Source organism: Patiria miniata, unplaced genomic scaffold, assembly GCF_015706575.1.
Source record: "Patiria miniata isolate m_02_andy unplaced genomic scaffold, ASM1570657v1 HiC_scaffold_7, whole genome shotgun sequence".
Lineage (NCBI taxonomy): Eukaryota > Metazoa > Echinodermata > Asteroidea > Valvatida > Asterinidae > Patiria > Patiria miniata.
Genome location: NW_024037074.1, coordinates 17,377,522 through 17,663,145, shown reverse-complemented (window position 1 = coordinate 17,663,145; position 285,624 = coordinate 17,377,522). Strand labels below are relative to the sequence as shown.

The 285,624-nt window shown below is 40.5% G+C and overlaps 20 protein-coding genes across 27 annotated transcripts; 5 read left to right on the top strand and 15 right to left on the bottom strand.

The window, feature by feature from the left end:
* Positions 1–7,971: 7,971 nt before the first annotated feature.
* On the bottom strand, positions 7,972–13,461 carry LOC119745598 (homeobox protein Dlx4a-like). The gene is made up of 3 exons (XM_038222076.1): positions 12,119–13,461; positions 11,352–11,569; positions 7,972–9,630 (listed from the first exon to the last, which is right to left on the bottom strand). The coding sequence occupies exons 1-3, from the start codon at positions 12,492–12,494 to the stop codon at positions 9,178–9,180; spliced, it is 1,047 nt and encodes a 348-aa protein (XP_038078004.1). The 5' UTR covers positions 12,495–13,461; the 3' UTR covers positions 7,972–9,177.
* Positions 13,462–15,499: 2,038 nt separating this feature from the next.
* LOC119745855 (uncharacterized protein C17orf98-like) lies at positions 15,500–20,320 on the bottom strand. The gene is made up of 4 exons (XM_038222489.1): positions 19,716–20,320; positions 18,838–18,946; positions 17,306–17,567; positions 15,500–17,019 (listed from the first exon to the last, which is right to left on the bottom strand). The coding sequence occupies exons 1-3, from the start codon at positions 20,097–20,099 to the stop codon at positions 17,407–17,409; spliced, it is 654 nt and encodes a 217-aa protein (XP_038078417.1). The 5' UTR covers positions 20,100–20,320; the 3' UTR covers positions 15,500–17,019; positions 17,306–17,406.
* A 426-nt stretch (positions 20,321–20,746) lies between these two features.
* On the bottom strand, positions 20,747–23,869 carry LOC119745004. The gene is made up of 3 exons (XM_038221229.1): positions 23,680–23,869; positions 22,490–22,791; positions 20,747–21,190 (listed from the first exon to the last, which is right to left on the bottom strand). Exons 2-3 carry the CDS (start codon positions 22,760–22,762, stop codon positions 20,747–20,749), a joined length of 717 nt encoding a protein of 238 aa, XP_038077157.1. The 5' UTR covers positions 22,763–22,791; positions 23,680–23,869.
* A 1,287-nt stretch (positions 23,870–25,156) lies between these two features.
* Positions 25,157–54,230, bottom strand: LOC119744847 (gamma-aminobutyric acid type B receptor subunit 2-like). The gene is made up of 17 exons (XM_038221020.1): positions 54,052–54,230; positions 52,262–52,399; positions 49,340–49,501; positions 46,413–46,520; positions 44,923–44,988; positions 42,551–42,748; positions 41,624–41,878; positions 41,226–41,295; positions 40,898–40,984; positions 36,587–36,737; positions 35,356–35,488; positions 34,484–34,597; positions 34,022–34,144; positions 30,016–30,193; positions 27,601–27,764; positions 26,793–26,933; positions 25,157–25,500 (listed from the first exon to the last, which is right to left on the bottom strand). The coding sequence occupies exons 1-17, from the start codon at positions 54,103–54,105 to the stop codon at positions 25,342–25,344; spliced, it is 2,301 nt and encodes a 766-aa protein (XP_038076948.1). The 5' UTR covers positions 54,106–54,230; the 3' UTR covers positions 25,157–25,341.
* A 2,470-nt stretch (positions 54,231–56,700) lies between these two features.
* LOC119745003 lies at positions 56,701–70,736 on the bottom strand. Its single transcript, XM_038221228.1, has 10 exons — positions 70,400–70,736; positions 68,347–68,469; positions 67,988–68,126; positions 67,490–67,582; positions 65,729–65,919; positions 60,305–60,493; positions 60,053–60,175; positions 59,286–59,424; positions 58,278–58,370; positions 56,701–57,630 (listed from the first exon to the last, which is right to left on the bottom strand). Exons 1-10 carry the CDS (start codon positions 70,532–70,534, stop codon positions 57,440–57,442), a joined length of 1,416 nt encoding a protein of 471 aa, XP_038077156.1. The 5' UTR covers positions 70,535–70,736; the 3' UTR covers positions 56,701–57,439.
* A 2,835-nt stretch (positions 70,737–73,571) lies between these two features.
* On the top strand, positions 73,572–84,065 carry LOC119746208 (methionyl-tRNA formyltransferase, mitochondrial-like). 2 transcript variants are annotated; one of them, XM_038223016.1, is made up of 11 exons: positions 73,572–73,721; positions 75,551–75,888; positions 76,866–76,917; positions 77,423–77,598; positions 78,255–78,377; positions 78,869–78,971; positions 79,500–79,575; positions 81,373–81,461; positions 81,641–81,713; positions 82,412–82,494; positions 83,328–84,065. In XM_038223016.1, exons 1-11 carry the CDS (start codon positions 73,707–73,709, stop codon positions 83,436–83,438), a joined length of 1,239 nt encoding a protein of 412 aa, XP_038078944.1. In that variant the 5' UTR covers positions 73,572–73,706; the 3' UTR covers positions 83,439–84,065. The 2 variants fall into 2 exon arrangements, with proteins under 2 accessions (XP_038078944.1, XP_038078945.1); XM_038223017.1 differs by having other exon boundaries at positions 73,574–73,860; positions 83,328–84,064.
* A 3,608-nt stretch (positions 84,066–87,673) lies between these two features.
* On the top strand, positions 87,674–106,891 carry LOC119744440 (atrial natriuretic peptide receptor 1-like). Its single transcript, XM_038220368.1, has 21 exons — positions 87,674–87,813; positions 88,813–88,968; positions 92,101–92,236; positions 93,610–93,698; positions 95,909–96,047; positions 96,417–96,495; positions 98,003–98,114; positions 98,647–98,709; positions 99,391–99,468; positions 99,612–99,716; positions 100,366–100,437; positions 100,750–100,912; positions 101,265–101,414; positions 101,935–102,115; positions 102,413–102,565; positions 103,162–103,285; positions 103,603–103,671; positions 103,804–103,978; positions 104,426–104,524; positions 105,800–105,891; positions 106,472–106,891. The coding sequence occupies exons 1-21, from the start codon at positions 87,709–87,711 to the stop codon at positions 106,553–106,555; spliced, it is 2,424 nt and encodes an 807-aa protein (XP_038076296.1). The 5' UTR covers positions 87,674–87,708; the 3' UTR covers positions 106,556–106,891.
* Positions 106,892–108,249: 1,358 nt separating this feature from the next.
* Positions 108,250–120,917, bottom strand: LOC119745871 (atrial natriuretic peptide receptor 1-like). The gene is made up of 20 exons (XM_038222521.1): positions 120,768–120,917; positions 120,358–120,493; positions 120,000–120,094; positions 118,073–118,211; positions 117,746–117,824; positions 116,741–116,852; positions 116,109–116,171; positions 115,469–115,546; positions 114,965–115,069; positions 114,709–114,780; positions 113,943–114,105; positions 113,489–113,638; positions 112,871–113,045; positions 112,415–112,567; positions 111,822–111,949; positions 111,360–111,427; positions 110,165–110,339; positions 109,584–109,682; positions 108,847–108,938; positions 108,250–108,577 (listed from the first exon to the last, which is right to left on the bottom strand). Exons 1-20 carry the CDS (start codon positions 120,876–120,878, stop codon positions 108,395–108,397), a joined length of 2,376 nt encoding a protein of 791 aa, XP_038078449.1. The 5' UTR covers positions 120,879–120,917; the 3' UTR covers positions 108,250–108,394.
* A 550-nt stretch (positions 120,918–121,467) lies between these two features.
* Positions 121,468–124,773, bottom strand: LOC119745002 (atrial natriuretic peptide receptor 3-like). Its single transcript, XM_038221227.1, has 2 exons — positions 124,077–124,773; positions 121,468–121,619 (listed from the first exon to the last, which is right to left on the bottom strand). The coding sequence occupies exons 1-2, from the start codon at positions 124,771–124,773 to the stop codon at positions 121,468–121,470; spliced, it is 849 nt and encodes a 282-aa protein (XP_038077155.1).
* Positions 124,774–127,309: 2,536 nt separating this feature from the next.
* Positions 127,310–141,127, bottom strand: LOC119745645 (Ig-like V-type domain-containing protein FAM187A). Of its 2 annotated transcripts, XM_038222153.1 has the most exons (15): positions 140,878–141,127; positions 140,410–140,466; positions 139,392–139,505; positions 137,904–137,990; positions 135,801–135,990; positions 135,393–135,619; positions 134,618–134,644; positions 133,652–133,693; positions 133,096–133,182; positions 132,443–132,589; positions 131,896–131,985; positions 131,141–131,198; positions 130,333–130,520; positions 128,889–128,915; positions 127,310–128,431 (listed from the first exon to the last, which is right to left on the bottom strand). In XM_038222153.1, exons 1-15 carry the CDS (start codon positions 140,936–140,938, stop codon positions 128,322–128,324), a joined length of 1,512 nt encoding a protein of 503 aa, XP_038078081.1. In that variant the 5' UTR covers positions 140,939–141,127; the 3' UTR covers positions 127,310–128,321. The 2 variants fall into 2 exon arrangements, with proteins under 2 accessions (XP_038078081.1, XP_038078082.1); XM_038222154.1 differs by lacking the exon at positions 140,410–140,466 and having other exon boundaries at positions 140,878–141,126.
* Positions 141,128–141,370: 243 nt separating this feature from the next.
* On the bottom strand, positions 141,371–152,136 carry LOC119745644 (organic cation transporter protein-like). 4 transcript variants are annotated; one of them, XM_038222151.1, is made up of 12 exons: positions 152,053–152,136; positions 151,877–151,903; positions 149,950–150,418; positions 147,871–147,974; positions 147,179–147,333; positions 146,046–146,214; positions 144,710–144,851; positions 144,039–144,130; positions 143,532–143,740; positions 143,150–143,258; positions 142,472–142,681; positions 141,371–142,020 (listed from the first exon to the last, which is right to left on the bottom strand). In XM_038222151.1, the coding sequence occupies exons 3-12, from the start codon at positions 150,364–150,366 to the stop codon at positions 141,876–141,878; spliced, it is 1,752 nt and encodes a 583-aa protein (XP_038078079.1). In that variant the 5' UTR covers positions 150,367–150,418; positions 151,877–151,903; positions 152,053–152,136; the 3' UTR covers positions 141,371–141,875. The 4 variants fall into 4 exon arrangements, with proteins under 4 accessions (XP_038078079.1, XP_038078076.1, XP_038078077.1 ...); XM_038222148.1 differs by having other exon boundaries at positions 151,877–152,110; XM_038222149.1 differs by having other exon boundaries at positions 151,881–152,110.
* A 1,698-nt stretch (positions 152,137–153,834) lies between these two features.
* Positions 153,835–160,370, bottom strand: LOC119745642 (organic cation transporter protein-like). Its single transcript, XM_038222147.1, has 10 exons — positions 159,718–160,370; positions 159,005–159,108; positions 158,647–158,801; positions 157,983–158,151; positions 157,200–157,341; positions 156,735–156,826; positions 156,032–156,240; positions 155,463–155,571; positions 154,845–155,054; positions 153,835–154,442 (listed from the first exon to the last, which is right to left on the bottom strand). The coding sequence occupies exons 1-10, from the start codon at positions 160,132–160,134 to the stop codon at positions 154,280–154,282; spliced, it is 1,770 nt and encodes a 589-aa protein (XP_038078075.1). The 5' UTR covers positions 160,135–160,370; the 3' UTR covers positions 153,835–154,279.
* An 82-nt stretch (positions 160,371–160,452) lies between these two features.
* LOC119745641 (solute carrier family 22 member 13-like) lies at positions 160,453–168,418 on the bottom strand. Its single transcript, XM_038222146.1, has 10 exons — positions 167,873–168,418; positions 166,811–166,914; positions 166,231–166,385; positions 165,726–165,894; positions 165,010–165,151; positions 164,283–164,374; positions 163,481–163,689; positions 162,667–162,775; positions 161,928–162,137; positions 160,453–161,557 (listed from the first exon to the last, which is right to left on the bottom strand). Exons 1-10 carry the CDS (start codon positions 168,284–168,286, stop codon positions 161,410–161,412), a joined length of 1,752 nt encoding a protein of 583 aa, XP_038078074.1. The 5' UTR covers positions 168,287–168,418; the 3' UTR covers positions 160,453–161,409.
* Positions 168,419–169,478: 1,060 nt separating this feature from the next.
* LOC119746536 (synaptic vesicle glycoprotein 2A-like) lies at positions 169,479–179,117 on the top strand. The gene is made up of 11 exons (XM_038223518.1): positions 169,479–170,053; positions 170,489–170,672; positions 171,674–171,834; positions 172,198–172,334; positions 172,703–172,792; positions 173,053–173,148; positions 173,561–173,637; positions 175,067–175,569; positions 176,163–176,322; positions 177,224–177,354; positions 178,022–179,117. Exons 1-11 carry the CDS (start codon positions 169,546–169,548, stop codon positions 178,069–178,071), a joined length of 2,097 nt encoding a protein of 698 aa, XP_038079446.1. The 5' UTR covers positions 169,479–169,545; the 3' UTR covers positions 178,072–179,117.
* Positions 179,118–179,206: 89 nt separating this feature from the next.
* LOC119746321 lies at positions 179,207–202,611 on the top strand. 2 transcript variants are annotated; one of them, XM_038223202.1, is made up of 16 exons: positions 179,208–180,858; positions 190,350–190,499; positions 191,757–192,295; positions 192,623–192,697; positions 192,824–193,709; positions 194,806–194,967; positions 196,531–196,692; positions 196,992–197,087; positions 197,640–197,732; positions 198,104–198,199; positions 198,751–198,846; positions 199,163–199,258; positions 199,898–199,993; positions 200,509–200,596; positions 200,809–200,934; positions 201,309–202,611. In XM_038223202.1, exons 1-16 carry the CDS (start codon positions 180,318–180,320, stop codon positions 201,382–201,384), a joined length of 3,378 nt encoding a protein of 1,125 aa, XP_038079130.1. In that variant the 5' UTR covers positions 179,208–180,317; the 3' UTR covers positions 201,385–202,611. The 2 variants fall into 2 exon arrangements, with proteins under 2 accessions (XP_038079131.1, XP_038079130.1); XM_038223203.1 differs by lacking the exon at positions 199,898–199,993 and having other exon boundaries at positions 179,207–180,858.
* Positions 202,612–202,846: 235 nt separating this feature from the next.
* On the bottom strand, positions 202,847–205,683 carry LOC119744329 (procathepsin L-like). Its single transcript, XM_038220201.1, has 6 exons — positions 205,450–205,683; positions 204,868–205,014; positions 204,456–204,686; positions 203,708–203,873; positions 203,356–203,461; positions 202,847–202,946 (listed from the first exon to the last, which is right to left on the bottom strand). The coding sequence occupies exons 1-6, from the start codon at positions 205,681–205,683 to the stop codon at positions 202,847–202,849; spliced, it is 984 nt and encodes a 327-aa protein (XP_038076129.1).
* Positions 205,684–207,059: 1,376 nt separating this feature from the next.
* On the bottom strand, positions 207,060–211,625 carry LOC119744328 (procathepsin L-like). Its single transcript, XM_038220200.1, has 7 exons — positions 211,533–211,625; positions 210,947–211,200; positions 210,551–210,697; positions 209,663–209,893; positions 209,170–209,335; positions 208,313–208,418; positions 207,060–207,918 (listed from the first exon to the last, which is right to left on the bottom strand). Exons 2-7 carry the CDS (start codon positions 211,178–211,180, stop codon positions 207,819–207,821), a joined length of 984 nt encoding a protein of 327 aa, XP_038076128.1. The 5' UTR covers positions 211,181–211,200; positions 211,533–211,625; the 3' UTR covers positions 207,060–207,818.
* Positions 211,626–214,061: 2,436 nt separating this feature from the next.
* On the top strand, positions 214,062–218,403 carry LOC119744323 (procathepsin L-like). Of its 2 annotated transcripts, none has more exons than XM_038220194.1 (7): positions 214,062–214,110; positions 214,708–214,978; positions 215,402–215,548; positions 215,957–216,187; positions 216,451–216,616; positions 217,070–217,175; positions 217,680–218,403. In XM_038220194.1, the coding sequence occupies exons 2-7, from the start codon at positions 214,745–214,747 to the stop codon at positions 217,777–217,779; spliced, it is 984 nt and encodes a 327-aa protein (XP_038076122.1). In that variant the 5' UTR covers positions 214,062–214,110; positions 214,708–214,744; the 3' UTR covers positions 217,780–218,403. The 2 variants fall into 2 exon arrangements, with proteins under 2 accessions (XP_038076122.1, XP_038076121.1); XM_038220193.1 differs by having other exon boundaries at positions 214,062–214,114.
* An 889-nt stretch (positions 218,404–219,292) lies between these two features.
* On the bottom strand, positions 219,293–229,798 carry LOC119718804 (mitochondrial sodium/calcium exchanger protein-like). Its single transcript, XM_038188224.1, has 14 exons — positions 229,367–229,798; positions 227,314–227,466; positions 226,865–226,917; positions 226,351–226,408; positions 225,635–225,746; positions 224,995–225,162; positions 223,777–224,480; positions 223,207–223,333; positions 222,450–222,571; positions 221,907–221,984; positions 221,631–221,706; positions 221,184–221,264; positions 220,643–220,707; positions 219,293–220,234 (listed from the first exon to the last, which is right to left on the bottom strand). Exons 1-14 carry the CDS (start codon positions 229,520–229,522, stop codon positions 220,049–220,051), a joined length of 2,139 nt encoding a protein of 712 aa, XP_038044152.1. The 5' UTR covers positions 229,523–229,798; the 3' UTR covers positions 219,293–220,048.
* A 3,528-nt stretch (positions 229,799–233,326) lies between these two features.
* Positions 233,327–239,648, bottom strand: LOC119746265. Its single transcript, XM_038223102.1, has 2 exons — positions 239,383–239,648; positions 233,327–234,670 (listed from the first exon to the last, which is right to left on the bottom strand). The coding sequence occupies exon 2, from the start codon at positions 234,659–234,661 to the stop codon at positions 234,281–234,283; it is 381 nt and encodes a 126-aa protein (XP_038079030.1). The 5' UTR covers positions 234,662–234,670; positions 239,383–239,648; the 3' UTR covers positions 233,327–234,280.
* Positions 239,649–285,624: the final 45,976 nt, after the last annotated feature.

The window sequence follows — 285,624 nt, the reverse complement described above, 5'->3', positions numbered from 1 at the left end:
TTCTGCATGGTTTAGAGAAAAGTCAATTTTTGGCCGATTGTGACTAAAAATGTAAGGCTAACCCCTTGCATTTTTTCCGATTTGGGCCAAAAAATGAAATTTCTTGGAAGTTGCTAAAAAGAGGCCTCAAGGGCCCTAGAACGCATTCCAAATCGATTGCTGGACAGATGTATTATTAAAGGGTAATTCCGCCGGAAAATTAAGGTAAAATCGTTTAAAAATTTCCTTATTTTCTCGCCCAAAATGATGATTTTTGCCCAAATCTTCAAAGTTATGCGTGTTGGAGTATCCATTGATGTTCCTCTTGCATCCAGATGAATTTCTGCATGGTTTTGAGAAAAGTCAATTTTGGGCCGATTTTGACTTAAAATGTAAGGCTAACCCCTTGCATTTTTTTCCGATTTTGGCCAAAAAATGAAATTTCTTGGAAGTTGCTAGAAAGAGGCTTCAAGGGCCCTAGAACGCATTCCAAATCGATTGCTGGACAGATGTATTATTAAAGGGTAATTCCGTCGAAAAATTAAGGTAAAATCGCTCAAAAATTAACTTTTTTTTCTCCAAAAATTGATGAGTTTCGCCCAAATCTTCAAAATTACGCGTGTTAGAGTATTGATTGATGTTCCTCTTGCTTCCAGAAGAATTTCTGCATGGTTTTGAGAAAAGTCCATTTTTGGCCGATTTTGAGTAAAAATGTAAGGCTAACCCCTTGCATTTTTTACGATTTTGGCCAAAAAATGAAATTTCTTGAAAGTTGCAAGAAAGAGGCCTCAAAGGCCCTAGAACGCATTCCAAATCGATTGCTGGACAGATGTTCTATGAAAAGGGTAATTCCATCGAAAAATTAAGGTAAAATCGTTCAAAAATTTCCTTATTTTCTCCCCCAAAATGATGATTTTTGCCCAAATCTTCAAAGTTATGCGTGTTGGAGTATCCATTGATGTTCCTCTTGCATCCAGATGAATTTCTGCATGGTTTAGAGAAAATCAATTTTTGGCCGATTTTGACTAAAAATGTAAGGCTAACCCCTTGCATTTCTTCTGATTTTAGCCAAAAAAATGAAATTTCTTCGAAGTTGCTAGAAAGATACCTGAAGGGCCATAGAACGCATTCCAAATCGATTGCTGGACAGATGTTCTATGAAAAGGGTAGTTCCGTCGAAAAATTAAGGTAAAATCGCTCAAAAATTAACTATTTTTTCTCCAAAAATTTATGAGTTTTGCCCAAATCTTCAAAATTATGCGTGTTAGAGTATTGATTGATGTTCCTCTTGTTTCCAGAAGAATTTCTGCATGGTTTTGAGAAAAGTCAATTTTTGGCCGATTTTGACTAAAAATGTAAGGCTAACCCCTTGCATTTTTTCCGATTTTGGCCAAAAAATGAAATTTCTTGGAAGTTGCTAGAAAGAGGCCTCAAGGGCCCTAGAACGCATTCCAAATCGATTGCTGGACAGATGTATTATTAAAGGGTAATTCCGTCGGAAAATTAAGGTAAAATCGTTTAAAAATTTCCTGATTTTCTCGCCCAAAATGATGATTTTGGCCCAAATCTTCAAAGTTATGCGTGTTGGAGTATCTATTGATGTTCCTCTTGCATCCAGATGAATTTCTGCATGGTTTAGAGAAAAGTCAATTTTTGGCCGATTTTGACTAAAAATGTAAGGCTAACCCCTTGCATTTTTTCCGATTTTGGCCAAAAAATGAAATTTCTTCGAAGTTGCTAGAAAGATACCTGAAGGGCCATAGAACGCATTCCAAATCGATTGCTGGACAGATGTTCTATGAAAAGGGTAATTCCGTCGAAAAATTAAGGTAAAATCGCTCAAAAATTTCCTTTTTTTTCTCCCCCAAAATGATGATTTTTGCCCAAATCTTCAAAGTTATGCGTGTTGGAGTATCCATTGATGTTCCTCTTGCATCCAGATGAATTTCTGCATGGTTTTGAGAAAAGTCAATTTTTGGCCGATTTTGACTTAAAATGTAAGGCTAACCCCTTGCATTTTTTTCCGTTTTTGGCAAAAAAATGAAATTTCTTGGAAGTTGCTAGAAAGATACCTGAAGGGCCATAGAACGCATTCCAAATCGATTGCTGGACAGATGTTCTATGAAAAGGGTAATTCCGTCGAAAAATTAAGGTAAAATCGCTCAAAAATTTCCTTTTTTTTTCTCCCCCAAAATGATGATTTTTGCCCAAATCTTCAAAGTTATGCGTGTTGGAGTATCTATTGATGTTCCTCTTGCATCCAGATGAATTTCTGCATGGTTCAGAGAAAAGTCAATTTTTGGCCGATTTTGACTCAAAATGTAAGGCTAACCCCTTGCATTTTTTCCGATTTTGGCCAAAAAATGAAATTTCTTCGAAGTTGCTAGAAAGATACCTGAAGGGGCCATAGAACGCATTCCAAATCGATTGCTGGACAGATGTTCTATGAAAAGGGTAATTCCGTCGAAAAATTAAGGTAAAATCGCTCAAAAATTAACTTTTTTTTCTCCAAAAATTGATGAGTTTCGCCCAAATCTTCAAAATTACGCGTGTTAGAGTATCGATTGATGTTTCTCTTGCTTCCAGAAGAATTTCTGCATGGTTTTGAGAAAAGTCAATTTTTGGCCGATTTTGACTAAAAATGTAAGGCTAACCCCTTGCATTTTTTCCGATTTTGGCCAAAAAATGAAATTTCTTGAAAGTTGCCAGAAAGAGGCCTCAAAGGCCCTAGAACGCATTCCAAATCGATTGCTGGACAGATGTTCTATGAAACGGGTAATTCCGTCGAAAAATTAAGGTAAAATCGTTCAAAAAATTCCTGATTTTCTCCCCCAAAATGATGATTTTTGCCCAAATCTTCAAAGTTATGCGTGTTGGAGTATCCATTGATGTTCCTCTTGCATCCAGATGAATTTCTGCATGGTTTAGAGAAAAGTCAATTTTTGGCCTATTTTGACTCAAAATGTAAGGCTAACCCCTTGCATTTTTTCTGATTTTAGCCAAAAAATGAAATTTCTTCGAAGTTGCTAGAAAGATACCTGAAGGGCCTTAGAACGCATTCCAAATCGATTGCTGGACAGATTTTCTATGAAACGGGTAATTCCGTCGTAAAATTAAGGTAAAATCGTTCAAAAATTAACTTTTTTTTCTCCAAAAATTGATGAGTTTTGCCCAAATCTTCAAAATTATGCGTGTTAGAGTATTGATTGATGTTCCTCTTGCTTCCAGAAGAATTTCTGCATGGTTTTGAGAAAAGTCAATTTTTGGCCGATTTTGACTAAAAATGTAAGGCTAACCCCTTGCATTTTTCCCGATTTTGGCCAAAAAATGAAATTTCTTGAAAGTTGCTAGAAAGAGGCCTCAAGGGCCCTAGAACGCATTCCAAATCGATTGCTGGACAGATGTTCTATGAAAAGGGTAATTCCGTCGAAAAATTAAGGTAAAATCGTTCAAAAATGTCCTTATTTTCTCGCCCAAAATGATGATTTTTGCCCAAATCTTCAAAGTTATGCGTGTTGGAGTATCCATTGATGTTCCTCTTGCATCCAGATGAATTTCTGCGTGGTTTTGAGAAAAGTCAATTTTTGGCCGATTTTGACTAAAAATGTAAGGCTAACCCCTTGCATTTTTTCCGATATTGGCCAAAAAATGAAATTTCTTGGAAGTTGCTAGAAAGAGGCCTCAAGGGCCCTACAACGCATTCCGAATCGATTGCTGGACAGATGTTCTATGAAAAGGGTAACTCCGTCGAAAAATTAAGGTAAAATCTCTCAAAAATTTACTGTTTTTCTCCCAAAAAATGATGATTTTTTTCCCAAATCTTCAAAGTTATGCGTGTTGGAGTATCCATTGATGTTCCTATTGCATCCGGATGAATTTCTGCATGGTTTTGAGAAAAGTCAATTTTTGGCCGATTTTGAGTAAAAATGTAAGGCTAACCCCTTGCATATTTTCCGATTTTGGCAAAAAAAAGAAATTTCTTAGAAGTTGCTAGAAAGATGCCTGAAGGGCCCTAGAACGCATTCCAAATCGATTGCTGGACAGATTTTCTATGAAAAGGGTAGTTCCGTCAAAAATTGAGGTAAAATCGCTCAAAAATTAACTTTTTTCTCCAAAAATTGATGAGTTTTGCCCAAATCTTCGAAATTATGCGTGTTAGAGTATTGATTGATGTTCCTCTTGCTTCAAGAAGAATTCCTGCATGGTTTTGAGAAAAGGTAATTTTTTGGCCAATTTTGACTAAAAATGTAAGGCTAACCCCTTGCATTTTTTCCGATTTTGGCCAAAAAATGAAATTTCTTGAAAGTTGCTAGAAAGAGGCTTCAAGGGCCCTAGAACGCATTCCAAATCGATTGCTGGACAGATGTGTTATTAAAGGGTAATTCCGTCGAAAAATTAAGGTAAAATCGTTCAAAATGTTTCTTATTATCTCCCCCAAAATGATGATTTTTTCCCAAATCTTCAAAGTTATGCGTGTTAGAGTATCCATTGATGTTCCCCTTGCATCCAGATGAATTTCTGCATGATTTTGAGAAAAGTCAATTTTTGGCCGATTTTGACTAAAAATGTAAGGCTAACCCCTTGCATTTTTTCCGATTTTGGCCAAAAATTGAAATTTCTTGGAAGTTGCTAGAAAGAGGCCATAAGGGCCCTAGAACGCATTCCAAATGGATTGCTGGACAGATATTCTATGAAAAGGGTAATTCCGTCGAAAAATTGAGGTAAAATCGCTCAAAAATTAATTTTTTTCTCCCCCAAAATGATGAGTGTTGCCCAAATCTTCAAAGTTATGCGTGTTGGAGTATCCATTGATGTTCCTCTTGCATCCAGATGAATTTCTGCATGGTTTTGAGAAAAGTCAATTTTTGGCCGATTTTGACTAAAAATGTAAGGCTTACCCCTTGCATTTTTTCCGATTTTGGCCAAAAAATGAAATTTCTTGAAGGTTGTTTAGAAAGATGCCTGAAGGGCCCTAGAACGCATTCCAAATTGATTGCTGGACAGATGTTCTATGAAAAGGGTAATTCCGTCGAAAAATTGAGGTAAAATCGCTCAAAAATTAACTTTTTTCTCCAAAAATGGATGAGTTTTGCCCAAATCTTGAAAATTATGCGTGTTAGAGTATTGATTTGATGTTCCTTTTGCTTCCAGATGAATTTCTGCCTTGTTTTTGAGAAAAGTCAATATTTGGCCGATTTTGACTAAAAATGTAAGGCTAACCCCTTGCATTTTTTCCAATTTCCAAAAATGGATGATCAGTGGTTCAAAGTATAAGCCTTTTTAAACTCACGAATAAGACGCTCATCACATTTCACTTCCACTTTGCTAAATCTCCCTGGATGGTTTGATGGAGCCTTTGTCGACCCAAAACATTAAGGTCGGTGTCTTGTTTCGCTAAAAACATCTGCTTTGCTCAATGACAAGCTAGCGGCAGCTGGAGACAAGAAGATGAAACACGGGTTTTGTTATTTTTGGTGATCCTTTCAAGACATCACTTTGGATTAAATCATAGATTTCTTCTTTTTTTGGTGTACACATTGCCCAGTTGTTATATCCCTCGGTGAATACTGAAGGATATGCCCGCTTCTTTTAATAAAAAAAAATAGAAAGAAAAAAAAGGTTCGCAGCACCCAGACGCCGTTTCCACCTCCTTAAAGATTGTTAAAAGACCTGCAGATAATGGGCAGCCGTTTTCTCACGGCGTGTGTCTTGGAAAGCGCTCGCGTCGACAACCACAAAGGCCTGGAGACGCGAGTCAGAAACCATCCTTTTGTCCGAGGTAAAATTCTTTATCCTTTCTTGAGTTAAAAAAAAAAACCTGTGGAGTCAGTCCCACGGTGCGTGAAGCGGGCGGCGTCTAGTGTGTTCACGGGTGGGCTACCGGCAATTCTTCGGTGTGTAAACCCGTCGACGATATCTGATTCCCACAAAGGAGTGAGAAGATTGATGTTTTCTGAGAGGCATCGGGGGATCTTGGCTTGTGAGAAAACATCCACTTGAGATGTCGAGTCAGGGTCGAGAGGAGATGATAGGGTCTCAGATGCACAAAGTGGGTAAACCTGAGAGTGTTTAGGATCTCAGGAAAACCAAACACAGCCAAACTACTAGATACATGTATATATAAAAAGAGACTTACCAAATATTAGGTATAAGAAGCTATTTGTTTTTACCTTCAAAAGGGTCTTCAATCACGAATCAAAATTTGTAGAAAAAGAAAACTTGGTAGATTACAACCTCCTTACACTATATATGTAGTGATTTTTTTCGGAATATCGTTGTTTGAATTACATCACAAATCTGATAATGCTTAATTCCACCATATTGGTTTATTTTATAGTGAGAGAAAATAGGCCTTCATTAATAATTCGTTAAAACTAAAATAAACAAAAAAATCAGTAAATTATATCCTCATAAAACTTTATGCCTTCTTAAAATTGAAATATGAGTAAGTTCCGTTATCAGTTCAATGTTTTCTCATGCAGTGAAAGAAAGAGAAAGCCTAAATTGTCATAAGTAAAATTAAGGATTTCGAAAAGTCAGGATGTTATCGTTGGATTCTTCAGGAGTAGTTTACGTCAGATTGGAAGGATATCATTTGTAAATGTTATTATGATACAAATCAATGAGAATAGGTATACAGGGCGAGTCGTTGTTAACTAACTTAACAAAGCGTCACTTTAGTACCACTTGACGAATTACTAGAAATAAAATGGTTCCCCTTATAATTGTCGTGTGCTGAAGGGACATGACATTGAAGGCCAATGCTGAAGTGCTGACAAAACAAAGCAAAAGACAGAAAGTAATTTGCAATAACCAAAAATATCAATATATCCGGAAACTATTTAAGAGAAACACACAAAGAAAGAAAAAGAATCTTTACTGTTTTTTCACTTCTCCCCTGTAATGGCAAAATCCACTTGTTCCACGGGCGAAGCACTCCAAACGCGATCAACGGGGGAAGTGATTTTCAGCGGGCTTTTGTGACAGCGCGCCGCCGGCGACCTTGCCGATATACCGAGCGCTAGCGACGGAGGCCGCCCTTCAATGGAGCTAATTGCCCGTGCCTTAATGATGTCTTCTCCGCTGGGCTACACGAACTACGAAGCGCGCCGCTGAAACCACTTCAGTTCTAGAAAACATAAATTGACATATCTCAAGCCTTTTATATTCTACAGCATGATGCCAGTTGAGACACATACTTTTCTCCGGGAAGAAAGAAGCCAGTTCGTGGACTGTTTTTCATTAAGACTTTTGCTCATCACGCTTAGTTTGATACATTGAATCAGATACTTTACATTTCATACAAGACAACTAATTGCACTTAAAGTACAGCAACTGATCAAGTGCACAGCTACCTGTAATCCCTTAATTTCTTGGGTTTCCTTTTGCTAATCTAATCGTCAGTGATTTACCACGGGACCAGTGATCTTTTTGACGGCTTCTGTCATGAAGTATTCAACAATCACCCTCCCCCACCCCACACACATACACAAGAGTAACTCATCGAACTAGATTTTCTCGAACAGACAAATTAAATACAGGTAACTGATATCATTGTTGCTCTGATTTGGGATTATCACACCGTACTGAGGATAATTGCAAAATTGCTCCAACTTAATTGCATCAGTTCTCAAGTGGTCGGTCAAAGGTAATTAGGTTGATGGTACATTATAGTTAATCTCTCCTAGACCATCCCTTTCCCTCATCCAGTAATACTGCACAATATTTCAGTCATTACTTATCGTCTGCACTTGCAGCCAGATAGTTTGTTCACTTGCTTTTATCGTGGTAATCAAATGGGAAACAGTTTGAGAGCGAGCAGGAAATTCGATGCAAGCGAAGGTTGAACCTCCGACCTCTGGCACTTTGCACCGGTGCTCTACCGACTGAGCTACCTCATCCGACAATGGAGGACTTCAGGTTTACCAACAAATACCTTTGGTAGCTATAGTCTGCTACCAGCATTAAATTAATTAGGTTTGATTTTGTAGCCCCTTTTACTAATGAAAATGCTTATTTTATTTGTGTATAAATCCAGACATGATAAGTATGGTCATAATCATGAACATGACATAATTTTTAACACGAACAGGATCCTTGGAACAAATCTTTAGCAAATTACAAGAGCAACTGTCAAAAAAGTCGTTCCCTTAACAATAATTTTTTTTTAAAACCGTTCTTCTATAGCGCATATCACTTCAACAGCCATACTCAAATTTAAAGCTGTGAAGGATTTATTTGATGCAGTTTACTCACTGCTAACGAATTACGAAAGACAATTTAACAAAAAATGGGGCAAAAGGAGGATTTAATCTGCATTGCGTTAGGTCTTTAAAAAAAAGGTGGTATCCACCATGCACACTAAACGCGCGAAGAATGATCGATATTTATACTGGAAATGGGATATTTATACTAATTCAAAGTTTTTTAACTCAAATTCTTTAATTGATCACCACAATCGTGTGCCGATTTGTTTTCATGCGACTTCTCTATGAACACCAAAACCTAGGCCATGCTAGAAAGTTAGAAATTTAGTTTTTAAACTTTATTTTTCAGATGCCGTACTCATTAAAAAGGCAAACGTCGTGGGAGTAATACTCTATCAAAAACTACGAACATAATCCACCAAAATAAACGTCCGCCATAAATAATCTTAAAAAAAAATCGTTGTAACTATCAGTATTTACTTGGTTACTGAAAGAAAGAGGTATATCATAGATACAGAAAATAGGAAACATGGTTTGCGTAGCAAATAATTTAGGTATTACATTGTACATGGACTCCTCTACACTTTTTTTTTGGAATGATCTATACGAATTACATCATATCGTTTACTTTAAATGTTTGTTTTTGTTTTACAAAATGAAGGTATTTGGTTTCTCTGCAATTTCGATAATCCCGCGATAATCGAGTTACGTAATCTGACCAATAAATGCGCAAACCTATAAACTCCTCAAACTTATGAATGGTTACACTTTGCCGTGTAATCGCAGAGTGGCTTCGTTTGGAATGTTTCAAGTAATCTGTCCTGAAGAAAACCCATGCTTTTTCGGTATAATGTTCAAGGAGCAGAAATCAACAGTTCAATTTACGTTCATCTAAACCTTCAAGCGAAGCGCAAGTCTCAGCTCACAAGAGTCTGAAGTTTTAGTCGTTTCCGTTGCTGGTTTGTTTTTGTTTGTTTGTTTGTCTTCGTCTTCATTGAGGCACCGGTGTCATGAGATGTTGTGGAGGCATTCCAGCATTCACATCCTGACCAAACCACGAGTAAGGGTGATGGTGCGAGTAATGCTGCTGCTGCTGTTGATACGGGTAGCTCTCGGCGTGGCCCTGCCGAAGCGCCTGATGGCTGAGGCTTTCCCCGCTGTAATCCCAGGAAGGCACCGGGCTGGAGTGCGCAGAGTCTCCCTCACTGACAGTCTGCGATGGGTTGTAGCAAGACGATACCCCGGTTGGCTGATGGGCGGGCATAACTGACGAGCCGAGAGGGTGCGGTCCTGTAGGCGGGGGACTCAACGCATCGGGAAGGGTCGGGGTATGGGATGGATCTTGCTCGGAATCCAGACTACCCGTGCTGCTCGTTGGCGTGGAACCGTGCTGCTTAAGAATCTTTTTGTACTTGGAACGTCGGTTCTGGAACCAGATCTTCACCTAAATAGAATAGAAATTCAAATAACTGGTCATTAAAAATCTGATTCTGCATTATTTTTCTTAACTATCTTTGCCATATAACAGCCACCTCCTGTAATTCTTTAAATTCATATTCCAATGACGCCATTCGACAAAAATTAATGCCAGGCAATTATGAATGCCTGTCAAGTATGTTTAGGCCTTCTCAGAGGTTCTGTATCATGTCTACCAATTTGTTCATCAAAGATGTATTAATGATCTCGTCTTTGTGAATTCAAAATTGAATCATATGAAAAACAAAATGTGACGAATTAAAAGCAAAATGAGGAATGAACCACACTTGTGAAGATGGATGATTATGAGTACACGTACATGTACATGTACCAGCCTATCCCGTTCTCTGTTTGCAAAGCGTGCTGGTCATGGGTAAACCATAACGCGTGCCATGTTGGCTAATTAGTGAACCATATTAGCCTGGTGTCCCCTAATTAGCGTGGTTTGGAAAGTGATCCCTTGTGGTGCTTGAACATCCAAGCACAAACCCTGCCAAGTAGGGATCCCATAGACCGATAGTATCTCATGCCAAGCGTCGCAGGTTGTTTGTCGCAGTAATTGTTCACCCACGGGCTGGGTTGGTGGGGTGTTTTCGCTCATCCTAAGAGCCCCTTTGTCCCCCTCCTCTCAGACTGAAGGGGGTTTTTGGTGGTTTTTGTCCAAGTTGTGGTCAACCAGTCTGTGTGTTATTTGTGTGTTTGTTTTCTTCCGTATTTACGAGTGGTTAATGGGACCCACGTCAAAGCACAGTGGATCGGGGGTAAACTGGGCTTGAACAGAGCCACAGCGTTAAGCAAAGATGTGCTGGAATAATGTTTTTGCAGTTTAAAACCAACAACAGCTATCCAAAATTCAAACTCAAGTGACTCTCAAGTACCTACAATTCAAATAAGTTGTATCGAGTAACTTGCATTCAGTTATAGGGAGGAAGTGACCCAGGGAGATGCATTCAACCGTGGAGCTATTAAATAGCTCCATGATTCAACCATTCATTCCTCGTATTAAAGCTATCGATTTTTGCAAGTGTTTGGACCTGCATTCGTCATCCGATCTTCCTTTTGCTGAGCTGTGTGGTCAGAGAACTCCTTGTCACCGAGTCAAGTGACTCACAACTTAATTCATGGAAGTAGGATTTGAGTCATAATTCGAGTCAGTTTCCTGTCTTTCAGACACAATTATTAATATCTAATTCACTCAGCTTTAAGATCGATTAGAAAGTGGATAATCATCAAACAAGCTGCTTCACTGTAGTAAAACTTTTGGGTAAAACAGTTGGGCAATATTATGTACCGGTACCCAACCCTGGTATAAATTTACCTGATGGTTAGTTAATCTGGGTAAAAATTTACCGACTGTTGGGAACAATTTGCCCAAGAGTGTCGGCAGTTGGTATGATGACCAACATTTGTCTAACCCATTTGCCCACCCTTTTTGATATACGATTTGAAGGTTTGCATGGTGAGGATAGCTAGCAATAGCACATAGATTTAGCACCATATAACAAACCTCTTTTGTGAGTTTTGTGAGTTTTTTTACGCCCTGAACCTCCCAAAATAGGAACCTCACACAGCTATAGTTAACATTGTGTGTTTCCAAATTTCCTAAGCTATACAACTTTAAAGAGAAGAGGATTTAAAAACCAACATATGAATTTTATACGATTATGAGACAGCATTTTCCACACCAACCTGAGTTTGGGTGAGACCAAGCGAAGCAGCCAGATCAGCTCTCTCGGGTAACGCCAGATACTGAGTCTTAGTGAATCTCTGGTTCAGCTTCTGTAGTTGCAGGCTGGAGTAGATGGTCCTGGGTTTCCTCAGCTTCTTGCCCTTGCTGTTGACTTTGGTCAGGGCTTGGTCATCCTCCTCCATGTCCAGAATGCTTTGCTTTGACTGAAGGGGATAATCTGGGGGAAGAAATCATAAACACATCAGTGTCGTGGTTGAGGTATACTTTAGCTGAAGCACAAGTCATCACAAGTCCATCACAAGTCATCACAAGTCATCACAAGTCAATCGCAGTCATCCAGTCGCAAGTCTACACTCACAAGCTATTTAAAGGTGACTTATGCAGTCTTTTGATATTGGTCATCCCATGGCAAAACTTTGTGAACAATGGCAACTCCAATGATATTTATTAGTTTTGCCATTTTTTTAATGGTTATTCTGTATCTCATTTTCCCTGGGGATTTTAGTTCATTAAATGTTAATATCAGAGTGTTGATGATCAAAGTGGTAACAAGGTTTTTACTATAAAAAAAATGCCAACTATTTCACCTACAATTTGCCGTAATAATAATATTACATTTGGACGAAATTGTTCCAAAAGTCTCATTTAAATAAATATTTTTTTTAGGACAGTGGATTGGCAATTTGTTTTTACCAAACGAACCTATGACTATGTTCCTCCCCTGAATAAAAACAAGTTGAAAGTTTTAAGGAAATTATGACGATACCTTCTCTTGTTGGCGGCGTTGGATAGTGATGATTGTAGGCCGGATGGTGACCGTGATTTCCCATCGGACTCAAGGGAAAGGAATAGCCTAGATGTCTGACGGAGTGTTGCATGGACGGCGCGGTGTTATAGACCGTCTCTGGAGCGCCAGTCCCCGGCGGACATAACGACCTGGCGGGCGTCGGGGTGTACTGCATACCGGGATGCGGCGGCACGGGGTACGGGGACGGTGGTACCGCGGTTGAGACCCCAGTCATCGGGGCAGTAGGTGCCGGTGGTCCCCCCGTGAAATGATGGTGGAACTGGTGGAACTGTTGGAACTCGGTGAACGCCGACTTGGAGCCCGGTGGGTCGAAACACTCGAACATTGAATTCATGATGAAACTGTCTTAAATTGGACGCTCGTTGTACTTTTGTCGCCACAGATTAAAAATGGATTTGATTGAAAAAAAGTAGCATCCAGTTGTAGAAATTGAAGGACTTCTTTCGCCAAAATAGAACGCAGCAAGTGTCAGGGTGGTAACGATTAATCTTATGGGAAAAGAGGAGGTGATTAAAACATTAAATTACTAATTATCTTCAATCAAAGATCGTTATCTAATTATTGGTCACTTGATCCAAGATGAAGTATTCGTTCATCGCACAACTGTCGACTGCATGAAAATTGATCACTTCACTGACATTTATAAAACGATGAATGTTTGATGAAGCCTGGTCGAGATAACGGTCCACATTTCATGAAATCAGCCAGGCATTGGAGAAATTTCTGCAGACGAAATCCATCAACTTTGTAGAGCCAGAGCAGGAGAAGTGTATTATGGACAAGGTTGCCAGAGTTAATCTGCCAAATGTTTCGTAAACACGTTGCTTTATGACAGTAAACAATAACAAATCAAACAGTGGTTCGGAGCTGCGATTGAGATCACCGTGGCGCTGGTCCTGTCTCCGGCCGTGCTTAGAGCCGACCGTTGATTGGCCTGTGCCTTGTACGCCGCGAAGATCCACCAGCACTAATTACCTCTCGATTAATATTTCATTGTATCGGTGTGTAAGCCCCGGGGGTTCTAGGAGGAGCGTCTTGGATGCAAATCCAGGCCGTCTACTTCGTCGGGTCCTCCTGGTCTATTACTCCTCTCAGCTGGGTACCTGCGGACCATATCCCAATACAACTCGGGCCTACAGCTAGCCGGCATCTACTGTCCCAGGCAATAAAAACACAGACAAAACACAGACAAAACACACCAAGTACAATGGTATCAGTAAACGAATCTGACTTCTTCTATACAAATTGATTAGCCGTATAAAAGCCCACCCCCTCGCCGCAACTCTGTTGGGAATTGGCAACTCGTCCCACCACAAGCAGGTATTCTTCGTACCCCTTTGACCACTCAGGGGCACGGCCTTCCCCCACTTCCCCAACCGCAACCGGTTCTTAATAGACTCTCAACCCGGACAAAAGCGGGGAATGCTAGGACGCAAAGAAAGGGAGGTGAGTTTGGTCTTCGGGAGAAAGTGGGCGGCACGGTGGCGCCTACTCTGAAAAAAAAACCGCATTTACGCAATGTTCTTTTCTACTGCACTTTCATTCCATTCTGGTGTGTCCTCAGTTGTGTGTTTTTTCATCGGTCCTGTTTTCTCACCAGGAAGACATTGAAGACGCGATTGTCTCGGTGGCTGGTGATGCATTGAGCCGAAACATACCTTCTAAGAAAGCTTGGTTTTGTTCGGTGCCGTAAAAGTCTCCCTAGCCTCCCGACTTGCTGGTGGTCACCTGTGATGGTGCGTGTTGTCATTCTGTTGCGGCATTAACTGACGAGTTTAATTACCTGTGTAGGTAAAGCACACCCGTTGGCTACCGAGCTTTGAGAAACTACCAATGAGATGTCAGATCGGGATGACAAAAATGAGTGATTGATGAGTTGGAGACCTCGACACATCTGAGGTGGTATATGAGCTCAAAATGTGTGTGATGGACGATGATTTGAGTAAGACATAGCGACCTGATCTATACACACAAAAAACCTGAAAAACGGTACGCGATAGAAGTAAATGAAGAGGGAAAAGGAATTATTTTATATTTTTACTTCCTATAACAGAAAGTGATATTTTTGGGGAATGTCAAAGAAATACAAAATTTACAAAGCATAATACTTTCGATGACTTAAAATATCACGAAGAGAGAATTGAAAACTGAGGTCTGTTATGTTACACAAACTTCAACTAAACATTATTCAGTAAAATCCGTCTATATCCCGTTTCTTTACTCCTTTTTCCCCGATTGGCGAGTTCGAAAGATAAGTATTTGAAGTTTAGAAGCGTGTACTGCGTCTATGTGAGTGTTTGCTGCCATGGATTTTGAAGAAGTAAACTATGTGAGAATAGACTATATTTTCTCGATCTGTTATCCTAATTATGCTCGCTCAAGCTTGTAAACAACATAGGAGCACTTTACATGTACACACACACTGACAAGCAAACTCGGTTCAACAAAGTCGACAAATGGCCTATATTGTAGTATACTTCCCTTAGGCTTTGACAGCAACAATGTGACCGATAAATAGCCCGTCTTACAGTTCTAAATATCCACAACATTATTACGAAGACATACCGTGCATGGCCGTTGTAAAGGGCCGTCACTCAACGGCCCAACATATTGTAAAATTTGCGTTTTGGTGCAAGAACGTCTAGATTTTTATTATATTATTTTCTTTTTTATTCTCGTGTATACTTTTAGGATTTCTGACTGTGCCCTTCAAAAAGTGACGCATATCAAACTGGGATTTCAATCCGATTTCAAACCGGCTCACTCCCTTTGTTGACCTGAATTCACACAGGAAGTGACTACATGTAGTGACTTCATGTACTGAACTTCAATCAAATCTGACATTTGCCTTACACAAATGGCCCTTTGACTACATCATACCATTGACTTACTTAAGTACGGGTGGTGCCTTTTGAAGACACAGGGCCTAGACTCATTTTAACTCGATACCTGTGCCCACCATTCTCAATCTACCCCCCAAAAATGACAGTATGCCTTAGAACAAGGACATTTATTGTGGAAATAGTTATCCACCCCCCTGGATCACCCAAATTAACCTAAAGGTGTAGTGATATACATCGGCGTCGCGGGGGGGGGGGGGGCGCTTGCCCCTGGAAAAGCATACAAAACAGAGGTGTGAAGTCATATTTGCTATAAATTTAATACACATTTAACAAAAATGGGCGCCTGCAGGGGCGTCAATGTGGGTAGGGTGGGCCTATTATGTTCCCTTGAAAACATGATAAATTGAGGACTGGCCTAGAAAAAGAACAAGGATTTTTGGGGGAAATGTGCTTATATATATGTAATCTTAAGTACAGAATGATACCTTAGAAGATGTTTTTTTTCTTTTATAATCCTTCAAGGAGGGTTTAATGTCAAAAAGGCACAATTATTTTTAACATGCTTCACTATTCATAACATTGCATATCACTTAATAATTACATAATTCAATCAAATGAAATGTACAGGAATGGATTTAATATTTACACTACAGACAGTGAACAAATTTCAAAAAAATTAGGAATCTTTATTTACCACTCGTAAGTCCGTGCTCCGTAAAAAAATATTGAAGAATGTTTGAGGTGACATCTTTTTCAGAGCTACACATGTAGTTAAAAAAAATTGTTCAAATAAACATAGGGGTTGTGTACTCGATCATAGAATAGAAAATGGAAAAACACTCCAATTATGACAATGATCTTAAAATATATAAAGTGTGTTTCATTTGCAACAACATATTTGATAATTAATTGATGTACATTTTTTTAAAACTAGTTGAGGAGTCTTCACTCACTCAAATATGTTTATCTATTATTTCATATTTTTATACATAAAAATATGACCATGCAATTAATTTCTTTCTTTTTTTATTCCCCACGATTGGTCAGCGGCTATCGGTCAGGCTGTCTCAGTGTAAGGACTGTTCAATGAAAAAAGACCTTTTTTACAGAACGCCCTCTTTGAGAACAAGTCTCATGTATCTCTTTGATGCATCAGTAGACACAAAATACTTTCATTGTCACCGGAGAATTCCAAAAGTTGCCATCGGCCGCGGTAAGGGACATTGTGGGGGGTTTATTCAAAATAAAGTAGGCTGCTTTGTTCACGCCTGGGAACATTACATATATCACAACTATGATTTGCATTATACTTTCACTACAAAGCAATTCGGTCACGTTATCAATTCTATCACGAAGGCCCCCATCAATGGCACAAGCACCGTGATAGCTATTGTTCGGAATATCTATCACGAGCAGTTGCTTTGTGCAATAGCGTGCGTAATGGTTTCTCCATTGAATGGGGGCAGGTACTGGCGTAAAATGATCACACGCCCGGATGTTTCTTTGCCATTGCATGACGCCTGAGGGCGCTGTTGTTATTATACAACCACACAGTGATTTCTCAACAAATAATGCATCAGCAGAACCTTAGTTCATGTCAGCTGTTTTACACGATTCTTGCTCATTTACTGGGTGTCATGCACAGAGTTATAAAAAAGTAAACATTTAAAATCAACCTTAGCCAAAAACACAATCTGGCAATGTTTTTATTAAAACGGCTACAAAAAAGTGAATCTATCTGCAGACTGCATGCATTCACACATTCCCATACCGACTCTACAAAAATACTAAAAACCTATAATTATAGGAAATATGGTAGAAATGGACGTCGAAGCATATAATGGTGTTCAAATATCTCTTCTGAAAAGAACTGTGGAAGCCTTGGCTATTTTCAGAACCTCTGCTCTTTTCAGAACCATATGTGTCTTTACAGAAGAGAAGGTGGAAAAACAAACCTATCATTTATTGTACACAGGTGTTCATCAAAACTTGCATGAATCTTTCACTGAAATTCATGTGTATTGCCATGGGCGTCGCCAGGATTTTTTCTAGAGGGGGGCAAAACATTTTTTTGCCAAAAAATGCTTGTATTTCTCAACACATTCTCAATTTATCAGTTTTAGAGGGGGGCAGGGACATTTGCCCCCCCCCCCCAACTCATTAAATTTACACCACTTTGTCTTCGCGCCTCTTTTTCTTTTCTTTTCTTTTTTTATCTTCCTTTTCTTTTTTTTTTTTGCTTTTCAAAGGGGGGGGGGGGGCAAGTGCCCCCCCTTGCCCCCCCCCCCCTCGCGACGCCCATGTGTATTGCTAACTGTCGGTAAGGCTTTTGTTTTAAAACTCACAAGAAATTAACATCCCCCCATCATGTGAAAGTCTTTCACATCTTCACAAACCATAACCTCAATGTGTGGGAGATCTGGGGTCGACACCGAATGGCGAAGGCATCTTCCGTAACCAGGGGGTGTTGCGTCGGTACCCATACTGCCCGTTGAATCCAAAATTAGGCTTAGCCTCTGACATGAACTGGCCGTGCCCGTTGATTTGATCCGTGGAGTGACCAGCTAAAAACAGGGGGGGAAAAAGAAAAAAAAATTCAGGATGGTGTTGATTTCAGTGGCTTTTTTGTGCAACGTCAACCAAGAAAATTGTCTTGTCATGTTTGCCACCGTGTAGATGTTCCCCTGATGTTTCCATACAAGGAGATGGAAACCATAATTTGACATTCCTTAAAATTCTGTTTTAGATATCAGTATGACTTGGTTGCTTAAAGGGAATGTACAACATTTGCTTTTGCTGCAATTTTCAGAAATAAAATGATTTGGAGGATTAGTATGTTATGTAACATATTGTTAAACTGACTTGTTTCACGTTTTGGGCTTGTAGATGCTGGAAAAACCAAGAAAACCTATCATGTTCTGGTTCCCTGACCCCACTTAAGATGAAACGAAGCAATTAATACACTTTAGGGAATTGTAAGGTCAGAGAATCAGTCTAGCAGGCTTGTACCTCTTCACATGTGTGTGATCAATTGCAAAGAAAAGTCAGAATAACTAAATATGAAAAATTATGAACAGTTTTTGAAAAAAGCCAGTTTTCTCCAACGCTGGTTGGCTGACCAGCATTGGAAAAATACAGTTTTTTTTGAAAATGTCAGCCCACCAGGAGCCACGATTTTAAAGGATGCTTTAGACTGTCAGTCCCTAACAATTCAGTAAGGTATTTCGTGATAATTTGATCATTTCATTTTTTGATGTTTGCAAATGTTGTATTTTCCCTTTAAGGGAGTTGCAAACATGCTCATCATGTCAACAATGTGAGGTTGAACTAAACCGTTCACGCACAGTGCACATAGGTCTAAGACTTGCAACTCTCCTCATTTAAGGTCTGTCACAGTCAACACTAAAATTGTAAGAAAACATTCAAAACGTGAACCTTCTCCTAAACCTATAAGTATTATATCAATGTCTTCCTTGAAACTGTTGAGGAATAGCGGTGTAGCCAGGTTCCCACCGTAGGGGTTGGGAGGGGAGGGGGTGAATGTTACAATATTGGGATGCCCAATTTCTGTTAACCCCGTTAACCATGGTCACTTAAAGGACTACATGTACCTAACTAAATTTTGGATGGGGGGAGGGGGGCAGGGGTGGGGGCGTGGGGGTTGTTGGGGAGGGCAAGTTGCCACCCTTGCCCCATCCCCACCCCCGCTGGATATGCTACTGCACAGCATCTGAGCTTAGCCCCTGCCCCCCCCCCCAATCATGCCCCCCGACCTGTATTATGCCACGCCCCTACTCTAGGTCATATTCAAGTACATCTGCCACTCATTGATACCTTTCGCTGAGCCCGGTGCTGCATTCCGCGCATGTAGATATCTGTAGCCAGACCCGGACTCAATAAATCTGTCAATCACAGGCCCATCGATAGAACAGCCACCTTTGTCCTGTGAAAGATAAAGAAACAAAATCATGATAGTGTCGCTTGTGAATAAAACAGCATGTACTTTGGTACACTTCAGAAATTGATACAGATCTTATCTGTCTGTAGGTGCATTGTTAATGCCTGCATCACTCATACCATGAAAGCATTAATTGTGTTGCTGTCAGTGTTATGACAGACTCAGTCAACTGATCCTATTGAGTTGCAAACTAGATGTGTACAAATGATGCATGCATTTATGTAAAGCGTCATGATCAAATGAACTTTACTTGGCATAACCAGGTGATTGGGGGTAACATGTTATTGAGAAAGGCAGTGTTTCTCAAGCACACTGTACGTGCATTTTTACAGGTGTAGCTGATGGCGATCATGACCTCAGAAGTTCAAATTTTAAAAATGTCCAAAACAGCACATGCTCTCTGCAGTGGAACAATACATACACACATGTACATTGAACATTGTAAATGAAAATACATGTACAATTACATGTACATGTAAAGAACAGTTTCTAAAAATTATTGGGAAAGTATTTACAATAGTTGTATTTCCTGTGCATCTTTAACATTTCAGGGTATTGTAAACGGCTAGATTTGGACAAATTACTGCGGAACTGATTGAACATTTCTCACCCTGTAACAGTTTAAAACATGTGGCAGATAAATCAGGTGACATGATAATTGATATGCATTTGTATCAACCGAAAACAGCAGAACAAATCAAAGAATGAAATTGTGGGGCTATTTTTTTCTCATTACTCAGAATTCTGCAATTACCTGCTGTGTTTTCCGTAGTGTTTCATCTACCTGCTCCCGAGTAAAATACAGTTTAACATGCTTGTCTTTTTGCGAATTATAAGCCGGAATGGCCGGACCGAGTTTGGGCTGGCAGTGTGAATAGTCCTTGGCAATCGAGTCCACGGCAATGCAATCCAGCAGGAAACTCTTCTCCTTCTCGGCCAGTTGTTCCGGGGTTGGCTCCGGGGGACCGCGGGGGGATTTGGCCGGTTTACCCCGCGGTGACTTCTTGGCACTGCCTGGCTTGCTGCCTGTTGTTTGGTCGGGCTTCTCCTCGGCCGGTTTGTCCGTAGCCGGTGGCGGTGGGCTACTGGGTGGCGGTGTGCTGTTGGTGTTTTGCTCTTCACCGGCACCGTCAGACATTTTCAGTTAGTTTGGTTTAAATTTCAGGGCTTATTTGTAAATATTTGAAGGATTATATGATGGTGTCAGAGTCTTCGTTTCGTAACACTCTTGGCTAGTAGTAGGGAAGGTTTTAAACCACCCAAATTCACGGTAAAACACACTCACACTTGTTGCACATAAATACACCTGTTGCGCTGTTCACTTCCGTACACGCAGAGCAGCAATCAATCAGTTGCTAGGAGACGATTGGGCGTTAGCAGAAACTGGACAATTGAGGGCGCTATAACAACTTGTTGCTTTGGTTTTTCGTCATCGCAAGCGATTTTTGGTAGATTTTGCATGTAGGCCACATCCCATCTGATCAAGGTTTTACTGGGGAATTATTCGTGTGTTATGTGCTCAATTTTGTGTTTGTGTATTTTATGATCATGCCTTGTGGACTGTTGCGGTAGTCGAGTCAATTAAGTCCATATCAGTAGTTTTGTGATGAGTAAAATTCATAAGCTAGTCCGTCGCGTTACAGTTACGGCGGTTGATTAACAATAACACAGCTCTTTTTAATGAATAACTTGTGACTTTATTTGGAACTGGATAAAGTTAGAATTGACTTCTGATTGACACGTGTGGACTATTATGTAATGAGCCTGGACTTGTGATTGACTCGACTACACAACACACTCATAATAAATAACTACCTTGCAAGAATGAATCTTTTCCGATGATCTCTTGTCGGCACCCAGTGTCATTGCCAATACCCTCTTCACTCCTGGCTTCTGGAAGTAGCCCCTGGCATGAGCGTCCTCAACGGCGTCATAGGGCCGTATCAGCGGCTTGTATCTAGTGACCTGGTTGGTGGCTAGCACGCTATCAATGCAGTACCTCTCTCGTTTATCTGCCAGGGTCTCGTCCGTCGGAGTGGCTGGGGCTCGGTGCCTACCCGAGAGTGTGTTCAGACTGAGCCTTGAAGGCTGCGAGCTGTGTTGGGGCTGGGGCTGAGGCTTACTCGGTGACTGCCGAGTGGGCGGATTCAGGGAGAATGCGGGCTTGATGTTGGCGTGCTTGATGGATGCGCGGGATCTCGGGTTGACGGGGGAAGGCCTACCGCCATCCTGTTGAGATTAGAAAAAGAATCGATAAAAATTGACCATAGTTTCACCATTTGGGAGTTACAAACAGTAGAATATCTCACTGATTGAAGATATGTAACAGCTTTTTTTTTCAATCTAAACATGACAATTAGGCCTAAGATGGTACAATTATAGCAGGCCTACACTTTGTTTTTCCGACGAACGAGTGCCTTTCGTGTCCAGTATTTACAACTTTGTGTAGATTGATGTCTCGCGGACGTTTTGTACCGATGTCATATCGGAAAGCATTCGCGAATAAAATGTCAAATTGTCGACGCGAGATACAAAAACAAAGTTTCATCTTATTAACGCACCCAAAACAGCGTAATAGAACATCTTATTTTCAATCAATTATCAAATTTTAAATCCCACAATAAAATTGAACACTAAATTTAAAAGAAATCGTATTTCCCCCTGGTACATGTACACACCAAAAGCGCTGCAATAGGTCATTATTTTCCATCCCCAAATTATGCTGCCTTCACTGACGAAAGGCAAAATCCCAGTTACCAACTCAAATCATCTCATATTTTGACTGGCCTCTCACTCAAGACTGGCCTCTCACTCAAGAAGTGTTTAATCTTCAAGAGTTACAACTCTCTGTTTGTCAAACCCTTTGTGTCACTAATGCATCCGCAAACACTTTAGTGAAATGCCATTGTACCCCGTAATCCCTAAACATACTACTCAGTGACAAATACAGGAGTAGAAGTCAATCAAAAACACCTTGGTGTGATGATGTTAAAGTCAGTCAAACACTTTTGGCAAAAGCAGTTGGTGTTTTTTTGAGAAAAAAAATTGTGTTTGAGAAATAAATTGTTCAAAACATACATCGTATGGATATTTGATACGTCTGTATAAAAAGAATCATTTTAGCGCGGTAACGTGCACACAATTTGGGGGCTTGAAATCTACATTTTACCGTGCGTGTTTATAGGTTCTTAACTAGAAGAAAGGTTTTTAATCAGTTGTGCCACTTCTACGCTTGTATATTCATTTGAGAAAACAAGGACTAAACTCGGCTTCAATTATTACTGACAATTTTCATCAATCAATGATTACTTTTCACTTTAGTCTGAACAAGCGGGGAGTGATATTGATATGATAACCGGGAATATAAATACTGTTGTGCTTTTTTATTTTTGCCAGCTTTAATGGCCTTAAAATAATATAATTGTTGTTTTTTATTCTAATTTATTTGCCACGGAGAGGAACTAAATATTTTCGATATTTTAAAAAAAAAAGTGAGATTAATCTTAAGTCCGCGTGGACTTGTCTTACCGCACCGTCCAGCGTCCGTCGTAAGAGGGACTGCACCACCGGCGACTTGAAGTAATGACGTGCGTACGGGTCCCGCATCGCATCATACTTGGGGATGATGTCCGGTGACCATTTGTAGCGCAGTTTCTCCACCAGGATGCAGTCCAGTTTAAAGTTCTGCTCCTGCTCGGCGAGATGTTGGGCCGACGGTGGAGGAGGCAACTCGGTAGGGACCGTCTCAGGACGCCAGAGTGGGCTGCTTAGGATCAGGTGTGCGTGGAGAGGTTGGGCCATCTTTTTAGCTCCCGGTAAATCCCGTTAATCTGTGAAACAGTTGGAACAAAACTTGATGTTGCAATTACAACCCTGAATACAGCATAAGAAGGTTGTGAGAGAGAATATTCACTCGTTTCTTTATGACAGTCTAGACCGAGACCTTTCGAGACCTCTGTCATTGTTTATCAATCATTTCAATTTTCATTGACAAAATAATGATATTCAATTTTTTCATTGTTTGATACAAAAATACGGATATGTGCTTCAACATTTTTTTAATCGGGGAAAAAAATGAGTTTTTCAAAGACAAATTTCATCGAACCTTCTCTAGACCTTTTAGGCCTAGATAATTTGCCCCGATGAACTGATAATCCCACAGTTACATTTAAAAATACCCAACTGGTTTGTTTTTCATGTTGAAAACGAAGTTGGACTTCAATGAAGTCAATCTAGTGTTTCATTGAATAAGCATTTGTATTAGGCCAAGTCTAGGAAAAGGTCGACTACAGCACTGATCCTAACTTAATTGTCTGAAGTACGAACAACCATTTGTAACATGAAAACATCGGCTACTTTTGGGATCAGTTTGTTTTACTCTTCGTTTTGGACGGCCAAAAATAACGAAAAATAAACTGCAAAGGCTGGAATATCAATAAGTAATTGTTTTCACAAAAATGTTGGATTTTTCTGGGGGGTGGGTTATCAGAGAAGAAGCTAAACAAAAGAAAAACAGATTTTAACCTAACAATCGTCTTGGAAAGTTATCGCAATTATGCTACTATTTTGAAAATCGCACTGACAACGAAGCATCACGCTTATTAATCCACTGCCTATATCAAGACAAATTTCACTCCGAGTATTTTAATGATTAAATAAAATATATACAAGTTTTGATTCCAAGACAAGTAAAACAAGGCATCTGACAAACTACATACCTTTTTGAAAAGTCGTTTCTGTTTCTTTTCCACTACAGAAGAAAATGGCTTGCACCTCATGAACGAAGCGACAAGTGACGATTTTCTCGTCGGTCTTCGATGTTGATTCTTTAACAACCACTCGATAACTGTTACAGCACTGTTTTCACCTTGTTATTTTGACTGATAGCCGGCCAGTATTTGTGGGGTCAACACAAGGCGGACACCAACCCGGTCGCAAAGGGGAGAAGCCGACGCGTCGCCACGCAACCCAGACATGCTCGGCTCTCCGCTTACCCACACCCGATCCCTCACCCATTCAGCCTGCCTTTTCTTTGGAGAGTAAACTTGCACCCACTTTGGCGAATCGAGAATATCAAACAGAGTGGTTGGGGTAAACATCGAATTGTTGTCTTTCAAAATACAGGACTATTTTTTTCCTAGAGAGGTTTTCTGGAATTAGCGCAATGGAGATCATTTAACGCAACACAGGTTAATTGAAAGGGCCATGAAATGATTTTTTTTTTCTTAGGAAAAGTTTTTGTGCAACTTTTCTACTCCTCTTAAATGTATGAAAACTATTTAACATCTCTTTTTTTGGTTAAGTTTTTTTGAAAAGTGCACTGTATTCCTTAAACATTTAAAATTTGCCATATGCATGCTTCTCAGGACAACTGAGGCGCGGTTGGTGTGATGTCATTTCAGCAAGACACTGTTCAGTTTTAGGGGTTTTCTGTTCAAATGTGAACCCAAAAATGTACTCACTAAAAACAATTGTGAGAAAAGTTTGCTCATTGGCCTTCGGCAATGTACTGACTCACAACGAATCACCAAAGAAAAGAAAATTCTTGACAGCAGAATATCCCCTTTGTTAAGAGGAAAATGACAGAAGAACAAGAAACAGACATTTAGGGGACACACAAGCAAATAGTAGTGCAAATAGTTTTTATTAATCGTCACATAACATGTAGGAATACTGTGCACCAAACGTGTGTAGCTACACTGGGTGCGTGTATGATAGTGTGATCTGGTACACGGTACCCTGTGGAGACATGTGCACAATATATTGAACAAACGATTGTGTACGTCTCCAAAGAGCAATTTCTTTAGGTGAATACGTCTCCACAAGGTTATCACGAAATAGATATATGGATTTTACTAACAAACTAGGAATTTCCAAGGTGTGTTGATCCGTCGCAAATTGAAGTATTTTATGTAAGGGATATCAAGCCCGAATTTCAGCCCAGGAAATTAATTCTGGTTAAAATAGGAGCATTTTGAAAGTACACTTTCAAATTCGAAAACTTTAGTACACGAGAACAAAGAAATGACGCCACAAGGATACAAATTCCAGAATGTGTGCGTGTGAGTTTGTTTCTGCATTCAATATAGGGGACGTTGAACAATAGAGGACATTAGGTCCCCAATTTGGATTCGTGTACAAAATATATGGGAGGTCTTCCAGAAAAAGGTAGTAGTACAAACAAAAGATGGACAATAGGGGGTCCCCGATTGCAGGCAAATACACACTTGTGTGTGTGTGATCATCAATGATATCGCTAGTGCAATGTGCAAAAGTATGGTTTGTAAAACAATCAGTGCCATACGCTTCAGTAACCTTTACAATAAAGACGAGATAACGCAGCATGTATGGAACAATGGATCTGAAATCCATTCATAGCTCTAAATTCTTGAATGTTCCGTAGTTTCATTCGGAGATGGCAGACGTAACCTTCCTCTCGTGCGGCCACCCTGCTGGTTCTTGTCTTTGCTCGATGGGATATTTTTATTCGCTAAGAGCAGGGTGAGTTGAGCGTTGAGTTCAGATAACTCTCTGTGTTTCTGTGGAGTACGAGACACAAACACGACCAATCAGTCAATTGGCAGGTATATACCTCCTTTTGGGGGGAAAAAAATTAAAGCATGACAGTCCAGCGACACAGAACTTCTAGTGAAGCCACTCCGTGTACGGTGGCCTAGTGAAGCTAATTGGTCATAATGTTTTAGCAAAAAGAGCGCTGTGACGAGCAACGACACCATTAGCCCATTTGAGAAATGGCGGAAAAAATAGGAGGGCGCTATTTGGCTTGGGTATAGACTTTACCCACGTGATAGTGTCTGCCACACCTCAAATAGGTTAATTATCTGGGTACAGACAGTAGCAATGTCACTTTTATTGATGCAATGATGTAACACGTTTACTTCAGTTTAAAAAGCGAAAGATGTATTTTTAGTATAAAAATATGTAAGCTTACGTAAATAAACTTAGATACACGTCTTTACCCTCTCCACAACCCGACGTCGTCACAGCTAAAACAATGTGGCCAATTAAAGGTAGAGTCCATCATTTGTAATTTGTGCATTTTGTTCGTTTGAAGCAACAAAAAAGTTCAAAATCTAATGAAGGATACTGAGCAACTAACCTGATGAAGTTTCAGCTAAGCTTCAGCTGTACATTCCGAGAAAAACAGCATTCTAAGACCTCAATTTCAAATCAAAAGTTGCTGAATCATGTTTTTGAATTGTTTTGAATTGCAACTATACGCGACGTCGCGCACTGATCCGACGAATTATAACAACCGCGCGCGCGTGTGCGTCGTTCGAATACTTGTGCGCGCTGCGCTGAATAACAAAACGAACTACTAATTTAAATTTTCCTACGGTGCTTCTTAAGAATCACCGTTGGAAATGCCTTCTTTCGTTGATTACTTCAAAATGACAGCTTCCCAGAAAGAATAATTTCACAGGGAGTTTAGTCTCCTTACTATCTTTCAACCAAGTTAGTTTTTCAACAATAATTACGCCAGTTACTTTTCAGATGGCTGCAAATGATGGACTCTACCTTTAAGCCAACATTACTCGACTCTACGGAAGAAGCTTGGGCTGGCGTAGCGTATAGATGGATACAAATATTGTTGTTTTAAAGGAAAGGTATACCTATCCCCCAAGCCTAGTCAAGACTGCATTATTTCCAATTACCTATTATTCTTGTTGATACAATATATTTTTACATCGTTTTCCCCTTTCCATGTTAACACAACACACAACAGAGCTATATATCTAAAGTTAAGAAGGATGATTCACGAACAATGTTTGCAAAGTAAAGCGATTGTCACTGAATCAGAGCGGCGTACCTGGACTAATTTATCCATGAGTCCCGACGTTTGACCCGGCCCCATGTTGAGGGTAGATCCGGGTGACTTCGAGCCGCTCATCTGGTCTCGACCAAAGTGTAACTTTAATTCGCCATCTTTTGTCTTCAAAAATAATGCAACCTTTGAAATAATAAGGGACGAAATTGACCAGTTAGTGGACACAGCTTACGCGCGATGACAAGTGAACAGTACTCATAGACCGCGCGTGTGCGTTGCAGGTATAAGATGTATTTTAATTTAGTTACAATGCGCGCACAAAATGTTTGCTCGTGTCTATCACTGCGATACAAAGAACCACTACCCTCTGACTGCCTCGTCATAAAGTTGTCTGCTGTGTTTAGCAGATACCGCACGCACAAGCTATCATTCAAAACTGTATAATACAGGATGAGTAAAAAAAGAAAAGAAATGGCGCCCCCTATTTTGTAAAAAAGTTCTGCATGTAGCGCTTTCCACATCTAGGATGTGAAAACCCACTTAATAAGCTTTCTTTTATAAGAATCATTCAAATCACTCATGTACATTTTGGTTTATGGAATTTTGAACACAAACACAGTTTTATAATGTCGTTAACATGTGCATATACGGGAGAGTAGTCGGGTACCGTGCGTTATTGCGTACGTTTTGACGACACGACGATCGTAGAATTTGCAAACATATTTGCGATAATATTTGCGACATCGCAAATATTATCGCACACATTTGCAAATATATTTTGGTCATTCTTTTGCATAGAATGCGTACCCGTTGCTATCTCTGTGAATTGAGTGTCTTATTCCCTCTTTACCTTAGGAACAAAGACCAGACACAAGACCGCGGTGTTGGCGACTATGATCGCCAGGGACCTCACGGTGAAATACAAGCCTCGATTCTCGGCTAAGACGGTCAGTGTCGGCACGGTGATGGCCAAGGTCAGTACGACAACGTAGATGGACATGATGATGAAACGACCTGTGAAAAAAGAAAGGAATGTTATTTAAATTTCAAAAGAACAAAGGGTAATGTTGGTATGATATAACTGAGAAGTGCCTTGTAAAACAACACTAGAGGGCGAGTCAAAAGTGACCCGTATTAATGATTTTTTTCTTAAAGAGAAATCAAATTTGATACACCAATGAAATATGTCTTAAAAGAGTATATTTTTCCAGCTTATCTGTAAAAAAACAAGTACTGAAATTGATTCATGCTATCAGAACAGGGGCGTAGCAAGGTCATTTTTATTGGGGGGATAAAAATTTCTTGAAAAGGGCACTTGCACGGATGTGCTGAAATGTAGACACGGTTTTTTTTCTCCGGACACTTGACCTACTTAAAATCAAATAGTGGTGGGGGGGGGGCTGGTTACGCTGGTACCATCTGTCGATGGAGTCTATCAAGTACATTTTAAAGAGTCTTTCAGTATTTTCTTTGAAGTTTGAATATGAAAACTGCAAAAGGGATTCGTGTTCATGATTTGGATCATGCGTTTTTATCATTTAAAAAAAAAAATGAAGTTGCTTGATGGCGGTACACACTTTGATCCACTCTTAATAACCGTTTGTTTCGTTGCTCGAACTTGCTGTTGCTTTGAAACGTTTAAATCATATCAGCTGCCCTAAACTAATACATCAGCCACTGTATAGTCTCGTGTCTGCAAGGACAAAAGGACTCTGCTCCGAGTTCAAATCCATGGAAAAAAAAGTCCAGGGCGAAATTGCTTGTGTAAAAACGAAAAGCCGTACGTTGTATTCGAATGTCTGGCGGACTGCGTCATTCAATTACCCTGAGAGCATGCAATAAGAAAAAGATTTCCTGAGGATTTTCTCTTCACGTCAACAACTTTTTCCTTTTTTTTGTTCTTTAAAAGCAATATTAATTTTTACTGCACTGATGGTTAAACATCGCAGTACATCCTTGAAAAACGTACGCTCTAATGAACATCAGCTTCTACAGAACAGGTGCTCGTAACGTGAAGTTGTCAACTGTTCCGTCATCTTTCAATTACAATTCGAAATCCTTTAAAAGCATCCGTTCTTAGGATAATCCCACATAAATCCCGAAAAGCAAAATTGATTTTTATTTTGGAAAGCCAATATGTTGGATTTCTCATAAATAAATTCCGGCCCGAGTACTGCTTTTGTTTTATATAAAGATAAGCTTCAATGGGATGACCTCATGAAGTTTAATTTAATATAACCCAGTTCTAAAGCTTTGCGAAAAAAACAATAAAAATCCCACTTTGAAATCAATCGCTCGATTCAAGAGATTGCTGCAGATGATGCAGCGTTGGTCATCAAAGGAAAACCCTCATTTTATTAAACCAAAACAACCTGGTCAAACGCTTTTTCTGATTTGGAATTTAATTGACCCTCGAATTTAAAATGACGTTTTCATAATTTTCCTGACGTGATTAGTGTACTCGTCATTTTGATGAAAACAAAAAAGGGATAATACCAGCCACCGCTCTTCAAAAATTCACTTAATAATCATATATTTTTTCCCCTCTACTTCCCACATTCTATTCATATATTTTATTTGTTGCTTTTTAATGACAGTTGGTGCCCTATAGGTCATGCGTTCTATGTTCTGAGCAGTTTTCTATTGTAAATTTTCATGTATTTGGGGTATTTTTTGTCAGTTTTTCTGGTACTTCTTAATATTTTAATGCCAATAATGTTATTAATGGGATTACTATGTGGTACATCTTAATATTTTAATATTGATAATATTTTTTTAATGGAATTACTTTTTTCCAAATATTATAAATCATGTTCAATGCAACCCTTAGCTGCGAGTCATGATTGATTCAATAAACCATTTAATGAGTAAATAAAAATATAATTGAGCTATAGATCTAAAAGAATATTGAAATCGTTTAATGTTGATGAACTAAACGGAGCCGTTTAGCTCCAAATTCAAGGGAAAAATACAAATTAACGTCATTAATACTGCCTCTAAAGAAGAACTTGTTAAATTCGCAACGCATTAATTTTCCTATTTGTATATTTCAGGTCGATCCAGTTGGTCTGCAGTTTGCAGCAGTCCTAGTCATTTTGATGAGGCCATAATTATGTTATAAATATATATTTATATTAAAGGCCAAGTATAGGAGAAACAAGCATTTCGTTTTGATAGTGAAGGACTTTATAACTAGTATGGTCTACAATTTTGAAATTAACTCTCGAATGAAATACTGAACAATCTTAATGGAGAAGGAACCCACTGTCGTTCAGCTCTGCTATGGTGATCCGTCTCATTTCCCACGCTAGAAAGCTGCCTCCCAACATGAGCAGGCCCTTGATGGCATAGATGATGGCGATGAAGACAATCTGATTGTCCGAGGTACACTCCCGGTACATGGGCACTTTATACACCTCCGGAATTGGATTTGACTCATCTAGCTGTGGATGGAGAAGTGAACAAATTTCTTGTATAATGCAAAACATCAAAAACAGGCCCACTGCCTACCTACTCGTTGTACTGAGTAGGTTTATACAGTGGTGCATCCCGCTCTAAGCATCTGCCCCAGCCCCTGGTGCCCCCCCCCCCGGCCGCTGAGAATGAAGGTAAAGGCAAAATTAACTTTAAAGGAAAGGAAAGAGGGTGCCACTTCAGAAAATGAGATCCCAATTTACGACACTGACAGACGTCAAAAACACCATTCGTCACAAAGTATTACGAAACGGATTTTTGCGTAACTCATTTGAAAGAAAAGGAACCTTCCAACAAAAACCTAGTGACAGATTCACCATTAATCACCGTCATGGCATAATGCCTTGAAACATATTTGTTTTCTGTGGATAATTTGCCCGATGAATAGCCTGGCATGGCACGACCCATATAGCAAAATTGATAAGACTGATAAGCGCTCAAGATATTCTATTCGGCTATCATAATGTCCGTTTAGTTCAAAACAAAACCTCACAGCTGTACGCGTAAACATAGGGATTAAATGGGTGCACAGATACGTCAACATGTTTTTGCTTTCGGGGTACGAAGAAACAAGACAAGGCTATAGTAAAGCTACCCCCAGAGCGAACCAAATTTTATTCCGTTGATTTAGAATGGCTATACACTAGGGAAGTCTTTTCATACATGTGAAAGTCAGTCAGTGTGACAGTCAGTCAGTCAGGTGCAAATAAGTCAATAGGTTGACCTCTCTGGGTCCAGCAACACAAAAACACAAACAAAAATAAACAAACAAATCTGACCCAACCCAACAAAATGAGTCCGAAGTCGTCAGAGCTGTTTTTGGATTAAACCGCCCTGAAATAGATTTTTTTTTTTTTTTTTATTATTATTATTGATTTAATCTCTGGTAATGAAACCAATGATTCCTCAAAAGCGCCCTAGGCACTGCAGTTCGTAAGCTTGGAGAAATAGTGATGAGACAATGAGAAGAAGTTACAGTTTTAGAGGTGGGAGGAAAACCCCAGAAAAAATTCTGGGGGAAACCCACGGATTCAGGTAGGGACTGAAAACCCAATCCACGTATTTGCCCAGGCGGGATTCGAACCTGGGTCACAGCGGTGGAAGGCGAGGAAAGTACCGCTACGCCAACCTGATCTTGCACCGCATAAATCAATATGGACTCTATCCTTATTCCTCCTTAATAGCTAAGGAAAAGCTAACTATGCACTTTGTAATGAAAAATGAAAACCATTTAGTGAAAAGAAGTCCTTAAAATAAGACTCAATTTGTGGGATCCGGTCACATGTTTTCGCAAAGCAGCACCTAATCACAACTAAACTCTTAGGCCCCGTGGATTAATTCCGATTTGCGTGCGCCCCCGTGCGCACGCGTGCGCACGCGTGCTCATGCGTGCTACCCCGTGCTGCACGGGTCTGCCCGCAATTGCGTGCCGTTGCGTGCCGTTGCGTGCCGTTGCGGGCAACTGCGTGCCATTGCGTGCTTATGCGGGCTATTGAGCACAGGCAAGGGTTGCTACACTAATCCCTAGATTAACGCTGACAAAAGAAATTGGGTAGCCGGCCAAGGCGGCACCAGACAAAGAGGTTGTGATAAATAATGAAAGGTTTGCGATGAAAGGGCTGGAGTTCCAATGACATAAAAGACGTTGGTGCCTGGCAGTGCCACAATGCATGGTGTCTGGATTATTCTTTTATGATACGTGACATTACATGTACATGTATTACACTTTACGTACGTAAGGCTAGGCTATTTTCATAGCTTTTTTGCGTCGTTTGATTGAGCTCCGGACATATTATATTTCTTTTTATTTTTCGTTGAGAGCTTTGGTTTTAATTGAAAGACACCGAACGTTCTTACTGTAAATATGAACGTCAGTTGAAAGACTGCTTTATTTATGTCATTATTCTTAATTTATATTAATCTGCATTTTTAAGAAAGTTCCACTCCATTATTCAAGTTAAACACCAATTATTGAAAGAGAAAGAATACACATCATCAAGTTCATTTTCATCATTCAACTTTATAGTCCTCCGATCAAAAGTCATGATAGGCACTGCTGTACATCAATCATAGGCCTGCACGTACGTATCGTCATGATATGTTGATAAAGTAATAGGCCTCATAATTGGGGCCGCGCCCATTGAGAGTCAAGTTGATTTTTTTGTTGCAATGGCGATCGGTATTTTATTTGCTGTAGGCCCATGCATGCACAATTGAAGTTGAATGTTTTGTTCGTTTCATTGTAACTGTTGTATCCATTTTCTCATTGACATAAAAAAAAATGTTATGTGCTCTCAAATTTGATTTGTGAATTTCAAATTGTGTGGCAAAATATGAAATTTTTAGGGCACTTAGTGCTATTAATAAGCATATTAGTGAAGTTTTGCTTTTGGTCCCCAAAAAGTGAAGTGATGCACCACATTCCACGAAACTTGATGCTGAAATTTCCAACAACTTCTAGAGCCAAATATGAAAAGATTCCCATATCTGGCCATCAGTAATTTTTCCCTTAAATGACCTATCAGCCATCAAAAAGTGATACTATATATGTCCTAAAAAATCTAAATTTGCAGGGACAAGTTTTGAATTGAGAAAACACTTAGAAATTTTCAGACCTGCAGTCCCGTAGGGTTTGTGCACAGGGTGACAAATGATTACCAGATATAGGAATCTTTCCGACCATTTAGTTAATCCGGTGTTTATCACCTCCCGCCCCGATTTCCACGCAGCCCTGATTTTTTTGGCACAATTGCAGAATACCCCGCCACTCAATCTACCAAAAGTATAGTTCCGATCCCGCCCAGCACAACGCAGCACACGGAATATGTGTCCACGCATTATCCCTGTTTATAAAAACCACCACCGCGTGTCAGACAACGTCTGGCAATGGCCGATCCCGCTCCACACAACACGGAACATGCGTGCACGCGTTATTACTGTTAAATACCGCCAGCCAGACTACATGTAAGTCTGACACCACTTCCATCAGCGTACAATACCATGCGGTTGTAGACCAGTCTGGCTGCGTCTCGCCGTTTACAAAATTCTCTCATTTCGCTTCTGTACCCCGACCTTTAAAATTTCTTTGCGGCAAGGTGCGGCAAGCTTTTAATAATTTCTTTTGATACCACTGTTTCAATAAAAGTCTGCACTTAGTTCTGGGTACGAGTGTACCAGTCCGTACCATTTTTATTTATAAAGTTATGATAAAGACAGATTTTTCAAGTAGATTTTAATTCTACACGGTGTTTTAAATGAAAGTACCGGCTCACGCTGTAATGTTTGGGGCATTTCCTGTCCTTTCCTGGTCACTTTTATCATTTCGTTAAAATTTCCTGTCTTTTTGGAACGCGTGTAATTATTGGTACCACCAGAGTAGATGAGTCATGCTTGGCCCTGCCAAGTGTTTACAATTAACTAATGAGCGGATTAAGAGACACAATGGCTAAAGTCCAAGACGATGTCTATTGTGCATTTCTGCGGTTTGTTTGTAATGTTGTACCGCCTGGCACTGAGCCCGTTTGCGTGCCACTGCGTGCAAGTCCGTGCCAATGCGTGCCGATGCGTGCCGATGCGGGCCAGTGGGTTCAAAATCTCCTTTGTTCGAGCTTGCCTGCGTGCGCACGCGTGCGCACGGGGGCGCACGGGGGCGCACGCAAATCGGAATTAATCCACGGGGCCTTAGTGTGAGCATTCTCTTCCTACGATTTTGTGAAATGATTGCATATTTTCGGAGCCTGCGTTTTGTGAGGAAGTATCGATGATATTTGCTGAAAATCTTCTTACTATTAATTTACCTTTGATGCCAGAAGCACATTTGTCACATTCGTTGTGTCCACTACGACCCACAGCAGAATGATGATGACGTCAACGGTTACCATGGATGCGACGCCAGCCATTAGCTTGGTATCAGATATCTCCTGTCAACAGTGTTTTATGTACAGAAGACCCGATAAGGTCGTGTAAATTATAATTAAGTGTGTGGCTTTATCCTGTCAGTTTCAGCTTATAAGTCTGCAAGCCCTTAACACCTCAAATGATAATTGTCAGGATTTCGCATACAAAAAACCGCAGATATTTTGTATCATCGAGTATCATTGGTCACTGTACCGCCCAAAAACGCCCGGCCTATAACTCCCTGTAGCGCTTGAAACCGCCCGAGCACTTCGTTTGTTTTATGAAATCATCATAGAAAAACTGCACTGTAATACAATGTGGTCCAGGTGCTATAGTCAAACGTAAATTAAAGACATACTTACTATTCTCTTAGCGTGACGCATGGAGTTGGTCCAAACTAAATGAATGCGATAAGTCTTCAGGAAGAGCGCCCCAAACGCCAGAGAAATGCCGATGCAAAGAAGTGTAGTTTCAATCTACATAGATCGAAAACAAAACAAATTGGTGCATAAAGTCTATGAATTTAACGTTAAAATTTGACGTGAATTGTACTTTTCTAAACAATTAAGTTATTATTTCCGAAATATATGCACAAATAAGCCTATATACGCACGACCCCCAACAGAACAGAGACATAAGGACATCACGCTTTGTTTACATGTGCGCTTTCCAAGTTTCCATAAGAAAGCGCATATCGTGACGTCATTTGTCTCTCAGGTCTATAAACTTATTATTGGTAGGCCTAAAGACCATGTGTGTGTGCCATGTGACGTCATACTGACATGCAACCACCGGGCAACCTACACATTAAAGCATCTTTTGCATGTTATTTGGCCAACATCAAACAGTTTATAATTGTCAACACTTTTAAATCATTCACAGTTTCAGAGATGTGAATATAGTGCAACTGAGAGAACCATTTACTGAAAGTTGACATTGCGTGACCACGACATCAAATTTTGTCAACACGTGTCACAGTCATGCTCTATAGGTTACTGTTTTGATCATTCATGGTTACTTATCTAAAACTAAGAAAGAACACCGTCTGCACATAAGGTTCATATATCACCCAAAATTTGAAAGCATTCAACATTTGCACACAAAATTATGAGGTTATAATGGCTTGCAAATGCACTCCTGGTGTGCACATTATGAATACGCACTGTTAATTAGTAATCTGTGGCATATCAGGAGTGCATTTGGCGATGAATCAGAATGATTTGTCTTCACGTACAAAACAAACAGTGATGAAGGTGCCCTCCTTCAGCTGTGACACGTCCAAGCCGAAGACGAAGACAGACGCGTAGAGAAACAAACATCCGCCGACTATCAGGTTGTTCAGCATGGGACTTGATAACTTGATGGCCCTGTGTGATTGATAAGAAATCTCATCTAAACATACTAAATGAAGCTGAAAACATTTGGGGTAAATGCTGCTGAACGACACGGCACGAAGATGAGAAAACGGTTCCATATATTTTGTGTATGTGTGTACTTGTTCTTCAAAACCCCAGAGGACAGACACACAAAGGGAGAACAACAGATCCTTTCAGTCCTCGGGAGTTGGGTCTTTTTTTCAAAACGGTCCTCTGTGTTAGGCTTGTGTGCTTAGTCTATGGGAGAGTGTTATATTACAGGGACAAAGGAAAACACAAAGCATTGTCCTCGGGAGTATAGTAAAACAAGAGTACGTGTTTAAGGGCATGTTTTGATAAAAAGTAGGGATCATTTGCTCTTCATGCAGTTTGTTACTCATTTCAAATAATGACACCACTCGAAATCCAAAGAAGACTGTTCGGGTTGGTTGATATTTCAGCTCAACTGATTGCTCTCTTCTGAATGACAGCAAGCCAAGCGGAAGAATTTTATAGGGTGTTTAGTATATACCAGTAAAGATCTTTGATCCAAGTTAGTTTTCGGTATGTTACTTTTGGGATGTATGCGAATGATTCTATATGCCTTTAACTATATTATTATCTACAGGTAAAGCAAAGGTGTATCATCTATACGGGTACTGCACCCTGTACCGTACCGCCACATTTGTGGGTCTACCGGAGGCCAAGCAATGTGCCTGTTCTAAACAGGCACATTTTGAAAGGGCACTGCACTAGTATTGATAAACAGAGGATCATTTATCAGATCCTGCACTCGGCCTATGGTTTTGGTTGCATCTTCGCCCGCATTGCCATTATTTCAACAAGCTACCCGTCTTAATTGTGTCTTCCAATAGTTCATAAAGTTGATTACTGTCATGGATAAGTTGCTATCTGGATATTGCTACTGCCTTTTCCCCAAGCGTAATTCATAAAGTGTTTGGTACATTTACATTGGCACTCTACTGATAGCATCAGTACTGATATCCAGTGACTCAGTGCAAGTCAATATTTGGTTGACATATTTATTCTCTTTGTCTGGACTTATCTTTTCTGTGGTTTTTGGGTTGTTTATAGCGACAGTTGGCCTACCTTTTCTGCCGGTATCGAATGTTGATCGTCAGAAAGAACAGCGCAAGTAAAGTGCCCAGTGCGGACAGAAGATAACATGGGACTTTACTGGCAAGAGGGACGGTGATCCATTCTTCAATCTCGGTTATACCGTCTACGGGAGGGTCATTACCTGCCAAAATATCATTGGAATCGAGTATTAGTTTGCATGTCAGTAGTCAAGACAAAGTCCATTCATGCACTCATTTCTACGACCTTTGAACAATAACTGTCCTGTTTTTGCTTAAGAGTAAAGTTAGCATCGATTTCATTTGTGAAACTGCAGCTGCAGGTACAGACAAACAAATAAAACCTTCTATTAAACCTATACATTTCGAGCTTTGTGGGCCTTCTTTTTTAAGTTGCTTTTGTGACCTTGTTTGCTCGCAGGCTTAAAGTAGACTAGTTTCCAGTTCTCAATTGAAATAATCCAAACTGATACGGTGGCAGGAGCAAGTACCCTGTGACAACTGAATCATTGTCCGGCTGGAAACAAGTTTAAATTGGTAAAGTAATTATTTCAGCCTTAAAGGGGAGCCATTTTTGTTGGTATTAAGTCTCAGAGGTTTTTTTTTCAGGGTGAACTCCCCCCCCCCCCCAAAAAAAAAAAAACCATGGAGAGTTAATCTTAACATAACCAAATAATTTATTTATTTTATTTATTTATTATTACTATTATTATTAGCAACCTAAAATGGTTGGATTAAAAACATTTTGAAAGATATTTAAATTACATTTGAGTTTGAAATATTAAAACTTTTAAATAGCAATGCACATTAAACATTAAAACCTCCTATAAAAAAACAACAATTGCCAATAAACGAACAGTCGTGGCACATTAAAATCACTATCCTTTATACTTCCTGATGTTTTATGAACTGTTGATTAGCCCTCCATTTCGTGCGTATGTTCGGCTATCAACAGGACTCATCTCTATGGCGACGGATCCCATAGATGTATTATCCCACTAATTCAGAATGTCATAACTATTTATTAAATTCCACCGAAGTCATCTGTTCACTCTCAAAGGCGCAAGGGGGGGGGGGGAGTCCGGGCGAACCTTTACAAAGCCCTTTGTGTACGGTTTGTAAAGCGATATTGTCATTTTGTCAAGGCAACGCAACAGGTAATTAGCTCATGGTGCATTTTGCTTAAGCTGTTGAAATATTCAAAAGTGCGAGCTATAAATTATTACCTATGCTTTGATATAGTGCATATATGTGCCTCTGTTTTCATGCGCGCATAAATGTCATTCCAAATATTCCCAATGCTCTAGCCAGGGTGAAATTACAGCGTATGTGGGCATTTGTTCGTCAAGGACTAAATGCGAGCGCAGAGCGCCAAGCACTTTACGACGTGGGGTGCGGGGTTTGGATTATAGATAGTCTGTGGTGCAATCTGAGGTGATTCCACTTTCCCCTGACTTTTTTGAGCAAAAGTTTAAAAGATTATAATATAATATAATCAGTTATTTAGCGATATATTTGAAATTCAGTGTAATTTAATCAAAAAAGTAAAACTAAAACAGAAAAGCAATAACATTTCAACTCCATAGCTAGCTTAACACTAGTTTCATTTCATTTCATTTCATTTCATTTCAGAAACATTTATTTCCACATGACTAAGCACTTTAGAAAACAAAACAATTGTTACATGAAAACTACTAAGTGGAGGCATTACACAAGAAGCCGAAGCTTATAAACGGAATGCCTTAAACACACAAAAAATATATATATATATAAACAATACTGAAAAAGGAAGACTAAATTCAAAAGACAAAACACAACAAAACAAAACAATGAAACAGAAACAGACAAACAATCGGAGTGGACGTAAACTTAATAAACTTTACAGACGGACATACTGGAAACATACTAGTGATACAATGACACAGTTTATAAAATGGATGATGCAAGCAAAAGAAAGCACAATTAAAGCAAACGGTATGAATGTAGAAAAACCAGCAAAAGACAAAGCAAACTCAAACTATGCTATATACTGGGAGATAAGATGGTTCTTGAAAGTGGTTTTAAATCGGCCAACAGAGGACTGCGATTTCATAGACTGACTGAGTCCATTCCATAGACGAGGTCCATGAAAACGAAGAGTGTTCATTACGTATGATGTGCGTGCAAGAGGGATGTAGTAGTTATTATGTGATCTAGTAAGGTATTGATGAATATCGTTAATTGAGGTGAAATATGAGGAAAAAGTGCGAGGAAGAAGGTTATTAGTATATTTGTACATTATTATACCAGTTTGAAGTTTATTAATGTCGGTGATTGTTAGTGTGTGTAATCTGGCGAACAAGGGTGCTGTGTGATCACGAGGATGGGACAGTGTGCAAATACGAATAGCCCTTTTCTGTACGGTAATAAGAGATTTAAGTTTGTTAGTGCTTGTGCGTGCCCACACAATATTGCAGTAGTTCAGATAGGGGAGAATGAGAGTATTGTAAAGAGAAAATAAAGTGGTAGATGGGAGAAAGGAGCGGAGCTTAGAAAGTACACCAGTGTTTCTGCTGATGACTTTGGAAACAGTAGTAATGTGGTTGGACCAGGAAAGTTTGTCGTCGATGGTAACACCCAAGAATTTTGTGGAATGGACTTGACTAATGGCAGTATCATTGATTTTAACTGTTCCATTACCACAAAAATTCTGAGACCTGGAGAAGACCATGTATTTAGTTTTGCTAGAGTTGAGAGAGAGTTTGTTGGCTTGAAACCAGGAAGAAACTTTAGTAAGCTCGGTATTGAGGTTACTAACCAAGGAATCAAAGTCTGTATGAGACGAAAGAATAGTAGTGTCATCAGCAAAAAGAATAAACGACAAAGTGTTAGAGGAGCAGTGAAGATCATTAACATATATAAGGAAAAGAAGAGGACCAAGAATAGAACCTTGAGGCACGCCATGATCAATTATTTTAAGAGAAGAAGAAGATTGTTTGATAGTGGTGAACTGTTTGCGGTTGTTAAGATAATCAGAAAACCACTGATGACAGATGCCTCTAATGCCGTAATGTTCAAGTTTAGAGAGAAGAATAGAGTGGTTGATGGTATCAAAGGCTTTAGAAAGATCGATAAAAACACCAATAGAAGATAGCTTATCAGAAAGAGAGTTGGACAGAGAATCAACAAGTTGGATCAGAGCCATATCAGTAGAGTAACTGGTCCGAAAACCGAACTGCCGGTCATAAAGAAGATGAAATTGAGAAAGGAATTTGAAAAGTCGCTTATAGACAAGCTTTTCTAAGATTTTTGAAAAACAGGGAAGAACAGAAATAGGACGATAGTTACAAAAATCATGGCGATCGCCAGCTTTGAAAACAGGGGTAACCTGAGCAATCTTAAGGTTAGAAGGTACAGATCCAGTTAGAAAAGAGAGATTAAAGATGTGAGCCAGTTGATGAGAGATAAAAGGAATAGAAGACTTGACAACAGAAGGGTTGTCCATGGCATGACTACAAAAATATATATATATATTTCCATTAAAAATTTTCAAGAATTTCCTGGGTTTTAAATTCAGTCAAGTTCAATTTTTGTGCCTTACGATAGGTTCAGATTTGTTGAAGGCCAAACCATCGGCAAATAGGCGGCAAAATAAATTGTGAAAGACTCATCGTAACTACTATGGATACAACTGGCGTCCGACATCGACATAAATAATCATCGGCGATTGTAACTTGCACACAGTACAAACCAATTTGAAGGAAGCATTATCACTTTTTAATGTAGAAAATATGCCAAAATTTTTGTAGGTGACGATGCTCAAGCTGAGAATTGAGACATTTGGGATGTTGGGAATTGCTATTGCTATACCATGGACCTCCATGGTTACACCGTACCAGCGAACCGTTCTTAGTCGAGTAATACAAAATTGGCGCGTGCACGTGCACACCGCGTTCCGTCTTGTCGGAGCATGCCTGGAGCACTGACAGGGCTTAACGACAACAATTGCTGATTGTTTTTGTCCTGAGCAGGAACAGGTCCCTTTTCAGAACGAACATTCTAAGATCTCTTTTTCAGCAACAAGTCGTAACATTAACAATCCATTATTTTGATTGCGAGTTCCTATAAGTATAGGAACACGGCAAGAACACGGCACAACACTATACACGTCTTTATTGGCTTTTATCTCAAGAGTGTAGCCTTCCTTCTCATAATTGTGATGGGCTAGAGATGGGATAACAGTTAATCAATGTGAATTATAAAGCAGTAAGCCAACTTTACGCAATCGTTTACCGAACTGAAATACATGTTGAATGTGATATATCTGGTCTTTCTGTTCACATACCTGACCACATGAACGTCTTTCCTTGTAGAAGTGTCACTGATTTCTTTTCAGCGTCATATTTGGCAACCTTCACATAAGAACCATTACCTGCATAAGACATTTGTGACATTTTTTAGTATATTTCGATATGAGTGCATGAAAACCACCAAAAGTACTATGGTTCAACAAAGGGCAACACATTTTGCTCCAATTAACAAGATCCACGTATCTTGTTCTGTCTCAGTTTTTCCCAGTTAAAATGAAACGTGGGCTATAAAAACAAATTATCTATTGTCCAAGGGCACGTAAAACCTGACATCAATAGGGAGTTCTGGTAATTAACCTTTACCTTGACTCTGCTCAATGTATACGTACTCCGTGAAGTCCCTCGCCCTGTCCTTACCAATAACCAAGTGATCCTGTTTCAGGAAAAATATTTCATTAATAAAGGTTAGTGTGATGTCACGTAGAAAATGGCTCCATTCTAATTCAGTATAAAAAGGCTAGCCGACCGTGCAATTGCTGGGGTTTTTTTTCCGATGCGACTAATTTAGAAGAAAATGGCGGTTTCTTAGGCTGTACGCTATGTCCACATCATGTTTACATGTCGTTTACAAGCCATTTTAACGGTCGAAGAAGACCTAGACAATATAGGATATCCCTTTTTGTTTCTATGGTTTTCATATTTTTTGCCTCTGAAGTAGAGTCGGTCGGTCGGCAAAAACATATAAAGTTCGCGTAACTTACCGTTATGCCGTACACGTCGATCGCCTCGGCGTTCCGTAGAAAAACCTGCGTCATCTCCCTGTCGCTGAAGTCAAACGCGTCGAGTCTCCTCGGTGGTATCATTTCTTTCAGGTCCGCAATGGAAGAGTTAAGAGCTAAAGCAATGACGAAGAGGGCGTCGTATGCATAGGCCAGTGTTGCCCAGTTGTTGTCAATGATACTCTGTGATCGTAACCACTCCAGGTAGGCCCGTTGCGTTTGATCCAACTGCGGCCTCTGCGTCAGAAGATAAGATTTCGGTTTAGATTTAAGAAGGTTTCCAATTTTAAAGAAGGCTTCAAAGTCAAAACAGTCGGTACTACAAAATGTTCCTTTCGTCGAATTCATGTTTAGACGTGACAAACATCCTCATGGTTTGTAAAAACAAAAGAGTAAAATAAACCCTGATTGTTCGGATAGTGTATGAATTATGATTGCTCATTCACCGTTACGCCAAATTATATATCAATCAGCACTTTGCGAGACATCCTACATGATTATTTAAATGTAATAAACATGTTATCAGTCATTTTTACTGAAATCAAACTTGAAGCAGAAATATACACACTAGTGGGGCAATATATCACCAAAACACGAATTGTACCAGCTATATCGATTACCTTTCTTAACGACACAGACTAATGCTGAATGATGGCACAAATCGCTTTGCAGATCCCCTCATTTGGTTTAACCTTGCAAATTACGAATTTCAAGTTAGCACTACAACCGAGGGCATCAGTGCTGCCTTTTGTTGAGAGGATTAGAAAAAAAGACGTCCTCCATGTCATACAATGGCTAAGCACTGACAGCCTCGGTATCAATTCCAATTTGAAATATGCCTATTGTTTATGGTCATAGAAATGTGTTATCCTTGATTCAACTGATTTCAGAGCAACCGAGAATACTCACAAAACCCTGATAATCCATGCGGTTTACGTCGTCAATAATCTGAACTCCACTGACGAAGATATGATACAGCAGGAGTTGTTCCAGCTGTTCAGCTGAGCAACCGTGAGTTGTGACTGAGGCCGTTAACCACCACTCCGCCGCGTACCAGCCAGGGACGACCCACACGTACTTGGGTCCTCGTAAGCCGCTGTTGTAGATCTGATAAAAAACGTCATTTCATGTTTGTTATTAAAAAGTGTCTCTCCGTGTCAAGGAATACCTCAGAAATATTAGGCTGAACAATTATATTATCATACTATTCATATCATGATATCCGAACATAGTTTACAAATTAGGTGCGAATGTGTGCGTCAGCCGGAAACATTTATTAATTTGCACTAAATTTTTCATCAGAGTTGCCTTTAGAAATTGTCACGTCATTTCGATCAGAAATGTGGACTAAGCTGTTGATTGGTAAATTTGGCTGACTTCCTTGTGTTTTTTTTGTAATACAACAACAGATTACGGAAGACCCGATTGAAGGCGCCCGCTGAATGGTCAGAATCTCGAGGTCAAGACGCAGTCTAGTCGCATAATTAATCGCCGAATCTGCTGGCATATCATTGACCATTGCTATGCAACGGGTATTTCACAGGCTAACGCTTGAGTAGACATCTTGTGGATTCCTTGTTTACGAATTAATGTAAGAAAACACACCTCAAAGGTGGCGACCTTTACGTTAGTTTACACTAAAAGCATTTAAAAGAACGGCAGTCGTCGAGCTGTGGCTAACGAGATGAGTTATGGATTAAAAGATCCCTGGTTCGAATCCTGCTATGTCCATTTTGCCAACGACTATCTGTCTACTCCGACTTCATCGATAGTTTTGATTAAAGGGAAAAGCAGGAGAACGAAAACGTGTCTTGCTTCGATTCTATGAAATTACTGAATTATTCAAAGTGGCTTCACCCACCTACGGGCAAACAAATTTGCGCGCAGCACGCGCGATGCCGAACGGCGCGCCGGGCTCCATTCCTGCAAGAACTTGCCGAGAGAAAAAAACGGTGTGACGTCACAGGAGGGTGTTAAATTAAATAGAATCATCAGCATATTCCAGTCGCAACCCTTTCCCAAGCTCCTACAAATAACGCAGTCACCTGCTGCTTGAGAAAGAAACACAAACATCCAGCGAAAAAGAGTATTTGAACAGCAGGGCAACGTGTGGTGGACCTGCGGCAAATCACGTCCTTCCTGACACTACAGGTGTGCGCAAAACATCAATCTTCCTAAAAGCATGCATGAAACGCGGATTGAGTGTATAGCCAGGTTCATGGCTCCAGATCCATTTATCTAATGAAGTTTGTCGTACAAACAGAACGTTCATTACCCGGATTGAAATGCGGAACTCCTTTTTGCAAAGAAATCGTTTTTCTTGCCATTTTCTTGGAGATAATTTAAGTGGTAAACTAAACACCTGCCAATGTTAACTCATTAGTCTTGACCGAATGTTGAAGTCTCATTAAGAGGGATGGCGTTTCTATACCCCACCCTAACACAATTCGATGCAGATTCAACTAGCGGTTTGAAGTGCAACTATACAGTCACATTTTGCTGGTACGCGGAATTGCCCACTTTGTATCATGGAAGCAAAATAATAGTTCAACAAACTCTCGTTGATTAATGAGTTAATATTAATTATACAGGGTGAGTCAAAAAACAGAAAGTGGCATGGATTAAAGATTGTTTTTCTTAAAAAGCAATCACATTTTATACAAGAATAAAGTATGTCTTAAAAGAGCATGTTCTTCCTCTCGTCTAAAAATAATACTGAACTTGATTCATGCTAGCAGACGTTATACATGTTTTACTAAAATAACCTATTTTTATAGCTATTTGTGGAATGTACTTGGAAGCTATTGAGCTGAGTGATAATTACAGATTACATACAAGCATTCAAATACAAATGGGATTGTAATCATTTTATTCAAGACTGAAACATTATTTTTAATGTCAGAATTTTTTTTTTTTTAATATAAGAAACAAGCAAACTTTTTTTGTCTGCTTTCCTCTGCGAGTTCATTCGTTTTCGTTCATTCATGGAGGTAGGAAAATGTTTGTGTTTCATTGAATTTACTGAGTATTCATCAGTTCGTAGAACGGTAAAATGACCAGTGGTGGACAGCTGAATTTTGTGATCTGTTTTATTAAAATATGCATAAGTTGGGAACATGGGAGTATGCCAATTGCGTGAAATATTCACAGTTACTATTCAATAACATGTACTCTATCCCTATGTTATTTTATGAAATGGAGCAAACCTCAAGTTTTAAGAAAATAAATGTCTATATCTAATTCCGTCACTTTCTTTTTGACTCACTCTGTACATCATTTACCTGGCAAAAGATATATTTGGCCGCCTCCTGGTAGAAGCCCATGAAAATGATTCTAGCATCATGTTGCTGAAGGAAAACATGTAGTAAAAATAAATGTTATGTAAATGGCAACCTACAATCAAAACCACAAACGTGATGCCATGTACAAAAACCATGAATTTCAAATTACTAGAAAATTGTCACAATCCCCGTAAACATCTAAATGTAGGTAATGGATAAACTACCAGAAGGCCTAATATTACAGGACAACCCTGTCTAGACTGTCTTAAAACACAATTTTCGTCACTAGAAGTACTAATCAAGCTCCTGGAAGAAATTAATAATGCATCTTTTGCTTTCGTTTGAATGCTCATTTTTGGTGAATTGAATGTTGACTTTCAGCTCGATTTGATTTCGCTCTAAAGTGAACGACACCTCATTGAAATTGACTGATAGTTTAACAAACAAGCCTCTGGCGATATGTACTCAGACATAGTAGACAAAATAATACGATGAATAATACGAGGCTATTTTCGAGTAGTAAAACGATGCTCGAACACAACCCTGATTATAATAATGTGCCCACCATTCATTTCATCGTATAGCTTGATATTGCACTTAACAAGATAAATGTGCGCGTTTACAATTCTGCACAATAGGCGTCCTGATCGATTGTGCTTCTTTTTCTCCAATTAAGCAAATTGAAAAGGAAAATTATAAGGGAAAGCCTTTGTCTTGTTCAACCGAAAAGTACAAGTCCCAAGGCGACAGTACGGTCCCTATAGGGAAAGTACAAGTCCCTAGTGAGACTTGTTCAATTAAATTTTTGGTCATTTTACTTTGGTCCTGCAAGGTTAAGTTCCGCCGTTTTGAATGTAGAAAAAAGTAATGACTAAAAGGATCTCCGGTATACTCAATAACAAATGAATGGTTATCGGCAAGACCGAACAGATAAAAAGGCAGGTCCATTCTCATCCGGAAGCGAAGACAAATTTGTGACGTCAAGGACAAGTAATTTTTGAAAAAAAGTTCAACAAACTTCAACTCATCGAACTTCGCTGCGAACGTTTCGTGGACAAATTCGCTGGGTTCGTAATGACAGAAGTGTGAACTAACCCTAAGGCAGTCACTTATACGTGGGGATAATCATGACAATTATCGCCCCGTACATTTCCAAAGTTATTGAAGCAGCCCTGAGACAGTGTGCCCAGCAGAATCTACTCGTTTTTGTTTTGCAAGTCCAATAAAGTCAGACCTTTTGATTTGTGTTTAATCCTAATAATGTTTATTTTCACATTGTTGTGAACTTGTGATCAAATTTTAAGGGATCGATTACCTCGCAAATCAGGAAGCAAATGAATGATAATAACCTGAAAAGTTTTTTTGACGAACATGTTCTTTGTGAATTTATCAAGTTTGAGTTGGCATTTTTGACAAGTCAATCCAAATGAAAAGAAAAAAGTTTAGAGACAAGACAAATATAGACAAACAACAACAATCTGGGACAATACCCTCAGGCTTTTGATCTGTTCCTGAGACTGCGTGACGTCTTGTACCGTCTCCATAGCAACCACGCTGATACCTGAGGTGCGCAGAAGCTCAGCGAGATCATCGAAATGCTGTCAAATCACAGAAACAGGACCAGAAGTCAAGCTGTTGGTCTGGACGGATTACATGTAATATGAGTACCCCAAGCGCGAGGTGACACCTAAAAGCAAAACGGCTACATTGGTGCATGCAGACATTGTTATGTAACCCTATCTACACCCAAAAAAAAATGATTCACAAGTCATAATAGCTAATTTCAAGTAATGTGCCTTTTACAATGCTTCCACTGTGGAAATCGATACCAGCAGTCAACATCTAAACCAACATAAAAAGTGAATAATAAATCATGTTATGTACATGTACATATATGTCACTTTCCAGTGCACAAAATAATTCTAATATAGCTCAAAAAAGGACACCCAAATGGTGCCCTCAAATAGCGCTTTCCAAATCTAGGATATGAAAGCTCAATTAATAAGCTTTCTTTTAGTGAAAGAATCATTCAGATCGCTCATGTACTATTCTTGTTATGAAATTGTAAACACAAACACCGTTTGTTAAGCTTGTCCACGGATAACAATAAATAGCAGTGTCTTAAGTTTTGAAATTTCGTGAGAATTAATGTTCCGGATAGAATCTGGCTTCTGGCAGTTTATTCCAGAGAACACCCAGGTCCAATGTGCGAAAAGGCCCGGTCGCCATACTGTCCTGGGCCAGGGACCATCTAGGACTAGTGGTAAGGAGCCTGAGCGAAGTGAGTATAGCAGCACTGCTTTACCTTGAGCAAGTCAACATCTTAAAAATCAATCCTATTTGGACTGGAAGCCAGTGGAGGGATTTGAGAGATAGGGTGATGTTTTCATACTTTTGACATGGCCAAGAATCCGCCCTGCATTGTTCAAAAACCTCTGTCACCGAAGTACGGACTAAACAAAATTAATTACGTATTATTTAAAAAAAATAATAAGACCAACAACATCTCAAAGTGTGGTTCCGGTCACATATAGGCCTACACCGAATTCCTCTGCCTCATGTTCAAATTTATTTGGAACACAACATCGCCTTGCCTTGAATAAGCAAAGGTTGTCCTCAATTCTGTGTACCCATTCTGAGCAAACATTCGAAGCAAACATTCGCGCAGAAACGTAGGCAACTTTACATCGAACAGAGTAAATCGTGCCTTCGGTGTTCAAGCAGTGACCCTCAGCGTTATATAGATCTCTGCATTCTAATCCGGAAATAGCTTTTATACTAATAACGGTTAATAAGTAATTTTGGTTTAAGATATAGAGAGTTCCGTTTTTGGACCTAATTCAATTTGTGCACGCCTGCAGAGAAACTGTGGTTCCATGCAGCATTGAATAGCCTGAATTACCTCGGATTAACAAGGTCCAATGTTCACGTCACTGTTAATCATGCAATTTACTGCCAACAGAGTCTTTGTCTATTTCACGGACACCCGTAAGCAGTAAGCACAGCAAGAGTCACATTAAACCTTAGCGGTTAAAAATTGCTTAAAATTGGTATATATATACGTGCTTTTTCTAAATTTCCATTTCTTTTCTGAACAAAATTTAAAGGAATATGTCCTGCAACTAATAAATTTGCAGGCCTTTTTTTTGTAAAAGTGGTTTTAAATAGCGCGCTCCAGTTCAGAAATTGCGAACGCTATTCCGTATGAACTAGGAGTGCCCGCTCTTAATTCAAAAGTTGTAATTAATTAATTGATTACCTGTCGTGGGCTGAAACCTCATTAATAATGTAATGCTAGAAAATTGTCAATTCAATTTGAAAAACTATTTTTCAAAATGCCACACCCAAAAAGCACCTATACACCAACTTGAAGTTATTGACGTAACAATAGAAGTCTCCCTTCGCACGCAACTGTATATAAAGATCCACGCCGTGACTTTTATTTTTAGAAGAAAATGCCAAGCAAAGGCAGGGAGGGATGGTCCAAAAGGACTCTCTTGACAAAAGAAGGAGACTAGAAGAGTGATTTATGAGATCGAGCTTGTTCGTGAAGCTCTTGAAAGACTGTGGGGTTTTGAATGGGTTAAAGGATGGTGGGAGGCACGATTGTGAAGGATGATGAGTGGGATGCAGTGAACTGAGGCTGTGAAAGGGTGACCATTAATACCCCCCGCCCCCGCCCGTTGCTGCTAGAGTTACCTTAAGGGGTACTTCCACAAAGGGAACAATGGTACCCCACAAGTCGGCCTTCGTAAAACCGTACCCCAGAAGTGAAATTCTAATGGGATAAAGGGAGAACAATGCAAGTACCCATAAGCCCCATTAGTAAATAAGGTTGTGCCAACCTTGTCCTCTTTGTGTGGACCTGAACACATGATAGGTCCACATATGCAGGTTGTGTGGACCTTCTGTGGACTAAGCCAGGTCCACACAAGGTTTCCCCCTCTATGGTAAACAGGTTCAGATGAATTTTTGGGTTAGGGTTATCCGTCAAAAATGAAGAGGGACACTCTTCATAAAACTCAATGAAATCATGATTTAAAAAAGAGTGGGCTGAAAGAGTATTCACAGTGCGAGTAAAATGAATTGTTTTTCTCCGGTTTTTCTTAACTAAACGAATTCAAAGGAATGCCCACAGTCGGTATGAAAAGTAATAAGCATCTGTACTGATGACGTCACACTTTGTTTACATGGGCACTTTCCTATGGAGCCAGTGGGGGCCCACGGTCCACTGAGCACCATAGGAAAGCACACATGTAAACCAAGTGTGACGTCATCGGGACAGAGGCTTATTATGCTGGATTATCGAGTGTGTGTGTGAAAAGTGCTCAAAGTTATCACAATTTTCCGGAAAGAAATTGCCCCTAACTGCGGGTGCTCACTAAATACTCAATGTTGTGCCTCTCTCCGTCTGTACCTGTCTGAAACTTGACTCATCGAAGATAAGGCCACACCTTGACCAGTTCATTTTCCTCATCAAGGCCACTCTGGCAGGGTTGACCTCGTTTTCCTCCTCCCAAATCCGTATGGTCAGCGGGTAGCTCTGCCCTCCAAGGGTCGGTGAATTGGCCAGACCGATCTGTGAAAAAAAAATGTGGTAAAATAATCTCTTCAAGGACAAATAGATACATCATTTTCTGTATTCAATGCACAAATTCGATCGTAAATAAAATTAACTTGTATCATTTTATCTCCTAAACATTCCAGCTACATTCAACACTGGATTCACAATTCGCTTTTGAAAAAGGTCGATATTAAAGTGCGCTGTGCATGCACTGCATGCACGGAGACAATTTTGGCATTGATTGAGCAGTGACATTGACATGCAAAGCAATATCCTGACTGCGTAGCGGAAGGGATACAAAAACAAAGGGTCTTGGAAGAGCTAAACAGTCCCGCGGGGAAAGGGAAATTGATAGAGATTAGTCCGACGTGGTCGACGGGCCCTGACGCCGGGTTTCCGGGAGAAAAAAACCCACAGGCTTACAACCAAATGTCAAGGCTTAAACCTCCGTTATCGTAGTAAATGATTTACAACCTTGGCTTTAACAACCAAAGCTTGGCACGTGTGAAGCTTGCTATATTGAAACTATAAAACAAAACCAGCATTAGCTTCCGATTGTTTCAGGCATGCATTGATACAACGAAAAAGATTATTTAAAAAAAAGCAAGCTTATCAAGCTTCATTTCTAACATCAATCGTGTTTTATTATTCAGTGGGGAAGCCTGTTAACATGACAAAGCTGAACATGGGCGTCGCGAGGGGGGGGGGCAAGGGGGCACCAAAAAAAAAGGAAGAAAAAAAAAAGAAAAGAGGCGTGAAGACAAAGTGGTGTAATTTAATGAGTTGGGGGGGGGGGGGGCAAAATGTTCCTGCCCCCTCTAAAACTGATAAATCGAGCCTAATGTGTTGAGAAATACAAGGCAAAAAAAATGCTTTGCCCCCCTCTAGACAAAATCCTGGCGACGCCCATGAAGCTGAAGCATCTTTGGAGGGGCACTACTCATGCCTCTGTGTTAAAATCTGAGAGTTACACCAGACCAGTGTTCATCAGGTGCATGATAAGCACATTCCTATTTGGCATTTTGAAAAGAAAAAAAAACTGACTGAAGGTTGAAGTGTAAGAGTGAACAGTTTCATGCTCGGCCTTGATTCTATAATTACTTTGATCAACTAAAATATAATAATGATGAGGTTTATATATAAGAACAAAAATTCAAGTCTCACATTATACACTGCACACAAATAACTCGATAGACTGAGGTTATTGTCAAGGAACTAAAACTTAATTATGCGTTCAAAATAGCTCTGAGTTTAATTACCACAGTGTGCGATATAATTTTCCTTGTTTTAGATCGACGTAATTAAATTGAAGCAGTGCGAATTAAATTTTGTTGTTCACACTTCATTTAGTAAATACCTTTTTTCGTTACAGCTATAAAAGACTACCGTACTACTATACCATCACAGTTCTAGCTACAGAACCTTGCCAAATCCTGTCAAGTTAATTTACTCTCTACATTCCAAAGAGTGAAAATTCACTCCATTCGAGTGAAGATTCACTCCCACAGTCGTGAACTAGGGACTAGACGTTTTGGAGTGAAATTCTTTCAATCGTAAAGATTGAGTTTTCACTCGAACTTCGACTAAAGTGGTTCTTTTTTCGGCTATTGCAATCGAAAATGAGAGTGATTTTCACTCTAAAACGTCTAGTCCCTAATTTCACTCTTTGGAATTAAGAGAGAAGTTTATTCGTATTTTGAGTTTAAAACGGGGTGGGTGAGATGAGATCCCCCCCCCCCATTAAATCATAATTTAATAAATCGAACTGATGTGATATTGCAAGCTTTTCAAATACAAATGACGATAATTTTGCCTTCACCTTCTGGTGAATCGAACTTTTTAAACTTGTAAAAGTTGTGGTTAATTCAGTTTTGTAACTGTTTTGTTGTGTTTCCACATCAGTTTTAGATATTTGATTTTACTTTTTTTTTTAATTTGGCATTTTTATTTTTGTTTTCCTTATTTTTTTTTAATTTGGCATTTTTTTTTAAATACCCAACATCTATGGATTGGCTTCGAATTGCAATGTGAAGCAAAAGTGCGTAAGATGTTTGTATTATATTTGTTGATGCTGGTAACAACTCAATTGGTATGAGCAGAGGGACCCAATGTAAATAAGCCTAGTAATTTGCTAATGGGGTAAACCATTATCTCAAGTGTCTTGGATTATCTAACCCTGTCACAGTGTTGTTTTGTGCAATGTGTTTGGCTGACCAACAAATAGTCTAAGCTAAAGCACTGGCTTCCGGCTTCCGCTTTAACTTCTAACTATCGTCGCCGATTCTTCCATGTTTTGAAATGAAATTATCTTCAATCCAAATGCTGAATATCGTCTCGGCTTTTCTGCGGGTATTTAGTAACGTACTACTGTATTTTGTGAGCCAACAGAAATATTCAGGTACCCGCAGGAAAAATTCATATCTTGATCTTTTGTCTGCAGTAGAAACACACTTTGAAACAAAACTAAGTTGGCATTATAATATAGGCATATTCACTTGAATAATTTACGGACCTTTTGTTTTTATCCCCCCCCCCCCCCACACCTATTGATTTTCGGAGGCCTAAGTGTCCGGAGAAAATAACCTGTCTACATTTCAGCACGCCTCCCTATAAAAATTCCTGGATCCACCCTGCTAGCGGCCCCCAAAAATATTGGCTCTAGAACCGCGGCTGCGCACCAACCATTTTCTGTTCACATGTCAAGCTATTAAAGAGAACATTTTCGAAACTGTTTCAGATAGTCAAACGAAATTCGATGGTTGTGCTCAGTCTTACCTGAATGAGGTTGTATCTTGCGGCTACTTCGTTCACTACTATAGCCTCGCTAGATAACGCCGGCCCCCAAGTCATTAGCACGCGGGGCTCTGTGTAGATGAAGTCGTGGAGAAGTTGCAGTGCATTAGCGGGGCCACCCTGTAAATTATGTGACAGAAAACCAATAAAGTAATGTATCGCTCGATTAGCACTCCGTATTGGCCAAAGGGCAATTAAGGTAGACATTTCCGCCCAAGATCTTGACTGTTTCAAGATGACAGGAGGTTTTGTTTTCCGGTTTGGTGGATGTTTTGTGTGCACGATGAATTATGTGCGTTGGAAAAGGACCAGCAGCGAAACGAAATACACCATTTACCGCCTTATTTGAATATTCCGTGACTTTTCCATTCGAAGCGAAGACACCCAATTATTTGTCTCTATATTATTCAGAGATGGAATCCGCAAAGGTTAACTATGGTTGTCATTTTGCACAACTGCTTTTGTTTTAAACATTAGACCCACAGCTTTCTTTTAAACATCGTGGGGCAAATCAGACAATTATCTAAAAAAAAAAAAATTCATATACAAAATGAGTGGCATCGTATGGTTTAGTTTGTTTGGTATAATGTCGAACCACTAAATGCATTTAATACTGCGCGGTCTTGATTCGAGCCAAACCATTCTTAACCGATTGTATCAACAGCGGATTACTTGAATTAATGGAAATTATGTCGTGGATGACCGTAGGCGTATAGTCTGCTCGTATAATCATTCAACACGTCGATTTGTAGTCCACCTTTCGAATTATGCCCGATTAAAGATAAACACACCGTTTTGAGCTACAGCAAATGCAGTTAAGGGGTTTTACTTTCGTTTTGCAAAATGAAAAGTCGACATAAATTAACCGTTTATCAATGTGAAAGTTCAACGTGATACGCGAACGTGCAAATAAACAATATTGAAATCGAAAGTCAAATGCAGTCATGGTACCATCCAAATTATATTAATTTGGAATATTATATTAATTTGGATAATCAGAATATTTTAGAGGGCACGTAGGTCACAAAAAAGACTCCTTTCTCAAAGGCAAGTGAGATTGTTAGGCATGCAGTAATGAAGATAAAAAATACATGTATCGCCATTACTTGCGATCTTCACATATTATTGCCACACATCCTGGTCCATTCCCTAGCCGCTTAATCCCTCATTTGTCTTTTTCCTTCCAACCTCCCATGTTTGTGCGTCCCCTAGACCGAAACCTTGGGCCTCAAAAGGTTGTTGATTTATATATTTCAGGTCAATCAAGTCAGTTCAAGGTGAGTAAAACAAAACCGAAACTCAAATATCCGGACCGTAATTTTAGTGAAGTTCTGCATGTAGCACTTTCAAAATCTATAGGATATGAAAGCGCAATTCTTAAGCTTTCTTTCATTACAAGAATCTTTTAAATCACTTATGTCCTTGTCATGTACGGAATTTGAAACACAAACACTGTTTTGAAGTTCTGTCCAAGGATCACAAAAAAGGTAAGTTGTTCTTTCAGCAAAACAAAACAATTCGTACAAACGGCGCTGTGTTAAAACAATATAAACAGCATTTTTTATCATCGGAAGTCGGACAAGTTGAACGACCTTTTTTTCGAAAACTTCTTGATCACAAAGCTTCCAAATTTTGGAATCCCAACAATTGGTGTCGGAAGAATAATTAAATCCCTTGAAATAAAGACCACGGTTTTCTCATTTACTTATGTCGTGCTTTGATCGGGATAAAGACTGGGGAAATGAGTGAAGAAAACTAGTCAGCATACTTACATTGGTCCATTCCCATCTCAACCGTAACTCATAGCCATCCAGCAGCCCGCTCATATTGTTGACATGATCGATGGCTGTCTGTACCGTATCAGGCAATAAGTCATACGCCGGGTCGTTGAATTTCGGGAAGAACCCCCCGATATATATGGGGTGCCGCTTCACCGGCACGGTCGCTCCGCTAATCAAGATGTGCCTTGTCAGATGTACGGACGCTAGGAGAGCGTACAGTGCCAGTAGAATGAGACACCCAAACGAAAAACCTCCGCGAGACGCAAGTTTCATTGTAAACTGCATCTCTACACCGTGGTCGCTTGCTGCAAACTGCCCGCTTATGTATCCGGCATCGTGTTATTAATAGTCTTTGGGTACAAGGTACAGTTATGTGCAGTATACGTACAGCAAGTTTTACAGTCACTGGTTCGGAACATCAAATGACAGCCGACCGATCACAGCAATTTCGCACTAAGGCGAACCTTCAACGACGGTTTCCACAAACACTCAGTGTCGTCAATTTGTAATTACTTCTCAAGTTCGTCTCATCTTAAGAATTCACGTGTGATTGGACTTTCGATTTATTGGTGGACAACGATTATCGCTCATTAAAATGAGCTCGTCAGATGCAATGACACGCCAGGCCGCGGGGTAAATACACCAAAGTAGCTTGACTGAACAGTATTTCCATGGTTTTTGTACCTTAAACATGGCAATGCACAGCGGACGAAATATTTTTAAATATCATACATAATATTTATTCGATTTTACAAACCTGAGGTATACCTGCACTAATCTCAGTGTATTTAACTGTTTGATAGAATCAGTTTTGCAAATTAGTAAATTAGGGACCATTGGCTACAAGCTGTGCTTTCTTAAGTGCATCCCTCTGAACTATCACAATAACTTTGCATCTAGATTTCTTAACGCCTATATACATAGATTTCTTTGCGTCAATTTGTAAATGTACTTAGTAAAAATGGTATATTTGTATTTGATTTTCTATAAATGATCTTGTAAATGTTCGTTGTTTCTTAATTCTTATTTTGATACTGTGGAAAATAAACAAACCTGAACCTGAAACCTGAAATTCAAATTTGAACAAAACCGTGACTTTTTATTAGTTTCTATAATCTGATACCATGTGCACATTTAACAAACAAAAAAAGATACAGAAGATGAGGTGTTTCGACAATCGTAATCCCCCTATTCCCGTCATTCACACATGTATATCTGACTTAACATCGTTTGGCCACAAACATGCATTCGACAGCAAAATCAATTAAGATAACAAATGTTTTGAACTCGAAACGGTATATTGTTTGACCATTTAACTCCATTGAAAACAACTGAATAGAGCGCATCTATAAGTTCCCTAAAGATGACCTTTACTTGATAGAGAATGTCTGAGCATAAATGTATGTACAAAAGTAGGCCTAATAAATTATACGACGGCTATAATGATGGACTATTTAAAAAAAAAGTGTACGTCCAACCCGGGAACTCGCCTACACTTTACAGGCAGTGATTTTAATTCAATCCACAGAAAAGATTTGTTTCCTCACGCACTTTGATGTCTTCAATCAATCCCAGCAACCAAAAAAATGGCTTTTAAGTCACTCAATTACCAACGAAGTGGAAAAGGTCAAGGCTCATCGAAACGGCACCTCTTGCCAGTAGACTTCCATTTATCTCTCGAAACCTCGGACTAAAAGAAACCACTCTCCGCTTTTGCGTGACGGGTGCTCGGGGCTTGAATTCTGATGCACTCGATGGGGCACGCGATATAAATGTTGTTGAAATTTAATAGCAGGAAGACATATAAATATGCGAGTTTCACGCCCATTACCGACAATAGCTTGTTTCAACGCGTGAGAAAGTGTGGCACACAGGCCTTGCATATCTTATACCGTGTTGGGAAAGAATGCAGCGCACAAGAGATTAATTTGGTTCAAACCTATGGGATAACTTCTCTCTAAATTCCGAAGAGTGAAAATTCACTCCATTCGAGAGAAGAGTCACTCCCTTAGTCGAAAACTAGGGACTGGACGTTTTAGAGTGAAATTTCTTCAATCGTATAGATCGAGTTTTCACTCGAGCTTCGACTGAAGTGGTTCCTTTTCTCAATCGAAAATGAGAGTGATTTTCACTCTAAAATGTCTAGTCCCTAATTTCACTCTTTGGAATTTAGAGAGTTACATTTTAGGTGATACATGTATTTACGCAGCCTTAGTGTCGCATTGTTTGGCACCCTTAGCGGCATATATAGCCATGGTTCTCATCCTAGGGGGAGGTGGGGGCTGGATATTACAGGGGGACTGCCAATTTCATCCGTGCTAAAAAGGTAGATTTTTTTCACTGGACAAAAAGAGGGGGCTTGGGGCCGGACACAATTTTTCCATGGGGGCGCTGTTCAAAACCAACACATGGCAAATGTCAGACAATAGGTGGCGCTATTCGTTTTTCACGGCATCCTCCCCCCCCCCCCCATGACGCGGTTTCTAAGATTTAATGTAATACAATCAAAACCGAACATTTATATTGGACACGTATTCTTGCTCATGTTCTTTTCCTTGTTATAGCCATATGTGTGTGTGTCCCCCCCCCCCCCCCCCACCCCTCCACCTCCCCCTCCTTCACATACATTAATCAGAGGCGTAGCAAGGTCATGTTTATTGGGGGTGGTGTTAAAAGTCAACATCGACAATTTAACATTTAGTAACTTAACTCATCCCTAAAGCATTAAAGCCACAAACTAGTGGTTTACCAATGTAATACAAATGAATTGTGGCCCAATATGTTTCAATAGAGTGTAGAATTTGTTTAAACAAATGAAAAGGACTATGAAGAAAAGGACTAGGAGTCTAAACTGAAGAGAAGCAATGAGTGACAAAATGCCTTGCCCAAGGGCACACGCACCATGACCCCAGGCAGGACTCGAACCCACAACATGCAGAATTGCCCGCAGACTACAAATCCGATGCTCTTAACCACGTGGCCATAGCACTCCACCAGATAGCAACAGTAAACTCCCTAAGACCCACTACCAATTAAGAAGTACATCTTGAGCATCACTCATTGTCTTCCATTGGCTCTTTGATCTTTACTTGCAATATAACATTCTTAGTATTATGCTTGAAATATAAAGAAAGAAAGCTTCGCCATCCTCGTTACGTGATAGACTACCACTACTAAAAGACACGTGATCATATGCATTTATCCCAAAAGTAACCTACCGAATTAATATATATTTAATAATGAAATTGCTTCGGTTGAACTTCGAAGCAAACAGCCCTTACATAAAAACTTCAAAATGCGACCATTAAACTCACCATGAAAAATTAAGCGTATTAATGAAAGGGCCATGCAAAAGCCACAAGAGGGAGCTGTTCGCGCTTTACAGACGGCGGATGGTGTACACGTCGCAGCCGTAGCCCACGCAGAACGAGTCGTCGAAACTGATGATGTCGACAACTTCCCAGACACCCTTCTTGATCAAGTCGTCGATAGCTGACTGAATCTCGTCCATTACGCTGGTGTGTTTGTCTGGAAATATCAGCTTGCTTCGGGTGAAGACGATATAACCACCTAAAAAAAGGCACATACAAAACCCCAAAAGAAAAAAAAAAAATTATCTCACTGAATGCTATAACAGGACGAATTTCCCGTAGACTTGTGTGCAAACCTAAAATGTCACCTAACCCAAGTTTATCTTATCCTGCCTCCACGAATTACGGTTTATGTATGTTTTGGACCACGGGGAATCGATCTGGATGGTTTGCGGTGCCAACATTCCTTGTCCTAACCCGTTTTAACAATAGGGCGACACCAATTTGTCACCCCAACAAGGCGTGTCGCCGTAATGCAGAGTCGATTAGCAAAATGTGTCGCCCGTACACAGTATTCAGTATAATTATTTGATCGTGTCAACTAGCAGCAAATAAATTGAAGTATGACACATTCTCACTTTGAGGTCTTAGGATTAAATTCAGTAATACCAGCTTGCGTCGTAGCCTTTTGATTTCATTTCTGATGCATTAAACGGTTCTGGGGTTTATTCCTTCCATTGACTCATCTTTGAATGACATCAAAAAGTCGCTATGACGTCATCGCTCGTAATTGTAATTTATATGTAAATTTGGTTTTGTGGGGGTAGTGGCATTATCAATTGCGTTCACTGAGTTACACAAGGCACATGAACTTGACAACTTTCAGTGGGGGAGGTGCAGGCGTACCTTTTTTGACAATCCTGTTCCATTCGGGGAAGACATCACATGACAGGTGTCCGACTGATATGGCACCGACGCAGATCACAGCTGAGTAGTATCCTGTATCCAAGGTTTAAAAAAAGGCGCGAAAAGTGTCATTGTTGGGTTCGTTTGAAAACGGTGGCAGAAAAGGAACTTTAGGTGTCCACTGAATCTATTTAGCTGAAGCATAGCAGCTCAAAAAATGAACATGTATCGCCATTAGTCCGTTAGTTAAAACAACGTTCACATTGTATATTGGTCCGCATCTGTATCCGTATCATTATAGTCGGTAAAGCATCCAATGGGAAACATCACACCAACTTAGAGAGAAGACAATGAGAAGAAATTACAGTTTTAGAGGTGGGAGGAAAAGCCCAGAAGATATTCTGGGGAAAACCCACTGAATCAGGTAGAGACTGAAAACCCAATCCACATATTGGCCCAGGCGGGATTCGAACCTGGGTCACAGCGGTGAAAGGCGAGGAAAGTACCGCTCACGCCAACCTGACACCCCTATTATGGTCCTATTATACTTTGACCAACCTAAATCAAACCTTGTCAAAAGTATCAGTGGCCCAGCCAAAACCTGTCACATGACCAAACTGGAGTCAAATGTCATCATGGGGTCACTCTGGTCAAAAACCTTACTTTCAACTCAAAAGAGTATCCTTCCAGAAATTACATAGCACGATCACGTGTCTCATGCATGACCACACATTCGTTGGCCCGAAGCTTCCGAAATAGTTCCTATCAAGTGGGTTTTTTTTTCAGGAACAATTTCTTTTGAAACAGATTTCATCATCCATTGCCGTGGTAATGTGTTTTCTGAACGCCATAGGGAAAGGAATGTTGAAACCTTGATGACTTTAAGAAAACTATTGGCTTTCAAAAATCACAAAAATGCAATACAACGACAAATTTGAAATCTTTTTTTTTTCCCATTTCGTCAAGCACGATCTAGCAGTACGCCTAGTTTCTTGAAGTTTAAATTACCATCTTCAATCTCCTTGATTTTGTTCGAGCCAAGTCGGTCGCAGATGAGCTTCTCGTAGACTCCTTTCGAGGCGCTGATGTCCAGACACTTCTGGGAGAAGTCGACCGCGTGGATTCTTTTGAAGCCGCGTTGAGCCAGCTATATTGAGATCGACCGGAGCAGTGGGAGATAGTTTGCGTTAGTGTGCTTTTGGTTTTGGACTGAGTACATCATTCAAGTCTAAAATCGGTTTTGTGCTGCACCCTGCCAAAAAAAAGGAAAACTGTCAGAGGCATGGCAAAACAAGAATGTAGCAGAACTGAGGCCAATTTCACGGCGCTGCTGAGCACAAACATTTGCTTAGCACAAAAAAAGTCTGGCTTATAAAAGTAGGTTGTCAGCCAAAACTCCATGTGAGTTTCATGCTAAGCAAACAACAGCTGAATACTTAAATATACGTCAAGTAATTTTACCTCGGGTCAATACTTGCGCACGCGCAGACGAAATATCTGTCACGACATGTATGTTACCCATAATGCTTGTGATTTCCTCGCAATAATTTGCATAAAGCCATTAGCCGTTACCAGTGATATTCGATATGACGGTCGGTTCTTTAGAATGCTTTTTCCCAAAAGTGATTATGTCATGACTTGTTCTAAAATTACATGGTTCTGATCTACATTTCAATGACACATAGTGATCAGGCTGTTCCGTTTCATTTGACACACTGTTCCATTTCATGTTCACGTAACTTTGTGTCATTAAATGATTGCCCCCACGTGCATACCTCTTCGCCAACTTTTCCCGTCCCTGAGGCACAGTCGACGATGAGAGCGCTCTTGTCTGTTAACACTTTGCGGAGTGCTTCTGCGCCAAATGCTGGGCCACCGTAATGCGACGGACCCATGTCCTTGAAAAAAAAAAAGAATAAAATTGTTTTTAATCTACAAATTAATAACACTGAGCTGAATGCTATTATCTCGCATGCCAAAATCTGATCACTTTGTAGTCATATAATGTTGATATTCCGTCGGCTCACCTTATCATAGCTTTCAGCCCACTGCTGGTACAGAGCTTGAATTTCATCTTGGGTGTTTCCCCCTGCGTTGGCGAGATCGTGAATGACACGAATGTGCTTCAACGATGCGTTCTTTGGGGAGTCCGATGCGTCCATCGTTGGGTTGGTATAAGGCTGCAGCGCTCTCGGCACGTACTGCGGGCACTTGCGTCAGGTATTTTCTGCCTTGTGTGGGCCGGGTTTCGTTCGCAGTTACACTCAGTTCACGGATTGAGCTGAGCCTTCACTAGACCTCAGACAAAACAGAAACAGCACAGCCCCACTGCGTTGAAATGTTACGTAACACATTCTTGGGTGTCCCTCACCGTGTTGTTAATGTACGGAAGTGTATTTAGGACATGACCAGAAAAAAATGTCTGGCCCTCTATTTCGCCCGGGCGGATTACTATTTCGCCCGGGCGGATTACTAATTCGCCCGGGCGGATTAGTAGTCTGCCCGGCCGGGCGAATTAGTAATCTGCCCGGGCGAATTAGTAGTCTGCCCGGCGGCGAATATATCCGCCCGGGCGAATTAGTAATCCGCCCAGGCGGAATAGTAATCCGCCCGGGCGTAATGCAAATCCGCCCGGGCGAAATAATAATCCGCCTGGGCGTAATAGTAATCCGCCCGGGCGAAGTAGTGGGCCTAAAAAATATTTTCGGTCATGTCCTAAATACGCTTCCGTAAAACCCAGTAATCCATGGCAGGTGTGTTACGCAAGAGGGATTAGGAAAGAGGATTAAATAAGAAGGGCATGTAATTATATACATGTAGTTAGTTCTGGCAAGCACACCCATCGGAAGAGGGGAAAGATACGCTGTTGTAAACAAGTTTACCAACTGTAGGCAAGAAAGTGTTAAGAATTGTGTTTAGCCTACTCGCTAAACTTACACCATTTTTTTGAGGACCAAGCAATTATCCCCACAGAGGCAACTAGGCTACCTTAATTTGTCCCAATGTCTAAAATTGAAAACTTGGTCCCATGGTCAATTTTACTCATTACAAATTACTCATCTGTCAAAAATTATCAGATTTGGACGTTTAAAGTGGAAAGACGTATCTTTCAAACTATACATATATTATTTTTGTTGGTTAATTCCAACGTCTGTCATTCCGTATTGTTGGCATTTGTGTAGACACACATACTAATGAACCACACGTGACCGTGTTTCAGCCAACCAGGATAGAAATCCAGCAAGTCAGATTTGTAAGCAGGTCAGATTTTTACCTGACCCCTTTAATTGTCACTCCTGTGCGTCATGCATGAAAACTAATCCAGTGAAAATGTCACCAAACTAAGCAGGAAGAGTTACTCTAAAAGTACATATGAAAATATCTTAGTTACTACAGAATAATCTATGGCCAGTTTTAAAAGTGTATAGTTTTTTTACTCACACTGTATGCAATCAAATGCGTCGCTCAGTTGTACAGCGAACAAAACTAACAAGGCGGTTCTTCTCAAAACAAACGGCTTTTCACCCCAACCAGTTCCAAAACTTCGTTCCGTGAAAGCAAAAAAATCCAAATGGTCTAGTCCACACCAGTAAAATCCAGTTCACAATCTATAATAGACTGTTTATGTAGTCCAAGGACTACTATGTATTGATTAATTATGTCCCTGACGCTGATTGCATATCGTACCCAAAAGTTAAAAATAGCAAATACGATAAGAATTAGAAAGAGAACCTAATGTTGCCCAACCTCGTCCCCAGGGTGTCGAGCAGTACGCGCCCACCACTACCTGCTCTCTCAACCTGGTATTGGATCATTTGCATGTGCAAGATTTTTGAACACGTATGCAAATGAGGAACAGTCTGGAGCCTGGATATGCGTTACACATTAGCGTTTGCTTTTGTATGCGGTGTCTGGGGTAAAAACAGAGTCAATTCGAAGCAGCGCAAGCACGGCGTGAGTTACGAAAACACGATTTTTGAAATCAAACTGTTACGATCTTATCGAGACAACATGCAGTATCATATTACATATTAATATGAGCAAATTGGAAAGGAAATTAGTATTTTCGAGAAGGCGTGGACGCATGATCGCGAAAACACGTACTGCACGTTGTGAATAATAGCACCAAGTACACGATAAAAATCCATTACTAGCCAATTGCGGTATCCAATCAGGAAACAAGAAGAAAGTTTCCTATCCAGGGTTTACTATTGGAAACGCGGTTGGAAATAAAGTAAGCACTGGGGACGAGGTTGAATGTTGCCTGATGGAAATGGAGCACGAAAGATCAAAATACAGTTGAACCCTGATAAGAAGAGCACTGTTAATACAAAGTCCTGCTTGTAACAAGCCTGACATTTTAGGTCCAAAGTCTTTGTTGAGTTGTTGGGCACAACCCGACCACTCTTTGGATATGTTGCGATTAATTGGCTTTTCCGCATAGTTGCTAAGACAGTTTACTCATTCCTATTGGTCGAGAGCCCGTCACGTGGCCGGTCTTAAATGGATGATAAAGACATGGTTAGCTGGTCCACACCATTAAAATCCAGAGAACGACTTCTATGGGAATGTATGTAATATTCCTGAACGACTAATAGACTGTCTATGTATCCCAAGGACTACTATGTATTGTTTAATTATGTCCCTGAGTCTGATTACATATCGTACCCGTACATTGAAGGTTGTTAATAATAGCAAATACGATAAGAATTGGAAAGAGAACCCAAATGTAGCCTGATGAAAGTGGATTAGGAAAGATCAAATACAGTCGAACCCTGATAAGAAGAGCATGCACTGTTAATACAACGTCCTGCTTAAAACAAGCCATAAATTTTAGGTCCCAAGTCTTTGTTTTTATTTGTTTTCCAATACTGTTAATACAAGGTACCTGTTATTACAAGGTAATTTTGTAAAGTCCCAAGGACCTTGTTATAAAGGTGTTCGACTGTATGTGTATGTATATGTTATATAACTAAAGTCTTATGATAACGGTTCCTGTATATGTATTCAAGTACTTGCAAAAGTTTAATTAATCAGTAAGTTCGGGGTTTATATTACCCATGAAATGATAAGATTAAATCAAGAATCCTTGGAGGTAAATACTTTTTTGTAAACAGGATAACACTCAGTTGATAATAACAATATTAATAATAATAATGATAATAATAACATGATTTATAAAGCGCTATTCCATCTAGATCACGGCGCTAAAGCAAAAACAAGATAATGAAAACAGACATATTAACATACAATTGGAAACAGGTGAGCTTTTTTTTCTGATAGAAAAGGATCAAATTCCAACTGATACAACCCATTTTTTATAAGCTCTTGCACAAAGCAATACGATGTAAAAGGATAATTGTGTTTAGTGCAACAATCTTGATAATTATGTCAAGCAGAAAAAGATTTCAAAGGGGAGGATGGACAAACCTGATAGTAAAAAGAATCATGACAATCAGTATAAGTTGTAAATTTTAATTGCGTGTGATATGTATTTTTATTGGAGTCTATACTTTTTGAACTAATGATCATCTACATGATTTTAAGTCGCGACCGTTGAGGGCGTCTGTAGCAATCTTTGCTCCTGTACGTAATGCTTGTGTACCCAATTCTTTTGCAGCCCGTTTGATGAAAGGCATTGCTGATCTGAAGATATGGGTGTTTGTATCTCCGTGACTATGATTAAATGTAGGAACAATTCTGAGTAACGGTACGCTAGCACCTCCAAGCAGTTGAGATTGAACTATATCGCTGTATGCATGAACGCCATAAAAAAAAAACATTATACAACACCTGAATAAATCCCCGTCATCTGATTGGTGGATCATTGATCACGTCATTGAATTATTCGTACCAATGCACGACGCGCGCATGGCGCGCAGCACACATTGCAAACGGTGTCATTGCTGCTGGTGGTGGCGCTGTTTTAACTCGAGATAAATTGAATATGATTGTTTTTATCCTGTCGAACAGTTTGCATTAATATAAATATGATGAACTTGTCGAACTTTTGAACAGTTTTTGACCTGAATAAATTGGCTATTAAAAGTCAACCAATCACATGACAAGGATTTATTCAGGTGTTATATAAAACAAATAATTAATGTTTCACGTTCGTCTGTCCCCTCATGAAATTATTCTTACCATTGCACTCACAAACATTCATTATTTTTATATTATTTATATCCGGCGGAAGGTGTAACCTTGTAACATTAATTCCGAAAGTAAGGCATACTCTATAGAGACATCAAAATAAGGACACTCAAACAGTTCAGAATTTATTTCGACATTATTGTAGCATTCAATCATCATCTTTATATTACTTCACCAAATTCCATTTCCACATAATGTGCATAACTTTTATCATAGGTGGAAAGGGATTTATTAAACTAAATTTGTCACCTGAGGCGCCCCATACTGATCTAGAAAAAGGCCAAAGGTCACTTAGTCAGAAGTCACGACAGCCGCAAAGACAGTGTGTGATTCTCTCTCTTTATATCTAAGTTTAGATAAAAAAAATATAAAAAAAATTCGGGGCCCTTAATTTTACCCCTTTTTTTTCTGGATCCGCCCTTGTGTAGCCACGCGCGTCAGTCATAGAGAAAGATAGCTTCGTCATCCAAATTTCGTGGTAGCCCACCACCACTAAAAAGGCACTAATTCTGATAGCTTAACCTATACCGAATTAATACTTAAAAAGAACTATTAAGTAGTTCAAAGATGGTACTTGCACTAAACACCAAGTGAAATGATTCGTTTGGCTTGTTGCCATTTAAAAGAAATCAAGGAAATGAAGGTGCTCTCCAAAAATCACTCAATTCTCGTTCCGTGATTCAAACGGTCGTGGAGGGTTTTCTCTTAAGTTCTCAAAACAGTACTATCCACTGGGATGAAAATTCAACAGGTTAGGTTTTGAACGTATGTCTTTGGATTATAAGTGGTGTTATTAAAAAAATGCGTGAACAGCAAAAGATCCTGGAACATATAAGACTTTGTAAACCCATATTAGCACAATATGTGACAGCGGTACCCTACCCCCGTCCCCTTTTGTGCAGTCAATTTGTTACCTGATGAATCTCAGGAATTCTTTTGAGATATCTATGGGGATGTTTAGGTGACAATAGTCTAGGGTATGTACGGTATAGGGAGATTGGGGGACCCCTCGGTCACATATCGAGCTGGGTATATTGCAAACTGAACTCGGCAAATCATTCAGATGCTCTGAAATTATTGGAATTTAATCGATAAAGATTGCTATTATATCAAGTTGCTTTATAAAGCATTGTCAAGCTCAAAATTTGATTATCGATTAGTATGTTTTAGCACCACAGAGCTTCCCGTCAGTGCAAGGACCACTTATCAGGGGCCGGAGCCTAGACAACCTGAAATCGGAGGAAAGCAAGCAGTGTAAGGGCCAAAAGCCACGGTCGAAAGGAGCTGTTGGCAATTTACGAACGGCGGATGGTGTACACGTCGCAGCCGTAGCCCACGCAGAACGAGTCGTCGAAACTGACGATGTCGACAACTTCCCAGACACCCTTCTTGATCAAGTCGTCGATAGCTGACTGAATCTCGTCCAATGCGCTGGTTAATTGTTTGTCTGGAAATATCAGCTTGCTTCGGGTGAAGACGATATAACCACCTACCAAAAAAACAGCCCCCACCAAAAAAAATTGTTATTATTATTATTATTGTTGTTATTTAAAATGTGTTAATGTACAGAATCCCGCAAAGCAAACGGGTGACAGTTTTTTTTAAGACGCGTCTGCATTAGGGCGACACGCCTTATTGGGGCGACAATTTGGTGTCCCCTATTGTTAAAACGACCCTCAGGACAACGAATTTTATAGTCGCAACAATCTAGATCGATTCCTCATGGTCCAAATTTAGTTTAAAAAAATACCGAATTCCGTGTAGAAAGGATATGGAAGACTCGTGTTAGGTAACAGTTTATGTTTGTGAACAAGTCTATATGGGAAAGTCGCTAAATTGCCACAATGCGTACAACTAAAAAAAAAACAGCAATACAAAATTTACTTAAACTTTTACCATCATACATACAAATATTTGAACACACATTACATGAATACAAAATGAGTTAAGACGCAGAACGAGTTGCCGACAATAATTATAATAACAACCGAAAAATATGTCATTAGGGAGACTTTCCCATAGACTTGTGCACAAATAATGACTTTCGTGACGCCTAACCCCAATTTCCCTTATCCTGCCCCACGAATTTCGGTATTTTTACTAACTGGCCCTTGAGCAATCGATCTAGCCTATTTGTTATATTACAATTTTGCCTCTTAATAGGAGCTGAGGCATTAGGGGGGGGGGGGGGGGACATTGAAATGTCTCCCTAATTCCACGTGCTTCCCACAGGTAAACTCCCACGCACCCAAACGTGTGTTCACCGTAGACCGTGGACGTTCTATTGTCCCTCTTTTGTTTGTATTTCAACTTTTTAGGAAGACTCCCATAGGTTTTGTACACGACCCCAATCGCGGACGTATGATGGGAATCGTGGACGATATTGTTCTCTTTTGGTCTCTGGTATTTTTCGTCCACGGTTTGAAAAGATGAACACACACAATTCCCCACAGCTTCGCCGCTGGTTAGGTGACATTTTAGGTTCGTGCACAAGTCTATGGGAAAGTCGTCCTATTATAACATTCAGTGAGATTACAGTCGCAAATTTTATCATTTTGGGTAATTTTTGGAGACACTTCTGCGTGTGTGAGGGGGGGGGGGTTTGAGGAGGCATGAGGATCCATTGTAAAGGGGATTCAATAGATAAGAGGATTACCGGGTGTATTGTGTAGGGATTATATATGAATTTGTTTTGTCTGGATGAATGGTGTAGTTGGAGCCGCCGTAGTTTAATGGAGCCGCTCCGCTTACAATACATGCAATGGGTCACGTAGCTCGCTCATATTGTGCATGGGGTGTACACATGATGTATAAGCCAACGGGACCACAGTATTCAATAGTTTAATTGTATTAACTGGCAGCAAATAAATAAGAGAACTTAAATATTCTTTCTCACTTTGAGGTCTTAGAATTAAATTAAGCAATACCAGCTTGCATCACTCGTAATTGTAATTTATATGTAAATTTGGTTTTGTGGGGGCAGTGGCATTATTACCGCTCACTGAGTTACACAAGGCACATGAACTTGACAACTTTCAGTGGGGGAGGTGCAGGCGTACCTTTTTTGACAATCCTGTTCCATTCGGGGAAGACATCACATGACAGGTGTCCGACTGATATGGCACCGACGCAGATCACAGCTGAGTAGTATCCTGTATCCAAGGTTTCAAAAAAGGCGCGAAAGTGTCAGTGTTGGGTTCGTTTGAAAACGGTGGGGATGATGAACTTTAAGTGTCCACTGAACCATTTTAGCTGCGGGATAACAGCTCAACAAATCATCGTGTCTCTCCGCTATAGTCAGTTAGTAAGTAACAAACGTTGGCATATTATTGTCTATTGCTCCTACATATTTTGACCAATTTCAACCAAACTTTGTCAAAAGTATCAGTAGCCCAGCCAAAACATGTCACACGACCAAACTGGGGTATTGGCTGAGGCTCTTAAAAATTATGAAAATGCAAAACCATGACAAATTTGAAATCTATATATATATTTTTTCATTCCTTCAAGTATGATCGAAGTAGTACCCCTGATTTCTTGAAATATAAATAATTTACCATCTTCAATTCCCTTGATTTTGTTCGAGCCAAGTCGGTCGCAGATGAGCCTTTCGTAGACTTTTTTCGAAGCGCTGATGTCCAGACACTTCTGGGAGAAGTCGACCGCGTGGATTCTTTTGAAGCCGTGTTTAGCCAGCTATGGAGGTCGACCGAGGCAAACAGTAAGAGTTAGTTTACGCTTGTGTGCTTTTTTGGTGTTGGACTGAGCAGGACATTACATCATATCTAAAATCGGATTTCTGCAGCACCCTGCAAAAAAGAAAAACTATCGAAGCATGCAAAAAAAATTGCATTTCGTGTTCACGTATCATTATGACATTAATTGAATTGCCCTTCACTTCCCACGAGCATCTTACCTCTTCGCCAACTTTTCCCGTCCCTGAGGCACAGTCGACGATGAGGGCGCTCTTGTCTGTTAACACTTTGTTGAGTGCTTCTGCGCCAAATGCTGGGCCACCGTAATGCGACGGACCCATGTCCTTGGAAAACGTATAAATTAAATTGTTTTTTAATGTACAAATAGCATTGAGCTGATTGCTATTATCTCGAATTTAAATTTACATAATGCCAAAATCTGTTCACTTTAAGGGGCCATTCAGAATTTTCAATGTTTTAAAATTTCGACTTTTTTTCCAAATTATTTTGACCCACCCACCCACCCCTAATTTCGATTAATAAAAAACTGAACATGTACATGTACATGCACTTACATGTACATGTACTTGAACACCATGTATATGTGTGTCTAGTTCAGTGACGGCGTGAAGTTGTCGGTCTTCCTCTTTTATGTGATAAAATTATGTGATACCTCACCAACAAGTATCTTTTAACGAAATTCAATCAGAATATTTATCTTTCTTTTTTTTAATGTTTAGTTGTTGTGTTACTTGTTGGTGTCCCTGCCACACTGTACGATGGTGTAGCCGTGCGTTATGCACGTCGTTTTGACGGGGACTTTACTGAATAGAGTCTGGTGACTGTACATAGAAATTTCTTTGAATAAAAGTCGAATCGTTCATTCATGTGCACTTGTTATGCAAAGCAGGGGCAGTGGTTCACGGATATCTATGTCGACTTGCAAAAAGGGGAAAAGTTCCATACTCGGATGCCAATTTATCTGCTGCCAAACATATTAATTGTCACCTCACCTTGTCATTTGAACCAAGAGAAATCCAGGAAGCTGTGTTAAGGTGAAAAAAATTTACTCAAAATGTGTTTTTAGAGCACATTTTGGATGCATACGTCGTGCAGAACTAACTTGAAGCAGCCGGTCAAAACTGATTGTAGTGGCTGAAAGACAGCGGTACGTTATACACGTGACATCAACAACCATGACGTCGCATGAGCCTGCCAATGATAGTGCAATACGTCATTATGAATATTTATTTTCTCATGAATATTTAGTTTATTTCAATGGATACTTCAAATACGTCCAAAGATTGATTATTGCAACAGCGATCGTGCGCGGCCTAGCGGTTAAGAGTCTCGTGTGTCAAGCAAGCGTCAGAGGTTCGAATCCCGATGAAGTAACTGACTGATTAATAAATAGAAATTAAGGAGAGGAGAGGGTGAGAGTAGAGGAGGGAAAGTGGAGGAATAACCATAAAAGATGTAACTTTTGGCGCTAGAAAATTAATTGAAAAAAAGTGACGTCCGAGTATGGAATTTTTTCCGATATTTCACTGTGTGACACAGTGAGAAACTTTGGAATCATAATGGCGTCAGCGATACTTGCTGGGGAGCTCTTGCGTACGACTTTCTGAACTTTGGTACCGTTGTTTCCAGGACAATTGTGTGTACGGTAACCCGACGTACCCAGATTTTTAAAGACGAAATTGCCGACCTCAAACTTGTTAGTGCCATATTTGGCAACTATATGTGCGTTATTAGTTTAAACAAATGAACAGGTTAATTAAACATAGTACCATTGAAGGTACCTGAAAGTAAACATAACAGCATAGAAGACCGACAGACGGCGACAGCCCCCCCCCCCATGAAACCTTGTCGCCCCCCAGTCGCCTCCCCCACTGAGATTTTGAGTTTCTAAAAAAAATTATCATTGATCTACATGACGCCCCCCCCCATACATGTTCCAGCCCCCCCCCCCCCCCCCCAGCGCGCCCCCCCCCCCCCCCGAAAAATTCCTGGCTACGCCACTGACAGTACATACAGGGGACGAAGTTGAAAAAGAAACACGCATCGCGATATTGGAACGTTTGCGCGTAGTTCAGGCAAGTCAAAAGATCTATCTTTCTTTGTTTTTTTATCTTTTTTCCATGGAAAGTGAATTTCGATTTTCAATTATTTAGCTTGACCCACCCACCCACAATTTGGAAAAAAGATCGAAATTTTAAAACATTGAAAATTCTTAATGGCCCCTAAGGTCACATTTTGTGTCCGTTGGCTCACCTTATCATAGTTTTCAGCCCACTGCTGGTAAAATGTTAAAACATCATTTTGGAAGTTTCCCCCCGTGGCGGCGATATCGTGAACGGCACGCATCTGCCTCGTTGATGCCTTCATTGGGGAGTCATACACGTCCATCGTTGGGTTGGTATAGGCTGCAGCGCTGTGGCACTTGTGTCCGGTATTTTCTGCCTTGTGTGGGCTGGGTATGTTCGTCGTCCGCAGCCACGGATTGAGCTGAGCCTTTATAGACCTCAGACAAAACGGAAACAAATTAGTGAGTGCGGCAATGCAGACTTCTCCACGTGAATTCTACATTACATAAGTACAGGGGCAGCCTCGGTCATTTAAGTTTGTATAAACAATTCTATGAGGTCAATGCTTTGTGCACAAACAGTAGCAGTGACCACTGACCAATCAGCTACGTGGAGGCCTTCCATAGCCACACCTCACCGGTCGTGGTTAATGACTGCAGTTAAGTTTGTGACAATCAGACAAGTATTATCTTTACCTGTGTTACGGTTGTATAGCAGGCAAAATGTGTCTTATCGGGCGAGGAATGAATTCTGCGGCAGTGCAGTGTTACGCAAGGGTAGAAAGGGCGTGTCAAATTTGCATAAGAAAGAACGTGTATAGAAACGTGCGAGGTGAAGGTGTCGTTGGATCATTCTAGCTTGCGACTTCAGTTCAGTTAAGCAGTCATGTGGTTGCTAAGGCAAAGCGTCTGCTGTTAAGTTAGGCAAAGCTAATCCGATTACCGTTACGTACTAATAGTAGACGCTAAAATCAGTGGTGCAGCCACGGGGGGCGTGGGGGCGACAGCCCCCCCCCCCCATGAAACCTTGTCCCCCCCCCGTCGCCCCCCCCCCCCACTGAGATTTTGAGTTACTAAAAAAATTACCGTTGATCTACATGACGGCCCCCCCCATGAAATGTTCCAGCCCCCCCCCCATGAAATGTTCCAGCCCCCCCCCCCCCCATGAAATGTTCCAGCCCCCCCCCCCCCCATGAAATGTTCCAGCCCCCCCCCCCCCCCCGAAAAATTCCTGGCTACGCTACTGTGGACTAATGCGGCATTGCGGATTTTTTTCTGCAGGCTTGGATTGTACAGCCGTCACAAGACAATAGAAATTCCTTAAAAAATAATGCGAACCCCACCCCCTGCTCTGACACGCCAACAAATTGTACTGGTGATAATGGCTGCCTGTGCACAAAATGCAGACAGCTAGTGGGACATCATTTGAACCATTGATCTCCATATACACAGACTGGATAGGACATCGCGCCGTGTTTGTGCACGAATGCGCGGCCGAACAATGGCGGCGCGTTTACTGTCAGACGGGTAAACGCGCATTGTGCTTTCACTTTGTTTACTTTGGAAAATGGATTGTTTAGTGAAATTTTTCTTACAGGAGGGAGTTCAAGCGCTCCTCCAAAACAATCTTTAAAAAACCCTGAACGATGAAGAGTTACCCTCCAAACAGTTTTTCCACACTTTCTTGATATACACTTTCTTATTATGCATTTTCGAAATTCAAGAACCCCCCATTTCCTTTTCCCTTATTTTTTTTTTAAATCCCTTCTCCTCCCAAAAACGATTGTAAGTAAATTGCCATTTCATCTTTGTCACATTGGTCATTAGAGTACACTGATTTACTCCATCAACGAAATGAATAATTGTATTAATAATATGCTGAAATGACATCATATTTTTTAACTGAACACTCACACGAGAAATTGTATGGAGATTCATTCAAATGAGTGATATATTTATTAAAAAACCTGAACATAAACCAATTACAATCTAAAAGGTAAAAAAAAACCTAATTTTACAAAGTAATCAGTAAAAACTTCTTCCCGTCCCTAGATTGATCAGGGAATGACATCGTTTACCTCTTTGTGATATTTTGTAAAAGGAGATGAATCACAAACCAAAATAGTACTATACTAATTTTGTCAAAGAATAATTCAAGCTACGCACGGTCTTGCAATTAAATGTTTAGCTATACTTCTGAAAATAAATATAATTACTTGTAAGTGTAATGGGAATCGTTTTTGTGAGCGAATATGACGGTGTTTATGGCTATAGCTAGTAATCTTATATAACGGCGTACACAACATAATTTCAAACCGTAAAAGTACTCATTACTTTCTTCACCATACAAACTGTCAATAATGTGACAGTCATCTTGGGAGCTTATAAAAATACTTGCGTTGAACTCCACAACTTCTTTCCAAAACCAAAATCAATCAATGTTAACAGTTCCACATCGTAAAAATTGATTAAGTCAAACGCTAAGATGCTTATCACATCGCATGTTCCATTCAGTGGATGATACAGTCGATTCCATCCCTCCGTGAAGTTCTCCATTTTCGTCCGGCTCGGTCCTGCAGCTGGTGGTTTTTGCTATATGGCTTTGCTGAAGTTCTTTGTTTGATATGAAGGTCAATCGGCCAGTTGTGCAGTAAGTTAGCATAAACCATCTCCTCGGTTTCTCTTTATAAAGAAAAGAATAGAAACATTTCGGTAGGCGTTAAGCCAAGGCAGACATAATTCAATCAGGTTTTGCATATAAAAGTTATTCGAATAAACTATCTTAAACAAGTCAACTTTTGTTCATTGCCATTGCCGGGTTAATCATGCACGTTTAGGCCTATGTCTTTTAAAGAAAAATGATGCCGACCACTGAGCATGACAGGCCTAGATCGCATGGAATTTGAACAGAATATCTCGCTAGCTACCACACAGGCCTCCATCCCCTCAAACTCACAGCGACATTAACGATATTATAATTTGCTTTGTCATTCCCGTGTTCATATTCCTCCATGCCGTGTTGTATAGGCCTCGTTAAAAAAAAACTTACTTGCGAATAATTGTCCTATTCTTCAACGTTCCTGACTTCCCGACTCCAGTAATATCTCATGCTGCGCACACCTTGACTATACTCTTCGTCGATTTTGATCAATTTAGATCTCTGTTTCTTTTATTCTTTCAAAAATGACAAAGAAACCGAAGAAAACCCAACTTAATTTTTTAATCCTCCGTTCGAAAGTGTACACAATTCGAAATGCGTATTTGTGTTCTTTTACCCTTTTCAAAAAACGCGTGCGCGGACGCACGTTCGTACGCGATGTCCTATCCAGTCTGTGTATATGGAGATCAATGATTTGAACAGCGCCTCCATTGAAAATGCACTCGGCGAAGACGCGCCATGGCGTTTTATAGTTGGTGGAGGGCGCTTTTAGTTCAGCGCGCACATGCATCCCCTGCACGCTTTCCGCGCTAGTAGTACTTTATAGTACTAAATCGATGCAGCTAGCACCGGTAATGAAGTTACAATGAAATGGCGATATATTGGTGTACACGGTAAAGCGTGACATGTACATGTATGGACGTATTTGCTGTGTTACTGTGGCACACCTAAAGATGTTTGATATAAAAATATCAATTATTCACGTTTAGGGTGAGTTAAAAATCAGAATATGGGGATTTATGGGGAAAGAATGTTGCAACGCCAACGGCCCTAGGCTGAGCCTAGCCCGACTGCGTCTGGCCGTACAGTACTATCGCAAGCTCTGTAGTACGGCCAGACGCCCGATGCTTCCAAAAAGACTGAATTTTGTTGGCCGCCGATGTAGCGATTTTGCTACATCTTTCGATCGCGATTATCTTTTCATCCAGGACACAAATTTCCAAAGTTAAGGTTCGTAGTCGTAGAGCAACTCATACCTTTTCGAAAAAACGTTCTTTGGTCTCAATATTTTCATCCATCTGGCCACAAGACGAATTTCAGTCATCAGATTCCACAAATATCGTCCCCCATGCGATCCCCCATGCGATTTCAAAATGGCGGCCGCGCTGTAATGTATGCAATATGCAGGCGCGCCCGCGCAAATCATGAATATGCATAAACAGTCTGTGACGTATGACCTCGTGACGTATGGCCCCGCACGGGCCGCACGCACGTCCAAAAACACGAGGTCATACGTCACAGACTGTTTATGCATATTCATGAGTTTGCGCGGGCGCGCCTGCATATTGCATACATTACAGCGCGGCCGCCATTTTGAAATCGCATGGGGGATCGCATGGGGGACGATATTTGTGGAATCTGATGACTGAAATTCGTCTTGTGGCCAGATGGATGAAAATATTGAGACCAAAGAACGTTTTTTCGAAAAGGTATGAGTTGCTCTACGACTACGAACCTTAACTTTGGAAATTTGTGTCCTGGATGAAAAGATAATCGCGATCGAAAGATGTAGCAAAATCGCTACATCGGCGGCCAACAAAATTCAGTCTTTTTGGAAGCATCGGGCGTCTGGCCGTACTACAGAGCTTGCGATAGTACTGTACGGCCAGACGCAGTCGGGCTAGGCTGAGCCATGCCCATAGCCCGACTGCGTCTAGTCTGGCGATAATACTACTACTGTACGGCCAGACGCAGTCGGGCTATAGCCATGCTAGCAGGGCTACTGAACTTACTCAAGCTAACTCAAAAATGACCTTTTCAACCTAAAGCAAACATCTCTCAAATTCTAATGTCAATGACACCTTTTTTGCAATTATGAACAGTTTCTTAAGGTAGAAAATAACGAGTTTCCTACTACGCATTTTACAGTTGGTGCCGTGCAATTCCGCGTGCCTTGCACATTCGCATTGCGCAGTGATCGCCATCCTTATGTTCATGTTGCGTTTTGTCCTTGTTATGGTCAATTTACCCTCCAAAATTCAAAACCCTGTATTCTTTATATATATGACCTCTATATATGTCATACCTGCATGTTCGTAATGTTGCCAAACTAGCGTGGTGGGTCAAACAATTTAACAGTGGATTTTGTTCCAAGGTAGTCCAGAAAATATTTTAAACAAAAGGAAGGAGGAGGCCCTTTTTATTTGGCCTGTGTTTCAGTGTAAATTCTGAGAGAGTTGTCCGTATCGACTGCCACTGACTTCAGGATTTTCTCGAGATCATTGTTCCTCCAGAGTGCCAGATATAATTTATTTCAATAAAATGGACAAATATGTATTCTAAATTATTTATGCTGAATGTAATAATAATAACATTTGTAAAATCTTAATGTTTCCCTCCATCATGTCTGTGTTTTTAATCTAGGAATGTTCTACTTTTTTGTTTTGTTTGAATCAATCAGGGCGACTGTAACTTCAAAATGACTCAGAGGAAAGTTTTCCCGCTTCAAGTGATGAGGTCCTTCATACAACAGTCCACGTTACCCGTGCGTCCATTCTGTAGGAGTTGGTCTTCGGTGACCACATCAATGAAGAAAATCCCCCCTGCTTGCAAATACCGTCTTCCAAGTCTCCAAGCTACAGCACACCTACATACAGGGCAGTCGTCGGGAGACTGTGACCAAGCGGACTATTCCACTGATGATGTCAGGGTTGGTCCTCCTTGGAGGGTGATGTTCTTTGGCTCTGACAACTTTTCGATTTCAAGTCTGAGGGCACTGCATAAAAACACATATGGAGAGTGGGTGAAATTGCATTTTTTTCAAGTAATTTAGCGTTCGATTATTCCAACTTGCACTTGATCAGTGGCATACTCCAATATTCAATTTCAAAATGCACTCGTCAAGTTAATTAAACATGTGGCACCCCAGACTGGGACCTGGACTGCTCTGAAACATGCAAAACTAAGTCAGGCCAACTTTACTCATTCTTTATAGCCAGCAAATTTCTCCAAAAATCCCATTGGGCAAAGAAAGGCCTTCAGTATTTCACCAACCAAGTTTGCAGACTCAATTCAAATTTATAGGAGACACTTCTTCAATATTTTGCATATGAGAGGGAAGTCAAGTGATTTCAAATAAGGCTAAACGCTAGACTGGTACATGTCCAACCATGGTCCAACTATTTGAAAAGACTGACCTTTCAGTGTCATTAGTCTGGTGGCTGACTTTGGAGAAATGTGTAGTAAATAGAGACTAGTTCCCGGTTCATGCCAAATGTTTCTTTTGGCACAGTTGACTGATGCAGCACTGAAGTAGTGTTGGACTGGTTGTTTCAGGTGCCATTCTATTTTCTTGTATTGCATGTTTTCAATACCTTAAAGGGACACTAGATCCTGGAACAGCCCAATTGGGCTACAAAACACGCTTTGAACGAGATGATGTTAATCGGAAATAACATTTAAAAGTAGGATATAAACATCCACACAACTATCCTTTCAAAACTGGATGTTTTTGTGTTATTCCTGTATTATGCGTGCGAGAATGAATTTCAGGGTCCACTTTTGCGACCCCATAAATTCGAGCTGTTTTTCGTCTTCTCTCGGGAACGGTAAGACATTAGATTGGTTTCCTTTCAACCAGATGTTTGAAATAGGCTAAGTAAACAATCCAAAACATAAAATTTCCGGGGATTTCAGGACCTAGTGTCCCTTTAAGTATTTGGACTTTCATACACGGTATTGAGAGTTAACATACATGCATTCTGATTGGTTGACAGGAATGAGGGTAAACTCGTCGACACTTTGCATGTGGTATGCCCGGAAACAAAGGTAAGCCCTGGAGAAGTGGACCGATGATGATTTACTTGAGAGGCTCGGAGTGGGTTTGTTTAGAAACAAGCCAGCCGCACGCCCTGTGCATGTACAGTACATAGATGCGTTTCCTCTGCACCGCACTGACTGTATCGCTTGCTCACGAGAGGATCGTCTTCGAAATAATTTGTAATTATATTGTTTTAAAAAAAAAGGATTTGTGGTCATTTTGGTGGAGTCCCGAGTCATGCAGGTCAAGACTGATTCCAAGTCTGAATCCTCAGGGTTGAGTCTGAGTCCGAGTCAGTCGTCATCGTGACTCGAGTCCGAGTCATGGAAAATAAGACTCGAGTCCGAGTCACGAATCACACAAGTCTGGTTGGACCAAATTATGGGGTTGGTTTGTTGCTTAAATCGTCCCATCCCCGAATTGGAAATCCATCGTTTGGCTGAAATTTAACAAAACATTACGTCTTTTGCCAAACAACTATCTCTCACAATGATTACTTTCCAAATCCTACAGTATATCAAACGGAGGGGTAGGACGAGGGTGATCTCACCAATATGGCAGTACTGCCATGACAACGACCTGACAACTATCCCGTGGCCAATCAGAGGTGAGGTCAAAGGTTACGATGTCGGTGTCCTGTCGTCCTTTGGTCACCTGGTACCCGGTCACCTGATTGACAGTTTCCCATAGTGAGTGAGTGCCATTGTTGAAATGAATTATTAATACATGCAGTAATGAGAAGGCAGATGTGTCGGTTACCAGTGGTCTCCCCAAACTCTCTCTTTCGTGCCGTTGAGGGGGGTACTTGTGCACGGAGCCCATACGTGTAATCTTAAGTTGAGGCCGAGTGCGCGTGCTCTCTTACATGATGTAATGGCTTCTTATTTAAGATGAGCAAACGGGATCACTCAGAGAGGAGACGTCTCTTTTGTTACAAATTCATTAAAAAACACAAGAGGAAACTTAGCAGGTACATCTTCTCTGAGTGATCCCCGTTTGTTATTTCCCAGCTTTGTAGCGTACTAATTGTTGCTAGCATCGTGACTTCGGGCGTGATACCTGGCTATGGGTTTATGGCTTTGAGTAGCGCCCCTGGACAAAGACAAAGACAATGACAAATTGGGGAGCCGTCAACTTAGGGCTGGATAGCTCAGTTGGTAGAGCACCGGAACGGCAATCCAGAGGTCACAGGTTCATACCCCACTCCAGTCAATTACTTTATTCATCTTTTTAAAGCAGGTTGTTCTCCTTGTGGTTTACATGTCTTTGAAAATCTGGCCTTTCATCATCGGCTAGTTAAAATCGGCCCAAAAATTACACGCTCTTTTTTTGTCCGAATTTCTAGTGGAATTGCCAACATTCATCCCAGCCTGTTGCCCCGATGGAGGGGGGCTTCCCCTATCACCCATGCCATCTTGGAAGGGGACAAGACGACAGGTGTCTCCATCATGAGGATCATGCCCAAGAGGTGAAGGTTGTAGGTCGTTCACTAGGGTCAATCCGGTGTCATAAACCTAGTCTGGACACAAGTTGAATATTCTGTATCAAACACCAGATGTAGAGTCTGAGAACAGCCAGCGCATCGTTGGCAAAAACTTGCCATAATGACCTATGACATACTGGGTCAACTTTAAATATCCACACAATGTGCAAAGAGGGCCATGCATTCTGCGTAATGTATAATTAAGTATCCTAAAGAAGTAGTCGGCCAACCAGACTACAGGGAAGCAACATCGTCAAGATGCATCAGAAGCTTCGAGGGTACTGCCTCTAGGATCCTCATGTACGATGTGTCACCGACTACCACAAAATGAACTGAAAATCCCAAATTGGCAACTTGCAGTTCAAGTGATCGAGCCTCAATCCCTAAATTCTCATCTACCTTTCACCATTTTTTTTTAAACGTTCTATCACTCCAAGATCCTCACATTCATTCTCCTTGTACCTCTTCCTGTCAAGGTTCGATGTAGGTCCCATCCTCCTTCAAGAAAGCCTTGAGATCCCAGAGAGAAGCACGACGGAATCCTTACAAGGAATCCTGGCCAGTAAAGGAGCAGACATGGTGAGTGAAATGACTTCCATTTCCACCAACCCCCCCCCCCCCCACCAAAACACACAAAGAAACATATCAGCTGCATTAGGATTTTGCAGGTTTGCAACTTTTCCTCGGATCCGCAGATTTCCTCATTTTTAACTTCTCATGAATGTCTTTACAAATTGAAAAATCAAAAATACTGTACAAAGTCTTGTTTGATTTTGGAGTTTCCTCGTTTTTTTTGTAAATTCCCTGTCGCATGCCTGATTTTGATATTGGGTTTTGCCTTGTACACTCAACACTTTACAGATCTTGTGCAGATATAACCTTTGACAAAGTCCTACTAGGATAAACTATAAAACCCTCTAACTTTTTTGATTAGCTCAAACACATGATCCTCTTCAACTAAATGATCAATCTTTACAAATTCCCATATGAAATGCAATAACAATTGGACTAAGCTGCCATTTTGTCCCTTTCAAGCCCTGAAGTAAAACAAATGGATTGGATGTGGATTTTTCTAAGCGTGATCTTTCTGGATAATTTGCTATTCAGATTCTGCGGGTGCTTGCCGACTTGCCGGCATTTATTGAAAATGGAAGAAGTCAGACAGAAAAAGGCGTTACTCTGTGTAAGTATTATATGTGACCCGCTCTGCAAAAATGAGTCTGATGTCGCATAATTTGAATTCAAGCTTTTGCCATTTTGAAATGGAAACAGTAAAAATTTGCTCAAAGTTTGGATTTTTTGTTTTTGTTTTATTTTGGTTGTTTGATAGTTTTAGTTCAAATATCTTACACAGAAATGTAAATATTGTAAGAAAAAGAAAAACAATTATGAATCTTTGGTGCTTTTCTTGGTTAGTTACAGTGTATTTGTCATTTTTCAAACCCTTTTTTCTCCATTGAGACACTTCTAGCTTTGCAAAAACTTTACAGAATGAAACAAGCACAACAATGCAACCAAATGTCCTAGAGAGGTCCGTGATATACCAAATGAAAGCTTATTTCATTCCCATTTTATTAATGTAGTTAACTCAAAATGTCAGTTTTGCCACAACAGACTCATTTTTGCGGAGCGGGTCACATATGCACAGCCATGTCCGAACTGGGTAGGGCTATGGCTGTACACTGTACCATGTCAGTGGCAAAACCAGAAGCCAAATCCACGAGTACTGATTGAGAGAGTGAAGCAGACTGCCGGTGTTACAAAGTTACTGACCAGTAATTTTAAAGATTCAAATTATTTGGTGTACAATTTTCCAGTTGCTGCCTTTGTATTTTTGCAACCAACTGTCTGACAGCCTACATTTAACAATGAAATTCAGAGCTGAGATGTCTTGCAAACACCCAAAAACCCGACACATTCAGGGGTGGATCCAAGTTTGGCTCAAGAGGGAGGGGTGTATCTGTCAAAGGGGATGTGGGTGTAGCAGGCATCTGCTATATTTGTTTCAGCATGATTTTCCTTTGTTTGTGGTGGTGGGGGGAGTGTAGACACCCCCCCCCAGCCAGCCCCCCCCCCCCCCCCAAAAAAAAATTACTTCACTGAGAGGTTTAACAGTACCATTTTTTTCAAAACATACCAGAATACTAAGGTCGTGTAACATCACCATATATGTATTCTGTACTTTAGTTGTATGGCATCGCACACATTTTAGCATTCTTGTATTGCATTCACATGATGATCTGATACACCATGCCCTCTGGAGACGTGTGTACAATAGGAACAAAAGATTGTATACGTCTCCACAGGGCAATTTCTATAGATGAATACGTCTCCACAAGGTTTTCATGGAATAGATATATGGATTTTACTCAAAAACTAGGAACTTCCAAGCTATGTTGATCCGTCGCAAATGGAAGAGTTTTAGAAAAGGAATATTAAGTCCAAATTTCAGCCAAGGAAATTAATTCTGTTTAAAATAAGAGCATTTTTTAAACTACACTTTCAAACTCGAAAAATTTAGTAAACGAGAACAAAGGAATGTCTCCACAAGGATACACATTCCAGTATGTAAGCCCCCTGTTCATGAGTTTTATTTTTTTCTGATGATTATTCCTCTGAGGAGCTACTACAGGATCTTTGTTCTGAAGTGGTTGAAATGGTAAATGTTTTGTTGAAAAGTTAACGTGTGTGGACGTACTTCAGTGTATTATTGCCAATCATCAGAATTGATATTCCTATCATGATGTTGACATTTGTTAATTATTATTATCGGATTCACCCTATATTGTTGTAACACATGTCAGTACAAAGTGGTCTCTTGATAATATTGGAAGTCTTTGTGCTTAGTTTTGGTTTATACCTCAGTTTGCAGTTGTGTTTGCTGTTTAACGCTGTCTTTTTTTTGGCATATTGTTTTTTGGCTCAATGTTTCCGTATACCAGAACCATCTGTTATTTTTACATGTTCCCGTTGATGACAGGCGGTAAGGTAGTTGCCAGCATGTCCATTATTGATTGGAGTCAGACTTCGTCCGAGATTGACCGATTACAGCGAGCCATCGGCCACCAGGTCAGTTAATCCCAACATTTTGAGGGGCCATGATACAAAGTTTCATCTTTTTTTGGATTCATATTTATTTAAGGTTTTGGAAGTACTTGTTTAAAACAGGCCAAGCACATAATTATTCAAATATTAACTCGCATCTTTATGCATTATTCAGTGTTAGTTTTGTTTTCATTATCTTTCAGTTTCCGCTTGAAACCAGTTGGCATGGTAACCAGATAAGACTGAGCAAAATGGCGGATCCCATGGACACGGCAGGTGTGTTTATACATAGTTGGAAATTATTGTCTGGGTCAGAGAATGAAGACAGATTTCAGAAAACTTCCAAGCATTTTGCCTCAAATTAGTCGACCAAAACAATATGTTTATAACCTTAAATGTAATACACAGTATTTGCAAACATCAAAAAAACAAACGTATTTTGAAATACCTTACTTGACTGTAAGTGAATAACCGTCTCAAGCATCCTGAGAAATTATGGCACCTGGTGTGCTGGCACTTTTCAAGAATTATTTGTTATCAATTTCCAAGGATGGTCGGCCAACCATCTTTGGAAGGAAAAAAAAGACTTCATTGTATTTTGAAATACTGTCCCCAATTCACCGAATTTAGTTAGTCCACATGTTGTTTGCAATCTGATTACACATCCATATGAACGGGTGCAAGCCAGCTAGTCTGGTTCCCTGACCTGACAATTCCTTGACGTCTGTATAGTGCTCTGTTTCATCTGAAGTAGGGTCAGGGAGCCAGACTGCAAGAGTAGCTTTTTTTTTCCTTGCTTTTCCCAACATCTTTGATCACAAAACTTGATACATATATCGGGTTAACAATAATTTGCTGTAAAATACTCGGCAAATGTTTAAATGCTGTGACTTTGTTTTTGTATTTTTTAAATATTTTTTGTCTGAATTTTATTTGTTTATCAATTTATTATTTTTTTAAATTTTTTTTGGCAGCATGGGAAATCAAAGTGGCCAATCCAGCATTAGGTGAAGTGCATTACGACAAAGCAACCCAGCAGCTATGTGTCTGGTGCAAGGTATGTCCGTAAACGAAGGTTCTCTAAAAACGAAAAGAAAACAAGATCTTTGAAAGTAAAATCGTTCTATATCTGTTAATATTTTCCGAATCCGTGGAGGGAACTTTTAAAAAATAGTTGGCTGCACTCATTCCCTGGTTAAAATAAAAATGTAAAGCAAACTACAATTAATTATAAATCATGCCAAAGTGAAATCTTGGCAACGCTGAACAAGGGAAGTGGAAAGAGGGGCGGAGTGCAATTGAGTGTGGGGGGGGGTTGGGACTGGGATGAAAAAGGAGGCAAGTTACACTGTCTATTGTAATTTTTGGTGCATGTTTGTTTTTACAGCAATGTTTTTGTGTGAGTTGGGGGGGGGGGAGATGCCCCTTCCCCATGCCCCCCCCCCCCCCACCTCATTGATTCGCCCGAAAACCCACATGTCTCTCCAACTCATGCAGGTGTAAATATTTCACACATACACGGAGTCAGAGGTCATGAGGACATTATCATGGGCGTCGCGAGGGGGGGGGGGGGCAAGGGGGGCGTAAAGAAAAAAGAGAGAAACAAAAGAAGAAAAAAAAGAAAAAGAGGTGCGAAATCATATTGTTTTTAATTCAAAGGGTCGGGGGGGGCCAAATGTCCCTGCCCACCCTTGAAAAAATGATCAATCCAAAAAAAGCTGGAAAATATAGGGATTTTGTGGGGAAAAATGTGTTTTGCCCCCCTCCAGAAAAATTCCCGGCGACGCCCATGGACATTATGTTATCTGTTCTCTTTATCCAAGAGAAGATGTTCAATTCAATTTCAAATCACATTTATTACCATCATTGTTTTTCATCTCGGGTTTGCAGGATGGCTGGGTGGGCTTTGGTGAAGTGACCTTAAAGAAAAAGATGACAGCGCAAGACTTCTATAATGGTTACTTGTCAGGAAAGGACAGAGGCCGGCAGTATTTTGTCTGACACCATGCTTTGATGGCTTGACAGCTATTTTTAAATGATATCTGACTTGAAGTGGCAAGGGAAGACAACGTGACGTATAACGTCATTTTCAATGGGATTTATTATGTGTCTTGTCATGAAGTGATAATGGGGCAGTGTATGTAACATCACTGGCAATGCTCCATGAACATGTACCTGTTTGCTTGAAAATCACAACTCTTGGCTTGGATAGACGCCATTTCATGCAGCAATGCACTTAATTTGCAAAACACTTCCGACCATGAGTATACCACATGAAGTTTTCTGGAGAGATGTATAAGTGCGAGGCTGTAACCCCCCCCCCCCCCCCCCAACATTTTGACCAGGACAATGGGTCATTGGATCGTCCCCCCCCCCCCCTTAGGTTTTTGTAGTGAGTAATAAAAAAAAATGACGATTTTAAGGTTATTTTCTAACTTTCCAACAGCCCTGAGTGCATGAAATACGGCACTGAAAACAATGGAGAACAAATAGTAGAAAATTATGCACCGTTTTGATGTAAGGTTATAAGTGTAAGCTCTCAAGTTTGCATGAGATGAACATTTGTATCATGAACAGCGCCCCCATGTGTCGTGTAGTTCCCCCCCCCCCCCTCCCCTTTACGAATTTCGACGGCTGGGCAATGTTAGGAATTTGTCATCCCTCCATCCCGCCCCCCCCCCCCCCTCTATTCGCCGACACAGATTTACCCCACGGTATAAGTGTATTTTAGATAAATGCCTAACAGTAACATAAACCGAAAACCATTCTCTTGATGTTGAAATATATAAGTGGTCCATAAATGTTACGTCTTGTGAATTAGTTACCCCAAGAACTGTCTTCATCATTTTGCGGTACGCGTGAAAATTGATATGCATGGATTTACAATTCCATTACTGGGCGTTGGCTATTTTAAGATGTTTCATTGGAAGGCTCATAAAATATCTAGCTCTAAAAAAAAACCAATTCAATTTGGAAAATTAAATTATTCTGGTGCCATACACTAACGAAAAAAGGGTTAATTTTTTTTCCGCAAATACTTCAAAGAATTGGAAAAGCTACATTAATAAATTACATTGCACTCGACATGACATTTAAAATGGAGCAAATTTGAAATTGAAATTAGCAAGTGAACCCAACGATATTATAAAGTAAATTTTCATCAAATTCGCGTTTATCCGGAAAATAAATAAATGTTCTTTTGTTGAGTTGCATCATGCTTTGTGGTTAAAAGCACCAGTTTTTTTATTGAGATTTAATTACGGATGTTCGATGTTAAAAAAAAGGTCTAAAATGAAGTATAACCAATTAACAAAGCCTCAACAAGATTCGGTCACGCTTTTCAGGTTTTTCATTGTAAATTTTAGAAGGTTGGTTTCCAGCGTGAGCATCTTCAACGCAGCAATTCTTAAACAGTCACTTTGCTGGCCTTTGTTGCATTAATAAAAACCCGTTCCCTTGGGTGGATTGATTTTCCTATAATAGAAGTGCAGGCTTTTGTTGAGGGATTTTTTTTTACGAACGGAAAGATAATTGAGGTCTGGAGTGATGGACAAGAGCTCTGAAGTGGCTATTAGTCGGGTGGCTTAGATCCATTTTTTTTCCTGACGAGATTGTGACCGACTGGTCCAAAGCACCAAGCTTGGCACTAGATGGATTCTTCTAGCCCCATGAGAAGATCCTTAGAAGGGATGACAGCTGAAATGTTTATTGGAAGGGTGACTTAATATTTGCATAGAATCCTACAAGAAAAACAAGAAGAACAACTACAAGACGGCGAATAATGTTCAAATTGGCGCAATGTTCTCAAAGATAATGTTTTTCATGAACGTTATCTTATGCGCAATAACGATACGTTTTGGAGTGTTTTCGTAGAAAAAAATGTAACATTACCCTGATAAGAAGAGCACTGTTAATACAAGGTACTGCTTATAACAAGCAACATTTTAGGTCCCAAGTCTTTGTTTTTCTTTGTTTTCCTTTGTTTTCAATTACTGTTAATACAACTTGGTACCTGTTATAACAAGGTAATTCGTTAAGTCCCAAGGACCTTGTTATAAAGGTGTTCGACTGTATTCAAAGTCTCAAAGAAACAAATTTGCCCAAAAAAAAGCAAAAGAAAAAATATCATTTTTTTCCCCTTGCCCACCGTTACTTCAGAGGACAAGTGAAATCGTTGCATGTAATGCAGTTAAAGATCTGCATACACTGGATGACAGCATCATCAGAGTTTTTAGGCACGTTACAAAAACGTGACACACAGACATCAGACAGACAGACAGACAGCGTAGGATCATTCTTTTAGTATAGCATTGTGTGCAACCTTCGTGTGTAATCAAGTCATACTTTTCAATGAAATAATAAAGTTTCAACGTACCTTTTTTTTAAGTTAACTGAAGGCCATGGCCATTTCAACGACAGCTGAAGCATGCCCGTTATGTTCGGTGACTTCACTTGATTGCATAATTAGTATTTGCAGACCGTACGTATGAATCGTGTAGCTCAACTTGAGCCGCATTCGTGCGAGTGGGAGTTGCGCGCGCAGTTCCAGATCTAATAACCAGGTATCGCATAAAACAGATTTTACCTGGCATCTCTACACTACCGTCATTGATACACCTGGTCGTGTGGATAGACCAAATCGCAACATATTAACACGATAGGTTCCATTTCGCGAGCGCTTATCCCAATAAGATTTTGTCTTTAATGTAAAAAACACTTTTTTCCCCCAAAAACATTTTTGAGAAAAGTAAATTTTCCTTTTGCCACGATGCAAACTTGGAGATGTTGGTTCGTTTTGATTATCGGCATATTGCCGTATCTGTTAATTTCCCAAACAAATGCACAACCCGATCCCCCTGCCATGCATCTCGGCCTCATGCTGGAGACCGGCGGGAGGGAGATCTTTGACCGATTCCGCGTCCAGCCCGCCGTGGATATCGCCCTGGAGACGGTCAGACGTCGGGTGGACACCGGTGCCTACCTAAACTTCACCCTCACCTACGAGTTCCAGTCCACGGGGGCCAGATGCACCCCGTCCTCCATGATCGCCCCCGGAGTGGCCTCCAATATGTTCCACCAGCGAGGGGTGAGAGTGTTCCTGGGTCCGGGCTGTAGCTTCCAGTGCAAGGCGGTGGCTGACCTGGCAGCTTACTGGAACGTCCCCGTCCTCTCTGGCGCCTCAACCTCGGGCGATCTGGACAACAAGGCGCAGTACAAGACCCTGACGCGGACTGCTTTCCAGATGGGAGTCATGGGGCACTTTTCGGTGGCTCTGTTCCGGAAGTGGTCTTGGACCCGATGCTCTATCATATGGGATGATGTGAGCGTGTGGAGGATCATCACGGGCAGCATCAGGAGTAGACTTGAGCAGGCAGATATCTACGTGAACCCTGTCGTGCTTGGGTTGCATGAATCCACGCAGCATGCCTTAGATGCTGCAACACGGAGAGGAAGGAGTAAGTCTCAATGCAGAGTAGTTGGTGCATATATTCATTATTCTGAATAGCTGAAAATGTTAAGTGTCATAGCTGAATGCATTTCATTTTATAATTTTCGAACCAAACAGGTGAAGGCCTAAACTCTTAAAAACACGCGTTTCACCTCCCAGCCGGGAATGCATTTTAGCCCCCCCCCCCCCCCCCCCCCGTGACGGTGGATGATTACGGGGGTGGGGGGGGGGTACCCCCGTAATCATCCACCGTCACGACCGTCAAATAACATATTCTTAGTTAACATGTATAGACAGTTCGTCTGCATCTTTCCCCAATCGGACATGCTGCTTTATTAATTATCATCATTAACAATTGAAAATTGGGGTCCAATGCAGGAACATCTCTTTGACATTTAGAGGCATCACAAACGTATACAATGGTGCCATGTTATGTCTACAGGTTGTTGCAGCCCATTTAGAGCCATCCAATTTGAACGACTTTAAAATGAATGGCTTGATTAGGTCGAGTCGCCTTCGACTCCAGATGTTCTCATTAGCTGTTCGTAAAGTTGCCGTCACTTGTCTATTAAAAACATATAGGAGCATTTGCATATTTGCCAAAAGTAACCCACCAAATATATCATCAAAAATCTTATTTGGATTGAAGATCATATACTGGTACTAAACAAACAAAATGCATCAAAACAAATGATCAAATATGCCTCAAAATTGTGCTTAAAATTCTTTCGAGTTTAAGATCGCATCTTTAAAATGTCTCCATGTTTTAACTTGAATCCAGTTATATTCGTGATTGCTCCGGTGGGCGTGGTCCGGGATATCATGATCAAGGCGTACAAGGCAGAATACATCAACGGAGAGTTTGTCTTCTTCTCTGTGCACTTGTTCAACAACATGTGGCGCTTCGGGGACTCCTCCTGGAAGAGGGTATGCTAAGCAGTGGCCTGTTTCATGGGCCTTCTATAAGCACATACTTCAGCTAAGAATTGTTTGCTTAACAAACAGGTCACCTGCCAAATTGCTATTTAATCTAGGCCTAATATTGCTTGACTGGTACTCAGGTGGTTTATACTTACATTTAGCAATATTTTCCGTTAAGCAGTTAGACCTACATAAAATTGGGCCCAATTTTTGAATTATAAGATGGATCTATAATGAGCGTTTCGAAATATGGTCTTCATCTTTGTCGGCTTCAGGAAATTTAGGGACACTGACCAGGAGGAACTATGTATATGAAAGCTCCTTAATTTTACCTGATCACTCTACACAGGGTGTCTTCCGCCCCCCCCCCCCCAAAAAAAGGTAACCCACAAACAAAGGGATAATATGAATAAGCCTTGAACTTATTGACCATAGTATATGATTTTATAATAAACTATAGGGGCAGAAAGCTCTCCTAGTTTTTGCCCCTTGAACCTACCTGTCTTGCGTCTGGCTGTGTTGGTAATCCATTCAGACTGAGGACCTGGGACAATGGGGCGTGTGCGATTTCTACGGGCCCGAGGACCTGGGCCAGGTCCTCGGGAGAATTTCGTGTACAAACCTCATGGGAGCTGTCGAGAAAAGTAAGAGTACGAACAAAAGGAAACAAAAGAAGGAAAGGATAAGGTCCTCATGAGCATAGTAAAACACACATGGGTGTGTCCAAGACGGTTTTCAATTTTCACATACCATTTTCAAGACAATCTAGCTCAGTGATGCATAACCAGAGGAATGCATCCACGATATCAATGGAAAGGTTACTCACTGCCCCTAGTTTATGATAAAACCATATAGAAATGGTCATTAAGTTCATAGCTTGGTCAAATTATCCCTTTGCCCGTGGGCTACCTTTTTAAGGGGACTCACTGTATAATCATAGTCCCATTTCCGATTTCTCTTCTATTCATCAGTTAATTGAGAGTATTCTTCAAAACTTGTTTTCAGGGAGACGAATTTGACACCGAAGCTAAGAAGGCGTTCGAGGCTCTGATGACGTTTCGTTTATTCGAACCAACAAGCGACGAGTTCAGAGATTTTCAGGAAGACTTGGAGCTGCGTCGTAAGCGCGATTTTAATTGGACAAGTCCGCCAGGAGATGACGTAAGCAGAAATTTGATATCTTTTCGAAAAACAAGCTTATAATCAACGCAAAGATTGAGCCTTGTATTAGACAGTAAACAGAAAAATAATGATAAATCCTCAAAATTAAGCCCTTAACCTTTTACAGTCAAGTGTATAGTTGTGTTCGTATGTATGTGCATGGATTTGAGCGTTGGTAGGTCTTTACTAGTACTAGAAACTGAAAATGTATCTGTTTCTTGTTCATTAAGTTGCTGCTGTTCCTTGTGCCACCCCTTATTAAAAGTACTAGGTCTTGTATTTGGCATTGATTTATTGTTTTGATGGTTCATTAGTTTTGGGACTTAGTTTTGGTTTTAACTTTCGTGCCGAAGGGACCTGTTAAACACAATTATATTTTCACAATATCCGGTGATGTCTTGTTCAGATGTCAAACTGCCCCCTCAATTGCAGTGACAAACATCTCAATCGAAGCGTTTGTTTTTTGGTGTAAATCGAGGACACACACGTGCAACGTCATCGATGAATCGAGGACAGGAACCCAATCGAGGACTCCTCGGTTAGAAAACGTGTACAAAACCAATGAGAGCTGTTGCAAAAAAAAAAAAAAAAAGCAACGACGTGCCTGACTGTAGTAAAATATTACACACAATCTACTAGCTCCATGTCCAATCTGATCGGCCGTACCTGCTATCGACCTGGATGCAACTTGCAAGTCAAAACTGTTTTTCCCCCCCATCGGATTCCTTTGGGAAGAATTCCATACTTGGACATCATTACTTTTCCTGCAGTGACATTACAGCCATCATAAAGCGATAACATGTCCCAAAAAGTCAAATTTACCAGAGAAAATATTGAAGCATTTACTGAGAAAACACTTTTCACACAAGTATGATTGGATTTGTGCACAGAGTGGTACGTGATGTCCACGCATGGCACTCTTTCTTTACTTTGATATGGAATGTTCGATTGATGAGGTCCGTTTCCACTCGAGGTTATCTCGTCCACTCTTCCAGATTACAAAGTAAATGGAAACCTTGCAATCTTAATAATTCCTCCCTCCCTGGCCTTGCTGCAAGCACGCAGCAACTATTTGTTTTCATAAATAAAAGTGACTTCGAGCGTAAAATTGAAGGCGAATAAACAAGACCTTTCTCTCTCGGAAGAAATGAAATCATACCAGGTCAAGGTCTTCATCAGAAAAATGAAATTATATGCTGCAATATTATCAAAATTAGAGTTCCCAACTTAGGCCAATATTAATTTACAGTCTGTTTAATTACGTTTTTATGTTAAAATTCACCCAGTGCTTCTATTTTCGCAAAAAAGGTCTAATGAAATTGCTAAATGGGTCACTGTTTTTGTAAATTACATTTGTTATGCGTTTTCACTCGATAACGCTGAAACGTTTTTGTTCCTAATTTACAATGACCCCACTGGAAGAATAGAATAATTAAAGTGTGAGCTGTGCTCGCGTTTGACCGAGCTTTGCAGTCCACGAAATTGACGCATTTCTGGAGAACAAAAATTGAGTTTCCTTTTTGTAACTTTGGATATTCTCGGGAAAAGCTAACTCGTCAAAGGATTGTAATAACTGATACAAGTTTGACATTGGACCGAAGCTACTCTGCGCTGACCTTCAAAGCAAGTGGATATTGACATTCAGTACTTATTAAAATTGACAGTTGAAGTTGCTAGAATTAACAAGTGATCAAATTTGCCGAGAGAGCTCAGGAAGTTGTGATCTTCATCTGCAATGACAGTTACTTCAAGTAGATAGATGACCCTCATTGATTTTGTAGACTGCGCTAACTATGTTTTTTTTTTCTTTTTTTGTAGTGCACCAAATTTCGCAAAGGTCTACCAAAAGAAACAGATGAAGGGACAGTAAATTGTATAAGTAAAAACAAAAATAAGAGTATAGGGCTGTCGGAGTAAGCCTAAGCTTGTAGAGAACAGCATCCCTGTGTGAATCGTTTTCGTTTTGCTGAAAGAACACTTTCCTTTTTTTGTGATCCGTGGACAGAACTTCAAAACGGTGTTTGTGTTTAAAATTCTGTAACTTGATAAGTACATTCAGTGATTTGAATGATTCTTGTACTAAAAGAATGCTTGTGAATTGGGCTTTCATATCCTAGATTTTGAAAGTGCTACATTTAGAACTTCACTAAAAAATAGTCCCGACATTTGGGTTTCGGGTTGTTTTTACTCACTCTGTACATTTACTTTTGAAACAATTTGATAGAAACGCATAACAGGCACGAATTAGGCCCTAGATGCATATTGTGAAACAGCAATCATGTACCAAATTTGTTATATTTGTTTATTTGCCTGATGAAAACAAACTGAGTCGAAGCTTCAGCAACGAGAATTTGCCTACCAAGTAGAGAATTGGTTTGAGCAGATGAGCGGTGTCATCAGATGGTTTTTTTTCAATAAATTTCAAGTAAAGCTTTCAAATACCGACATTTCTTATCGTGCCGATACAAATATAGACGGCATGCAAAGACATGTGGCTACATGATTGTTTTCCAAGCAATATTATTTTTCTTGCCAAATAACGCATCAATTTTCCATTGTTGAAAAGTTGAAATCGAGAAGCAAACAATTTTTTGTCGACAGATTGAGCAAACAAGCAGTTTCTTAAGGAATAACAGACAAGAGTAAGGACAATCCCATTTTGACTGTCAATTTAAGTACGGGGTATACTGACGATGGATAGTTGTATAGACCTTGGGTTGAATGGACATCTCCAGCTGCCGTTACAGCATGCCTTTTTTTCTGGAGACTTCATCATGAGCTCCTAAAGACGTCAAAACCTCTCAGGCTGAATCTTACACCTGTGTCCCAGGTGCATCGAATTAAATTACCACTTAAAACACTTAGCTATATGAGTAAAACCGGAAAGGACGAACCATTCTGAATAGTGCGTTGCCACTTGGCAAGCAGGTGTATAAAGCTGTAAGTTTCATTAAAATGCTCTTTAGAAAACACATTTCCAGCGGCTTTATGAGCTTTTAACGCCTCGACATGAATGCGCGCAGTTACCAATTTAAGCACTTCTTTTTGAAAAATTAATGAATTGCGCCGATCGACACTGTAATTATACATCGATAGTATAAATCTTATGTCGTGTCCTTTTTTTTCACATAGTTCAACTTCTTTACAAGTGCCTTCCATGACGTCATCATCTTGATTTCTCTCGCCGTCAACGAGACTTTGGGCGAGAGTGGCAACTTGTCCGACGGCTACACGCTCACCAGAAAAATGTGGAACAGGACATTCGAGGGTAAGGGAAGGAAACTAAATTGAACGAGGACAGCTCACTGTCAGACACGGGTAGAGAAAATAAATTCATTTCTGTAGTTGTTATTATTGTGGTAATTGAAACATTATCATTTTATTTGGCCAGCTGGTTTTGCTGGGAAGAAAACGTCGAGGGCCTATCAGCAAAGCTCATTACACCACTGAAGATGTTACCCTGTTCTGTTTTCTTCATGCGCTGCGCTGACAGTGCTTAAATAGGTGGCTACCGTATCCGTGGTCCTAAGTATTGAAAGGTACCAAAAAAGGTTATTTAAATAATTCACTTCATTTGTGAATTAAGATTTCAATGCTGTAATAAAGTTGTTTCATTTTCCTTATTCACCATTACTCTCACACTCGAACTTTCTTTAAACTTGCACTTCCGTGCTCGTGCGCATTTGTTTTGACGATTTTTCAACTTATGTGGTAGTTTTACAAAGAATAATGCCTGTTCTGCCATTTTTTCTGGGCGTCTGCAGCTCTCTGATACAAGGCTGTTATTTTGAATTGCTATTGCGCAGAAACCCCGCGAGAACTGAATTATTATTGTCGGGGTGCAAATAATGCCAGATTTGTAGAGTAATTATTCCATAACTGAACGTGGGCATAATTTCTTTTTCGTTTCAATGTCTCATTCAAAAGTGGATAACCTATAGGGAAAAGGTAATTTAAAAAAACAAATCTATAGTTCGCAGTGAATCTGAAAAATGGCATGGGAAGAGCAAGTTTAAAGTCGGTAAATCCGTGTTAATGGATTTCTGCCTGCTGAAGACTTATGGACGATCAGAGCACTTCTAGAATGCCTACTCTGTTTTGTTTTATAGACATATATAATATGCACCTCGCACGAACTTAGATGGATATACATTAATACCGTAGGGATAACGGCCTAACGTTCCAATGATAACCTCCGCCAAGGAGGTTGTTTTCATCGAATTTTAGTTTGTTAGCTGGTTGGTTGGTTTGTCTGTTAACAAGATATATCAAAATGTTATGTCGGAATTTGCATGAAAAAAAGCTTTTAGGAGTGGTCCTTGGTACAAGTACACATCGATTACATTTTGGAAGTGCTCCGGATCTGGGTCCGGATACATGATTGTACTTTAAAGATTCTTTATCATTCATGCAAGTATTTCTTTTGGGTGTACTGACAATATGGCGGGGAATTGTTAAGCCTTTGCGCAGGTTTGCGCTTTTTGAGTGCTTTCTAGTTCCAAATGCGAAAGTTATACTATTTCACCTCGGCTATTAAGAATTTCCAAACGTGTTGGGTTTTTGTCGTCGTGCTACAACAACAAAAAATCACCGAAAGCAATAATGATAATCAAGTTGACAGTAATTTTTTTTATTGACCAGGTATCTCTGGCTTGGTCACGGTCAATGCGAACGGTGATCGCGACGCCGACTACTCTCTATGGGACATGACGGTGAACGGAGAATCGACGGTAAGCGGAAGCGGAGATATTTTCGTCAAGAATAATTGGCACCATATCGCACCCCAACAGCCGATGTTTACTGTCTTGTGACCGAGATCAGATTCCATTTTCTCCATTCTCAAACATGCAATGAAATATAATTTTGGTATCCTTAATAACACATCCGTGCTTAGTAGATAATTATACATAAGTAGTGCAATCAAGCGAAGGTCTTTAATATTACCGTTATTAATGATAATTCAATGACCATTATACACGAGGAATAATTCTGTGAAATATTACGTAAGAATGTCTCAATGTGCAAAGGAAATCAGCTAAAATATCAAGACCCAACATAAACAACATGCTGGCGGCCTGAGCCCAAAGGCGAGGGTTATTATCAAGGTCAACGTCCAGGCCCCTAGCTGGTTTTTAACATACTTGTTTAATACCGGCCAAGCACATATTTATTCCCATTCACAAATATCTTTCGGTCAAAAATTAAAACAAGTCAAGAATTCACAATTTTCCGATGATGTTGTTCAAAAATTTTACCTCATGTTTTGTGAAACAGAGCACACCCCTAGTCCTCTTGCCATGTCTAAGGCATTGAGCCTCGCGCACGTATAGTGCAAAAAAAATATCCCATAGGCCAAAAAAAATAAGTCTCCGGTTTCTGGTATGGAGCTTGCCTAAAAAGTGGTGCGGCGACGCGGCTTTTTTTTTTTTTTACCTGATTTTTTTTTGCCTCAAAATGTAGGCTGATGACTGCAAATGGTGCCCGACTAGACTTAGTGCAAATATATGGGAGTCCAGAGAGGCCACATAAAGCTTATTCTCGATCATAATCCCATCTAAAAACACGTTAAAATTGAGCAGCAGCAGGATTCCAGTCAAACCAGTGAGTTTGGCGGTCTTGAGACATCATCTTTCATTGAAAAAAAAAATCATTTTGCCGACGCGCATGGCTACGGCGACGCGCGCGCATACCAGAAACCGGAGACTTTTTTTTTTGGCCATATGGAGACCGTGCTGGATTCTGCCTCAGACAGGTTTTAGTTGCCTTTGGGTTTTTTTTTGTTTTTTTTTAATATGTCTGTTCAACGAGAAAGAGTAACAAGAATTCATGTTGGCGAAATGCGATGGGTTATTCGTCCCCTATTTGCTCAATAAATATTACATACGTTCCGTTACGGCCGAATGGATTAAGGTTATATTTACTTTTTCCTTCCCCTTTTCAAGATGCCAGACAGACGTTTAAGCGCGAGCGAATACCCTTGGCGATTTTGCTTTGTATGAAATTTACTTAATCGGATTCGTCCTCCGTCGAATTCAGTAAAATGATTTTGTTTTATGTGTACAATGATTCAAACCGATTATAACATGCATACCGGCAGTTGATTACAGACGTCACTGAACATAATTAGGTTAGTTTCCTTTCAACCATATGTTTGAAATAGGCTAAGTAAACGATCCAAAAACATGAAATTTTTGGAGATTTCTGGACCTAGTGCCCCTTTGACAGAAATGGTTAACGGCCATCCTATCCACGTTCCATATTTCATTGAAAATTTACCCCGTATGCTGTATGGAATGTAAATTAATGTAAAAAATGTCAAACTAATTTTGTCAAGCACGGAACCTCCAAGGGCGTCTTTTTATTGACGATCTTTTCAGCGTTAGCCTCCACACAATAATACCTGCAGTCGCATTTGACTGATCAGCAATGAATGGGGTTAATCAGCGACATGCGTATGGCGTGCGTATAAATTATAAGTGGAGTGTAATAATTATTGGAAAATACCTCGGAAAATCATTCAAAATTACAAACAAAAAATTATGGCAAATTGTATGTATATCATTCGCCATGGAAATGACTAAAGTTGTAAGCAGGCGTAAAATGCTGACAAAAGAAGTGGCAGGATGTTTTTATTCCCAAAACATTCCAAGCATTAAACGAAATGTTTAATATGCCGAGTATTATTCAAATAACGTGTAATATAATATTCTGAATAATATTATTGACATTCCGAATGCGCATCTCTAATATTAACCTAGTCCATAAAAAAAGTTAGCCTCACAATTTTTTCCCCAGATTTTGTGACAGGTTTGTACATTTTCAAGTCGTTGGGTAATCAAGAACATTCGTGCCATTTCTTGACAACATTTAAGTTGTATTGATTTTTCCCCCACTGCTGGTGTCTTGTTCGTTTATTTCAATTTGTCTATTGACTGTTCAGGTTGTGGCTAATTTTTACGGTGCGACGGGTGAGTTGGAGTTTGTGGGTGATATCGCCTGGCCAGGAGGGGCTACCGACCCCCCGCCTGACACTCCGTTCTGTGGCTTTGAAAACGAAAATCCTGCCTGTCAGATACAAGGTAAGATAAAAAAAAATCCCAAACTGTCCAGGTGTTTGGAATTTGAAAGGGGTGGGGGTGCGGATGCGCATCATTTTGGCGCGGTTCATAATTATGACAGAAACTTGTAAGCACATGAAGGGGCTTTGCGTCAATACCCAGCGTCTTACAGTCTAATTTAAAAAGAGAATTCGTATCGGCGCTCTTTATTCATTTTTTTTTGGGAAAAAAAAATGGGGATGCAAAATTTTTGAAATGTGAGAATGTATCCTCCTCCCGCCCCCGATTTACGCCCTTGTAATGGGACGCTAGTCAGAAGCAGTCTAGTCAAATTCCACTCCAGCAGTCCATTTCTCTTTTTTCAGTCAAATGTTACACTTTTCCCAACAGACTCTGTCTTGACGATAACCATTATCGTATCGTGTTGTCTTCTCCTGGGCGGGAGTGCCGTCATCCTTGCAGTTTACAGGTGAGCGGTCCTCTTGATTTCATTGCCAGTCGGTTTTTTTTGTCGACGAGGGAACCGTTTGACACTAACCCGGCCCGTCCTTTCTCCACTACGAGTACTCATCAATCTACTCCGTCGCGATATACATACACTGCAAAAACTGCAGTGTTAAATTTACACCATTTGTATCTATATAGGACCATCTGTTGTTAAATTGTACTGGTGTTGTCCTATATAGATACCGAATGGTGTTAAATTAACACTACAGTTTTTGCAGTGTAGATGCAGCCCATAATTTATAATGGGCTCTGCTTCCACTTACACGGAGGCATTACTTTTAAGAACCCGATGATGAGAAAAAATGCACTTTGCGCGAAAGCAATTTGGCATTCCCGGAGGAAAATGGCACCACCACGTACCGAAGGAAGCTTCGTAATTGCATTGAAATTTTGATCAAATAAACAACGTCTAGGCCTGAAACAGGTGGTGCTGTGATGCAGAAAAGTCGTTTTAAATGTTTTTTTTCCCTGGTAACGAAATCGTCGGTGGCACCACGAAGTGCCGTATTGTGTGGCGTAACTGATTAATGAACAAAAAGAGTAAGTTACTGCACTTTGCCAAAGATGGCTTTTAATAAATTTTTGGGAACTCCATTTTAAAAATGGTCAATTCAGAAATCTGAAATGCTGGCCAGTCAGTTTCTTTTAATTCTTTATCTTTTCTTTAAAACACTTTCAATGTTCACTCTGGAAAATAAATCAGACGATTGAAAGTGACCGTACGACAATTGTCGTTACGGTAGCTGAATCACACTTGTTATCGTATTTCGCCAAGCAGAATTTTAATAACTCCTACCTCGGAAAAAAATAACAAATCTAATTTATTTAAGCCACTCGACCATTCGGGCTATGCAGAATCAATTTCCGGAATGTGCGTTGAGCCAGAGAATAATAACACATTTCGAACTCTGAAACATTGGCATTCGTAAAAAGACGTGATTTTGAAAGAATAATAATGATTAATGATAATTATATTCCCATGCCCCTGCCTGCCTGCACGTGCTGCTTGCAAATACAAACACCATAATTTTGAAATGATAAAATAGTCCCCACATTTGTTGCCTTGGGCTCAGCTGAAGTGGACATGAAAAGAACACATCTGGAGACAACCCGATCGAATTATAGTCCATGTAGCAAACGGGTATTCGCTTCAGACGAAATGTTGATTCAATAGGCAACATTCTTGGAGCCGCACGTATCCCGTAAGCGCATGATTATTCTAACGGTCCCTAACGTTTCCGAATGACCGTTTGATAATTCACGGCAATATTGTATGGCAATATTTTTGTTAATTTTGTTCAAAAATATCTGGAGATCAATCAGTTGAATAATTGAAACCCCCATTTCATAGTACACAACAGTTCTCATTTCTGTTGTAAAATAAAAAATTAAGCGAAAAAAAAATGTGTCCGATTGAGGAATCTTTACATGAACTATTAGAGCTTATATTTTCCTTTAACTCTATTCAGGAAGTTAAAAAGAGATGCCGCTATCCAAAGTAGGGCGTGGCAAATAAAGTGGGAGGAGCTACAGATGCAAAGTGACCACGCCCGTGGATGCAGAACCTCTTCGTTTTCTCTTGTAAGTTCCCCGGCCACAGACACTTCAAGATTAGTTTACTTTCATTTTGAAGTATATGACCGTGAATGTTGTCTGTATTTGTTGCGGTTACCTGATTGTCGAATGAACAAAACCATAAAGGTTGCCAAGCCATTCAAAATTGAATTCCGATTTGCCTAATTTAATAATCTTTGTTATTGACTACCTGAATTATGTAGGGCAATGCCGAGAATATCATTGTATAAGGCGAAGCAGGTACCGACAAAAACATCCACAGAACGGCAATACTTTCATTTTGAAACCTTGAATCGTTCTGAGAAGAAGTTAATCTTGTTATGCCAACCTGATCAAGCAGGGTTGGGCTCCAATAAGCCGCGCAGCTGTGATCCTGAGGGGAATTCTGCTGCACATTAATCACAGTTCATTCAATTTTCAATGTCAATTTCCCCTCAATGGAAGATGTCTCCCTGTCTGTCAGCCGTTCGTTGTCACAAAAAGAGTTCCTTTTTTGTATCAGTTGTTAAAACAAACTGTTTCATTTTTTTTCTCGTAGGGGAGTGTTTCTTTAAAAACGGAAGAAGGAAAACAGGTTTTTACCCAGACAGCATTTTACCAGGTGAGAGTTTGAGAAGTAACCTAAAACAAACAAACGGATGCAGGCAGTTTCTCAAACCTCATTTCGTTCGAGTTTCGGCTTCATTATCTTTTCCCGTGGCGGAAATTGATCACTGTCTCCAAAGTCCAAAATGGTCATTAGTCTCCAAAGTCAATGGCCTGAAGTGGAGCCTGAAGCAACAACAGGAGACGGGGCCGATGTTTGAGTAATGGCCCTTGAGACTTTGAAGACATCCAACAAGGTTACCATGTTTTCTGCAAAATCATCACTATCAGACGTAATTCAATGACAATGGGCGTTAAAGGAAATATACAACATTTTGCTTTTGCTGTAACTTTCAGAAATGGATGGATTTGGGGGATAGTATCATATAGCAAATATCATTACTGAACAAGTTCTATAGTCGCATTTGAAAGGCTACTAAAAGGGGGAGCAGTAGATTATCATTTTGATGCAAAGTACAATTGAAATAAGCAAGATTTCCTGACAGAATCGGTCTCATATATTTGGTTAAAAAAAAAAACAGATGCCAGCGAAAAATTAACTCACACAGAGGATATTTCATAGAGTTACATCCTGGGGAGGGGGGGTGTTAACTATATTATAGGCCCCTTAGCTGACAGTAGATAATACTCGTCTTAATTGTCTAAGTATTTTGTTTTCCCTTGTATTTTTCAACAGGGTCGAACTGTTGCTGTCAAGAGGATCTCCCAAGATGAAGTGAAGATGAATAGAGAGATTCTCATTGAGCTGAAAAACGTAAGAGGACATAAGGGTTGATCATCTTTAACTTTCGCTGTTGAAAAGGATATAATTACGGACACATTTCTCTGTGAAATTTGAATGAACACTCTTTGAAACGAATAGCTCATAATTATTCTCAAGGAAATTTCTGTCCACAGATGCGGGATTTGGAGCATCCCAACTTGGCAAGATTTATCGGATTGTGCGTCGACGTTCCTAACGTGGCCATCGTCAACGAGTATTGCCCCAAAGGAAGCCTGATGGTACGTTTTCTATTTCAAGACCCTAAATAACAAATAAGTTAGTGTCGTAACGAAGGTGGGAGGGAGTAGTCCTGTCTTATTGGTTTTAAGGTGGGGAGTAGACAACATACGAGGATTTAGTGGACTCTTTTCATATTGAATTACATGTATTTGCATTGGTGAACTGAATTTGACACATTGCCGTCCATCTCACGCCAGGCAATGTTTGCCGTTAAATTTGCTAACACTAATATAGTTGGAATGTTCTTCCCCCATTTGTGGTTTGTGTGTTGCGCAAGTAAACAATTTCTTGTAAACTATTTCTTTGAAGAAAAAAAACAGTTTCATATAAATAACCGAGTCGAACCCAATTTTCATTGATTTCATGGTCGGCGTAAATGGTATCGGTAGCTTTATGTTGAAATACTCATGACGTATAAAATAAAGATCAGTAAAGGCCTGTGACTTATATACATGGACGAGTTGAATGTAGAAGCCAGACGTTGAGGCTTCTATAGATCCGCTCTGTCGTTATTCTGTCCATTTTCCTGCTTTCAACTCTGTGACAATCAAAATTTGGAGGATTCCACTAATTTAGAATAGTTGATATAACAATGTCATCTGCCCACCACAAGCAGTAATTCAATATTTAATTCTTGTGAATTTGCAGGACATTCTTCAGAACGATTCCATCAAACTTGACTGGCTCTTCAAGTACTCCCTTATCAGTGACGTCATCAAGGTATTTGTGGTCTCAATTTAAATTCATTTGAAAGCAAAGATTCCTGGAGGAAAATCAATCCCTTTTGAAGAAAAATCTTCTTCTTTTTATTCCTTTGAAAAGCAGTAAAATGATTTGATTTCCCAGGATACTGTTATTCAAGATGTCTGTGTGCCTATCCGGTTGAATTGAATTGAATTAAATTGTGCGGGTCTTACGCAGTTTACTTTAAGCCGTGGAAATTTTTCAACGTGAACTGTTGGAGCATTTTTTTTTCGCTAATCAATAATTAAGCCTTAGTGGTCAATAACAGAATCTGATTGATCAATGCAGGGAGTGCAGTACCTTCACCGCAGTGAGCTGTCAGTCCACGGCCGACTCAACTCCTCCAACTGCCTCGTGGATAGTCGATTCGTCCTCAAACTTATCGACTTTGGCTTGCCGTCCCTCCGAGAGGGCGCTTCGCAGACCCTCGGTGACCACGCCCTTCTGACGAGTGAGTCATCACATCTTCGAAACACAAAGCATTGTCCTTCATTTTAAAAAATGCATACTCTAGATTCTTTCATAAATACAGTTTTTTCTGTTATGTTTATCTCTAAGTGAAAATCCAAACGGACTTGCTTTGAGAAGAGATTTTCTTTAAAACAAAATGAAAATAAATATGTAAGTGTACTTCTGGAGAGATAAAAAAAAAATTAAGATGTAGGCCTGTTTGTATCAACCAAGATTTAGCACATTGTCAATCTCCTTTCTTTTTGATACAAAGTAAAGATTGTTGTTGATTTTCAATTTTGTTCGTTATTGCCTGTCTTCATTATTGGAGTAATTTCATCCTTTATTCTCAGAGTCGCTTTATGGTGCCCCAGAGCTACTCCGCGATCCAAAGCGAGGCCCAACCAAAGAGGGCGACATTTACAGTGTAGGGATGCTCATGGGAGAAGTTGCAACCAGGCAGGGACCGTATGAGGCCGAGTCGAAGAACATGGAACTAAGTGGTAAAATATCGAATTTGTAAGCTGTAGCCAACGACTAGTTGAAGTTTATTAGCAATCAATTGTTGCTAAGAATCAACAATGCGAATTTGTGAAGCGCACATATCCATCACAACTGGTGCTCAAGGCGCTACATCATTATTACCCTTGCTCACTGGGCTAATAGAACGTACCAAAGACCATCTCAGCTCCCTGTGAAGTATTCAGTTGGATGCTGCCATTTTCGGTGCACACCAGCCAAAATCAACCACAATCACCATATATCTGCCCTCCCAGGAACCCATCTAGTCCTGAGTGGGGAGAAGTGTCTTGCCAAAGGACACACACATCGTAACGCCACAGGTTGGACTCGAACCAACAGCTGGCAGAGCTACCCTCAGAACTTTAATTGGATGCCTCAGACCACGAGCTATCGACTTGCCACTCCCTAAACATCCGTAGCAAAATGTTCCCTTTGTATACCTTCTCCACTATTTTTCTAACGGTGGTTGTCAAAATATTGATTTTGTTTCCCACTTTTTAGAGATTGTTGACAAAATCAAGTGTCCTCCTTCCGGCAGCCTGAGTCAACCATTCAGACCACAGGTTGCCGGCGAGAACGTCGACTCCAGTATATCCGAGTTGATCAAAGCGTGTTGGGCGGAAGACCCTAAAGACAGACCTAATGTCAACTCGCTGAACGCATCCATCGTCAAAATCAACAGGTGAGTTTAATACAGTGGCTAAGCACAAAGTGAACGCAATCCTAGATGATATCATTCACCAGGGCCCAGTCTCATGTTGGTGCTAAGCAGGAAATATCGCTAGCAAGTTGATATGTTACGCAAAATTTAGCTGAGTACCAGGTAAAATCAATATACACAGCGTGACGTTTTTGGTTGGTGCCCTGCTTTTGCTAAGCAAAATTGTTTGTGGCTTAGCAATTTGTTTGTTGGAAGCGGCTCTTTCAAATCAACTTCTGAGTATTAATGATCTAAAATGCTGATGATTCCTCGGAATAGAAAGAAGAACACAGGCAAGGGTATCCTAGACAACCTGCTGAATCGGATGGAGCAGTACGCCAACAATCTGGAGGAGTTGGTGGAGGAGAGAACCGCAGCCTTCCTGGAGGAGAAGAAACGAGCTGAGACTCTGCTTTATGAGCTCTTACCCAGGTGAGAAATATCTAAGAAACTCTTGAATAGCTTCCTAAAAGATACACAGTGAAAGATATGCATACACATTGTTCTCCATAGAACATAACTGCTGTATTCCTGTTTTGTTGAACTGCCTTTCTTGATGTCCACAAATTTTAACCTCCCTATAATCATTGACCCATCTAAGAGTTATCGCCTGTGATTCTCTCTTGAAACCTTCCTCTTTTAAAGCTACACTGCAAAGATGGCGATGTTATTATGAAGACATAGATACAGACACTCACGGTTTCATTACAGGACTGCCGATGTAAAACTTTTTAATACACCTTTTTTTTTCAGTGTACGCACTCCCTCTAGTATCCCGTCGCAAAGCACATTTCTTTAACCTGTTTCATGTCCTTTGCGCCATCAGTTTTATGGAAGTCTTTGACATTGGCGTCTTTCCTGTAATTTGCCAAGTAGGCCTATCATGACTTTGTACATGTAGAGTAGTAACTAAGCATTTGAAGAAAAGAAAAGTCTTCAATATGTCAATGATTAGCTTGATGTCGATCTTAAAAATCGGGGAACTTGAGAAATGCTAAAAGTAATTTGTGTCTTTCAAAATTGTGCAGGGTCGTAGCAGATCAGTTGAAGCAAGGCAAGGCCGTCGACCCGGAATCTTACGACAGTGTCACCATCTTCTTCAGTGACATCAAAGGGTTCACTGAACTCTCGGCACAGAGCACGCCTATGGAGGTGGTTTTAAACTAATCCCTGATTCGTTCTGTAGATATCTCACGCTCGCACCACAGTTTGTTTTGAAATTGTACAAGCCGGCTTAATGTTCTAGTTCAATTTATGCATCTCGAACCGCCTTGCTTCAGTGTGTTCAGGAGGCTATTATTCCCTTATAAGGAAACTATTTCTCAGCGAGTTCACGTGTAGGGAACGTCCCACGACATTTTGGCTGATGATTTGATCTTGCTAATTGACAGCTTCACGAAATGTATCCTCAAGAATTGTATTAAAATAGGTATTAGCAAAAGTGATTTGTGTTTATCTCTGTGCTACAGGTGGTCATGTTACTGAACGATCTGTACACCTGTTTTGATGGCATCATTGAACATTTTGATGTGTATAAGGTAAGCTGAACTTATAACCTCTGAAACCAAATGATGATCTGCTCAATTTCAGCCTCTTGTAACTTGTTGTTCCGTGTTGGGATATCGTAGGAAGACTTCATTTTAATACATTTTGTCTGCGTTTCTGTTCAGGTTGAGACTATTGGGGACGCCTACATGGTGGTGTCTGGTGTGCCAGTCCGCAATGGCAATGCGCATGCGCGTGAGATTTGCAACATGGCGCTGGCCTTGCTTAAGGCAGTCGGCTCCTTCAGGATTCGACACAAAAGAGACCAGAAACTTCATATGCGGGTGGGAATACACACAGGTATAGGAAACCAATAATCATTATCATGGCATGTCAGTCATTGTTGTTGATACCGCATTTTATTTGGCGAATATACGGGTCAAAAGCATAATGATTTGCTATAGACGCATTGAAGCACTTCTATAATCCTAATAGGCATAGATATAACTTTTACAACGTTATGGTCCATCAAGGAACTTTTGAAACCGCGCCCTTTTACCTGATGTATAGACGTTATTCAAAGTTGAAGCGTTACAGCTTTTTGACATCCTAAACAAGAGAAGGTGTGGGGGTTTTTTTTGGGGGGGGGGGGTTTGTGGGGGGGGGGGGAGAATTTCCTCTTTTCTTTGAACGTGTAAGATAGAATGTTGTGTTGGAAGATAGAATGTTGTGTTAGTAATGGTTATAGAAAAATGAATGTGTCCTGCAGATATCAAAACTTTAATTTTGTTGTAATTGTGACTGCAGGTCCGTGCGTAGCTGGCGTGGTGGGGCTCAAGATGCCTCGCTATTGTCTCTTCGGAGACACAGTGAATACGGCATCTAGAATGGAATCAAACGGAGAAGGTATTTTTTTAAATATATATGTTGCCATGGTTACCCCGCCATTTCGTACTGCACGCTAGAGTGGTCCAGTTTCATAACTTGAACTTTATAAGTAGTTCCCCTTGACGACTCGTAATTTAGATTTCAGACTTCGCCCTGTCGGCAATTTGTCGTTGATGGCGCTTTTGAGAGTTTGTCCTGATTGATGAATGACCTCCCGTTTACCGCTTTTATGGATTAAAAAACAGCTGAAAAATTATATAGAGTTCAGGTCGTTGCATTTTGATAAAGCTACAATTTCCGCCCAGAAGAATTTTTTTTTTCAACTTCAAAGAGGTCTACTTATGAGAATCCCTGTGTGCAATTAAAACACGCAATTGCTGCAGTACAGCAATGGAGATGTAGAAAGATATGTGGCTATTATATCTATTAAACATTTGTCCTTTGAAAAAATATAGGTAGAATAACAAGCAATTTTCATAATTTTCAAAATGGCTGCCATTGCTTGTTATTCCACCTAATTTTTTTCAAAGGACAAATCTGCGATGGCCCTATAGCCAAATATATTCTTAAAGCTATAGTCCATCATTTGCAGCTATCCAAAAAGTAACTGGCGTAATTATTGTTGAAAAACATACTTGGTTGAAAGATAGTAAGGGGACCAAACTCCCTGTGAAATCATTCTTTCTGGAAAGCTGTCATTTTGAAGTAATCAACGAAAGAAGGCCTTTCTAATGGTGCGTCTTAAGACGCACCGTTGGAAATTTCCGTTAGTAGTTGGTTTGTTTTTATTCGGCGCAGCGCGCAAGCGTTGACACGACGCACACGCGCGCGCGGTCGCTATAATTCGTCGGATCGATGCGCGACATCGCGTAGCTGTAATCGGCTCTGTGAGAACGTGTCTCAGACGCTGAATTCAGGCCCAATTCAAAACATGATTCAGCAACTTTGATTTGAAATTGAGATCCTAGAATGCTGTTTTTCTCGGAATATACAGCTGAAGCTGAGCTGAAACTTCATCGGGTTAGTTGTTCAGTACCCTTCTTTAGATTTTGAGCACTTTTGTTGCTTCAAACGAACAAAATGCACAAATTACAAATGATGGACTATATCTTTAAGACATACTCTGACTGCGTGCCAAATGCCATGCTTGTAACATCAAAAGCACAATCATATCACCTAATTGCCGTAACAGCTATAGTGAATGATGAAATAACTCAGGCTTCTTTGACCCTACTTGTGGTTCTGCTTATAACTGATTTTCCTATATACATGTCTTTATCTGCCTCCACCAAGCTTTGAAGATCCACATCAGTTCGGACACCAAGGTCATTTTGGAGGACTTTGAAGGCTTCAACATTGAACTCAGGGGTGCAGTAGAACTAAAGGTATGAGTGAGTTTAATTCAAGCAGATCGGGTTCAGTCAAGTTCTGATCTGAGAGTATCCAAAGCTAATTCAAATAACCAAACAGCCTTTATTTTTTTACTTTATTTCAAACTTTAAACTGAACCACGAAAGGGAAAAGTTCAACCAACATGTCTAATGTCACATAGAAAACACATCAATTACAAGATATCACCGTCCTATTGAAAGCTGAGTGCATTTTTATCGTGTAAAAATACATGGGAGGTTTCTGGTTTTCTGTTCAAGAGTTTGAACTGTAACTTTTTGCAGTTTTTTCCAGCTTTTAATAACTTCGCATTTTTTGTTTTGGTTGGGATTGCATTCTATTCTCGATAACAGTACACATTCAGTTGTTTTCATTTGTATGTACCCCCATCTTTTCTTTTATCCATTTCTTTCTCCACCGTTATTTCTATTTATTTAAGTTGTTGGCATTGCATCCAATAAGTAAGAGGATTCGTTCTTTTTTGTATTTGCTGACCATTTTCACAATTTGTTTTTCTCCATATTTTTGCATTCTTGATTTTTGAATTTGTTTCACCTTCTGTGGTTTCATTTTCAGGGAAAGGGCGTCCAAACCACCTATTGGTTGCTAGGCAGCAGTGACAAATGTGTGAATGCGGTTACCGAGAGCGAGTTCACCTAATTATAAAAATATCATTGAAATATTATACGGACTCATTTGCGATTATTGTAAATACATGTGTATTAATATACATTTTCACAGGCCTGGTGTTTTCATCCACAAATGGGGCATTTGCTTTCAATCTTTTTACCCTTGCACTTGTATATTGAAATATCACATCACATGTACTTTGTCTTATATAAACTATATAAATTATATTTTATTTCCATATACATTGTATTCATAAAATAATATATGCCCTACCTATATTTTCATATATTTTCATAATTGTTCGTTTTCAAATCAAAAATCAACCTTTTCTGAGGACAAGGATTACGAATTTGGCACAAAGGATGGGAAATTACAACAACAAAAACATAATTCGACTATTATCATTTACTATAAAAGTACTTTTCGGGTAGTACAATTTTATCATGGTCGATTCGTGTACAGTAGCTCAAAGAAGTAAGAAACTGATGAGCATAAAGGATAAACCCTCAAATTGAGTGTTTCCAACAATTACTCTATCTACTTACAACGTTGCTAGGCTACGTGTTCTCTTTTAATTATAAGAACGCGTGAGGCCTCCTCCTACTATACTTACCATCAATTCTGTACAAAATATATTTATACTTAATTAATATGTAATGTTTTCATTATTTGTGTAAACCAGCTGAAAGAAACCCAATGTAAAATGAAACATGAAAATACTATAACTATATTTTGCACTATATAATTATATTGTGATATCATATATAAATATCTACCGAATGTAATAAGGTTCCTATCCATTATTGTGTAAAGTAAAAATCTGGAGAAAATCCTCCTTCACGAGTTATTAATTGATAAATGTCACCCTTTTTTCCGGCTTCGATTGGTGGATACCGAGACCCACGCCAAAACACGCCGAGTGACGCTTATGAATATGCTAATTTGCCATACGGCGCTTTGCTGAACAATGCACGTGGGTTGGGTACTTTAAAGTGTTTGACTGTAAGTGCGAATTTTCAAGTTGACCACTAATATATAACAACAGGCACGCCTAATTCCATTAATTCAACAGATACGTTAATACATTAGATATCACATGAGGTATGCGCATGATGCATTGGAAATGTTCGTGTCTAGCTGAGAAGACAATGTATATGACCATGTACAAAATGTGTCAAATAGCCTACAGTGCATGCTTTCAAAAATATGTTCTTTTTGCGTCTGGACCCGATGAAATTACTGTACCAAGCGGAAATCGGTTTAAAACTATAGTCATCAGCAACTGCAACTCTTGGCATTTTGATTGGTGAAGTTTTACCTTTGGGGTGCTGAGGTCCAATAGTTACGTGTTCGACTCGTTTGCTGGGGTACATGGGTTCGAATCCTGACGGGGAACATGGTGCTTGTTCTCTTGAGCAAGGCACTTTACCATTATTGCTTCGTCCTTTGGATGGGACGTAAAGCCGTATGTCCCGTGTGTTGTGTTACGCACGTTAAATGACCCAGTAACACTTATCGCTATAAAGAGAAGGGGTTTGCCTCAGTATTTCTGGCAGTGGCTGCATTACGCGCCGCAGCACCTTGTATGCCCTTTATAAAGGTGCTACCTATAGGTCTCACATTTCTCATAAACTTCATTTACCTGTCCTTAAAAAATTACATAATTACCAGCGCCTTGAGTACCTAATTGTCGGTAGATACGTGCGCTATATAAGACTCCAGTGTTGTTTTTATTATTATTATTATTCAAATCTTCCTTGCTTAGCTGCTCAATAAAATTGGCCTATGTCTTCTCTTGTCAACCTGATTCACACAAATAGATACAGCCTCAAAAAACCCCATGTTCAGCCTGTTGAAGTTGACCAACTTTCAATTCTCGGTAATCGACATAGGCCCATCGTCGAGTGTTCCCTCAGGTAGACGCTGATTATCGACAAGCGGTCGATTTAACCAGTTTTCTGTGTTTTTTAGTCGACTGATGTCGAGTTCTCCTCTTTTGGTCAAAATGTTGTTGCTTTCCAAAAGCCAAAATGTCGTTTGAGTTCCCTTACCCTGTCGGACATTAAAGAAAAAGCATTTAACAAATAATAAAGTTCACTAATCAGCTGAAAATGAAAAAAAAATGCTGTATAACATCAAATCCTATATGATAACTAAATGATTATCACGTGTAGATTGTCCAGCATCAAGTTTATAAACTCCTTGTATGACATCGATGTTCATTTCTGTGGTAATATGAACTGTAAAAGCGAGTGGAAACAATGCCAGTAAATACAGGATTTTCTTTAAATTCTGACATGAAACCATATTCGTCATCTTACCTTCATCTCCACAGCTCCCCTCAACTGAATTTGGAAGCACCCAAAGCTATCCAGTATGACTTTGGTGTCGGAACTAACATGTATCTTCATGGCTGAAAGAAATACAGTAATTTGATTTTGTAATTTATAAAATCTCCTGATGTAACCCAAAATAAATAATTTTTAATGTAAAGCAACCTCGAGCTTTGCTCGGCGGAGAACATGTCGTTTCTTGTTGGCAAATATGCCGTCATGAATAGCGCCATCAAGTGTCAAGTAATGCCCTTTCCGTCTACAATAAACAACGTCCCTACCTATCACATAACGTCGTTCTCCACCCCCCCCCCCCCCATCCCCCACCCCAATTATTTTCAATTTTTTTTAGGAATCTCTGGCGGTCAAATGAGCCCTTTCAAATTTGTTTTGCAACCCCCGTGTATAATATAAACAATACAATAGAGACCGTCAGAAATTGTACGCGTACGGGATACGTGATATGCGGCTCAAAAAAGTGGCCCATTTAACCACCTTTGTATGTGATAATTTCACCAGAGTTACGTAATACATTTCAATATTTTGATGTGACATGTACATTGCTCGTAGTGTGCCCGATGAAATTACAATGCAAAAAAAAAAGAATGCGACTTCTTTCCGAGCTGCATACGTATCCCGTACGCGTAACATTTCTAATGGTCCAAAATTCCTTCCCTGCGTAAACAAAGCAGCCTTATAAGAAGATGTACATGTACACCAAATACCTTCTCCGTTTGATTCCATTCGAGATGCCGTATTCACCGTATCACCAAACAGACAATAGCGAGGCATCTTGAGCCCCACCACGCCAGCTACGCACGGACCTTAGTTGTGAATTACAGACAACCAAAACAACCAACAGTTAGAAAACATTTGTTTGCCAGGATTATATCAAACTGATAGGGAAAATACAGCAGGGTAATTATGTCCTATGGTATTCAGTTTTATATATCCCACATAGCGCGCCGCGCCCTTAGTAAGGGCAGGTATTTTTCCTCATTGGTATGCATGCGTGAATAGTTTGTACTATCATTATCACTGGATTTAAATTACAAAACCTATCTTCATTGAGGGCGCTTTTTACAATGATCTATAGGCGTAACGTCATTAACCGTAAATACATGTATAAGGAAAACATAAAATGCTTAACAATGTAACAACGACTACCAACATGTGCCTGTACAGTAATAGAACACATTACGAAACAATTACACATAAAAACGGAAATAATCAAAGGAAATATCAATACAAAGTTTCTCCAATTCTTAATGAAAATTCCAATGAATGCAATTTAGTGTTAACTTACCAGTGTGTATTCCGACTCGTAGCTTCAGCTTGGTGTCGGGTTTGTGTCTTATCGTGAACAAGCCTACGGCCTGGAGTAAGGCCAGCGCCATGTTGCCGATTTCTCGCGCGTGCGCATTGCCATTGCGGACGGGAACACCAGACACGACCATGTATGCATCTCCAATGGTCTCCACCTGCAAATAAATAACACAAAACAGTAAAGGGTAAAACAGCTGTTCAGTGAGCTTTTGTCTTATTGATACCGCGAAACCAGCGTTAAGATTAGTAGAATTTATATAAGCCTCAAGTTCTTAACACATTCAAATCGTGTCACTGACAACATAACATAATAAATAGTGTATACATTTGTATAATTGTACAGGGTGACCCAAAGTAAATGCAAACCTGAAACATTTGCATTTAAAAAAAGGGATCGTTGGATTTTTATGCTATGGGTATCAGATTAAAGCTGAGAGCTTTTTCTTTTAAACACTGAAACAATCATGAAAATGCCAATTATGTAAAAGTAGTCATTTTTCATCCCGTACACAAACAAATTACCACAGTAAGGATTTTCACTGTACCTATTTGTGCATGTCCTAATCCTTACAAACAACATGGCACATAAAATGACAACGGTACAAATGGATTTGATGGAAACACCTTTTATTTTCCACCTGAACAGGTATCTCATCCTTTTTAGTCCTATTTTAAACCTTTTGGCATCATAAATATGTCAAAATATTAAAGACATTGCACAAATGAAGGATAATTGCACATATTATGCAGTAGGCTTACAGTAAAATGTTTCACTGTTTGAAGAATTTGTGTACAGGATGCAAAATGACTATTGCAAAATTGGCATTTTCTCAGCAACCCAAAGTGCTATTTTCATGATTTTTTTTCTTCAGAATTTGAAAGAAAATGCTTTCAGCGTTAATCTGATACCCAAAACATAAAAATCCACCGATCCCTTTTTTTAAGGCAAATGTTTTAGGGTTGCATGTTTTGAGTCGCCCTGTACTACAGTGCATCAATTAAGGGACCGAGTTATATTTGACAAAGGCGCTCCAACGAGTAAGTCGAACAGTGACGACTGCAACATTTTGCGTAAACGGAAAGATTTTAAAATAGACAAGGCACGGGTTATTCCATTTCACGTTGGGCTGACAAGTCTAAATCTCTAATCATAAATTCTAGAAATTCATGCTTACCTTGTACACGTCAAAATTCCCAATGATGCCATCGAAACATGTGTACAGATCGTTCAGCAACAAACCACCTAAACCATAAAAATATACACAAAGTACATTCAAAAGGCACGTAGGTTACATTGTCATCGGAATGTCTCTTTCTGAGACTACTGTTGGATGACCATCTAATGACGGACAAACTATGAAAAGTATCATGCTGATAAAATGCATATATTCAAAACATAACGAATTTCTTTTGCTTCTCTGTGTTTTAATAGTAATCGTTTGCTGTTCTTAGGTCAGCACATCTGTGGTAGGTCACTATTGAAAATGTAGACAGCAATTAAATTCATGAACAGGAAGCCAGCCTGCACGGGTCATAGATGATTTCGCACCGGTAAATCTAAGATTTTCTGTCAGAACCTCCAGTGGTAGATGCGATTTGGTATGTCACTATTCCAGGAAGGAATACATGAATGAAACAAACCTGCATAGGCGTGCTCTGTGCCGAGAGTTCAGTGAACCCTTTGATGTCACTGAAGAAGATGGTGACACTGTCGAAAGATTCGGGGTCGACTGCCTTGCCTTGCTTCAACTGATCTGCTACGGTTCTATACAATAATGAGAGGCAAGGCAATTGAAAGTTTCCACAATTAGGATTTTTGTAATGTCATTTGCAGATCGTTGTAGATCAAATGAGGCGCAACTTGGCTGGCAGGTTGCTTAGCTGACATTCTGTTTATAAGTATATTTGAAGCTGAAATATCAACTTCAAAGGCAGAACTATGTGTAAAATATTGTTTGAAATAAGTCATCATTAAACGACGGAAGAAAAAAAAGTAACAAACTCAGATCTGCACATTTTGCTTACCTTTACTGGAAAAAATAAACTTCGTTCAAATTAGTGTTTCAGTATAGCATATTTTGTCTTGACTAGAACCCAACTCTTTTATCTAGATGACATCATTTTCTGTGGTGTTGCGTATTGTGATAGATGCTCATACCAGAACGCAGAAGTAATCATACGCGTGTGACGTGTTTGGAGAACACTGGCCATAAACTTCGTTGGTTCTCACCTGGGTAAGAGCTCATAAAGCAGCGTCTCAGCTCGTTTCTTCTCCTCCAAGAAGGCTGCGGTTCTCTCCTCCACCAACTCCTCCAGATTGTTGGCGTACTGCTCCATCCGATTCAGCAGGTTGTCTAGGATACCCGTGCCTGTGTTTTTCTGTCTATACCCGGGAAATCACCAGCACGGAGATCATTAACACCAAGGGGTCATTTTCATAGAGATGCATGCTTACCTCAGATACTTGCTAAGCATAGAAACATAAGCTCAGGAAAAGTAAGTTACGTACCAGCCGAAAGATTATTGAACGATATTGCTTTAGACTGGTGCTCAGCTGAATTTTGCTTAACATATCAACTTGCTAAACGAATATTTCCTGCTTAGCACCAACATGATACTGGGGCCTGGTGAATGATATTATCTAGGATTGCGTTCACTTTGTGCTTAGCCACTGTATTAAACTCACCTGTTGATTTTGACGATGGATGCGTTCAGCGAGTTGATATTAGGTCTGTATTTAGGGTCTTCCGCCCAACACGCTTTGATCAGCTCGGAAATACTGGAGTCGACGTTCTCGGCGGTTGCTCGTTGCCGGAATGGTTGCAGGCCAGCAGGTGGCAACTTGATTTTCTTCAATATTTCTGGAAGGGGAATAAAAAAAGAAAATAGAAAGAAGGCGGTATTAAATCGGATCGTTACAAATATGACTAAACTACGAAAGCGGTGCTTAAATAGCGCTTCATAGAAATGTCTGAAAGCCGTTCACAGTTATTTTGTCCTGTTCTCTAGGCCATCAGATCAGTTTTGCAGTAGCTCTTAATAATCGCAATCTGTCCTCAGTCTACCCTAACAGGTTATCCTCCTGGCTCGAGAGAAGCAATTTTGGTAACGTGTCTCCCCCAAGAACACATACACTATATCAAACTCTGGATTCGAGCTCGCATCCCGCCACCCAGTCGGACACCATAAACATTGGACCATGCATTGTGGCGCTCTACAAGAACTGAGCTTGGATGTAAAGGTTATTGGTTGATAAATAATTGCTACTTTGTTTCACTTTCGAAATGATAGCGTATTGGCTTACCACCGACATCCATGTTCTTGGCCTCGACTTCATACGGCCCCTCCCGTGTCGCCACTTCTCTCATGACCATCCCTACACTGTAGATGTCGCCCTCTTTAGTTGGGCCTCGCTTTGGATCTCGGAGTAGCTCTGGGGCGACCCATAACAACTCTGTGTAAAACAAATGGTGGTTGGACAAAATCCCTTTTCTTACCGTCATGTTTCATTCTTAAGTGACTATCACCCAGTATTCGATGTGTGCGGTCAGACTGTTCCAACTGAACGACTACCCTGACAATCCATAATATAGGCTACCGAAAGAGAGCTCAAAAATCACAGTGTCTTCAGTTAATTGTTTTCCCCACAACATCAATATCTCAAGAACAAGACTATTACTCCTTCTCAACACCTAGAATGAGACACAAACAAAAGTTCTCCGAAGGAACAAAGTAATGGCTCGAACTGCGAGACTTACTCGTCTGCTGCGCGTGGCTTCCGCGAGGTCGCGCAGCACCCTCCCGGAAGGACAGCAAACCAAAGTCAATAAGTTTAAGGACGAATCGACTATCCACGAGGCAGTTGGAGGAGTTGAGTTGGCCGTGGACTGATAACTCACTGCGGTGAAGGTACTGCACTCCCTGGACATAAAGACCATGCAGAGACAATTTAGGGCTTTGTAAGATGGAGAGTATACAATGTGGAGAAATTGGCAGATGCATCATAATTGATTCCCCTAGCCCCAGATCTAGGAGTCTTGACATTCTCCTCATTCTACGGAGGACAAAGCAAATTGATCGCAACGTCGACTAGCAGCTACGGTTCTATCAGAATCATTTCTCTGATTGTGCCAAAGTCCCTCAAGACCAAAGTATTTGGCTTTATTAACAGATTTGTCGACTGTGGGAAAGAACCAGCAATTCTCCAATTAATACCAGCAAGTAATTTTGCAATCCACCAAAAAACAGACAAATATATCGAAGAGCCCGTATAATCCATCTGCTTGTAGAAGTCATTGCTTCTTGGGAAGTTCGGTTGTGTTTTTGAAAAAAATATGTTTTTGTAGCTCGCTTGCCAGAACCACACTTTCCTCCGTACAGCAAAATGCTACATACATTCAGTGTAGACATGGTTTTTCATCTTGTTTCACTTCCACTGCTTCCTGTCTCCAAATGAAAGCAATAATGAGAGTTTTGGGATTCGTAAAGCACCGAAAATCAAAGCAACGCAGACTTTTTGCCTACCTTGATGACGTCACTGATAAGGGAATACTTGAAGAGCCAATCAAGTTTGATGGAATCGTTCTGAAGTATGTCCTGAAATGGAACAGAGGCGAATACGAAGAGCGGACATGATATTCTTTAACAAATCTTCACCAAACGTTTCATCAATAAAGAAGGATAATGTATCGATTACTATCAATTTGGAATTACTGTTCTTGGGGGACACGTCGACAGTTTTCAGCCCCTAATTTTAGATTTAGGGTTACATCATACGTACCATCAGACTTCCTTTGGGGCAATACTCGTTGACGATGGCCACGTTAGGAACGTCGATGCACAATCCGATAAATCTCGCGAGATTGGGATGCTCCAAATCCCGCACCTAATGTAATATTTTTTAGGAACCACAGAGAAAACAGTTTAATTTCCTAAACAAACAAAAAAAGACTATAGTAAGATTTTGATGCTGCGGTAAAGTATTACAGATTTGCGGCAATACCACGTGAACAACTTTTGTTGAGGGTGAAATTGTGCTTCTGTGAAGATTCTGTAGGTAAAAGTATTACAAATAGGAGCATATAACAAGTTTTTCATCTAAACCAAATGCGACTGGTTTGCACACAATGTAATGGTAGCACACACAAACTAGCGGACTTCTTTTTATAAGTTCTAAGCTGGTATCTGGAAGAAAACCAGCCTAATCTTTGCACTGGGTGTTAGCCTAGACAGCGCCCTCTTCCGATCGCAGACTGAGTCCACACATGAATCGTTGTATTCTTACGGTTTTCAGCTCTATCAGCAGGCTCTTAGTAAGATCCACTTGGTCCGCGGCGAGCCTCTTCACAGCAACAGTGCGACCCTAACATAAATGGGGGGAAACGAATGACAGTTGGCCTATGTGTTATTCATGTCTCCTGACAGACTACACTCGTTATAAGACTGGCGTATCAAAGTCGCGCCGAGCCAACTATAACCATAGGTGGCAACCTCACATATCAACCCAAATTCATTTGGGTTAGCGACAGGTGAACTTTACGGAATATAATTTTCCCATTTCCAGTCGATCTTTCGACGTAATCACTCCTTATCGGTTCTAAAATAATTCTAATTGTCGGAATAGTTCGGCGCGACTGTGGAACGCCAGTCCAAGACGCTTGCGTACAACTTTAAATTTAAAAGCATTTTGCATAATAATTATGCAGGTTCTACTATTACTATCACGCCACGTAAAATGATGTTATCTTATTCAACTGCATTTTCAACTCTGTGTTTTTCATAGGTTGACATTAACATCCATTAAGAATCGTTAAGAATTGACGGTTAAGGATTGACAGACATAAGTCTGTAACATGCAAACATTTACTCTGCAAAATTCCATTGTTCATTATAAAAATAGATGTTATCAAATCGATCCAACTAACCTGATAGAATGCAGTTTTTGTGAAAATCTGCTTCCCTTCATCTGTTTTAAGAGAGGCACTACCCTGTGCGGTAATGGGCAAAAACATTTTTATCATGTCAATTACAAAACGGAGCATGTTATTTGTATAAAACTATACAATTATGTCGGAGGTCATGTCATTTCATTCACATGTCATATTTATTGATTTTGTTATTTTGCTATGTACCAGATTTCTTTTATTTATGGAATAAATGTCTTGACTTGACTTGACTTGACTTGACTTGACTTGACTTGACTTGACTTGACTTGACTTGACTTGACTTGACTTGACTTGACTTGACTTGACTTGACTTGACTTGACTTGACTTGACTTGACTTGACTTGACTTGACTTGACTTGACTTGACTTGACTTGACTTGACTTGACTTGACTTGACTTGACTTGACTTGACTTGACTTGACTTGACTTGACTTGACTTGACTTGACTTGACTTGACTTGACTTGACTTGACTTGACTTGACTTGACTTGACTTGACTTGACTTGACTTGACTTGACCTGACCTGATCAGCGAATGCCCTGTCTACAATGGAATTATAACTCTATGGAATGTTTCCTCAATTAATATTTTTTTGTCAATTGACTCGAATTACCAGAGAAAAGGCTGAGCTTCCCCGTCCACGGGCGTGGTCGTCTTGGATCTGTAGCTCCTCCCACTTTATTTGCCACGCCCTGCTTTGGATTTCGGCATCCCTTTTGACCTTTCTGAATTTTCAAATGAGATTGCTACATTTTACGAACACGGGTGTACTGCTTAATTAATTGGCTTTGAAGACACAATATGGTTGTGGAACAACAAAAATCCAATTTGTTTTCAAGCCATCGAAAATTTCTTCCAAAATGTACAGACTTCTCAGGACAGTTTTACTATTGCCATCTTTCTACAACATGGCAGAAGTTAACACTTTTTTTTTGTACAAAAAATGAAATATTACTTTGCTTTCACTCAACACCCTTAGACCTACGGTTCCGAAATAATTGTTTAAAGACATATATTCATTTCAGCGAACTCTTGGAGGCTCTTTATTTCAAGTTGTCATCACGCTGTCGTCCCACTAAATCCCACATAATCTTCCTTTCTTTTCAAACCATCGGCTATTATTTCTTTATGACCTTTTTGTGTGGGAAGGGGGGTTGAAAGCTAAATTTTTGATGTCAGCAAAATTTCCAAGAAAAAAAATAGTTCGACTGGAATTGGATTGACTCAGATCAGATTGAAACAAATGTCATCATGTCTCGAGGTATCCCAAGGCCTACCTGTCAAGTAGCAGGGCATTTTTTTTCAACGTGATTTTTCTAAAGGGTCTTTTTTATGGCGTGGACATCATTCGCAGATTTAAATCGCCTGCCGAAAACCTCATCCCAAAACTTAAGCCCATTCTGTCAATTTGTCTTTCGTTCACAAGATTGACTATAAACCCTCTGCGCTTCCGGATAAACATACATGAGATGGAAAGGAGCGATGAAGGTCGAGCGTGACGTACTAAATCTATGGACCGAGATCCATATAGTTTCACTCCGAATTCAACCTTTTTCCCCCTTTCAATTCGCCCAAAACATCTATGCCAAATACCAAAGTCTTCATGACATCATCTTACCTGTATATCGCCAGAATTAGAATTGCACCGACGATAAGAAGACAACTCGAAACAATAATGGTTATCGTCAAGGTTGAATCTTGTGTAAGATGTGGAGAAAAAAAACATCGTTAAGGACTAAATATAAACATTGAAAAAGGGTTTCTCGGATGTAATACTCGGCCTAATGGACTCGTTGTGGGTCCACCGTCAAGGGTAGGCCTATATAACACACCAGAATGTCAATATCAAGCTTCCTACGTCGAATGTGAAATCCCTGAGCCTTTTACCACAGATTAACTCATGTTTTCATTTCATGGATCCGGAACATAACGGCTAGGCTCGTACCTTGTGTCCGACAGGCAGGATTCTCGTTATCAAAGCCACAGAACGGAGTGTCAGACGGGGGGTCGGTAGCCCCTCCTGGCCAGGCGATATCACCCACAAATTCCAACTCACCCGTCGCACCGTGAAAATTTGCCACAACCTGAACAGATAAGAGGCAAATAGAAATAAACAAAAACAAAGACCAAATACACCAGCAGGAGACCAAAAAAAAATACAAATTTAATTATGTTAAGAAATGACACGAACGTTCTTGATTAACCAAAGACACCAAAAATGTAAACAAACCTATCACAAATCCTGAAAATAATTTGTGTGAGACAACGGCTTTGTTTAGCATATTTTGTTTAAGTAACTCTAAAAAGCGGTAGTTGGAATACTCAAGCATACTGGAAGCTTTCATCTCAGCCCTAGAAAACCCTGCTACATTTCAAAAATGTGATTATTGTGAAATGACCTATAAACAATATAATATCACCTTTGCTTGAAATCTAACACACGATGAATTAAAGAGGCATGGCACATATAAACACTGGTCTATAACCTAAATTGCACTGATCTCGAGATTAACTCTCAATTATTGTACTAAAGCCCCGCAATGTCGTTAAAACAGAATATAGTTAAGGCCTACGTTTGTCGATTTTTTTTTATCAGTTTTTTTTCATTTCTGAATTTGTTTTAGCTATAATCTATTTTCATTTGAATTTCTTTTGCAATTGTTTTTATTGGATGCCTGAGCATTTGGAAGCTTTGATAAAATAGATTTGAAATTCTATTTTTCGAACTATTTAATCTTATAGGCTCTATTATTCATTTGCTATCCCGGCCTCAGTTGTATCCAAAGTGGATGTCAATGATTGAATTCTGGAGGAATTAAACGAAAATAATCCAATGGATTGAAATGAGATTACCGATTAAAATTTATATGTACAGTTTTAACTTTGCAGACATTACCATGGAAACTCGAAGTAATGCCAGTGCTTCCTGGTGACATCCTTGGATAAAGATTACAGATAGGAAATGATCACATAGGTCTGAATTACTGGGACAGTATATTAATGAATTTTAAATTTTTGCTGCGGGAGGGTTTAAGTCTCTGACTCGTGCATATCAAGGAGAATCCGACCCCGGCTTTGAGGAAGGATTTTGTTGCTCCATTGGGCACGATTATGGAAATTTCTTCTTGCACATAGGCAGTTTATCTTGGTTTCGTGGAAAGACTAGAAACCCCTGGCATATAGACCGGAATGATATGAGTCTACGCTGATCTAGCCTTTTCAAAAGCCATCGTTACTCTGACAGAGCGGCGAAGCAGTAGGGCGCATTGAAAGGAGACTTGTTTGCCGACGCCGTCTACACTACACCTGTTCCGTGTAGTCTCCGCTCAATTCGCCTTTGTTGCTTTGTCCCTCGATCAAAATGTGCAACATCGCGATGGCCTTGTAGATAGAAAGACTAAAATTGATAGTGTAAAAAAGGAGGAGACTCTCAATCTGTTTGTCTACTGAGGCGTTCGCCTGTTTGTCTTCTTCTTTTACATAGAAAAGAGTAATATTATTGTTTCTGTTCCAAACATTTTTAATTATTTGGAGGGGAACATTTGAGTTTTGTTTCCTAAAAATTTAAGAAAAAAATGTTTAAAATCATTAGGGCTTTAACTTCCAAATGGCATTGGAAAATTCGTAAAAGGAGCCATAATTCTGAAATTCTTATGAGCCGGTTAAAAATTCTTCATAAAGTAATGGTAATGTTTTTGCATTTAATGATAACATGTTGTGGTAGGCTACACTACATTTTAGCAAATTGTTAAATTATGAACGTTATTTATTACAAATTTTTATTTCAATTGTTGACAGGGACACATGCCAAAAGTCCTTTCTAACAGAGCTATGAAACAGGGCCAGGGTGAAACACCCATCAAACTGCTTACCGCAAAATCCCCGCTCTTAGCGTCTGTCATGTCCCAAAGAGAGTAATCGCCGTCACGGTCCCCGTTGGGATTCAAGGAGACATTGCCAAAGATACCTAGAAAGAGACAGCAACGATTAGAATTTAGTTGTCGTTATAATTGTTGACCTCTGAAAAACAGTTTGTCCTTAAATGTGTACTTGAAAGCATTGTCGATAGAATTCGGTCGTTATCATTAATCTTGGGAATCCAACGAATGTATAATGCAGTTAAACAGGCTGGCACAGTATGCCTAGATGAATGTGGCATAAGAAGTTTTCAACGGAAGGTCCTGAAAAAAACTTAGGGCCTTTAAAAATGTTATCTCTCTTCGTCCTTACCCTCGAATGTCCTGTTCCACATTTTCCTGGTGAGCGTGTAGCCGTCGGACAAGTTACCACTCTCGCCCAAAGTCTCGTTGACGGCGAGAGAAAACAAGATGATGACGTCATGGAAGGCACTTGTAAAGAAGTTGAACTGCATTGAAGAAGATTTAGAATCAGACGCTTTGTAGCGAATTTCCATGTTTTATCGTCACACTCCAGAAATAAAATCACAAACGCAGATCCGTTTTTGTCAGATTTGTGGTTGGCACAACGTCATGCTGCTTACGCAGTGATTGTTTTTCACAACTTATTTCTTCACAGAAAAAAAATCACTTTTCTTACCTAATTTTGTCGAATATTAGCATTATGAAACAGAGAGATAGAATCTAAAAAAAAAAAACCTGCAAGACAGAATTGTGGCTTACGTCATCTCCAGGTGGGCTCGTCCAATTGAAATCGTGCTTACGGCGCAACTCCAAGTTCGCTTGGAACTCTTTAAACTCTTCGGTGGTTGGTTCAAATAAGCGAAACGTCATGAGAGCCTCGAATGCCAGTTTGGCTTCGGCATCAAATTCATCTCCCTGTGTGCAGAAACATTTAAAGGCCAATCCCTGAAAATTATCACACAGTAATCAAGTCTTAAAATATTTTAAAGACTTGGAGAAATGAACTTCTGTCCTTTGCTCGTCCCACCGACACATCCAACTCTAATTTCTTTAATCTCTCATCGAATACATTTTGTCCTCATTTTATAGCACGTGACCTGGGATCAGCATTGCTGATTAAGGTGATGATTGCATTGCACGTTAAGGTGGTGATCTATCCACAATACTTTGCGACGCTCCGTTTCCTTCAACGAGATAGGGATAAGTGGTCGCCAGCGCTCTCTAGTTGGGCGGCGAGGACTAGCGAAGTTTTCCTTTTATCAATATTTTTTTATTTTCCATAAAACAACAGTTGTAACAGGTCTCTGCCTTTGCAAAGAAACATCATGGTTTTCTTTTTTTTTTACAGCAAAAGAAATTCAATCCACTGCCTGAAGTTGCAGCCCCAGGCTGCAGAACCAATATTTCCCCTCACCCCACCATTTTCCCGGCAGATCATTAAAGATCGTTAGCCAATCAATCATACCCACGCCCAGGACGAGTCCCCAAAGCGCCACTTGTTGTTGACCATGTAGATGGAGAAGAAGACAAACTCTCCGTTGATGTATCCTGCCTTGTACGCCTTGATCATGATATCCCGGACCACGCCCACCGGAGCAATCACGAATATAACTGTTCGGAGAAAAACAAGGAAAATCATCTTCTTTTTGATTCAATTTTCAAACAAACAAAAATGGAATAACACCGTTCTGAACACAGAGGACGAAACCATGGCAACGGTATAACACCTAGTAACCTAGTGCACTATCCGTTTAACTTTTATAGTACGGAAGACAATTTGTGCCAATGGGTAAATGGTGCACAATTTCTTTGAGGCAGAGTAGCTTTTTATGAGCAATCTCGCGACCCCAGAATCTATTAAACGTGTGTTAATAACAACTTGATTATTTTCAACTTCTATTGTTGAGATATATTCTATCATTAATATTATTCTCATAAATCATTACAGAAGAAAATACCCTCTATTTAGTTTACTTATTTAGGATCATGTAGGTTTGTTAAAATTAATAAAAGTTTTTCAATAAACTTCACTTCAAGGGTTCGGATTTTCTTTAGTCAGGTGCTCTGGGTAACATATCCAAAACATTGCTATCTAAATTCCAAACAGTGAAATTAGGGACTAGACGTTTTAGAGTGAACATCACTCTCATTTTAGATGGAAATAGTCTGAACAAAAACCACTTCTGATCAGTCGAAGCTCGAGTAAAAACTCGATCGTTTGGATTGAAGGAATTTCACTATAAAACGTCTAGTCCCTATAGTTTCCGACTGTGGGAGTGAATCTTCACTCGAATGGAGTGAATTTTCAATCTTTGGAATTTAGAGAGTGACTTTCATTGGTCAGTGGGATCACAGTCATGGAGGAAGTGTTTGGGTTTGTTGGTAACTGAGAGAGCGTACAATAATGTGGTATATTCCTGCAACGTGTCTAGTTTCTGTTTTTTGGAAATGAAAGTTGGTCACGAAAGTGAAATATGTCTTGATATTAATGTTGCCAAAAAAAACCTTAAAGCAATCTGTGAACGCCATGGCTGGAACTGTCTTAAAGACCTCCGAACCACCTTCATACAGGTGCGAGGCACCTTGGGTGACTCGGCAGCTAAGGAGCTTCCCTTTAAAGCCCGGTTCATACTCGGCGCGAAAGCGAAAGCGAACGAGAAGTTGTGACGTCGTGGCAAGTATTCGTGCTGCGAATTCGTAAAAGTTGAACATATTTCAACTCGGGCAAATTTCGCAGCGAACGTTTCATGACGTCAAATTCGCTTCGCATTCGCATGAAGTATGAACCGGGCTTAATGAATAATGGTATATGTATGCGAAACCAATAGTGGGGAATTGGGAGATACTGGTCTCTATATGAACTATTTTCTTTCAGAAAGCCTTACCACTATAGCGATCCAGGCATTATAGGAAAAATGTGCTCTCAATAATATTTTTGCCCTGCCATGATAACCCCGGAATAATTTATTGCAGGTCTCATTCAACAGACTTAATAACCTTCACAGAATCAGTTACCACGATGTAGCTGATCAAACATAAGACTCGTTCATCACCAAGAGAATCCATTATGTGCAATGTTGCTATTCATACCCCTCCCCATTCGTTAATCTTGTCTCGTTTAAATTAAAACCACAGTGAAGATTCAGAACGATCCTGACAATGCTGCATGAATACAAGGCCAGCACTGTACATGTATACTCATGATCAGGTAAATATATATTCTCGCGCTTGATTGGAAAAAGCTCAGATACACAGATTATGATTCTGCAATTCCGACCTTTCTTCTGCAGCTTTTTTTTCAGTTAACAATATGGCTGAACCGAAAATCGGCGCTTTTTATGGAATCTCCCCCTTTTTTAATTCAAGTCATAATCATTTAACGGAATAGTCATATTTAGAAATCATTTTCATAGAACATATGATTTATGGTTTTTTTTGGAATTCAACTGTGATCAAAATTTGTCATATTAGGCCCGCTTTGTAAGTTGCATTATCGAGAAAGTTCTGTTTGGAAAGTTTCACCCATGTGAGTCTTTCGAGGCATTCACTTCTGTTTCATGTACTGTTTCGACGGTCTTGTGTGTTTCTCCCACAATGTTAACTCTATGCAGAGAGCAGGTTTGCACAGTGCTCAAATTGCCCATTGAGATTAACCCATTGTGTCATAGTCTATTAGCCATTATTTTAGCCAATATTTAAATCACAAACTATTTAAAATTGCACATTACTAGGGTAATAGGTGCACCATCAAGTCGAATTCACGTTTTCAAGATTCTAACTCCTAAGCAATATTCCCTGTATATCCAATTTATTTAGTTGTTGAATAGAAATCAATCATTCGAATCTATCTTGAGAGTATTTTTTCGAGTTGATTCTCGTTTATTTCCAAACATCCCTTTCTTAATTGCAAAAGAAGTTAATCTTTAATGAATAATTAGGCGGACCAACCACCCTAAGGCCACACCACCCCACACGTTAACCGTGATGACATACAAAGAAAGCTGGCTATTTACACAATTGCTCCACAAAAATATCAGGGTTTTTTTTAATAATTCAAAAAAAACTTACTTCTTCCTCTGCGCACTGCAGCATCCAAGGCGTCTTGTGTTGATGCTTGCAAGCCCAGAATGACCGGGTTCACATAGATCTCTGCCTCCTCAAGTCTGCTCCGGATGCTGCCCGTCAGGATCGCCCACAGCCCGATATCCTCCCAGATGATGGAACATCGAGCCCAAGACCACCTGTTGAACAAGGCAACTACAAATTGCCCAAGTGCACCCAAGTGAAATGCGGTCCGAGTCAGGGTCTTGTACTGTGCCTTGTTGTCAAGACCTGCAGATGTCGCAGCACCGGATAACACCGGAACGTTCCAGTAAGCTGCCAGGTCAGCTACCGCCGCGCACTGGAAGCTACATCCCGGACCCAGGAACACTCCCACCCCTCGCTGGTGGAACATATTGGAGGCCACTCCGGGAGCGATCATGGAGGACGGAGTGCATCTGGCTCCCGTGGACTGGAACTCGTAGGTGAGGGTAAAGTTCAGGTAGGCACCGGTGTCCACCCGACGTCTGACCGTCTCCAGGGCGATATCCACGGCGGGCTGGACGCGGAATCGGTCGAAGCTTTCCGCGCCTCCGGTCTCAAGCAAAAGACCCATGTGAATGTTCGGTGGGGCAGCTTGTTGTCCCCCAACGTGGAAAAATTGTGAATTCATAACCACGACAACCACAAACAAAACATCACTATAAACGCTCAAAGTTGGCATTCTGGTTTATCCTAAACAAGTTGGGTTTTTTTGGATAGTGTCGATCGCTTTGCAAATCATTCGACGCCAATCGATGAAGTGAGGACAGCGAGAATTTGTTTCGCATTTTTGTATACCTTCACATTGTCCAGTAGAAAACTGCGCATGCTTCATTCTGGAAGGGGTAATGTTAATTTTTGGAGGCATGGAAATTTGACATTGATGTAACAAGATGCAGCATGTTGCCATCTCTGTCCCATGACGGTCTTTCTGTTTTGATCGATCTTCTAATTGCGTGGTTTCCTGTGCGACTTAGTGGCGGCTCTATCAAAATGTCCATATAGAGGAGGGGGGATGGTCCTCAAACGGGGGCGTCTTTTTGAGCCAGCAAGCAATAAGTACAGGTATATCGACATAAGCGATGATAGCTACTCTTTCATTAGATTCTCCGCCCTAGGCACCGGCACCAAATTCTTGTTGATGCTATTAAAGTACAAAGCACTGTACAAATCAAGCCAGGCCAAACTGGTTAAGGTCCTAGCTCTAAAAGCCTGTTGGCACCAAGTGCCAACTGTGCCTATTGGATAATCCGGGCCTGGTGTCATTTTACGGAGGGGGAAGAGGGGGTTCAGCGGCCCAAGTGGGGTGGGGGCGGCCTCCCCACCCCGCCCCCTCTAAATCCGCAACTGGCATTATTCATACTGCGTGAATTCAAGACTTTAAAAGGGCTGAAGTCGTCAAATTGCTTCGACAGCACTTAAAACAACTCTGAGCGAATCTTGTGACTCTTTGGGGCGGGGTGGGATGGCCTGCCCAATGCCCTTCCTTGAGAAAACAAATTTAAAGAATTGGCCCGACAAAAAGGTATTTAATTGGCTATTATTTTGGTAAGTTGGTGTGATTCAGTTCAGATGAGTCGCTTCATATTCCGCTCCAAAATAGCTGACAGGTTTATTTCACAAATTAGTTTTCAATTTTAGGATCTATGTGGTTCTATGCAAAGTCTTGAGCTCGACCTTTATGATTGAGTCTTTCTTCAGCTTGAAAACCCACTTTACCTTAAATAATTTATAAAATAATGTAATGCGTTAAAAAAAAACTTGAAATGTACCCTCACTACATGAAATCTGTTTTTAAAAACTTGGATTAAATATTTGCTGAATGATCGGATTCGAACTGGTCAGCCGACCCCGGCAATCTCAGTAGTTGAGTAGTTAAGACCTACCTCTGCACTGGTAATCTGGAAATCATGAGTTCCAGTCCCAACCGAGTAATCTAGCTTTCAGAAAAAAACTGAGTATACACTGTGAGCGACAAATCCAAATTGTTAATAAAATAATACATCTCCTTAACAAAAACAAATCCACCAAAGGCCACTTAATTTACGTTTCACACAACCATTTCGTCGTTATGGTTAAATATGATTACGCCCAATTAACTTTCCCGGCATGAGACACCTGTACACCCAGTACCCATGGAGATAACGCAGCTACTTATTGCATCAACTTCCTTGATTTCGACACAAAAGCAGGTGAAACTGATAAAAGTTGCGTCCTTCCCGGGCAATTTGTACAAAAGGAATTGAGAAAAATTACTCAAGCCGAAGCCCCCAAGCCCCCATGACATGAGCCCACGTGACATGAGCGGGGTAGCAATTATGCATCCTTGGGCAGAAGTCGCCGGACCGTGCTGAGTCAGACAGCCCAGAAGACCGTCGCAGAATGTCCAGTTTTCCCACGGAAAGCAGTTTCCGAAAAAATCGACAGTAATTCTGTTAAACTGACCCAAACACACGCTCCTGAAATTAATTTATCACAGCTTGTTTTCATTTCAAGATCAGGACTTGCGTCAATCCGATTCCCTATCCTGTCCCGAGACAGAAGTTATTTAATTAAATGTAAACTCCGTTTGAAGGGGGTAAAGAGTCATGGCCCGAACGGCATTCCTCTCCAGCATGTTTGCGTTCACATGTCACAGACGCGCTATTTTTTAGAATGTTTTTGGAATGTTTTCGGGCATACAAAAAAGGTGTTTAGACATGCCAGGTGTTTCTTTCGATAAATTTTGTTAAAAAGATAATAGTTTGAAGGAAAAAAACCTGCTGTTGAGCAGTATATATATCCCCCCTTTTTGACCAGGGAGGGTGGGCTTTTGAATCATGCTCCCCACTTTTCCGTGATGAGAAAATAAAATGCTTGTTTCGAGGTATAGAACATCCCAAGAACCAAAAATGTTTTCATAGCACTGAAAAGTGAAGAAAGAAAGTACAAAAGCTTTTAAAATGTGCCGTTTTGATGTAAGCGCGAGTACACATATCCGATGTACATATATATCTTGAAGAGCGCCCCCTAGTGTAATGTGGTGTCCGCCCGCCCCCCCCCCCCTCCCCCAGTAACATTGCAATGTTTTGATTTCTAAGCTGTCCTAAAGAATAATTCGTCACTGCGGTACGTTTTTTTTTTTTGCATACTTGCCATTTGCTTCATTAACAGGTTTTAGACCTAGGCCTTGATTTCTCTGCCGCTTTGATTAAAATGACCTTTGACCAATACATCTCTATCCAACTTGTCATACGTTTATTATGGGGAAAACCGTTCTGCAAAAAATCACTTGGAGTCATCTGCTCCTGGGACGGGTGTCTGTCTTTTGTACTCGTGATGCCTAATTCGATTGATGTGGCTCATTCTCAGGGTCCTTAAGATGAAGAAATGCTTACGCCCAAGCGACCAGAGAACATGCATGTCTCAATCCTGCACGAATCCAATTACATGGACAGGGGCACCCTTGAAAGAAAATTTAAATACAATTTCTATTGTGAACCTAATCCAGGGGAATACGCGTGGCAATAATGCAAAGATGCACAAACTTTTATTGAAAATGTCAAAGCTTTAGTCCTTTTTTAATTTAATGTCAACCTTCCCCTTTGTTAACGACCTAGTTTTAAAACGGGGGGGGGGGTGTTTGTTACTGCCTTGGGCAAAAATTGTAATTTGTTTATTGGCTCGTAGGACATATTGAAAAAATCGATAAAGCCATACACAAACATACATGTTAATTAAATTATGGTCTCCGCAACGTTGAACATAATTATATCCCAACGGCTCTTTTTATCAAATTAGCAACAAAAAAAGAGAAAAACTGGAAAATTAAAGGAAAACTAACGTCTCACACAAAGACACTTATTGACTAGGGAAAAGGGTCCACCGGCGCTTTCTCAATACATAAATTAAACCAAAGAATTGACAGTTATAGGACATATTTTGTTATGTTTGTCTGGGTTTTTTTTAGCGCATTTGAACATTTATAAGCTCATCGAGCTCAGACACAAACAACGTATTAGCGTGCAGCATCATTCAGCAGAAATATTTGCACTCTAGTTACCCAACAAAAATGTCATGCAACGCGAGTTTCAAGTGACCGGTCATGAGCTGATTGTGGGGTGGCAAATAATTGGCGAACCCATCTTTCCTGCTTAGCAACATTATGAATTTGACCCGAAGTGGCTCCCTCCTTTCTTCAACACTGCCCGATCCATGTTCTTCTATCGGTGTATTGCTTCGGTGTCCTGTTCACCCATCGAACGAATGCCGTTTGCGGTTCTTGTAGATTGACGCCCAGATGATGAGCCCGACCAGCCCGGTCAGAGCTACCCCCACGTACAGCAAATTGTTCTTAACCTCTGTGTCAATACAGAGAAATGGAAAATCGAACAAATTAAACAACACCTGACTGAGAAAAAAAAATGGAGCACTGTCTTTTGGTTACACACCTATGTTCCGACACCCCTATGTCCCGACACTCCTATTCCGACACCCGGAATATTGCATGATATGCAATAATGGTAAGAAGGGTTGCGGTATAAACACGAGGCTTATAGCAAAATGATATCCACATAATTCTAATCGAAACATCTAGTTCAACAGCTCTACCCACAACTGGAAATAAAAATAAGTATATGCTGCGGCTAACAAACCCTCCTAGTAATGTCAGTTTTACCAAGCAAACCTACATTGCAGTTCATCATCTCCAATCACGATTCACAGAAGACAACCATTATAACCGAGGTACGTATATACATGAAGTTTTTAACAGTTGCGGTGAAACTACATGAAACAAAAAAGACGAGCAGCACTTACTATTGTTCACTGTCACAGGTTCCATAACTGAGAAATAAAACAAATAAATGAAGTGAATTATAATATCATATATAAAATATATTATTTTTTAAAATACCCATGATATAATTATGAGGTTGTTTTACACCTTAAAGTTGTTATTTAGTTATGTGCTTTTTGGGTGTGGAACCCCGAAAAAATAGATTTTCAAATTGAATTGATAATTTTCTAGCAAATGATTATCTATGAGCTTTCCAGTGAGACATCGCACGAAAAAAAATCGGCCTGCGATAGGTAACCAATTAACTAATTTCAACTTCTGCAATAGAGGCGTCCCGTCTCTACCTTTATTTTTAGCTGCGCTGCGGGATAGAAGCTCAACAAATTGTCATGCATCTCCGTTGAGTCTGTTAGTCAGTTAGTTGGTAACTAACGTTGGCATTGTCTATTGCTCCTACATATTATTTTGACCGATTTCAACACCCTTTGGTCATGTCACATGACCAAACTGGGGTCAAAGGTCAGCAAAGGGGTTACTGGGGTCAAAACCTGATTTTGTTTTACTCAAAACACTACTTCCAATATTTACATGGCACAATTAATCACGCGACTCCAGTGGCGTATCCAGCTTTTGATGTGGTGGAGGGGCGGGGCGGGGGGGGGGGGAGGAGGCAATCGCACCCGCACATCCGCGCCGAAATGTAGACATGGGTTTTTTTCCCCGGACACTTGGCCTCCGTAAAATCAAAAAGGAGGGTGGGGCCTAGTACACATCTTGGAAACTTTACTGGGAAATATATGCCGATTTTCAAGGTGCATTGTAATGGATTAGGAGCTTGGTTTTCTTCTGTTTTTCATGTCAGAATTCTATCACCATTTATGGAAATAATTACGGAAAAAATATCTTTCAAAAATAATCAGCCTCTAGATACGCCACTGAGTGACTCATGCATGAAGACGAATTCGTTGGCCCGCAGCTTCCGATATCCGACCGAGCTTGGCTTTTTTAATAAGATATATCTTTTGGTGCCTAGAGAATCCCAGTGCATTTCAGCTCAATTCAATTCAATTAAAATAGACATTTATTTCCATGTACAGGTAATACACAATATTATGATTGATTATAATCATACAAAAATACACTCCGAGATGAAAGAATACATAAGAGACCTAAAAAAAAAAGGAGAGGTGATGCTGATATGGAGGCATATTCTGAAGACCAAAAGGCTTATGTAGAAATGCCTTTACAGACAAACAAAACCAGACAAAGACAAACAAAGACATAATAAAATCACGAGAACAGATTGTACGTATACTATAATAATATAAAAAGCACAAATTAAACAAACAATTAAAAGAGCAATGTTTAAAAGAGAGAAGGAGCTACGAAAGATAACAGGAAATAAGATGTTTATTCATGGATTTTTTTAAGCAACCCACAATGTGGCTGGCTTAATTTCTTTACCATTGACCGTCATGCGGGCCACGGGCTCATTGTTGTGATAGCAAGTATAGACCTGACCGTCCTCCGGCACGACATTGCGGATGCGTAACACGTGAACGGCGTCAATGTTCACCCGCTGCGTCCGTAGGCGTGTCTGCATCAGGTGTTGGGTGCCGTTCTGCCATCGGATCGCGTCCTGTAACCCGCCACTAGAAATTTACACAAACAGCATGAATTTGATTTAAGAAGATTGGTTTTTGCCCTCTACAAATGAAATTTCACATAGGGTACATTATAAATGAAACTTCTCATGAAATGAATCTTAAAACCAAATGTTGTCCGACAGCTTGTGCGACAAACTTGAAAAGCTTACTTTAGTGGGGCTCCAATCTCAGACATAACTGGTGAAACCGCCTTACCCACTCGACCACCGAGCTTGCCGGGTCGGCCGGCTGGTTAGTATGAAATTTTGTGTTGGTAAAAGGCAAAGCCTTAATATTGAATTTAGCAAGTGAAGTAAAGTTGTATTAACTTTTACGGTTCTTATAGATCCACCTCTCTTTTGGAAAATTGCTACTTGGCACGGTGAAGCCGCAAACGTCTTGACCTCTGCATGAAAAGCTTTGAATCGCAATCATTGTTAAGCGAACGAGCAATTAATTGTGATGCATCATGCTCAAGCGAGCTGTGATATGCATATATCATAGATATGTGAAGAATTACATGCATGCATCTTTGACAGTCAGTCAGGCCTTAGTCTAATTTAAAAAAAAAAATTACTTGTTGATTTTCATAAAACAATGAGATTCATTAATATAATTATAGTTACCCTGGACAAAACAACTCCATAGAGCTCCCCTGGTCAATGTAAAGTGTTTGTTTTTTCACTGAAAAAAAGAGAGAATAAAACATGTGTATAGTCAGTACATATTTTCATTGACTTTACAGCTCTATATTTTACATTTCACAATTAAATAGCGTTTGTCGCTCTATCTGTCTTACTTAAGAGAGTAATTGAGCTACACAAAGCATGGTTGATTTAACGAAAACAAAATCTTATTGGAGCGCAAACTCCATGCAAAAGACATGAACGTACATTCCGTGCGCCACCTCAAACTTTAATAGTCATCTGCTTCTGGTTGAAGGATGACAAAGCCGAGGAGTCGAAGGAGACCTCTTGCGACATTATCCAACTTAATAATAATAATAATAATTTGAAAGGCTAATCATCCTTACTCGCAGCTGGTATGCTGAATTGCGAAGGACGCGGCTACAACGTGGTCGGGCCGCTGGCACGTATAGGCGCCTATGGCTGCCGGCCACATCGACCCATATATGACCAAGGAGCACAGCCTGAGATCGAAAGTGTTTGATTTTTCCGGAGGGAGGGAAAACCGGAGGGCCCGGAGAAATACCCTCGTGGCACAGGAGAGAACCAACGCACAACTCTACTCACATGTGATCCGCGGCCAGGATTCGAACCGTGGTCACCTTGGTGAGAGGCGAGCGCTTTATGCACAAGCCACCCATGCCAAAAGTTGACGAAAAACAGGCGGGGATGAAAAAAAATAGATACATACTGACCCTCTGGTGGAAGTTTCGGACGCCCCAGGTCGAAATCCACGTGATACGTCTCCATTGCCTTACTATCAGACATTGAATTACCCTCTTTACCTGATTAAAGGAAATAAATACGATCCAAGTCAGATTTAATCGATTTATGTTTATGTTTTTTAGTGTTCTCAGTCTCCTTTATTTAGGCCTATTTCACACGAATATTTATATTTATACAAACCCTACTTTTTTCGTTTGAGCGTCTAAAAGGGTTACTCGTTTGGGTTGTGTTTTTTCACTTCTAATGACAAAAAGGTCCGCTCTATTTTCAAAATATGTTAAGTAATTAAATAAAGTTTCATATCCTATTAATTTTTTTGTTTTTATTTTATGTTTTGTTCGCTGTGTTCAAAGTGGATAGCTTCTGTGTCGGAACAGAAAGATAGCAATGAAACAATACTTTGGTGTGAAACTCGATCGAGAAGAGGACGAACAACGAGCATACAAGAAAAATGCTAGGAAACCAGCCATAAATTTCTTATCGAATGGATTTGAGTCCACTGGAAAAAAAGTGTACCTTTCGGACAAGCCTCTTCGCACGTCCTTATGATTTTTTCGTCTCGCCTGTATGAGAATAGTTGCCTCTCACTGTACGTAAGGACATTGGATCGGCACGGCACGCCCTCTGGATACTCCTGTTGACGGTAGCGTGCATAGCAGTAACCTTCAATCAGAACAACCGAAGATGAATCACAATACAGGGATATTGATCCGAGTCGCCAAGACTGAAAAGAACGTGGCGCTTCTTCGCCGATCCAAACGGTTGGTGGCAGCAGACGCCGGTACGCGCACGCAACCGGCGCGCAAGTTTCGTTCACAAATATTTAAAGATTAATGACTACATTTACATTCTGAATGATTTTAAGTAAAGTAGCCGCGAAAATGAAAAGACAAAAGGGTGCGGGATTCTATCGTTGCCACACTGCACACTCGATGTTATCGTTGATATGCGATATATCAGGCGATTCCAGGCGTTAATAGTTGATTTGTATTACAAAATGCCTAGGCAGGCATGACGTCCCGAGAATTTGTAAGTCTCACTTACAAAATGTGACGCCTGCTAAGCGTGATTTTAAACCCCATATTGGCGTTGTTCCCAAGAATGCACTTGAGAGACGATACCGTGAGAATTTTAAGTTCAAGAGATCTAAATCTAATAAAAGCCCCTACCAAACTGGAATTTCTCTCCCAATTCGCCGCAGTGGTTGCATCCAGTCCAGGTACTCCAAAGCGTAAAGAGAGTCGTCCCATCCTTAGCTGTTAAACAATGCAGGGCAAAAAAATAAATCGGGTATCACAAACCCAACCAGGCTATAAATTGCCATTTTAAAATAACACCAAGAAACTCAGTTGCACTACACGCAAGTAAGAGACTTCATTGTAAAACAGACTTTCCCGGATATTTTTTTTTTCACAGTTAACATATAAAATTGCTGGATATAAACATTAAGTTGGTTTGACAAAATTATTTGCCATTAATCCTCATTGCTTCATTGGATTTCATTGGAAATCGGTATATAAACAAAAAGAGTGGCTTTCCTCCGTCTTCAAGTTTCTGTCGTTTTTTTTTTTTTCATTTTGTCCACCAAGGTTCAATTGTAAGAGCGAATTCGGTTTGTGTGATTCACATTAATGCAGTGGTCATTCCTTTAACTTCTTTTTTGATATCGAAAAAATAATACGCGTGTAAAAACAAAACGGAAAACATATACTTCTTCAGCTTTACCTTGTTGTTCTCCATAGGGTTGGTCGTTTAGAGATTCGAAAACTGGAGAGAAAAAAAGTAACAGTAACATTATGAAAGCTTTCAAAACTGAGTGACAGAAAACAATACATGAATGTTATCGGAGACATGTGGCAGGGACAATAATAGTTACTCCATATCATTTTTGTCAGGCTGCTAAAGGACCCTTGGTCCTCACCATTCTTATGTAATATTTGTAGTCATTGCCCACTCTAGGCTATGGCAAAAACCACAAACCAACTGATTAATTACAATATTCTCTGTTCATTTACACGAAATGCAAAACGATTTTCTTTTGTTGTCCTTTTACAAAATATTGCAGTACAGAACTTTCAAATTATATCCAGATGCGTAACTTTTATATTATTATTATTTTTATTCATAAAGTGTTTATGACAAGTGGAAAACTGACAAGTGGGATAAAAGAAATGGAAATGAGTTAAAATTTGCAGCCAACACAACGACTAGTGAGACGCCCAGGTACAACCATTATCGGATTCACAGCTGCAGTAAGTGTCGAACTTTGTTTGTAAAACTCCAAAACTTGGGTTTTGAAAGATGAAAATGAAGCATCTGATCCGGCTGCAAGGGGGAGCCTGCCAGCCTGCCAGCCGCCAAGGGCGGATCCAGGGGGGGGGGGCAAAGAGGGCCATGCCTCCTCCCCCCCAAAAAAATCGTTTACTCTTTTTTTTCGTGACTTCGCAATAAAGGCAGGCAATGATTATACACCATCATCTTTTCTTCAAAAAACAATTGTTAAAGTGGTCAGAAATTGCCTCAGATCACGCAACAGAGCATCTAGAATCCATAAAAAAAAAATTCGGGGCCCTCAAGCGGGCCCCGAACCCCACGCCGTAATTTTTTGGACACACATTTTGGGGACCAAATTTTTTTTCAGAGATTCAGAAGTTGCAATATGTGGGGAACGGATAATGACTGTATACTTACGAAGGTGGAAGTACGGATCTTCGATAACTGTGGAGGGAAAAGGGGAAAAAAAAGTGTGTTCCTGAATGTAATTGTCAGTCACAACGGGACGAAGCCATTATTATTTTGTTTCAGTGACAAGTATTAAAATTGATGTTAAAGTAAAACAAAACTAAGCCAGGATCTAACATTTCTGTCATGAAAGAATTAATCGTAAGCTCTGGAACCAAGATCACAACCTGACCTGTTTGTCTTTTTTTCGGGGGGGGGGTATCGAAACAATTTTTTGGGTACCATTTCAGAGACACAAGGAATGTAGAGTCACTTAATTTAACTAGCAGCCAGTAACGGATCTAGAGGGAGGTCAGAGTGTTGCATGAATCAAACCCTTCCCCCCCCCCCCCGCCCTTCGCTCCCCCTCCCCCAAAAAACCCTCTCGGGGTCCAGGCGCTCAGTAATGTTAGCGTAATGCAAGGTAATGTAACAATAAAACGGGCGAAAATAAATTATGGAATGTTATTCTTCTCTCTACTCTCAAATTTATGCAGGGGAGAAAACTGTACATTTCAAAATGTTCCTGGAGGTAGGCCCCCGAACCTTCACCACCGCCCCCTTCATATTATGCCCCTTCCACCCCACTACGTTTCCGGAAAGATAGATTCGCCCCTAGACTGGCAGCTCTAAAATGTCCCGATTTTTTTCGGGGGGGGGGTCAGGTCGACGGGTCGAGGTCCAACATTTATGGTAAAATTGCATTTGCGTGGCAACTTAGCGAACCAAAGCCTGACGCTCTAACCTGTCACGTCGTATTTGCCAAACAAATCGCCTCCACTCTCGGGTTTACAGAAATATTTCCCAGCATTCCTCTGTCCGATAGTCGGAAACAGCAGTTGTCTCTTGTCTTCGTGGAACTCGTACCCATTCCGGAGGCCCTTCACAGTGTCCATGGTTTTAGTGGTGGTCGTTCCGTTGGGCTGAAAACTCCAGCTGACCGCAGAGCCTGGAGGTACGGGTCTATCCTTGCTATTGAAGAAGGGCGTCATAAAGTAGTGCACGGTTTGGAATTCCTATAATGGACTCCGCGCACGACCAGTAGGTGGCGCTTTTTAACACTTTCAAAAGCTCCACAATCAATTTAAGCATTTGGCTTTATTACGAAACTGCAGACGTAATTAAAGCCAATATAGATACAGTATATACCTACCAAACTTGGCAATCTAGTTCCAGCTTCATGCCAGCGTACGCCACAAGAGGGCGTTGTTGGTCAGGGCTTTGGCATGTACTAGTACTAGTAGGGACCTTTTTCTTGGGCGGGGCCTTTTTCTTTGGCGGTGGCGGGGCTCTGCTCCGTTCTTCTTTCTCCCTTTGTTCTATCTCATCAAATTCTATTTCACCTGAATAATATTGGGATTTTTTTAACCAGATGTAACGAAACATAGTAACTGTTAAATACATCGAAATCGTCAAAGGGTCATGTGACTACATAAAAAAAGAATAACTGGACCTGGGTACTGACAACAGTTTTAACAATCGTCTCCTTTTTTTAAGGTTTTGATGGTAAGTTTAATTAAAGACCATGAACAATCAAATCGGTTTTTCCCCTCTAAGGAATTACGGTGCCTGACCACCAAGACATTTTCAACTTAATACGGCCCATGGGAATGTATGTACTCGTAAGTTTAAATGTCAAATAAAATCAAAGGTGACTTAATACTGTGTATTATTAATTAATATAAGCTCTTTGGTGCCACCACACTGAGATTTTAGTCACGAAAATAAGAGAGGCGCTCAGTGAAGATGGATCGTGAATAGGCCTACTGCCTAAATATTGTTACACTCGTCTGCGTCTCATATTTATGTGGAGTGCGACCTTTTGTGCGACTTCAGATGTTTTGTGAATACAGCCAGAGTGCTAACTCCTCATTCCCACGTACAATACTGCATGAATTTTCGCATTAATGACGGAGCCAATAGTGCCACAGAGGACGTGCCGCAAAATGCCTTTCTAACACTCTTATTTTTATTGGATAGATTATTGCAGATTCGTATTTTGCAGAAGGACACCTTTTCGTAGATTATAGTCTTCAGCAAAAATTGCAAATCACAGCAAATGTTTTGATCTCAAGAGGTCTGATTCCTATATTTACTGTTACTATACAGGGTGAGTAAAAAAAAAACCGAAACCCAAATTTTTGGACCATTGTTTTAGGGAAGCTCTGCGTGTAGCACTTTCAAATTCCAGGATATGAACGCCCAATGCATAAGCTTTCTTTTAGTACAAGAATCATTCAAATCACTCATGTTCTTTTACGGAATTTTAAACACAACCATGCACCGTTTTAAGGTTCTGTCCACGGATCACAAAAAAAGGTGTGCGTTCTTTCAGCAAAACGAAAACAATTCACATAGGGATGTGTGTGAATTGGTTTTCCTTTTGCTGAAAGAACGCACATTTTTTTGTGATCCGTGGACAGAACCTTAAAACGGTGGTTGTGTTTAAAGGGAAAATACAACATTTGCAAACATCAGAAAATGAAACTACCAAATCATTTTGAAATACCTTGCTGGACTGTTAGTGAATGACAGTGTAAAGCATTCTGTAAAATCATGGCACCTGGTATACTGTCATTTTCAAGAAAAGTGGTATTTTTGTATCAATTTCCAACGCTGATCGGCCGATCAGCGTTGGAAAAAACTGGCTTTTTTTCAAATACTGGCCCCAGTTGACCATCGCACTTGTTTGCAATCGATTACACACCTATGAGCGGGTACAAGCCAGCTAGACTGGTTCCCTTACCTTACAATTCCCCAATACATGTATATGTAAACTGCTCTGTTTCTTCTTAAAAGGAGTCAAGGAAACCAGACTACAGGAAAATGATTGTTTTTCTTGATTTTTATAGCATTTTCGAACCCAAAACCTCAAAAAGTCAGTGTAACTATATTTGCTATATATTTCCAACCCCCCAATTCCGTCCATTTCTGAAAATTACAGCAAAAGCAAATGATGTTTATTCCCTTTAAAGTGATTTGAATGATTCTTGTACCAAAGAAAGCTGATGAATTGGGCTTTTATATCCTAGACTTTTAAAGTGCTACATTTGGAACCGACATTTGAGTTTCGGGTTTTTGGGGTTTTTTTTACTCACCCTTTGGTGTGAAGAATTTCGACTGTCTAATAGATGTCTTCAGTTCACCTCGCGTGGTACTGGGAACATTTCACGTCGACCCAAGAAACGACAAAGGCAACTTGAAAACCTCAATTTGTCTTGTTTCTTATTTTAAAAAAATCCTGACAAATACCAACCTAATTTAACTAACACGAAAATTCCTCTCCGGGTGTCTGTCAACTCGGCGGGTGGTGGTCCATAAAGCCGTTGATACCGCTGACCCCCTGAAATGGAAGAACGAACAGTGTATTTTATTATCATTGTAACGCACAAGATATCAGGGGCGGATCCAGGGATTTTTGAAGGGGGGCAGGCCCGTCAGATGTTCTGTATGTCACAAATCAATGCTGAAACAATGTAGACAGGGTTTTTTTCCGGACACTTGCCCTCCGTATAATCAAATACTGGGGGGGGGGGGGGGCATTTTGTTAATGGGGGCGTTTTGACACTCGGCTTTCGTAAACTCTATAGTGTGGGTAGTGGAGGTACCATTTTCCAATGGGGCGCTGTTCAAAGTGGAAGATCATATAAACATCCACACAACTGTCCTTTAAAAACTGGGCGTTTTGTGTTATTCCTGTATTATGCGTGCGAGAACGACTTTCGGGGTCCACTTTTACGACCTCAAAAAGTCGGGCTGTTTGTGCGTTGGTGATTGGTCACCGCTGTTCGCGAGCGCGGTGCTGAAAAGACACACACAACGTGTATATCCAACGTGTATATTGTTATACCTCTGTTTTGAACACTTTATAAATTTTCATTGGTCTAGAACGATCACGTGTTAGGTTTATAAAAAGTCATGGCACACTCTCTGTGTGAAATCACGTGCGTGATATCCCACAGGGAGTGTGCTATGAATTTGTACGTATACGCACAGTGGGCCAGTTCAAGGTCCAACTGCGCCAGAATGTAGAAAAAAGTGATTGTTTCAAAAATCAATACCTTCAATTTTTGTTAGTTCCCAATGGTCCAGGGGGACTCTAAATGCATGAATTAGGGACAAACATTGTTACGTTTAAACATGGGCGATACTCTGATGTTTTCAATTACAATCCAAATATTGCTGGTCAGTAAACGTAATGCGTTATTTAACTGGCTGTCTCGGTCGCTACGTAAAAGAAATCGCCACGAAAATTTACTTGAGTGTTGTTGATATCCTATATTTCATGAAAATAAAATTCATGATACGTCTAGTTTTTTATTTACAGTTTAAATTATGCGCCCTATGGTGTTCAAAACGCATATCCCACATCACAGCAGTTGTTAATTGGCTGACGGAACGACAGGAAAACGTATGCGTACTCGATCGTGTCCGATGTAACAACCGGGGGTCGTCTTTTTTCGGGAACGGTAACACATTAGGTTGGTTTTCTTTCAACCAGATGTTTGAAAGAAGATTTTATAAGCAAACAATCCAAAACATAAAAATTTCGGGGATATCAGGACCTAGTGCCCCTTTTATGCGTGTTTGTGTCGTTTGTTTAAACAAGATATCGGGTACGTAACGTGGGCCTCGCTTGGAAAAAAAACAACAATTTGACAAGATTACCTTCAATAATTCAAATAATTAAAAAAATAGTGTAAATTGGTATAACCGAGAAATGACAATTTATTAGAATACTTACCTAAGATTGCCAAATGCATAAATTGCTCTTCGCTCAACCTGCCAATTTCCTCGTCCGAAAGTTCCCGCCGTTTTCGGGTATGCGAGTGGATAGTGACCGATCCCAGTTTGCTGCCTGCGCATATTCATTATAAATCCACAACAAAAGCAACCCATCAACAAATATAGTGCTCAATCCTTCTCGTTGATCAAGACAATTTTCGAGACAAGACGAGAAAATCCGAACTTCAATGATGAATTGTGCGGATGGACTAGAACTCGAGTTCTAAAAAAAAAAAAATCCGCTGAACATTAATACACATGGTCCTCTCCTAGTTTCACTAATGCAAAAAAGAAAGAAAGAAACCATTCCCATTTCATAATTTGAAACTTTGAAGCTCTAAGTCTTAATATAAATGCTTTTGGAGTAGCTGTTGTAGAATAAATCCCAGCCTTTTAAAAGTCGTCTGTATACGGAAGCCCGTTCATGCCAGGTTTTCAAAGTAAAAAAGAAATAAATTATTCCAAAATAAGGACTTTTGCGAAATAACGCAATCGTATTGAATAGACACGACTTGAAATACGTATGGATTATGATACGCCGTAAACATTTTCGTCGCGTCTGATGTAAACAATCACGGACTTTACGTCTTTTCTCGAGAACGCTAAGACATTTGGTTTGTTTCCTTTCAACCAGACTTTTGAATTAGTTTAAGTAAACAACGTAAAGCATGATATTTTCGGGGATTTCTGGCCGTAATGCCCCTTTAAAAAGTGTCTTTTCGTCCTCTATGTGGAGCGGGGTCCTAGAATACACGACTACCTATTTCGTAATAGGCCATCAGCCTCGATCCAAAATTTTGGCCACCGGTATCAAATGAGGGGAATAATCGTCATAGCGATTTTTGGCAAGGTTTACACCTCAGGAGTTGGTAAAAAAAAAAAAAATGAGCGACTTGTGGGGCGTGCTATATGCGCAGAATGTAATCCTCCGTACAAACCTGTTCATTCTCAAAACACAATAACCACCATTGTGTTACCTTTTATTAGTTGTAGAATTCCGCTGTCTCCTGGCTGCCAAAAGTCAGTTTGGACGGCTGTTATTTAAATTAAAGACAATAATTTACAAACAGTAAAGCGAAAAATGAAGTTTAGGAACCGCTGTCATATTGTTTTTACTCTCTAAAATTTCGTAACCGTGCATTTTTAAATTTTACATAGGCCTAGCCTACCACTTTTTTGAAAAAAATTTCCCCAAATAGGCCTAGGCCTATAGGCTAATCATGCAAAGGTGTGCAAGGTGTAGCGGTAAGGGGGTCCACCTGAGCTAATTAAGTCATGAATTTTTAATATTTTTTTTGGATAATGACAAGAAATGAGATGTCTGGACAGTCCTAGCTGAAGCTATTACAATTTGTTAAGCTAGACTTACCAAATGAGCTGTCACAGGCATGATGTGGAGTCGATTAACACCAAACACACGACAAAACATAGGCAAACATACTTACCGTCAGCCCATAAACAAAGTAAGAAAACCAGCTGAAGAAACCACGCACGAAGCAGATTCATACTGTTCACAGATTTGTCAAGATTACAGTCGTGATACGATGTCAGTTCAATGAATTGAAATCCCTGCAGCCACCACTAAATACGTCTTACGAAAGACTTCACACTTAATGAATAATGTACGTAAATGTGATGCGCGTCTCCTAAAGAATTCTAAAATGCTACCGTAAATGTGTGCGTGCCATAGATATAGAATAAAAAGACGCGTGGCATGCGCGCGGCATGCGCGCGGCGCGGTGCCGGGCGCGCCACGCGCGCCGCGCCCCACAGGACTCCGCGCAGACGCTGCTTGCAGCCATAGATATCGTAAGTACATGCCTGTGTAACCGTGAAAACTGATTCACTGTGTGGAAACTAGCAAAAACTAAAACTCGATGGGGATAAAACTAAACTAAACTCAGGATCTTTGAAAGGAAAAGAAGTGAGGAAATCGAATTCATAGAGACAAGGGACACAATTCTAGATTTCAAACCAAAAAAGACCAAAAAAGAATTGATTTACTACAACCTCAAAAGAAAATCAAAATGACGAAATAAGAACTTTATACCAAGTTAAAACCTAAAATCAAGAAAACTGAGACTTAAAACCTGAAACCAACACAGTGTGTAATAAGTGGATTGTAAAGAAATACACTCAGACAGAAAATCTGTAGGACAAGATTAGAACAATAAAGAACATAATAAGAAAGAATGCCTCGGACAGACATTGTATTTCTGTGATTATAATCTGTTTTAAATTGAATGCGTAATGTTATGTTCATTGTTCTTGGTAACGATATATGGAGATTGTCAAATAAAAACAAACAAACAAACTAAACTGAGAAGACTAAACAGGCAATTTTAGAAAGCGCACCGCACGTTCAAAAATGTAAGCCTCTTCAAACATATTAACCCCTCTAAAAAAAACCACATATATTGGCTCCGCCCATGGTCAGCAGGTTCTAGACTCCGATCTCCACTTCCTCCTCCTTAGTATAAAGGAATGCTGGATTGGGCAGGTTGAGGGCGCTCTCCTCATCTGGCCGATCACCATTCTCGCTAACAGGTGCTGTATCCTCCTCGTGCGTTCTCCGCATGCAACGGCATCTGAACCGAAGAATAGAAGAACACAGTTGGTTTTACACTCTGAAATAAAACTTGTGAAACGACCTTTATCAGCACAACTCCCCGCTTTGTCTAAAACGTCACGGTGACATCAGATGGTTCTTCCAAAGTAAAACGGTGTACGGAAGAGCATATCGCATGTGAAATCGCATGCGAAATATATCTCTAGAAAATTCAATGAAGCCTTAAACAAAATCATGGCCTATGTCTTTGCTTAGATTCCTAATAGGAATACATGTACAACTTTCTCAAAGAAGAATACCTGGTTGCATCTACAACACCAACACAAGCCAAACTGCACAGATCACTAGTTATGGTTTGTCGACGTTAACATAATTGTGCATCGGCCGAGGTGCCCTTTCTTCATAACTCAATGTGTAGAGCAATGTTTTGAACCGTAAAAATAAAATGGGGGTGGGGGGGTTGGACATACTTTCCTATTTCCTCTCCTTCTTCCAGCGTCTGAGGCAGTTTTCGTCCTTTCGTCTCCGGTAGAAGGAGCACCAACAATCCCGCCAGAACCGCGCTCGAGCCGAACACGATCAGGGGTAGACTTTCCAAGTAGTCCCCTAACAGTAGAATGATTGGGGACAGAATTCCACCAAGTTGCGCCGCAACTGCACCCATGCCCACACCAATGCTCCTATAAAGTACAAACAAATTACCACCGGCATTTCAAATTGCCTACTTTCTTTCTGGAAACTCAAATTAAATATGAGGGAATTGTTAACTGCGATCGCTTGAAATCGATTGGTTCTATAACATTATTTTCCATTTTAGTCGATTAGATTGAGAATGCATGCCTCGTCATGGAAATCGCATTTCGATGCACTATGCAAACCACTGTCTTTGTTGAAATTCCTAAACCAATTGCGAATACATTTTGTAAGATGAGTGATAAAAATACAAACCCTGACTCAATCCAAGTTCTCAAACAATGAAATCCTTTTAAACAAGCAAACTTTTATATGGGATGTGGAGTCGGTTTCTTACAGTATATTATAATCACGAGGCATTTTTACCGTCTCTAAATATTCAAAATAAAGCTAGTCCAAATGGTGTTTGAAAGAAGTCCAAAGGATTATGTCCGAAGGACACAGCGAACTCGCACCTGACTGGCGTGGGGAACAGCTCCGACGTGTACAAGTAAATTATGCTGTACGAGGCGGACACCCCGAATTTGCCAATCATGGCCACCACGGTGCGCCAAATACCCAGTGCTGAAAAAAAGAACCCAAAAAAGCAATTTTAAGTTGGTAATTTTTATGAGTTTTCGCTTCAAGCATTGTCGACACATGAGAGGCAAAGAACGTGAGGTTTGCCTGACTAAATTGTTGAAATTATTTAAGTCCACAAGTCATGTCATCATTATTGATAAGTCACTGAAAAGTCAACACAAAACTTCACAATTTCTGATCATATACAAAGCTTCAGGAGCTTGTAAGCATGTCCCTAATAAACAACCCTGAACGTTCTTTTATAGCACCACTTACGAATGAAGATCGTAGCCAAGCAGGCGATACCAGCGATGAGTTCGAGCACGGCAGTGTTCCTCTTGCGACCGAACCATTCAACGCCGAACGTGGCGTAAATCAGCGCTGGGATGTCCACGGCTCCCGATACGAAGAACGCCCAGTACTCATCCACGCCTAGATTGTCGGTGCTTTGTGCGAGGCCGTAATAAACAAGATTGTTCACAGTCCTATTTGAAGAAACGACATAAATATTATTTTGGTTGTGATTAGGACGTACTACAAAATAATGCAAAATCAATTGCTTATACATTTTGTACCTATGTCGTCGTAGTAATTTTTTTCACGTCATGGCAAAGTGTACACAAAGATCCCCTATGAGTCTGATTACTCTTTTTATTGAAAAAAAAATCTTATTACATGCAAAATAAAATAGTGTTTGTTAAAAAAACAATTAAAAAGAATATACCAATTTGCTTTCTATTCGTAAAATTGTCCAATTATTTCTTCCAATGTGGTGTTCATTACCAATTGATCATGATAGTGGTGGTCTTGGCCGCCATGTTGGGTGTTTTGAACAGGTCAATGACAGATGGAGGAATAGCTGATGTCTTCGATTCCTTTATAAATAGGACAGGGAAATTGGTGGAAACAAAACAACAAAATGGTACAGTCTGAGGGATCAAGACGAACCATGTCGTTTCATCTGCGTAAACCTATTCACATCGTGTACGTCGACAATTAAAACCAAAATATATTATGACATCCCTGAGCCCGCATCTTCAACTAACTATTTTAAACCATTAAGATGCATGCATTAGGCCACATTACCCTCGAGTTCGATGAGGTCGGAGTGTATACGGATACGACATTAAGTCTAAGCTGCTAAGGATAGTTTAAGTTGATTCAACGCATTCGATGAATATAGTGTTCGGATGCACAGCATAGCCGGACAAAGTACGACTGAATTGTGCGGATATTTTGGAAGAAAACAAGTGGGCTATAGGCTCGAGTCCAAATCCTTCAGCAACCCTGTTTGCCAAAAGATAAGTTGTCGATTAATTACCTATTTTCGAAAGCTGGATTTAAAAGTTTATACATTTTCAGTTGACGAATTTCAGGAAAGGATGATAGATTCAATGTCGGTGCATTTGTATTCACAACCCCCCCCCCCCCCATAACATCACAACAAATCATACTGTTTCGTCCTTGATGTCGTCTCTATCGAATAAGACGTCTGGCAGCGTCTTCCTGTTGATCTTGGCCACTCTTCTGATGACGACCTCAGCTTCGTCAATCCTTCCCTTGGAAACCAACCAGCTTACCGACTCTTGAATAAATCTGTCCAAGAAAGGGGGAGCGTAGGGGGATTTGACTTTGGTGATATGTATGTGGCCTATTTTCGAGTAGTTTAATAGGGGTAAGTGGTGCCACCAACGTCAAAATAGCCCCCCCCCCCCCCAAAAAAAAAAAAGAAATTGTGAGCCCCCCAAAAAAACCAAATCCTGGGTGCGCCACAAATTTGGCTCAGTTTCAATATCAGTAGAATGTGCAGAGTAGTGTATGGATGTGTGCGTTGCGTGATGTAAACGTCACTTTTTGTTGTGGTTTGGTTTTTATTGCACCAGGAGATTCATCGCATTCAAATCATCCATTTACCCTGTTGTTACGGAGGTTGTGGGTTCTAGTACGATCCGAGCAAAGTCACAAAGGTTTTTTTTTTTTAAAGGTCTTCTGAAGCATTTATACCGGTTTCTTTGATATTAAAACCATGAAGAATAAAGAAGTCTGCTTTTTCATATATCAGTGGAAACAACATTCCATCATTGGGGTTTGAACCCAGCCAGAAGACAATGATGACAGACACCTGAGGTATAAGTGGCTTTATCATATGTTAAATTAAACTGTAATACATGTAATTGTTTTAATATATATAACTGAAACCCTGTCAGGACTCAGGATTTCAGCTGCCGGTGCAGTATGAGTGCATCTCACTTTGACGAAGCTACACTGCACATACTCTTGAAGGGTTCCCAGCAAGGGATGGGTTTAAGTCTCAAAACTTCCTTCTACGAAATATATGCAGGCGCGGATCCAGGGGGAGTCAACTCCCCCCCCCCCCCCCCAAGCTCTGTCCCCCAAAAGTCCATAGAAATTCATGAAAAAAAATGCGAACCCACCACCCTGCTGTGACACCCAAAATGTGTTTACTGGTAATAATGTCCGCCTTTGCACCCAATACGAACAGAGCCAGCTTGGTTAGGGGGTATATGTTCAATATTCTGTGATATAGCGCCCCCATTGAAAGTATCCCCCCCCCCCACCCCACCTATTGATTTTCGGAGGCCAAGTGTCCGGAGAAAAAAACCTGTCTATATTTCAGATTGTTTTGCCGATGAAAACAAAACAAAATCTGCGAAAATTCCTGGATCCGCCCCTGATATGAATATCCAGAGTATGACAATAAATGTGTGCTCTTGTTTTGCATTTATGTAAAAGAAGACGCCTTGGTATTGTCTTGGTACGAGCACTTACAGCACTGGGACGAACAAAGGGAGCAACGGCAGCGAAACGATCATAGAGAGTCGTCGCCAGTCCCTGATGTACATAGCAGCGGTTGCCAGGAAGAAGTATCCACACGCGTATAGAATGCCCAAGGCCATGGTAGCTGCAGTGCGCCAAGAGTTACCAACAAATTCAATGACTGCAGGAGTAAACAAAATAAAAAGAAATTGCTAAAATCATTGTATAGATAGTGATCCGCCTCCCATTAAAACTGAGTATAGGGCGAGGTTGGAATATTTGGACTTTTGCCAATGGACCTTATTCAAGAGGAAGCCATTTCGGTCGTGTTCCCGAACGTATTTCATAAATTGTGAACTGTTGATTGGGATTAAGATGGTGCCAGACTATTAATGCATTCTAGCCTCACTTTTACTTTATTTTTAAATGTGGTTTAACACATTAACGGTATGTTTAATCACACATTTACAAATTATCTGTCACAGCAGACTGCTATTTATTTTGTAATTAACTTATGTCATTGCTATCACTTCGCTTCGCAAGTTCCAAACAAATGAAGATTTTACCTTTCACTTTAATATGGCCGACTCGTGAATTTAGCCCATGGACGGTGACACCTAAAAGTTCATGGGAACTTGATTTTTAATTTCTAATCCATCTCTGTACGTTTTGTTCTGGTCAGATTTTATGCTCTATTTGTGGCCATCTCGTTTTCCTGGTTTTTATTGTTTGTGTTTTTCTGTTCTTGCTTTTGTTGATTGATTTTGTTTTAAACATTTTGTTGTTTTGGAATGCAAGAGGACATGGTTGTCAAGTGGGTTTTGCGAAGAGGTTATCCAAAAGAGGTTGTGTGTATGTACAAAAGCATGCAGAAGCCTCACCAATAAGTTAGGTAACATCGCTATTAATAAAGACTCTTTGGTGATATGCAGTTATTTTTTGGTAATAGGGCACAGAAACGCCTTACCTGGCGCTACCTCTTCTTTTGCAGTCTAAAATATAACGGAGGGATGGCTATGCACAGCGTCCTCTCTTGTTAGCGTATGGGGTTAGTCCAAATTTGAAATTGGGGCTTAACTCCCCGACCGTGTGAGTATAGCTTGGACAAGGAGTCAAACGTAAATTACGACAGTACAACCCCTTACCCAGTACGTATAGGGGAATGTAGAAACCCATGTTGCCGAAGCCAGCGACGAAACGGAAAGCCATGTACATGTAGATGTTCACGGAGAATGTTGTGACGATTGCGCCACAAGCGAGAAGCAGCAATCCAAAGATGACGGTTTTCTTGCGACCAATCCTACCAATAGAAGGAAGAGAACAGAGGACGACAAGGGTTGCTGTATTTTGACTACCACAGGCTAATTGGTTGACATGATTATTGCTTGGTTGGCTTTCTTTTTTGCAGGCCTGGTGGAAGGGTCTTGGCCTTTTTTAAACAAAAGTAGTGGACCTTTTTGAGTAAGACTTTACCATTTTTTTACTCATAATTATATGTAACAACGGATGTGCAGTTAAAGTAATGTCAACATTTTCGATTTCATAGTTCTTAAAATTACAAACAGGCAGCTAAATCGACCCATGTCAAATCTGGGCCGGGTTGACAGGCGTCCTTAACCGAACGTTTTGATAGTCAACCTGTCGACCTACAGCAACAAGCGAGTAATTTTTTTACCAAAAAAAATATGCAATCGCTTATGAATTCGCCTCTAATAAAACGTGTCAGGTTAAATGTTACAAATTTGTGTTTACCTTGGCCAATTTTTACCCTCCCCAACCAAAAAAAAAACTATGTCAAGCTCATACTGTGGGGGACCGAATCGTGCAACATGCTTACCAGTCGGATAGAGAGCCGAAGATGAAAGATCCAACCAAAAACCCAGCGAAGTAAATCGACTGAGCGAGGCTGCGCAGACTTTTCTTGTCACACACCAGGTCAAACTGAGGAGTTAAAAACAAAACGTAGCAAAGTGGACCGTCAGTGTGTGAGTGGGCACCCCGACACCCTCCTATATGACAAGACGTCACACCCCTTCCAGTTGGAGCTACTCTTCGTAACGGAGTCCATAGGGCTATGGCTACAAGCGATGAATTTGGAAAATAGCCCTCCGAATGGAACACCGAAGAACTGACATCGTAAGGCCTACCCCCCTCCCCTTTAGAAAATAGTAAAGGAGTCTATATGCATAACTATAATTTGAGACTGGTAGTTAATCACACTCATCAGTACGGTGGCCCAGGAACGACATTTTAATATTGACCTTCTTAATATGAACCTTCTAACTTCTTAATGTTGACGTTGTACCTTCGCAATATGCACGTTGCACGTAGCTTAATATCGGATTGTGGAAGTTGTTCTTTCTCAATGTGAGTGTTCGATATTGTTGATGTTCACGTTTGATCTTGTCAATGTACACCATTGATCATGCTTGATGTCAACGTTGCACCTCGCTTCTTGGCAATATGAACCATGTACATGTACCTTCGCATTGTGAACGTTTGACCTTGCATCTTGTTAATATCATTGTTGAACCGTCCTCCTTCGCAATGTGAATCATGCATTATGAAAAGTACGAAGTCCTTGCCAAGCCCTATATAGTTAAACAACAAATTATGATGGAGTTTCAATCTGACGGCTGTTTAATGTCACTTAACCTGGGTCTACCCTGTAGTGAGTCTTATCATGAATCAAGGCTCTCTGTTTTATTTCACTCATCTTTTATAATTCATGTTCAGGCTACTGAGCACTGTTTCACTAGAAAAGAAGTGTTCAATTAATTAATTAACTAATCTATACGGATATGAATATGGATTGAAGGATGTAAAGTATAATGATAACAGCCTTCTTAACGTGATCACAGAACACTGCATTATTGTCATTGACGGAGAGTGTACCGTCAAGAAATTAATTAGTCTAATTAATTGAACACATCTTTTCTAGTGAAACAGCGCTCAGTAGCCTGAACATCAATTGTAAAAGATAAAGTGAATTAAAAAAGAGATCCTCGATTCATGATAAAACTCACTAGGGTAGACCCAGATTAAGTGACATTTAACAGCCGTCAGATTGAAACTCCATCATAACTTGTTGTTTAACTATATAGGGCTTGGCAAGGACTTCGTACTTTTCAGAATGCATGATATGCACATTGCAAAGGAGGACGGTTTAACAATGATATTGACAAGATGCAAGGTCAACCGTTCACAAGGCGAAGGTACATGGTTCATTTTGCAAAGAAGCAAGGTGCAACGATGACATCAAGCATGATCAATGGTGTACATTGACAAGATCAAACGTGAACATCAACAATATCGAACATTTACATTGAGAAGGAACAACTTCCAAAATGCGATATTAAGCTACGTGCAACGTGCATATTGCGAAGGTACAACGTCATCATTAACCCCATGCGTACGGGAATTAAGCGGTCATGGCCGCGGCCGCTAATCCTCATTGGAATGCAGTTGCCAGCTGCGGTATGCCGTGGCACACGACTAGTGGGTAGTTCCACAGCTGCTGCTTTTGTGCAGTCCCGCTACCACACAAAGGCTGTGCAGTCATGCGGGCCACTTGCTCTATGTGTGGAGGAATGTCCCCATCACACCCCGTCCTTAATGTTAAGAAGTTAGAAGGTTCATATTAAGAAGGTCAATATTAAAATGTCGTTCCAGGGCCACCGTACATCTGTGATGTAGCCGTGGTCACATCCTGCATTGAAAATCTTGATCTGGAACCGTAAGTCCAAAACTCCATGTGAAGTATATTGCTTGTGATTAGTATGCAGCTGTTGTTTGCTTAGCATGAAAATCTCATGGAGTTTTGGCTGGTTACCTGCTTTTATAAGCCAGACTTTTCTTGTCCTAAGCAATTTTTTGTGCTTAGCAGCGCCGTGAAATTGGGCCCTGCTGGACTCACATCTGAGATGGTTGTAGTCTCATACTGCGATGTGTCGTATTCCCATCCATCTTTGCACGGCACCCGACCGTAAGTATGATTTTCAACGTCACTGGGTGGCTCGTATGGATCGAACTCGTACCCAGGTGGCAGGTCCCACTGCTGGCAAGTGGAATAAGGATACTTGCTGTCCTCGTTCTCTGGAGGAGGCAGGAGGATGGATTTTTTCACGTCCGTGCAGTTGTCTTGAAACTCCACCCAGCTGGAGCAATTTTCCTTTGGCAGAACTTGGCACCAATGGTCCGTTTCGGCTGCGAAAAACACGTCGGCGAAAGTCACCATACCGCCGACCGCAGATAACACGCCAGCGTATAAGACCACAAATAACTGATAGCGCCCAAAATTGCCCACAAGGGGAATGATTTCCTCCAACTTCATCCTGGATTAGCTCCTCAGCTCCAGGATAAAAAGGTTCCACAATGTTCTCAACCTTCAGCAAGAGAAACAACTGGACTTGGTCTATTGCATCAAGACTATTATTGAAAACCTATTACACCCAGCAATGATAAGAACTGAACTTTATTCCCAATGACATTAAAGGGAATATACAATATTTTCCACTGATATAATTTTCAAAAATGGATGGATTTCGAGGTTAGTATTTTACAGCAAATAAATTCACTGACTTGTTTGTGTGCATTAGTGCTAGAAAAAAAAAACGAAAAAATGGCTTGTGCCATGCACAGGTGTGTAATTGATTGCAAACAAAAGTCGGACTGACTGAATATGGTCAATTAGGGGCAGTATTGAAGAAGAAAAAAACAGGGTTTTTTTCAACGCTGGTCAGCCGACCAGCATTGGAAATTGGTAAAAAAAATACCACTTTTTTTATAATGCTTTAGACTGTCATTCACTAACAGTTCAGTAAGGTAGTTCAGAATAATTTGTTACTTTTGTTTTTTGATGTTTGCAAATGTGGTATATTCCCTTTAAACAATCACAGTGTCAAGTGGTGCCATGATTAAAGGTATTGTCATCATGTGACATGGCCCACCAATGTTATTATGAGCATCACAAACTTTGGCATGTTATCTAAAACCTACACTGAAAAATTGCCTGGGTTAATTTTACCAAAGAAAGGGTGAAAACTGGAACTTCCCAAACTTGGGTTGTTCTATAACCAATATTATTGTTTGGGTTAGAATTTCTGCTAAATTCTACCAAAACCTGTGGTCGTTCAAGACCAAATTTAATTTGGTCTTGTATGACTACAACTTTTGGTTGAATTTAACATAAATTATAACCCAAACAATTGCTTATAGAACAACCCAAGTTTGGTAGCAATTTTTCAGTGTACAAATAGAAGTGCCTTCAGAAACGTTTTGCTACAATGGTCCAATATGGAGGATCTACGGGGGAGTCAACCCCCCCCCCCCCCCCTGCGCCTACCTTTTGCCCCCGAAAATAGGAAAATCCTCCGGGTAAAAAATAGCACATGCCTTAAAACTGCCCCGTGACAGTTTATCTGAACAATATCTTGCACAATGCTTTCGCCACTGACTGGGGCTTCTGAGGATGTGCAGTTATAACGTAATCGGCGGATTACTCTAGATATTGTAACGGCGACCCAAAGAGGCCGACCGTCGGTTGGGTGGACTAACTAATTGATAAAAAAAATACAGCATGATGATCACCACATAACAGACAAAGGGACAAGTATATGCAATATCAGAAAACAGCAATAATGACAATTGAATTAGCGCTTCTTCGCTTACAAAATAATTAACCAGGGGAGAGTAAGCAAATAATTATGAATAATATAATTTCAATGACAAGTTACTGACAGAGCCAAGAACTCAGACTGGGGACCACTACGATGGAACACTGTAGTCTACTAGGCCATGTAAAAACTACTGGGTGCAAGGGGGGGGGCTAAATTGGAACATACTCACAAGACTATGCAGACCACTGAACCCTTTGGTGTGAAGTAATGGTGGTGGTGGTGATGGTGAAAAATTAAAAGAACACAGTGTCTTGCACATAAACAAGGCCAAACTAAACCAGGCTTCCACCTTCAGCCATACATGTAAAAGAACTTGGAAAATAAAAAACTAAAATGCACACCACCATCCACCACTACCATCCACCACGGATCCTAGACACCAGGATAAACGACTGTTCTGAGCTCTAGTACAAAATGCACACAGTGGACTTGCGGTCCATTAACAGCGGTCACCCCCACACCCGGTCATTATCACGCAGTGAAGACCGGCTCCTCACACTGTTATTCCCTTATTAATAAATACCTTGGAGAGTTGATGGTTTCTGATTGGTCGAGACTCGATCACGTCGGGGTGTATTAACGGTGATATAAAGACCGGCCTCAAAGAACAAGCGAAAAAATGGCCCCTGAACCAGCATTGATCCAGCCCCATGGAAGGCAATGATTGGCCAAATTTACAACAGTCATACACTGCACATGCGCTCAACCACCTTCGCGTGAGACTGACGCGCGCCTACACAACACAGTTGCTATGGGTGCGCGCGCGTAAGGAAATTTTGAAACGACATCGTACAGCAGTGCAGTATACTGAGAATGTTTACGTTATTCATCCCGGCCGTAGCGCGGTAAACGATATCCTCGCTAGCGCTATATGCTGTATTTTTAATGCACTGCATGCATAGACATAATGATCTGACTGCATGCATAGCGCTAGCGAAGATATCGTTTACCGCGTAACGGCCGGATGAATAACAACTAGCGCCTTGACCAAGGCTACGGTCACCCCCAAACCCGTCCCATTATCACGCAGTGAAGACCGGCTCCTCACACTATTATTCCCTTATTAATACCCGTTGGCGCGTAATCGCGGATTTTCCAGATGTGCCATATTGTGTTGGGTTTTTGCACGACATCTAAAACGGAAATATTCATAAAACTGTAATTAAAACTACTTCTTCAGGGGTGAATGGTCTGGCTGTGAGGGCCGGGTGCCTCAAATTACATGGGGTCATGGATCGATTCCCACCAGGCAACAGATAGTATTGTGCAGTTTTTGTCGTCATAGATGAAGTATTTACCCGGGAAATAAACGTCACATTTCGAGGAGAACACCGTTTACCCAAATTTCTTTTTTAATTAGGCTTTTATTAAAAAGTTTTAGAGAGATATGATGCCGAACCGATGAAACAAAAGTGACATTTCATTGTTCATCTTAAAGCTAAAGATACTGTGCTCGGCATTACCATGGTTATGTAGTTATCACTTATCAGAATTCAATAATAAAGACCAAAAACGTAGACACATGAATATTCAAAAATATAATTCGCTGGCTTGACAGACTTCGACGCCAGATCGGGCGAAGAGCCTTGCAAATCTGAAAGCCACCGCGCGCAATGGTCTTTGTTGAAAAGTATTCATGGTATTTGCCACCAGTACAGGCCGTTATCACGCGTCTAACCGGGAGTTGGGCCAAGTCGTTAATCCTTGTGTGTAGGATCCGCGCATCCACCACTACCATCCACCACTACCATAATCGCAAGTCCCCGCCCTACTGGGCTTTCAGAGGGGTTTTATAGTGCTGGGTCAAAATATGCATAACGATTTCAAGATTAGGAATACGAATGCAGTGTGTCTTTCTTACTGGGAGATATTTGCATGAACACTAATTACAGAGTTATGGAGGCAATTAAGGAACTTATATCCCAATACTGTGAGAGTAAACAATAAAGACTACCGTGAGAGCTTAGTCTGTGGTTTGACTGCAACCCAAATACTATATATTGTGGGCTATTAAGTTGAACAAAGTAAGCTCTGAAATAGTTTTGTCCGGGCATTCATCTGACTTGAGAACAGGTGCAATACATAACCGCTATGGATTACTGTGGCCTAAGCGCTCTCCATTTAGTTTAAAGGTGCAATTGGGAAAATAATAAAATATGTTTTTGTTACAATATCTTTGTAGTGTTTATAAACAGTAAGTGCCAGTTTGTATGGTCCGCTGTTGGGGCATAAATTGAAGCCGTTGTTGGCAACATATTTTTCCAAAAAAGTCCTCATAACATCCTCATTACATAAGAAAAAGACCTTCTCAGGACGTTTGTTGATAATTTTGTATTTTCAACAATCAAATAACAATTATCCAACTTTGAGCATTAATTAATATGATATAAGGTGATGGGAAAAAAAGACTGTGGAGATGTAAAAACAAAGTGGATAGGGATTAGTCTCTAAAAAAATGTGATCAAAGTGAAAATAAACTACTTTTTTTCTCGCACAAAAATGGCGCCTTAAAGCGCCGTCATTTGGGCAACTATAAGCTAAAATCCAAAGACAGATCTTTAAGATGCATTATATCTGATCATTCCCGGGGACTTTCTTTATGTCCTCATCTTCCACTGCCTTGGAATCGAAGGCTAGGTTTGATAAGGCGAGAGCGCCCTCTTCGACCGTCTGGATTTCACCGAGTTTGTGGTTGGCAACGGTGTCGACATTTCGGCGCATACATCGAAATCTGACAAACAAACAAAAAACATTTGTTGTTTTAGCAAATGCCTATATATTTAAAATAAATAAATTGACCCAAATGATGACTCGTTTATTCTCCTTGTGAGAGTTGTCACATATGTCACTTTGAGGCTTCCGTACATGTACCGATATGCTATGCATGCAACATTTATTAAAGCATTGCTTCAGAACCCACACGCTAAATACACAAATACGTTACATGGTGTCAGAAGTGGGATCCGAACCCACGCCCCCATGTAATAAAGCATTGCTTCAGAACCCAAACGTGAATACACGAGTATGTTACATAGTGTCAGAAGTGTGATCCGAACCCGGCCACGCCCATGTATTAAAGCATTGCTTCAGAACCCAAACGTGAATTCACGAGTACGTTAGAAGAGTGACTCACTTTCCTATTTCCTCTCCCTCTTCCAGCGTCTGAGGCAGTTTCCGTCCTTTCGTCTCCGGTAGAAGGAGCACCAAGAATCCCGCCAGAACCGCGCTCGATCCAAACACGATCAGGGGTAGACTTTCCAAGTAGTCCCCTAACAGTAGAATGATGGGGGAAAGGATGCCTCCAATCCGAGCCGCGAGAGAACTCATGCCCAAGCCAATAGACCTGCGAGAGGGAATAATTGAAAGGAGTGATTTATGATGCAGTGCGCCATAAGAGGTTGCCCTATGATGCATAATCTAAAGCCCCAAATGCCTTGCATTCCCTTTCCAAGATTTGAGACAAAATGTTGCCATCAGGAGATTAGAACAATCCTGTACGTTCACAAGTATAATGTCACATTTGTTAGAAATTGTAATGCGTAATTAGGTTTTCTTAATATAGGAGATGTTCTTGCAATTTATTTTCTGAAAAACCATTTCGATCTCCCTCATTTGTTTGTTTTTTGATTCGAACTATTTCTGTTATCTATTTTCAGCTTTCATTCTACATGTACTTGTCAGCGAAAACGATATTTTAAATCACTTCGAGGTTTAGGCCTCGGTTTACTGCAAAACTGTATTTTTTTATTACCTGATTGGTGTCGGGAACAGTTCGGCCGTGTAAAGGTATATGGTACCAAATGTAGCCGAGATACAGAATTTGCCTGCCATGGACACCACAGTGCGCCAGATACCGAGTGCTGGAAGGAAAAAGTGATTGAAGGGTTTGAACGCCCCCCTCGACTCGCTCTCTCTCTCTCTTTCTCTCTACAATAATTCCTCGATTAATTGCATTTTCATCTACTTCTTCTGATGGTATTCTGCAGTTTTCCTCAAAGGTGCCATATACAGGGTGTCCCAAAGAGGTAACCCACAAGCAAAAGGAAAATACTAACTTATTGAAGATTACTATGGTTTGGGCGGGGGTATAGGGACAAAACTCCTTCTTTTTTTATTAAATTCGCTCAAGGTCTGTGCGCCTCTTCCCCTTCTTCCCCTCAGAATTTGGGTTAGGAAAAAATAACCCTTTTTTAAAGTCATGCTTCAGAAAAGTGACAATCTATAAAAAATGAGCGCTCTTTTCCGAGTGACTGTCTGTAACTTAGGCCCAAGTCTATGCACTGACTATTATTTTCTTAAGACTATGTCCAAAGCACTTACGGATGAAGATCGTGGCCAAGCATGCCACACCACCTATCAGCTCCAACACCGCAGTGTTCCACTTGCGACCGAACCATTCGACCCCGACCGTGGCATACAGCAGGGCCGGGATCTCCACGGCTCCCGAGATGAAGAACGCCCAGTACTCGTCCACGCCTAGATCACCAGTGCTCTGTGACAGGCCGTAGTAGATCAGACTTGTAACCATCCTGAGAGAAAAAAAAATGCAGAAATGGAATTCAGTACGCCTTGTTAACTAATTATTTTGACAAACATGTATTTATTGTTTATACAAAAAAATTGTGTACACAACTTTGTGTGTATTTTTTAATTTTTAAATGTCTTTCACTAAGAGCTGTTAACAGCAAAAATGTCAATAAACCCATCTCCAAAATATATTTAGCTTCGGCTTCGGGAGATTTTAGACACCTTACTTGGGGACACGTGCTCAATAAGGATGCATGTTTTGTGTCAAGAGCAACTCAATCATGAATTTAATTGAGGCCAACGTTTTCGAGTTTCTCCATTCGGTTTTGGACATTAATGGCTTCTTCGTGTACATGATTATGTGGCAAGAAACATACAGCGGGGTTAGCGACGAAGCCAATGTTTCTGAAACATTCATAATCACACCTCATAATCACCAACAACATGGTGTCCAATTTTTACCAGTAACTAATGACCGCAAAACACAAGTACTCACCAATTGAACATCATGTTGATGGTCTTGACCGCCATGTTGGGTGTTTTAAACAGGTCGATGACAGACGGGAGAGCACGTGACTCCTTCATTTTCTTAATTAAAAAAAAAGTTAAAAAAAGTAAACAAACCGACACATCATTTCCTTTTACTAAACCTTCAGTTGATGCCTGGCAAACAGAACGTCCATTCCGTAATTAATTCCTTGCTGTATCCAATCTACCACAATTAATACTTGTTGCACCTTCACCAAATCCACCCAATGAAGCTTCTTGACACAAACAGTACATGACAATTTCTCAGAAAATTCGACGGCATCAATATTTTCATTCCTTCACAATGATCAAGCCAGTGTATGACTCTCCTCAACAAAACCTCTAACTGAAAGCACAATTTTTATGATTGCATCTGCACCGATGCCGTTCTTTTTGACTTTCAATTTGACTGCAAGAGTCTACACGCCAATACCATGTCTTCCCTGATGTCCTCTTTATCGAATAAGACGTCTGGCAGCGTCTTCTTGTTGATCTTGGCCACTTTTCTGATGACCACCTCAGCTTCGTCGATCATTCCCTTAGAAACCAACCAGCTTACCGACTCTTGAATAAATCTGTCAAAAAAGAGCCATTTCCATGCGTGAAAAGTAGTCTCAATACTCAAAGTTAGGTAAAGGACACGTTCAAGTATTGAAGGTCTGTTCTCCTTTTGTGAACAGTTCTCTTAAAACGTACCTTCATCCTATACCTCCTGAGATATTTTTAAGAGATTGATTTGTTAGAACTCTGGAGGAAGTTCAAGATATGGTTGGATTTATTAAGGGAGCAGATAAGTAGGACTTTAACTTGAAACTTTACAAGTTGAAATGAATGCTAAATGGGGTTTCCCATCTTTTAACTTCCTATAAGTGAAGTGTTTGGTCTATCGCTCTTTCGAAGAGTGGCCCTGTCCATCCTGTCAGAACCGGTTCTTTTATAATCCTCTCTGATAGTCGTATGCTGTCATATGCAAATTTCATTCTCAATAAGCAGGGAACACTGACAAGTGAAACGACAACCGGTTTTTTTTAAACAGAGGTTTAAAGTGCCTCGTCCACATGTCGTCATGATTTTGTACGAAAACATCATGCATAGCGCTTCGATGAGTGTTCTAATCTGAAGAATCACAATATCCTTTTAATAATCGTTACTGCCTCCCACATTCGAAACATAATAGGTATCATTCACGGATTCAGACTGACTGGCACATACTTACACAAGCGGGAAGAAGAATATCAGCGTCGAGAGGGAGATTATCAAGGAGAGGGTCCGCCACTGTCTGACGTACATCGCAGCCGTTGCAAGAAATAAATATCCCAACGCACCGAAGATACCCATCGCCATTGTCACCGGCGTACGCCATGACTTTCCAACAAACTCCATCTCTGCCATAAGAACGATCCAGAAGTGATGGGTTATTACTCTGTACACGTTTGGGAACCTTTTTCCTTGCAGAAACAGTGCTTCTGTGTGCGACCAAACACACGCTCCTCAAGTCCCACTTATTCCATCGTTTATTAGCGATATTCGTCAAGTGCGAAAACAAACAAGGCTAATCCATACCAAAGGTGAACCTTTTGGCCACCTAAACCCTGCAGAATATCCGACGGAGCACAACATTCTCTTCAGAAAGTATAGTGCAAACGAAAATGTGCAAAAGAAGGGCAATCCAAAGATATTATATTATACCAATATGTTACACTTAAGACATTGGACACTAGTATGGTTGCATCTAAAAGGGTTTATCCCCTATCTTGGAGCCTGCATTCATGGATGATAGGTCGAGGCTAATTTGTCAATTTCTAAAGCCTTCTGGGAGCAGTGTGGACTATCCACCTTCAGACCAAGTTATTTGTTGAATATGTCATAAATATTCTTACCAAGTACATACAGTGCGATGAAAGAGCCAATGTTGCCGAGGCCTGCGATGAAGCGGAAAGCCGTGTACATGTAGATGTTCACAGAAAATGTCGTGACGATTGAGCCAACGGCGAAAAACAACACACCAACAAAGACGGCTTTCTTGCGACCAATCCTATATTTGATTTGAAAAGGGAAATATGATTGAATCGTCAACTTCATTAAATTTCTATTTTTGAGCCCTGCAACATTTTCTATATCACTGACTGACTGCCTGGCTAGTTGACAGCATGGTAGGCTAGCTGGCTGGTTTGGCTGGTTGGCTGGGTCGCTGGCTGGACGGATGGGTAATAGGCCCTGTCTATTCCACGAGCTTACCAGTCAGAAAGAGAGCCGCAGACGAAAGATCCCACCAAAAATCCCGCGAAGTAAATCGCCTGAGCAAGGCTGGGCAGACTTCTCTTGTCACACACGAGGTCGAACTGGATAATAAAGCAATAATTTATACCAACAATTATTAGTGCGAGGCTTACTGCATTTACAATTATCATGACTTTCCATGATAAACATAATCCCTTCTTAAACAAAATTTCTGGAAGTTGATGGCATTTATATTAATCCATGTTTAGTCTCGATCTATGACCCCATTGGTTGCCCAATGAGATCGGTTTTGTTTTATATACTACATTGGGCAATGCTATATGGTCGACCCGCAACCTGATATAAAATTACTCTAACTGTTATTTAAAATTCAAGTTGATTTTCCCACCTTTTGAACAGTGTTTGCAAATGAGGGTATGGACGTTGATTATGTGAGAAACAAACAAAAAAGAAATTCGGCAACAAAATCTAACTTCTGTCATTTAATGTCAATGTCAATATTATTGTCGACAGAACTGGGGAAAGTCTACTTTGTTAGGCAATTGTGTTTTTGTGTTCATTACTGAATGAGAGGTAAATCTGGTTGACTGTTTTGTCACCAAAACAGTGTGGCTAAATGTTGAATATTTGCATAACGTTTACCAGGTTTAATTCGAAATCAATCAAATAAAAGTCTTATACGTCCAGACAACACATTGAGCAAATCTTACATCTGAGATGGTCGTGGTCTTGTACTGCGATCTGTCGTATTCCCATCCATCTTGGCACGGCACCTGACCGTAAGTATGATTGTCGACTTCGCTGAGTGGCTCGTATGGATCGAACTCGTACCCAGGTGGCAGGTCCCACTGCTGGCAAGTGGAGTAAGGATACTTGCTGTTCTCGTTCTCTGGAGGAGGCAGGAGGATGGATTTTTTCACGTCCGTGCAGTTGTCTTGAAACTCCACCCAGCTGGAGCAATTCTCCTGTGGCAGAACTTGGCACCAATGGTCCGTTTCGGCTGCGAAGAATACATTGCCAAAACTCACCATGGAGCAGACGATGCACAACATACAAGCGTATACGACCACAAATAACTGGTAACGACCAAAGTTGCCCACAAGGGGAACGAATTCTTCCAGCTTCATTCTGGATTAGCTCATTAGCTCCATCCAAGACAAAACTGTGCACAAGAAACTCACAAAAGTCACAGCTGAACTAGGTCTATGACTCTGTTTATGGTATTGCAAAATGGTTTGTATCATAAGAAAAATATTTGAACAATCAACTCTTTCAGATAAGCATCGCCTCTAATGACATCAACAAATTAAGTTACAGGTGTTGCCATGAACGAAGTTCAAATTCGTTGCAATAGACCAAAGGTGAACTCATCAAACTGTCTGTTTCAACAAAAAGATATTCCAATGAGTCTGAACATATTTACACTCGTTTTTATCGTTTACATGTCTTGTCGAATCGATTTTATTCAGCCATTCCCAAATATATGTACATTATATTACAATCATACAATCGACATAAATGTTATAATTTTCATTCAAAATTTACTTCAGACCAATTGTCATCCGTATCCCCAATGTACTAGTAGACAGCGTGCTGTGTTCGACATGAATATCTGCACTGAATAATGGTGCTGTTTATAGCAAATATACATAGGTTGAAAAAAATCTACCATTAGTTTTGTGTGCTTCGTACTTAGGAAGCTTACGAAATTTAATGTGGAATTTCATTTATATCATTATCAAGTTTTTAGGAGATATAATTAAAAATCATAGATTCTCGCAAATGGTCATTAAATGCTACCTACAGCTTAGGCAGGGACTTAATATGAAGTGATACACAGGGGGCATTCAATGCTGAGTTCTGGTGGTTTGTACCTATAGTTCGACCAGGTCACACGATAAAGACGTAGGCCAATCTCCTTATCCTTCAAGTCTTTTGCCCTCCCGCATCTCGAGAAAAAGACTGGATATATTGTGCAAGTAGAAGGATGGGTGAAGCATCCCAAATAAAACATATAATAGAACACATAGAACCAAACACTCCTCGTGACTGACCAGTGGATTGATTTCTTACTGAAACTTTTAGCGGATATTTTGAATTGGAAATGAAAGCAAGTAACTGTTGCCATGATAATGTTTCGATCTTGACAGGAGCTTTGTCAAAGGAAAATGACAGGCGTATACAGAAACAAAGAAGTAGGGGACACACATTCGTGCAAGGGAGGAGGAAGGAAAAGCACAAAGGATTGATGCGGGGAAAGGAACAAAGGAGCGGGGCAGTGGGTAAAGATCTAACGGGGATTTGGTTTAGTTTCTAAACCTCACTACAACTACATGAACATATACTCTTGACTTTCAAGAATACTGATCAAATACAATTATTTACATGACGCATCCTTTCTTCTAGTCTTCTGCCTGGATTGTCTTTTCCTCTTCATCCTCCAGCTTGTTATCAAAGGCCGGGTTAGTTAGGGCGCCCTCTTTGTCCGCCTCGATTTCATCGAGTCCGGTGATGGCCACTGTGTCGGCATTTTTGCGCATACATCGGCATCTGACGAAACAAAGGGGAGGATTGCTTTTTGTTAATCGACTTAATTTGAACATTTCAGAAGTCCAATAATAAGTCCTCCACCACACACTCTATCAACGTATAATGGACTCCGACCACAAGAATTCCCCGATGGTGGAAAAAGAGTGAAGATGAATGACACTTGCGTCCATTCATTTACAAAAACGCCACACTTGAAGGTCAAGGAACCAAACTATTCCAGAGGGAAAATTCCTCGCGCGCGAGTCAGTGCGCATCACTGATTCCTTACCAAGATTTCCTTATTGAAAATTACCTCTGCTTCTTAGCTTCGAATACTGGCTTAATACTCTCCTCGCTTTGTAAGAATGATAGAAATGTAGACTGTACTCACTTTCCTATTTCCTCTCCCTCTTCCAGCGTCTGAGGCAGTTTTCGTCCTTTCGTCTCCGGTAGAAGGAGCACCAACAATCCCGCCAGAACCGCGCTCGAGCCGAACACGATCAGGGGTAGACTTTCCAAGTAGTCCCCTAACAGTAGAATGATAGGGGAAAGGATGCCTCCAATCCGAGCCGCGAGAGAACTCATGCCCAAGCCAATAGATCTGCGAAGGGGGTAGATAATGGAAAACGATTGACCATGAATAGCGCCACCAACAGTAAAAAAAAAGAAAACTTAAATAGCTGCTCCGCCTCAAAATGCAGTGTATTTATTAAAGGAGCAATGCCTTGTGTTCCTTCAAAACAAATTAAGAGAGAGATAGCAGTCAGGGGCTAACCATCAGGAAAATACGTTCACACGCATGAGGTCACAGATCTTGTAGACTGTCAGGCGTATATACTGCTTGAGATTACATTTATAAGTTTCATATTCTTGCACATTAACTGAGGGCTCTGTTCTATAAAAATATTATTACAATTTTGAACTTTGAACCTTACGGTAATTTCGCCCAACACACATTATTCGCATATCCTTGAAGTCTTAATTTAAGCAGGAGATATGTTTGATCTCGTCCTTCCCTTAACCATTTCTGCTATCTTTTTAAGCCTTTGATTCTATATGGCAGCGATAACGAAAGATTAAAATAATGTGCATGTTATTAGACCTTGGTTCACTGCAAACCCTAGTGTTACCTGACTGGCGTGGGGAACAGCTCGGTTGTGTAGAGGTATATGATACCGTATGTAGCTGAGATGCAAAATTTGCCTGCCATGGACACCACAGTGCGCCAGATCCCGAGCGCTGATAGAAAGTAATGATAAAAATTAATGACTTCGACTCCAACGGAATAAAGAATCAAAGTTAGCTATGAATGCTGCACTCATTGGTGTTTAAAAATGTTACTTGTGACATAACACAGAAAGCAAACACGTCCTTTTCAACATCATGTTTGTAACATTTTCTAAACCTCGCTTCAATACCTTTTCACGATTTTTTTCCAAAATATATTATTGTTGTGACACATTTCGGCAAAATTTCGTTGCTTATAGTGTTTGATATTTAATGTGATAAGCGCTTCCGTTATTTATGTATTTATTCGTCCATTTTATCGGCCTGCGTGGGATTCGAACTCTGGTCAGAAAGTTGAAGGCGAGGGAGGTACCTCTGCGCCAATCTGACTAACCGAATTTAAATTTGACAGATTAGAAGTTGGTATTAAGTGATGGCCTTAATGTGGACTGAACTCTTCAAATTACACGTAAGATTTGATGGGATTATCAATTACAGGATTGAGCCTTTTAAGACCCATATCCAGATACTTTCAAGTAACTGTCAAAGGTATTCTTCAACTGATTGTCATTCATGACATTCACGACGTAGGCTGGGAATGTGAAGTTCCAGTTGTCTATTAAGCGTCGGGAGAAGAAGTCAGATTGGACTATAGGGCAGCCAAACGTTCCCCCAGATCGTACAGATATTGTGTCATGGGATGTCTGAAGCACTTACGGATGAAGATCGTGGCCAAGCATGCCACACCACCTATCACCTCCAACACCGCAGTGTTCCACTTGCGTCCGAACCATTCGACCCCGACCGTGGCATACAGCAGGGCCGGGATCTCCACGGCTCCCGAGATGAAGAACGCCCAGTACTCGTCCACGCCTAGATCACCAGTGCTCTGTGACAGGCCGTAGTAGATCAGACTATTGACCAACCTGAAGATGAAGAAAAGTGAGCGTTCTTAATCTTGTTTTAGTGCAAGGTTGTATTTAAAAAACAAACATTAGAAAGGGACCTTTGTGACTTGATGATCTTTCGGCTGAGTTGTACAAAATGTAATGAGAAACCCAGAAAATGTGCTTCAAATTCAGTATCATCACTGAATCGTGACCCATTCTAAACTTTACAAACATTTAAATTCCATCTTCGGCTAAGGTAATTTCAAGTCACTGACATGTTCACTCTGACTCCAATTAAACGGGTATTTGTTTTGCGTAGTTCTATAATGAGGACAACGACTGCGGGTAATTCCATTCGGTTGAGATAACATTGTTCTAAAGCCGGAATTTAATAATTTCTTGAAAGTTCTGGGGCATGTACACAAAATGCTGGTCACATTTGACTTAACACTCTTCTGGGTCAAAATGACAGTTGTCCTTGTCAAATCGACTTGCCTTTCGGAAAAAAGGCCTAGAAAAGTAGTTCAGAGAAGTGTCATTTTGATCCGAAAATGTGCCAGGTTTGTAATCCCCCAATCACCATCAGTGTATAGTTACAAAGACTGGGAGTAAAATATACCAGTACTTACCAATTGTACATCATGTTGATGGTCTTGACCGCCATGTTGGGCGTTTTGAACAGGTCAATTACAGACGGGGGAACACGTGACTCCTTCGATTCCTTTATTCAGAAAGTAAACAAACCAATATTATATTCATTTTATAATCTTCCTTTTTCATCCTTGCGGGGTTAAACTTCGGCAATGATATTGTTTTGTTTATGCTGTAGTTATTCGCCGAGTCCACGGTTACAAACTGTGCCAAGTAAAATGATGCACACAAAGCAATAATTATTCAAAGTTCGTTCGTTTGTCTCTTCAAGGCAAGGAATACGACCAACTCATCTACCCACTGAAACATCGGGAAATATCTCAGAATATATCCGGACTTCTAAATGGTTTCAATTTTATTTCAATTAGCAGACTTTAACATTATTTTAATGCTCGAAATGATGTTGCGACTTTTTCCAGTTTACATGCATATGGCGAGAATTTTCAACGCTTGTCTACTCATTTGGTTAATAAGAATTATTCGTGAATTTCGTTGGTGTCGCTGAGTTCAACATAATTTGGCAAAAGCTTACCAGTCGTAACCGTGTCTCGTGTTTAAACCACTAAAACTTCACCTCGAAGTCGGCGCTCTGGTCAGTATATAAGTCCTGAAAAGCCCCCTTCCGGGGAAATATAATTTCATAATTGTATTGACCTCATTGTCCTGCCTCAAATGTGCTCAAGTTTAGAGTCCGTGGGCAAATACCGTTTCTTGCTCAATGTCGTCTTTATTCAATAAGACGTCTGGCAGCGTCTTCTTGTTAATCTTGGCCACTCTTCTGATGACCGCCTCAGCTTCTTCGATTCTTCCCTTAGAAATCAACCAGCTTACAGACTCCTGCATGAATCTGTTAAAGAAAGAAAAATATCAGCGATATTGAGTTAAAAGGAGGCAATCAACTGAACATTTGGCGAAGTGTTGATGATTTCTTGTTTATGAAGAATGGTATGGGCACCATACCATTTGCAGTCATCCAGTCGACATTTGAAGCAAAAAAGTCAGGTAAAAAAAAAAAAGCCGCGTCGCCGCACCACTTTTTGGACAAGCTCCATACCAGAAACCGGAGACTTTTTTTGGCCTTACAGGAGTATTTTTAGTGGTGAAGAAATATAATTTTTGAGAATTCCCGGAATGAAGGGTTTAAATAAGGAGCAGATATTCAAGCATGACTTGAAACTTGGGGTTTGCGAATGACAGGTGTTCCTTTTTGTCTCTTCTGTAAAGAAAAGTCGCTCTGAAAGAGCCAATACAGAGAGTGGTTTCCTTGACGTTAGCGATGTTTCATCCTTTCCGTCCTGTGACAACAGATCCATGAGAATTAACACAAATCTTCACAGAAAAAAAAACTAAAATAATTGTCATCCGCAAACGTCATTAGCTTCATAAATATCATGGCTTCAGATTGGCTGACAAATACGTACAAAATCGGGATGAAGAAAAGCAGCGTGGGGAGTGAGACGATCAAGGAGAGGGTCCTCCACTCGCTGACGTACATCGCAGCCACTGCAAGCACGAAATATCCAAACGCAAAGAATATACCCGAAGACATTGCAACGGGTGTACGCCATGACTTCCCGACGAACTCCAACTCTGCAAATAAGAATAAAGAGTCAAATGTGTAGCATTAACTCGTTTGAATTTCGACCCATCGGCTGACTGAACCAACGAGCCTGAACCCCGCACGCACGTACTCAAGGTTCTATCCCACGGCATAAATCGCAGCCAGGTGAAGAAAACCAAATTATCCCTCAAATCATAAATAAGAGCATATTGTATAAGATCATGCATGTATAGGCCTAATAATAAAGGCCTAATCCCTCGTTAATGGAAGTTGACATTTCCCGAGTCTAGTTTGTCTATTTCCGACCCCGAGGGAGCCAAGATGGACTATTCAAATTGTTCCAAAAGGTGACAAAATATTCTTACGAAGTACAAACAGTGGGATGTAAGAGCCAATGTTGCCGAAGCCAGCGATGAAACGGAAAGCCATGTACATGTAGATGTTCACGGAGAATGTCGTGACGATTGAGCCAACGGCGAAAAACAGCACACCAACGAAAACGGTTTTCTTGCGACCAATCCTATAGATTTCAAAAGGGAAACAGAACACTGATTTCGTTTAATTTGAATATTTAATTTGATTAAATTTTCAATTGTTATGAATTGCAGAGTTTTTTTGCCGGGCTGAGTTTGCTGGCGGGTTCATTGGCAGGAAAATAGCTTTTTGTTGGAAGCATGGTTGACTGGCTGCAATGGCCGCTGGCTGGCTGGCTGGCTGGCTGGCTCCCCTGCTCCCCGGCGGGTTGGCGGGCTGGCTGGCTGGCCGGTTAACTGGCTTGCTGGCTGTTTGACTGGCCGGTTCGCCGGCTGGTTTGGCTGGCTGACAGGATGACTGTTCGTTGATACTTCCCTCGTTATTTGTTGAATTGTCTAATGATTCTATCCAAATTACCACATCGAATTCAACTTAATGTCTTGATTGGCCCAACCTGTTAAGCGAGCTTACCAGTCAGAAAGAGAGCCGCAGACGAAAGATCCCACCAAAAATCCCGCGAAGTAAATGGACTGAGCAAGGCTGGGCAGACTTCTCTTGTCACACACCAGGTCGAACTGGGAAATTAATGTCAAACAAAATGTCAGAAATATCTTACATCAAGTATATGATTTATTGTATTTACAGTTCAAGCTACATGGCCTTTAATATGGGTCGCGCTGCTTTTAAGGTCGTGTTGTTAACGCCAGTGATTGCATTTTAACTGTTTGTCCCTTTTTCATCTATTTTACTGTCTTTACTGTTGTTTCACCTGTTTGCTTATTTAAAGGTAGAGTAGATCACTAGTTATCCAAAATGTAACTGACCGAATTTAAAGAAAGTAATGCACATGACTCCCTGTGAAATTATTCCATCTGTCATGCTGTCATTTTGAAGAAAACAATAACCATTTAACAATAGTCATTTCCAAAGATGAGTCAAGTGAAGCATTTTTGGAAATTTCCGTTTGTTCATATAGTTGGTTTGTAATTGGGCGAATCCGTAAATGGGGGCGGGCAAAGCGTTGGCAGGATGCACACGCGCGCGCGTGGTTGCTACGATTCGTCCGTTCAGTGCATGGCATCGACGCGTAGCTGCCATCGGCTGAATGAGAACGTGCTCCGGATGCTGATTTCCGTCGAGCGCAACTCAAAATATGACTCGGCAATTTTTGAATTGAAATTGAGATTCTAGATTATTGTTTTCTCAGAAAATGCACCATTCATAGAGCTAAAACTTCATCACGTTAGTTGTGGAGCACCCGTCTTAGATTTTGAGCACTTTTGTTGATTCAAACGAAAAAACATGCACAAACGAATGATCTACTCAGCCTTTGACATGGCGTGTTCATTTCCTCACACAAGTGGCTGTGCACACTCTGTCACAGTCTTTGACGACATCGTCATAAACGACAACGTTTTGTTTGACTATACAAAACAGTGACACAATGTTGAATATTTTCAAGTTTGTACTCGTCCAAAAAATAAAATAAAAATTAGTCTCATACGGCCAGGCTACGCAGTGAGCAAATCTTACATCTGAGATGGTCGTGGTCTTGTACTGCGATGTGTCGTATTGCCATCCATCTTGGCACGGCACCTTGTAAGTATGATTGTCGACTTCGCTGAGTGGCTCGTATGGATCGAACTCGTACCCAGGTGGCAGGTCCCACTGCTGGCAAGTGGAGTAAGGATACTTGCTGTTCTCGTTCTCTGGAGGAGGCAGGAGGATGGACTTTTTCACGTCCGTGCAGTTGTCTTGAAACTCCGCCCAGCTGGAGCAATTTTCCTTTGGCAGAACTTGGCACCAATGATCCGTTTCGGCTGCGAAGAACACATTGCCAAAACTCACCATACATCCGACAATACTTAGCACTCCAGTGTATAAAACCACGAATAACTGGTAACGGCCGAAATTCCCCAGTAGGGGAATAATGTCCTCAACCTTCATTTTGTTTTTAAAAACAACAAAAATGAGGTCTTTACAGAAACTAAAACACTGAAACTAACCTCTTTAAAAACCACTGTCGCGTTTCAAGCAGAACTCGAACTGAACTAGTTGTCACTGGATCCACTCTTATGTCATATTGCTGGGTAAACAGTCCTCTCATTATTGAAAATAATCTCTTATAATGTTATCTAACAACCAAGGATGATGGCGTGATATCAATGTGTAAGCAAAGTTATCGTTGTCCAGAGACCAAACTGCATAAGATAACCCCATCGGTAAAGTGTAGCGCCATACATCACAGATTCCACTGTTACAAAATCATAACATGAAAGTCATTAATTGGCTATTTCGGTCACTGCTTGTTTTTTATGGAATTTTATGAGTGTTGTGAGGAATATTTTAATAATAATGATAAATAATGATAATCACCAACGTCTGTTTTTGTGGTACAAAGTTCAACTAAAATGGGAGCCTATTAACAGATGAGTATCGCTCAAGGTTCATTGTCTTAGAAGCAAAACCAAGGACAAAAGGGAAGCGAAAAGATATATAAGATCAAAAATTAACCCTAAAAATCCATCTATTTTTTTTTCTAAAAAGGGACTTGCCATTTTCATAGTTATGTAACCCTGTCCGAAAAGGATTCGGTTTTTCTTTTGTTCAACTGTATTTTTTTATATACGTGCCAGGAATAGCTCACAGGCCTGTTGTGTTGTGCTGCACTAAATCAAATGACCAGTCATCCATAAACATCATTAAGTGTTGCTTAATTTGTCTTTACCGCATTATTCCCAGGACTTTGAGTAAAATACGAACCAATTTGAATATTCCCAACTGAGCTGGATGATTCGAAACAGACAAATTAACATTAAGAAAGGTGCACACAGCATCTGTGTATCTTTTTACCCCCTCTCAACCTCAAGATGTTTGGTGACATCAAACTCGTGGCAGAGGGCGCTCGAAAAGGCCCCCATCCCTTTCACCCTTGACACCATCCGCCTAATTTAATTGCTCACTTAGTCCACATAACACTTGGAGGCTGCAAAACAAATTCAGTCTGTTAACTAAACGAGCACAGTTTCGAACCAACATGCAGTGCCATCGACTGTGGAATCGGAAATCGATTCGTAAATAATAAAGCCATATCGATTTCTAGCCGCAGATGTCCGCAACACACTTCGCACATAATAGTGTTGCTTTGTTAGAACAACCACAGATGTATCATTTCATGAGGTTGTGAGTGCACATCCTACACCAACATGGCATCCGGTCTCTACTACACGGATGGTGCAGGGAGCATCCAAGACGATGACTCCGATGAAGAGCAGGAGATTTTCTCGGTCAGCGGACGTAATGGGGGACTTGCATTCAGCCGGGCGGATGCCAAGTCCCCTGGCTTTGGCGCGATGGACGATGACATCGAATTGAGCATTGATGCTCAGGAAGACATCAATGCCATCTCAGAGCAGAACTCTAGACCGGCAAGAGACGGGCAGGATCTCAGACGAGGCGCAGATCCCCCCTCCTATCAGACTGACATCACAACCACCTCGATACCCAGAGGGTCACAAGAGGGAGCGGACGAGATAGAGGCAATGGTGGACAAACTTTTAACCGTGATCGGCTTGGGAAGGTTTCACCTGCTCTTGCTCTGTGTGTCTGGTTGTGGGCTTTTCTTTGCCTGTGTGCAGCTGGCGTTTGTGGGGTCTCTTATGCCTGATATCGCCCGTGATATGTGTCTCAGCGATTCGACAACTGGATGGCTGAGTAAATAAGATTTTGTTCATGAACAGAAATAAATTGATTTTGGGGGGAAATTTTACTCATATTTTTGGTACTGTACGGGAAGAAAAATCACGAGATGAAAAATGATTGTGATAAGAGTGAGTGATATGCCAAATATTTTGATATTTGAAGGCAGTGGTGATAGTGAGGAAGGTGAAATTAGTGAAGCATATGGTGGTGATGTGGTCCGATGTTCCCCGATACCTATGTTCCCCAAAATCCTTAGGGTAAGAGGTAGGGTTAGGGTAAGGGGAATATAGTTTTGGGAACATATGGGAATGTACACCCGGTGGTGATGATGATAATGGTGATGGTGATGGGGAATTGACGGTAAAGATTTTGTGGTGATTGTAATATTGATGATGGTAATGATTGTAATAGTGGTGATAACGGAAACGTCTCATCTGTATTCTCCAGGAGGGTCGGTCTTCATCGGAGTCATCTTGGCCAGTGTCTTGTGGGGGTGTGCTGCCGACCTCGGCTCCAGACGTACATCCCTCGGAGTATGCCTTGCGATTGCCGGTCTCTCGATGGCAATAGCAGCTGGCTTCGCCCAAAGCCGCGACGCACTCCTCGTGTTCCTCACCATCGCTAGTATTGGGTTCGTATACGCAATTGTGGACCGGAAAGGAGGGGTATAGGGCTGACTGATGTTTTCCTCCCTGATTTTGCCTTATATGGACCCGTTTAGCCTCGTCCATTCAGCCAAAATTGTTGTTTCCAGAATGTTGAAGTGGCATCCAAGACGATAGAGAATTGCGGTTGTTTTCATTTATTTGTTATATATTTATTTCTTTTGTCTTCTGCCGTCTTTAAAGATGCATACGCCGTGCTCTTCAAATGTTGGGTTTTATCTCCCAACGAATTTTTTCAATTTGTATGTTTTGTTTTAACGAAAAATCTACTTAAATCCGATTTTGGGCGTCTGTAACCCTCTACAAACGAGCTTTCATATTGTGCAAAAATGACCCAGCCCTCCGAGAGCCGAATTTAATATCTGGCAGCCAATAATTCGAATTTTGTGAAAAAAAGTAATTCAACAATAACTAAACGTCAATCTCATTCAAACGTATATAACTGTTATATTGCTATGAAATTGAAAAAGAAAATATATTTTCGATTCGAAATTCGAAAATAGCCAGGAATCTCATTTTTAAAAGTCTACCCTCCCGCTCAAACTTTGTTTTTGTTCCCCAAGTATAAAAAGGGGCACTTGTCAAGTAGCATATTACAGCATGCGGACAGCTCGCCTGACCATTCTATGCCGAGGGCGCCCTCTATTAACTTTTGGCAATTTTCGTTTAATATTTTCTCCAACGTTGGGCTTAACACGTGTACTCCTTGTATTCCACGGTAGCCATTTCCTTCTTAATAAGTCATGTGACAGAAAAAAAACACGATGTTGTGGTGCATATGATCTAAGAAATACCTTTGGCAATGAAATTACAGTTTGGAAATGAGTTGCTAAAAATTAAGGAATATTCATCATCTTGCTATTTATTTAGCACTATCATGTCTTGTTAAATATAACGTACTCTCTGGACATCCCAATAATTCCCCCTTCTTAGTGGTCTAGTTTCCTTCGTTCTTGGTTTCCCACAGTACCGGTGGCGTCATTTCCATCCCCTTCGCGTACGTCTTCGAATTCCTGCCCAGACGGACGGCGCAGAAGACGGCGTGTGCCCTGCTGGCCTTCACGGTCTTTGGAGCCATGTTTGTTCCCCTGGTGACACCAGCCTTCACCTCGAGTGTTACAAGAATGGGTAAGTCAGTGTCATCCCCCAACCACCGCCACGCCCCCACCCCCACCCCTACCCCCACCTCACCCCATTTAATTGATTTAAGATGAACTGTCCATGCTCTTCTATCACTTCGATTTTTTTTTTGTCGATTCGCAAATTTTCAAATAAATAAAGTATGATTTCTGTTTGGGGCGTCTGCAGCCCTTTGAAAAGGGCTTTTATTGTGGGTTGCGATAAGGGTGTCGAATGAGGGTGCTTTTACCATCAGCCTGTACCGGCACCCTCGATTCGCGGTGCGCTAGTGTACAATGATTGCTTTCACTGTGCAATTATCGTTTGTGGTTAAATTTTGATCGTTATTTTAACCTCGTTCTCTTTGCGAAGTTTCCTCCGGAGATTTTTCCCCAAGCACCTTCGCTGATTGGCGCATCTTCTGTATGGTGTTATCACTTCTGCCACTGTCCTCCGCGATGCTACTGGCCGCAGCCATTCTGCCAAGAAGTCCACATATTCTGCTAGAGGTAAAAACAAAATTAGTTATTACATGTATCGCTTTATCAATAGAGGGCTTTTGTAATCGCCACTTACAAAGCGTTTTGCTAGAGACGCTTACCTTGAATTATGAACAGTTATTTGAGTACAAATGATCTAAAATCTTTCGGATGTCTTCGATTTGCTTTTAGTGTTATAATTATTGCCAAATAGTATAGATAACTGTATTCTTCGTCCACCCGAAGAAAAATCCAGGCTGATTAAAAGGTGACAATTTATTCTAAGAAAGAAAAAGTGTCCAGAGAGCTTAAACTCGCCATGATGCCATTCTTCTTTATAGTTTATATATCGTTCGTAATAATTTTGCATTTTCTATTTTTTTTTTTGTTACTTCTAGAAAAGACTTTGGGCCAATGCGATCCAGACACTGGCAAAAGTTTACTCATTCAACCACGGTGAAGCAGGAGTTGAAATGTTCAAAGACAGAGTAAGGAGATAATAAATATCACAAAACGTTTACAATACACCCACGTTCGGGCCAACAATATGTTGATATTCACAAAGCAGCCATCTTTGTATAGTTCCCTGACGTGATGGTATAATATCACTATGGTCCCACACAACACTGGACGCACCATACCATTCTCAACATGAGGTAAACTTTTACCTTGTACTTTATCCTTAATTAATGTTTTCTGGTCGTGTTCTTGTTCTGTCTTAATTTCGTCATGAAAACTTTTGTTTCAGGCTAATGGTTTGTACCGTCTGAAGCGGCATATCAGAGATCGACAGCCGCCCGCCCCGAGCACTCACCTCCAGAGCTGCATGAGACTATTGAACACGGTAGGCCGGATTTCTCAACAACATAAAACAGAGATATCCTGCTAAAAATTAAAAAGAAAATATGAATCTCACACAGATCTCATTTGTAAGGTTTTGTATTTGAAATGACTCTGTTTTCATGCCGATCACGTCATCCATGGTGATCAAAAGAAAGGAGGACGGCGGCACAAACATGATCATATTTACATATCAAAAAGAGGCGTGCGTTGATGTAACTAGGTTTATTATACTTCAGGGAACTGAGCCGTCTATCAATATTTTGGGAAATTTAAGACAGTGTGGCACTCATTTCATTTTTTGCCGGGAGGAAGTATAATATGTTGACCAATTAAGTGTGGCTGTGGCATGCACCCGCCGGTGTCCCGTTAAGTCTCACTACCCATTTTTTTAATGCTCTCTTCTCTCCTGCCAGGGTGTCAAGAATGTGACGTCCATCTTGGACAAGAAGACTTTGGTCATGATGGCGGGTGCCTTCTCCTTCGCATTCGGGTATGTGCATGAACTGGAGGTGGCGCTGTGAGGCTTACTCATGCAAGCCAGTGAGGGACAAATCGCGTCCGCGGGCGCGGAAATTACGTCGTATGGAGTCCTCCAATACCCACAATCTTCTGCAAATTGTTTTTTTTCTCTCTCCGAACCTAACTTTTGCCATTTACATGGTGTACATTTCCAAACCTCAAATCACATTTCTGCTCAGTTTATCGCCGTAGGCGTTGTCGAGCATAGTTTAATTTTGCAAGGAATCCATACCTACATTAAGCCCTGCGGATTGTTTTTATTGCTCCATGTTTGACCTTCGGTCAGCGGCAGGAGTACAGAGTAAGCATTGGTTTCTCTCCCGAGGTGGACAGTTTTATGTTCGAATGTTACGTATCAAAATGGAAAAGAAAGCTAGCGCTGCAATGCGCTCTCTTGGGATGGGTGAACTCTGACTGGATGGAAAATCCAATTGATTACATAGGATCATGTCACAATTGCGATTATTATTGTTTCTTTTCAACTGGCTTTAGCTTCCGAATTGGCACAGTGTTGTGTCGCAAATTGTTGAAAAAACACGACCGATACTTTTTCATGAAAAAAAAACAAGTGCCGCGGGCCTGTTTCAAATGTACTCCTTGTTATACAACCACACACACGCACACATCCACATTTTGTTATTCGGACCGAGTTCAAATGACAGGGGTTTTTTTTAAACTCAAAAACTTGAAGAATGTTACAATATTGAAGGTTTTTGTGTCCGATGTCCAAAACGTTTACTACATTGTTCTCGTTACTACAGTACGACAGCTTCATATTCGTTGAAGAGTAGCGACATTGGCTTCATCCTAATCCCCTAGGCCCTTTTGGCTAGGAACCATCCTCAATCCTCCATGTAAACATTTGATTCAGCCTCAATCCTCCAAAATCATCCATTATTTCTTGAATTTGTTCAGTGGAGGGTTGACCATTGCCTCAATCCTTCAAAATCCTCCAACAATTACTGTTAACGGGTTAAGGCAGTGCGGATGACATTCAGAGGCATGGCCGATGATATCCAGCATCAATAAATGCACGACTGAACGTACTAAACAATGCTCGGTACAGCTTACGAACTCCACACAATGCATCCTCTAAAATCAACCAACCCTTCTTTTTGCCATTAAGCCTCAATCCTCCAGACTTCTCCAAATCCGCCTGGATGATGGAGGATTGAGGCAGGTTAAGACCTTCGTACCATTTATTTATTTTTTGTTAATGTCACAAGAATCCTTTTCAGAGAAGGTAATCATTTAGGCTGCTTTGTGGGATGAAAAAAACTGCAGAGTATAATTTCTGAAAAGTAAAAAGGAGAAACTGAAAACTTAAGCCAAATTGTTCACGTAGCGGAAGGCGTGAACATATCGATGCGCTAAGCTATCCGTTTTATCTTCTTTCACAGTTACTGTGCGTGGACACTATGGATGACAGATTTCATCATTGCGGATGGACGCAGATATAACGCCAGCATCGTCGCAAATGCCACCTTCAGCGACACGACATTCACGAAATTACTGGAGAAGCAGATATTCATCAACACAAGTTTTCAGAATGTCACTTTCCTCGGCATCCATCTCCGCGACTTGTCGTACACGGGATGCTCCTTCACCGAGTGCGTCTTCGAAAACGTGGCCAGCGATGCGACGCTCTTCACCCGCTGTCTCTTCGTGAACACGCGCTTCCGTAACACGGACTTCCAGCCGCCACGCCAGTTCGTGGGTGGTACGGAGCTGGTGAATTCCAGCCTAGCAGCACCGGGGGTTAGGGACCGTGGATGTTCGGTGGATGTGCCCTTCGCCCCGGACCGGGCTTACTGGCGGGTACTCTCCGGGCACTGTGGTGGTTTCTTGGGCCTCTTTCTGTCAGTTCTCGTTAGCCGAGTAATTGAGACATGGCGACTATTCAGTAAGTAAGCCGATAAAACCGACTCGCTAACCGGCAATTTGAGAATTGTATTAATATCTGTACAATTTGTCCCAATTGATATCCGTGGGTATCGCAACAATTCTGGTTTAATATGAAATTACAAGGTGAAGTCCAGTTTACTATTCTGCTCCGCTTCAGTGTAAACAAACTAATCTTGAAAATAAATGAATTCTAGTTACAATAAAAAGCAGTCACCTCTTTACTCTTACAAAGATTATTTCCATCATATTGGCATCTAAAAGGTATTAACAGTTGAAGCACACCCTCATTGTTGTGCATTTTGAGAAGTCCTACAACCCAAACGAGTCCAGGTATCTCACTTCGGGTTGTATACAACCATAATGCAGATTCGTTCAAAATCAAAAGGCCTGTCCATGTCATGGAGAGTAGGCCGACCATTAGTAGTGACCATTACTGTGGCCACTTTCCATAGACTTGAGTATTATTTCCAGCCATAACGAAGTAATTCGGACGCGGTCTAAGATACTGCATTTTGCATAACTGTAGCCAAACATGCACGCTCAATTCGTATACGGGCCCTCACCATTCCTTTTCGTCATTTTTCCCCCCAGTGTGTGGCGCCCTCATCACAGCCGTGACAATACTCTTCGGATTCTTTCCGCTGACGGGCTGGACTGCGGCTGCGCACCTCTTCTGCCTCCAGTTTGGCGGGTTTATGGCCTGGAGCGCCCTCACCGTCCAAGCAGCAATGTCATTCCCAACCAACAAAAGGTAGTGACAATTTACCACAAAAAAAATAACAAACAAAAGTTTAAAAGCCGAAGCTGACGGACGTGTTGCAACAAAAAGACAGAAGTTTCTCATTCAGACCAGATAATGATAGCTTAATTTTTAATAACCCCTATCTGAAAGGTATCTGAAAGGTTGGTGTTATTTTCGAGTTTCACCCCGAAAACAGATTTGATTTTTATTTGTTTGTTTTTAGCAATACAAAAGTTTTTAACTTTTGAATGAGAGATCGAACGACCAAAAAAACCATTAAGTTACTATTTCCCAAATTTTGATTTATTTGCGGCCCTACAATAAATCCAATTCTCGCAAGCCGGAGAACAAAAATCAGCCTTGAGGTTTCACTTTTTTCCCCCAAATAATGTTCCGATTGAATTTTTGGTCATCTTTTCAACTTTGAAAGCTAAAAGGGTGCATTCTTGGGCATTTCATTCAGCAAATTGTGATAATCGTTTAGCTTATATCTCAGTGCACGACATAGGTGCAATCGCTCCAAAACATAGCAATTTTTCAGGGCTGTACAAATTAATTTTTTCCTCCTGAAGTTACCATGTAAACGATTTAACTTGAGGCCTCTTGGTGTGTGGACTTTACAATGAATAAAACCCAGGCTTATGTAGGCCGGTTATTGCAATTCCAAATCTAAACTGTTGTTCGCCTGTTGTCCTTGGAGTTCGATCCTGATAATCCTCCCCGCTGGCTGCAGACATTTCACTTCCATATGCACCATAACACGAGCCAAATTGAACTTGTTGTTGACTAGTTCCAGACGTAGAAAAGGCTTTTGCTTGGGGGTGAAAGACTGAATCCTAAGTTAAAATCATAAACAATTTTGTACATGTGATAATGTACACTTGTTATTTATTTCTCTATACATACACAGGGCGACTGGATTGGCTATACTAGTTTCTGCGGTTACAACGGGCGGTCTGCTAGGTTTTGTTGCCGTGGTGGCGCTGCCGAAGGTTGCTGACGTCATCGTGACGGCAGTGGCTGTCCTAACCAGTGCAGCGTGTATGTACAAATTAGCTGTTAATAGTCATATGAGACCTTTATAGTTTATGGAGCTGTGGGTGGTCTTTTGCCAAAATCATACTTCTCTAATGCCGCAAAAATAAATGATTGTATAAGCGGCAATATTCCCCCGGGCAAATTTTACGGTTACTGCAGTAGTGCATCGGGGGGGGGGTACCCCACCCCTGTTCAACCGCTGACGAATGTTATGATACGAGTAAAATGGGCCAATATAGTAAATGGAATGTTAAAGTTCCTAAATTTATTCTCAAATTGCCTTAGAATGCAGAGGGCATGCCCTGGATCCCATTACCAAGGCACGCTTTCACTCAACCACCCCCCGCCCACACCCCATATCATCAACAACAACCCCACACCCCCATATCAACCCCTCCCCCTCCCGTTTCCAGTAAGCTAGATCCGCCCCTGTGCTGCGCGAATATAAAATTTAAGCAGGGCTTTCTCTCTATGATGATGGGTGTTTTCTTTTTGCACTCTGTAAATCGTAGGCACTATCCATGTTCCTATTTGTTTTAATGTCTAAACTAATTCAGCACATCCATTTTAAAAAATTGACTTATTTCTTGCAATTGATTTTGGTGATAGTCGGGATAATGCGTCCATAATGCAGTAGTACGATTTTTGCTTTCTTTTTCCTACGTTGCAGGTTCATATTTCTTCCAACGCCGTTCCCAAGACGAGAGACAGCATTCATAACTACAGTTGAGAAAGAAGTGTGGTCGAGTGTGAATTAAAATCACCTTCCCACGATTGTTAATTTTAACACTGGTAGAAGGAACGATTTTCAGGAGTATTTGGGCTGTACGTTACAAACTCTTTAATTTCAAATAATATCACAGAAAAGACTGTAGGTTTCTTTTAATGATGATACAAAATGACTTCTCCAACTGTAACACCCAAGTCCTAATTTGTAGCTCCGTCCAAATTCAGATCTCTATAACTATAAGAATATTTACGCTGACATGCCTACATACTAGATTCGAGGCATAGGAATGCATGTCCTGTTAACTTTCTCTGGCCCCTGTATGCGATCGAGAGAAGCGGACGATTTAATCATGTAAACATGGGTTCATCACTCCAAAAGGCGGCTCCGATTCCTGATCGGACCGGAAAGATTCCGGAAACAATGGCAATCAGGAATCTAGCAGACTTCTGCTGGGGGAAAAATGCCCTATGAAGACACAGGTCAGAGGTCAATGTGGCCACTGAGTATTTTGTACATGTGCATATCAGGATTCTTATCATTTCATTACCTGACATTATGCAGTCATGGCTTCCGGAATGACACAACGTGGGTTCGCACTGATTTGTAGCTCAATTGTAGGTCACTGATGCTGACTGAGGTTAGTACAAGCGTAAAAAAAACATCGATTGATTTGACACTCGAAATGCACAGTTTCATCAACAAAACAGTTTCATCGAAGATGAAGGTCGATCAAGTCAAGGTAAATGTTGTTAAATCGATCAAATTGCTGTAATAAGTGCACGGTTATGTCACTTGTAAAAACGTGTGAGTGTGTTTTTTTTTGCACCGTTAGTTGTTATTTATTCACCACGATTATAGACTGATATTTTTTCGGGCCGTTTATACATATAAGACCTAATACAAAACTCAGTCCTTTAGAAATGTTTCTCTTTTTTTTCGGAAGACGAACTCTGAATCTGTTTGCGACACCTAGATGAATGCTTTTAACGTTTGTATGTACCATATTGCAGTATCCATGCGCAATAAATTAAAAGAGTTTAGTACAAAAGTATTACCTCCGGATATTGAGATGTCGTTTATTGCCCCTTCTATTTAAAAGCTCAAGTTTACATTGTCTGGAAAAAAATCGACAGACACTTCAGTTCCTCGAACTTTGATGCTTCTGCACTGCCTCATGAACCCGTCTCCCTTTAGTCGATGGGTTATAAACTATAATGTAATGTAATCCAGTTATGTGATTTTTATTGATATACACAAAATAATAGAGAAAGGTCAGGGGTTACGCTGTAAGCACACTCCAGCGGCTGTCTGGCACTCGTCTACGGTAATAAATAGTCTTTCAGCCCGCTACCCTGTGTCCGTGGACGTGGTACGCTATTTCCCTTTTTTCACACCTTCAATTCACCCTCGCAACGAGTTGGGGAAAAAAAGATGCACTTTTGCCCCGTGGGACTGACAAATCTAAAGCTAAAAGCTTTCAAATATTGTTCAGCTGGAGGACATTCTACGAGGGGATTGACTCTAGTAAACCTTCTCGCATGCATACACCGAGTTGTTCTGTACCGGTGTTATTTCTAGGGTTTAGCACAGCCGGTCGTGTGGGCGGGAATCGCACAGTGACACGGCTGACTTTGATACCCTATAACGTGACGTCATATCGTCTTCTGGAGGACATTATGAATATATGAAGTTGCGCAGTATGCATTCCAATCTTCTGTACGTGTACATGTATAATGTACATACAGGCCTAGCAGACTTGCAATTGAGAGAGGATAAGAAAATAAGGGATACGTACACCAGGCTAGCTGATACGAATGTCTAGTCTGACATGGGCGAGCTACCGAGCGACCTCGATGGTTAATACCGTCCGTGCGTTTTACAAGTCCCAGGCTTCTGGAGAAAATCCCTGCTACCGTGACCTTGCTATTTCTTCCGGTCGACATTTCTCGCTCTGTCTGCATCCGTATCCAACTTCGTACACATTCTCGGAGTGAGCAGATTTATCTTCTTACTGTGCTCGTGGAGGCAAACGCAATCCGTGCATGGCGACACTTTTTTCGGTCTTTTTGAAGACATTAAAGTGCTGCTTTGAATCTGTTTTATAGAAATTGGATTTCATTTAAACATCTTCGTTGCTCAAGTGTGATACAAGAAAGAAAACAACTGAATAAATTCTGTTGCCTTAGACGGATTGTCGGGTGATCGTGTGTGTGTGTGTCAGTTTTGGGGGATATTAATGGGTGGTAGAATTAAAGTGAAGATGGTTTGGACACGATCAAACTTGTCACTCATTCTGGTGATGGTGTGTGCAATCTGCAAGCTCAGTGCGATCCCTTCCCAGGCGTGCATGATGAGGAACGAAGCATGGACGCCCAAATCGCTGGAGAATCGTACCGTGCTTGCTCCGTTGGTGATCGCCGGGACTGTGCTGCGACTGCGGGACCGGGCCCTGACGCCGCCCGGAGGCAGCGGCGTGTACTCCGCCGAGGTCGAGGTGGATGAGGTATACAAGGGTTACCCGTTCTTCAACAAAGTCTCGGCTCTGACAGACTCCGAGTCAGACGGCAAGGTGTATCTGATCGGGGGGTTTGGGTCTAGGGAGAGATGTCTGGCACAGGTGGAACCTGGAGGCAAGTACATCATGTTCCTGACTGCTGTTCCCGTGAGGAACGGGCGAGAGGAGGACGGCATGAGGCTTCTGGCAAGATACGATGACATCTTTGGAGCAGTGGTGGAATTTGACGCAGAACAAGAGGCAAGGGTGCACAAGGTTGTAGGTGAGTAAGGATTTTTATTTGAGTTATAATATCTCCCCACTGTTTCTATCAAAGCGCTGTTACGTCTTACCCGAGGAAGATCGTTAAGTTTCAGGGTTAGTAGTTTGGTAAGCTTAAGACAAAAAGTAAGAACATACCTCTTTTGGAACACTGCGCGCAAAGTGAGTCAAAGGAGTATATCAGAGAAAGATGGGCGTGACTCTAGAGACTTGGGTTGTTGGAGAATGAGCATGCAATTCTTTGTCTACATCATAACCTAGGGCCGAATGAACCATCAACTCCAACGGGGATAGGCATGTTTCAATATAGCTCTGTGTACATGAGGGCAGCGTTAGCTTTATTCTCGTCTCTATACCTCCCCCCCCCCCCCCCCTCGAAGGATATTAAAACTCCGAGTCATAATTTCCTCACGGAGATCGGAGACACGTTTTACTTTTGCTTTCAGTTTTGTGATTTCTATCCACCTGAGCTTAAGCCTGGGCTAAAGCAGCGTTCGGTGAAAAAAAAAATTCAAGGAACCAATCTTCGCATGTACTTATTTCGCAATCACTGGAAAGTAATATCGGGTTGAACTTAGATCGAACAAAACGTCTCTTTCTTCCCAGGCCTGTCCAGGCATAGCACCTGTTAGCGTTTTGTCTCTGCCAGTGCGAATAGGGGACCTGTAATCTTTGAAACACACACATTCACACAGGGGCAAGTTTCGATTCAGCTCTTTGAAGTTTCAAACTCGCCAGATTGTCTTGAATTCCAACCAAACGCACATCTGCTATGTGCATCACCGTTTTTCTCCAGTGTCTCGGGCAATTTCAAGGCCCCCGAATTCCTGACATTTGGGGAGATTTATCGACGAAAAAGGGGAAAAGGAGGAAATTGATTTGACTTCAGGGGAAAGTCCCCCGCGACCGTGGCCCCTCAGTAGGGAACTAAGTTCCCACGCACGTTGCTGATATTTTCAGTATGTGACACATTGCATTACTTAATTTCCTTGTAAACAAGTTTTTTTATTATCGTTTAAGACGAAATGTTCCGGTTCTCAGCGTTTAAAACCCCACATTCGCCTCGCCAGATCGTAATCTAATCCTCAACCAATTCATCAATAGAGTTTCCTAGAAGAGTCTTTTCAGAGAGCACCTCTACGTGATTTTTGAGGTTTTAAGAACCCGTTTTGTTATAGTGCGGTTGCGATCGCCAAGAGTCATTTTTTTTTCCAGCATTATTTTTGTATGTCTATGGTTTTTAGACTGTTGAGCGGATGGGGGCGCTCTTTAGACGCCATATTAGGGGTTGCAAAAGAATTTGATCAGAGGTTGATGTACGTTTGCAGCTTGCTATTTACCCAATTTTACAAAAAATTGATACCAGACTGAAGAGAAGTTGAAAAATTGCTTCGGTTAATGTTACAAAGGACCATTTGCTTTTTGCGTGCATATTTTCATTTGAAGGAAGAACATTGCTCAAAATGTTAATTAATAAGGGTGCATTACAACTATCTTGCTAATTCGGTTTCAGCTCAGTGGATTATACATTATTGTTGGGGTCTTGTAATGGATTCCGTTGCTAACGCACGTGGTAAATAAATGTGCCCGAGGGCACATTTTTTTTCAAACCATCTTCAATGATTGTTTTCTTCCGAATGAAAAAGGACAAAGACAAACTGAAAAGGGTTGTGAAACAAGCATCAAAGATTCTGGGAATGGGAATAAATTTGGATGAAGTCTGCAGGGAGAGGGTACTAACTAAGGCTCGAAGTCTAAGTGTGGTGGAAAATGGTGCGCATCCCCTCAACACATACTTTAAAATACTTAGTAGTGGTAGGAGATTTCAGTCGGTAAGGGCAAGAACAAACCGGTATCTCAATTCATTTGTACCATTGTCCACACGTCTCCCTAATGATCAGCACTGATGCAACAAACATGTTCAACTACACGTATCTTATCATTATTCCCATCTCCAACGCAGTCAGGTTTTTCATTTTGATACTGTTTTTCCGGATCTGTCATTTTGACTGATATGCTTAAATATTTATTTTCATAGTAATCGTAAGTATTATTTTAGTAATTTGCTTATTTAAATTTTCTGGATTATATTAATGAATTATCTGTTTATGTATTGCATGTGACAAATCAAATTTCCTGGAAGGACCAATGAATTGAAATTGAATTGAAATTGAAATTGAAAAAGAAATTGAATTGAATTGAATTGAATTGAATTGAATTGAATTGAATTGAATTGAATTGAATTGAATTGAATTGAATTGATACCATTTCAGGTGGAGGAATTTCTCAAGGTATTTGGCTCAAGTCCTATCTTCACTTTGAGCGATGATTGTCTTGTTAAATTGCAGCCTTCAACGTGGATTTCTGCCCTTTGTTCACATAAAATTGCGCTGAATTTGGTCTTTTCCACGACCTGTCAAATCGAACTAACTCATGCCACTTAACGGAACTACTCTCCCGTCTGATGCAGATGACGACCAGGCAAGGGGCATAGCAGCGTGCCTGTAGCCTAGGTGTCGTGGCGGCCTGTCATGTCACATTTCACGGCATACCTCCGACATGATTGACGCGCCAAACCACAGTCTCCCGGAGAACTCATTCCACGAATCTATTAGCTGCCTTTATTCCATCTAGCGAACATTTCGCGCACATGTTCACTTTTGATGCCATACGAAACGCCGCTCATTTTATTCTCTACCCCGATGAACAGCAGGAGTCAACGGTAGCTCATAAGTGACATTCCGACTATCAGTTAGTGTTAGGTTCAATGTCGACCGCCCGCGGACGACAAGCTTCACAGGTGCTTGGTAATTAATAGACCATGTCGTCCTTTGAAATCGACATTACCCACATTTCAAAAGTGGAGTTTCTATTATGCTTACAAACAGAAAGACTGTCACAACATCAAAACAGTGGGATGTATAGATACATTCTTGAAAATGTATACTAACATTAAGGAGTTTAAAGGTTTGTGTCAGTTGTCGACATTATTTTCTAACATTCACGACAGGCTTGGGACTTGGCCAAACGGATTTTCTTTTATATTATACGAGAAATTTTCAGCAGATATAGAAATTGGCAGCTATCAAACTGCGGCATATAGTATCACTTCAACTCAAGGTAGATACCTGGCAGATTTTCTCATGAGAAAAATCAACAGAAGTAGAAATTCAACAGAAGCAGACTCAGCATGTTGCAGGTTCTCCTGGTCCAACTCTGACCGTGAAATCCAGGACTTTTCACCGCCCCGGGCTGAGTTTGTTCCCGGGAGTAAACGGGTCAATTTCACCGCCATGTCACAGATACTGACACCTCCAATCCGTTACAGGCTGGACGTTACACTGGGGACGATATAAAGGGTAAACACCTCTGGAAGGCGGACAGAAAAGAACTTGGATGGACGTTTAGCTACCAAACAACCTCGGTTAACCCTTTCGGTTCTTCGGGAAGGAAATGACGCAATCAGGTGGTATGTGCAAAGACGATCGAACCAAGAATGTGACTAAGTCGGATGCCCCCGTCAAGAGCAATTAATATGAGTAAAGTTTGAAGTATAGCAAATGTTTCCGGTCTTGTTCATCCGCAAATTGTTCCAGATCTTAATATTCCCCTTTGAAAGCTTTTATTCCGTTGCGACGGGAGATGATTGCGAGGAGTTGACTGCGAGGAGTGTTGACTTTATACCGCAGTAGTGAATTGTCGTGCCCTGGGTTCGAATCCCAGCTATATTCCGACACGTGGATCGAGTTTTCAGACACTACGTTTCCATTTGTTTCCCTAAAGCTAAACATGTCTCTAAATTTCGTAAAGCGTCAGAGCCACAGTATTTATTGTGCATTACTGAGAAGAGAACCGGTTTCTTTATTACAAGAAACAATTCGTTAAAATAAATTTAAAATGAAACAAACAGTCAATGTCAATTATGTCATTGTGTGATTATACAGATATGTATGACAAGGCAATTCATCTTCGCCTTTCCCTGATGTTTTGGTCATGACGTCAAATAAACCTTTTTTTCTGCATCTGAGCTTGAAGATGCTGGAAGGTGCATCTCCCCTTGATGGCCGGCATCAACATTAATCTTGACTCGTGCCAGAGCGAGATGTGGATGTGCGCAGCTGTCAAACGTCTGTGCCACAGAATCAGCAAACACTGCGTGAAGTAAATCATTATTTGCTCAGCGTCCCCTGGGATTTAATTGAAAGCATCTGGGTTGGAATTTATGTCAAGGTGCGCGTCTGCGCGAGCCAGCAGCGCGAAGACACGACGTCACCGGGCGCCTAGCGTGTCTCTCGGGCCGTCTTCAAGGGGCGATCTCGGGTAGGGGATCCTCACTTCGCCCGCTGGTCGCTGTGGGTGACTATGTTTTGAAAGGTTGCTACCAAGTTTGGGCAGGTTTTGACTCTCGCAACAAACGGACCAAACTTTTTTTTATCCAATAACTCCTCATTCCACATTTATTGAACATTTGAAAGTCCAACTATTTCAAATGAATTTCCCAACGTTCGTCTGCTTACAATCATTGATGTTTTGTCGACAGACATGAGTGTTTTTATGTATACCAGTTAAAAGTATGAACTTTTTATGCATTTTTTCTTTGATCATAATTCTATGTGATAACTGAAGGCGCGGCGTGTAAAATATAAAATGTCAATAAAGTTTTCTAACGTACACTTTTACTCAGCTGTTTAAAAAGTGCACGACCACAGGGAGTCGTCGTGAGTTCTGAAGACATTTAAATTTATTCCCGAAACAGCAGGCACATTTGCTGAGTATTGACCCCAAAATTCCTTCGGGTGCCATAATTGAAAGGAAAGCCACACGATCGTCTGGGGTATACAATTTACGCGCACTTCGTTCTATCCCAAAAGCCCATGTGGGAGCATTAATGTTGCTACTTTTCTTGCGAGGAGGGAGTTTTACCAGCTGAAAGTATGCCACGACCGTAGATATATAGCTGGAAACAGAAACCACGCTGCGTATAAACACGTACACATCTGAAAGCTCTCAGATGCCCTGGCTGTCATAATTTGATAATTGAAGATAAACACTGAAAAGTGGGTTCACCAGGAGTGCAAGCCAACGCAGCGCTACTTGCATCTACTTCGCCCGGAATTTCTCCATGATGAAACCAACTCTGAAGTGTATTCAGAGTGTGACGTCATTGACCTCCGCCATTTTGTAGGAATATTTGGGCCTATTCCTTCTTCAAATCCCAAATGACTTTTTAAGTCTAATTCCATGTCAGGGAAGGAAATACAGCAATTTATTACTTGAGCGCAACAATAAATTGCACGCGTGTTTCGTTACTTGAATGACGTTTCATGCGTACTCCGTCTGTCCAGTAAAGTTTCCTTCTTGGGTTGTGTATAGCGCCCTCAGCGGTTCGTTTCCGTACGTGTAGTGCGGGCTGTTTTTGTTTTCGGTATGCACTCGACAAGAAAAACATGCTTTTCGCTGAGGTTTCCAAATTCAGAATCTGTTCTCTGAATGTGTCGTCAAATCCACGATAGTATCTGGCTACCGGCACTTGTTAGAAAAATATGTCCAACTTACGGGAAATGTTTTACTGTGAATGGTGCAACAAGTTTAGCTTTTTTAATTCCAAGCCGAACGATGATAAATTGCAACCACGGAAATTGAATTATCGCTGATTTCCCTCGGTGTACATATTGAATTAACCATGCATCCTTTACGAGTAAATTAGCAATCTTAAGTAATCCTTAATAAAATGGTTTGTGAAATTCTGTTTGGCTACCTCTTTGGAAATCACGCGAGTCGTTTGCTGAAGGGTGTTGTTCCCAAAATGTTCCTCAAAATTGCAGAGGAACCGAAGCTATAGCACTCCTAAAGAGATGCGTTTATTATTAGTGAGTTTTTTTTTTAGCTTTTCCAGAGAAATCTGCTGGGTCTGGGACTCTGGGTGAGATGCGAACCCGGCACATGTGAAAGGCGAGGAAAGTACCACTGCGTGAAATTGAGCACCAGAACTGATTAAAAGCTATGGGCTGTGTGACTGTTTGGATCGATTTAATTAAGCGATTTAACTGAGCTTACATTTTGCCATGAGACACTGTCCTGCTTCCACCATCGGTCATTCTAGATTTACTGCTCTAAACAACCAGAGAGCACCAGACTAGTCACCTGCTAGGGTCACGACATCGAACGGGCTGGACTCACTGCAGTAAATTAAACCTTACCCTAGATTTATACACAGGAAGTTGTATTCTCTGACCAGGGTTGAATTATTGCATTTCAAAATACATTGGACACAGGAAGTAGTTCTCACAGGTTTACTGTTCGTGATGTCTGGAGTTATAGCTTTAAAGATATCCTTCAGCATTCGCAATTGGGTTTATATCTCAATTTGGGAAGATGTCCACGAAAGGCTGGACATTTGTGTCCAATCGTTTCAAAATGAACATAATATCCACAAATTTTGACGATCTATTTGAATTATTTTATATACTTATGGTTTTGCATTTGCTTGAAATATTGCGATGTATTCGATATAATGTCCTGTTAATTTACATGGAGTTGGGGGAATCGTTTTGGTAAAAAAATCCGGCCATTCTTCAGCAGAACCACGCGCACATGCAATTGGGACGAGTGTAATCGTTCAACGTCGTTGACACCACGCATAAATGTCACATACCATTCGGCAGTCCTTATAAGAGGGTAACTCCACCTATATACTTTCCTCTTATCACGTCAGTACCCGCCATTGTAAATAAACTATGGAGGTTTAGGGTCAGGGAGTGTGTGGAGTGCTCGTTAATCGCTAGTAATGTTGAAAAGCAGCAGCGGGCAAGAATTAATTTGGACGGCTCTTCCGTTTAGCTAACAAACTCGGTACGTTACCACCATAACTAGGGGCCAATTTGTGAGAGATGGCTACTCGGGCTTCTAATTTTGGAAGTGGGGTTCAATTGGCCTGCCCACGAGTTTCAACAATATCATTAATGGCTTCTCAAAATTCGGAGGGGGCGCGCGCTGGGGGTACAGGCCTGGGGCGAGGGGACTGGGGGCTGTGCCTTGATTTGATTTGAAGTTTGATTTGAAATGATTGATTGATTGATTTGCTGATTCGGGTATCTCTTTTGAAAAAAAGACAGCTTGGACGGATCCCAGCATTATAGTTTCCCTTTCTAAACACTGTAAACACGTTGGGCAAAATGGGTTGATATGTAGACCAACGTTGGTCAACATATCAACAGGTTAAACTCTTGGGCGAATTTTTCCCATTATTGTTGGAAAAGTTTTACCCAAATTTAGTAATTTCAAACCAATGTTGGGTAAAATTATATTGCCCAACAGTGTTTTACCCATTATTTTTTACAGTGAAGGCATAATGTAATGTCCCTCCTCGGTGCTCAGACAATCATTTTCTGTTTTGTGAAGAAAAAATCTGTCAAAATCTCAGAAATCATGATGAACCGATTACCATTAAAGTATTCAGGAACCATTTAAAGGAGAAATTGGCGGTTGAGTGAAACTAACACGCCAGCGTAATAAATGCGTAATAAAGTAAAGTAAAACATCTCTTGGTTTGGTAAAACTCCCCTGGGGGTGATCAATCCTAATCCGATCACAAACTCGGCGTTTCACCTCTCTTCTTTTTATCAATCGCTGCTGTGAATGTTGATCTGGCCTTGGCCTGAAGGGGTCTTGGGTCACCACAGTGTTTGCAAAAGGGCGCTAATGGCTCGGGATGCCCCTGACTCAGACAAATTGAGTGAAATTTATCCAAAACTTGACCCGTTTTCAGTTGTCTTATAGAGGCCCGGTGAAAGTTGATGTGAAACAGCTTGATTTTTTTGTTGAGCACTTTTAGCGAACTGATCATATTTTGCTTTCGGTCTCAAGCCGTGAACGACTCACCTGTTTTATACTGTCATAATAATCCAGTCCTCAAGATGGGTGGACATTTTTCGAGATGCTTTAAAAAAGTTCTTTGACTTTTTAACACTCAAGCATAACGATTGGAACCTTACTGGAACCCTTTTAGAGACTGTGAAAGTCCCTAATAAAAATGAAACTGATGAAAATGCAGAAATTTAGTTCCCTACAATAATTGTTTTGCAGCAGTGAACGGCCAAAACAATGTATAGGCGTTAGGTAGGCTCTGTGCTAAAATAACACGGAAATCAAGACATTTATTTTCACCAGATTTCTCCACCTTTATTTGTAAAAACAAATACAAGGCCTTTGTGAAAAATACTTATATCTCACCATGTTTTGGCCGGAAACCTTTCTTGCAAGACAGATTCATCGGCGCAAGAGATAAAGAAGGGCAACAAACATCTTGGCTCAGGGCAATGTCACATTTATAGACCACACAAAAAATCCAAATATTTCTGACATGTCATCTGACCGAAAGACAATACCTCCGAACGACAAAATGTGTCGTCACTGAGATAATTTACGGCTACCACTTCAACTCGAGATGGCTATGCCGTGCTTTCTGCTCGATTGCCCCATCCGGAAAGCCTGATTCGGTCAAACTGTGGATATCACTATCAGCGTTGTCTTATCGGCTCATTCCACGAATATGATGGGAATCTTTTTGCACCTCCCACGTAGAACAATGCCGTGAATTGTGAGCAATCGTGTTTTTCGTGTCTGGACTGAATGTACGTTTCGGTAAGGATTTGAATTGAGCAACATATTACCATGGAGGAATATTACGAAGTGTATTTCTGTTCTTAACATAATAATATTAATTCTGTGAAGGGTTCAGTTAATAGATATCATCACTTTTGGAATCGCCAACCACGAGGCCAAGGGTATAGAATACAAACAGTAAATACAGGCGCGAGTTAAAGAAAGCGAAGGAATCCGTTGAAATTTCGCTTTAACGTTGATAAATTATAAGAAGGTGGAAAGGAAGATCTTGGCAAGGAGTTCCAGTGTGTGAGGCAATACGAGGAAAGAAACTTATCAAGCCAATAAACAATTATTCATTTAAGCTAATTAGCTCCTTCCTTCCTTAAACAAAATCACTTCCAGCATGTTCAGTTCCCGCTGACTCATAAATTTACTACTTTTATATGTTCAAAGATCTTCAGGCCATAAAATCTTGAACAATCTGCCCCAGTCACTCACCAATATAATGCAACAAAAACAATACACGCTGAAGACATTTCATGAAGCCCATATATAGCTATGGGTGTTGGGCTAACACAAATTCAACGTGGGTACATTTTTAGCTGGCCGCTTTTAATGCTAACAACTGTCACAATGAAATTGAAAAGGAAATCAAGTACTTTTACTGGCCCATATTTCATATTAATTATTTGTACACAAGTTAATAATTTGTAGAAGTTGCGGCATTGTTTTTTAGCTAAAACCAAACCAAACAAAAAAAGGTCACTTACCAAGAAAGGTCTTTTCTTTTCTTTAAAAAAAAAAAAACAATCGTTCACACTAGGCTGACTACGGGCTTGTTCACTAACTAATATAACCATCCATTTTCCTTTTTTTAAATTTCAGGATGGAGAGAATGGGCGCCTTGGTCATCTTGCACACTCACCTGCGGGGATGGCCTTCAACTTAGGCGCCGTATGTGCGTACAGGACGTACCGGACGCCTGTGAAGGCGCCGCGGAGCAGAGCCGGCACTGCAACAGCTTCAAATGCCGAGGTAACCAGAACACCTAAGTAGTAAATATTTATGCGCTGAGCGAAAATTGACTCACAACCCTCTCCAAGCAGTGTACATCACACGACATGTTTTTGGCTTGTAACCGGTAAATTCTATAAGCAAATAATATTATTGTCTCTGCTTGGCAAGTTTCCATGATTAGCAACTACTAGACATTTTGACCCCCGATGACCTATTACTCGAGTAAGTTGTACGCAAACGTGTTTGATTATGTACTTCAGTCAGATACTGTAGCAAGGCGCTGCCTGTGTGGCGTGTTCGGCCTGGGAGAACACGTAAAAGACACCTGGTTTGTACGCACGTTCGCGTACAGCGGTAATAAGAGCGCGAAATCTAGTGGTCATACTGGTGGCTTTTTAGAATTGAAGCCTAAATCCACGATTCTGCAAAAGAGATCCAAACAATAATCCATTCATTACGGTAATAAAATTCACTCTGAGCACTCAGACGGAATGACAAACGTCTCACTTTGTTTATTTGACCATAAAACAACCGACTACTGAAACCAACATGATTGATAAACTTCTTCAACTTGGCGTAGTCGTATACATTTCACGTCGCTCGGCATGCAGTGGGGAATGCTTCCTGTCATAAGTCTTGGTCCGTCATTCCGTGATAGATAAACCTTTCTGTCAATTCTTAAAAATAGCCGAAGTATTCGCATTAATCTCAGAGTAATATGTTTAGATTTCTGTTTACGTTGGCGGCTCTAAAGGTTGAAATACAAGTGTGCTATTCGGGCTTGTGATCATAGTTATCGGCCTACATGTATAAGTTGGACACTTCAAGGTATCTGAAATGATATCACTGTGATACAAAATATTTCGAATACTTCCAGAAAATAACCTGTCCATTAATTTATGAGTTGTAGCATACGCTTGATACGACTAACATAACTCCGTTGTTGTGAACACACCAAATACAGCTTAGACCTACTGGTAATTTTGAGTTCAATATCTGGCTTCTCAAGAGGAAGATCCGATTCAGAGTTTTCAGACTAACAAGAACAGTCATTAATTTTGAATCGATGAATAGTTGGGATGTGACACCACCAAGATGCGGTATCGTGCGGTCTTTAAACCACGCCTGCATCCACTATGTACCTGCACCACCACGTGACTATCCGCTGACCAACCAAATAACCACACAGTCTCAGTTATTCAAGAATCCAGTATATGCGATTTGCATAAAGCTTTGTATTGCTGTCTAAAACCTTCCATTTGAATATTTTCGCAGATGTCAAAGATTTCCTACAGCTCATGTCTCTGTCATCCTTCCCGCCTGGCGTGCGCAGATCTCCCCGCAGGAGGGCGTACCGCATATCCTCCGACGCCATCTTGAAGCTTCCCATCTCGGCAGTCTACCCAGAGGGCTTCCCCGAGGAGTTCTCCGTCCTCCTGATGGTCAAACCCCCTCGGTACTTCTCTAGCCGGCAGAATGGGTACCTGTATGCCATGCTGGTGACTGGACCGGACGGTGGGGTGCAGCTAGGGGTGCAGCTCAGCACCTCCCCGGCGCTGGTCTACAGCCGGCGAGACCGAGTGACGGGGAAAGTCCGTCCAGACGCCGTCACCTTCACCGATTACACAGTGCTGAAGAGGAAATGGAACGCGCTGGCGTTCAGCGTGAGGAAGGGGTCGGTGACGATGTACGCGGAGTGCACCAAGGAATTCCGAGTGGACTTGGAGGAAGGAGAGGGGATACGAGTCGGGTCTGGGTCGGGAGATATCTCGATCGGGAACCCAAAGCCCAATATGATTGACATGTACTTCGAGGTAAATTGGGCTTTGCAGATTTGCCGTAAAAAAAAGCCACATTAAAAAAAGGAAAAAAATAATCTGATCAGATACTACGTTAATGGGACACAAAAGTGCGAAAATCTACAATAAACATCTTGGTTCTACTAGACACTTCTTATTCTTAAAAAAAAGCAATTGTTTTTGCACCTTGGGCCATTTTTTTTCGCCAGTTTCTCATTGTAGAAAAACTAAGTGCTTATGCAAGAAATTTCAATTTACAAACTTTTTTTGATACCACGCCCCAAACCTCGAAGGGAAATACTTAATCCATGACTCCATGACTGTTTCTTGCCTCGTTTCCAGGGCGATCTTGAGCAGCTCATGTTGATTGCTGATCCGGACGCGGCATCTCTTCAATGTTCGTCCCCAGTGGGAACGGTACGTTTTTCCCAGTAGGTATACGCAGTAAATAATTAAAGGTATAAGCTACCATTTTGTTTCCTTTAGAAAAAAAATAATAAACCATTCTTTCTTTCAATATAAATTTTTGTTTTCCTTCCAAAGTTCTTGTCAGACCAAGCTTGGCCCTCCATGAACATCACTGACGATCTCCAGGGAGACATGGACAGTATGCTGATGGTCCCGATACCTGGCGTCAAACAGAAGCCAGACCATCCAATCACAATCGAGGAGCCAGTGACCACGCCCACCGTTCACGCGGTTACAGTTGAGTCCACCAATCTGCTTGGCAATGACGTCGACCTGGCCCCTGAACATGATTTAATTCCACCGACCACTGAGTTGTCCGAAGATCAGGTGACCACGCCGGTACCATTGTACAACGAGAACAATTTCGATTTTGTCGTCGACATCTTCGATAACTTGCTGCCGAATTACGAGGGCATTCCGTCGAGCCCCATTCAGGAACAGCCTCCAGATATCAAATTTGATAGCGGGAATGACGTCCTGTACATGCCCGAGGTGGATTTCGACGCTCTCCCGACTGCACCGATTGAAATTTACACTGGACATGAAACCTGGAAATCTGCTGAAAATGTGTCTCTCGGGTCCCCAGTTACTGAGGAAGAGGTTTTAAAACCCACCACACCAACAACTTTGAAATCAGAAGAATCCCCAACTTACACATCGACACCTGAAACGACTGTATTTACTTCACGACCAACTACTGAAATGACGATAGAACCCACGATAGTACCCACGACCACACCTTCTGCACTACCCACCACAATACCCACGACAGTACCACCAACAGTGTCTACGACAGTACCCGCGACAGTACCCGCGACAGTACCCACAACATCACGAGCGACAAAAGCTCTCAGCTCCACAATTAAGTTCAGGTTGGAGAGTGCGCACCGACCAGAAAGCTTGGAAATTGGGCACCGGCGACCCAATTCCGAATCGGGAAGCGCTGATGAGGTCAAAGAAGGTAACGTCCGAAACGGGTATTTTTGGCTACGGCTCAGCTTCGGTTTTTGCCTATTGACCTGCTGTAGTAGCCGTAGCCTTTGACAACAATGCTATGTTCGGACAGCCTGAATTTTAAAGGCAAATTGATTTTTTTGCAAGGGCCTGTTCATATTTCATTACGTAATAATGATATTGTTTTGATATCATAATTATAGAAGTGTGAAATTTGTTCCTTTGTATGCAGGTGAATTTCATCATATTGCTCGCTGATGGAAGTCGAAATTGAACCGTCGATTTAGCCATTTTCGACAAACAGTCGACACCTGTCGGCGCGTCTATCTTGTTAGCAACCAAACCTTTAAACTCACATTATTTTACACCTGTCTTAACGATCTGTCTTAATGGCTGCAGACTTTATATTTGGCAGCATTTAAGGTCATGCAGACGACAACCAGATCAAAATGTGCAAGGCTCTTAGCCGTACTAGGGTCAACTTTTGTAGTTATACTTTTTGTTGACAGATTGCCCGCCAAAGTCTAACTAACCTAACAAATTTTCATCATTGTATAATGCAATCCTTGTTTTCGTAATTCATGGTTTTATCATTTAACTTGCATGAAACCAATTTCAACATAACCAAACAAAACCAACATCCAGCCCATGTCACTGCTCGCACCCTATTATACCCCCATTTTAACCGACATTACTAACACTCACAAGCGATTATAATGATAACAACCTGCCAATCAGCATTAACAATAACGCAATTTGAAACTGGTTCAGGTGCGCCATTTTGCGTCCGCATTTCTCTGATTTGTGTGCGTTAAACGTGACTGTCTCTGAGAGCGGATACAGTCAGTAGTTGATTTTTGTGGATATTACACATCGAAGAGACATTGTAATATGTAATTATTTTAAGGACAACGCATCACTTTTGAAATTTACAGGTATTGCCACAGTCGTTATTTTGTGTTCGTCAATGGAGGGCGCTTTGGGCCATCGGCCAAAGGCTCCTGCACAGAACATTCGTTACATGGTAAACATTAAAAAAAAAAAGCATTTGTCATTTTCAATAATTGTGATTCATTTTGCAAATACAGCTGTAATGTCTTCAGTTTTAGAAAACTGGTCCACGTGGAGCACGTGCAGCAGAACGTGCGGGACTGGTACCCGCTACCGCTTTTCTCGCTGTCGTCCGGGCTCCAGACTATTGGACTGTAAAACTGGACGGGGCATCGCGGCGCAGACTCAAATATGTCATCTCAATGACTGCAAAGGTACGTGGTACGATCGTCCTTGTTTGGACGAGTCAAACATTTAACAAGATCTTTTTGGGGGAAAGACATTCGATGGAGTTTTTACAGCCACATCCACGTCTGATACCTGGCACGGTTATTCTTGTGTCCAGCCTGTATTTGCTTGTGAACTTCAGTCTGCACGACTAATTAGCTTTCTTTCGATAGGCTTGAAATTAATATATAAAACCAATGATGGATTCGATAAATTATTTCTTAGAATAAATTACCAAAACTTCCCGAATTCAAAGTTCATGGTCAGGTTGAAAAGAAGTCAAAATGTGACAGGAATAAAAATGTCAGTGAAAAGTCATTCCCTGCGGACGAAATAAAGTGCTCTCATCCTGAACATCTCTGCAATATTTGATTAAAGTAAGATGTTGGCTGTAATTAAATGTAATTCCAAGTATCCCCTTATCTGGGAAATCAGGATGTGATGTTAACGATGATCGAGCTCGTAAGAATGCGTAAAACTTTATCAATATCCGGTCCAGATAAATCATTCGAAAGAAATCCTTAAAAATGCTATAATTATCTTGAAACGGCTATTTTACATTTGGGTCAAATTTCTTACTTACATTTGAGAGTGCGGAGGGTTTTTTTCTCAAAAGGTGGGGAACGTAACGACAAAGAGGGTCGCAGTAATTATTTAAATTGTGTTGTTAATTTAATTAAAAGCCGTGTCTACCATATTCGGGTGCAAAGTTTCTTATACATGAATCGCTCGATCTGTTGTTTTGCGACGAAAAAAAAAGCATACAGGGTGAGTAAAAAAAAAAAACCCAAATGGCAAAACCATTTTCTTCATGAAGTTCTGCATGTAGCACTTTCAAAAGCTAGGATATGAAAGCCTATTTGATAAGCTTTCTTTTAGTACATAATCATTCAAATCACTCGTGTACTTTTCAAGTTACGGAATTTTAAACACAAACACCGTTTTAAAAGTTCTGTCCACGGATCACAAAAAAAGTGTAGGGTTTCTTTCAGCAAAACGAAAACAATTCACATACATCCCTATGTGAATTGTTTTCGTTTTGCTGAAAGAACACTTACCTTTTTTGTGATCCGTGGAAAGAACTCTAAAAAGGTTGTTGCGTTTAAAATTCCGTAACTTGAAAAGTACATGATTGATTTGAATGATCCTTGTACTAAAAGAAAGCTTATTAATTGGGCTTTCATTTCCTAGATATTGAAAGTGCTACATGCAGAACTTCATTAACAAAGTGGTCCTGACATTTGGATTTCCCTTTTTTGACTTACCCTGTACAATGTACATGTATATCTGTTTGAGGACTCTAAGCAATATCCTTCCGACAACTAGTTTTATTTAACTTCTCTTACACATGTGCAGACTTATAAAGCCTGGACTTAGTAGCAAGTTTGTGTCAACTATACTAAAAACAATACCCTGCGCAAAATATCCAATCTTTCATTTTATTTCGGTCGCAAGAGAATGATTAAAGTTCCTCTGCTTCTTTTCTCCTCCCGTCTTTTGCGGAATGTCGTACTTTTGTGAAATCGGCGGCCTGTTTTATCTCTCCCCAGTGCCGTGGCTGAAGTGGTCCGCTTGGAGCATGTGCAGCCGAACCTGTGGGGACGGGGTTGAGATGCGAATGGCCTATTGCTATGACAACAAGGTGCCCGGATGCGAGAACGGCCAGAAGATCGTGGTGGAGAGACGAAAGTGCCGCAGACGGCATTGCTTCGGTAACCAAGGCAACATAACATACACAGAGAGAGACATAAGACCCATGTATAGAGCGCCCTCATTGAGAATAGTTTTTTCTTTATCTTTAATTGGCAGGGGTATAGAAACTTTTTACATGTGAATAGAAACCTTGTACAGGGGTAAAGCAACTTTGTACAAGGGTATAAAAACTTTGTGCTCTAACAGAGGGCGCTCTGTGCAATGTGTCTATTCGAATAAAATATTCTGGTTTAAACTTCCTACTGGTTTACAAACAGATTTCCCAATTTATTAAATACTATTTTCATTGTCACCGAAGATGTCTGCACTCCAAGCTGCCAAAATGGAGGCGTCTGCGGTTTTGATAGGAAATGCAACTGTCCGACTGGTTACCTCGGGGCTACGTGTGAAATTGGTAAAAACAACAAACAAAATATGTAACATTAAATTTAATTTGCATTCGCACACCTGACTTTCACGCGGTTTATTGGTATTGTAAGTTTGACCACAAATTTGCTCCCCAGTTTAGAAACAATTGTGTTTCAATAAAGTAGTGAGAAAGCCAATGTAGTTGTTTGTCATCTGGATGTAATATTGATAGTTTTTCCCATTCTTTGTGTCGCTTTCCAGGATTTATTTCTTTGCATTCTCATGTGAGTTGTGCATGTGATGGATAGTTGGGGGAGAGATCTTTCACAAAATCTGAATCACTACAACAACAGTTATACTTTTCACAAAACAGAAATGAAACGAACTAGTCATTCGACAGTTCATTTATCATGTTTACGACCAACGTTCCACATGCTGCGTAGAAAAAAATTATCAGAAAAACATCTTGGGTATTTTTTTTCTCTATCCGATTGTCAAGGTCACCGAATTTATCATCATTACCTAATTATCTAGCTTCCTGTCAAGGTGCAAAATGCGCGGTTTCTGTATCTAACGCCATTTGTTACTTGTCCCGCAGAATTGTGCCGTCATCCTTGTCAGAACGGAGGGCAATGCGTGGCCAAGGACTACTGCCAGTGCCCGGCCGGCTACGCGCCGCCTAGGTGCTCACGTGAGTCGTAAAATACAGATTAATATTCATTCTGTTATTTCCTCCGCGGATATGTAGCCGTTACTTCAACACTAAATGTCACAATTCCTTTCCTGGGCAGCCCTGATCGGGCCAGGATGTTGTGGTAGAAAGTGTTAACAGACAGGGTCTAAAAACTCATCAAACATGGACTTGTAATTAGCTGCACGTTCCAATTTACACGTAGGCCTACTGCCTACAGGCAGTTTATTGGGGGAGTCTGTGTCAATGATAGGTCGCCCTCTTGTGTTACTATTTGGAATGTCAGGGAAGTTGGGGGCGCTGTACACACCTATCATTGTAAAAATTGAGTGAAACTAAAACTTGATGATGATTTTGTTTTCATGAAACAGCCGTCTGCAACCCAAGATGCCGGAATGGCGGAACCTGCAGAGCACCCAATGAGTGCGCATGCCCTTCTGCCTACACAGGCTTAACATGTGAAAGAGGTAAAAGGGAAGACTGAACTTGACATATGAATATGGCATGAATTTCTAAATCTTCAGATAATGTTGTGATGTGTAATAAGACCCCCCATCAACTTCTGGATAAAAGCAACTGTTACGGTCATGCACTTGTCGGCCTAATGATTTGTTGAATTTCACTATTTTGGTTGCATGCACGCATTCTAAACGAACAAAAAAGGCCCAAAGTTTTTATCATTGTCATGTTTTCCTTTAGGTATTAGAAGATCAACATTTTATTGACGATATTCTCAGATGAAAATTCCCGGGGAAAAATCCTATGACCTTTATAGAGGGCATGTTCCATAACCAACCAAGATAACAAAGTGAAGGCACTTGCATTTCACTTGCATGGTCTGCGCGCGCAATTCAGTCACTCATTTACATTTAAAAACTGTTGCGTATCGATTGCTGAGTACGAGGATGGGGTGGGTAGGCGTTCCTATCGAAGCGTGAGATACAGCCAAACTACCTTCAGATAAATCTCTTTCGATTGTGAAATGAGAATTTTCTCAATTTCTTTCCTCTGTTTATAGCTGCCTGCAGTCAACCCTGTCAAAATGGCGGCACCTGCAGTGGCCCCAACACGTGTTCCTGTAGGTTAGGATACCATGGAACTTACTGCGAGCAGGGTAAGAACAGAAGTCTAGCCCTAAGTTGTATCTCGTTCTGATGGTGCAGAATCTGGGGGAGGGGTAACTTAAAAACTATTTCAACGCCTTTAGCTTCGTAAGACTCTGCGCGCCAATTAACAGAATGAACAAAAATGACAAGGACGAAATCCGGTTAATTTCCAAAATCGTTTCAAGGTGGAAATGCTTAAGCAATCAGAAGTATGTCTCTCTTGGCGGTATGTTATTCTCGAGAGCTACAGTCGATTGACTGACTGATTTACATCCTACAATAGATGAGTTTATATAGGAATTCAATTTCCTTGCTCCATATCAGCTACCTGCTCCCCATCTTGCGCAAATGGGGGGACGTGTGTCCGGCCAGGATTCTGTCGATGTCCACCCGCCTACAGAGGGCCTACTTGTGAAATAGGTGAGCTGGCTAGAAAACCAGACAAGCTACAGAAGGCAACACTCCTAACAGACAGACAACTATTTGACTCATTATTTTACGACCAACTGGGAATTACTCTGACAGTACATTCTAGTTTGATGTTATTCAGATGACAGTCAAGAACAACATACATTCACGTAATGCAAAGATAAGAAATCAAATTTGATTTTATTTGGAATAGCCCAAAAAGCCAATTGCACAGGCTTATTTCCATGCATTTGGGTCCCATTATTCCCACATTTTGACTTACTGTGGACTGACTTACTGCTGACGAGCAGACCGCTTGACTAATCGACTGATCAACAACACAACACAATCTGCCAGTGTATTCTGATACATGCACTGAATGACAGAGTGGCAAAATGTCAGCGCTTACGGACTGCTCAAACTGCCATAGTAAACTGTGAAAGCCTCAGCATGGCTACGTGTTGCGTTATTAAAACCAAATGATGATATGTCCGTGATAAGATCATTCAGAAAAATCAAAGCTTTTTGAGCCCTGTACGTCTGACTTAAACAAGAGGGATTCTGGTACCCATTTTGAAATTCTTTTACTTTCCCTACCCTTTTCCTGTTCCCCCTCCACAACTCCTGGCTCCACCCCTGCTGACTCCATAGGCTACTGTCGCGTAACTTGCCGTAATGGAGGGCGCTGTATTGGCCCAGACACCTGTATGTGTGCGCCGGGATTCCGAGGAGCGTTCTGTCAGAGACGTGAGATATTAGTAGACGCATAAGATGACTCCAGAGGGCGTGCTTGATAACGCTAGAGGGCGCGCTTGATAATGCATAGGTTGCGCTTAAACTTCATTAGAGTAATTAGTACGGTTAGTATGTTGCCCCAGGCTCTGTGTCGCGCCGATAAGAAAAGAACATTAGGAGTTAGTGCCGTATACTTTGAACAACCCGCGATTTGGTCAAATAAATTAAATACCGAGAGGGCGCCCTCATGCGTCGTCGGAGCTCATTCTCTGATTTTCACCACCCATCCGAACAAAAATTAATGTTGAAGTAGCTAGGTAGATCTTCTAGTCACGTGTGTATCATGGTTTGTCGTAGATCTTTGAAATATATTAAGTTGTATAAAACGACATGCGATCTTCATTTGAACCAGAAAAAAACACCCTTTTGATGCCTCTTAAAATTCGTATTGTTCATTTCTATGATTAATACATGTAATTCTATGTTTAAAAAGTAACCTGGTAACCTCTTTGTACTTATCGGTTCAGGGTCCAGTAGTTTGCGTTACGTACCCAGAGGGAACCAGCCAAGCCCCATATTACCCTCAAATTTTGCCAGGACCCATCCAGGTCAGAGGTAAGTCATAATAAGAAAGGAAAACCTAAAGCAAAAGTTATAAAATTCCGTCCCATTGATATTGTGCGCACAAATCTTTGGCTCAGTTAAAAAAAGAAAAAAATACCATCCTATAGGCGAATTTGCGAATTGGAAAGGATAAGCTGGGGAATAAAACAGAATACTGAATCTTTCCTTTTTGTGTTGGGCATCCTTGTCTATAACTTTTGCAGGAGGAGACGCCATTGTACAATACAGACGTCTTTAGTCAGTTACCAGCGAAGTTACATCAAGCCTGTTGCCATGACAACGAAGGTGCAATGTGGCCACTGGCAGCCTGTGCTTTGCACGCAGACAAGGTAGACCAATCGCATTGCACCCTGCGACTGTTGCGTGGGAGGAATTTGATAATTAACTTTGGGCTTATAACTTTAGACGTCTCATATCAATTGTATACATCACTTTATGTCGTTTGCATACATTGATTTCTCTTTTCTTTTCTTTTCTTTTTTTTTCTTCTTTTTTTTTTTTGGGGGGGGGGTATTCCCAGACATTGTATGCCTTCAAAACAATACAACATAATAATACATAATGGCGGAATATATTGCGCGCACATCAGTTATTCACAACCAGATATATTTTATAACCGCTTTGTACGGTAGGATTCCATGAAATTCACAATCTTTAAATATGAGTGTTGTTAAATTTTGATTCTCTGTAATTTTGTTCGCAGAATGGGCTATAAGGCAGCCTTCAGAACGTTCTACAGAATAGCATATCGGAGGGAGTGCTTATCTGATGAACAGTGATCATAGAGGTGACAAGTCTTGAAAGGCTAGGTCGGCGGACAGTAAATCGAGGAAAAACAAAATGGTGACATTTTAAACCGACACCACGCCGAAATTCTATTCTATTTTTAAGTGAGACTGCTGAGTATTAGTAAGTACTTCGCCACCTTCTAGATAATCGACAATTCGGTAATACTGGATTTGGATAAGGCTCAGTTAGCCTCACTTGACCAGAAATGAGAATCCATATTTGGTTCCCCCGTCAAGACTTTATCATGAGCCCGTCTTATTTTTTATGATTGTTAATGCTTACTGCGTTTGGAGCTAAAACTGCGAAATGCACGAGACTAAATTATCAAATTAGTTTATCTTCAGAATTACGTCGCTTGTACCTGAAGAAGTTTAGTGGGTTTTTTATTGAAGTAATGGTGACTTGGAGCATATTTTATCTGCGTGTAAAAGTCACTAAGCAATAATGTGCTTTTTTAATGTGTTTGTGCTGTTCCGATTTTTTTTAATTTCGTTTTCAATTTTTTTCCAGAGTTGTTGGGGTGTAACTGATTTTTTCTTAACTGAGTGTTTGCTTTAGATTTTGCCTTGATGCCTTCCTTATCATGTAGTTTGCGCAAGCGCACGCATGCGCAGTTACATTCTTGCATTTGGGTCCGAGGGAATACAAGAAAATCCCCGTGGTGCCGTTTCAGCCGAGTGTATACCCTTGCTGTGTAGACTTGTAAATAATAATATTACTGAACTTTTTTCTCTTTCTTGCTACTTTTCATAAATTATCTTCACTTTTTAATGCGTTTTTGTAAAACCGCCCAGATTTGTTTGTATCGGATGTAGCATAATTTCTAGGGCAGATTTTGTCAATAATCGTTGCAGTTTAATCATGAAAAAGAACGTTACAAGCAAAAATGTATGGATACCCAGCAGTTGTTTCTAACTCAACGAGTTTAGACATCTTCGTTTGTTCACCTTTAAGGATAAGAAAGTATAATAAAAACTCTCTGAAGACAAATCTCCATTAATCTCGTATGTTCTAAAGGTTAACCATACCTTTACTTAAGTGCGTAAACTCAACACATATTATGAACTTTTCTATCAACATTAGCTCGACCAAGAAAATCGGCTGAAATCTTATGAAACAAATTTAACAATATCACTTCCGATGTCGGTCATTAAAAAAAAAATAATATACCAGCCTCGTTTCACACAAAAAAACACGATTGCACTTTAATAAACAAAATTAGCAAAATATATATCGTGAACATTTTTCAAAACAAAAGTGCAAATAAATGTTATTTTGTTTACAACAAAGCACGTTGAATTTCAAGAATATTTAGCGTCTTGTGAGTTTGATTTTGTTTGTGTCTCGGACTACAAGTCGACAGCAAGCGGGGTGATGATGACAATGGGGACTATTGAAAATTCGAAAAGCCAAGGCGGGCGTCGGGGATTATTGGGGGGCCGGAGGGGGGTTCTAGACTAGGGGATAGCATGCCCTGGTAGCGATGCCGCACTGATTGTCCTTGGAGCGGGACATCCGTACAAAGCCATTCATTCCCCAGTCAGCGCCCCAGCTACAAGAAAAACAAACAAATAAAGAAAACGATAATAACTTAATCAAGTAAGATTCATGAAAGGCAGGGAAAGACCGCTGGAAAGCCAGTTATATTGAAAAGAGTTAACAGATGCTAAAAGTCCCAGTGTCAAAGCAGTGAACTGAGAAAGTCCAAGTTCATTTTATCCATACTTAGGCGTTTTCTTTGGATGTTCGCATCCAAATTACAAATTTTGGCTTCAGCCAGTAGTAAAACACGACCCTATAAAAGTGTCTAGTCAGACGCTTCCAAAAGCGTCTGTGCAAGCCGTGGCAAAGTAATCCAGACATGTCAATCTGTCCAGGGTTAAGTTGCCTCAATCTTTAGATTATTGCATGGCCTTCCAAATGGTATCTATTTTTGAGACTCGAGGGGGCGCACTACTTACCTGTTCTTTACTAGCCAATAGGGATTTCCGTTTTCAATTGCGTAACCGATTATAAGAACATTGTGCGCCAATGCCGTCTGGCTGCACTGGGGCTCATCATAAATGCCTGCAAGTAATAAGAGGACGTGCAGGAGCAAATTAGAATTACATCTCTTTAAAAATAAATAAAGTTATACTCAACCGTATGGATTTTTTTCAACTGCACCTAACGGCAGAAGTTCAAAGTGACAGACGATGAAAACTAAAGCTCGCAACACATCATATCATCCGGTAAATAAGTGAGACAAAATTACTCAGTCAAGTAATGAACGAATAAAGTAACCAATCATCAAGTCTTCCAACAAACGCTCACCTGATTGGTAGAGCTGGAAGGTCACGTGACTGGCGGCAATGGCGGCACTGATTGGTCCAACGGTTGCCACAGCTCTCTGGAGGGCCTTTTCATCCCCGCTGGGAAGAACAACATAAGTCTTTTCTGTGGCGACAACGTTTGCTGCATTGAAGCGACACTTCATGTCCTAAAAAGCATTACATTCAAAAGTTCGCATTTTGATAAATGATCTTTCGCTAATAAGGATATCAATATTCACGCTGTTGTCTTCTCAAAATTAAAAGCAAATTTGCAAGGGGTATGGAATAGAGGGTGCTTCCTTTATAAGAATCAGTAAAAAGTAATAGAAAGCGCAATGTTGTCTTCCCGGCCCCAAAATTCTAAGCGGGGGCACCGGAGGGGAGTGGGGCGTTCACAGGCACCCCCATCAATCCCCTCACATGCTCCCATGACCCGTTCCCAGTGGCGTAACTACAGGGGGATACGGAGGTTCGTGCCCCCCAGCGGCTGCCCCCCGTCCCCCCCCCGTCCCCCCCCCCCTATTTAAAATTTTGAATTTAACAAAAAAATATATAATTTGCCTCCAGTTCCCCCTTGAAAAATGTATGCACCCCGGGTGTCCCCCTAGAAGTTTACCCCTAGTTATACGCCACTGCCCCTACCCCCTCCCCCACTTACGCCTCTGTTAAAAATGGTAAGACATTGCTTTTTTGTCAAGTTGCAATCTCCATTAGTTTTATTATAATTCCTTCTTTATTAATGATCGTACTTGTGCTTGGTATGGGTACGAGGATTCAGAATCGATTCCCATGTTGTCGATGACATACTGGAAGGCCCCCAACATAGTTCCGCCGTTGCAGCCGGCGCAGTCGTATTTTGGCGCCGTGGCGCAGTCTACCAGGTTCTGCTCGCTGATCTCCGGCAGTTTGCCCGTCTTGTTGAAGGTTTGGCCTTCAAGTGCTCCCGTAGCACTGAAGGCCCATGCAGACCCACACTGACCCTATAATAAGAAACGGAGGCGAGCATTGAGAATAGGCCGCATCATGAGGGGTGAAGGAAGTATCATCAGTAAGTGGTTGAGCTATCCTCTCTTGGTGTCAGGGAAGTACTAAGGTGGGCTAAGGGATCTTTTGGAAGATAATGCATCATACAAATTGAGTCAGTTGTGGCAGGATCGCTACCTGGTTTTTGACAGGGGTGACCCATCCCTTTGAGTTCCAGTCCACGAAATCTGGGAGTGGGCTAACATCGATGCGGCTCTGTGTCGTTTCCAATGGGGCAATGGCTGAAACAAAGCCGTTCATGCGTTTCCTGAACTCAACATTCGTCTGAAAAGACACCAAAATAATGGTATTCATTAAAACATCATCAGTGACCTATTTGAAAGGTAGTTTGCTAAAGGTTATTACTTGATCTGTAACGGTCATCATTAATGTTTGCGAATGTACTGAAACTCATACTTGTACAGATTAATTTGTTTAGACGATCAAATACAAATGGCCGCCATTCATGCTCGAAGTAGAATTTGACCTTTGATATTAAAATTTCAAAAGATTTGTGATTCCCAACTGGAAGCAAGTAATAAAAAAACATTTGGCTCGACGTTTAAAAAATTATAATACATATTTCTCCGCCAAGCCCAATACAGAATATCTCAAATATCTAGTGATAAAGGTGTAGGCCTCATACAGTAAACCAGAAAAAAGCTCTGTTTTGGATAAGCACTGGTTATCTGTATTGGAGATTTTATATTGCCCACGCACCATGTCAGCGAACTGGTTCATGGCCATGGTGTAGGTGGTGTGGCCCAGGGCGTATCGCTGGTTGTGCTCGGTCACTATCTTGTAGTTGTACTCCCAGACAAATCGACGGTAGTCCTCCTCTTCAACCTCGTACTTCCTCTGGTTGTTGTCCTTCCACATCTGCCATTCTTGGTCCAGGTCAGGGCTGGTGGCTAGAGCCGCTGCCACGCACAGGGCAAGGATCAGGAACTTCATGGTCAGAGTACTCAATCTCGTCTGGATAAAAGATGAAGGAAAATAAAGTATTCTATTTTACCCAGATTTTCTTGGAAAGAACTCTTCCCCAGTAAGTTAATTAATAAAGGTTTGTTTTTCATCCATGTTTTCTCGAAGTTAGCAAAGAATCGGGTAAGATTTTAGAACATGTTTTGCACAGGTTCCGTTTTCTTCGAAGTTCAATTTTTCGGTACTTTCAATTTCTACATCAAGCCAACATTTCTCATGCAGCAAACTTTTCTCTCGCTTCACAATAAAACTCCTTCAATTCTGAGACAGCGGAGAATGAGTGTCCAGTTTTCCTTGAGATAGGAGAACCCACGAAATAATTTCTAGTATTTTGGAAAACCACATAAGCAAGGTCGAGAACGTAATCCACAGAGCATTAATGGTGGGATTTATACTGAGCATTAACAGTTGGAAAAGGGTATTGAGTTTACAATGCATTACTCACCAAATGAATGGCTAAAATTCAACCCATAATCTTGTGGAAATCACGTAGAATATGCACAGTCGCGTAAAACTGTGACCCGCAACGCTGGTTTGGTTATGTTTGCTTGCGATTCGCCTCACTTCTTCCCGCGAGATAACGTAATGTTTTAGTATACTTAGCCCTGGTGCAATAGGCTTTACGATTTGATTCAGGGTACATGGCGGGATCGCCCACAAGGGGACGGGGTTGCTAGTGGTCTTTGATAGCAAGTCTACTTGAACCTTGACATGCTTTGTGTGATCATCATGGCGGTGTGTCAGACGTTGAACTTTAAACTAGAGCTTTTATAATAAGTCTTGTTATTTTGTAAAATATTACTTCTTTACATTAAGAGCGATTGGTCACAATCCTGTTCAATTTACGCAGAGAATGCCTAACCTAAACCTGGACAACTTTTCTTTGGCGATTTTTATTTTAATGTTGTGCTTTTTAGAGGAAGTTAAGTAGCTGTAGGGGGCCATTTGGAGGAAAAGTTTGTTGTTGGGTTTTTTTTGGGGGGGGGGGGGTTGGGGGGCTGTTATTTGTTTACAATATGACGGTGGGGACATCAGCGGTTCTATATTAATTACCTTTTTTAATATAACCGTCATGCTGTGCATTGTAGGCCTAGTCAGAATCACCAATGGGATACAATTGGCCAGAGTCTTATCTGAGACACCATTTTGTATGTAATGATCAACAAACAGCTATCAAAACGAAACAATTGCTTCTCATCAATTTAATTAAAGATACAATTTCATATTTATTTACAGCGAAAAAAAGCCCATTCACATAATACTTCTAATTACATTTCAATTTACCATTGGGAGTTGAACAAGGGGAAAATATCTTTGTTTGGCATATCAAGCCAAAGGGACAAATTGTCAAATTTTCTGAAAAATTTCCAGAACGCGGGGAAAGGGTAGCAAAGTATACCTGTGTATTATTGTGCTTTAAATACATCTTCTAGATTAATGAAATGTGAAAACTCCTCCCCTCCTCAAAAAGGTAAACTTTTTGTGATACAAGGTTGCAGTTATCTTCCAAAATATTTTACTACAAAGAAAAGTATTCGTATCGTTTTAAATATTCTGATATTATACAGCAAAGAAACACAATCAACGACACACTTCATTCCTACCCGGAGACTTAAGGTAAGTCAATGCATTCACAAAATAATACTGATTTGAGTACAAAGTATGTAAAAAAAATTGGTACTTTTACAAAATTGCATATTGATGGATGACTTGCATCCCTTGCAAGGTAAAATAAATGCAATTCATTCTATCTGAGAGAGCCAATTTTTGTCATTTTGGTTTTCAACGTTTTATACAGATACATTTTGTCAATAAATAAATTTGATACAATGAACTCTTGAGAGCCGAGTATAAGATCGGTGCATTCTCTAAGTATAGAGTAGTACATGTATTGCTGTTTTCTCTAGGCTAACTAATTTGTTACTAGTAAATAACGAGAGAGTAAAGCTTTGGATTATTAAATTTGTTGTCATATAGCTTCAATGCTGAAAGGAGAGCAGTACAGAGGAAGCAAAATTTGCGAGAATATCTTAGCTGGTTATTGAAAGCTGCTTTATTTTTTATGTTTTTATATTGCGGTCGAAACAGAAGCTTATTGCACTGATTTAAACTATAGGATAGGAGGCGTCAGTCGCGATGCCGCACTGGTTGTTCTTGAAACGAGACATCATGATGTAGCCCTTCAGGCCCCACTTCGGACCCCAACTGAAACGAGAGAGAAAAACATTGCATTTCAAGCCTTCGAACCACTACTTTTTGCTCCTTGTAACTAACTCTTTGAAGAATTAAAATCTTTACAAGTACATTAAACTGTCACAGATTTTCAGAAAAAGGCTGGATTTTTTAATAAGAACAGCTTCCAGAGTTTGGATATCCGAGCAGCCAAAAAGGTAGTCCATCCCAATATCGGTTACAAGAGAATAACAAGGTAGCAGGAGATGAACAATAAAAAAGAGTAATGGCTTTGTCACAGTTTATTGGAATTTGAATTAGTACTAAAGGACTTGTGATGGACTCGACTACAACACTGTTATATGTTTTTAAATGAGCTGGGCAAAACTAGATAACGGTCACCAACTGAGGGCGTGATGTAGCTCACCTGTTCTTAACCAGCCAATAGTCTTTGCCATCTAGTGCGCCGTAGCCAACAACAAGCACACCGTGGTCCAGTTCAGTCTGGCTACATGCTGGCTCATCGTAAACACCTGTTTAAAACGACCAACAGAGACATTATTTTATAAACTATTTTCAAAATCTCGGGGGTTTTCGTGTGAAGCAGTCAACAAGATGGACAAAGGGCAATGCAAAAACAGACAGTCAGCCACCATGGCAACCAGTTAAACCCATTCACAAACCAGGGTGCTATTGAGAAAACCAAACTGTTTTGGCTGAAACTCCACCAGTCAGTTAGCTAGATAATCAGGGGCTTGTAGGGGCCAGACGGCTTTATAACCTTGACTTCCTGAAAGCAAACCAGTCAGTTAACCAGAGAACAGACCTGGTGACGTGACCAACTTTGGCCAACTAACCAAAAATCAGACCAGCCATCCTGGGTTTGAAAAAAGGTTTTTTTCGGGAGAGGTCAACGTCATGAGTCTAGATGGGTCAGGGAACTAGAGTACTCAATACAATACAATAGGCCACTATGTTTTAACACATAACTTGAAGTCAGCCAACTGCATCTTTCGTTATTACAAACCTAAAATGTCGGCAAGTTTGAGCAAGAACTAACTATGGTTAACCATAGTTCGACTAACTTGGCTGGACCAGTGTAGGACTAGTGTAGTCGTTTGAATACACAATCGCAGTGTGTTTAGTGTGCACGGTTAAGCCTATGTTGCGCCCCGAATGTTCGACCAATGTAACTTGCTTAGCTCCGTGGGTCGACGAGCCCTCCATCAAGTCAAGACACTAAAACGACAAAGTCTTGAAGACAGGAGGGTTCATAGGCCTTACCTCCATCATACATCTGGAAGGACTCGTGACTGGCATCAATGCCCACGCTGATTGGTCCAATGGTTGCTGCAGCCGTCTGTAGGGCCTTTTCATCCATGCTTGGTAGATCTGTATACGAACTGTCTGTTGCAGCAACGTTGGCACGACTGAAGTGGCAAGTCCCATCCTGAAAATAATAACCCCCACAAAAATCATCATGGGAATAATCGATGTCAACGCAACAATTTACTATTTGACATTGCTATTGGTGACTTTTTTTTCAGAAAAAAATATATTTGAGTGCTTATGACTTGTCTGGAAAATATGAGTATACGAACATTCGATATTATCGAGTTTTAAAATTTTGTTTGCATCGACAGAAAGAAACCTGCTTATTATCGATACTCATTAATTATCGATGCCCGTATATTATTGACAGTGTTTATTATCGACACTTCATTTTCGTCTGATAGCTCAACAATCTCCACAAATTCCATTGCATAAATAAATTTACCTTGGCTGTGTACGGATACGATGCTTCGGAATCGATTCCCTTATTATCGCTGATGTACTGGAACGCGCCTTGCATGGTTCCCCCTTCGCAGCCGTTGCAGTTGTACTTGGGATCCTTGGCGCAGTCTACCAGGTTCTGCTCGCTCAGGTTCGGCAGTTTGCCGGTCTTTTTGAAGGTCTGTCCTTCCAGGGAACCAGTGGCACTGAAGGCCCAACACGACCCGCACTGCATCTGTGGGTTTGAAATATTAAAATTGATTACTGAGAGGCGAGTGGTGTTTGGAGTGCCACGGTGACAATGACATTTGATCGACTGAGGGCGCTATATATAAAACGACGTCGTGGACCATTTTACAAGCAAATTAGATTATTGACGTAAGTTTACATAATTATTGCTACTATTCAACAATTATATTTTAATAACAATTGAGGTAACTGTTAGTAAAGTGCTTAAATAAACATATTTCTACGTTTTGAACCAGAACATGGCGTCGTTTAATAAAGCACCCCCTTTGTCCAAAATGATGACATTTTAGGGTGTCAAGAAAATCGACAATGTAAACTAAAATTTATGACGATAACCCAAATGATAGCATTGATGGGTGATGGTCGGTGTTTGGGCTGTGGTTATGAGAGTGAAGCAGTTTTCGGGGACGTTGGTTATGATGACACGGGTGGGGGATAAGTACGATGACAATGACGATGGCAATTTTGTCAACATTAACAATGACAAAAGAATACCATATACACCGTACGTGTGCCACACAATTCCACGCAGTTACTGGTATTTTAATCTGTTCTGCATGCTGGACAGTCATACTGTACAAAGAAACTTTGTATTTAGGAGCATTTCAGAGTCAGGTATGGAGTGCGAAAGCGTCAAATTTACCTGATTTTTCACGGGAGTGACGTAGCCCTTTGTGCGCCAGTCCACGGTAGTTGGGAGGTCGGTGGTTACTGTCGTGGCATTTGACTGCTTCGTTGGGACTTTTCGCGTGAGGTAGCCATTCATTTGTTTTCTGAATTCAACATTAGTCTGCGTATTGAAACAACAGAAATAGATACAGTCATTAGAATAAGGTAATAAAAGTTAACGTCAAGGATAATCAAGTGTCCATGTAAATTAAAAAGGTTCGATGTAAGCAAATCACATTTGATCAAAGGGCTCTGCCCGAACTGCAAATTGTTATTACCTTGACATAACGAATTCGTGAAAACAATTCAGTGTTCCAACTGTGTGAACTTCACCCCCCCCCCCCCCAAAAAAAAAATACATCTTGCTTACCAGGTCAGCGAACTGGTTCATGGCCATGGTGTAGGTGGTGTGGCCCAGGGCGTATCGCTGGTTGTGCTCGGTCACTACCTTGTAGTTGTACTCCCAGACGAATCGACGGTAGTCCTCCTCTTCAACCTCGTACTTCCTCTGGTTGTTGTCCTTCCACATCTGCCATTCTTGGTCCAGGTCAGGGCTGGTGGCTAGAGCCGCTGCCACGCACAGGGCAAGGATCAGGAACTTCATGGTGGGTGCTCAATTTGATTCTGATGTAAAATCAACAAAACACAACAAAAAGTTATGGAGAAACAGTAGTCCTGCATTGTATATATATAAATGTTGATAGTTAAAAAGATTATTTGTTAAAAAGGTGCCTAAAACAATATTCGTGGTTCAAATAAACTGAGAGAATGTCGGTTACTTCGGCACCTAGCCAACTCGGACCCTGCCAACTCGGCACCTTGCCGACTCGGCACCATGCCAACTCGGCACCTAGAATACAGTATAGTAATATACTGAGAAAATGGTATACCTTTATCGAGCAACAGCGTATGGTTCAATATGCCCGCTGCTATAAAATAGATATACATCTACTTACTTGTGTTTCGAGTGCTGAAAACGACAATGGAAAAACCTCTGAAATGGTGGCGGCTTTTATCTCTTTTTTGTACTCCTGAAAGTTAATTTGGATGCCTCACGTGAGGGCTCTTGATGGTGGACTTTGAATTACTTCCAGTTTACAGTATTTGCCAAGTTTGACGTAAGTAAATGATATCAACAAAAGTAAATACAAATTCTTGTCGACTCATTTTTGTTCTCAAATAATCTGTTGTCAAATAATCAATCAAATGTGGGTACTTTGGACCACCGGTACCACTTTTCAAGTGGCGTCCCTTAACTCTCTTCCCAAAGTTCACGTGCAAACAAGAGACACAGTTTTGGCCAATCGATGTGCAGCATTAATACCAGCAACAGATTAGGCATAGGTGCAGATTTTAAATATGATGAAAGACATTTTTAAGTTAGAGTTTTCGTTGACTGAAACTCCTTTTTGCTATGAGTATCAGCATTTGGATTGCAATGTGTGCTTATACACACGCTTACTTGCGAATGCAGTAGGCCCAGGTATCCTGTCTCAATGTTTTTGAGGCATTTCTGGAGTGAGGGTCGTTCGAGTCCATCTTGAGTATATTAACATTATTTCATACATATATAGTTTTTACAACACTCTACAGTCGACCAATCACAGTCAATCACGCGGATTGCGTCTCGTGACTATGTGACAGGTGTTTAACTAGGGAAAAGTGTAAAAATAGCCCAGACTGATTCTGCAGCTTTGATAAAACGCTGAATAAAGGAAAACTCACATGACTGAACGTGATATAAAGTGGACAGCAGTAGCGTATTCGGACCCCGTTCCCGCGTTGAATGAATGCGGGAACGGGGTTTCGAATAACGAGAACCAACACACGAACAGTGTTCTCGAACAGGATTTTCACTCCCCACTTACTCCTGGTGGGGGAGTAGATGAAGAAGGTCAAGAACGTCCAGATTTAGGCCGCTACCGGCCCGCAACTTGCGCTATTTTCTTTACATAAAATTGAAAGCAACCATTCAGTGTAGGAGTATTAATGATTAAAAAATAAAATTACGTGACCACAGAGTGGGCTTGACTTTACCAATTTTATAGCCATTCGATATTTAAATGATTTACGTAAGATGGTTAGTTTTCATTTCTTTTCAGTCGGTGTATCATGGCGGCTGCCATCTTCAATTTTCGCCCAGCTGCACTCCACACGCACTTGGACGTTCGTAATCGGCGGATCACTCGAGAACAGGGTTTCGAATACGCCCCAGGAGGGCCATGTCCGAAATGGGCAGTAATGCCTACGGCTACGACTGCTTGTCGTACCTCGATTATTAAAATTAAAAACCCGAAGCTGTAGCCGCAATATGTCTTTTTTACACTTCCATTGTTTACACTTCCATTGTTTTTTTTTCAATTTTCCTGTCTTACCATGTATAGACCTGACCTGCATAGTCTTGGGTTTTTTTTAAGGGGCTTCGTTGTTGTATATTTTCTTATGTTTTTGTACTTTTAAGGACTAAAATTAATAATAATCCCTTGTCGTCATCCTGTGACGTTTATGCGCGAAGTGTTTGCGCAGTGCACACCACACATTACAGTAATACACAGCAAGTTCAAAAGAAATCGAGGTCACAACGGCTTTGAAAAATAACTTGAACCTTGTATTTCTAGATTTCTAAACAAGTGTTGGACAAGATTATACACATAAATAGTGTTTGTGTTTACATTGTGAGCACGTGAACCTGTCACGGGACAGGATCTAGTTTACACTGGAGATAAAAATAGCACTTGAAGCTCTTTGTTTGAGCCACGAGGCGTGTGGGACCCAAAAGAGGAGTCATGCCAAAAAGCTATTGTTAAAATAAAGAGTACTGATTTCAGTTTGTTTAAATTCAAAAATATGGTTTTATCTGGATATTTTGGCAGTCATGTGCGGGATGGGAAGTTAATTACACAGTCACGAGTCGGGACATAGTATATGACCCAAAATTAGTAAAACTTAACATTTACAAGAAGGGATGTATTTCAGTCTTTTTCCCCCGAGTCTCTCGAACATACTGAAAAGTCAGTTGGCACAGCGAAAATAAGCGGAAATATACGTCGAAATTTTCAGCATATTCGAAAACTCAAAGTCAGTTATCGAAATCCTGAAACTCAGACCGCGCCCTCTAGTTTCTTAGGCTTAAATTCTTACAACCCCAAGGGTGCATGCCACACACCAACCCTTATGTTTCATGAAAAACGGAGAAAACCATTGTATGTAAATAATTGGTGATTTATAAATAACTGTTGTTAGAAATCAAGTTTAGCTTTAAGATTACACAGCAGTTTTGGTCCACTCGAATTTGTTTATTGATTCCAAGTCCAAGTGCGTTGTGTAATGCAGGTCAACAAAACCTCGTTCTGCGATGAGCGACCGCATTTTGTAAAGTACCTAGGGATACGGCAATGTATAGCTTGGATCAGGGGTCGAGTATGGAGCCTAGTTCCCTGGACACGAGGATTGAAGCCGGGTAGTCACGAGTTAAGAGACCAAAAGCCGGCATCACCTGATGTGGTCCTCACTTGTCAGACGAACGCAGCTCAAGTAAGTACGTATTTTTCTCTAGCTGATGTTGTGCCTATCCGTTTCCTCAACCCAAAACAATATTAGTATAATTTTCCGCCAGATTCGAAGTATGACCCATCATCGGGTACATTATTGACCAAAATCACATCATCGATACTCTCGTTTTGGGGGGTTTTTTTTGGTTTTATTTTTATAGTTAGCTTGGGGTGCAGAAGTGAGTCGGGGATTTTTTTTCGTCCGATGAATAACTATAATAATTGCCGATTTGGGGAGACAGTTGAAGGCCATATTTATGCCAATCGAGATTTTGAGAACATACCGCTCTCGTTATCTAATCATATCTGATCATTCGTGTCACCATCGCTGTTTTTTCTGAGGGTTTCTTTCTCGATCTTTCTCTTTGATCAATTTATTTAATTTGCAGACAAACTGTCAAACTAAGCGTTGTTAATGCCACTTGCCAATCAGGGTGTATTATTTCGTGTAGTCCATCCACCCATGACATTGCACTACATCCTTAGCACTTGAACAACGGATACGGTCTCAGCTGTTAACCTTTTACTTCGTTGGCAATTGAGCGCATGCAATAATATACCTGTTTCTTTTATTTTTAAGCCTAATCTTCTCACCCAAACTCAATTGAGCACCCACCATGAAGTTTCTGATCCTTGCCCTGTGCGTGGCAGCGGCTCTAGCCACCAGCCCTGACCTGGACCAAGAATGGCAGATGTGGAAGGACAACAACCAGAGGAAGTACGGAGCTGAGGAGGAGGACTTCCGGCGATTCGTCTGGGAGTACAACTACAAGATAGTGACCGAGCACAACCAGCGATACGCCCTGGGCCACACCACCTACACCATGGCCATGAACGAGTTCGCCGACCTGGTAGATTAAATTTATATTTTCTTGCTCCTTATTATTCAGTAGATTGTAAAGTAGTTGAAAGTCGATTACTGTTGTCAACGTTCGAAAACATGTCATTGTAAACTTGTTACTTAATTCATTCTGAAAAAGACGCATATGATTTTGATTGGCTGCTGGGTGCGTGTAAATGTAGGCATATATCAACGTGATGGTAATTACTCCACTGAATATTTTTATGAATTTTCTTCATCTCTTCAGTGGTTTTAAAGAGATGCAATTTACATCAAGGTGACTAGTTTCTGCTTCTTTATGACAAAGTGTTGCAGTTCTTACAGGACCCTCCGATTTCAATCCCTCTATTAACATGGCACGATATTAATTTTGAGACATCGATTTCTACCAAAGATCAGTTAAATTTAACACATTTCTCTAAATTCATTTCAGACATCAGGCGAGTTCACGAAGAAAATGAACGGCTTTGTGATGGACAAAGTGCCGCCAACCCCAGCCAATTCCTTCACCGATGTCAGCGCCCTTCCAACCATGGTAGATTGGCGTACCAAGGGATGGGTAACTGGTGTCAAGAATCAGGTACATCAATAATTGGTTCCTTGACAAACTCAAAACAAAGACAAACAACGGTCACAACAATTCCTTAAAGCAAAAACAGACAGGTAATAAAACAACCACCAAAATCAACCAAACACCAAAATCTGCTTAATTTGCTAAGCATTATTGGCTTAGAAAGCACAGGTTACAAGCTAAAATGTCATGCAGGTGATTTGCATGTGACCGGTTAGCATTAATTTTCCACTCACTAGATAAAAATTGCCTAGCATTTTTCTCTCCGGACTATCTCCATGGAATGGGGCCCAGAGCGATAACAAAGATGTGTGTGTGTTAAGACTGTCATGCATATTAACTAAATGAAGACGAAATACATTTTTTTTTCAAATATCAAATTTCTACTTTTTGCCCCATTCTGTGATGATTGTATAGATGCAATGCGGTTCATGCTGGGCCTTCAGTGCTACGGGATCCCTGGAAGGACAAACCTTCAACAAGACGGGTAAACTGCCGGACATCAGCGAGCAGAACCTGGTAGACTGCGCCATGAAGCCCTCTTACAACTGCCACGGCTGCGAAGGAGGCACCATGAACGGTGCCTTCCAGTACGTCCACGACAACATGGGAATCGATTCCGAATCGTCCTATCCATACCAAGCAGAGGTAGGATGAATATTCATTTGTATTCTCAATTGCTCAGATATTGCTACCAAATAATAGTCAGGTTAACTGTATGATCTTCCTATATTCTTATTATTTTTGTTATATCTGATCAGATTTGAATGAATGGTTTACTTTTGATGGGAGCTAAACAGGCAATTTTGTATATGTTATTTGTGGCAAGTGAAATGGTGGAAATCCGTTAATACTTTGCACACTTTTGTGCATTTAATGATACTTTGAATATTCGTTGCTTTTCTTTTCAGGATAAGAAATGCCGTTTCAACCCAGCCAACGTAGTGGCCACTGACAAGACGCACACGCTCCTTCCCGCCATGGACGAAAAGGCACTCCAGATGGCCGTGGCAATGGTTGGACCAATCAGCGTGGCGATCGACGCCAGTCATGAGTCCTTCCAGATGTACCACAAAGGTTAGTAGAAGAGTAAACCTCTATATTCCGTTCATTATTTATTGTCATTCTTGCTATTGGCGATGTTGTCGCCAATGCTGTCATTTATGTTGTCATCACTCAATTTAGATGTCGTAATCTTATCGTCGTTTCCATTGTTAAATCTACTGGAGTCATTTGTCGTGTTAACAGTCAGGTGTCGCTTTGCTGTTGCTATTTATTCTTGCTCTTTTCGTAAATGTGTCGTTGTAATAGTTCTTCGTCATTGTCGTTACATAACCGTTGTTGCTGCTACTGTCATTGATGTCGTTGATATGGTGTCGTTGATGTCGTTGTCATCACTATCGCGGTGTCGTAATCATCGCTACCGTTGTCGGCGATTTCTGCTATTGCTGTCGCTGCTTATGATTTTGGAAGTTGTCACCATTCATCATGGTCGTCCCATTACCGTATTTTTTTCTTACCGACCCTCAGGTGTTTATGATGAGCCAATGTGTAGCCAGACCCTGCTTGATCATGGTGTGCTTGCCGTTGGCTACGGCATGGAAGACGACAAAGCCTATTGGCTGGTCAAGAACAGGTGAGTCTAACGCCCTCTGGAGGTTTCATCTTCGTTTCAGTCCGGATGGAAGGGGAAACCCATTTACCCACTATCCAAGATCTCTGGTTACCTCTAATTTCTTTGAGCCCTAAAATAGAGCCAAAATGGGGCCAAAACTAATGGAATGCTAAAGTTCCTAAACGTAGTCTAAAATTGCCTTAGAAACATCGTAGATTTAAAAAAAAATCCGGGGGCATGCCCCGGAGAAGGGTGTTCCTTCAGCACGCCTTCACTCAACCCCCCCCCCCCCTCCCCACCCTCATATCAAACCCACCCCCATTTCACGAAAGCTAGATCCGCCCCTGAGGCGGTCCATTCTTTATGACACTGGTGTTTCCTTCACAAGTTCGTCTGATTTAGTGGTACGTCACCAAGCCAGTGCCCCTGGTTAGGGCTGTGGGAAACAACTCACATGAAGTAATTTGTACAAACTACCCTACCTTAATGCCAACATTTCTACTCTTTTGTCTCGTTTTAATACAGTTGGGGCAAGAAGTGGGGCATGAAGGGCTACATCATGATGTCTCGCTTCAACAACAACCAGTGCGGCATCGCGACCAACGCCAGCTACCCGCTTGTCTAAGGTGCTAAAGAGATGAGAGCGCCCCCTCTGATGGCATATATTACAAAAGCAGTCACGCCATCCTTTTCAGTATTAATGTTGTATGACCAAAGGTCGCCCTCTATTGACTAAGTAGTACATCCTGTCTACTTAGGGCCGCATTTTCGGTACATATTTGTTAATCAAAGTCATAGAACCCATCTGTGCAAACCAATGAACAATTTTCATAGTTTTAGTAAAAGCGCCCCCACGGGGCAGCATATTGGCCAATATAATCCAACTAAGTGTCAATTACTAGATAACCAGCAGCGCACTCTAATGCTACCTCGATAGATTCTGAGCCAGACTTATCATTACTAATCGACTAACGACCTCCAGTTATTCACTGTAACCACACCAAAAATGATAGCTTTTATTCCAAACGTCTATTTTATCTCGTTATATAGCTTAAAATCATTGAACTAATTGAGCTTTGAATAGATTCTTTCATTTTGTTTTACCGTTTAATTTGCAATTAATTTTAATGAACTTGAAGCAAACGTTATAGAGTTTCTTATATATTGACCAAGAGGCTGTACATTTCACGAATCTTCTCTAATAAAACAATTAATAAAAGATAGATATTACATAATATTCATCAAACAATTATGTTGAATATGTACTTTTTTTTAACTCTATGCAAAGGCTACTTTTCGACCGTATTGCCTGCGTCCAGTGAAACATTTTAAATGCTTCTAAAGGCTGAGAACTCGGAAAATTTAGACTGATTCCTGGTTTCCCCCCCCCCCCCCCCCCATCTCCGCTCTGACTTCAAGGGATGGGAAAAGTATAAACTGGGAACAATTGGGACCGAATGAGGGCGCCATTCAAGATCAATTCGAGGGGAATATGTTGTGGAGCAGTTACGTTTATTGTGCCTCATTGCCGCATCCAAGCGACTCTGTTTCCGTTTCCCAACATTTTCCGAACGCGTCTTGACGGCATTTGGGAAACAGAACAGCTTGGGTCCTTTTCTCTCTCCGATTGTTGTTTCTCACCACGGCACAGCAGCCCGGTATTATGATGCAAATTAAGAATAGACCTTTATCATGCTGCCACTATTTCAGTTATGCTCCCCGTATTCAATAACAGTACTGATTGATAATGTTTTTGTGCAAAAAGGAGCCACACTATTTTTTCTTCCAGCCTCGCTTTGGTTACGTTGATTTGAATGGGAAAAAATCAAGATGGCCGCAACATGATAATGGTATATACCACTAATATTGCAGCATCGTACATAAAAACACGTACGCCGACAATTGGGTTTTGACTCAAAATGGCGTCCATAGACCACGTGACCAGAAACAAACGGTACTACCCATGTCCCGACTCTCTCTCTCTCTCTCTCTCTCTCTTTGTTTTCTGGAATTCTGAAACCAAATTTTGTGCGTGGGAGTGGCAGGGGTGGGGCGAATACAGTTAAAAAAGGAAGTCTGCTTCGACCACGAGATGACTAATTAGTAATAAATAAGAATGTCACTGGCACTGATATAAATCTTGTTTGTTGGATTTGTTTATTGTCTTTCTTTTACACCACACCAGAGAGGCATCAGCCCATCTAATTATTCCAGGAATTACTACTTCAATTTTTTTGTATACATTACAGGGCATGGACACAACACGGATAGTGATAAGTAATAATTGGAGATTTGTAGTCATATTCGTCAAAATGAGTCTCCTCTAGACAACTTGTTTTTCTCCATGGTTACGTCAGGCAAATCTTCATTGTTTTACAGAGCAGCTTGCAATTTCGATTTAATGAAAAACGGAATTCTAGGTTGTACAGAAAATAAGGAAGTCGGATAAGCATGAGGATAAGAACCAAATATATGATTGATTTCATGAGACAGGATTTCATGGGAGTTTTTGATAGAATTTTTAAGTGACATTAAAACCATTTGGACCAAAAACCATTTGGACCTGGCTGCTATAAAACAAAAGAGGGCGTCCTATGGTATTCAGATAACGTCTTAAATACTTACCGTTTACTGCGATTCATCTACATAATGTGTCCACGACTGAAGTTTGTTGGGTCATGTTTAATAGTAAAAGGTCCAGATTACAGTAAAAACAAACAGCTCTCTTACAATATAAAGCAAGATTAAAATACTTGAATTACAAAAAACCAAGCTGAATACTAACTAGTGACAAGGACAAAATGTCTCTTAACGGTATAAAATAAACAATATTAGACAACTTTTATTTCGAGTTAAAGTCGAAAGTCATGGAAGATATCTCATAACTTCCATTTTCACCACTTGATGACTTTGCTTTCCGTCAAGATGGCGATAGTCATAAACACGGCGTAAAAGATGTACAGAAGAACGGAATAGACTTTTGTGGCCCGGAACCTGGCTGCTATCATAAAGAACATGGAGGTGAAGAGACTGATACCTAGACCGGCAGCCAACACGAACTGCAGCGTGTCTGTCTTTAACTGAAATAAAGGCGGTAAAAAAGGGAGTTTTAGAGCCCGTTCACTCATAACGTTTAAATCGAAAACATCTCTCGCAACGATACACACTGCTTCAGCACATCACAAAAGACAGTAACCATCTCAATTGTCATACGGTGAGAAAAATAATTATCCAAGTTTTAAGAGTCAAACTCAGCTGCTATATATTTGTGGGTAAATTGAAAAAAAAAGTCTAACTTCTTTAAGCCGATTTCATAAGTTGATTTTGTGCCAACGTTTTAGATCCCTGACAATTAAGACTTTCAAAACAAATCAGACAACATTTTAAAATATCAAGTTCTATTTAATCTTCCTGTATACGTTGTACCTATGCATATAGAGTAAAGGAGTCGAGGTATGTAAGAGAAAGGACAATTTTGTACAACTTACTTTAAAAATTCCCCCGTTCTCTGCAGTCGCAATGGTGGTTGCAACTCCTATCCCAATCAACATATCTGATTGGGAACGTGTTAAAGAATAATGCTATATATTTCTCCAATGGGAAATCAGTCAGATAACATCATGCTGTTTAGACATCGGACTCAGTCTTAGCAAAATTCGTTCAAGCTAATTAGTCACTCAAAAAGGTACTTACCCTTTCAACTCATCTGTATGCATCTGAAATCAATTCGGCAGTATATGCGCTCTTATAAAGTGCTTCAGAGTGCGATAAAAACGTAATCAAACGCACACGCCAAATATTCCTCATTTGAGGAACGCGGGAAAGCCTTCAAATGATAGCTCGAGCGAGATTCAAACTCACGACTAGTGGAAGGAACTAGTTCTACTACCACCCGAGCAAACCTCTGAATATTTTCTCCTCCTTTGCTCTAGAAAGCACTGAGTTTAAGATGTTTACATAAATGATTGTAAACTCTCTTTGGTTAATAAGTAGGTTTTTTTTTAATAATGCTTATATTTTAGAGGATACTGAATACAGGACCTCCAAAACAAGCGGAGATGGCCATCTTTGGGGCTCCCTGTTGGGCCATAGCTGTGTCGGCCACCAGGTCTAGACGAACACAATGAGTAAAATAATAACATAAGGGTTGTATAATGTCAAAGATGCACGGAAATAAGAATCAAGAGGACTTTAGGTAATGAAATTCACCTACGAATAGAAAAACCATGTCATTCGCTTATTCAGGTTTGGGGATAAATGGCTTACTTTAATGACAATTGACAGCCATTGCACAAGAAAATTGTTTTTTCCAAACCTGAGAAAAACAATTGCTCAGTTTGAGACAGAATTTGAAATGTTAAGTTGCGTCTCAATATATATGTCTATTTTCAAGTGCATCGTGGAGTGGCCTTCCTCGACCTTTGACGGGTTTTGTTTGAAATAGTTGTATCCTTTAACCATAATTTGTGACTTTACCTCCTATACAGTTGCCCCATGCCAGAAATGTCAGGCCCAAGATGGCGTCACTCAGATCAAACACCTCACCATACATCTAGAAAGTTAAAATAATGACAGAAAATAAATGACTTGTTTCCCAGACAAAACACCGATGCACCAATTTCTCAAAAAATAATTAAATTTACGTCTGTTTTTTTTTCTTTCTTGAAAATGTCCTATAGCGTACGATAGTCTCCTTTCGATACTTCGAAAATTATCTTTAAAAATATTCCAGCAATTGAAAATAATACTCACTCTTAAAAGATTGACAATTTCGTTCGCGATGGCATAGATCCAACACACGGAAATAACAAAACCGAGAAATGCAAACGCCTGTATACAGAGATAAGAAAAAAAAAATGAATATAATTCAAATATTTGAACAAAAAGCCCCCGCCCAAAAAAAAAAAAAATAATGTGTTGTTTTTATGTGATAAATCGTGATTGTTCATATCAACGTTATCAATGTCAATACTGTTCACTCTAAAAACTGTGTTTTATCTTGCAATCACTTTGTCTGTGCATAACATTTTTAGATGCTTTTAAACATTTTGTGTCCAATTCCTAAACATTAATGTTCAATAGCTAAACACTACCCATCCTTACTCTGAACATGTTTAGCATTTAAACATGTTTACAAACTGATAGCAAGAAAGTGTTCAGAAAAGTGTATAATTGCTAAACACAGTTTTTGCAGTGCTTTTTTAATATTCAACACAATCCTGTGATATTTTTTGTTTAAAAATGTGAGCACCATTTTAAAGATTTAACGAAGAGCTCGAATACAGGCGTGCTTACTATGTAGTAGACCGGAGGCTGGCTTGGTTTGGATGTGAGTAAGGCGAGGATGGCTAGCACAGCTCCAAAACACAACACCAGATGCCACAGATAGAACTCACCCGATATGACCGTCCCGTAAACTGGTGACAAAGAAGGCATACATTAAAAAGGTTCACATTATTGTCTCTTTTAACTTCAAATATTCCTCCTTCTTGCGATTCATCAATTAGCGAAGTGTTTAATGCAATCATTAGCATTACGATATCACAGATGTACATGTTTTGTCGGATTAAATAGTATCGCCGTCCGATGAGCTCCGTGCGCCGACGAAAGAGGGCACCCTTTTACCTAGCAACGACGTCCCATGGGCGGGGCATTTCGCTGGTTGACGCGCACTGTTCCTTGTGTGTGACGCACGTACAGCAGGGGATTTGAACTATGTACACGCTTCGCAGCAAATGAATTGCAGTCAGGCAAGATGGCGTCGGTCGGTCACCCCCAACTGTACTCTCTTTGCCGGTGAGGGGGTACTTGTGAACGAAGCGGATACAGTCACCTGTATCAATGTGTTGACATATCGATGTCATTATCAGAAATACTTTCATCACCATCAAAACCAAAACAATCACACACCCCTTTTTTTTAGATTTCAGATTTCCAGAAAAGTTATAAAACCAAAATTCCCAAACGTATAGGAGCCTTCTCTAAAACATAGCGACCCACCCCAAACATTTGGTCTAAAACCCCGTCTAACTCTATTGAATATCCCGCTTACTGTTTGTGATGAGGACGCACCAGACTGGTCCAATAAGTAGTTGGATGCAGTTGAGAAGGCGATTCCAGCTACACTTGTCGTGAAGGACAAGGGGGACTGAGATTTGCAGCAACAGTTGAATCGGAGACTTGAAAAGAAAGTAAAACAAAAATGTATTTATTGCAAACCTCTAACATCCCATCACAGTTGTTATCAATTAATAACTTCAATAGAGGTTTTCTAGAAATTTCTGAACATTCTTTGTGCATATTATTGATGATGACAAGGAAACTTAAAACAAGGCTCAACGAGGACTTTTTTTTTCATATAAAAATTTGGAACATGAAAGAGGAATTTTTTATACGGATGCTGAAACAAGAATTACTGGAATGTTGTCTTACCCTGTTGTATTTTGATTGATTTTAAAATTGTTAATTTTGGTGTGTTTCTAATTAACTTATCTTTTGATTTTTTTCTTTAGTTTTCGTATTATTTAAGGGGAGGGTCACCCCAAGCCTGGGTTTATGGTGCACTTCATTTTTCCAGTTTTCAGTTTCATAATTTGCTTTTGAGGAACAAAATGGTGAGTACCTTATAGATTTCAAAGATTCTCATGATATAACCCTTGTTCTTCCATCCTTCTACGTCGATGGGGTTGATGTCTCTAAACAGCGCCCTCAATTGGTATCCCAAGCTGCCTGGTTTCTTCGTCCGAGGAAGCAGCGGCTCCTCCTCAGAGTTCCCGCCCGTGAATTCTTCGGTCTTCGCAGCGACCATTTCAGTGGAGTGAGTCACATTATTGTCCTGGACTTCTACTTGTTTTTCACCGAGATCCATCGTCCCAAAGTTTGTCCGCTTAGTTGCACGCTGTTGATTGTCAGTAGTCCTGGCTTCCAGCTCGTCCGAGCAAGTCTCGGCGGGTTTTGGTGGCCCTTTGCGGTCTGCCGAGGGCTTTAAAATTTCCTCCATGACTTCTTTTTCGGGTACGTTTTCGGCCTGGACGTCTTTTGGTACGTCTTGGTTTGTTTCTCCCGTTTCCGCTTTGTTGTCCGTATCTGTACATTCTGTTGGTTTTTCGTCGACTTTCGATGCCGGGTGGGGCTTGTCGTTTTGAGGGTTTTCGGTTGGCTTGTCGATGTTGCTAGTCACGTCTTGGGACTCAGCGCTCAGACCGTCTTCCAGACGCGCGTAGGACCCTTCGCCGTCTACGACTGGCGTAGTCACGGTAACAGGCCTCTCGAACTTTCTTGATATCAGCACGACGCAGACGTAAAACACGTACAGCAAAATAAAACCTGAAAGCAATTTCCAGTTAGGGGCGTTTATTTTCACATTCATTGCTTTATCAGTTTTACCTGTAGCTATTTTTTAAATTAACAATCGAATGTTCTTTAATTAGATTTTCGCATTAACTGCATTTAGTTTTTCCCATAAATATTTATATAAGAAAATCGATTCTTTTGTTCATGTTTCCAGAAATTCAGAACGATCACCTCATAAGTCGCCATCGGATTTTAAGGAAAGGTGATGGAACGAATGTTCTTGCTTATTATATATAACTGATGCAAAGTTTTTCCCTATACCCAGACCAAGCGTTCTCGAAAGCCTTCTGCTATATTTTTTAAATAGCCAGCCTAGAACATATATTTTGTGAAACTATAACAAACAATTATTTATACAAAATCAACATTAATAGATAGTAATGCAACTTATGGGGAACTCGTCTCAAGGTTAGTTCTCTTCACCAGCGAAATCGCAACAAGAAGATTATCAACTACACCCGACCATTAATGATACATTCTCTCTTACCTATGGCCTCTTCGGTCAATATCTGGCCCGTATACAAAATGTAGAAGGTCCAGTAGGCCACGCCTACTACAAAGATGGCGTCTCGAAGGAACGGTATCTGGGCCACCTCAAAGGGTTTAAGAGCGGACACAGTGCCGGCAACGAAGGTAGTGATGAACACAGCGGCACCTGAAATAGAGAGCAGATGTTACAGATGATGGACGCTGAGCACAGCTGACTATTATTTCTTACGGAAAGACTTGCGTGGGAATGATAAAAATACCGGCGACTGATGCATTAGAGGCAAATGCGCTTAAGTTTCAAATTGCTCTCCCATCGCTGTTTTTCATTTGATCTATATCCTAATTAAATTTCAAATTTCAAGTTTGCAACCCTCGGAAAATAATTTGAAATTTTTGAAGTACCAATTCTAGTACTTTAAAGTGGGCGGCTTTTTTCCTGTTAAATTTGGGGGTTTCATTCACAAGTGGATAACTTGTGCCAAAATGGCCCTCTAATGACGGCTTTGACTCCGGAAATAGCGTTTGGTTCGGAGAATCCCATCTCGGTGGCCTTAACCCATGACGATAAAACCTGAAGCCAAGATGGAAACGAAGGCGAGGTTTTGTTTAAAATAAAAATCCGCAGTATTTTTACTCACCAAACAGTGCTCCGATAGCCAAGCCCGCGTCTCCATCTTTGGCGTGTGTGATAGCCGCTATGGCGCTGAACACATCGGGGGCACCATTACCAAAAGCTAGGAACGTCACCCCGTGTAGGCGTCAAAATAGTTAAGATGGCAAAACGGTTCCATATACAGTAACAATAAACGTGGTGCTTATATAGCACTTTATACCTAAGGTCTCAAGTTCTACATAACTATTACCCCTGTTCATCAGGCCACGATATATTTTCTCCTTTTTTCGAGATCAATGCAATCTGGTCTCTACCTTCACAGGTACCCATTTATGCTCTTTGGTGGACAGAGCCAAATTGGTCTCGAAATATAATATTCATATGACTGTGATAAACAAATATTAACGAACACTTGTATGGAGCGTCGTGAGAAAGCAAGTAATAATTCCATGCATTTTTTTTTTTCAAATTTGAGATGACACTTGCTAATTTGAGATGACACTTGCTAATTGCATCTTGTTTCTGAGAAATCATTTTTAAGTTTTAAAACGATTTTCTTCTTTGTACTTCTGACTTTAACTCGAGTTTGTAAAGATGCCGCTGCAAACTTTACTTATCGTTTCTTTTTCATACTTGCAGAAATGTTTAGTGTTTTTTAGTACTTCCATAAATAAAAAAATATAATTTAAACAAACTTCCAATTCCATTCACGCCTGCTTATGGAACGTGTAAAAAGGATATTGCAACGTTATCACTCAGTTTCAGTGTCTTGGAAATTGTTAACAGTGTCGGACAAAAGCTGGAGAAGACAAAGAGAGAAAAAAAAGGCAACCAAGATTGATTTATTAACGAATGGTTATATACCATTGTTTCAGATATAGAAAATACAGAAAGGAAAAAATAAATTTCAATGAACAAGAAATATGGTAAATATTATGATGTTCAGTTTGAGTGTGTTACAGGAAAATAATTAGCCGTGTGTTAAAGTCTGTCTGGTTCAGACTTTGCACTTTGACCTCAAGCTAAATATTTCAGCTGAGTTTATCAACAAGTCAACATTAAAAGCCTATTGTGGTTTGGTATTTTGATAATTTTTTTGTCACTGCAAATACAAAACCCTGCTGTTTAACATTTGACCCTGTCACCGACATTCATTCTGCTACGTGCAGTTTCACGTTCAAATGAAAATAATCGAAATGTTCATCTAAAGTCTAGAACATTATTCTCTTGACACAAATATTTCGGCAGTACTCACAAGTTCTTAGCTGTCACTCCGAGACAAACAAACAAGAAAGTAAGCCACACGAACTGGAAGGACAAACAGATGGGATGAAAAAAATTACATAGAATCGTCAGCATTGTCTTCTTAACAATTTCAAAAGCAATGGTTTAATTGGGTATAATTTCTTTAATAAATCGCCCATAACTAACCTCATATACTTGACTAGCAAACCGAGATTTTATTTTAAAATTTTGCGCGGCAAGACAAATACATCGATTGAAACATTGAAGGTCATGTGTGGAAATTTATTGTTGAAATCTTAAAAACAAAATTGGGCTTTAAATAGAGGATAGAGGTTCCTTTGATTTACCATTGAATACCCCTTCACGTGATCAGTCATCATTACACTGATTGGAAGAGTTAATGGCTCTTTCTTCTAACAAACCTCAGTTTAACTCATCCTCCTTATCATCTCAACTTACCAGTATTACCAATGCAAGGGGTTGAAGATTGGGAGAAAAAGCACAGTAAGTAAATTCCAAGTAGTTGATGAAGCCATTCTCAGGTTTGCAATCCTCAGTTTTCTGAATGAAATCGCACTGTTTGTCAGAGCCCAATTCGTGGTAAAAGATGCACTGCAGGGAAAGGCAATCGGGAAAAAAACATAATGACAAGCATGAGAAAGAAACAACAGCGATAGCAACGACAGTAGTATAAAGAAAAACGCGCCAAACGTGACGAACGCAATGCTGTTTACGCGCACAATGCGCTGTGCATCGGCACCCTGGTCTACATGTGGATTGGGTTTTCAGTACCTACCTGATTCCGTGGGTTTTCCCCAGACTGTTCTTCGGGGGTTTTCCTCCCACCCCTAAAACTGTAATTTCTTCTCATTGTCTTCTTTCTACAGGATTTTTTTTTCGGGGTTTGCGAGCTACAAGTGCCTGGGGCATGCACTTTTGAGGAATCCTTGGTTCATTACCAGAAATAAAAATTTAAAAAATGCAATAATCGTTAACTTCGTTTCGTATGAATAAAAAGGAGTAAATGCTTCAGATTTCAAATATGCACTTGCCATTTACAAGGCTTGGTTGGGGCAACCTTGAAATTATACATGTATAATTATGCGCAAAATTACTGCATTTATTAATGTTAATCGCGAAAAATTAATATTAACAAAGTTCATTAAGTACAGATGATAATTCAGATTCGTATGAATAAAACATGGCATTTATAATTATAATAACAGATGATACTATGTTCGAATGAATAAAACATGGCATTTATAATAACAGATGATACTGTTCGTATGAATAAAACATGGCATTTATAATTGTGTAATGATGGTGACTGAATTAAATGAAACTCATAGGGGTTGAGGCCGAGACTTAGGAGTATCTGCACAGTCACAATTTTCAAAATTAACTCCATGAGTTTTGTAGTTATTTTTTTTTTAAATAGTCCGACGGACACTTTTTGGGACATACTGTAGAAAGCTTGCCTTTGCAAGCTATATTTGTCATTACTATGATCCACGTGTTGCACGCCTCCAGTCTTGAGCATGAGAGATCATGGTACGAATTCCGTGTTAGGATAAAAGTATTTTTCATTACCGTTTAGTCTCAACTACAACTTGCTCATTGGTGTAGGCCCCTATGGCAATCATGATCATGAATCTGTATGACGGGCACCATTGATGGCAGACACCTGACTAGTCGAGGAATTATAGGCCGGGTTTGTGTGTATTGGATGACTCTGTAATAATAGCCTAGTCAAACAAAAACTGATATTTTGCATGTTATCGCACAGGTCTCACCGATACACATGTGCATGTTAAGCTTCGTTATATCAACACCATCCACGGTAAAAACAAATCTACTGTAGGACTCAAACACCCGTCTCCCTTACAGATATTTTCGAGAGAAACATATCCCAGATAAGAAGAAAACATGTCTAAAATTGTTATTAAAAAAACAAATTCTGATCGGATAATCGATGTAGAGCCGTCTCTGGATAAATTAGGAACCGGTAAAATAATCGAGTCGTCATATCCTCGATTTTTCTAAGTGGCGAATCAATTCTACTGTTATTCTGTTGGTTTGTACTCGATCTGCTACTACCCAGTACCCTTTAATACCCTTTCAACCACGGGCTCAACATAGTGGATTCCAATTTTGTTTGATATTTGTTTTTGTTGTTGTTTTTGTTGTTGTTGGGGTTTTTTTGAGGGGGAATTGGTCTAGTTTTACAAATCAAGAAATTCATGAAATAAATTCCAGTCAACACTTAAGGAGAGACGGCTTTCTACATAGCGGGCTATAGGTGGACGTTTATACTTTTCACAGTGAGTAGCTGTATATACGTCTTCTTTGAAACTACATTGCATAAAAAATATCCATCCCAATCCCCAGAATCTCTTCCTCGGAATATAGCGTTTCCTGGGCTTGAAAGGCATATTCGTTTCGACCTCTTTCGTATGTATAATTTCCGTAACCTAATAGTGTAATAGAAGACAGAAATTACTGCAGTCCTTACCGTGTCGTTCTTACTGGCCTCATTCTCTTGGTTGGTCTGCTGACCATCTCCTTTTACCGATTCAGCAGCAACTCTGGAACAGAACTCTGAGAATACGGCGATCACTGCCACAAATGCGCTCATCAGATGCATGCAACTCGGCCTGCGGTTATCCATGCTGCGGTCGAGATATACAACAGCTACAGGTCGCTGTGGTAGTTCCTGGACATTTTGGAGCTCTGTACCGACACAGTATAATCTGTGAATTCCCGTGCGCTGTTAGCATCACATAGTATATGAATCATGACATGGATTATGATCAAAATTCAGCAGAAATTCCCTGAATTGCGTCGAGAGCTGACAGCCGATACCATTGTCTGATGTTTAATTTGTTTGTTCTCTTTGGTATGTTGGGTGTTTGTTTGTTTGTTTGTTTTGGGGGGGAGGTTAACATCAAAATTATGACCCCGCCAGGCACAGATGAGCTTCCGTACTCCACGTGAGATAAAATCACGAGGTACAACGAACTTTGGAACATGATAATGATATCGGATAAGTAGTGGTGTATCCAGATGTGGTATTAAGGGAAACTTATCCCCGACCCTTCCCCCTGGCGACATGTGACCAATTTTTAAATATTTGTTTTATATTATTTTCTTCAAGAAATGAAAGCACCAACACACATCACATGTAAGTAACGAAACCCCTGCTTACATCAATTTAGACGAACGCAAAATAGAGGCCACATTTCCAGAGAAAAAAATTACCCATTCGCTCCCAAGACTCAACCCTGGGTACACTACTGCAAATAGGGGGCATTTTACAAGCGTTCGGTACTTGCCATCGACCGTGATGATTACCCACAGGTTTAAACTGTTTTCCGTTAAAAAGCAAACTGTTCAAAAGGAAATAAGCTCGGTGAGTACCAATGTGACCTGTGCCCAGTTTTATAAACCAGTTAAGCGAGAATTCGCTGAGAGCTAGTCGCAAGTAATACACACCACATGTCATTTTTTTATCATTTCGGTTGGTAATCTATATTTTAACAAAGCAAATATTTACTTGCTGTGCATTGTACAGCTCGATGAAATCACCAGCCTAGGCTGCGCAGCCGCGGATCCAGGGGGGGGGGGGGGATAAAAAACAGCTCTGACAAAAACTGGGGTTTTTTTCATAGAAATACAAATCTGAACCCCCCCCCCCCCTTCTCTGACACCCCAATAATTGCATGACAATTAGTTTATGCTGGTAATAATATCCACCTGTGCACAAAATTCGGTCAGAGCCAGCTGGGTTACGGGTGTATTTGTACAATATTCTGTAATTATAGTGTTGATGATCGTCGGATTTGAATAGCGCCACGATTGAAAGTATGGTACGAGTCTCCCCCGTCCCCCACCCCCTCCCCCCCCCCCCCCCCCCCACCCACCTTTTGATTTTACGGAGGCCAAATGTCCGGAGAAAAAAAAAGGTTTACATTTCAGCATTGATCATGGGCGTCGCCAGGATTTTTTCTTGAGGGGGGCAAAAAAAAAATGGGCAAAAAATGCTTGTATTTCTCAACACATTCTCGATTTATCAGTTTTAGAGGGGGCAGGGACATTCCCCGCCCCCCAACTCATTAAATTTACACCAATTTGTCTTCGCGCCTCTTTTTCTTCTTTTTTTTTTCTTCTTTTTTTCCTTCCTTTTTTTTTCTTTTTGCTTTTCCGGGGGGGGGGCAAGTGCCCCCCCTTGCCCCCCCCCCTTGCGACGCCCACCCCGAAAAAAATGCCTGGATCCGCCCTGCTACGACAACACAAACCAGGGCTCTTATTTCTGCTTACTCGTAGTAAGCAAGTTGTCATGAGCTTGGGTACAAATAGTGTGGGGGCGTCAAACTAGACACACAAAAACATTCATCACAATTGAGTGCGTTCGTTGCTTGCAGTTAAAAGTAATTATTTTATTTAAATTTCAAATGTCGTTTAACTTTTGTTTCTGTAAGCTCAACATTTGGAACAATTTTTGTACAGTCTATATAAGATAATAATTCCATCACTAATTCTATGGCACAAATTCCCATTCTATATTAAGGTTTTTTTTAAGCAGCCAAAAAATGCATCCGTATCACAAACGAAAAATGCTTCTGTGGTAAAAATTTGGTAAAATTTGTGGTCCAAAAACTTCCGTAAATTTCACTCGTAATTTAAGATTACCAGTTGAACCTATGCCAATAAATGCTTAAAAATCTTCTACGTCATCAATCCTATTGTTTTCCTCAAAAGACATATCTAAAGGCTATGTCGTCTACAAGTATATTTACCAACAATTCTTACATCACGTGTTATTATACACATCTGCATAAAAGGCTGTAACATTGGTGATTAAGCAAAGTCTCAATGGCGCGTGTCACGTCTCTCTAATTTTACTAACCAAATCAGTGCAATGTCACAATGAGATTTAAAGGGTTTGCCAGGTAACATTGCATGCAGCTGAATCACTAGGGGAAAGAGAAATACTGCGACAAAACGTGTGACTCCAGAGGGCGCCCTAGGTGTGATTTGAAATCACGTGATCAGAACTGAGAAGCGCAGGAGCTCCGTGTGATTATATCAGTGAATAAAGCATTGGAGTCTAGTCCCAAGTTAATTCAAAAATGCCGTTTATACGAGCAAAGGTACGATATATAATAATCTCACCGGATTTCTTCTAATACTAATCAAAAAAAAAATTACTGTCCCTTTTTTCCTCACAAATTATTAACAACCAACTTTCATTATTAGAATGAATGGATATAGTTTATTATAATTACTTCTTGTAAGTTTTAATAATGACACCTATATCTGCCTTCATAATCGTGCTGAAAGAGTAGTTGCATTGTTGAATTCGCAGGATATATGATGAAGAAAATAAAATAAATTAATAAATTGTCATTAACATATTGTCATGTTAATAAAGACAGTATATTGGGGCCATTAGAAATGATTTGAGTATGGGAGACATTGGCGGCGCCGGTCCTTGGGATAATTTTTCGTTTGTGAACGTGAATGGCTGATGAAATCACAACACAAAATCAGTAGCAGGTCCAGAGGGGGTTGGAGGTTGCACCCCCCCCCCCCCCCCCCCCTTCAACCGCTGACTAATGTTATGATCCCAGTAAAACTGGGCCAAAATAATAAATGGAATGTTAAAGTTCCTATATTTATTCTTGAATTGCCTTAGAATGCTTCGTAGATGTCAACATTTTCCGGGGTGCATGCCCCAGACCACTCTTAAAACAAATTGGTTGAAATAACCAATATTGGTTAAAAACCTGTGTCCAACCAATCCGGTTGGTTAAACACATATTAATCAATTTGTGGTTGTTTCAACCAAATATTGGTTATTTCAGCCAATCTTCAACCAATCTATTTTTAGAGTGTAGCATGGCGTGCCCTCGGCACGCCTTAGACTCAACCCCTCCTTTTATATCAACCCACCCCTGTTTCCTGAAAGCTAGATCCGCCCCTGAAAATTGTGATGCAATCAGATTTTTTTTTCTGGGTCATATAGGTCTCCCTCTCTTCATCTCTAATGGTCCCCTGAGTTGTAAATATTGGGGTAGGCGTATAAAGCGTTGACGCTGGATCAGGTATCCCATGAAACACGTCAAAATTGTCTACAAAATGTCAATGTTGATACTGGTCTCCTGAAAGAGCTAACGGTGATTCGGAGATATGTATTCCATTTGCCCCACGGCACAGTTGAATACATGCATCACAATGCGATCCATTTCTGTCTCGAATTCCTGGTTCCCGTGCTATATTTCCCAGGGGGTCTTTATATAACTCTTGCAGATGATGTGTTTTTTTACTAGTTTACCGCGTATGAGATACAATTCGACTGCATGACAGTGACACTTCGCACCTTTTAAGGTCAAACAGTAACAACAGAATCCCTAAGGACATGGGAATCTTGTATCAAGTATCTAGTTCAAAGCTCCACTTTTATTCGAAAAATAAAATGCTTCGAAAAAAAAAGGTTCATTTCAAAACTTGTCGTATTTACACAATAGTCGTATCACAAAGTAAATTGTGTGGAACCGTTTTGTGATTGCGAAAGCTGTTTAGCCTAAGAGCTCGGCGTGGTATCCTACATAAAACTAACAAGTCTTTTTTTTCTGAAACAACCGGTAAACTGGCTTTTAACTGAACCCTTTAGAGCAGACAGAGAAATAATATATAACAAATTATTATCGATTTTCGTTTTTTTCTGGCTGCACATTTAATAATAAGCAATGATGTTTCAGCACCGTAAAATGAAGAGTATATTTTGAAAACGCAATAAACGTCATTTTGTTGACATTTTAGAATCCAGGTCTCTCCCTGGGCTTCCCAAAGTCAAATGCGGCAGCTATTTGACAGTTAAATACAATTTGAGAATGCAATAAGGCGAAGAATAAAGTTTAGAAACAGCTATTATAATGTCTTAATTCTTTAAAAGTGCGATAACCGTGCACAATTTTCACTTTTTTAAACAGATAGCCTATATTGCGTTCTGGAAATAAACTCTTCAAGTATTCATCAATTATCTCGAGTCCATCGATTTTGGCGAGGAATTCTGCCATGATCCCAAGTACGCTGGGAAATCATAAGTTCTTGTCAATGGCGCGGCTTATCAGTGGCGGATCAGGAGGGGCGGGACGAAGCCCCCTCCCCTCCCCACCTAGCGCCTTGCCAAAACCAGCCTTTAAAAAGTGCATTAATCGGTGAAGGCGCCTACATTTCCCAGCAGACCTGAGCATGAACCCAATTGAGTACAAAACTACCTGGGAATAGAATTGACTTAAATTCCCGGCCTCAACCCAAATCTTCCAGAGATCTTGAACTTAAGATTCTGATAAGTCCAACCCCTTTTTTACAGACTCCTGACCCGCCAGTGGTTGTATCGTTATATGTATATTTTTGCTTCGGCCTAGCCGTGAATCTGTCTCTTACAATCCCGCTCTAGTCTCTCCAATCTCAGCAGGAAAGTGTCTTCCACCTCACTGACTAGTTGATCGATGTCTTGGGCCTCATCTCGCACCTCCCGGAGCCGGTAGAACATCCGTACCAGTCGGTTGACGCCGTGGGGCGGCGTGAGCTCCGTTCCGTAGTGCCGGCTGTACGTGTCGGCCACCCGGTCCTGGTACTCGCGCACCGTGTAGATGAACAGTGAGTTTGTGCCGCTGTCCATGTCGCGGCAGTGGGCCGCGTAGTTGAATGGCGCCCCCGACGACTGCCGCGGCAGCTCGAAGAGCAAAGGCACGAGGAGAACCAAGATGGCGGGCCAGCCTAGAAAGAGTCGCCGCTCCATTTCGCTTATCTGTGGGAATACAAACATGAAGCCAATCAAATTACTGCCAATGCCGCGTTTTGAAAGAAATATGATGTTATGTTCATTTTGCTTGTACGACTCACTGGTCGCTCGTTAAACGGTCTTGTTATCAGCTCAAGATTCTATTTCCTTTAATTTTGGAACCTTGATTCGTTATTTTCTTCTGGCTCCGGGGAGGGTTCAGCAAACAAAGCGGATGTCGTCAACTCACACGCCGTTAAACTTAGCTAAGGGCGTAAAAACTTCGGGACTCGACGCAGTGTTCTTCCAGCTCTATATGACTCGGGTTCACATCCAACCGAAGCCGAAAAGTGTCAACCCCCCCACCCCACATTTGTCGGTTTTGTAGGCAAAATCATGGTGCTGTCGGCAAAATCGAAAATGAAGAATGGAGAAGGAAGGGGAAAGGAAGAGGGAAGAAGAAAAAATGGAGAGTGTAAATAATAAATACTGCTGCTCAAAACCCCGTGTCATGTCGGCACGAGCTGCCGCGCGAGGTCGCTTCATACACGGCCGTTGACAGCTACAGCTCTGCAAAACGCAAGCACGCACAGGCTCGCAGGCTCTGAAAGGTTCAGAGTCTTTCAGACAGCACTTGGACAGCGTAATGTGATGATGGCCATTTACCTAATGCCGACGATCATTTCCCCCATAATCCATAATTCAGGGGTAATCAACTTGCGTTGGTGCGTTCCAACGTTTGTACGAACGTTAGCAACGCCCCCTTTGAACGTTCCAGCCCCGGGTGGAACGAAAATACCGTCGATTTTTTTTTATGTTGTAAGTTTCAGTACCAACAGCTTATTTTGTGTGAGTCCACCCATCTTGGAAAACATACACAGCGAATGACTCAGACTGACATTTTATCCCAAAAATTCACTTACCGAAATATTATCATAACGGTTACTTGAATTAAAGATCTTAGTACCCCGTGAAATAAATGCGAAATCGTCTTTCGTGATCAAAAGGAAGTGCATAGTTTTTTTCTCACTGTTTTCTCGTAAAATGTAATATCCACTGAGCTGAAACTTACACAGCGTTCGAACATTCTTCTTTTGATGTTAATGGTGTTATTTTTGGAAACGAACAAACTGCATGAAAAACACATGATCATATACATGCCTGTAAATGTTCGTGCATATTGGTGGTGAACAGTCGGTCCCGCTTACACGAAAGTTTCAATGTTGGCATAAACGTTAGCATTTGATCGCGTAAGAATAGCGGAACGTGCTCCAAGCGTCTGATCTACCACTTTAAATTGAAGGCAGATCTGAGATCTCTGACACACCTAAGTAATGCCCGCATCGGGCAATAGCGGCAACAGCTTTGGATTTCACCAATGTCACCGTCTGTTACCATAGATACCAGAATTATTAACACGAGCCGTGGCAATTTCAGCAAACAGCGCCAAGTAACTGGAACAGATTTCCAAGACAAACGAACTATGTCACGAGTAAATAATATAGAGCACCATTTGGTGTTTTATGGCGGACGGTCGGCGCCCGACGTGGTTTGGCGATAGGTCATTGATCTCCGCTGTTAAGAATATTCTTTTTCAATTGTCACAAAAGAGCGAAAACTAATCTACACGATGGAACGTTTTTAAGATCAAAGTTGGGCCCGGGAGGGTTGTTACGTTCAAGGCACACGTAACGCTGCAGCGAGACGATAATGAGAATCAGAACTTTTCGCAAATTTTCATTATACTTAAGAAAGGATTTACGCAGCACGTCATTACTTTAGAACGAGCTTACGTCAACGACGATGTACATTTGTTTAATTGATTTTGATTTTGGTATTTTTTAGGGGGGTGTTTCTGAAAGTTTACTTTCGATATCAACTGGAACAATCGAAATATATGATTATCGCCATTTTTATAGCAAAGTTAAAACAAATGCCCGAGGGTGAACGGAATCCAAATCTGAAGAATTTGGAAGACGTTTAAAAGAGAAAAAAATAAAAGAGCCCTAAATACACCGATAAATAAATACTCAATCCGCAAATACACTGTTAATTATTTGATCGTGTAATTTGTAAGAGTCAGAAGAAAATAGCAGTTTCGGGTAAAAAAAAAGTGTCATAAACCTTGCCCATTCCCTGATCAGTAAAAAAAATTGAGGAAAGTAGGACACCATAATAATTGTTTAACTGTAAATGCGAGACAATATTTCATGTTACCTTTTATGTCAACCAGGTGTTTAATTTTACCATAACTGACGAATTTTAATTTTGATCACCCTTAGATCCGGTTAATAGTTCCTCAAATACGAACGTACAAAATACTGTTGAGATATTACAAATCGCCATATAAGTAAGTTTACATCCTCAGATTGTCTTTAATTATTTTTTCTCGATGACTGTGATTGTTTGTTGTTTCCCTTCTTTCTAATTAACCTTTTTTGAGACGCTCTATAATCACACACAAATATTACTTTAAGGATTCGTTATATACTGCGACTTTTGAGTAGACACGTCTTCGAATCTCACTGATATAATGATGATGGGCCTTTAACAAAACCGGTAGCGACTGGAGATGACGGTGTGTCTATAAGACGTCAAACTTTATTCCTAATTAATCTGCGTATTCGGTGAGTGCGTGTATTGTTTTTTGATCCAGCCTGACAAGATTGCTGTGCATCGAATTTAAAATAGGAAATGTCATCAAGCGGAATCCTCACATCGAAAAAATCAGCGATATTCAGAGTTGTAACGAGTCACTGATATCTGTGATTCGAGTCGAGTAATTTTTAAGTTGAGTCATTACGTCAAGAAGGTCGAGTCCAGTAGAGTCGAGTCAAATATTTAACTCGATTCAATTCCAAATTCCAAAAAACCAAACTGCATCATACAAAACTGTTTCTGATTATTTTAAAAGTGGCCATATATAGTGTTTAATTTTTATTAGGAGGACATAAATTTAGCCGCCTTTCGAATCCAAGAGCTTTGTAAGAAATCACCCGTTACAACTCTGGCGATATTGAAACAGGTCTTAAGCTACTCATCTTGATAAATTAATGTTCAATGTTAAAACATATATTAGATGAGTTCAATGACACTGACTGAGAGTGCCAATTCGTACGTCAATGTTGTGCATCTGGATATGTTAACGAATTGAAATATTATGGTCGAGTCCAGTAGAGTCGAGTCAAATATTTAACTCAATTCAATTCGAGTCATGAAAATGTGAGCACTAAAGACAAGAGAGAAAGTCGTTTGTTTCACTAACAGTTAACAAGATCGTAGCTATCTGGTGTGGCTTCGGGTCTAGAATTTGTTCGCTGATCGCTGACAACATCCAAACCAAACTGCATCATACAAAACTGTTTCTGTTTATTTTAAAAGTGGGCATGTATCTACTATATCGTGTTTAATTTTTATTAGGAGGACATAAATTTAGCCGCCGTTCAAATCCAAGAGCTTTGTAAGAAATCGCCCAAAGCCAATGACGGAACGACGAATTGGCAAATGTGTTTAAAATCCGGTTCCTGGATAGTATATTATTTTGTGCGTTCCAGAACCATGAAGCCCGGTTCATACTTCATGCAAAAGCGAATGCGAAGCGAATTTGACGTCATAAAACATTCGTTGCGAAATTCGTCCGAGTTGAAAGATGTTCAACTTTTACGAATTCGCAGCGAAAATACTTGCCACGGCGTCACAAATTGGCGTTCGTTTTCGCTTTCGCGCAGAGTATGAACCGGGCTTCAGGTGGGGGTCTGTGACACGTTGTATGTTCGTACATGACAAGTGGCCGCTGTACCGTACGTACTGTATTCGCAAAGTAGCGTGAACATAAATTGTGCACCCGTCATTGCAAATATTTTTTTGTGCAAAGTTTGCTTTTATTTTTTGGGACTCGAGTCTTATTAGCCTTCGTCGAGTCGAGTCGAGTCGAGTCTTCTGATGCGAGAGTCGAGTCAAGTCATTTGCCCTTAGGGACTCGAGTCGAATCATTAGTCTTTGCAACTCTAGCGGTATTGGAACAGGTCTTAAGCTATTCATCTTGATAAATTAATGTTCAATGTTAAAACATATATTAGATGAGTTCAATGACACTGACTGAGAGTGCCAATTCGTACGTCAATGTAGTGCATCTGGATATGTTAACGAATTGAAAATATTATGCTTAGACCTCCGCTGAAATGAAATGGCAAGACATCAATGAGCATTGTCGCAATGAATTAACATCCTGTCTCTGCCAGTCTGCGTTTCTTTCGTTAACAATACAGTGACTCAAATAGAGGTTTCTTTGGCGCCAACTTCCTGTGCTAGAGGGTTCGAATCCGGTAAGTTAAAAACTCAGGCTTTGTTGATAATATACCCGATATTATTTTTTTTTCAAACTATTTCCGATGGCATAGGGTATCGTTAAATTACTAAATACCGCAAGGACATTTACTCATTTCAAAGTGAAAGTTTAATTTTGCTAAGGTTTTTTCCGTCTTAAATTAACCCAAAAAAAGAGGGCTAAAACGGAAAAAAAGAGGGGAAAAAGAATTAAAAGTAAAAGTCAAAAAGATAGAGAAAAAAGAACATCGTCGCACTTAAAATATTCCATCCAGGTGTTTACATGTAGATAACTTTCCCTTTAATTTCAGGAAAAGTTTACAATGTGCCGTATCCGCGAACTTTAAATTAAGCTTGGAAATGTACTGAGTTACTCAAAACTCTGAAATGTTATAGAAAACGGTGACTCTTACCTTCAGTTACAGAAAGTGTTCCCCTGTCGGTATTGTGATACAATCAGATTGACGCGGTAGTAGCTGCAAATAGTGAGGCAGGAGTCTGATCAATACGAGTCTGTTGCCTGAAGGATCCTCCAAAATCAACCCCTGAGGACTCTACTTGAAGTTACGTGCCTGCCGCTCAAAAGTGCGATATGCTCTGTGCAATCTCCGCTCAAACCAAGTAGCTTTTATACACAACCGCAGGTGATGAGCACACAATCATTCCCATAGACTCAGAATCATCCATTGACAAAGATCAAAAAATGCTTCAGAGACAGACAACAAAATGTGATGTTTTGTGATGGCCAGCTACGCAACAGGCTCCCCGTCCCCGCGTTTTCTTTGTGTCGATAGTCCCTCGTGGGAGGATGGCTCTCAAGGGGATGTTCACAAACTCCCAACCCTCCACTCGTTCTGTGCTCGATCTTTTGTCACCGGTGCAGGCCCGGGTTGCCGTGAAATTCAATCACAGTCCTTTCTATCGGGACGAAGTATTAAACGATTGTGAGGGAAAACTTCTAAACGGGGATCGTATATCTCGCTTCCGATTGCCCACAGACCGAGTTCATTTTTTGTTTTGCTTCTTTGGACATCACCGATTTCCAGCCAATAAGCACGTCACATGGTCAGACGGAAGATGATTGCATTCTGCTGTTTGCGCGCTCTTGAAAAAGCCACGAACGTGGTCGCGCAGACATTTAATTAATGGGGTGCTATCACATGCACAACTGACGTGAAAAGGTATATTGTTACCAAGGCAACACAAAGTATGATTTGTGGCAAATGAGTTGTAATGAACCCGGCTGGATAAAAGGCAGGTCGTTATCTATAGGATAATGCGTCAGGACTTGACACGTATAGGAGCAATACAAACTGGTGGTACATGTTCAGGGCTTGTTCATTATTATTGACTGGACGGAAGAAAGGGGTAGTTGAATCGACCATTGAATCAACTTAGTCACTTTGTGCTGGATGATGCTGGCTGTCAGTCGGTCTGTCATTCAGTGGTCAGTCTGTCAGTCAGTCAGATGGTCAGTCTGTGTGTCACTGAATGTTGTGACTCGAGTCGAGCGGAGTCATGAGGTTAACGAGGTCGAGTCGAGTCTCGAATCCGTCCAAGTCCCTATCGCCGAGCACCTTATTCAGACACAAACTGAAACTGTGTTATGCTTTAGCATTTTGTTTTTCAAACTTTTGGTTGAGGGATACCAGGGTGATACTCTGTCTGACGAAAGCCGGAGTTAGGAGCCGGCTTGCAAAGGCAAGACTGTTTGTAGCTTGTTAGCAGTCACTGCAGTTATTTCCCATGTCTTTAAGGACTCCTGTGTTGAGTTTTTGACCTGAGTCGAGTCATTTGCTGGCAGTGACTCGAGTTGAGTCGACTTATTGAAGATAGCGACCCGATTCGCGCTCGAGTGAAGTCATTGTCGCGAGTCATGACAAAATGAGTCAGTCAGTCAGTCAGTTAATAGTCAATCTGTTCAGTAAGCACGTCAGCCAGTCAAATATTTCTTTCTTGACCTTCCAGACCAAAGGTAGCCATATTTTAAGCATATGTTCTTTCGTATTAATGTGGACCACAAAAAGAACAAGCTCAAGTACCCTAAACTTTATTGCGAAGATTTTGTCAGTCACCCTTCAGATTAGTTTCTAATACTGCGCATGCGCGCGCTGCTATGACGTCATTCTATAGAGAGACCCTCCTCACCAAACTCTGGTCACGGTTGTCACAACCTCCCCCACTCCACCACGCCCCCTCCACCCCCTCCATGATCGATTCGTTTCCAGACCAGTTGCAAAATACTTGTGCGAAAGCAAAATCCGACAATAATCAAGAATGGATGACACATCTTTACCGAACCATAGGCGTCTTGCGAAACATACACTTATGGTGTCCCAACTCCCATGGTATATTGGTTGGCATTTTGCTCGAATGTCTGTGTTTTCTTCCAATCGATAGTTGCGTGAGGTTTGAGGTTTTCTAGAGATCCTAAACATTAATGACAATGTTGTACAAAGGCCTCCGAGCCGTCTGGGGTGATTTAAAACAATTGCTGTGATTAAAATCTTATAATGTAGCTCACCAAAAGACCATTCCATCATTCATTTATGTCCCAGGTCGTTTCCTGTTCAAAAAAAAAACAAAGATGGACCGACTTGGGTTCAGATTACTCCTAAAACGATCTGCCCAATAATTATTCCAATTACAGTGCGACTCTACACTAGAGTCCCACGTAGCAGCACCCCACGGCAAGAGGCACGGAATCACACCGTCTCTGATGTCACAGGAAGATCGCTGAGTATCGTTTTCGACATGATTTACCGGAGGATTGGGTTTCTAGAACGTGTGGGCTTTGCGTATTGTGTGAAGGAAAACAAAATCCTATTGGTATGGTCGGGACTTCAGCGCCCCTCGGAAGATGTCAGTCATCTTGTTATTTGTTGTGTATCATATTTTTGTTTGGTTGGGAAAAAAAGGAGCTCAAATCTGTCACTGTTTAATTCAGTTTAAACTTCGATTCGGTTTCGAAGCTAGAAATAATGACCTTTGAGATTTTACATTGCTGTTATCTGCCTCCTCTCCACACCTGCCTTTTACGGGCAACTTCTGAACCGCACCGTTCCCTTCATGGTCTGCTCATCAGAGGCATAAATCATGCTGAATATTCTTATTCACTTTTTACCGGCGATGATGCTCGGCAAACATGAACAGAAACATGGCAAGCATGAACATGATTCAATGTGCCGTTGTCTTAATTTGTAAATAAATATCAATACAAATATCTGTTGTGAAAGAGTGTAATTGTTAGGCCAGAGAAAACTTACGATGTGGGGATTTTCAATCCGTAATTACTTGGACTTTAAAAAGTGTAAAGGAAAACATTATCGATTTCTTTATGCAAAATAAACTAGCTTTTAATTATGAGCCTATACATTATTGTCTGGGATACCCTGTTTTGTCCACAAAAAAACATCGTTTTACCTTATTTCCATGTCTCGCGTTTTTCACTTGCACCAAATGTTTCTTAAAGTTTCGTCCAAATTCCAATGAATTTCACAAATCTGAACTCCATACCAAATTACCAACGTTATTTGGCAACAACATTTTCGCATTTTTCTCCTTTGCCTCATCTACAATATCAGGCACACATCAATATACATTTAGTAGTCAACTCGACAAAAATGACCGACAAAGCATAGTGCATAACGCTAACGATATTTCTCTTTCTGCTAACGATAATATACATGTACAACCCAAAAAAAATAACTGTAAAGGAGTAGAATATTGCATAAAAGGAGAAAGTCAATCTTAAAAAAAAACCTTTGGCTGTAGATATACCAAACGTCATTACCATTTTCTGGCTGATCAGACGTTTTGAATGCCCAGTGTGATTTTGCTAAGTGTAGATTATCATCCCGACAAGGATTTCCTGGATGGGTAAATTCATCCCACAGATCATTATATCCATACGTACCGGGACAATTTTATTTCTTTTATAATTGTCACTGCCCAGAATATTCGAGTTAATTTCTCTATTTTGGTTCAAATGCGTTTCCCGCGTACCTTAATGTACCATCGCAAATAAGCAAAACGCACATGTCTACGATCTAAGTGAAACGTTATGTGCAATATATTTTACTGCTAATGGGCTAGCCGACGGCTACACGACAGGTTCGCAAAGGCAAAAAAATGCTAACTGGGAGAAAAAAATGATATTTATGGATGCCACGGACCTTTTTTTTATATTGAAGATTCCAATAATATATCAGATGATGTGTAATAATGGACGAAATCACATTGCAATATTTGGCAATTTGCGTTATTAGAAAAGGTTGGTGGAGAGGACACCGTGCGGACACAGGGGGGGGGAAAGAATCGTATGAAAATAAAGTCGGCTCCTTATCTTTTCCACTCTTTTAGAAACAAATCTTTTTCTGTTCTGCGAAGGATATCCATGAGTTATTGTTACCTTAAATCCGCACCTGCTTCGAAGCATTAAAGTATCAAGATTCTCACTGGCTTGCATTGTACACTCTGACACGAAGTATAGAAAATATGAAAAGAAATGACAAAAAAATGATGGCTTCCGTGTGTTGCCATCTGTCATCGTACGAAAATCCCACTTTATGTCATTTTTATCAGTGCACCGAACTCTAAATTTGGACGTCCACTGCTACTTTGAAATGTCAACGTTATTCACAGTACAGGGTGAGTAAAAAAACCAAACCCAAATGTCGGTAGTATTGTTGAATTTCTGCATGTAGCACTTTCAAAATCTAGGACATGAAAGCCCAATTCAAAAGCTTTCTTATGCACTTTTCAAGTTACGGAATTTTTAAACACAACCACCGTTTAAAGTTCTGTCCACGGATCACAAAAAAATGTGTGCATTCTTTCAGCAAACCGAAAACAATTGTGATTTTTTTCGTTTTGCTAAAAGAACACTGAACTTTTTTTGTGATCCGTAGACAGAACCTTAAAACAGTGGTTGTGTTTTAAATTCCATAACTTGAAAAGTGCATGAGTGATTTGAATGATTCTTGTACTAAAAGAAAGCTTATGAATGGGGCTTTAATTTCCTAGATTTTGAAAGTGCTACATGTAGAACTTCACTAAAAGAATTGTCCCAACATTTGGGTTTCGGGTTTTTTTTACTCACCCGGTATAGAGTTGTTTCTCTACCACACAGTTTAATTTAATACAGTCGCCATGTGGAGTCATTGTGTTGGTGGTTTTCATAATACAAATCAATAATTCTAATTGGAGAGCGTTAAAAGCAACTTTTCGACTTCTCGCAAAATACAAAATCAGACACATGAAGAGAACTACTGAAAGCAACACAAGTGACCATGAACCTGTTCGTGTTTATTTTGCAAAATAAAACGAACACTTGAAGCAAAAAGAAAAGTTATGCTGAAAATATACTTAGAAAATATAGTGTTCGTGACTTTAAGAAGAGAGTGGTTGTCGCAAAACAAGAATTTAATTACAAATGATGATGATGATTCAATTCAATTCAATCAACATTTAGTTCCATATTACCACAACGTTTAAAAAACAATGTAACACAGTGAAGCAATAAATACATGTATTATTAAGATTATACATGTAGATAGATAAGACAAAAGGAACAATCAATCAATAAGCAATCATGGAGGCATCTCACGAAGCCGGGGGTTTATATGAAGATGCCTTGACCAAACAAAACCATCAAATGACAACTCATCAGACACAGAGACAGATTAACAATCGGACAAACATAAATGTAATACACAAAATATGAATGTAAATATTGAGAGATGAAACAAAATAGATAAAGCCATAAATGAATAACTCATGCAACTAGTCAAAAAACTAAACTGTGCATGCTAGTGATGATGATCATCATGATCATTATGATGATGATGACGACGACGATAATAATAGCATTCACATCCGGCACAAAATAGGTTATCGTGTTATTTGCAAAGATTTAAATAACTGCACTATAGACGCGAGGAAAATAAGCCGATTTTGAGAGATAGGTTAACGCAAGTTATGTCACCTCATTTGCTATGTTTTAAAGTCAGTAGCAATCCTTTTCTCATGAAAGATCTTGAATAGAATCTAAACTACGTGATATTGATATTTGATATTTGCGAAGTTAAGATTTTGATGGCATTTTGTGAATCAATAGCTGGAATCGTTAGGGTTTAAATGAAACTCTAACGATTCCAGCTGTTCATTAATTAAAACTTGAATAGATATCGTCCGCCATAATGGACTATTATATCAGCGCCCGAGCGTTTGTGACTGGCACTTCTTGAGCCAAGCGAAGTACCGCTCCCTGTAGTCGTCATTGACCGAGTCCAGGGCGTTTCTCACCCCGTCATCAGGCACGTCAGAGAGCTCCTGCATGGCCTTCTTGAGTTGCTTTCCGGAGTCCGGGGTCGGGGACCAGTCCAGATAGCGCCCGAATAGACTCGACATCACCGCCCAGTTGTCCTTGACCGCGTGGCGATAGTCTGGCGCCGGGCCACCCGTGGAGCAGGACTTGAGGAGGCGAGAGTGGGTGGGAGTCGCACCGAGGGACAGGCATATCAACAGGGCAATGGAGACCATAAGAGGCCTCAATTGGTACCTCTGATAGCAAAGGCGTTGATGAAGGCGGTGAGGAGTGCCAAACACACAGCACTGCATTGTGCGCCAAACTAGCACGAAACTGGAGGAATAAAGATCGGAACAAAATCAATCCAGGTAAAATAATCTTATACCATCTGCGTCGTGCACCTGACTCAATCAGGATGTGAACCCGGGACGGCTGGTAAACCGCTCAGGCTCTTTACCGTTTGAGAATACCCGTGTTGGCACCTTGAATGCTGAATCGATTGGGTAAACTGGACTACAGCTATCAAGGAGCAGATGCTTAATAACTCACAGATTGCTCTTAATGAAACTGCATGCAATTTGGGATTATTTCTTCGTGAATATGAAGATTGGTATAATCTCAACCCTTTTCGAAATCATCTTTGCATCGAAATACCACCACGAAAACAACGCCCACCGCGCCCCTACATCGACTTATGGCCTTTTTAACTCATAAGATCATAAAGATAATTACACAGTTAAAATTCAAGCAGCACACACCCGGCCCTTTGTTTGAAATGTCAAATTTAAGAAGGTCGTAAAGCTTTGGCCAAATAATAAGAAAGCAAGAACCCTTTTTTCCATTATGTTGATGCAGTTATGACTGTTTAATAGGACCCTAGACATTATTGTCGCGTGCAGCTTCGCCACGTGCAGCGAGCGAGCCCCGTTCAGTGCGCGTGCACTGCAGTGCTGTCAACAGCTAGCGTAGTATTGTGCGGGGGAGTGGGGCAGTTTGCGAACTCGGCACATAACATCGTGGGTGAAAACAAGGTACGTACAAGTCAAGTGAAACGTTAAGGAGTGGAATTTAAAGTGGCCTGTGAAATACTTGTCTCCATGGATACGCCCCTTATGAAACCTTTCCATGCACTTTCAACCTTTACTTTCAGTTTGAATTTGTACAAATGGACAAGGTCCACATAATAATGCACAATTCCCTTATTTAGATCTCGATTTGTGTGTTTTCAGCCCACAGTTGTGTTGCCGTTTTTACATGACTGACATTTTGTGTCCCACGTGTGCACTCTTGTCCGCCAATTTCACACAATCGAACACGTGGACCGTTGAACAATTTTGTGGTGGGATAAAAATCGATAAAAAGTCTGAGGTTTTCCTTTTCACAAATGCCTGACATTTAAGGAGCTCTTTTATCTATGCATTTACTTGCATTTGCCCATTGCAAGCCTGATGATATAATGAAGAAACAGTAAGAGAGAGGTAATTAGATAGTTTTAATTTACAAATGTCAAAAACTGTTGAAGACATTTTCAATAGGACAACTTTGGAGCCCACGTAGGCCCTCAACAATGGTATCTATAGTCTCAAGAAAGCATGTACAGGTCGAATGTCTTTGCAAATTGAATCAAATTAGTTCACGTTTCCTTGATCAGGTGTCCAGGAGTAGGAGTGAAACGAAAGAAAGAAAAAAAATCCTGTAAAAACACCACATATTTAACAAAAATGCCAAATTGCCACTCATTAGTTTCTAGTCAAATTCTGTTTGAAGGCTCAGGTCAGATGGGCACGGTATATCGTTCACATGGGTGAAGAACGCCTACCAAAGCAACTCTTGTATGGTGAGCTCTATGAAGGCAAGCGCTCCATAGGAGGAAACGCTTCAATGACTCACTAAAAGTGTCCTTGAAACGCCTCAACATCGATGTGGCCTCCTGGGAGACTTATGCACAAGATGGCCCTAACTGGCGCTGTGGAATCACAACTGAAGCCAGCTCAGCAGAGAGACACAGAATCCAAGAGGCACGAAAGAAGCGTGCTGCTCGTAAGGCTAGAGCTACTGGCACCTCTACCTCTGGTCAAACCCATGTGTGCCCTACATGTGGGAGAGATTTTCGTGCCCGGATTGGCCTGATAAGTCATCTCCGGACACACAGAAACTGTTCATTAGAAGTGTAAAGCCGTGGTCGTCATCGTCATGATGGACGAGCAGTATTATTAGTCAAATTCTGTTAGTGACAAAAAAAACATTATATGCATTCAACTTAAAAAAACTGTGAATATTATAATAATCCTATGAAAACCATCTCTTGTTGTTACATGCTTCACGGTTTTGTAGAAGTAAACCCAACGTGAAGATTCTTACAAGAAAAACGTTTCCTGTCTGATTTTACAGTAGGTAGGCCTAGGCCTGTATAGTTTCTTCATGAAAATGCAAACGCAGCATGACCTACTTCTACGCCCATTTTTTTTTTTCTTGAAGCCTAAACGGGCTTGTTACTTAATATTACCGACGTGTAAGAACGTCCAGAATATTTGTGTATGTGGGGAAAAAATACGATTGTCCTTTGCATAATTATAATTTACACAATCAAGTTTCCTATTTAACTGGGCAGTTATAAAGTGAGAATTGTTCCTCTTAAATTAACGACGAAACTCGAAATTGTAATTGCGAAAAATCCTACATATTTATGGTCGGCCTCCGTTGAAAAACAGTGACAACAGCTGCAGATTTGAGGTGACTGATTGTAAGTGTCTAGCCTCTAAATCTCCTTTTTGACAAGTTCCTACGTATCTTAAAATTATGAACCCAGAACCAGGTTGTGCTTAAAAGTAAGAGGTCTGATCTCACAGGATTTTGAACTAGTTTGCTCCTTTATTCTTTGTGATAAACGTCATACTGCATTTAGGAATTCTCGCAGGAATTGTTTTATCTTCATAATTATGAACAGAGTTTATTTGATTTTTTTAAGCGTGTATTCTCCAATCATACTGGTTTTAATCCAACGTCGTGGCAACTTTTCGAAATTGCAGTTTTTGAATTTTTTACAATCTCATCGCCCTAGCCGCAAAAGCCCAAAACAAATTATTTAATCGATCTCGAAAACTTTTGTATTTTCATCTTCCTGCTGTTGTGGTTGGGGCAACACTCTTTTGTTGGGTTCGAAGCTTGTACAGTAAAGAGAAACCAGCTCAAGACCGAGCGCCAGATCTCGTCGTATTGATAACCCTGCTATCTACCTACGATAGCACGGGCTTGGATGAATGAGTGCATTGTCGCGGTATCAATGAAGCCACTTGAGGCTTTGGGCGAGGTGTAACCTTACACGGGCTTGTTAACACACCTGTCTATAGTCAGACGAAGCTACAAGGCTGCGTGTGGGTGGCAGCTCTTTATTTCGCTGTGTGGACACATGATTAAACACCGTATATGATTTTGTATTTGCTGGAAGGTTTCTGCAGGAGGTTCCCCCGCAGTGCAGGCAGTGTTAAGTTACAAACCACAACAAAGATGCCAGAATGTGCTAGCAATGGCGCATACACCTAACGAGATAAGAATTTCATACCTTTTTTATATATGGCCCTCTCATACAAGTGTTGTCAAATATAGACCATAATGACGCATCAATCTAAGCTTCCATTTCCTGAACTTCAATACCGACCGGAAAATATCAATGTTTCGGGGCTCCTTAAACCCCAATTAAAGTAATTAGGGTGATTTCTTAATTGGTATTTATTTGGCAATGATGGTTTGGGGTCTATTAGTTGTTATGATCCTTGAGATGTTTTCTCCTCCGTTCAAAGAAACTTCAGTAGCCCTATAACCTTTTGTTTGGTGTGTACGTCTGAGCGATACGCCCAAGTACACAAGTTGACAAACAGCTTCAGAATGACGCAAGTTGAACAAGTCTGTTTTATTTTTTCATTTCTTCCACCCTGGGATTTGGCATAATAACAACAACATGGATCTGGGGTAGCTTAGACAATACCGTTATTTTTTTTGGCTTTCTTTCTTGAACTCAGGACCTTTCGAGCGAGATATGACAACATTTTCAGAGACCGCCCTATCAAAAGGTCGGGAAAGATTATGTAGCGTGTGATCTTGTTAGAACTCAAGTTTACAAGTTAACACACAATGGTTGATTCAAGTCTCTATAATCATTTTCAGCCGCAAAGGCTTCAAAGGCTTAGACCTTGAAAACAAATGTTTCATCGTTAACAAAAGGGTTTTGTTATCAAATAGCCATCAACGAAGGAATGTTTTACAACTTATTATCGATCTGAACTCAATATTGTTGACATTTCTACGACAAAAAAAAGGTTGTGCATGTCAGTGAAATCCACTTATTTCACGATTAACATTTATATTTTAGAAAACATGGCTAAATAATGGCATTTCATTGAGGTCAACTCAAAAGGCAGTTCATCGAAAAGATATTTGATCGAAATGATGGTGTCTGGAACTTTTGTACGATGAAAGGGCTGAAATCGTGAGTGCTCTAGCATTTAGTCAGGTGGGCTTGTTGTTCTTGTATCGCAGGTTGCAAAATAATAGATTTCTCATCTCATTTGTCCTGCTTTGTTTTTCCCCGTGTGACATTTCATAAAGCTTGGCGTAATACAATTTCACATGTACTGTCCTCCTTTACTAATAATTGGACCATCCCTATAGATGTTGCAAGGACAAGTGCTGCGTGCACAACTACAGCCTGCCCCCGAAACCCAAATTCAATTGCATTTTTTTTCTCCTTTCTGGGGCAATGGGGTTCTAAACGCTCCAAGTACGGAACGCTAAGACAAATTTAGCTCTGTAGAAAAACAATTTAATCACAAATTCAGTACGATTCAGACGCACTCGAAAGTAGGTCGATGCTTGGTTGGTACATCTAATAACTGCGGTAATGGCGAGGACGCCTATTCTGAGTGCTTCGCGCAACTGGAATTATACCACAAAGGATGCATGGAGGAACTCGCGCCAAAAGAAGGGACTTCAGGCCTATGAACTTCAAATGTTACTGTACAGTCATACAAATGGAATTAATCATTAGTTGGTATTAACTGAAGTCAAGTCGAGTCGAGTCACCACCATTGCGAGTCACATACTGGGTTCTGCTCGCTGCTATAATGGATACAAGAAACTAGATATACTGGGATGACAAGCCGAACACATTTCAAATCCAATGTCTGAAGGGAATTCTATCAAAATGAGAGTGTCGTATGTTAAGTCACAGATTTTTTTTTTTTGTAATTTAGATGTGCTTTTTAAAACTAGTTTAGACTTATCTACATTGCAGCGTCATAATTTACAGTGGTCTTTGGAGCTTGCTTTCTAACATTAAGTAGACAATGTGTGCCAAATTTACCGCTCGCCGTGAAAACAAACTATTATCGTAGATTAATCCATACGCCTGTATCGGTGTCACTTTTCTACATAAATTAAAAAATACCGGGGAAATTACTACGGTCCTTTCCAGAAGTGTTAACTTCTCTTGTACTTTTAAGTTCAAACGCCAAAGTGCACGCCGTAACAGGTGTATTGCCAGGCCCCGCCCTACTGACCAACAAGTTGTGTCAACTAATTGATATTTGGAATGCTTAATGTCCCCCGCGCACTTTTGAGGACCAGTTTGTTTACGGACCCCGCGCCACTTTTCTTCGGAGACGAGGAAATGTCTCAATGTTTCCGAGACGTTCTTCGTACGTTGGATACCTACGGACGACCTAAATAACTCACACAGATCACCCTGGTTGAACAGAAACGTCGAGAGAATATGTTGTGAAGGCCAACGAGTTGATGATTAAAGATTGCGTGGAAAGTGGACTGCCTCAATCAGGTACGTGTCTGGTCATTAATTGGTGGCGATTTGCCTATTATGCATGTTGTCTCAATGGTGCAATAAATATGCGGTCGTCATCAAAACATCAGAATACTTCATGCGCTTTTGAAGTAAAAAAAAAATTGCAAAATTGTCCACTGTTCATGCTCTTCTTCCAACAAATTTGTTATCTATAATTGACAATAAAATTGCTATTTTCTGAACAGACCTGAACACACTAAATATGCTTTATGGTGTATGGTGTTATTTCAGCCCCAAAGTTTAAAAGCGGGGTAACGTTTACGATATAGTCGCACAAATATACAACAGTTTGGGCGGCCTATAATAAGTTTTGATATGTGGGCTGAAATGGCTTTCTAAAGCAAGAAGGCCTGCAGCCTCAGATTTCTACTGCTATTTGCTTTCTATTGTCGATAGAAGTCCCCAGAGTGACAGCTTACACCTGTATTTCCTAAGTCCTGATAGACGCAATGTTCCCGAGGCCGACGGACCTAATTTTAGCCGTCCACGACCGAACGAACATCCACCGTCAAGTCAAACATTCTCGCACATAGCTCAGAATTGTGTCCGAAATATCGCATGTCGTCATTTGTCCCGCCAATATCCTGGCTTATGCATCTATGCGGGTTTGGCGTCCGGTGACGTCAGTACTAACTTTTGAAGAAAAATCGAACGGGAAGTGGGTATTTCTGTTCATAGCTAGCATCCGTCCGGTCTTAACAAAATGAAACAATGTGACAAATTGGACAAATTAAATCCAAATCTGCCACCGCCGTCTATTTTTGGACCAGTGGATTTTAAAATAGTTGGTGAAACTAAGATTGAAACTTTTAAGTTTGACCTTTGATGCAGAAGATTTTCATTTCGCGGGGAGCACTTACCTTATACATGGGATGACGAAAGTAAAGTTAGGCAACAAGTGTTTATTTAACAACAGTAAAAGTTACTTGCGATAACCGATGGTCTAAAAAATATACACATTGTCAAATCAAGGCATATCATTGAACGCAACCATGCAATTGAGATAAACCGTGTATGTCTCTTTTTCATGAACAATGTCGATCGAATGTTTTTGGAATTGCTGGGTTAGATTTTAAAAGTGGAACCCAATCTTGATTTTTGTTATAAAAACAAGTTAATCGATACTTACAAGTGAGAAGAATCAGGCCAAAACGGCAGAAACCTTATCAGCGATGAAGATCGGCTTTTCTGAGCGAAATGCGATTCTCGGTCTCTGTTGCTGAGAAGCAATAAAATGGTCCTACCGTTCGTTCGTATAGTCAGTGCGTGTACAGCATTAGAAAACAGAAGATGCTGAGCCGACACTGAAAAACAAAGAATCGAATACTCGATCCAATTGGGTGGGAATGCATAGACGTCCACATCGAATTGGGCCTACATTGTGAATTGTGACAGGTGCTAAAAAGACATGTCAGGTACGTATGGAGCGCCCCATCCGTCCAAATAAGAAACACGATACCACTTCAACCGCAAGAGTGAGGGTACCGCGCAGCGTGTTGAAGCCATCGATTTATTTTGCATTATTTTGAAGTCATTTAAAGCAAAAAGTGGTCACAAAACTGATAAAATATGATCGGAAGCGTCCCATATAAACATAGTCGTTTGGTTTTACTGAATTTTGTAAGCAAGGAGAAGAAACACTGTTTATGGTTTTTAGGGCACTCATTTTTAGATTCATTTCTCATTCGCATATAAGGAGATGGGAAGTATAACACAATTCGGCGGTAATGTAGGCCTAATGCTATTAAATGGCATACAATATTTTGCAATTTTTTATTTCTGTAGAAAGAAGGGGCCTGTCTACCAAAAAAAGGAACATACAGGGTATAAGTAAGAGCTCTAGACAGTTTAGAAATGCAATGCCTTTAATCTGTTGCTGATGCAATTACTTCGAACGGAACATTGTCTTGAACATAACACGTGAATAGTCCAAATATACAGCATTTTCAAATTTCAAATTCAATAAAAATTTATTTCCAGTAACAGCAAAATAAAGCATCAAAAAAAGGAACGCGGAAAGAAAAATATGGAAAAAAAGATAGATTAAGGACTAATGGAATAACTGAATAGATGATCAGCCATCATGCGACAATTTCAGATATTCCATCTGTATGCTTGCTGAATAACTATAGTTCCATGAAACCGGCCACATAATGTTAATGATAGGAACGGCGGGTCATTAAACTTTGGTTCTCCAAAGACGCCACGAAGTGACAGCCTGGGTGTCATTTACGTCTTAATTAACCGATCAACCCTCAAGACGAAAAGACACGACACCACGTGACCGCCGAACCCAAGAGAAAGAAATGTCTAGAAATCTACCCTATTGCTATTACCTTGTACACTATAAGCCCATACCTAGAAACGATAAGGACTGAATGAAAGTGATGGTCATATTAATTAAGAAACTCGAAACTGACTCTTTTTCTGTGCATGGCATTGGTGATATTTGTCAAAATTTTCTGAGTCACGAACTGTCAATGGTTCGCTTATTGGCTGCTCGCAGCTCGCTGTTCATTTTAGCCCAGGTCGCGGCAGACGATACCCGCTGTCGTTTCCTGTCTCTCATAACACGCACCACGACCAAGGGGGTTAGGAGGAGGCCTCGAGCGGCCTATTACAGCCCACAAGTACCTTGTTTCCGCACTCCAGACCCGGAGCAACCAAGGTGTACGGGACACCTGATGTGTCGTCTACGCGTGATGGGAAATGTGATCCATGCAACCGCCACCATCTACGTTAATATCAATACACAAGAAAAGAAGGAAAAAAGCAGACTGGCTGACTATAGCTCCCCAATCGGCCGTCATAATGTCATGGGATGAATACTGATTTGGATTTAATTAATAATGTCTTGCCATTTGTTTCTGTTTTGTTAAAGTGGAGAGGACGACCGACGTTGGCGTGTGGTTTCCATCAGTTGGTGCGTGATGTACGTCAGTGATGACGTACTGAGTGACTAGATTAAGAGTGAGAAGGAAAACCACAATTGTTTAGCTGAATTGGCCGTTTTTGTGTTGATTAAAATTAGGTTTTTGATAAATTCGTTGAAATTGGGATAAAAGCGACTACGGTTTATTTCGGGTTGAGAGTATATTCCGAGTCGGTTACTGCAAACCGGAGTTTCCACCGCCCCCCCCCCCCCCCCTTGTGATAAAACTTCAAACCAGCAACAGGAAGATTTGATTCGGAAGCCAATCTGAGCAGAGTTTTCCAAAACTTAAACAAAAAACGAGGGGGGAAGATTTGTTGATACGTTTATGGTTTCCATGTTTTACGCAGCTTTATGGTTGTCAAAGGGAACCGGAGTGTTAAATTTTTCATTTCACTCGTTAAAGAGTAGCCCCTTTTTTCCAGCTTTACATCAACACTAAGGTGATTGTGTCAGTGTGATGTAGGTCAACACCAACGACACCTCATTGCTTCAACGACTCCACAATGCAAACACCGTGCATGACCACGGATCGCTGACTGGACGGCCCAGCGGCGGGAAAACACACCCTGCTCATATAGTCTTCAACATTCACGCATTTGGAATCAACAGTTCCTGCGTGACAAATTGAATTTAAATGGTTTAAATTTTGTCAATGATACGGAACGAGAATAAAAATGTCCTTTACCAAAGCAGTTCCAGATTAAAAGCGTACAAACGTCAAATTTTGAATCGTGTTTGAATTAAAGTGATATACAGTAATTAACCAATTGGGGTCATTTACAATTTTTTTTAGATCAGTAGTTATGCCAATTTATAGGCTATGGAAAGAGAATAAAAATACTTAAATAAAAAAAGTAAAATTACTTTCAAAAAAATGCAATTTTAGATTAAAATCGTACAAATGTTAAAAAAAAGTCACCGAGGACACTGGTGAAAATAACTCAGACAATTTTGAGGAGGCAGAAATACTGAGGAGGACCAAAGAAGGTGTGAAATAGAAACACCAAAGAAAAAAGACATGATTTTTTGGAAGACTTAAAATAATTAACTGTCTCACAACTAAAGGAAAAAAGAACAAAAACAACACTGTGAAGACTGTTATGTGAGTTGGTAGAAATCGGGAAACTGCATGACGACAGAGGAATAAACTAATCCCACTCTTTACTTATTGTCTCCAGCAAGATGAAACGATGGTTCACAATCAAAACGAACGCGACATCACCCACACCGAGAGAGAAGCAGAGCCGCACTACGGATGGAGATGAACAAGGGTTCAATAGACACTACCCGTGATAACGCCCTCTACCCGGCAAACAACGCCAACCTTACTATCCTAACCATATATAGCAAAACACCTTGCTACCTTCTCGCTAAATTCTTAATCGTAGCTGTGTCAAATTTTCTAATGAGGAAGTCACGGGCCCTCACCCGAGTGTAAGTAATATGCAGGGTGTATGTGTAAAAAAAAAAGGGACTCAATTCCATGTTGATGCTAAGCTGTACTACTAAGCAAGCCAGCCCAAAGTAGATTTAAAAGCCTGTTGGCAAGTTGGCACACATAAGTATTTTTCGTAGGCCCTAGGCACACGTACTTTAATTCCTATGTTAATTCGTTAAATGGAGAGAGCGACATATCTTTTTTTAGTATTTTTTGTGCAACTCGGTCACTGTCTGTTTGACCGTCCGGCCCTGTATACTCCCGCCCCCAACTTCACTTCATCATTCCGCGCAGACTTGTGGCAAGCATAATTAAAACGCTATTTACCCGCCCTTTCCCGGACCCGTTCCATCCTGCGCTCTCACGCAACAATCTTCAGTCGTCGGTTTGCCGACTCGCGGATGTAAATAGCAATTTAATTGCGGCTCTGTGATTCACTGAATGAATCGAACAATACTCGCAAACAGAGCACTTTCAATGTCCGCCAAAAGTTGAGAGAATATGGATCAATTGTGATGGATTTATGTGTCTCCCCGGTTTGTTTATTTGTGACCGACCTCCATCGTCTTTGCTCTGGAAGGAAGATGATTCGGTTTTAATTCCTTTTTCATGAGTAAAGTGGATAAATAAAGGAGATTGCAGTGGGGATCGTGGGTTCTGATCTGCAAATTTACTCTTTTTTTCAGGACAAGGTGAAAACGACAACCTAGCACTATGGAGGGAATCGTTGTTTACAACTTGACCCAACGAGGTAGTCAACAAGTCTATGGATGACTATTATTTGTAAATACGTGCGGTACATGTATTATGTTAATTACGGACCTCTGCCGTTGTCGTGTCAAAACTCTCGGACACTTTATGCTCGGGACTCCCACCATAGAACCATGCAGCCATAAACCTCTGCTTTAGGTTTGTAGATTGAATTTTGCGATACTCTATAAGTGCACACAGACTTTATATGAAGTACATCTTCACCAGTTTGATCTAATCAGTTGCCTGTCCGGCCTTGAACGGGTGGAGCTAATAGCGCCCCCTCGTGGATTTAGTGGGATCTGTTTAAGGGACTTGGATTTTCGTTAAACGCGTTTCCAGTCTGCGGCGTCCGCTTTGTGTCCATTGCGTTGTTATTGATAGGCCTACAACAGTGTATACTGAGGATTGAAAAGCGCGATAATGGCGGCTCAGCCATGTGTTGGCTCTGGTTATCAGTTGAGTTTATTTGCTTGGATAACGTAACTGTTTGGACCATGCGAGAACTTATAAGGTTTATGTTGTTCATTCGGCCTGGTTTTATTTGATGGAGGGGCTTGTTAATTTTTTATTTCAAATTTTAGAAAATCGTCGATGTAGGGCTTTTAAGAGTTCACAAATTTGAGGCACGTAATGAGAAGAAGCTATCAGCTTTTTCAAAACAGCCGATTTGGAAACCACCTTAATTATGACCTTGCACGGAAGTGCATTCGTCTCGTGAGGGCGCTTTAGGATCAGCCTGTATTTTGCTTGTGAGAGAGATCCGGACACGTGATCAAAGTACACTCACAGAACAATTCCCAAATTGAGACTTGCTTTTGTTACAGGTAACTGCCACACTGTATCAGCTGCTTTATCCTGAAACTTTGCCTCCTGCGGCCGATTTCACGAAAAAGTGCTCATCTTGCGCTATGCGTAAGACTTACGCAACAAATTTGTTGCGCAGCTGCGCAATAAACTTGCGATCGATTTCACGAAAATTGGCGTAGCTGCGCAACGTTTTTCTTCGACGAGGATAAAAAAAAATTACGACGGCTGTTTGTGTGTGAATTCGCTCGTTCGCGAAACAGTCGTTGGATCACCTTTTGAAAATTATTTTGTCCGACTTTCTTCGGATCTGGCTCGGCAACTCTAAAAATTATGTTACGAGTAAATTAGAAATGCATAAACTTCAAACATAAAGTTGTGAGTGTCTCGTGTCAGCCTTGATAAGTTGTGCAATAACGGGCTCTACGACAGTGCCGAGTTGCTGGTAAAATATGTATTTTCAGTCGCTACGCCACAACTTACGCCACTTAAAATGATTGCGCAAGTTACGCCATAATTTATTGCGCAAGTCGCGGACTTATATACGCACTATCCGACTTTTGTGAAATGTGTCGTAAGTGAAATGATGCGCAGCGTGAAATGTTGCGCAGCTAACTCAATAAATTGTGGCGCAAGCGGAGTTGCGCCATTGCGTAAGGTTAAATCGGCTGCTCAGTGCAGCTCTGAAGAATTCAGACGTGGTCTATAATTTAATAATGAAAAAGTACGGATCGTTTGGAAATGATTTATAGAAAAACCTTTTCAATTGAACATTGAACTAATGGAATGCTTCGCATGTCGAATCTTTTCAATTTTGTGCGATCATGCCCCATGATCGCACAAAACGTCATCTTGTGTAGCTTATTACGAATCGTGGGACACTCCTCGATTTGTAATGTTTACCTTGTACGATCACAAAATTGTCGACATTCGTGAGCCACGTGACCACTTCAGTCGGCATTGAGGCATTGTGGGAGCTTTCTGTTGCTTGCTTTGCCCACACACCTGAACCCAAATCCAAAGCTGCTTGCGCCTTCGACCAATCAATCTTTTGACAGGCCTCTACTTGGCTTTTAAAAATCGGCCATAAATCTTCGCGCCCTTCGCCTGCGCGCATTATCGCGCATCAGCAAGTGATAATATTTGGTTCAAGTTGCACCCTCAGACGAGCTTGTTGTTTTGAAGAAAAGAAATCCGTGGCAAGGAGGTCCGTTTCATCAATAATTGCTCCCCTAACGAGGCAGTCTACGTGGAGACGCTCTCCGCCCGTTTCGACTTACAAATAACTTGCCGGTTGCTGACATGGAGCGGATCAGAGACTCGGGCGAGGAAGATTAGTTCGCCTCTCAGCTCGTCTTAGAATGGGAATTTACGACGCGGGTAATTTCTTTCAGTTAGTGGGCCAAATGGTGGACACGGTAGAAAGGCAGTCAATTGGAGAGGAACTAATAATACCCTGTTGTATTTACCTATGCACATTTACCATTCCAAATAACGACATCTTGAAAATGATGCTTCATATCTCAAAAAAGGCTAATTGATGAATGCTTTTTACACCTTCACAAACGCTGGCCATTGCTATAAAGGCGCCTCTTTTACACAAAGTGCCCACTACGTGGATGGTGTAAAGACAAGATTCCATTCAAGTTTCATCTTCGGGATGTCTTACCATATTTCACATCATTTTTTCTTTTTTCGTTTTCCAAATCTGTATAGGGCCGTATGACGTCCATCAAGTAGGAGAGTTGGAATATTTCCACGAATGGAAAACTGCAGACGTCATAGCTCTTACATGAATAGCCTAGAAGTATCATGTTCTTGCTGGAAGCTCGTCGTCAATCTGCGGCTATTTAGGTATCTTACTAACAAAGCTAAGAAAAGACTTGTTTTAAGTCACGGCGCATACGTACAAATAGCAAATTATACCTAACAAAAATCTATACACAGCAAAAAAAAAGCCGGGAGAGGGATTAATGTCCATGTGATTACGTGTTAATGAAACGCCGTCGCCGTCTCATACTTCGGCTTCAGGCTCCTATCGTATTTATAATTTCAAGTCCTTAATACATGGGCGACTCAGTATCGGTATGGGGTCCTACAAAATCATCCAAACGTACTAATAAGAGGCCTAATGTTAGAGAGTCCTAAAGGCTTGTATATTTTTTTTTCGAGCCAAAGCTGGGGACGAAACCTTGGTTTGCAAACCGTCTCTCCTGTTCTGTACCCATTCCATCCGAGAAGCAACACGTCACTAGCGGCCTGCTTTATTGAGAATAAAACATCATTGATTTTCATTCGACCAGACAGCTCAAATGATATCCCTCTCAGGTCTGTCCATGTGGATTCCTACCAAACTGACGTCCGCAGTGCTACTCTTCGAGCATGCTGATTGGCTGGGGGATGCGACTTGCGTTCGATGACGTCACGTCTGAGCTGACTGTGGTTGGCATGCCATACCATAAGGGTGGATGTCGTACTAGTCACGTGGTCATCAACCACGTGATGAACCTCGTCCTTGGCGACAGTCCTCAAGTTTGCAGCTCCCCTTCTAAAATTTCTGAAGTATTCCCATGGCGCCTTTTTAGGAGGATTTGTTTTTCTCATTTTCGAGCATCCTTCACTTTGCATGCATGCATTACATCCCGACCTAACGTGGAAGCAAACTCTTTAGATTAAAATGAGAACTTTTTTATGCCTGAATAAAGAAATGAATATTTCTTTAAAGAAATGTCCCAAAAGAGACTACGCTTGCAGTGCACAACCAAATAAAATGTGCTGCTTATTAGATATACTCTGAAAGTCAATCAGAAAGTCATATTCAGTGATAAAAGGCGTCACTTTTAATACAAGCGAGGCTGAGCAAATGCTGTGCCCCAAGAAATGTTCGTAAACTTACGATTTGCACCAAAATATGCTACCATATTTCAGCCACGTTCATTAATAAACTATGAGCAACTATTCATAGATATGTACTAACATATTCCAAGTCTGTTTGAACATTGACGGGAGATGCAATCATGTCTCTTCGGCAAGACAAACGACAGACGACAAAAATATTGACAACTGATCAGGAAGTAGTTGATTGCAATTTCAAGGCTTGAAGTAGTCATTTGAAAAGACACTATTCTATTCCAATGTCTTATTCACATGTCATGACCATCGAAACATAAACAGCTGAAAAGTCAATGTGAAAGGTATAATTGCTACTGTGATGTTTTCTTTCTTAAACAATGTTTTTGTTTGATATATATTTGTTATTTTTTTAGCTTTTTGAGACGGTCAGCATATCACAAAATTTTGATGATTTCATTACATGACCGGATGGTGTTACTTTGCCCTTATCATGGAGCTGAAACCCCTCTTTCAGAAAGAAAGAGTTTCTTAATTGCTAACAAAGAAATTCAGACTAACGAAAATAAATTGGAGGCAGTGTTTGCAAAAAAAATTGATAAAAAAAACTAGCGGTTCCACTTTTCTTGAAAATGTCAGCACACCAGGTGCCGTGATTTTACAGGATGCTTTAGACTGTCATTCACTTACATTCCAGTATGGTATTTCATAATAATTTAGTAGTTTTGTATTTTTATGTTTGGATATGTTGTATATTCCCTATATACTGTTTTCGGAGGCAAGGTAACCTGTTGCAGCGATTTCAGATCATTTCATCCAGACACCTGTTTGTCATTTTTTATAAAGCAATCATTTTTTTTTCCAATTTAACATGCTATATACACACACAACTGTGTCAAAAAGGGGACACGAAACCCTGGCCTGCCACTTGAAGTTATTATTGAAGGAATATTTTAGGTGAGTGGTCGTCGCGCACGTACGTCATGCGACAGCTCAGGGATTGAAATTGGCTTAGTGGGCCGGTTACAATCCCAAGCGAACCCTGGCTAGACAAATTGTCGTTGAGATAATTTCCCGCCCATCCCACACAGTAATGGTGACGAAGCCCAGCGGCACCAAGAGATAATTTCAAGATTCGGTATCAGAGTCCGAATCGATTTGGAAAAAAAACAACCAAATAAACAAAGGCAATACGATTGTGGTCTGGTAAAAGTCGATGTCTTGCTTAATAACTGTTATGCTGACGCCTCGTAGTCGAGTTCGTTACTCTTGATATTTGTTATGCGGCTACACAGTGGACACAGTATTTTTCTTAACTCCTGGTTTTACCTAAACGTGTCAAAAAACCAAGGGGCATTTTTTTTTTCTCAGAACCGTCAAGACTGAAGGGACGCGCATGACGACAGGTTTTTACGTCAGATTGGAAGGTTGGCTTACCCGTTGTCACGTACGCGCCCGTCTGCGTTTCCCGCGTAAATTCAACATCTGTCTTGGTTTCCGCCCATAAGAGACCTTGGCGGGAGTATCGAGGGTACTTTCCATCAATATCCTTGGCTACTTGAGCCTTCATACGATACGGGTACTCACAGCGTACGAGGTGATCAAAACGGAAACGCTGAGAATGGTTCATTTCAAATTTCTAAAAACAAGGGTTGAGGTGCGAACTCGTGTGAGCTTTAACTAAAACTTCACATCAAATGTAGGCATCGCCCACCGCGAGCTTTTTTTTTTGCTTCATATACATCCTCGGGTGGTTGACTAGCCTCACCTTGCTACGCAGCCAACGGCATCTCTGGACAATAGTTTGTAAATCAGACTAGAGCAGGCCGCACTCTGCCCATCTGTAAGGATTAGCGACGAACAAATCCGCACACTTGGCGACAGAAAGAGGAGCGGAGATCCGAGGGATAGTGTGACGGTGCTTAGGAAGTACACACCGGGAGACAGTTTGGGGCAGTCTTCCGCTCGCTCATCGATTGACAACCAAACACGACGAGTCTTCTATCGACTGCCTTGTCGCACCAAGAATCCAATTCCGTGACACCTTGTGGAAAAAAAAAAGATTTGCGATTCAGGAATTTTCAGGTGAGTTTTTGAAAGACTTAAAATCCTTCCATTCCCATCAATTCACTTGCAAAAGAAACCTGTTTCATCTGCCTCCACTGTTGAATTGACATCATTATCCTTGGTAATATTAATCATTCATTTATTCGTTTGAAGAAAGTAATGTCTTGTGATTGGCTCACTGTCCAGTGCATTTGCACAGTTTTTATTTTAACTTATACCGATTGAGCTCATTTTCCGTATTAATGAAAAGCACCGTTCACTGTCAAATAAGAGTAACTGATGTTTTCCACTAATACGAAAAATTGATCCGCCGATGTAATATCTGAAAAACATTACTTCAACAATTTTGATGCTCATCTTCAAACCACAGTAGATGTTATGCATTCGTTGTATTTACGGCAATTTTTTTTAGCGAATTGTGACTGGTATCCAAGAATGATTGTTTCTGCCGACAAGTTGTTCGGATTTTGAATTTTCGAACAAATAATTTAGGTTTCTCCAAACAAGATGTTCGCATGAAATTATGGAATATCTTCCTGAGCAGTTGATATCATGAAGTGCAGTAATAATGGCTGATGACACTGGGTTTTTTTGTTACCAAAATATTGAGAGGAATTTTGAAATAAAGAGAACTAAGAAATATGAAAATGAAAAGTTCACGGAGCTCTAGAGGTGCCATCCAAGATGTTGAGATCCTGACATGATTTATCACGGGAACACAACATGTTACACGCAAACTGTCGACATCTTGAGACAAATTGTCACGTGGTGACGTCACATTTTAAGAGGGATGCTGGCATCCTCGGATACTGTATCACAGGATGACACAATAATCCGAAATTAGGGTTCCGACATCGTGAGACAATAGGGCTATATATATTTCACGGAATGACGACATCCTGAAAGTAGGATGTCGACATCCCGAGGTAAGATGTCAAGAGATTATTTCATCTTAAAAATAGAATGTCAGCATTCGAAGGTAATTAATCCCCAATGTCGACAGCCTGGTCGACACTTTGAATGCTGTTTAGTGGGGTTATGAGAAAGCAATCCTATACTTTCAGGATGTCGTCAACCCGTGATGAATTTCTCAGGTTGTCGACATCCTACTCTTTGGATGTCGTTATCCCTTGATAAATCTGAGGATGTCGACATCCTATTTTTACGATGTCATCATCCCGTGATAAAGTATCTCACGATGTTTACATGTTACGTGCAAGATGTATGTTGACATGTTTCGTGTAAGTGAAAAGTTATCTCAGCATCTCAACATCTTGGATGGCACCTCCAGAGCTCCGTAAATGCTTGAGTAAAATTGACATATCCATTTTCTAGATTACAAAAAGCACTTTGCAATGTGTAAATCGTGCAAAGCATTTCTGCGAATCTGTTTTACAAACAGATCTGCAAATGCTTCAAAGTATGGAACACCAAAGCTGCCTTCGATAGTTCACTAACATTCTAATTCGTCAGATTGATCATTCCGTTCGGCAAATTCATCAATCCTTTCGGCAAAATAATTATTCCGTTTGTCAATTTTACCATTTCGCTCTGCGAATCGCCATTTCATTCGGCAACATCAGTATTTCATTTGCCGAAATCATCATTTTATTGCATTCCGCAAAATCATCAATTCCCTCTGCGAATTCGCCATTTCATTCGGCATCATCAGTATTTCATTTGCCGAAATCATCATTTTATTGCATTCCGCAAAATCATCGTGTTCATTTGGCGAGTTCACCATTTCATTCGGCGAATTCATGTGGATGAATTCGCCGAAAGAAGTGATGAAATTGCCGAATGGAATGATGAATTCGCCGAAAGAAGTGATGAAATTGCCGAATGGAATGATGAATTCGCCGAAAGAAGTGATGAATTTGCCGAATGGAAAGATAAATTTGCCGAATGGAATGATACATTTGCCGAATGAAAAGATGTATTTGCAGAATGCAAAAATTCACAATGAGGCGATAAAAATTCCGATTGGAATGAAAAAATTGCCAAAAAGAATGGTGAATTTGCATAATGAAATTTGCAGAATGAGGAATTCGAAGCCGAAAACAATGATGAAATTGGCGAATGGGCTGATGAGTTTGCTGAATGAAATGATGAGTCTGACGAATGGAGTGATATGAACTATTGAAGGCCACTTCGACGTTCCATATCAAAGTGCGCGTGAATATCTTTGTAGGGATTTAGCTCGTCCTTATTCGACCTGCATTTATACCCGTGGTGGAATGCACTGCACCCATTGGGAATCACTGTTGGTTAAAAAAAATGTAAGGAATCGGGAACGAACGTGCATCTTCACATGACGACCTCGTAATGGCGCATTAACTTTTTTTAAATGTGAATATAAAGTGCGACTTGAATGCAGGCACTGATCTTATGCGAGACCATACATTGCGCTACATCTACACCAGAAATTAACATGTCACTAGATAAACGGGCCGGCCGGCCGGACAACTCTTTAAAGCGACAGTACATCCTGGAATACACCCAATTGGGCTACAAAACGCGTTAAACGAAATGATATTAAATGGAATATAAATATCCACACACCCATCCTTTAAAAGCTGGGTGTTTTGTGTTATTCCTGCGAGAACCACGCGAGAACGAATTTCGGGGGTCACAATATTATTTTGTCCCGAAAACTCGAGTTGTTCAGTGCTAGTTGTTTTCCAGGCGCACCGTTGTTCTCCTTCTGCGGACGTGTAAGAAACAACGTTTTTGTATTGGTGCTGTGTGTAATTTATGTGACAAACACAATTTGTATCGTACATGAATATCTTATGCTTTTCTCATGAAGATTAGTTGCACTCTTTTTATGAAATATATCATTGCTTTTAGTTTATAGCTGCAGTTTAGATATAAAACATTTTTCAATGGTTTATGGTATAGTTTATAGTAAAACGCAACTACCTCAGATCAAATCAACTCAAATATAAAAAATAATAATAATTTCAATGGTATTTCTCCTGAAACCTCGATTTTATCAAGATTAGACGTCGCCTTAGCATTGAAGGATTAGCTCAGTCCACCCCTCTTTCCAAAAAACTTATTATAATTTAAAAAAATTCCAAAGATATTCAACCTGTTCAATCCAACAGTGTGATCTGGTACGGAAGCGCAGCATATTCCACACGTTGATAAGAATTCATGGATTCGAGACCGTTCCCATAACCTTGATTAATATTTGTCTCAAAAAAAAATAAAGTAAATTAGGCAAATGGCTTCGAGCTAATTTTTATTTGGTATAAAACCTGGACGCAATCACCATACAAATTGGCCAGACCAAAACCCCTTGGGGTAGAAAGAAAAACTGTTGCTGTCTACTTTGCAAATTGCAACAATTTTGCTGCAATACCTACTGGCGGAATATATGAGCAAGCCTTATAAGGCCAAAAAAATAATAATAATCGGTCTCTGGTCAGACCGAAGTTCTGGAATTGATGCGGCGACGCGTTTTTTTTTTTTTTTTTTTTGATTTGGGGGGTTTCAAGCTTGAATTGTACAGACAAGGTGGGTACTTTGCTGTTTTGTGACCTCATTATACATTAGTGTTCTCCATAATTTGCCTTGGTGCCCTTTATCATTTGCCTTGGTGCAATTTCCCCATTCCTTGGTGCTCCTTGGTACAAAAATTTGAGGAGGTGCGGCAATAGAGGGCACTGTTGTAGCTTCCGTGTTTATTTGAAGGAAAAAAAAGGTTGACGCGCATGGTTAAAATCGACGCGCGCGCTGACCAGAGACCGGAGTATTTTTTTTTGGCCTAATACCAATCTTTACTAATGTGGAGCGCTGTGGTCTAATGGTTACGGTGTTCGACTAACGTGCCGTGGAACGTGGGTTCGAACCCTGACGGGGAACATGGTGCTTGTGTTCTTGGGCAAGACACTTTACTACAATTGCCTCCCTCCACCCATGTGTACCTGTGGAGGTAGAGACCAGAATGCGCTGATCTCGAGCTGCTGCAAAAACTGGTCTCGTAGCCTGATGAACAGGGGTGATAATTGTAAAGCGCTTTGAGACCGTTGGTATAAAGCGCTATACATCCTCACCGACACCACGAACTGACACCCTCTGCATCACATGTGTACAAAAAAAATTAAAAATTCAAATTTTCTTTTTTTGCCGATATGAGCAGTTTGTATCATGAAGTTTAACATGACGAAGTTAAAATTGCTGAAATCATCTAAAATAAGCAAATTTTACTAATGAATTTTCAAGATATTGGTCAATTCTGGTGTTTTTTGTTACCACGAAGTGACACTGCACAGGGTGTCAGTTCGTGAAAGCGAAAATTTACGTATTTTCGGAGAGTGCGCGCATGCAATAGCGTTAGGGAGTGTCAGTTCGTGAAAACGAAAATTGACGTGTTTTTGGAGAGTGCGCGCACGCATGTGCAGTGTGCGCGCGCACTCTCCCAAAACACGTCAATTTTGGTTTTCACGAACTGACACTCACTAACGCTGTTGCATGCGCGCACTCTCCGAAAACACGTAAATTTTCGTTTTCGAGAACTGACACCCGTCTTAATCATTTAATTGCTAATTAACTAAGCATATTTTCACAATATAACGTTTATAATTGAGTAGTTAAAGCATTTTCACGTTAAGAGATACTAAAACCACTAAGATAGATGGATTATTTACTGTGTAAATTCGTGTCAAACCTTTAAAAGCGTTTTTCTTCGATTTGTATTTCTGCAACGCTGACCACCGGGTTTCAGTTCGTGGTGTCGGTGACGACATGTATAAGCACATTATTATTATAATTATACGTGTAATGGTACCATTAAGGGACACGTTATCGTAATTTCTTCGCACGATGGGAGACATCGATCATTAGGGAGACATTTTCATGTCTCCCTAATGTCACATTTTCATGTCTCCCTAATGTCACAGCCCCCTTTAGAGGCACAATTTTTGTCGCAATTAAGTTATATTTGTTGCTCGTGGTCTAATTAGTAAACATACCGAAATTCGTGGGAAAAGGACAAGGGAATATTGGGTTACGGCACAGTTAAGTTTGAAAAATCTTGTGCACAAGTCTATGGAGATGTCTCCCAAATGTCCCATCCAGGGTAATTATTATTATTAATATCATTATTATTAAATTGCTTCTCTCATTAAGACTCCCAAGTGGCTCATACACAGAAGGGGCATTAACATTTGTCATTGTATACCAAGGAATCAAGGAGCGCCACTTACCAAGGTAATTCTTTGGCGTTGTACTGTAGACAAAGGAACATATTTTGCATCAATACTTTGACAGGGTTTGGTAGGATCGCACAGTATATAATAAGTAACTGGTGAGTTTAACAAAAAGGGAAACCCAAATGTCTGGACAATTTTTTAATGAAGTTTTGCATGTAGCACTTTCAAAATCTAGGATCTAAAAGCCCAATTAATAAGTTTTCATTTAGTACAAGAATTATTCAAATCACTCATGTACTTATCAAGTTAAGGAATTTTAACACAAACACCGTTTTAAAGTTCTGTCCACGGATCACAAAAAAAAGGTAAGGATTCTTTCAGCAAAACGAAAACAATTCACACACATCCCTATGTATTACTGTATTTGTTTTGGTGCACTGACTTAGTATAAGCACTCGCCATATAAAAAAAACAATAATGAACTTACGAAACAAAAACTGTTTTGTGTCAGTCACAATAGCTATTACATTAAAGAATATATTTGCCTCTGTAGAAGGCCTTGTTAAGGATGAAATATCAGGCCATTTAATATTTTGATTCAAAGATTTTTTTTCTAAATTAAGGGAATGTATTACTTAAGGCAGTGGGTAGGTTCACTTAACGGTACTCATGTTGTTGGACTCCGTTAATAAATTGTTGCCCCGTAATGTATGGTGTGTACGATGACTTTCTGTGGGCGTACATCAATACTTGTCTTAACTCCCTATATTACGAGGAAAGACATGCATGAGGTGGAAAATTGTCTCTCTGTCATCAACGGACCGTTACGATAATTTTCGGGACATCATCTGAACGGAAGCTGACATAATGACTGTTATTAAACACAGGGGGAAATGATGCAACACTCGGCTTACGGACTCGAAATTTCCTCGAATGTTATATTGATTTTTCCCGCAAAATAAAGTAGTGACGAAAGTTGTGTTCCATTTACATGGGGACACTTGCGGATCATTTTCCGGAGGGGGCATTCGTTGTTTGATATTTGCAATACCAAGCTAGTGTAAGCCTACCGGAATTCTAATAGCGGCGTGGAGACTTGCTCTCGATCCCCCTCCCCCACCCCAGGTTCTTGATTTCTTGTTGCAGCCATTGATATTAGCCCTACTTCAGCAACTAAAATGCGCGATGCCAGAAATATGAAGTTAAAGCCAGAGTCCATCATTTGCAGCTATCCAAAAAGTAACTGGCGTAATTATAGCTGAAAAACACACTTGGTTGAAAGATAGTAAGGGGACTAAACCCCCTGTGAAATTGTTCTTTCTGTCAAGCTGTCATTTTGAACAAAAGAAGGCCTTTTCGAACGGTGTTTCTTAAGAAGCACCGTAGGAAATTCAAATAAGTAGTTCGTTTTGTTATTCGGCGAAGCGCGCGGTTGCTATAATTCGTCGGATCAGTGCGCGACAACGCGTAGCTGCAATCGGCTCAGTGGGAACGTGTCACAGACGCTGAATTCAGGCCCAATTCAAAACATGATATATCAACTTTTGATTTGAAATCGAGATCATAGAAATGTTGTTTTTCTCGAAATATGCAGCTAAAGCTGAGCTGAAACTTCATCAGATTAGTTGTTCAGCACCCTTCTTTAGATCTTGAGCACTTTTGTTGCTTCAAACGAACAAAATGCACAAATTACAAATGATGGACTATACCTTTAAATAACTCCAGTGCAGTCGCAAAGCAGTCTTTGGCGACTGAATTTAAATTTGTCTGATGAAAACATGTATTACTAACCCAGGCACGTGGTGTAATAACGCGACCAAAAAAAAACATCAAAGTCGTTTCAAAACAAATTATTTCGTGGGCGACTACATGACTACATGAATACATCCGTGGCGTAGCCAGCTGGGTTGTAAGGGGTTATGTCCCCTCCCCCCCCCCCCAATATTTTGTAAGGACTGCCGTTTCCATTAAAGAGCTCTTTTTCGCAATTGTTTATACCCCCAATTTTTTAAAGAGCCCTCTTTCTTAACAATTCCCCTGTTTGTTTGTTTGTTTGTTTGTTTGTTTGTTTGTTGGGGTGTTTGTTTGTTTGTTTGTTTGTTTTTTTGTTTTGAATAAGTGTCTTTTTTACCCAAAAAAAAATTAGTGCCTTTGGTCACTCTATAGCGGCTGTAACGAGTGCCTTTTTGGGAATTTCACGCGTGTGCCTCCTTGAAGAAAACATCGAATATTATACAAATAACGAATGTTTGTGAGTGCGATGGTAAGAATAATTTCATGAGGTGACAGATTGAATGTTCTATTCCACGAGGCGAAGCCGAGTGGAATAGAACATTCAATCTGTCACCGAATGAAATTATTCTTTCCATCGCACGAACGTAAAACATTCGTTATTTGTTTTATACAACACCTGAATAAATTCTCGTCATTTGATTGGTAAATTATAAACTACAATTTATTTTGATTTTAAAGATGTTGAACTACCCCTACACGAAAATGTTTGAACCCAACGCTGTAGCCCTGGCTCTTTGGAACAATACGCGCTGCGCTGAACGCGCACACCAGCATGCATTTTGCACGCAAATACCGCGTCATGGAACAAGCGCAAAGTGAAACGGTATAACGCATGGGTATAACGCATGGTCGCACCGTGCATTATACCGAATAATAATATGTCACGTGATCTACAATTCACCAATCAGATGACGGGGATTTATTCAGGTGTTGTATAATGTCCAATAGTGTGTATGATCGTCCGTTTTGAACAACGCCCCCATTGAAAGATTCCCCCTATTTTATTTTACGGCGGTCAGGTGTCCGTAGAAAACACCTGTCTACATTTTCAGCACGGATGTGCGAGTGCCCTTTTCAAGAAATGTTTACCCTCCCCCATAAAAATGACCTTGATGCGCCTATATACATCCATTCGTAATGACCTATACGCGACAGAAACAAATATTAGCTTGTGCATAAATCATAACATACAATATTGATGACATTAATTACTCACTTGGCATTTATATTTGTCAGTTAATTAGTTTGGTATAGGATATTCACATTGATAGCAACACTGATTGTGGCTGTACCATGTTGGGTTGTCCTTTTCGAGTAGTCACGGTCAACTGGTTTATTTTTTTACCGAGCGTGTGCAGTTAAGTAACTTATGTACGGAAATGTGTGAAGGAACGCATGAGAATTATTATTTCAAATGTTCTTTATCAATGGAACCAAAGATTCCTCAATGAGGAGAACTATGGAGAGATGATGGAGCCATGTTCAGATTTAGAGTTGGGGGGATTTATACTCCAAAAAAACAGTGAAATCAGGCAGGTACTGAAAACCCAATCCACGTCAGCTTGGTCACAGAGGGAGGGCGTAGGCGAGGAAAGCAGCTCTGCACCAACCTGACTGGTTCATTTATACTTTAAGGCATAATTCCAGGATTGATTGCTTTTCACGCATTGTAATCTTTTCCAATAACAACGCCACTAAGTGCGAGAACACAGTGAAAAACCCTGCACAGTCTTTTGATGACGTAACTCGATTTCGTCAATAGCGCTCTTCTTTCCAAAAAATCAGAGTAGCGGCCGATCTTGGAAATGGCAGCGTGGGAGGAATACCACAAAATTACAATTCCATAGCATAAAAATTGGGCCGACTAAAAATAGGCATTATAGAAATACCAGACATGATTTGAGAGAGATGGTAGAATGAGACGAGAATTTCACTGTGATATTATATTGGTTTCCAGAATACCCACGTTTCCTATCCCCTGATGGCCACTGGCATCGCTAGAACATTTTCAATGGGGGTGTCGGGCCAAATTTGCCGAGAAGTTTGCGTACAAAAAATTCGACAAGCCAACAAAAAAAGGGTCCTTAGATTTCAAAATTTGCCGACAACAGTAAAATAACATATAAAAGGCCCTCAATTTTACAAATTTGCCGACAACAATTATTGATTTGCCGACAGATTTTTTGAATGGGGGTGTCACACCCCCTCTAGCGACGGCCCTGCTGATGGCCTCCACACTGAATTTGATGTACCGCAAAAACAACAATTGTGTGTGCTCTTGGTTTGTCCGAAGAGGTTTTTCGCGCGTGTCTGCTTTTGCTATATACGTCATCATCAGTGGCTGTCATAACGAGAGATAGTCCAGGTGTGCTATGAAATGATGATGGACTCCACACTCCTTGACCGAATTGCGTATTGCAATTACGTCACAATATATTCGAACACGAACTGACGCGTGAGGCTGCGGAGTCCATACCGGACTAATTTCACAGGGAACCAAATCTATATTATGACACCGGATTCTGTAATGAAACAACCTGATTCCGTAATATGCCTCTGGTCTGTCACGCCCCGTAGTGCATGGATTCTATACAAGCATCAATGATATTCTTTCTTGTTTTTTTGGCTTTATTTTCCTCGGCAGTGTCCCCCAAACCAGTTCGACGACTATGGCCGGCAGAGTAACATGTGGGAGCACATCTCATCGACGGTTGAGTGGGCGTGGTTCCCTGTGGCCGATTCACCCACTATTGGTGTGTCTAGTTGCTTGTGTTCTCGCCTACCAGATAGCACCATCTATGGGCGTGTGCACCAGTAACCACGAGCCCACCGTTACACACATATGGCGTAAGCATCTTGACAGGTTGTCCGACATCGCCCGCGATATCCTGGATGACGACACTGTGGTCATTCCGAACTCTTACAGCGACGAGGAGTTGAGGGAAATAATGGACCGAATGCGCCAGTTGGCCCCGGGTACGATGGCAAACTTCGACAACATGTGCCAGCAGGAGCTCACCCAAGCATTGGACAACTGGATATGGATGTGCCGCGGTCTGCAGACGTTAGGAAGACGCCGAAAGAGAGACATGAACAGCGACAAGTCAGCGTGACGTAATGATGACGTCGCCTGTACTTTGAAATTAGGTTTGCTTTTAATGAAATAAATAAATCCTGGTCGTGTGATTGGATAATGATTGCACAGGCCTTTAGTTTACCGAAAAGCATCTACTGACTTGTAAAAAGTGTTTCAGTTCTATTGAAGTTCAGTTTATAGCTGCAATTTACCCCAAAACATTTGTCCACGATTTATTATTTATTTGGGGGGAAATGTTTATTTCGCTAACTTTAATTCTAAGCCTTCCGTGTGAAGCCTTTGTCGAGGTTTTTCTCGAGACGTCCGTGTTAATAATTCATACCCATGTGGGAAAAAATGTTGAGTGATGATTCAATTTTTTTCAGACGGGGGAAGATACTGAGATTAATGCTGGCAATCAAACGGTTAACAAATCCTAGTTACTTCGCGGAGTAGATATTATCGCCTCGGTCCACCCCGCGATATTCCACAGGCTGTGCGTGCCGAGGTTCTAATCTGCGAAATTGCCGCAAATTTATTTGACCTAAAATTGGATGAGATATGGGCGGGGATTATCCTTTCAAACCATGTCGCGATGGAGCATCTTTAATCTTATCAACATCTCTACTATCCCTGTCTTACGTGAACTTCGATAAATCACTGATGGCTTCATGCAGGAAGATTCGTTTTATGGTAGAAACGTCTGATACGTATCAAGGGGTAGGCCTACTACCAGGTTTAAAATTGTTTTTCATTTTTAGAGGTTTTTTCGCAGAAAATGTGTGTTTTAAAAATGTATAAAGCAGACTGAGTGTGGCTGGGGAGAGCATTATATGGACCACGTCACAATTGTCTACAAAGTTGGTGTTGGGGGCACGTGACTCCGACTGTAACGTACTCCTTGTACTGTCCATCGAAATATGGGTTGTTTTTTAAGTATACATTATGTGGAAGTAGCATGAGAAAGATGGTTAGCTGTGCCTGTCAGTAACTGACATGTATGAACTCACAAAAATGATTTGTTTTTCGATCGTAATATAATGTGTATAACCAAAGATGCATTATAATTGAGGAATCTCACGTGACGTCACAGGTCATCCACACGCCCGCCATATTGGCAGTGGCGTATCCAGCTTTTGATGTCGTGGGGCAACCGCACATCCGCGCCGAAATGAAGACATGTTTTGCTTTTCTCCGGACACTTGGCCTCCGTAAAATCAAAAGGGGAGGAGGGGAATGGTACCCATCTTCCAAATCGGGGCGCTCTTCAAAACTGACCAGTATTATGCATACTGGAAAATATATGCTGATTTTCACGGCGAATTGTAATGGTCACTTTTGGAGCTTTTTTGTGTTCATGTCAGAACTCTCTATTAACCATTTATGGAAATAGTTACTGAAAAATATCTTTCAAAAAAAAAACCGTTTCAGACAGACATCACAAGCTTGTTTCATCATCTTTCATTTTCTGTTCAAATATTTTTTGATTAACCAATGATTTTTTTGTGGAGGAAATCAGATATTGTCCGTGACAAATACTGCAGAACAAACATGTTACGCAAGCAGTTTACTTTTCGGTCGATCAAGCACGCCAGATGTCCAAAATGGCGGATCTTGCACCGTAATACAGTCGTGATAATGACATGTGGTTGCAAATCCTTAATTGCTTAAAGCTTACGTATACACCTTATGGTCGTACTACATGTACATATAAATAACGTGACATGATTTCCCCCAGCTGTGCTCGCTAGACTGTACTATTTTCTGAACCGAGTCAAATGTCACTCGTTTCAATGAAATATTCAAATTGTACATCTGTCATCAGTTTTTAATGATTTATCTTTGAAAAAAAGGAGGGAGGTTATTGCAGTAGAAACAAACAAGAAACTATGTTTTTATTAAGTACATGTATAAGCCTACTGATTTCTGTCTGTTCAAAAATTCTACCTTTCTCCGTGCATTTCATTGTTTTTTTAGTGAGGCTATAAATTACTGATGGCTTAGTTTGTTTTTAATCAGCTGTATTGAAGTTGTTTATTCTGACGGCGGCCGTCTCTATTTAGTTGTATAATGTGTTTTCCGCTGAATGGTTTCCAACAAGAGACTGGGGGGTCACATGTGCCCCGCCCATAAAAGAGATCATAGAAACATTACAACGAAGTTATAGTGTGGTAAAGATGTCCGACATTAACATGAAAATGTAATAGAGCCTGAAAGTTGACCCTGGTGGCGCGCTTCCGGAACCCTCGAATAAAAAAATTAGCGAGTGAAAGTCGGATTTTTTTTAAATTATTTTTGGTACATTGATTTATAAAGAAAATCACCCTCGGAAAAGGCCTTTGTAAAATTGTTACTAGCATCTCAATTTATGGAAACTGAAAAATCGCATGACGTGAAAGAGAAATATCGTGCCAAAAATGGACCTCTCTCTTCCGAAAATCTAAAATATACATGTGGACTAGTGGAACTCGGGGCACTCGCACAAAGACGAACATTTACGAAAACAATTTATGGCGGTCGTTGGGTAAAAACTGAAACTAAAATAGGAGACTAAAATGTCTTTTGAGACACACATTTTTTTTTTCAAATTAACTTGAAGGACTAATTCTCCTTTACAAACAATCTAAAATGACCGTTGATAAATACTGTATTCAAGCAAGCCCGACTAAATCTAGAATCCATCGGATGTAGGTATATAGGTAAATCTTCGCGTCGTTATCGTTTTCGTTCTCAAGCATGCACGCGATGTGAAACAAACGTGATCGAACAAGGAGACCTAGGTACGAAAATCAGGATGTGAAAGGTCGTAAATAAATTCGTTTTTACCCATGTCCAACTGATTTCTCATCATTTTTTTTCTTGTGGAATGGCAAGATAAAATTCCAGCATGAATGATTATCGGGGGTGATTACGGTTAGAAATCATTCTGTCAAAATTATTGCAAGAGAAAGGGCAACTCCTCGTATAAAATGCCCATAGAAGGGGTCACGGAGGGGTCCAGAAGCTCAAAGACAAAATGACGTACTTACAGGCTCTTATTGGTTCAGCGTTCAATACTTTTGAGAAGATCCCTTAGTTATTATGTAAAGCCTATTCTTTCTGATGGTAACATTAAAAGGGGGATAAATTTTTAATATCTAGGCGCGGTTCGAGACCAGCGAGATGGAACGAGTCTCGCTAAGTTAAATGAAATTGGGATTAATATGCTTGTATAAAACTGTCGGTGGTATCTGTCATCTTTTGGCGTCAGTTTGGTTTGCGTCATTGCGGGTTATCGTCCGTGCATGTGATCTGTTATAGTGAAACATTACTATTCATTTATTCATCATAATATTGTGCAAATTGTAAATGTGTGTGTACGTAACCACTGCTTGTAATATATTGAGACATAAAAATAGCAAACTGTGGTATAATTATTATAAAGATTATAGAAAAAGGATATGTAGGATATTCAAATGTAATTGTTAATTTGATGCTTGGGTAGCTAAAGTGCAATTTGGTGTTATGTTTTTCTTTTAATTAGTCATAAAAATAGGCAGGGTGAATCACCGTTTAATGTTGCTGCAAATTTAACCGAATAACCCAGGAGGTTACTTACTATTAAAGGCATTTCAAAATGGAATTGGAATGAAATGGAATAAAAAATAATAAAGTCTAAAGCTACGCTTAAGACAATTCGGTCGTACATTATTGTCGTTTGTTTTAATTTAATGGTTGACATGTCAATAGGAGAAGTTGTCTTATTGTTTGTGTGATGAAGGATTTTTTCTGAGCATTTGAAACTAAACTTCATTTAAGGTAACACAAGTGTTTGGTCATGTTAGCCTATACACAGGGTGACCCAAAAAAATGCAACAGTAAAACATTTGCCTTTTTTTCAAAAACGTGATCTGTTAATTTTTATGTTTTCAGCATAAGATTCATGCTGAGAGCTTCGTCTTTTAAATCCTGAAAATATCATGAAAACAGCACAATGGGTTGCTGAAAAAAATACCAATTATGTCTTTAAGTCTTTTAGCCCGCTATTTTTAGATTGCCTTTTGATGCAACCTGTCTTGAACATTGAATTGTTGCAACAAATCATCGTCACCGTTTCCCTTCCCATTTCTCCCTCTAAGCATTTCCGTCGACAGAGTGTTCTGTTCGGAAAATAATAACCCCTCTCTGGAAAATTAAATAACCCGTGAATGCATTTTTGAACTCATCCAACCAAGGATGAGTGTATATTTTTTCACGTGTTGCCGACGGAAATCCTGGAGCCAATGTGATTTATAGTGCAAGACATCAAATCTGTATCCACGAGAAACCATCGGCTTGTGGGAGAGAATTAAATAACTCTTGATGGCAGTGTTGGAGGCGGTGTCCGTGGCCGTTTTGGTGTTGCCTTTCGACACCGAATACTCGGACGGTTGGAGAAGTAATCGAAGTCTGTATTCGGATTCCAAAAAAGCTGACAAGGCTAGCCTTGGTACAGTCGTATATCCTTGTGCTCTATACAAAAAAAAATTAAAAAGTTGAAATGTTTCTCATATCCGCAAGTGCCGATGTCATTTGAAATTTCCTTACTCCTTAGTAGAAAAAAATAATGTCATTCCCAAATCAGGACTAAAACTGTGATTGGTCAATTCGAATGCAGTGTTTTGTAATAAAACAACGTACAGCCAGGCGCGTGTCGCGCAACATAATACAGAGCGCGTGACCACAGCCTTTTGTTGCTGTGTCTCCGATATTGAAAGCGCCTGCTGATTGGTCGAAATCTAGAGGTCAAGATGCAGTTGTCTTGCATAATTAATCAGCGGATCTGCTCAAATAGATCATGGCTTTCGCCATGGTCTATAACATAGACTAGTCGTATGGAAGGATCCGAACAAATATAGGTTGTATATCGCTTGAGTGTTCTGGGGGGGTTTTACGCGTAGTAATAAACTTGTAAAAGTGCTTTCTTTGATCATTGCAATCCATACATTATTTACCCTCTAATTTTCACTAAAATGTTACTGAATACCATGTGTACAAACATGTTGAGGGCACTTTCCGTGACATGTACATACAATAGCTTTCTGCTAAATTGCGGAAATTATATTTTGCATCTACAATCCAAAATTGTCTGGGGCAGCCACGCAGTAAGGGCTTCGTGCTTCGTAATTTATGGTATAAGTCCAACGATGAAATTCCATACTCTCTGTACGTCAACTCCCGACAAGAAACTCGTCTTTCAACATACCGTTACGATAATTGTCGGGACATCGTAGCAGCAGTGTCGTCACTCGTTACGATTTGAATTACGTCATTAAAACGGAAGCTGACATAATGACAGTGATTACACACAGGGAAATGATGCAACGCTACGGACTCGAAGTGTCCACGATTGTTATTTTGAATTTTTCCGCATAATGCCGAAAAAATGCACAGTGACAGATCATTGTCTGGGTTTTTTTCTGTACAATAACAAGCTATGTTTTGTCTCCCCAAATTCTGAGAGGGGGCGTGGGGACTGACTGGTCTGGTTCATTTACTTTGAGGAATAATTATCGAATCAATTGTTTTTTATGCATTTGTTTTCTTTTCCAATAACAGCACCACTGAGTGGATATTACAACCTTTTGATCACGAAACACGATTTCGTCATTAGCACTCTTTACATTCCAAAAACAATCAGACTAGTGATTGAGCGTAGGAGGAATGCTACGAAATTATAATAATTACTCCAGGACTCATGGGGGATTGCAGTTAAAAATAGACATTATAGGTCGGCCCATAAAAAGCAGACAGATTTGAGAGAGTTGGTAGAATGAGAAGAGGATTTCACTGTGATATATTTTAGTTTCCAGAATACCCACGTTTTCTATCTCCTGATTGCGTTTGCTCTTCGTTCCTCCGAAGAGGTTTTCGTGCGACTGTTGACTGTTGCTACATTTCATCAACAGGGTGAGTGGCTGCTATAACTAGAGATAATTCAGGTTTTCCATGAAATATGGATTCCACACTCCTTTGCCGTATTGCGTTTTGCAATAATGTCACAGTAGACACAAGAACACGAACAGACTCGTGAGGCTGTTGAGTCCATACCGGACTGATTTCACACGGATTGTAACACCGAATTCAAACGGCGTGTTTTTGTAAATTATGCTTCTGGTCAGTTACGCTTCGTGATACATGAATTCTGTACAAGTGTCAATAATGTTCTTTCTTGTTGTTTTTTTTAATTCTCGCGACAGTGTCCCCAAACCAGTTCGACGACTATGGCCGGCAGAGTAACATGCGGGAGCACATCTCATCGACGGTTGAGTGGGCGTGGTTCCCTGTGGCCGATTCACCCACTATTGGTGTGTCTAGTTGCCTGTGTTCTCACCTACCAGATAGCACCATCTATGGGCATGTGCACCAGTAAACACCAGCCCACCCTTACACGCATATGGCGTAAGCATCTTGACAGGTTGTCCGACATCGCCCGCGATATCCTGGATGACGACACTGTGGTCATCCCGAACTCTTACAGCGACAAGGAAATGTGGAAAATAATGGACCAAATGCGTCAGTTGGCCCCGGGTACGATGGCAAACTTCGACAACTTGTGCGAGAGTGAGCTCGCATTTGCTACGGACGAATGGACATGGAAGTGCCGCAACCTGCAGACGTTAGGAAGACGCTAAAAAGGACATGAAAACCGACGAGTCGGCGTGACGTAATGATGACGTCGGCTGTATACTTTCAATCAGGTTTGCTTATACAAGAAATACGTAAATTCTGTTCATGCGAATGGATAATGATGCACTGGCCTTGTGCTGACGTATAAAAAGCGTCTCTATTCTATTGAAGTTCATTTAAACGTAGTAATTTACCCAAAAAATGTTTGTCTAAGATTGTTATTTAGTGGAGAAAAAAATGTTATATTTCTCTAACTTCCGAACCTTCCGTGTGAAGCTTTGTCGAGGTCTTACTCGAAACGTACATTATAATTTATACCCAAGATTCAATGTTTTTCGGGGGAAGATACTGAGATAAATGCTGGCAATCAAACGGTTAAGAATCACACTTCGTGGCCAGTGGCGCAACCAAGTGGGCCTCGGGGAGATTGAGCCCCCCCCCCCCCCCCCCCCGAGGTTGTCAATTTTGTTTTTTGGTATTTGGGATTTTTTTAGTCCCACGATTTGACCTTGGTTATATGTATGTGGCCTATTTTCGAGTAGTATAAAAGGGGGTAAGTGGTGCCACCAACGTCAAAATAGTCCGCCAAAAAAAACGAAAAAAAATACAAAACCTCCCCCTCCCAAAAAAAATCCTGGGTGCGCCACTGTTCGCGGCACAAATATTATTTTTTGTTAGATTCGAACTAGAAGTTTAAATTGTGAATTCACCAATTACCTGAATTTTAGAGGAGTAGCGTTGTTGTGGTTGGGAATTGTTAGGTTTTGTGCAGAGGAATAAAGAGGAAATTCCATTACATTTTAGTTGTATTCGAAAGAGTTGGATTTTTCTGTTTTCATTACTCAGAAGGAGATATTCGGGTCACAGTTTTTAGGTAACTTTATTCATTCCGGGCATGTGCCATTGTCTTTCATTTTTGCTTTCTTGTTTTTTTTTAATATTTTGTGAACGTTTGTTGTTTCTATGTGTTTTTAATGTCGAATAAATAATAATAGTAATAGTAATGTTGGAAGCATGTGCACAAGAATGTATTTGTATTTGTATTTTGTATTATTTGATTTGGGGAATCTTTATCCTTTTTTTTTTTGCTCCATATTTCATTTATTTATGGATTTAATTTAATATCACTATTTAATATTAATTTAATATGCCAAGGAGGGTATGTTTTCATCGGCGTTTGTTTGTTGGTTGTTTGTTTGGTTGGTTGGTTGGTCTGTGAACAGGATAACAGTATCCAAGCACACGATATAACAATAAGAGTTGATATTGGTACGCAGAAAACAACATATGGCACAAAAAATGAAGTCGTTTTTATTGTGTATATCATTCGTCCGTGTTCTGTGGGTCGGAACAAATGGAGATAACAGACAAAAAGGTTTTGTGTAAATATGTAACTCGTGGTGGACGAACGGAACACACCAAATTGTGTACATATCAAATCATCCAAAGCATGGGCGTCGCCAGGATTTTTTCTAGAGGGGGCAAAACATATTCTTTCCCAAATAATTCTTGTATTTCTCGACAAATTCTCGATTTATGAGTTTTAGAGGGGGGCAGGGACATTTTGCCCCCCCCCCCCACTCATTAAATTTACACCACTATGACTTCGCACCTCGTTTTTCTTTTCTTTTTTTCTCTTTTCTTTTCTTTTTCTTTTTTTTTTCCAAGCGCCCCCCTTGCCCCCCCCCCCTCCGCGACGCCCATGATCCAAAGCTAATTCGCCATGCAGATCCGTGTTAAATTCACTTCGCTTGTTTAGATTCTTTCCTTGAAATGCACAGGATTTCATTCTTTCATCAAACAAAATAAGGAACCACGTTTTTCTCTCTTTTTTCAATACTTGCTTTCTAAAATGTTTTTCTGAAGCCGAATCTTCAACAAACGGGTTAGGTTTCGAACACTCTTCTTTGGATTTTGAGTGCATTTTATGATTGGAAACGAACAAAATGCATGAAAAGCAAATGATTCTCTAAGATTATACACACACAAAATCCTATAATCAAAACAATTTGTTCCCCTCAAAAAAATACTTTATTTTTTTAATCAGCCGTATTGAATTCTGACGGCGGTCCGTATCTTGTATATGTACGTGTGTTCCGTTGAACAGTATCCTACAAGGGACTGGGCAGGTCACCTTGGCCCCGCCATAATAGAAACGTTACATCGAGGTTATTATGTGGTAAAGATGTCCGATATTCACTTGAAAATGATTGTAATAGGAACAGCGTTCAATTCTTTTGAGAAGATCCCTTAGTTATTATGTATAGGCCTATTCGTTCTGACGGTAACATAAAAATATGGGGATACCTTTTTAATATCTAGGTCCAGATCGAGACTATAACGAGATGGAACTACGTTAAGATTGGGATTGATATACTGCTAAGGCGTCGTTTGGTTTCCTTCATTTTGTTTTTTTCTGGTTATCGTCCGGGCATGTTATCTGTTGCAGTAAAACAGTACTATTTATTCATAATAATATTTTGTTATTGTCATTGTTATTAAAATGTGTGTGTATTCAACCACTGATTGTAATATATTGAGACATAAAAACAGCATGGTATAATTATAACGATTATGTAGGCCTATAGAAAAAAAGGATAATGTGATATATTCAAACCTAATTGTTAATTTGATGCTTGGGTAGGATACATTGCAATTTGGTGTTTCTGTGTTTTTTTATTATTCATAAAGAATAGGCAGGGTGAATTACCGTTTAATATTGCTGCAAATTGAACTGAACAACCCATGAGGTTACTTACTATTAAAGGCATTATAAAAATGGAATTGGAATGAAATGGAATAAAAAGGGGGCGGTTTGAGGGTAAGCATAAGACGATGTCGGTCGCACATTATTAATTACTGTCGTTTGTTTTGTATTTAATGATTGACTGTTAATAGGAGCGGTCGCGTTATTGTTTAATTGTGTGATAAGGAGTGTTTCTGAGCATTTTCAGTTCATTAGAAAACTGACATTCATTTAAGGTGACACTAACAAGAAAGATCATTTATATGTGCATTTTGGTCATGGTTTATACAGTCACAAAGAGCTCAGACCCATGAATTCGAACGGTACTTTTGGAACTTTCAAGTACTTTACCAAATATTTGGACAGCTTATCTCACTGCTCAGAAGAACCCCGATGTGGCAAAAGATAGATGTTACCTTCGTATCCATGAATATAGGATTGTAACTATGGTATCAATGAAAATCTAATAACTCGCCTATCGTGTAGCATTTTAGCCCGCTATTTTTGGATTGCCTTTTGATGCAACCTGTCTTGAACAAGTAATTGTTTAAACAAAAAACTCAAGTGCCCCTCTTGCGGACATAAATGTGCAGGCCCGGATTAGGCGTTTCGTAGGCCCTATGGCACCATTGTTCCGTAGGCCCTACTCCGCCCCAGGCACCGGCACCAAATTCAAAGTACAAAGCACTGTACAAATCAAGCCATGTCCAAACTGGTATAGGTGCTAGCTCTAAAAGCCTGTTGGCACCAAGGGCGTCAATCGCTTCTCAAAAGTGGGAGTGGTACATTAATGTGTATCTTGATCAGAACTAATGCGAGTGCGTGGGTTTTGGATTCTAGACGCTCTGTCGTGCGATCTGAGGCAACTTCTGACCACTATAACTAATGCTTGTTTTAGCAAAAGATCATCATTTAAACATCATTTTCGAGTTTGGAGTCCTTGAATCAGCTATTCTGAGCTAATCAAAATGCAAAACGAAGGTTAAAAAAAAATGTATTCGGGGACGAAAATAGTTGAGGGGAACATTATTTTCCCCGCCCCCACTGATCGACGCCCATTGTTGGCGCTGTGCTGCGACCATTGAGCTACATTAATTTAATATAGCTCTATGGCTGCGACATACTTACACGTAAAGGGCCTACTGGTCATGACGCATGATTTGCGTTGTACAGCGTCAGTTGGTGAAATAGAAAATTCTGAGAGAGACCCTAAAACTGTTTAAAAACTTTTTAAAAACTGTTCTCTGCGTGAGTGCGTGTTGGTAGGACTATACATGTTTTGTGGGACACAGCGCTATTTTCGTACGCCCCCGAGTATTCCGTAGGCCCTAGGCACAGTAGGGTATTGGGCAATCCGGGCCTGTAAATGTGCCCCCTCTAGCATTAATGTGCCCCCCCCCCCCTCCAGATGAAAACAAAACTACCCCTAAAATTTCAGATAATTGTATTTAGTAACCATTTCCCAAAATGGTATAGAGAGTTCTGATATGAATGAGGAATATGAAAACCAAGCCCCAAAACCCTAAAAAAAAAAAAAAAAAAAAAAATGCGCAGTGTGCATAATGGTCGGATTTGAAGAGCGCCCCCTATTTTGGAAAATGGTAACAGCGACCCCCCCCCCCCACACCCCACCCCAGTATTTGATTTTACGGAGGCAAGGTGTCCGGTGAAAAAATACGTATTGACATTTCAGCACGGATGTGCCCCAAATAAAAATGCTTGATACGCTGCTGCACCGACGGAAGATGCCTTTTACTGAGCAAGTACTCATTTTTGATGATCCCCCCCCCCCCCCCCCCCCCCGTTTGAAAACCGTTCCGCAGCCGCTGGCAACAAATCATAATCACCTTTTCCCGTCCCGTTTTTCACTCTAAACATTCCGTTGACAGAGTATTTTGTTCGGAAAATAATAACCCGTCTCCAGAAAATTAAACTACCCGTGATTGAGTTGTCCCTTGCTCCGTGCGCAGACCCAACCAAGGATATGAGTATATATTTAATATTTCGCACGTGTTGCCGACGGAAATCCTAGAGCCTATGTGATTTATAGTGCAGGGCATTAATTTGTGTCCACGAGAAACCATCGGCTTGTGGGAGAGAATTAAATAACTCTTGATGGCAGTGTTGGAGGCGGTGTCCGTGGCCGTTTTGGTGTTGCCTTTCGACACCGAATACTCGAAAGGTCGGAGAAGTAATCGAAGTCTGTATTCGGATTCCAAAAAGCTGACAAGGCTACTAGGCTAGCCTTGGTACAGTCGTTTATCCTTGTGTTCTATAAAATAAAGGTTGAAATGTTTCTCGTTTACGCTAGTGCCGGTATCAGAAACAAATAAGCACTTTTTCGTTTTTACTTTGTTTTGATTTACATCTCCTTTGCGTGAGCAAAGTGACATTCTCACTTGAATGACGTCATTATTCATCAATACACACTTGTATCGTTCATATTGAAATAATGCAAAGTCCTACTATTTGTTGGCGATATTTCTCTGACTATAAGGTTTGTTTTTAACTTTTACTGCGGAGTTTATAATATAACCTGTATTACAACACAGCCATTTCATGCCAAAAACAAGGATCCGGTTTCTGGACCAGTTATGCACGCGCGTCGCCGTAGCCATGCGAGTCGGCAAAATTAAAACGTTTTATTTTCAATGTAAGATGATGTCTCAAATCCGCCAATCTCACTGGTTTGACTAGAATCCTACTGCTGCACAATTTTAACGTGTTTTTAGATGGGGTTACGATCGAGTATAAGCTCTATGTGGCCTTTCTGGGCTCCTATATATTTTGCGCAGAATAGTGGAGCACCATTCGCAGACCGTGTTGTACAATAAAAGTGGAGGGGAGCCGCGTCGCCGCACCACTTTTGAGGCAAGCTCCATACCAGAAACAGGAGACTTTTTTTGTTTTGCTTTTTTTGTTTTTGGATAACACATACCAAATTGGCAATTTAAATAAGACCAAAGATGTTATGGTTTTTGTGCATTATGGGCACCTAAACAACCCGATAAAAGCGTATTTTTTAGAGGGTCGAAACATTCGAAAATAATGGAAAACATTTTTGTTTTCGTTTCTGAGCCGAAGTACTAGCGCCCTCTTGCTCTCGAAGCCAACCGAGAGGGCGCCCTGGTAACGGAACGAGGTCGATGTTATTTCTTAAACAGGTCGCATAGAAGGATCCGAACAAATATTGATTGTATATCGGTTGAGGGCGCTGTTCTTTTTCACGCGAAGTAATAAACTTGCAAACGTGCTTGATCATTGTCATCCATGCATTATTTACCCTCTAATTTGCACCAAAATATTACTGAATACCATGTGTACACAAACGTTGAGGGCACTTTCCGTGACGTGTTTATCTATACAATAGCTTTTCCGCTAAACTTGCGGAAATTATATTGTGCATCTACAATCCAAAACTTTCCGGGGCAGCCACGTACGCCGTAAGTCCTTCGCGCTCCGCGCTCGCATTAGTCCTTAAGACCGTAGACAAAATTTGCCCCCCCCCCCCCCCCTTTGGCCCTTGTTTAAAATTCCTGGCTACGCGCACGCCCGTGGATTAAATAATTAATTTGCCTCTGAAGAAGGCCTTTGCTTTAAGGCTAAAACATCAGGCCATTTTATTTTTTGATTTAAATATTTTTTTTTCTCAGTTAATTAAGGGAATGTTTTACTTATAAGGGCAGTGGGTGGGTTAACTAAACGGAACTTATTTCGTTTGACTTCGATAAAAAGGAAATAGGTAAGTGCACATGAAAACAAAGTGTGACGTCTTTAGTTTGATTTGTTCGATGTGGGCGCACATTAATGCTGTCGGTACGTATAAACGTAATGGAACACCTTACGAGGAAAAGGTTAATGAGACGGAAAATTGTCTTTGCCAAAAGACCGTTACGCTAATTGTCGAGACCGCGCGCGCGGCAGCAGTGTCGTTACTCGTTACTCGTTACGATTTAAATTACGCCATTAAACCGACAGCTGACATTATTTACTATGATTACACAGAGGGAAACGATGCAAAACTTGGACTAGGGACTCCAAGTTTCCAAGAATGTTTTTTGAATTTTTCCGCAGAAAAAAAACACCTAATCAAGTTTATGGTGCAACAATAACAAGCTAACTTTTGTCTCCCCAAATTCTGAGAGGGGGGCGTGAGGTCTTGCTCTCAAGCCCCACCCCTCCCCCTCCACACCTCCCCCTCCCCCCCCCCCCAACCTCACA

Bases quoted from the DNA above. Each gene is read 5' to 3' on its own strand.
- LOC119745598 (XM_038222076.1), bottom strand. From the start codon at position 12,494: ATGAATTCAATGTTCGAGTGTTTCGACCCACCGGGCTCCAAGTCGGCG. The intron at 11,570-12,118 runs GTATCGTCATAA...TTCTTCCCCCAG, and splicing joins AACGCCGCCAACAAGAGAAG to ATTATCCCCTTCAGTCAAAG. The intron at 9,631-11,351 runs GTTGGTGTGGAA...TATTCTATTTAG, and splicing joins TTGGTCTCACCCAAACTCAG to GTGAAGATCTGGTTCCAGAA.
- LOC119745855 (XM_038222489.1), bottom strand. From the start codon at position 20,099: ATGTCTGACGGTGCCGGTGAAGAGCAAAACACCAACAGCACACCGCCA. The intron at 18,947-19,715 runs GTAATTGCAGAA...TATCTTTCACAG, and splicing joins CACTACGGAAAACACAGCAG to GACAAAGGTGGCTGTTCTAT. The intron at 17,568-18,837 runs GTATCAATGAGT...CCCTGTTTTTAG, and splicing joins AGCACCGGGCTCAGCGAAAG to CTGGTCACTCCACGGATCAA.
- LOC119745004 (XM_038221229.1), bottom strand. From the start codon at position 22,762: ATGGCCCAACCTCTCCACGCACACCTGATCCTAAGCAGCCCACTCTGG. The intron at 21,191-22,489 runs GTAAGACAAGTC...TAATCTCAACAG, and splicing joins GACGGACGCTGGACGGTGCG to GATGGCGGTAGGCCTTCCCC.
- LOC119744847 (XM_038221020.1), bottom strand. From the start codon at position 54,105: ATGAGCGGGCTGCTGGATGGCTATGAGTTACGGTTGAGATGGGAATGG. The intron at 44,989-46,412 runs GTATTGTCCCAG...GTTTTCCTTCAG, and splicing joins AACAGATCAAAAGCCTGAGG to CAACATGATGCTAGAATCAT. The intron at 34,598-35,355 runs GTACGTGAAGAC...CGATCTATGTAG, and splicing joins CCTTCATCACTGTTTGTTTT to ATTGAAACTACACTTCTTTG.
- LOC119745003 (XM_038221228.1), bottom strand. From the start codon at position 70,534: ATGGACGTGTATGACTCCCCAATGAAGGCATCAACGAGGCAGATGCGT. The intron at 67,583-67,987 runs GTAAATTATTTA...CCTTGGATACAG, and splicing joins AATCAAGGGAATTGAAGATG to GATACTACTCAGCTGTGATC. The intron at 58,371-59,285 runs GTAATTTAAACT...CCTTGGATACAG, and splicing joins AATCAAGGAGATTGAAGATG to GATACTACTCAGCTGTGATC.
- LOC119746208 (XM_038223016.1), top strand. The intron at 76,918-77,422 runs GTAAGCCCTGGA...CAAATCCTACAG, and splicing joins TGGTATGCCCGGAAACAAAG to TATATCAAACGGAGGGGTAG. The intron at 82,495-83,327 runs GTATGTCCGTAA...TCGGGTTTGCAG, and splicing joins AGCTATGTGTCTGGTGCAAG to GATGGCTGGGTGGGCTTTGG.
- LOC119744440 (XM_038220368.1), top strand. From the start codon at position 87,709: ATGATCAAGGCGTACAAGGCAGAATACATCAACGGAGAGTTTGTCTTC. The intron at 99,717-100,365 runs GTACGTTTTCTA...GTGAATTTGCAG, and splicing joins GCCCCAAAGGAAGCCTGATG to GACATTCTTCAGAACGATTC. The intron at 103,672-103,803 runs GTAAGCTGAACT...GTTTCTGTTCAG, and splicing joins AACATTTTGATGTGTATAAG to GTTGAGACTATTGGGGACGC.
- LOC119745871 (XM_038222521.1), bottom strand. From the start codon at position 120,878: ATGACGTTTCGCTTATTTGAACCAACCACCGAAGAGTTTAAAGAGTTC. The intron at 116,172-116,740 runs GTAATTCGAGTC...ATTACCGCACAG, and splicing joins GAAGCTCAGCCTTTTCTCTG to GGTAGTGCCTCTCTTAAAAC. The intron at 113,639-113,942 runs GTAAGTCTCGCA...TGTTTTACACAG, and splicing joins AAGCCACGCGCAGCAGACGA to AGTTGTTATGGGTCGCCCCA.
- LOC119745002 (XM_038221227.1), bottom strand. From the start codon at position 124,773: ATGCCAACTTTGAGCGTTTATAGTGATGTTTTGTTTGTGGTTGTCGTG. The intron at 121,620-124,076 runs GTAAGTTTTTTT...TTCTCCGAACAG, and splicing joins TGCAGTGCGCAGAGGAAGAA to TTATATTCGTGATTGCTCCG.
- LOC119745645 (XM_038222153.1), bottom strand. From the start codon at position 140,938: ATGAATCTGCTTCGTGCGTGGTTTCTTCAGCTGGTTTTCTTACTTTGT. The intron at 133,694-134,617 runs GTAAGTATACAG...TTTTCTCTCCAG, and splicing joins AGATCCGTACTTCCACCTTC to TTTTCGAATCTCTAAACGAC. The intron at 132,590-133,095 runs GTAGGGGCTTTT...TTCTGATTGAAG, and splicing joins GGGAGAGAAATTCCAGTTTG to GTTACTGCTATGCACGCTAC.
- LOC119745644 (XM_038222151.1), bottom strand. From the start codon at position 150,366: ATGAAGTTGGAGGAAATCATTCCCCTTGTGGGCAATTTTGGGCGCTAT. The intron at 146,215-147,178 runs GTAAGGGGTTGT...TTACTCCTGCAG, and splicing joins CATTCCCCTATACGTACTGG to TCATTGAATTTGTTGGTAAC. The intron at 144,131-144,709 runs GTATGATTTGTT...CTATTTATAAAG, and splicing joins ACGACATCAAGGACGAAACA to GAATCGAAGACATCAGCTAT.
- LOC119745642 (XM_038222147.1), bottom strand. From the start codon at position 160,134: ATGAAGCTGGAAGAATTCGTTCCCCTTGTGGGCAACTTTGGTCGTTAC. The intron at 159,109-159,717 runs GTAAGATTTGCT...TTTATTATCCAG, and splicing joins AGACCACGACCATCTCAGAT to TTCGACCTCGTGTGTGACAA. The intron at 156,827-157,199 runs GTATTGGCGTGT...TTTTTAATTAAG, and splicing joins AGGACATCAGGGAAGACATG to AAAATGAAGGAGTCACGTGC.
- LOC119745641 (XM_038222146.1), bottom strand. From the start codon at position 168,286: ATGAAGGTTGAGGACATTATTCCCCTACTGGGGAATTTCGGCCGTTAC. The intron at 166,386-166,810 runs GTAAGCTCGCTT...TGAAATCTATAG, and splicing joins TGCGGCTCTCTTTCTGACTG to GATTGGTCGCAAGAAAACCG. The intron at 161,558-161,927 runs GTGAGTACAGTC...TTGTTTCGTCAG, and splicing joins GAGGGAGAGGAAATAGGAAA to ATGCCGATGTATGCGCAAAA.
- LOC119746536 (XM_038223518.1), top strand. From the start codon at position 169,546: ATGGCATCCGGTCTCTACTACACGGATGGTGCAGGGAGCATCCAAGAC. The intron at 170,673-171,673 runs GTTCGTATACGC...GGTTTCCCACAG, and splicing joins CTCACCATCGCTAGTATTGG to TACCGGTGGCGTCATTTCCA. The intron at 173,149-173,560 runs GTAGGCCGGATT...CTCTCCTGCCAG, and splicing joins GCATGAGACTATTGAACACG to GGTGTCAAGAATGTGACGTC.
- LOC119746321 (XM_038223202.1), top strand. From the start codon at position 180,318: ATGGGTGGTAGAATTAAAGTGAAGATGGTTTGGACACGATCAAACTTG. The intron at 190,500-191,756 runs GTAACCAGAACA...ATATTTTCGCAG, and splicing joins CAACAGCTTCAAATGCCGAG to ATGTCAAAGATTTCCTACAG. The intron at 194,968-196,530 runs GTACGTGGTACG...ATCTCTCCCCAG, and splicing joins TCATCTCAATGACTGCAAAG to TGCCGTGGCTGAAGTGGTCC.
- LOC119744329 (XM_038220201.1), bottom strand. From the start codon at position 205,683: ATGAAGTTCCTGATCCTTGCCCTGTGCGTGGCAGCGGCTCTAGCCACC. The intron at 204,687-204,867 runs GTAGCGATCCTG...TTCTTATTATAG, and splicing joins TCACCCCTGTCAAAAACCAG to GGTCAGTGTGGGTCTGCATG. The intron at 202,947-203,355 runs GTAAGTAGTGCG...TTTTTCTTGTAG, and splicing joins TATTGGCTAGTAAAGAACAG to CTGGGGCGCTGACTGGGGAA.
- LOC119744328 (XM_038220200.1), bottom strand. From the start codon at position 211,180: ATGAAGTTCCTGATCCTTGCCCTGTGCGTGGCAGCGGCTCTAGCCACC. The intron at 209,894-210,550 runs GTAAATTTGACG...TCAAACCCACAG, and splicing joins TCACTCCCGTGAAAAATCAG to ATGCAGTGCGGGTCGTGTTG. The intron at 207,919-208,312 runs GTGAGCTACATC...CTCTCGTTTCAG, and splicing joins TATTGGCTGGTTAAGAACAG to TTGGGGTCCGAAGTGGGGCC.
- LOC119744323 (XM_038220194.1), top strand. From the start codon at position 214,745: ATGAAGTTTCTGATCCTTGCCCTGTGCGTGGCAGCGGCTCTAGCCACC. The intron at 216,617-217,069 runs GTTAGTAGAAGA...ACCGACCCTCAG, and splicing joins CTTCCAGATGTACCACAAAG to GTGTTTATGATGAGCCAATG. The intron at 217,176-217,679 runs GTGAGTCTAACG...GTTTTAATACAG, and splicing joins TATTGGCTGGTCAAGAACAG to TTGGGGCAAGAAGTGGGGCA.
- LOC119718804 (XM_038188224.1), bottom strand. From the start codon at position 229,522: ATGGATAACCGCAGGCCGAGTTGCATGCATCTGATGAGCGCATTTGTG. The intron at 221,985-222,449 runs GTAAGCACGCCT...CTCTGTATACAG, and splicing joins AGCCTCCGGTCTACTACATA to GCGTTTGCATTTCTCGGTTT. The intron at 220,235-220,642 runs GTAAGTTGTACA...CCTTTATTTCAG, and splicing joins AGAACGGGGGAATTTTTAAA to TTAAAGACAGACACGCTGCA.
- LOC119746265 (XM_038223102.1), bottom strand. From the start codon at position 234,661: ATGGAGCGGCGACTCTTTCTAGGCTGGCCCGCCATCTTGGTTCTCCTC.